At 39.6% G+C, this 275,859-nt stretch overlaps 9 protein-coding genes across 33 annotated transcripts; 5 read left to right on the top strand and 4 right to left on the bottom strand.

Moving 5' to 3' along the window:
* Positions 1-2,860: 2,860 nt before the first annotated feature.
* Positions 2,861-22,654, bottom strand: LOC117433417 (glycoprotein-N-acetylgalactosamine 3-beta-galactosyltransferase 1-like). Of its 6 annotated transcripts, none has more exons than XM_059006614.1 (6): positions 22,540-22,654; positions 21,315-21,396; positions 13,372-13,429; positions 6,665-6,861; positions 4,266-4,915; positions 2,861-3,264 (listed from the first exon to the last, which is right to left on the bottom strand). In XM_059006614.1, the coding sequence occupies exons 4-6, from the start codon at positions 6,843-6,845 to the stop codon at positions 3,118-3,120; spliced, it is 978 nt and encodes a 325-aa protein (XP_058862597.1). In that variant the 5' UTR covers positions 6,846-6,861; positions 13,372-13,429; positions 21,315-21,396; positions 22,540-22,654; the 3' UTR covers positions 2,861-3,117. The 6 variants fall into 6 exon arrangements, with proteins under 6 accessions (XP_058862597.1, XP_058862593.1, XP_033911560.1 ...); XM_059006610.1 differs by lacking the exon at positions 22,540-22,654 and adding an exon at positions 21,506-22,379; XM_034055669.3 differs by lacking the exon at positions 13,372-13,429.
* A 4,585-nt stretch (positions 22,655-27,239) lies between these two features.
* LOC117433268 (RUN domain-containing protein 3A-like) lies at positions 27,240-49,833 on the bottom strand. 2 transcript variants are annotated; one of them, XM_034055384.3, is made up of 11 exons: positions 49,370-49,833; positions 44,548-44,663; positions 42,590-42,723; positions 40,000-40,085; positions 37,886-37,975; positions 36,719-36,799; positions 33,326-33,491; positions 31,031-31,188; positions 30,700-30,819; positions 30,272-30,372; positions 27,240-27,706 (listed from the first exon to the last, which is right to left on the bottom strand). In XM_034055384.3, exons 1-11 carry the CDS (start codon positions 49,474-49,476, stop codon positions 27,564-27,566), a joined length of 1,302 nt encoding a protein of 433 aa, XP_033911275.3. In that variant the 5' UTR covers positions 49,477-49,833; the 3' UTR covers positions 27,240-27,563. The 2 variants fall into 2 exon arrangements, with proteins under 2 accessions (XP_033911275.3, XP_033911276.3); XM_034055385.3 differs by having other exon boundaries at positions 30,293-30,372; positions 49,370-49,832.
* A 10,168-nt stretch (positions 49,834-60,001) lies between these two features.
* On the top strand, positions 60,002-105,007 carry slc4a1b (solute carrier family 4 member 1b (Diego blood group)). 4 transcript variants are annotated; one of them, XM_034055583.3, is made up of 21 exons: positions 60,002-60,138; positions 63,376-63,477; positions 67,755-67,813; positions 68,094-68,194; positions 74,334-74,392; positions 76,184-76,364; positions 78,951-79,086; positions 79,983-80,067; positions 81,041-81,083; positions 83,590-83,774; positions 84,613-84,829; positions 85,760-85,963; positions 87,291-87,439; positions 88,585-88,779; positions 91,299-91,490; positions 92,029-92,118; positions 92,200-92,366; positions 94,565-94,806; positions 100,282-100,451; positions 102,347-102,520; positions 104,127-105,007. In XM_034055583.3, exons 2-21 carry the CDS (start codon positions 63,463-63,465, stop codon positions 104,205-104,207), a joined length of 2,745 nt encoding a protein of 914 aa, XP_033911474.1. In that variant the 5' UTR covers positions 60,002-60,138; positions 63,376-63,462; the 3' UTR covers positions 104,208-105,007. The 4 variants fall into 4 exon arrangements, with proteins under 4 accessions (XP_033911474.1, XP_033911473.1, XP_033911475.1 ...); XM_034055582.3 differs by having other exon boundaries at positions 74,331-74,392; XM_034055584.3 differs by lacking the exons at positions 60,002-60,138; positions 63,376-63,477; positions 67,755-67,813; positions 68,094-68,194 and adding an exon at positions 70,029-70,143.
* Positions 105,008-119,223: 14,216 nt separating this feature from the next.
* LOC117433449 (nucleolar transcription factor 1-like) lies at positions 119,224-146,251 on the top strand. 7 transcript variants are annotated; one of them, XM_059006706.1, is made up of 22 exons: positions 119,224-119,242; positions 120,728-120,829; positions 123,015-123,127; positions 124,287-124,468; positions 127,438-127,521; positions 128,059-128,214; positions 129,137-129,201; positions 129,970-130,090; positions 130,855-130,965; positions 131,673-131,806; positions 132,396-132,537; positions 134,359-134,400; positions 134,956-135,063; positions 135,709-135,864; positions 136,845-136,991; positions 137,537-137,647; positions 138,612-138,700; positions 139,982-140,171; positions 141,211-141,258; positions 141,596-141,664; positions 142,100-142,198; positions 142,946-146,251. In XM_059006706.1, exons 3-22 carry the CDS (start codon positions 123,076-123,078, stop codon positions 143,054-143,056), a joined length of 2,217 nt encoding a protein of 738 aa, XP_058862689.1. In that variant the 5' UTR covers positions 119,224-119,242; positions 120,728-120,829; positions 123,015-123,075; the 3' UTR covers positions 143,057-146,251. The 7 variants fall into 7 exon arrangements, with proteins under 7 accessions (XP_058862689.1, XP_033911604.1, XP_033911607.1 ...); XM_034055713.3 differs by lacking the exon at positions 119,224-119,242 and adding an exon at positions 119,410-119,886; XM_034055715.3 differs by lacking the exon at positions 119,224-119,242 and adding an exon at positions 120,026-120,181.
* A 5,850-nt stretch (positions 146,252-152,101) lies between these two features.
* Positions 152,102-189,878, top strand: LOC117433233 (ataxin-7-like protein 3). 8 transcript variants are annotated; one of them, XM_059006717.1, is made up of 14 exons: positions 152,102-152,612; positions 160,373-160,486; positions 164,322-164,435; positions 166,832-166,964; positions 168,049-168,220; positions 170,371-170,468; positions 173,324-173,346; positions 173,736-173,781; positions 179,673-179,707; positions 180,561-180,629; positions 181,522-181,565; positions 182,359-182,430; positions 183,981-184,114; positions 184,755-189,878. In XM_059006717.1, exons 3-14 carry the CDS (start codon positions 164,385-164,387, stop codon positions 184,925-184,927), a joined length of 1,050 nt encoding a protein of 349 aa, XP_058862700.1. In that variant the 5' UTR covers positions 152,102-152,612; positions 160,373-160,486; positions 164,322-164,384; the 3' UTR covers positions 184,928-189,878. The 8 variants fall into 8 exon arrangements, with proteins under 8 accessions (XP_058862700.1, XP_058862698.1, XP_058862699.1 ...); XM_059006715.1 differs by having other exon boundaries at positions 183,933-184,114; XM_059006716.1 differs by having other exon boundaries at positions 173,324-173,382.
* Positions 189,879-191,920: 2,042 nt separating this feature from the next.
* tmub2 (transmembrane and ubiquitin-like domain containing 2) lies at positions 191,921-203,422 on the bottom strand. 2 transcript variants are annotated; one of them, XM_059006718.1, is made up of 4 exons: positions 203,379-203,422; positions 203,066-203,219; positions 196,207-196,782; positions 191,921-196,020 (listed from the first exon to the last, which is right to left on the bottom strand). In XM_059006718.1, exons 3-4 carry the CDS (start codon positions 196,764-196,766, stop codon positions 195,669-195,671), a joined length of 912 nt encoding a protein of 303 aa, XP_058862701.1. In that variant the 5' UTR covers positions 196,767-196,782; positions 203,066-203,219; positions 203,379-203,422; the 3' UTR covers positions 191,921-195,668. The 2 variants fall into 2 exon arrangements, with proteins under 2 accessions (XP_058862701.1, XP_033911223.1); XM_034055332.3 differs by lacking the exon at positions 203,379-203,422 and having other exon boundaries at positions 203,066-203,248.
* A 3,580-nt stretch (positions 203,423-207,002) lies between these two features.
* On the bottom strand, positions 207,003-212,893 carry LOC117433524 (ankyrin repeat and SOCS box protein 16-like). Its single transcript, XM_034055847.3, has 5 exons — positions 212,307-212,893; positions 211,337-211,604; positions 209,783-210,275; positions 208,668-208,781; positions 207,003-207,230 (listed from the first exon to the last, which is right to left on the bottom strand). The coding sequence occupies exons 1-5, from the start codon at positions 212,617-212,619 to the stop codon at positions 207,045-207,047; spliced, it is 1,374 nt and encodes a 457-aa protein (XP_033911738.3). The 5' UTR covers positions 212,620-212,893; the 3' UTR covers positions 207,003-207,044.
* Positions 212,894-215,142: 2,249 nt separating this feature from the next.
* On the top strand, positions 215,143-230,894 carry hrob (homologous recombination factor with OB-fold). Of its 2 annotated transcripts, none has more exons than XM_034055396.3 (10): positions 215,143-215,383; positions 216,127-216,177; positions 218,949-220,115; positions 221,609-221,692; positions 222,664-222,801; positions 223,169-223,277; positions 223,772-223,857; positions 227,530-227,652; positions 229,482-229,698; positions 230,477-230,894. In XM_034055396.3, the coding sequence occupies exons 1-10, from the start codon at positions 215,381-215,383 to the stop codon at positions 230,530-230,532; spliced, it is 2,034 nt and encodes a 677-aa protein (XP_033911287.3). In that variant the 5' UTR covers positions 215,143-215,380; the 3' UTR covers positions 230,533-230,894. The 2 variants fall into 2 exon arrangements, with proteins under 2 accessions (XP_033911287.3, XP_033911286.3); XM_034055395.3 differs by having other exon boundaries at positions 222,661-222,801.
* Positions 230,895-253,750: 22,856 nt separating this feature from the next.
* LOC131704948 (acid-sensing ion channel 2-like) lies at positions 253,751-255,340 on the top strand. The gene has a single exon (XM_059006587.1). The coding sequence runs from the start codon at positions 254,765-254,767 to the stop codon at positions 255,338-255,340; it is 576 nt and encodes a 191-aa protein (XP_058862570.1). The 5' UTR covers positions 253,751-254,764.
* Positions 255,341-275,859: the final 20,519 nt, after the last annotated feature.

The following is a 275,859-nucleotide window of genomic DNA, read 5'->3' as shown; positions in this document are numbered from 1 at the left end:
AGTGCTTTAAACTTTTAAAAGGTCCCCAGGATGTGATGACTGAAACAGAAAATGAAAACAAAGTCTATCTGAGCAAGAACATATTTGTTTGGAGCACGCTGATATTTCACACCTGTACCAAGTTTTAAGGGTTAAACCTTGTTAAAAGGAACTTTTGTACTTATACTGATCTGTATGTCCAAGTATGAAAATGTTGCAACATGGTTCGAATCCTGATCATGGCCACAGAGGGCGCACTGCCTCTGTTGTTCCCCTCACCACACTTCAGACAGTGACCCCCACTGGTCAGGAGCCCGACGACTCCAGGAGGAGACACAGGGTTCAGTAAGCTTGTTAACATCCAGGGCAGGCCCGTCCACCTGCAGTCCTCCTGATTGGTAAGTGTGCTGCAATGGAGCAGCGTCATTCCAATCGGGAATTTCAAACAGTCTCATCTCATTGTGTCAGCCCTTGTGTATTGGCTCTAAGCTCAGAACCATTGCCATTGAAGATCATTTGATGGTGCAGCTTCCCTTCTAATATTCTGGTGTCGTATTGGTGCCATGCATATATAAGTACTTAAAAAAAAAAAAACTTAAAACATTCAATGACAAGCGTTTCGACTAGAAGTCTTTTCAACGTCTTCAAAATATAAACTAAGCATGCAGTTCAGCCTCTTGTATAAGCTGTATGTTGTAAAGTTGAAATAGCCCTTATGCAGTTCGGATTATTATTATTATTTATTTCTTAGCAGACGCCCTTATCCGGGGCGACTTACAATTGTTACAAGATATCACATTATTTTTTACACATTATTTTTACATACAATTACCCATTTATACAGTTGGGTTTTTACTGGAGCAATCTAGGTAAAGCACCTTGCTCAAGGGTACAACAGCGGTGTTCCCCACCTGGGATTGAACCCACAACCTTCTGGTCAAGAGTCTAGAGCCCTAACCACTACTCCACACTGTTGCTGGATGTAGTTAAGATGAATTACATCTTCAGTGGAACTGGTAGCAATACCCCATACGGTTTTAAACCCTGTTGACCCTGCTAAAAAACTAAAACCCCTTGAAACAGACTGTGAAAAAGGAGAAGCGCTTTCTAAATGTTCTTCCTGAGCACCAGCTGAACAGTTGTGACTTCCTGCTGACTGTAGGTTCCAGCTGGAGAATGGTTCTTGCTTTCACTGAGCGACAGGGGAGCAAGAAGGCTTTGAGGAGGAAGGCAGGCGACACGATCCGTTACAGACTGGAAAGTCAACAAGCCCTTTTACATATAGAGGTGTTATCTGGAATATCATACTGTAACAAAATAAATAAACCTTTTATGGTTTGCTTTGTCAGCAGGCTGTGATAAGCAGGTTTATAGGAAGAAGTTCCCACTGTTGAAAATGGAAGGGTGTAACTGAACTGTGAAAGGGGAAGTCTCCTGTAGTATTTATCTATCATGCATTCTGCTGTCCTGTTAAGCTGTGACTTACTATCTACATTTATCATGTTTTCAGTGTGCATTAAAATATCAACAGATTACATTTCTGTAGCGCCTTTCATCTTAAGAATCCCAGAGTGCTTCACACACAAAAAAAAACATTACATTAAAAACTAATACTAAATTTAATGACAGAAATTAAATAGCTAAAAGTGGTTTTAATTGTAAAAATAGAAAAATTATAAAACAAAAATGTAGTTGGATTGTAAAATAGGAAAACTAACAAAAAAAAAAAAAGTGTAAAAATACTTATTTAGTCTTGATTTAAAAACAGTCCCAGCTTTCCTGACAGAAAGGCAGCAGAGCATTTCATTATTTTGGAGCTTTGCAAGAAAAGGCCCTTGGTCCCGTATCGTTCTTATTCACCCTGGAATAACCAGCAGCCCCACATCCTGTGATCTAAGAGTGCGGTCAATAATCAATTCTAAAACGGCACAGGGAGTCAGGGCAAAGAGGCCAAAACAGGCATAATATGCTCACTTCTTCTGGTTTTAATCAGGGGTCTAGCAGTAGTGTTCTGAACAAGCTGCAAACAAAAAACACGTTTTGGTATACCAGAGAAAAGTGCATTGCAATAATCAATTCTAGATTTAAAAAAACGATCCCCCCCCCACCCAACTTTTAGCTGAAAGTCCAATTTTCAACATTAATTTGCAGTTTTTAATAACCGTGCGCAAATAATGCCTCAGGGGAAATAAGGCGGCGGACATGAATAGGAAAAAAAAAACTGCCTAGAAGTAGTTGCTGTGTGCATTGAATGATTCAGGGTTCAGGTTATCTTCGGTTCAGATAACGAAGACGTGGAGTTTGACGGTTTCAGATCAGACGATACGGACTCTGCAGTCTGATTGATTATGCTTTCCTGTTGTTACACTACAATTCCCCTCAGCCTGTACTGAAGAGAGGGTTCTCAGGACATTTTGACCTATTTTCTGGCCAGCGTGGTGGAACCTGTTGCAGCACGGAACTAAGATGTTGTGCTGTGGCATTCAAATCTGTGAATACCACAAGCCTCGCACACAAGCTCGGGTGCAACCAACACTGTCCGTCAGGGTCCACCTGCACTATCACACACAGTCATTGTAAGCCATGCTGCAAATCATGGTTGAACAAAGACAAACACTGCAACATGATAAATGCAAACTATTATGCAAATATACTGTGGTTAACCTTTATAAAAGGGGGATATGAATCTGAAACACAGTGTGACAATAAATAAGCATTAGCTTCTATGCAAAGTTAATAAAAAAAAACTTAGGTGCAGTTATTATACATTTATTATGGAGGAGGTCTAAAGAAATTAAATGGCTTATCTGGTTGAACTTGGACTGATGTAATTACAAAGTATTCCCACTAGATGGGGCTTCAGGACACCAAGCCTGCTACATTTGCATTGTTCAAAATATTTTATTGCTGTCTGAAAATGTGCCTTTGCACTGGCTTCAAAACAGGGAGACATGCCAATATCTTACAGCATTTACAATAAAAGGTGGAGATTTACAAGGCTTTTTCTCCAATACAAAGCATGAATCAAAATATAACAGACCATGATATTGCTGTGATACAGTCCTTTGAGAAGTACTGGAGTGCACTGTAGTACTAGCTCCTCGTGCCCTCGTTCAAGCCCCTTGGCTGCAAGCTGTATCAATGAGCTGGCACTGAGAAGTCAGTGTTGTCTCTGTGCTGGTAGCCGACGGCTCGAAGGTGGTAGATGTAATATTCCAGCGTGTGCATGTAGACGGGGTCCACATAGTGGAAGGAGATGGAGAGGTCGGAGCAGCAATTCGGCCCCTGCACAGAGAACAAGAGCTTTCATTACACACAAGTCCTGAGCTCAAACCAGGATCAGCCCCTCCCTCCCTCCCTCCCAGTCCCCTGGCTCAAACCAGGATCAGCCCCTTAGCTCTAAACACTAAGCCACACTGCCTCCCTCCCAGCCCCTTAGCTCTAAACACTAGGTGCTGCTATGTAGAGCCAGGCTTCAACACCACATCTATTGTTTTAAGGCAAATACAAATAAAAGGCTATTTTATCTGCTGCCAAGCAACCAGTAAAAGGGAGAAAAGGAACAGGTGCAGGGAAATACAGGACTGTGCACACTTGTGCCAATAACTGTGTTACGGAAATGGCATCTGTTTGTAAAAAATACAATTCACATCTTCCTGTGGATTTCAGTCATGATGGGCAAGACAGTAGATTGAGGCTTTCCGTATCCAAAACTGTGCACATGAAGCTTCACTATGAGGACTAAGGGGTTGCTCTACCTATACCTCGACGGCAAAAGCCACTTCTGGATTTTATTAGAATATTTTACAGCACCAAGGATCCACTACTTAGTTTGATAACCATGGATAGGCTGATGCAATCCAGGGTGATTTCCCCCAGTGCTGTAAAATGCTCTAAAAAGAGCTGTGGCTTGTCAGGGCATGGTAGAGTTCAATCAAACCAACCCAAAGTACCATTTCAAAACATACAAGTCTATTTAAGGTTAGTTATGTGCATAATTTAGTAACGTTCCTTTTAAAATGTACTTTCAAAGTGTGGCTTGACTGTTCATTGGAATCCACCTCCAGTCCTCAAACAGTACAGTACAGTCCAGTCCAGTACACCCCACCCCAATCCCCTTTCCCATTTCCAATAGGTTTAAACCAAATGCTGATCCTGGGTTGAAAACCACTGACCAAGACAAATGACATTAGTACCATTTTAAAGCTTGCTTCAGGGGTTTTCCAGCAACATAAAAAATGACGCAAGCCACTGAGCTGGAGGAGACAACCAAGGAGAGAACTCACGTTGGGAGTGTTGTAGTAGTTGTAGCTCCAGTACCAGTGGCTGGCCGGCAGGGAGCCTGGGATGAGCAGGTGGTCTGGAGGGAAGGGGTGGAAGCTCTCCCTGTGCAGCTGGTCTCGGGAATCTCCTGCTGGGACCCCCACTTTCTCCAGACACCTCCCCAGAGCCAGGTCCTCCACAGAGGAGGTGTGGGTGCATGTGCCGTCCCGCAGGCCCCCCACGTAGCGCTGCAGGGCCTCCCTGCTCAGCACGTAGCCCGCCCCTCCGCTCATGTAGCCCTGCTTGAGATAGGGGCTGAAGCGCCGGCCCAGGTACACCGGGTCCTGGGGGTCGTGCTTGGACAGCAGCCGCCGAAGGTTCTCCATCACCACGTAGCTGTCGTCGTCAGCCTTGAGGAACCAGTCTGCGTGCTGCAGGTAGCGGTCATGCAGCAGGGTGAAGGCAGCCATGGTCTTGCGGTACAGCTGGCTGCGCCCCTCCGAGGTGTTCAGGCCCAGGGCAGGGAATGAGGGGTCGGACACGGAGCTCATGAAGAGGAGCTCGTCGCAGCGGCGCCCCCAGGTGGTCTTGATGTGCCGCGCCTTGGATTGGAGGGACTGCGGCGAGGTCATCACCCAGCACAGGATTCGCACCCCAGAGTCAGGGGATGGGTCTGAGAGAGAGAGAGAGAGAGAGAGAGAGAGAGAGAGAGAGAGAGAGAGAGAGAGAATCCGTGAGGAAATCTCAGATTGTTTTTTTACTCCTGTGGAAATTTGACATGAATCCAATGCAGACAAAAAGAAAGCGAACGCAGGATTTGCCAAGGTTTGCAGTTTCGGTTCTGTGGATGAAGTTTACTGCCTCTTTGGTCCATTGAAACAAGAGCGCGAGTTACACACAGATTCCATCCAGAAGATTTTCCTTTGACGCAAAGGGCCTTAGATGCTTGTGAAACTCTAGGAATTCCCTGTATTCTTATCCTCGATCAACTCAAATGTGTTCCTCGATTTCTAACAAGCACGCCAGGGACATTCACCCCCCTCCAGGACTCGAAATAAACAATTATAGCCATCAGTAACATGAAGACGTATATCCCCATGACTAGGGCTGATTCATTCTGTCACACAACTTTATTATCATTTCATTATAATGCTGCTCAATAACAGCTACCATAGTACAACATATTATCGTCTCCATAGCTCTCCTAAATGTAATACGGTCATTTGTAAATCGATGACTATTTTGGAAATGTTTTTTTAGGAAACTGTCAGACACAGAATACAAGTTTCAATTATTATTATTATTTGTTTATTTAGCAGACGCCTTTATCCAAGGCGACTTACAGAGACTAGGGTGTGTGAACTATGCATCAGCTGCAGAGTCACTTACAATTACGTCTCACCCGAAAGACGGAGCACAAGGAGGTTAAGTGACTTGCTCAGGGTCACACAATGAGTCAGTGGCTGAGGTGGGATTTGAACCGGGGACCTCCTGGTTACAAGCCCTTTTCTTTAACCACTGGACCACACAGCCTGCTATGTCTCCAAGGACTGTCACGCGGGACAGCCAACTTATTGGAAGCTTGTTTTTGTTTGCATACTGTACGTCTTAGGGTTAATACATTCTGCGTTCAGTCTCATGTATCAATCATGGTATGTACTGTATCCTTACACCCCTAACTATGACCTACATCTAACATACAGTACAGAATCTGATTCTGCAATTATTTCTCTTAAAGAATGTCTAAACTGATGGAAAAGCTTCTCTCCATGTAAAATATATTAGTGTGACTCCATATACCTACAGACTGACACACAATTATTTAAGGTATAAAACTTCCTTGTCTGGACAGTTTTGGAAGGGTACCAGGAGAGCCGATCTCTGTGTTTAAACACTGAGGAATGGTGTTTGTTTAACAGCCTGGGCTGACGCATCTAAACCCAGCTTCTGCGTATTTCAATTTCAAAATGTAAAGACTAAATATTTGAGCAAGGGGTAGGTACTCCGTACAGCATTCCTTTTAAATGAAAGTTAGTTTGCCTAGCCAGGTTTCGATTACAATGGTACAGCAAAGGGCTCTAGATAAAAAGGCATTTTATCAGCTATATTGTAACCAGGCAGTTCATTAAATCTAATTTTATAAGCCAGACTTTGGCCAAAATTGACGTTACTGTCTTCCACGCTTTGCCATGTTATTGATACAGTACCTGAAAGCGATAGTTCAAAACTGCTTCACAAGATTTATAACAAGTGGAATTGTGTAAATATTTTTCAGCAGTTGGATTATAAGTGCAAAGATAAGAACATGAAAAAGAGTGAATATCTGTATCAGAGTTTAGCGTATTATAGCCAAATGCAAGCCGAGACATCCCCAGTTTTTTAAAAGAGCCCCACAGTTGGTGACTGAGCCAGCAGCGGGTACCTGCAGTGGTGTTTCTCAATGGCTGGTGATACTGAAGGTCGTGCTGGTGTCCGGAAGAGTACAGCGTCATCGGCTGTGCCATCTGCAGCCTCACCTTGCCAACAGCATAATAAAACAGCAAGCACCCCATCACACCCCCGCAGGCAAACATGAACATGGAGACCATAGACCGAGACAGCATCTTCAAACAGTGCGGCCTGCAAAATACACCGAGACACAAACGGAGAGTCATAACATACAGTCAAAGAGACATCATCTTACCAAGCTCCGGAACCCTGTGGAGGTCATAAGAACATAAGAAAGTTTACAAACGAGAGGCCACTCGGCCCATCTTGCTCTTTTTGTTGTTAGTAGCTTATTGATCCCATAATCTCATCAAGCAGCTTCTTGAAGGATCCCAGGGTGCCAGCCTCAACAACATTACTGGGGAGTTGGTTCCAGACCCTCACAATTCTCTCTGTAAAAAAGTGCCTCCTATTTTCTGTTCTGAATGCCCCTTTATCTAATCACCATTTGTGACGCCTGGTCCGTGTTTTTTTCAGGTCGAAAAAGTCCCTTGGGTCGACACTGTCAATACCTTTTAGAATTTTGAATGCTTGAATCAGATCACTGCGTAGTCTTCTTTGTTCAAGACTGAATAGATTCAATTCTTTTAGCCTGTCGGCATACGACATGCCTTTTAAACCTGGGATAATTCTGGTCGCTCTTCTGTGCACTCTTTCTAGAGCAGCAATATCCTTGCAGGACTCAGCATGGGAAGTGTTTGCCTGACCAGTACATGTAACTGAAGCAGGAGCACCTTGTAACTAGCTTGGGGAAACCTGTCTAACTGATAACCTGAACTGTGTAATGGGTGCTGCAGGACATCAGTTTAGTAATCTCCCAGAGAGCTTACAGGGAGAGTTAGTCTTCAAAAGAATAAGATGGTGTCAACATAAAAAAAGGATTCAGAGCACAATTTTGCATGTTTTTTAATCTGTTAAATCGACTCAAATTCGGCTCTATATTACTTAGATCTTGTAAAAACTAACCAGATTTTGCGACTAGGTCATTCCGTGTCAACTCAACCAGAGCTTCCCACCATAGATTTTTGCTTTGATTTTGTGTAGTGGAAGATACAGGTCAGGTATGAAACCAGGCCAAATATTTCAGCTCAATGATGAAGAGTTGCTGAGATACACCCCCTTTTGAAGGACTTGTGGTGAAATAACTGATTTGGTAATCTGTCTCTTTCACAGTTTAATAATCTTCTGCCCAGGTGGGGCACCACCACTACATAAAAAAAATCAGTTGACAGCAAGTCACAATCCATCACAAGACTCATTCAAAAACATGTCATAAAACCGATATCTGTTCTGCCCATATCATTTTAAGTCAGATTTCAATAACATTGTGTCACACGCAGTTGTACCTGTAATTTAGATGGAGATCGATTACCAAGTCAGTTATTTCACAAGTCCTTCAAACTCTCATCTATAACCCATGAATGCATGTTTCAGAACTTTGCAAGAATCCATTTTTAAAGATGGCAACAGTACCTCTTGTAGCCCTATGACAAACCATTTGCATATAAAGATTATACATATTTTAGTTCGAAAGATTTATTTACTTATACACATTTTATGGTTTCTCTTGGTTTAAACTCCAACTATGTGCTAATATTGTACAATATAACCCAAAACATAAAAGAGTGTTCATGTTTGTACATTTATTAAACTGTGAAGGAGACAGATTACCAAGTCAATTATTTTACCACAAGTCCGTCAAATCCTCATCTATAAGCCCACCAAAGGTCAGTTTGTTAGCTCGTGCCCCACAAGGGGTTTCAGCCCTTCAAAGATGGGGCTTTTTTTGATACTTTCATCATGAAGCCTTTTTGTGGGGTCATTAAAATCAGACAGTAAATTAGGTAGACAGTAGCAGATCTGCATACAGAAAGTCAGTTAAATTATGAGCACACCTAAGCAATTTGAAAAAGTGATATCTCTTCTACATGCACTTAATCACGCAGGAATTTGAAAATTGGCCAATTTTTCAATTTTAAGGCCCCCAGCAACACAGAAATACTAAAGCAGAGGTACTTATTTTGCATGGATTCTACAGAAGACCTCCCTGGCTATCTGTACAGAAGCATTCACAGGGCTACTGATATTCAAAATATCATTTTTAGATCCTCAAAATCACTCCAAAATGAGACGCATTTCAAGTAAGACTACCCACCCCAAAAGGGGGTGTATCTCAGCAAATCATCATTGAGCTGAAATATTTGGCCTGGTTTTATACCTGACCTGTATCTTCCACTACACAACATATAAGCAAAATCAAAACCATGATGTGGGATTTTCCTGGATTTTGACTGAGTTGACACAGAAGAACCCCACTGCTGTTCCCACACTTCAGTGTAAAACGATGGAGAAGAACGTGCTTGCTGTTGGCTATGAGAAGACTGGGCAACGTGTGTTCTCTCCTTTTGAGGACAACATCTGAAACACTGTCCTCACAAAGAGAGTAATACTGAAAACTCTACCATGTGTTGACATCCTCCTAGCAGCTGAGGAGTTAATAAAGCTGACATCAGCACAAAACCTGTACTTACCGCTCAAGGCGTTGCATTCCAACACTTACAAGAAATGCTTCTCCTCAAAATATGCACTGCTTAAAAAGTGGAAGTCTCATTCTAAAGCATCCAATCACAAATACAATATCTGCATGACCTCTTGCCTTGGCCCTGTCTGTATAGGTATCTTCGTGCTCCGAGCGATAAACTCCCATTAACAAACACTACTGTAATCAATGTAATACAGAGAATTATACTTAGTACTACTGCTGCCTCCAAGGGTTTAATAGTCAATCTCTTTTTTTGGTTTTATGTTTAAACCTGTGATTGCAGAGGGCAAGTGCGCTTTGCCTATAAGCTTGAGTGTCTATTGGCCGGATTGTGGGCAATAACCCAAACTATTTTTGGTCATGTGACACTATTAGCCAATAGGGTTGCAGGTTTAAGTCTAAGGGTTTAACAACAATATTGCATTGATATTAAAAGGGTTCAGCTGCACTTACAGATGTGCAATAAGGCTTGGCATATCAGGACCTAATTAAGCTACAAACACAAACAACACCAACAGTATACAAATAGCAAGGAACTGCTCAGAACAATAATTCATCTGCTAGTTGCCAAGTTACTTCTTGCAGGTTTTATGCCAATAACATGGTTTAATTGCTTTCAGAAAAATCCCCTTGCCTCTCTGCTAAATAGAGCCCTTTGTGTCACTGAAACTGCAGTGCTGCATTCTCCTGTTCAGTTTTATACCAAAATCGGATTCCTGGGGGCCTACTCACAAATTCTTCTACAGTTTACTCACCTAGAAACCACTGCCCCGCTCTGCCAGCAGAATAAACTGCTCCAAACAGTTTGAACTTCTTCTTCCTTAGTTTTCTTCCACTGTTCTGCTTTGTTTTTAACTCTGACCATGTCAGATGACAGCTAACACCAAGTTTGCTCTGTTAATATCAACAGGGACCCATTAAGTAACCCATATATTACTGTGAGGCAGACAGACTCCGACACGTTCAGCTTGTTCGATATGGAACAGGAACAGGTTTTAGTCTTTTTGCAAAATCATTTAGTTCCATTCCTGTTCGCATCATGGCTGACAGCGATTTGGGGATGCTGTTTGTGCTTTGTGATGATCCCCCCCCCCAGACAGAACGTTTCAAGCAGTATTTATATCATATTTTAAATTAACATCTTCAGCAAATGGTGACGCATTCAATAGAATTTGCTTGTGTGATTGTGATGCAATTCAGCACATTTTTGGCAGCGACACAATTAAAAAAAAAATAAATAAATAAAATACTAATACTTCTGATTGGTTTATATTTTTTTTGCCAGTATTTTCTCAAACAAAATAGCATTTTTTAATAACTTTTTTCTTTTTTTTTTTTTTTTTTTTTAATTGAAACAAATGGGTAGAAACTTTGAACTTAAAAACGTAAACAAATCAAGCGCAGAGACATCATCATATTTGTTCAGTAATTGTATTTCTTATTTGCTCCTGTCTTGGGAAAATTACTCTTTGCTTTCTGTTTAAACTCTTATGTCTGAGGTGCCAATACGATAAGCAGAAAAAGAGTTATCAAGTAATATGTGTTTTGACTTTAAAAAGTATTATAAATATTATGTAGAAATAAAATGTAAAGATGTGTTTGTGGTTTCAGCTGACTAGACTTGGGGGAGCTTGCATATTCAACTGATGTTGCATCAGCCATGTAAGGACCAATCAGTATGTTTGTAAAGGACCAACGTCCCATAGCAACTGACTCAACAAACCAGTAACCAATAGAAGAAGTTGGTAAACAGGACACAAGATAAACCACAAGTCTAGTCTGACTGACTACAGGTATTGAGACAGCCTGCTTGCATGTAGGACGAAGTTGTTTTTACTGTATATGAGTTAAGCTTCTGTGATTGGCTCGCAATAACTGTAGGTTGCGAGGTATATATTACGTTTACTGGCTCTGCGCAGGCAGAACTCTGCTCGATGTTTGTCTAGCACCACGTGTGCTGAGAGCGTTCTCTGGTTTGCAAACTATTAAACTCATTTACTCAACTTGTCTCTACTCTACTGAGTCTCTGTTCCGGGGTCTGCCAACTTGTTTTTACCATCGGAGCATGCGCATTGAACAGTTTTACATCACTGGAATGGCGAGGAAGGGCGCTCGGACCAGAAACACGCTCGGTATGGTTTTCCATGCAAGTTTCAAATAAAATGTCACTGCAAGTAAAAAATAAAACCACCTCTAGCGAGCGAGCTTAATCCGTTTTGCCACAGCGTTTGACGCATATATTTTCTTATTTGCATAAGTTTTACCGAGCTGAAAAGTTGGATGGAGTGCTCTCCTTTCTGTAGATCTAATGTAATTGTGTATGCAAATGATCTCGATTGATCCATGTGAAAATGTGTAGATTAATTAGCACCTCTATATAAGAGAGAGGGCAAGAGACAGAAAGAGAGAGAGAGAGAGTGTGAGACCAGACAGGAAGCAATAACAGAGCAAGCAATGAGCACAGAGAGAGCTGTTTTCACAGACTGTACTGTTGGCGAGCTTGGGCAGACTTGAAGCACAGCCCTTGTGTTGTGCTGGTACAGGTAACGTGACGACCGGTGTAGGCATCATTATTATCAGTTCTCTCTCCCTTTCACTCTCTCTCGTATATGTCTGGTGACTGATTATTGGCTGTGTCTCAGTTTGCTATTTTATCATTAATTACTACTGTGGCAGTGGATCTTAATTATTAGCATTTAAGTTTGTTTTCTAGTGTAATCTTATTTCTGAGATTAGAGTTTTGCTAGGCTATTTTTAATATGGTATAAACTGATTGATAATTACTAACTTATAAAGCTAGCCCTTGTTTCATGTCTGTTTTATTTCTTTGTTGATTTGTTTATTATTCTCTTGAGTGAATAATAAACCAGTGTTTTTGTTTCTTTATAGTTTAATATAGTGTTTCACTGTTCATACTTTTCATAGTCGTGTGAATTGTTTTAAAGGGGCTTGATTGGTTTCTATAGCTTGTTGGTTTAAGAACAAGTTGTATTTGCTGTAGCTGGTTTGTGAGAATATATTATACTAGAGATAGCAAGTGTAAAGAGATCTCTCAGGCACTTTAGTGACTGTATGTGTATTGTTTTTATAGTGTGGTGTGAACGCCTTTCTTCATTCCATCCCTCTATCAATAGGCTCCTCTGCAGCCCTTCACTTTGTCACTTTATTTTTCGCTTCATTACATTCTTCCGTTGTTTGTTCTTCCCCTTCCCTTTATCACCCATTAGTTCCCAGGGTTCCGGGTGGTGGCAGCGACACGTTACTGAAGTTAGAGCTACCCAGTGTGCTTCCCCTCCCCCAGTAGTCTGGAGGTAGGGTGCGTCACTGCTAGGTTAGTGTGATCCAGTGTCCTCCCCCAGTAGTCTGGAGGTAGGGTGCGTCACTGCTAGGTTAGTGTGATCCAGTGTCCTCCCCCAGTAGTCTGGAGCTAGGGTGCGTCACTGCTAGGTTAGTGTGATCCAGTGTCCTCCCCCAGTAGTCTGGAGGTAGGTTGCGTCACTGCTAGGTTAGTGTGATCCAGTGTCCTCCCCCAGTAGTCTGGAGGTAGGGTGCGTCACTGCTAGGTTAGTGTGATCCAGTGTCCTACCCCAGTAGTCTGGAGGTAGGGTGCGTCACTGCTAGGTTAGTGTGATCCAGTGTCCTCCCCCAGTAGTCTGGAGGTAGGGTGCGTCACTGCTAGGTTAGTGTGATCCAGTGTCCTCCCCCAGTAGTCAGGTGGGAGATGAACCTTGTATCTAAGGTCAAGTAGAGTCCAAGGAGGGGTCCGTTACAGTACAGCTATGGCCAAAAAGGTTTGCATCTCCATACAGAATTAAATAATTTTGCTTCAGGAGTCCTGCTAAATAATGTAACTTTGTTAACATATTGTTTACATACCACTTTGTAGATTTCGATACCTAACAATTTTATTTATTTATTTTTTTTAATTTGTATTAATTTTGAATACTGTACTAGGCTTCTTTGTGATTGTGGGGAAACTGCTCCCAAACTTCAACACAACATAATAAAAATAACCGCGCATTATTTATTTCTTAACATGTTCCTGTTCAAAGCCTGTCTGGGACAGTCGCTTTGTAATAGAATGTTATTCATTTACTTACCTGTTCTGGCTGTTGTGGGCAGCGTCGTATTTTGTCCTGGGCTGGAGCGGTGAAGAGACTGTATGAGGGGGAAAAAAGAGGTTACTTTCTCATGTTATAAAAATATATATATATTTTTGGAATATTGTGCACAATATTTTAATAGCGGGGGGGGGGGAGAGAAAATCAGTCCATTTTTGTGGGATTAGGTCAAACTCTTCCTTTGTCAGGACTTTTTCAAAGTGCTTTGCTAGTGCAACTACCTCATCATAGCCAGAGGTAGCCAGCTTCTCTCGGTTATGTGGCAGCAGAGATGTGTGAAACACACTGAAGCTAGACAGGGGCCTTTGGGTGAAGCTCCACAATCTCTCATCCATGTACTTCAGTGCGTTATCAATTATTTTAGTGAAGTCTGACTTTCATGGTCAACAATCTGCTTTACTGTCAGGAGCATTCTCAGAGACTTGTCTGTGTAGTTGTTTATCATTGGTCAGCTGGACATTTTTGTATATCGCCTCACCCTGGTCACCCAAAACACAAATACACCCATTACACTTCAGCCATCAACACCAGGCAGAAGGATATCTACATCATCAGATGGAAAAAAAGCAAATGGATAGAGATTCAAATGGATCGCATTAGTTTACTGTAATGCTACATCTTAGTTGGTGCTTATCTTGACGAGAGCCAAGTTCAAATCAGCATGAAGTTTTAACTCTCATGTAATGGAAATCATGAAGATCTGGATACGTCCAGTGACTGCTGTGAATAGTGCAGCTGGCAATAAAGGAAAGACCTTGTGACAGCATGGAGAGACAGATGACAGGAGGAAAGAGACCCCATTGGGGCTGGCAAGGGTTAGCTACCCTTGTCAGCAGTATCCAGCTCTGTGTTTTCAAAGGTAAATGGAATGCTTGAGACACCTGCCCAAGGCTTCTAAGAAATTAAAGAGAAAAATACCCCTAGAGTCTGCGAGAGCAGGGGCAGAAGATGACTCAACATTGGACAACACGGTTAACGACTTAGGAATGGAAACGGACATGAGAATGGAGAGTACTTCACAAAAGACTTAGTCAAGATCTGCAGTTAGCAAAGACATGGAACTCCAGGTTTGTGTCTGCGGCTGGAGCAAGGCGACAGGTCAGGAGTTTGAAGATTCATCAAGGGAGAATGAAATGCTTGAGGGAGAAGGGACAAGGGCCTCGCATCGATCAGTACTTCTTACTAAGTCACTCAAGTCAGTCGAATGAAATCCAGTGACAGGAAGCAAACCACAGTTCGCAGGATATCAGCACCCCTGTCATAGACGTAAGGAGGACTTGCATGGATACAGTTAGTGATGAACCTAATGATCCTTGTGAACCCGGTCAGATGAACCAGCGTAAGAGAGAAAAGAACCTCAACGGGCACAAGCCTGCAGTTCAATGGCCAAGAGCTTGTGAGAAAACTGCATGGGACACAGTAAACACAGATCTCTGTTTTGCGCTGGAAAGGTTTAGTGGAACAGTTGAAAAGAAGCTGGATAAATTTGGGGACATCATCTACGCATATGGAAGCGAAAGGTTTGGAGTTGAAAAAAGGAAGGAAAAAGTACAAATTATTCCTGGAAAGTCTAGACGACAGCAGGAGATTGAACGCTTAGTTAGAGAAAGGAGACAGCTGAGGAAGCAATGGAGAAGAGCAGAACAAAGTCAGAAGGAGGGACTCAATCTCTTACAAAGGGTCATAAAAGATAAGCTTGCAACATTGCGCAGAGCTGACCGCCTACGGAAACGCTACAAAAAGAAGGAGCGTGCGAGAACAACTTTTATAAAGACCCATTCAAATTTGTAAAGAAGTTATTCACCAGTGAGAAAAATGGCACTCTAAAATCATCTAAGTTTGAGCTGGAGAGATATTTGGAGGAAATACATACAGATTCAAAAAGGCAAGAGCCTATGTCAATTCCTTCAGACATCCCACCTATCAATCCACCAGAATACCAAATGGAGGACTGTGCACCTAAGTGGAAAGAAGTAGAGCAAGCTGTGAAAAAAGCAAGGGCTTCATCATCTCCAGGGCCTAATGGAGTTCCGTACAGAGTGTACAAGAGTGCTTCAGGAGTTCTACGAATCCTGTGGAAATCGATGAAAATGGCATGGGAAAAACAGGTTGTACCAGGAGCATGGCGCCGAGCAGGTGGAGTCTTTCTACCTAAAGAAAAAGATTTTATGAGCATCAGGTCAGTTTTGTCCTATTTCCCTATTAAACGTAGAAGGCAAGATTTTCTTCAGCATTACTGCTCAGAGAATGTCAACATACTTATTAAAGAACTGCTTAATTGACACTTCAGTACAAAAAGCGGGCACTCCAGGTTTCCCAGGATGCTTAGAACAGATCAGCTTGATCTGGCAACAAATTTAATCAGCTATAAAGGAGAGGATCGAGCTCCATGTGACATTTCTGGATTTGGCTAATGTGTTCTTAAGTTCAACGCCGTTTACACAAACCGGCAAATTTATTCAAAGCTAGTTCTTCCTTGGCAGTATTATAGCAGTGTGGCGTAGTGGTTAGGGCTCTGGACTCCTGACCGGAGGGTCTTGGGTTCAATCCCAGGTGGGGGACACTGCTGCTGTACCCTTGAGCAAGGTTACTGGAGCAACCTAGATTGCTCCAGTAAACACCCAACTGTATAAATGGGTAACTGTATGTAAAAATAGTGTAAAAAATAATGTAATTGTATGTAAAAACAATGTGATATCTTGTAACAATTGTAAGTCGCCCTGGATAAGGGCGTCTGCTAAGAAATAAATAATAATAATAATAATAACTTCTTGCTGAGGCAATGTCATTTTATCAGGAACTTGGGAAGCTTCATGAGTCTTGACTGCCTCTCTCTTTGTGATGGAGACAATGGCTTGGTTTACATGCTGGGAAAATGTCATGACTTGTCTACTGTCATGACTTATTTAAGGTGGTACGGCTGGACTACAATTTTAGATAGTTTTGATTTTATGTTTGAATACAAATGTAAATTAATTATACAAAAATCAAATACAACATGAAGTTTCAAAGCAGGAATTGTTAAATGAAATATAGACCAAAACTATCAAATTGCAATTCAGCTGTACCACCTTAAATAAGTCATGACATTTTTCTAACATGCAAACCATGCCAATGTCGTCTGTACTTTCACTGAAGCAGGCCTTGAATCTGGGGGTCAAGAAAACACCCAACATCTAATGTTCTTGTCACATTTTCTCTTGAATATCTTTCAATAAGGTCATTCCTGATTAGAGCCTTCATCCTCTTAGCCAGCTCACTATCATTGGCTGCTTCTTTCAGCACATCATTGGTTAAGTGATGGAGGACAGGCTTCAGGGCTCAGACGGTAATGTAGTTTTCTGCAGCCAGAGAATCTGTGAAAGCATTCAGCGGTTCCAGAACTTTACAAAGGTCTTCCAAGGTAGAAATACATGTTGCCTTTAGACTCAAGAGCCGTGTGCTCTGAACAGACAACAGAGTAGCACCCACAGCTTGATGTTACTTTATGAATCTAGATACCATAGAGCAACATCAAGTGTGATTAAAGTTTTGGACAACACTTCGGCATGCTCCGACTGCCCCAACTGCTCTGTCAATTGTTAAGGCTTTTCCAACTGCAAGGTTAAGGTTATGTCCAAAGCAGCTAAGCCATGTTAAATTATTATTATTATTTATTTATTTATTTATTTATTAGCAGACACCCTTATCCAGGGCGACTTACAATTGTTACAAGATATCACATTATTTTTACACACAATTACATAATTTTTTACACATATTTACATGCAATTACCCATTTATACAGTTGGGTTTTTACTGGAGCAGGCTAGGTAAAGTACCTTGCTCAAGGGTACAGCAGCAGTGTACCCAAGATCCTCCGGTCAAGAGTCCAGAGCCCCTAACCACTACTCCACACTGCTGCCCTATCTGAAGGCTTTCTTCATATTAGCCGTGTTATTGGTGGTGACAACTAACGCTGGACATTTCCAGCTTCCACTCCAAAAGGAGCGTCTCAAATATATTTCTGATATTTTCAGCAGTGTGGTCTTGGGGGATAAAAATGGTTTTCAAGGCAAATCTCCCAAGATGGTGAAACGTAATGGACAGTCAGGCTCATGTAAGGATGTCCACTACTACCGGTCCAGAGATCAGTTGTACATGCAAAATACTTTGCTTCAGAGATTGAGCTTTGAACCGGCTTTCTTAAATCAATACATTTGGTATTTCCTTCTCAGAAAAGTATTTTCTAGAAGGTACACTATACTTTGGGTTTAGCTTTGCCATTATCCTGGTTTCTCCACTATTTGAAAAGGCATCAAATCTTTTGCAGCGTTTCGATCCTGTGTGTCTAGAACTGGCCTCCACTAGCTTCTTTCTTCTCTCAAGATGGCTAGGCTGATCAGGACACCTGGGCTGCACTGGACCTGAGCTACCACGTCCTTTACTGGCTGTCTGACCCTGAGAGAGCAAAGACACTATTTTTGTTGTTGTTATTATTATAATAACATTATTTAATAGAAAGTTTAGAAAATATTATATGTCAGTAAATATCACTTAAGATTAAAATATGCAAAAGGTTGTCCTTCAATTATAAAAAAACTTATTTTAAAAATGGTTTGATTATTTTAAAAAAAAGTCTTATGCTAAAGAAATTATTGGCCACTGCAATTATTTATATATACATTAACAAGTGATACTAATTATTTTAGTTAGGGTTTATGCAAGGCAATAAGACAAACAAAAAGTATACATTTGTAAATCAGCTTTTGTGTCAATTTGAAAGCAAAACGTTGCAATCATTTTTTTTTTTAAATTTACTAGGACAGTCTTAAATATACACATTGTTTTCCATTTATCTGAATGCGTGTGAATACTGAAGAAAAGAAGACTACTGCATTTTTAGTTGCACTCGTACGAAAACACACCGGCATAGATTTAGCTAGGGACGGTAGGGACATGTCCCTACCAATGTCAAGGGACCGTTGAATTGTCCCTACCAATAATTTTGATAAATCTGAAACGTCTTTTGTCAAGTCATTTTATCTGCTCCACAAAGGGTTAACTCTCTCAAGCCCCCCGCCCCTCCCCCTTGTTACTCCTCCCTCCTCCAAAAAAACAAACAAAAAAATAACACTAATTTGATTGGCTTAGGCACTTCCATAATGCATCACTGTAATACGGACTCAGTGCGTGGCTGACGTCAGGGACCACCAGAGTGTGTTGTTTTCATTGAAGTGCGAAAGTGCACAAGGACTCGGGAGTGAAATGTAAATCTCTGGGTTTAAAATTTTAAAAAATCTAGTCATTCTTAAAAGGTGTATATTGTGCCACAATTTTCACATTTATTTTAAAAAATAAGAATAAATATAATCAGTTTAATTCGATGTTTGTGTTTGTTGGTTAATGCGTTGTCACCTTATTTCAATCCTCCTCCTTCCTCCCTTTGTAACTAACTTACTCCTTGCTTGATATTTTTGTATCGTGTGTGTAAAAAGCGAACACGAACATATGTATTTGATTGAACGGACAGTGTGACTATCCAGGCGGCTAAATAAATGCACTATATTATGTATGCAGTAATAAAAAATATATATTAAAAAGTCCATTTAAACGGGTCGGGGGACGACGACATATATACAAATAAATTTCAGTGGGGCGTGAGTAAAAAAAGGTTGAGAACCGCTGGCTGGACTCTGTAAAGACGCTCATCTGATGTTGCCGTTTGCCGGTCAGTCTGATAGGAGTGTGAGCCACTGACTGAATGAAAGCCAGGTGCCGGGGCTGAAGGTATTGTCAGGTCATCAGCAACATAGTTTGAGTGAATAAACCTACCGACCTACCTACCTACCTATTACGTTAGCGACCCATTGCTAGCTGCTAACCCCACGTCCTTGGCGGCTAGCTAGCTTGTTTCACAGCTAAATCATTACGTGTGTGTGTGTGAGAGAGAGAGAGAGTGTGTGAGTGTGCGTGAGCATGTTTTGATATCGTCGTCCAACTAATGTTAGCTAATCACTTCAATTTGGCTTTAGGTGACTAAAGCATAATAGCAACCAAAAAAAGAAAGATGGACATAAGAAAGTTTTTTTTACAAAAAGTCAAAGTGTAAGTAGGAAGATGTTATTAAAGTAATAAACACAATTGATAATGATTCTCATAGCAAATGTAAAAATAATTTACTAATTAAGTTAGCAGAGTCATACTTTCTCTCTAAACAGCATGCATCAATTTATCATTTTATCAGACGAGTGAAGCAGTGCAACCTGGTAAAAGCAGTACAGAGGCAGGTGAAGCAACAGGGTCGCAGGTGAGGTCTGTAATGGCTTAGTGATTATAACAGTGAAAGTGTTAGACTCAGTTTTGAGATATATTATTGTTTGAGGCACATTGTGATATAATAGTAGGCTAATGCTGTATAGTAATACTCAGCAAATAAAGTTAGCATAGCCATATATTTCCTCTCTATATGGCATGCATCAATTTATTATTTTATCAGGTGAATGAAGCAGTGCACCCAGATACGAGCAGCAGCACAGACACAGGAGAGGCAGGCAGAGCACGTGAGCGTGCATGTGCTCATGCTTGTAGCGCCAGGGGTATTGGTAGCTTACAGTAAGGCTGGGATAGGTTATAATTCAGGTTATTAGTAATTCTACAGCAGGGATGTCAAACCAGCTTCCAGGAGGGACACTTTATCGTAGTGTTTTAAGTGTATACCAGCCAACTTCATGTCAATCAAATTGTCCTCGATTCATGTCCAGCATTCATTTCAAGCCACCAGAAGTTACCATTTAACAGCTGTCTCCTAAAAAATTTCTTCCCGGGGGGGGGGGGGGGGGCATGCCCCCGAACCCCACTAGCGACCGTGACTCCGCCGCCCTACAAAATTGTGTCCCCACCAATGTTCAAACCAAACCTACGCCCTTGCCAAAACAAACTCAGCAATGATATAAGAATTAGAAGCGGTTATCTTTCAGAAGTGGTCACGTATTCTTCCAGAACAATTTCTATACCTTGAATCAGTGTTTTGTGTAAATGTAAATGTGCCAGGCAGCCACACAGAATCCTCTCCCTCCCCCTCCCCTCTTTAGTTTGTTGCAGTTTACCCAGGGTGTTCTAATGGCTGTGCACACAGCTGTGTATACAAACTTGACCCGAGTAACGCCAGAAAACGGTACGCTGTCAATGCTGTGATTGATTATTACCAACAAGACACACTGCAGGTCACCCACAAAATTGCATATGTTTACAATTTTAGAGAACCCATTTTGTTGCATCAGTTTGTCACATACATTTGCTGAATCATGAAACAAGTGATACTATAAAAGAACTTTAAGGGCCAAACTCAGCATGTGGTACCCGGTTCAGATGGGCGTTTCTTTGTTTTCTGTGCTAAAATCATTTCCACATACCCGGGCAAGCGCACTACACGACGTACCACGTTTTAACGCGTACCACAAAATAACACAATTCGGTCTCCTATAAATTCTATAAGCACGCAAACTAAGAGCTGAACTGACTTCTCTGTCACAGTGTGCAATACGCTCGCTTGAGTGAAGTGCGGATATATCCTCATTTTAAACAACTAAAACGACTATATTTTTAAGACACATCATTTTGATACAGATACTTATTTTTCATATTCGTATAGCTACACGACAACAAAAAAGGTGGCGTTCACTTACCTGCACTTACCTGAATATGTCTTTCTCCTGCCTAAAAAGCAATAGTTATGTACAACTCCGCTTCAGCCCTGTCGGGTCCGTTAAGTCAAAGCTTCCGTTACTGCAGCTCTGAACCGAACATCATTAATCAGGGTGCAAATCGTTTTGTAAATTGGTGCTAAACTCTTTTGAAAGTTTAGCACCACAGAGCCTACTGGTGCTAAATGATCAAACCCCGTCCTGATCAAATCCCACCTCACAACTTCCAGTACAAACCTTCTCTATGTGGAGGAGTGTGGGTGGATCATGTGACAGTGTTTCAGACCCAATGGGAAACTATCATCATCGCCTGTGGTTGCTAAGGAAATAAAAAAAAAATTAATAAAAAAAAAGTAAATAAAATAATAATTTTTTTTTAAAAATGCTACAATAGCATGCAACGATAGGGTAACGCTATAGTTACTGACGTGCCACCGGAGAAGGTGTTGCCATGTTTGATGAGTGGCAGCTCAGGCTCTGATGACGTAGGAGTTGGCCAGTCCCGGACAGCCTCGGCTTGAAGTTCTATTAAGACTGCCCTCAGCTCAAGGTCATATGGAACAGGTTAGCAATTTGCCGATTGGTTCCAATGTTCCATTTTCAGGAACTGCAATGTTTTTTTAAGGAGGCGTAGTAATTATCTCAGTTAAGGCGGAATGTCATTATTTACCTACGACTGATACCGTTTACCACTCCCTTGTGCCTTCACAGCTGTCATTTGTGAGAACGATTGAAATTCTCAGACGGGTCCCCCCTTCACGCTGCTGGAAGTGTTGGCCTGTGTTTCTATGTCTTTATCCTACCCTTGCAACGTTTCTCATTGGATTTATGTAATATCCATTATCCTGTTACTTTTACATTATACCCCAAGACAAACACATTATCCTTGCGCATGTTTTATATAATAGTCTGGTCCAAAAAAGAGTGCACAGCTTTGAGTACTATACATTTAAAACAAAAACAAAATAAAAAAGAGGCGCCTGTTACCGTCTGTCCTAAGTCTGTCCCTAAGTAGTTGAATTATAATCATAGAACTCATCATCACCCATTTCTCTTATTATGCGTACATCCATGACACAGTAATAGCCCCCCCCCCGGCGGCTAATGAATATCTGACTGGTAAAGTGTGTCTAACGAGATTCTGTCAATTATTAGCTTGCGTGGGGAGCTATTTTAATTATCCAAACAGCGGTGGATCTAAACACCACCACCCCATAACACGTCGCATTGCTCTCTGACCTTATTCTCTACCCTGATCTCCATCCATCAAGGGACCAGCATTGTCATTCGTTTACTATGAAATAAATGAATACAAAGCGCAACAGAGTAACTTAAAATGTAATTAACATCGACTATATAATGACATGCTAATAAGTTAAAACACTAATGTGTTATTAAGAAAGCTACACATTTAAAAAGCTTGGCCAATGCAAGACAAAAAAATAAAATAATGAATACTGACCTTCAGCACAGGAAGTGGTAATTAAAGTAATTATAAACCAAGCCCAGCTGTTTAGTTCGATTGCAGGTTTTGCACTGAAGGAGCTGGATCGAGTCTACACTTTTGTATTTCCTGTATGCTTCCAACAGGCATAAGCAATATACTGTTTCTCCACCAGGGGGCAGCTATGTACAAGTTACATATGACCAACTCTGCCTAAGCCCAACATACAGCTACAACTTCCACAAACGCACTGAAGGCATGACTCAGATGTACTGCTTCATATGGATAAGTTATAGGATTTTCTTCAGGTTAATTATGCTTTCTTTGTATTTTATCCATTAAAAACCCTTCTAGGTTAGACTGCTAGCCAGCTCTCTGATATCAGAGTGACACTGATGCTCATTTAAAGGGGATTTCCATTACACGAGAGTAGATGTTAAAACTTCATGCTGATTTGAACTCGGCTCTCGCCAAGATAAGCACCAACTAAGACGTAGCTTTACAGTAAACTAATGTGATCCATATGTGTCTCCATCCATTTGCGTTTCCTTCCATATGATGATGTAGATATCCTTCTGTCTGGTGTTAATGGCTGAAGTGTAATGCTGGCTCCAGGGATCAGCTTATTTTGCCTCCCTGGCGCATCAGCACACACAACGGCTGCGATGCTGGCTCCGGGGATCAACCAAAGTGCGGCCTCCCCAGCGCATCAGCATGACAACCGTCTGGATTGAGCTAAGTAGGGTACATCTCTGGGGTTTTCAAGTGGACACCTTCCATCCTCAGTGTTTCGTCGACTAGCCCACGACACCTCAAGAGGGCTCGACGGTGATTCTGGCGTCCCAGGTAATAAACACAGCTTTAAAAAGGTAAACAAAAACACTTTAAAGGGAGGTCATTTCATGTTTTGCACACCCCTGAATTAAAAAAAAAAAGTTTATTTTATAAATGAAGACCAAAACTGTTTTATTTGTACTACAGTATATATTATACTGCAAATGCATGGTGTTGAGCAACATAGAGCAGGGTTATATGCATGTGTGTACCAGCTTCCTTTGTTACAAATCCTTCTTAAAGTGTTCTGCTCTCTAGCATTGTTTATAAAGAGAACTGCGATGGGGTGTTATTTTGTATGGCCATTGGGGAATGCAAGCCTTCATTATAACTTTGGTTTGTCTGGAATGGTTTTAGAAGCAAAACTTCTAAACAGTTGCACGCTGCTGAACTAGCTTGCCTTAGTTTCTTAGAGGTTTCGCTTCAGAATTTCTGATTTTAGTTGCTAACTGTATGTGTGAAAATCTTGCAGTCATTTGAGGAACCAAATCGAAGTAATTTAGCTTCAATCTTATTGTAACTACTGACCCTTCATTGTTTGAATCACATTGACTTTACATTTTCATGCAGGTGTGTTTACTTTATCTAACTCTAAAGTATCACCAAAAATATTCCAAACTTAATTTACATTGAATTTCTTTGTGTTTACCAGAACAGAACTTTTAAAGAAGTGACAACCAACCCTTTAAAATCCAAACATTACCCCACTATCGTAAGATCTTTTTGTTCTTTAATTAAATGTTCAACACCATGGATTTAAGTACAGTCCTGGTGTTGCCTTATTACTTCCTTGGTTGTAAGTCACACCATAGTCAGAGTGAAGCTTGGACCACAGGAGTGAGGCTAGACCATGCAGGTGATATTAAACCACAGCACAGGAAGTAAAGAAAAAATAAATAAAACAAAAGATCTGCATAATACTGAGTGGACTAATGTTAAAATTGGTTATGCACCCCTTTAAATATGTCCGTACTGTATGTAAAGTCATATACGCCGCGCTGCCACTAGAACCACTTGTCGAGACGCATTCGTCTGATGGCAAAGGCATTCTGTCTCACGTGACGCTGTTGTATGGACACACGCTAGTTCTTGGAGGAGTCCCACTAGCAGTAACCAGTGTATCTCATAGCACACATCTATTTGTCTCGGAAACCGCGTGGTTACTCAGGTTCAAAATTCACCTTTCTGGATGGCAGCTCAGCAAACGGCACCTGCCGAGCAGAACTGTTTACAGAACAAGCTGTTTTAAGGTTTCAGTCTTGGGATAATTCTAAACAAGTGGACTAGCCTCAGAGCAATGTCCCTGGAGAAGGTAACCAGGATCTAGTGCTGCTACTGCTGGAAGTGCAGCTCCTGGTATATTTCTAAGAGATTGGCAGCGTGGTGTATACAGCTCTATACATGTATAATGCAGGCAGAATGAGACCTCTGACTTCTGTTTTCAGTTCAAGTTGTTTGGATTTTTCACTGATATGGTGGACTTGGGAAATAATCATTAAATAAGAGGCAGGATGTATGAGATGTATGATAGGCTTCACCACTTTAGATCTAAGGTTTGCTCTCCAGTGTCTCAATCGCCTCTTTACACCCAGGAGCTCGAGCAGATGTCAGGGAGCTTCCAGCCTCTGAAGGACAAAGGCCAGCCCTGTAGGTGTCCCAGGGAGCTGCCAGCCTCTGGAGGACACAGGCCAGCCCTGCAGGTGTCCACTTCAGCTCAACTGGAGCCAGGCCAGGAGGGTTGCTTTTCTTCTGTCTCCACACCACTTGGTAGCACCAGCGCCAATGCCAAACCTGCACTCCCCTGACTGCATGACTCACCCAGCACATAAAGTGATCATGCCTTTACCAGGGGAGCCTCTCCTGGGAGAGATCATAATAAAACCGCCCTTTAACCTTTCTATACTGTGGACTGTTTAACAATAGTCATAAATAATCCAGGCTGGGGGCTTCAGATCAGATCACTCAAAGAGGAGAAAATACAATTCCAATGCCACCTAAACTCTCAGAAGAAAATTGTAAGTTGCTACTAGCAATGGATTCTGTTTACCTAGAAGTATTCCAAGTCTCATACTGCCCTGTGACTTGTACATGAATAAGCATATATCCACATTGCGGAGGTATGCACAGACAGAGACTGATAGATCCGGGGGGTGAATTCAATCAGAAAGTATAGCTTTATTACAGCGCTATCTTCCAGTTCTGTGGCACTATTCAATCACATTTCCAGAGACAAGAGATTGTGCCACTGCGTTAGCAAAAACAAGTTTGTGTGTTAATATTCAATGAGCCCTTACACAGATACACTCTGGAAAATGAGACAGAATGGTTGCAGAGAACAGGGTAGTAGCAAAGTATACAGGCAGCTTCCAAACACACATAATGTACAGCAAAATCATCCCATCAATACTGTACAGCACAATCATCCCATTAAGACGGTGCCAGTTCGCAAATGGGTCGTCACATTGGCTCTTATGCTCCCAGGGGTGGGGGATGGGAAACAGGCAGAGATTCCTTCTCCTCATTGTGCAACAGCAAACCCTACTGGCCAGACACTGAGCACATTCAAAGTGGATAAAAAGCAGGGCTGATCACTGTTCTCTGGGATCGGTAGCCCCGCCCACCTCTGCTCTGGATTGCTTGGTGTGAAAGCGATTCTGGCTTTAGGCTTGTGAGATCGGAGGACGCTCACACGCCCTCAGGATGTCTGTGCTCTGTGAGGACTCGCTGCGGAGAGGAGAAAAAACATAATTGGACATTCCAAATTGGGGGAAAATAAATAAAAATAATAACTGGTCACTCTAAAAAAAATTAAAAAAATAAATAAATACTGTACAGCACAATCATTCCATTAACACTGTACAGCACAATCATCCCATTAACACTGTAGAGCACAATCATCCCATTAACACTGTAGAGCACAATCATACCATTAAATTGACCTCCTCATAGTACTTTACATTTATTGCATATACAGTACAAAACTGCTGCAATATTGATTTTATTTTTTTAAATCAGCAAGGCTCTTTGCTACTTTATTGTCTGTTCTTTAACCTTTACATCTGTTTCAATGTTCTGGACCTCACCAGTATTTTTCAATTTTCTTTTGATTGAATCTTCCCCACATACAGGCAGATAGATAGATAGACAGATAGATAGATAGATAGATAGATAGACAGAAGGTTAGGTAGAGATAGAAGTGGTGTTCAGTAAATGTTATAACATTTGTCCACCAGAGGGTACTGTTTGCTATGCCAGAATCCCATTAAAAGTCAAAATTAATTAAAAAAAAAAGTTAAAGGGCAAATTATTTTAGCCATAACAAATCCCTAACAGACAGACAAACAGATGGACAGACAAATGCTGCAGATGCAGACAATATGGATCCTGGCAGGTCGGAGCTCTATCATTCAAAGCAGGAGTGAAACAGCCTGAGCGCACAGGAGCAGAGAGCAGTGGTCTTGACAGGAATGTGTGAGTTGAGCCAGGTGCAGAGAGCAGTGGACTTGACAGGAATGACTGAGTTGAGCCAGGTGCAGAGAGCAGTGGTCTTGACAGGAATATGTGAGTTGAGCCAGGTGCAGAGAGCAGTGGACTTGACAGGAATGACTGAGTTGAGCCAGGTGCAGAGAGCAGTGGACTTGACAGGAATGACTGAGTTGAGCCAGGTGCAGAGAGCAGTGGACTTGACAGGAATGACTGAGTTGAGCCAGGTGCAGAGAGCAGTGGTCTTGATAGGAATGTCAGAGTTGAGCCAGGTGCAGAGAGAGCAGTGGTCTTGATAGGAATGTCAGAGTTGAGCCAGGTGCAGAGAGAGCAGTGGTCTTGATAGGAATGTCAGAGTTGAGCCAGGTGCAGAGAGAGCAGTGGTCTTGATAGGAATGTCAGAGTTGAGCCAGGTGCAGAGAGAGCAGTGGTCTTGATAGGAATGTCAGAGTTGAGCCAGGTGCAGAGAGAGCAGTGGTCTTGACAGGAATATGTGAGTTGAGCCAGGTGCAGAGAGCAGTGGTCTTGACAGGAATATGTGAGTTGAGCCAGGTGCAGAGAGAGCAGTGGTCTTGATAGGAATGTCAGAGTTGAGCCAGGTGCAGAGAGAGCAGTGGTCTTGATAGGAATGTCAGAGTTGAGCCAGGTGCAGAGAGCAGTGGTCTTGATAGGAATGTCTGAGTTGAGCCAGGAGCAGGCCGGCGATGCAGGCAGGAGCCCTGCCCTTAGCTGGGGGAGAGGGCAGGACTGGCTTCAGTGCTGACAGGGACCAGGCACTCGCTGGACTTTAGGCTGGGCAGAGACTTACAGCTGGGGAGAGAAGCCAGAGAGCCGCACAGACCTAACATCGACGGGGTATAGTCTTTGCCTGAAAGAAGACACACAGACACACAGTTACAGTCATCTGTTTTAATGATTTAAAGGTCCTGGGAGTCTGTGATGGTAGTACTGAATTACCGATGTAGCAGCAGAATGATCTAATACAGTAGTCTCCCCGTATAGGAATACCTCCTAAGAGAACACTTCGCCTAAGGGAACAACCTTGTGGTGAATTAGATTTTTTTCCATTTCCATCGGCTAAAGGAACAGGAACTTCACTTAAAACAACACCTTCTTTGCACCGATAAAGATTAGTTCACAATGGATACAGTACTGTTTGAGGCACACTGATTGGTTTATTAAATCTTTCCAGTACCGCCGTCATATCATTGGCTCGTTTTGTATTCTGATTTCCACGAGAGCGCCTCGTTGCTACAGAATTGCATGTAAACAAACCGTAAAACACGCTGCTGTTTCTCTTGCTACACAAAGTTGGAAATTGTTCGAGCTCTTGAAAAAAACCTGAATCAGACACAAGTCACAAAACAATTTGGTGTTTCCCGTTCTGGTGAGTTGCTTCACCATTCTGTTAAATAATGTGCATGTCTTGTATATTGCTGCTGCATTTTGTAATGTGTGTAGGGGTGCTGTGTTAATTTAGTTTGATAGTGAGATAGACCGAAACACACCCGGCAGCTAATTTCATAGTACATAGCGATTTAAGCTTGACCGTGCTATTTTGCTTTAGTTTTATTAACATTAGTTTGTTATTATAGTTTATTAACATTAAATATATTGTTTTGCTTTTATTTATTCAGTTCATTTCATATGTTGATGCACGTGTGTCATGAGTAATACATATGTATTTATTTATTTATTGATTCATATTGTGTCTGGTAGTGGACTCCGTCTTAGAGAACACTTCAGCTATAAGAACACTTTGCTTGCTTCCCGAGGGGTGTTCTCTTAGCCAGACACTGCTGTACTTTAATCTCTGCATTTGTGTCATTTGGTACATTTTATTGTGGTTTTTAAAAATATTTAAAAACACTTTATTATTTTATGACAAGAGAGAATCCACAATTAATCCACAATTTGGCCCATTCAAACATAAGAAATTCTGACTTTCACATGAAAAAAAATATTACATTAAGTAAGTAACATTAGGTGGCACCTTGTTTAAGACTAAAACACCTGTATGTTCTGACACCAGATGATACCGTCATTAAATACAATATAAAACATTAATTCAAATACACCAGCTTCTACTGCTTTCATTTTTTCCTGTGTAATAACTACGCTGTGAATGAAGTTTGTTCTGGGGGGGGAAGCACAGCCGCTTGAGTTTCCCGTTGCTCCAGGGCTATGCATTGCACAATAGATTTTGTTCAGCTCCCCAAACAAATTGCATTCACAGAATAGAAATGAGTAATGTGCACAATAAAGGGATACCCGGTTTGGATACCTTGTTCTTTAGATTGTCTTTGGACCATTTTCTGTTCTAGTTCCTGGTAACTTTTTAAAACTCAGAAGTTTAAAGCACCCTTGTGGCCTCAGAGCTCTGAGAATCATGTCTAAGTACATCAGCTGTAAGCTTTTAACCTGCCCCTAGTGGATATAGAATATCACATCAACTGTTGAAGTTCACTGGATGTGGAGTTTAGACTCTATTGAAGCCATACGGGAGTTTTAAACTTTAGGATTTAAGTGACATTGGTTGTTTTTTTAAGTTGATAGCACATACAAAGTCTGATTATTTTTCCTGCTCTGTTCCCATTGCACCTCCACACCGCGCCCCGCTCCCCTCACTCTCCACTTGCTCTCTGCACTCTCAGGAGTATCCCGTCCAGCACGGCTTTTTGCTAACTCGTGTAGCGGGATTCCGAAAAATACAGCATTACATGCCGTCACATGCTGCTACAACTGTTTAAATAACTTATCTGTCATTTTTTCTTTTCATTGTTAACATCCTGACAACGTTTTACACTTACAAACTTTAAAGTCTGTTTCAAAGTGCTTTTCAAAATGCCCACTCTAGTGCACTGGGGTTGGAGATCTGTCCTCCAAATCACTGCAGGATTAAAAAAAAACAACAAAAAAAAAACATTCTGTTCCGTACCACATCATGGATCGTTACCGCTGTGTTACCTGTTTGACAATGTGGGCAATAATCCTTACACTGTCAGTGCACTAGAGCAGACATTTTGAAAAGCACTTTGAAACAGACTTTAAAGTTATGTGTAAAAAGTTGTCAGGATGTTAACAATGAAAAGAAAAATGACAGGTGTGTTATTTAAACAGTTGTAGCAACATATGGGGATGTGTAACGCTATATTTTTCGGTTAAGTTAAGTTTGGGGAAGCACAGTGGTAAATCCTAGGGACTAAATTAACTAACATGAATAGATTCATTTGTGAAATGACCATGGTAATAATGCATGCACATTCACCACAGGTATCTTTCCAAAGGGTAACAATTAGGCTTCCCTCACTAGTGAGGTATTTTCACACCAAGACGTATGGCCCATGCCTCCCCCCAGGGCCCCTGTCAGCAGCAGCAGCAGCAACAGCAACAGCAACAGGGCGGGATGAGCTGCTTGCAATGCGCTCCTGACCTGCAGTGCACCAGGACTGACCATTCTGCTTCCCCTCCGTCTTCTGGGAGTCCGAGTCCAGACTGATCTCTGCGGAGAGCTGCTCTGCGCTGTGGTAACTCCTGTTGAGAGAGGGGGAGAGGGGGAGAGAGCGAGAGAGGGGGACAGGGAGAGGGAGGAGAGGACAGAGGGAGGAGAGGAAGGGGGAGAGTGCTGTCAACATGTTTTCACGCAGTGTTTCAAACTAAAGGCCAAAATTAAGACTACTCTAAAGCTTTGTTTCCACTGTCACAAAGCTGAGAACCAAAGTCTGCTCAAACCAAATCCCTTACTCTTGAAGGTGGGTGAATTATTGTGGTATTGTGGGCACTGTTCAAATATAAAATCCAGCAATCAGTTATATGTATGGAATTGCACGGGCTGATGGTGGATATTCTGACAGGCTGTACCTTCTGTAGAGCTTGACAGCCTCTTCATTATTGAAGGCCCCCAGACAAGGCCACTGGTTCACTTGTGGAATCGTCATATCTTTAGACAAATGATTGGAGTCACTGGGAATCAGACCAGTCCTGATACCAGGGGAAAAAATGAATAATACAGTTTGTATCACATTCACATACACATGCTACCCTACCATGTACGTTACTTGTATCCGCTAAATGACGAATTTATACTGTAAGCATTTATTTTTTAACAGCTGATACATATAGGTCAACTAGTCGGCATGTTTCCTGACTGCAAGGCTGGCTGGGGCTGCTCTTTGCTGGGGACGGGACTCACAGCTGCTCCTGCAGTTCCAGCACAATGCCCTCCATCTCTTTCTTCTCCTTCTGATTCTGCACCTTCATCTCCTCCAGGCACAGCTGCAGACGCTTGTTCTCGACCTCCAGGTTCTTGAGCTGGGTCTCCCGCAGCCTGACCAGTTCCTCCAGGTAACCCTACACACAAAAGGAGGGAGGGAGGGAGGGGAGGGAGGGGAGGGAGGGAGGGAGGAAGGGACAGAGGGGTGTCAGGTCATTGTCCCTGTTTTCAGTCCCAGTCAGAAACAGTGCAATTGTGAAACCGTCCTGATTTTACTATTTTGTATTCACATTTTTTATAAGTACAAAACTGCAGCAGTGTGCTCAGCAAGTTGACAGCACAGTAATTTAAGTTAGTCCCTATTGAGTTATTTATATATGTATATAACCCTAGTCAGGTACAATGAACTCACTACCCTAGAGAAGACTCAGCTACCTCTCAGCCAACTGTCATAAAGCCAGTCCCAAACTCTACCAATGCTGATGGTACTCTACCAGAAATCGCTAGTGTTATTACCGCCTTGCCAAATGCCGATTTTCTACCTTTTGTCAATTGGTGGGAAAAAAAAACGTTCCCTTTTCTCGACTTAGCTTATTCTAGCATTATATAAACATGACTTAGAGACAATCTTAACTTAAATATTTTGAGTCACTAAAAGTGAAGGATGGTCACCACATTGAGCAGGTTCGGAACAAATAATAAAAAAAAAAAACACTGTTTTGGATCATATGATAATCATTATGATCTGTAGCACAAACAATGAAGAATAAAAAAATCCCTATTGCAACATCTACCTCTTGGGGACTGTGGCGCGGTAGGTTCCTAGCCCAGATGTTAATGCGGGGACAGAAACTGATGCGCTCTTTCTTCAAACAAACACATGTTAGACTTTGCATGGAGACTTCAAGTGGGTTTAGAAATCAAGATCATTCCATATATTGTCTTAAACAGGATGATTTTTAATCAGGATCCAGCATTGCAGGTATTCCACATTAATTCACTCACTGTCTTCTCGCTGCATAACGTGAGCACACACACCCCAGACCGGGACTGTCCTACCGTCAAAACATTCCCTCTCGGAAACACTATATCACAAACTCTTATTGATTTACTTGTAAATATTGTACTTGGTTTCACTTTCAGTTAACAATAAATGTTATTTAAGCTTTGTAATTATAACTGCTACCCCTTGATTAATCATTTAAATATAACCTACAACTGTTACACACACAAAAACAAAATGGTACAAACACTAACAAAAACACACTGGTCAAAATAAAAGGCACAAGGGCCAAAACAAAAGGTTTTACAAAAACTCACGAAAATAAACAAACAGACAGCACGGAACACGAAACACAGAACACAGAACACAGCCCTCCACCTCTCTCACCAACATCAATCCTAATCCTCTTTCCTTACAACCCTTGAACACCTATTTATACACCCGTGGATGGAGCCTAATTAATCATTTAATCATTTATTCACTTGTCGGCTCCAGCCACATTCCCACGTGTTTTGACGGTGAGAAATGTAGCCCCCTCCCTGCCAATAAAGTGTTAAGAACATAAGAAAGTTTACAAACGAGAGGAGGCAATTCAGCCCATCTTGCTCGTTTGGTTGTTAGTAGCTATTGATCCCAGAACCTCATCAAGCAGCTTCTTGAAGGATCCCAGGGTGTCAGCTTCAACAACATTACTGGGGAGTTGGTTCCAGACCCTCACAATTCTCTGTGTAAAAAGGTGCCTCCTATTTTCTGTTCTGAATGCCCCTTTGTCTAATCTCCATTTGTGATCCCTGGTCCTTGTTTCTTTTTTCAGGTCAAAAAAGTCCCCTGGGTCAACATTGTCTATACCTTTTAGGATTTTGAATGCTTGAATCAGATAACGAGAGTAAAAAAAACGAAGAAAATATCATTTGGAGCTACTTACTCTTTAAAGCAAGACTAAGAATTTAAAAAAAAAGAGAGGGGGAGAATTCAAGTAATTTTCGGATGCTCTGTTTAATTACATGGCACAACAGTCGTTAAGGAAGAGAGAGGCACATCTTGGCAGCAGTGGCGCTAGCGAGAATTATTCAGTTCATCAAATAATGCAGACTAGAGAAACTGTCCCTGATATCATTATAACAACTTCCTGTTCCCTGACATCACTATGACAGATTCCTGTTCCCTGACATCACTATGACAGCTTCCTGTTCCCTGACATCACTATTACAGCTTCCTGTTCCCTGACAACACTATGACAGCTTCCTGTCCCAGTGCTGGCTGAGCCTCACCTTCTGAGCGTAGACAATCTTGAACTTCTGCTCCATCTTGCGGCACTTGTTGGTCCAGCTCTCGTCGTCGGGTACCAGGGGGAGGTAGGGGTGCTCTGAGACGCTCTCGTCACTGGTGCTGCTGTCCACACTCTGCCTGTCCTCATCATCACTCAGGTAGTCATAGCTGCCCATACGGAAATAACTTATGTTTTACATATATTAAAAGCAATATATGTTATACGTATATGCCTTTTATTTTTATTTTATTATATATTTCTTAGCAGACATCCTTATCCAGGACGACTTACAATTGTTACAAGATATCACATTATTTTTTACATACAATTACATTATTTTTTTACATACAATTACCCATTTATACAGTTGGGTTTTTACTGGAGCAATCTAGGTAAAGTACCTTGCTCAAGGGTGCAGCAGCAGTGTCCCCTACCTGGGATTGAATCCACGACCCTCCGGTCAAGAGTACAGAGCCCTAACCACTACTCCACACTGCTGTCTTTCTTCAGTTGTTTTTTTGTGTATACATATATGTTCATATATACATTATATGTGGATTGGTTATAAAATTGGCTTGATTTCATCATATTTTTCATAGAAGGATTTTATGTGTTAGTACATGTAACATACAGTGCTCTCTATATGTGTTTTTTACAATCTTCATATATGTATATTTATAATCTAAATAGTTTTTAAAAAATCTTATTATGTGTTTTTTATAATCTAAATATGCTTTTTAAAAATCTAAATACCCTTAATGGGGTAGGCGATGTGTCAGTCTGGATTGGAGGATACATGATTGTACTCGCTACCGAAGTGGGCGTGACTGAGGGTATATCAGAGGATGTGGTGAAGCAATCTGTTCCTTGGTTATGGTTACGAAAGGACCCGGAAAGGATTACTGTGTTGTAAAAAGAAACTGTGAGTTTTTGTGTTTGTTCTGTCTGTTATTAAACTCTCACGTTTGTCATTTATAGAAAGCTAAACTCTGGGAGCTGTAGCTAAACAGCCAGCAAACAAACCAGGACTACACTTCACCATTGTGCACGTTTAAACTTGTAATTCACCACTTACACTAATGGCACTCACTCTGGACTTGTGACCGTGGTTGTGTTTGTGTGTGTCTTGTTCGTGTGATTACTGTTATTATTTCAGGATTGAACCCTGTGGTTTGACTGGCTTTACACATCGCTGTGTATAGCCAGTATTATTATTTAAGCAAATAAAGTTTCGTTTTTCACAATTGAACTGTTGTTGGATTGTTGTTACTAAGCACTGCATCACCTCTACACATGTGCACTTCAAACCACTTTGCCACAATTATCTATTATGCAAGTAAGAAAATGTGAAAATTAATCTGAAGCGTTTTGAGCAGGTAAGTTTCTGCCAGTTTCACTTTGTGTCTTTTCATGAAGATGTGTTCAAACTGAACATTTAATTCAATATTAATATACATTTTGATTAATGAAACAATAAGAATCCCAAATACATTAGCTGTTCAGCCCAGCACTTGGGAATGCATAACACAGACCTTTCTGCCACATCTGACAGGTGTACCATTGTTATTGGAGTGGAGAATGGCTTTTTCTTTGCCAAATGTGCTGTAGAAAGTTATGTGCAGCATTTACTGGTATGTACAAAAAGCCAAGTAGCAGCCATTTAAACATGCCTAAAAAGGGACACATTACAGAATAAGCATGTATTAAATGATTTAAACAAGAGACAATTGAGGCTTATCTTTCCCTTCAATCGTTGGCCAAGCTTCCATGCAGCTTAGAAACTCTCTCTCTGCCATCGTGATTTACACGTTATAGGAAAAGCGCGTCTAAAACTGTGGGTAAATCGCCTTCTCACGCTAAAAAGCAGTACAATTTACCAAAAACTTTTTTTTTTTGGCATGGAAACATGTCCGGCAGCCATGTCTTATGCTTATGAGATACTATACGGAAAGGCTGTATAGTAGAAGCAATCTTTTATTATTTGCTAGATAATATGATTTGCTATAATCTGCTAGAACTAACCGTGGCAAAGGTTCTTTGACCAACCATTTATTCAACATTTCAAATTATTGCCATGTGACTCATGATGTGTTATAGTTTGGTTGTTTTATAAGCATAGCATATTGAAGCTACTACTACTGCTACAAAAACAAAATCAGGCTTTAGCAGTACATATATAAATAAATAAATATCAAAGCGCTTTGCAAAGCACACTTCTGTTATCTTCGTGATTGGTCTTTGGATAGGTGATTGCTTTTAGACTAGACTTTTCTGTCCCTTAGCAAGAAGATACAATTCATTGTACACTACTTAAGTAGCACCTCTCATCTTGTATTTGTGTAACACTATCTCGGTTTTTGCTTTCTTTCCCGTTGTCTTTTTTATTACATTGTTTTGCTGCCAAATGAGGCAGGATGCACTTGCAGTGCTTCAACACAGCTGAAAGTTTGTGGAAATCCAGTTTAAGAAAGCAGCGCGATATCAGTAAGTCACGCAAGGCCAAATTGGAAGTCAGAAACATTTAAATATACCCTCCCGTATTTAAATATGAATTAGGTTATTTGCATTTGGAAGAATTTCTCTGGCTGAAAGAAAACTACATGGAAACACACACAACCCGAAAGTACTACCAAATGCAGCCTTAAGCAGAAAGTGATTTTATGTTATTTACAAAAATGTTTATGGTGTATTGTGGTGGGGTGTCCCGCCCCTGTGTGTATTTTGTTTTATGTTGCATGTAGTGTGTTATTGTTGGTGTATATATATTTTTGCACAGGATATAATGGGGCTGTGGAGCACGAGTGATTTAAAATATATAGTTGTATTTAGGCAAGAGACACTTGCAGATAAAATGTGTATTAATATTTGAGCACGGAATGCACAGATTAGTTCACGTGCTGGGATTCAAGTGAATAGTTCTGTTAATTCTACGCTTGTCATCTTTCTATTCCTTAAGGATATCATCTTCATGTTATTATTATTGTTATTATTATTTGTTTATTTAGCTTACAGAGAATAGGGTGTGTGAACTATGCATCAGCTGCAGAGTCACTTACAACTACGTCTCACCCGAAAGACGGAGCACAAGGAGGTTAAGTGATTTGCTCAGGGTCACACAATGAGTCAGTGGCTGAGGTGGGATTTGAACCGTACTGCTCATCCTTGTTAGACAGCTGTTTGGGTCCAGTCCTGGGTTTGTCAATGAGAGATGATGTTTCTCTGGACCCCAGACATGCACAGTCAGCTTTTAATATGCTTTGCTGCACCTTACTAAGACTTTTAAAAGGGGTGACTCTACCCACCAAATTACAGTGCTCTGTGACAAATATCATTCCTTCATTGCCATTTAGTCTATGGCTTTAACTAGCACCACCTTGCAGTCAGTCCTGCTCACCTCTGGGTAAACTTCAGGTAGGGGGTGTAGTCAATCACTGCCAGCGTCTTTCCATCCATTACCTCACCCTTCAGACAAAAACTGGAGAGAGAAGGAGGGGAAGGGTTAGGGTTAGGGTTAAGGTTAGGATTCATGAACAAAATTAAGTAAATCACAACCCTAATGAAAGACTCATCCACCCTCGAGTCCACTGCCATAAAACATTACTTGCTAACCATGAGTTATATACACCTCCAGGTTTAAATATGGGTGGACGAAGCTTCAAGGGAGCGCTAACCAAGACATACAAGTACACATTCTTGCCTGATTGACTCATTGTTTTTCTGTTTTTCTACCCAGATGGAATTAAAGCTCAATTCGAATGCCCTCAACGATGCAAAACCAACGGATGATCTCCATCTGCTGTAAAGCCAGGTGCCTCAAACTTAAGCAATGGATGTTACCACGCCATTGAATCCTGGAGGTAAGGGTCTGGCATGGAAAGTTTCTATCTTGACTCAGCAGATGCCTGACCAGTAGGGTTCACTGAGTGTGATAAGTTGAAATATGCCCAGTCCTCCTCAACCCAGGATCAGCAGGTTAGCATGACCAGGATTTGAGCCAGTGAGCTCTATTCCTTTTTAATTTTGCTGGATGGGACAATACTTCTAATTAGCACTCACAAAATGTGGATGAAATGCACTCCTTTAAAGGGGGCAGTCATAATGTCACTAATGCTACAACAGATAAGATAATGGATTTTAAGCTTTGGACAACACTCCTTTAAAGGAAGCTGTGATAATATTGCCAGCGCTAAAGAGGTAAGACAAATAGTTACAGCCTTGGCAAGCACTCCTTTAAAGAGAGTCAGTGATAACATTTTTAAAGCCAAGAGGTAAGACAATGGCTTTCAATACCTTGGTTAATGATAATAAGAGGTAAGACAATGGCTTTCAAAACCAATTAGAAATCCTTTAAAGGTGGACTGATGATAATGTTACACGTGCTAAAGGGGTATGACAATGGATTACAGCCATGGTAAGCATTCCTTCAAGGGGGCTGTGCTACCTTTGCAAGTGGAACAATGGATTTTAAATCCTTGGTTAACACTCCTTTAGAAAGGTCTGGTTTGTTATCCGACTCTCTTCTTACAGTCCTTTGTAACCAATCCTCTCTGTGCTTCATTACCTGAAGTCTATCGCGCTCAGACCAATCAGCATCCCCGTGAGCACCGTGGCTTCTTCTCTCAGCATGATCGCTCCATCGTCGTAGAACCTCCTGAAAGACAGGGGGCAGTGTGTCGCCATTCAAACAGACAGCACACTTCAACAGGAAGGTATCGGGTTCAAAGTAGATTCATACGTACTAGACACAAATAAACACACAAACACTTTAGTAATGCAACGGGAATCCTGAGCTGTGTTCTGTAATATATAAAAGCTGCATCTACCCCTTACAAGTCAGATTCAGTCGTACTGGTTCAGCAAGACAGCAGTTCTGACAGAGTTTGATAGAGGGCTCAGTTGGCAATCAACTGATATTGCACCGGGAATTCTCTCAAGAGGCAATGTTCATTGAGGAATGGTCATCTGTCCCTCCAGTCTGGTCATGTAGAATCAGTGCCGTCCTGGCTGACCACAATGGCTACACACTGTATTGACAGTGTTATGGCAGGTGTTTGTTTTTTCTTGTCCAACCCTTGTACATTGATCCTCTTTCCTGCTTTCTATTTGGCACACCCATTCATCCTTTAATCCTTATTGGTGTGGACAGATGCCAAGACCAAACAAAGGGCGAGGGTGGCTTGTGCTATCTCACCATGTTATTCCTGAGTATTCACACAAACTCACAGCATACTGGGAAGCTAGGAAATGAAGCAATTCCAGATTGGACCAAAATAATAAGGGAATAGGGAAGAAGCACAAAAAATGTGGTGCATGTGGGGCCCAGTGTATATATCTGCTCCTGTCAGACAAAGCTACTGTGACTGACATGAATATCCTGATATTCTGTGAGTAGACACCATATCTGTGCAACGATAAACTGTTGTCACTGTCAGTCAGTTTTCATCTGTTTGCGCTGGCCTGACAGGGCCTGTGATGCTTTGACAGCTCAAGGTTACATTTTTAATCTTCAACTAGATTTACAAATCTTTAACCACTGGGCCAACTTTACATCTCTAACCACTCCCAGTCCCTCAGATCTAACCACTGGACCACACTGCCTACCTCTCAGTCCCTCAGCTTTAACCACTAGGCCACACTGCCTCCCTCTCAGTCCCTCAGCTCTAACCACTAGGCCACACTGCCTCCCTCTCAGTCCCTCAGCTCTAACCACTAGGCCACGCTGCCTCCCTCTCAGTCCCTCAGCTTTAACCACTAGGCCACACTGCCTCCCTCTCAGTCACTCAGCTCTAACCACTAGACCACACTGCCTCCCTGAAGTTTGAGTGTTTGTAGTCATGCATTATGTTACATGCAGAGGGAATCAATCACTTTGTAATAGTTTATATATATATATATATATATAAACTATTACATATATATATATATATATATATATATATATATATATATATATATATATATATATATATATATATGTTTATTTGTATAGCCTAGAAAAGCATCATTTTAATTGGACAGAGCTGCTCTGGGTACAGCGATATATATATATATATATATATATATATATATATATATATATATATATATATATATATATAACAACTATTTCTATATAATGATATTTTCTACAGCAAACAAACTGATAAGCTGGGTGTGGTGTTTGAACTCTGGAATGTAAGAAAGGGGTCTCTCTTCATGAAGTAGAGGTGGCGGGTGAATCTCATAGATAACAGATTCAAAAGGAATGTCTTTGTGTATGTTTGACTGTGTTACTAGGCAGAATAAGCCACAAGTACATAGGAAGTAGAGAGAGGAGGGGTCATAGATGACATCACTACAAGGGTGTGTGTCAAATTGATCTCGCTGTACCCAGAGCAGCTCTGTCCATTTAAAATGATTCTTTTCTAGGCTATACAAATAAACATATATTTGACTTCAGTAATATTGTTTATCAGTTTTATTTTTCCCTACCACTTAATGAATCTTATAAAAAAAACGTGCAGTTTACGTGCAAAACTCAAATAAGAGGAATCAATGCTCCCCCCCCCTCAACACGATTCCAACTCCAAACTGGATTAAATGCAGAATATATAATTTTGGAATTGATTCTTGAATCTGATTAGATTGTGAATATAAACAGGGCAATGCATATAAACGACTGAGACAGCATCAAACCTGGTTGTCCTGGAGTCCCTCAGCGCTGTGGCGATGTACTCAGACAGGCGCTTCTCCATCAGTGCCACTCGGATCCAGGCACGGCCCTGCAGTTAACAAAGATACTGTTATCTACTGCAGCCAGAGCCTTCGCCCTACCCGGCTAACACACAGGGCTACAACTGCAAGGGGACATACAGGCGGTGAGGTCATGCATTGAGGCAAGAGAACCAGAGATACACCACATTGCAGGGCTTCCAACACACACTAGTGCTGCTGCAGCTAGTCCTGGGTTTTAGAACTACCTTCAATTAATGACATTATTGAAATGATCAGGAGCCAGGAGTTTGATGTTAAACACACTCTTATAGCTGCATGAACAACTCCTATTAGTAAACCTACAGGCTCAGGTGTGACTTATTCACGCTGTGATGAAAAGTGCGATCAGTTCATTCAGTGCAGATTTAGCAGGGGCCTGATGTTATAAGAGGTCTCGTGCAGTTTGTATGAGAGGATTATAAAGCAACGCTGAGTGAAATTACTGCTCCAACTGTGCAAAATGATTTAATTTATAATAAGAGACACCCTATACACTATGTATTAACTTATTAGAAAATCACAAAAACAAAGATTGTATTCATGAACTGCAAGTACTATTAAAAAAAAAAAAAAAAAAAAAAAGGAAAAAAGGCATTGTTGTTTTAATGCCGTATGTCATGCATAGGATGACATCTACACAAATTTTGACAAACTGTGTTTCGTGATTTATAACAACTTATAACAATAACAGTCATATTTAATTCATCACACAATAGTAGTTGATATATATGTCCTTCATAATGTAATGCTTGTTTTGATCTCTCCTCTGTAGCACTATACTTGAAGCTTGGAAGGGCAAGGGGAAAAGGGACATAACTGAGCTGATTTTAAGAAGACCTCCTGGAATAACAGATTATTTTTTGTTAGTTTATTATACAGAGATGTGTGTTTTCAAGGTTGACCATTTGCCTAAGCCCTTTATTAAAAGGCCCTACAAGGGAATGGCACAGCCCTTGTTTTTAGGCTAAAACGGTATACAATTTTGCTAATTGGTTTCTTAGCCACTTTCACACACAAATGCCAGTAGTGAGCCATCTCAGAGACCTCTCCACAATTCTTAAAAAGCCCTATTCACACAGCATAAAACTGGGCCAAAGGGATCAGGAGAGACCAGCTTTCAAACCTGTCAGTCAAAAGATCGTTCTCCTGGCAACGGAAACCACTTCAACAAAATCCAAAAAAACAAACAAAAAAAAAAAATGACGCTGTGGATTTGGCTGTGTTTTCTTTGCTTTTAATTTTCAATTATATTATGCAATATAACAACATGGTAAGTGCCAAATTGCAGAAGCTTCCATCACACTGTAGCTCTTGCATTTTACTGTGAAGAAGGCGGTACAGTATCATTTAAGAAAAAGATTCCAGCAACAGCAGAGAGTGACAATATGGTGGATATTTGCTTTATATACAGGATGCTCATGTGAACGCTCGACTTGGATATGATAACGCCAGCAAGGTGATGTATTTTTAGAAGTACATCTGGTATAGTGACGTGGGATGTTGCCTTTTAATCCACGCCCACTACAGCGCTTCATTGCCAACATAGCTCTTCACACTGGACATCTTTACTGTTGTTTTGCACATTGGCCGTTTATTTGCATTTCAGAATCAGTTAACCAAAGCACTCCCCAGTGGCACCAGTAAAGTAAAAACACAGGCTCCTCTCCAATACTGGAGAGGGCGTGATTACTGAGCTGGACAATAGAACTAGGCCTGTGCCGTCTCGGAACTGCCTCGCGAGCCGGTTCAGAGCCATCATTAAATATATCAGCTCTGTGCCGGTATAGGCAATTCACACAGCCCAACCTGCTTTGAGCCATAATAACGCGTCTGTGTGAAATCAAGCCTTATAAATATTTACAATATTTACAGATGTTTATAACGTGCAGAGCCTTGTACCTCATTGTATGTGTATAATGAACCAGTCATTTGATTTAGCATTGATTTACAGAAATTGAAAACATAAACTGTGTTTTAAATATTGTAATATGTCAAGAATACTGTGTTGAAACACTGTTTGTTTTCGATTTTACTTCACTGCTCTCATTTTTTTTTAAAACTCAGAACCCACAGCGTTTTGACATCCTATGTCAACAGAATTGACTTTTTAAAGGTAAGCTGAAATCACATAATTGCTATAACTTTAGGGCTGGCTGTGTGTAACTGTCGCTCGTATTAACAGAACTCGACAAGGTCCCAGGCATTTATCCATGGGAGTCTGTTTCTTTCCTCATATGTTGAACCAGCCCTAAAGCTATCACCTAACTAGTAATACACTAAAGTCTTTTTGTATTACGGGAAGCAGATATAACCTTATGTAGCTTGTAAAACAGACAACAACCTTTTTACAGATATGCACTTGATGAACCAAGATCAACCTGACCTACACCCAAAACTACAGAACAGCATCTCATCACAAATGCCCATGTGTGGACTCATGAAAATCCCACGTCCCAAGATACTTTCAATAGACTGTCAGTGGCATGAAGAAGGAGGTCACTAAAGCACTGACCTTTGCCCTGGAAGTGTTAATGTTCTCCATGTTCTCAATGCTGGTGACGCAGTTGTTCGGGACTTTGCCACAAGCCAATCGGATGAAATCCCAAAAACTCCTCTGACCGTCATAGCTGAACCAACTGGCTGGGCCTTAGAGTGGGAAACACATTCCATCATTGATTGAACCAGCAAAGCACCCACATGAGGCCCTGACCACAGCAGCAGCAGCAACAGCATCACTGCAAGCCACTGGATACAGAGCCATGTGTTTCTTTTGAATTGCCAGTATTCAGACAGTATGTATGTTTATAAGTCCCCGGTGGCTATCTCTAATCAAGCTGAGAGTGTATTTCTCGCACACTCTCTGCTGCGTCAGGCCTGCAAGCAAAGAGAGTCAAGTCTGTCATACAAAGAGTGCAAGAGAAAGTACGCTCAACTTGATTAGAGGTAGCCACACAACACTTCTAAACATATCAGAAGTCCTTAAATCTCAGTACAAAAACAGACAAAAAACTGATATTATTACACTTGTTTTTTTTTTTTAATAGCCTGCTGTGTTAAATGCTCTGTCATTGACATCCTGAGTGCACTTGCAGTGAATAAGTTTAGTTGCTGCTAACAGGTTCCAAAGAGAACGGGACATATAATTAGCATTAGCAGCATTATCACTCGTCCCCAGTTTCTTGTGTTTTCGTTCTTTGTTCTTTATACGTTTATAAAGCACAACGTCCGAGTGTAGCTAGGCCAGATTAAACTACAGCTACAGCACAGAAAGCAGTTTTGTACCAACAGTTTTCACTTCTATGATATTGCTTGTGCTAATAAGAGGTGAGAAAATGAATTCTAAAACCTCTGTAAGCACACCTTTAATCTTATTTGTTATAACATTTACAGATACTGTAGTAAAAGCACAACAACGTCTAAGAAAGCATGGTAAAGCACATGCAAGTATGGTATAGTAAATAATGGTCAAACCTGGTAGTACATTGTATTAATAAGGAATAAGAGAAACATTACTCTCCAAACTAAACAGGGAGTTATCACCAATGAATAGTGAAATATTGGACTCTTATTCACAAAGCTTTAACTGGGAACTGTGGGTTTGAATGCAGATTTTCAAGAAAACCACAAGCAACCTATTCACAGTAGCCACCTAGCATGTTTCAAAACAGAAAGTCTAACTAATAAGCTTCTTTAGAATAAATGGATTGCTCGTATTAGGATGTGATACCTACACAAAGGGCCAAGTTACCAAAAAGGATAAGTTGTAAAGAAGTGATATAAAATGGTTAACCTCAACAATACACAATTACAACTGTTTAAATCCCCAGTTACTTTCATATCCACACTTTTGGATGCCCATAAAGTTAATTGCAGTGCTTCTACCTGCGCATGAGGTTTGTTTTTAAAGTTTTAAAGCCATTTATTTACATTTCAGAATCAGTTACCCAAAGCACTCCCCAGGCATGCCAGCGATCTAAAAATCCAGGCTCACCTCCAATACTGAAGAGGGTGCGATTACTGAGCTGGATAATAGAACCGGGCAAACCCATTATTCGGATTAAGCTCTCCATATAGGAGGGCCATTGGAGGTGATTGGGCTAATTTATCTTTCCAAGTGAAACGCCAAACTGCCTTCAGCCTGGAGAACTTACAGAGGGGTAGGTGCCTTGAGCAATGTGAATGATGAAAAACTGAAGTGGCATCTGCAGTGAAATGGTTGGAAAATGTGATCCTTTCTGTACCTTAGCCCTGTCTGCTGAACTTCATACTCCGCTGCTGTTCTCTATGTGTCATGTTCTGTGCTGTTCTGTATGTTCAATGTTCTGTATTCTATATGTGTAATGTTCTGTGCTGCTATTCTATATGTGCTGCTGTTCTGTTGAGTCCCAGGTTGCTGTTTTGTTTGCTGCACCCCCACACCTCCGCCTCCTCCTCCTCCTCCTCCTCACACGAGAGCCAGGGTCAGGTTACCTTTGAACCGATGGCTTAGGATCTGCTCTAGAATGGCTGCGAAATTGATAAACTCCTCGGATGAGTCATCGATCGGCTCTGCTGTGTATTTCTCCAGTAGCGTCTTCACTGAAAACCTGTAACGCAGAGAGCAGAGACGTGAATGTGGGTGAACCAGTCCAGAGACTCGTGAACCAGTCCAGAGACTCGTGAACCAGTCCAGAGACTCGGCTTCAGCATAACTAACAGAGGGAACGCTTGTTCAGACCTGCAATACTGCACAGAGATGCCAAAAAACAAACCCAACAATAATCTAGCGCTTCTCACAGCCATCCGAATGTGCTTTACACAAGAAAACGGTATAACACACACCCTGCCCACCACGGCTGTGAGTTCAAAATTAGGGAAGGTTGATTATCATAACGTATAACAACAGTGTGTAGAGAATAGTATAGAACAAGAAATGGTAATGATGATTTCATGGAAACCGCAAAAGTAGTATTTAAGGCCTTGATGGCATTTAAGCAAATTACAGTTTTACAGTATATGGAACAACTTCTTATATTCTCAAAGTGTAACAACGTGACATACAGATGGACAGATGTACAGACACAGAGCCACGTCCATAAACCACCACAATCTGATACTCCCAATACCTTATGATGTTAATACGTCATTTCACCACAATGTCATAAGCGATTCTCCAGATATACGACATACAGATGGACAAAAGTATGGACAGACAGACACCCTCTTATAAGCTTCTAGTCTACATTAAAAAATGTAGAGTGGCAAATAATTTTACCCGATTTCTCCCAAATTGTGAATGTCCTCCGCTCCCTGAGTCAATCGTTTCTTTACCCTCAGGCGATTGAGAGCTACAGGCCACTGGAGGACAAAGGCCAACCCAGTAGGAGAAACAACCCCCAACAATTTTGCCTCTTTAACCCACAGGAGTACCAGAGCCAATACAACGCTCCCTGTGGAATCTCAGCAACTTCACACAGCCAGGATGCTCTCCTGTGGCCTCCTGACTGTATGATTCACCCTGCATATCATGCGGCCGTGCCTTTACCAGGTGAGCCTCTCTGGACCCCCAGTTATGTAGCTTTAAGATTAACAATCTCAGGCTACTCTACGCATCACTGTTATTTATCCATATCAAAGGACCTCTATCTGCATGTAGAACGGCACAAACACACTGACACACCCTTCTTTATAATTAGAGCTTCTGTTTTTAGATAGTTTATTTTTAGAAATGTTCATGCCTTTTGTAGATGTGTTTTCTGCTATTGCCCAAAACTCCTGGCATGTTCTGATGTATTGAGGCATCCTGTAGACTGCTCAAATCAAATAACAGATGGGATTCACAGTGTGTGCTGCAATGCCAGAGCAGCAAGAGGCACGAGAACAGCACATGAATGTGCTACAGTAAGTGAACACAGAATAAGAAGCAGTCTTTAGAGTTATTTCAGTGCTTGGAGGATAAACACTGGTTGTATTTTTTTTGTTTGTTTGTTTAACCATTTTTTATTACCTAAAAACTAAAACGAGAAAATGCTGCATTGGGTAGATCTATTGTTTGCTGACAATAGCCAGACCAACCAGTTATTTCTGAACACCATAGTCTCACACTGAGATAGGTCAAAGAGACTGTAGCTAACAAAATAATACCATATTTTTACTACGCCATGCACATCCATTTACTATAATGGTGTGATATGTGTAGTTTTGAAAACATGCTTTAGCAAACATGCATTTTCATTTTGAAACATGATATCTGGTACTACACTAGGTTAGCGAAATCTCTGTTTGCAGCCCTTGCTTTCAGATTGTGTTGCACTTTCACGGTCATTTCACCTGGAGAGAGAAATTGGCCCCACCCCTTCACCCCTGTTAGTAACCAACCAGCTGCTTACACTATTGACTGACGTGCTCTGCAGCCAGTTAAATGCTTAACCCTGAAGACACTGCTGAGGTAAAATGACCCAGGAAGTGCAAGTGTATGATATTTGCTGGAAGGAAGGCAAGCAAAATGAGAACTTTCTTTAACCTTTCTTGCACACCCCAACCTCGATCAGCCAAAGCTGGGGAAGTTTAACCCCATCCATGCTGCAAAACAATTATTATTATTTATTATTTATTATTGTTTTTACACATAAACAATACATTTTAAATAATAATACAACAAATAATATAATGCACTTAGAGGTGGATTGTAACCCATCACAGAACACTTCACCTAAGAGAACACCCTTGTGGTGAAACAGATTTCCCCATTGTAAATGGTCCAGCTAAAAGAACCCCTTCTTGGCACCGATAGCGATTTGTTCACAACAGATACAGTAAATTTGCACCCCTGATGTACAATAAAAAAAAGCTTTCCTGTTCTATGAGTAGAATGACAAAAGTGTACTGTACCGATATATTTTAGGATGCAACGTCTTTGAGCATGAAAATTACTCATTTTTCAAACCCCAAATGCCGCCTAAAAACTAGTGCTCTTAACAACAACAGTGTTGTCGCTCCTGTTCATCAGATTACTCAGACTGGAATTGCTCAAACCTGAAGATTATGTTAAAACACATAATGGGCGTGGATTGAATGTCAACATCCCATGTGACTGTATACCGGATGTGTTAGGTGTTTTTTGTTACACGCTTTAATATTTTTCAAATACAATGGCTGATCAGGAACAAGGTAGTAATTAGAGTCTGGAATAAGTTAAGGAATTGTTAACTTTACAGGCTGACGAGGAGGTGAATTCACAAACAGAAGGCACGGTGTGTGATGCTGTAATTTATGGGCGAATCACCTTTGCCATGAAAATGACGTGTGGACTGACAGGTACTCACATGATCCCTTTGGCTGTGTGAAAGGGTTATGACAGTATTATACCGGCATAGATTGCGCAGTTTTGTGCTGTGTGAATGGGTATTTTAAATAATTTTTTTAACGTCTCTGAGGCGTCTCAGTAGCGGCGGTTTTGTGTGAAAGTAGTATTAGAGTAGCAGCTACTGTAGGGATATTAGACTACTCTTATTTCAGATCATTGAATAAAATGTAATAATATATTGCATGGGCTTTACAAAAAGAGCCAGGGCTAAGAATTAACTCTTTATTTTAGAATGTCCATCCAAATACATCTCACCAGATTTGATACATACTTACAAACTCGAGTTAAGTTTGATACATTCCACCTGCTTTCCACAAAGAATGACACTTTGTACCAAATATCTGAACATAAACTGCCTATATAAACATCATTTTCCTGTCAATGTCTAAAGTAGAAATATTATCCCACCTCAGCCACTGACTCATTGTGTGACCCTGAGCAAGTCACTTCACCTCCTTGTGCTCCGTCTTTCGGGTGAGACGTAGTTGTAAGTGACTCTGCAGCTGATGCATAGTTCACACACCCTAGTCTCTGTAAGTCGCCTTGGATAAAGGCGTCTGCTAAATAAACAAATAATAATAATAATAATTTAGCAAAGGTTTAAATAACATGTATACACAGATAATCACAAATAAACTAAAATAATCGGGTTGGCTCGCAATGACCAAAAGGTCGCTCAATCTCTCATCCCCAGTAGCTGTATGCAGGGGGGGGGGGGCAAGCCAAGGTCTGGGGGGACAACTGCCCCCCCCCCCCCCCGCCCCATAGCAAATTAAATAAAAATATCCTTAAAGATGTATACTTTATGACCACCTTATTTTATGACTTTTGGCACCTTAGCACTCTTTATCTTTCTTTGTTTTTTAAAAAAACAATATCAAACTAAAAATAAAAACGATACAAGAGTATTATATTTGTATAAGGATACAAGATTATTAAATGTGAAGATGGTGGGCAAAACCACAAGGTAAACTGACTGTAATTGGACTATTTTATTACATTGTGTATTCTTATTGAAAAATGTATATGCTACTATTTAAGAAAGAAGGTAAACAAAACTTGTATTTGGTAGTACACAATACATAATTTTTTGTAGTAGACCACCGTACTCGATTCGTTTATTTTACAACAATACTAAGTGCCTTCGTGTGCGGTTTAAAGTTATGAATATAAACACATTTTGGGAAAAGGTTAAGAAAAGTGCCTTTAAAATGACCACATAAGTCTTTGTGTGAGGTATATGTGTGAAGAAATAACTCGTTTTTAATTCATACTATTTTGCCAAAACATAAACTGGGAATATTGTCATGTTCTAAAATAGGTCTATTAGAAAAAAAGAGACAATTCATAAGTTAGGGCCTATAAACCAAGCCCCGACCCCCCATTGCGCCAGGAAGGTTGTCGTCATGGCAACGACACCATGAAATTCCCGTTCATGCATTATTAAGGCAACCTCACATCCAGTCAACCTTCGAGGGCCCACTCACTGCTTGCGAAAATGGATGTATAAATAGGAACGTGTAGAACAACCGCCAGTTTCAGATATTGACTTTTAAAATCTTCAAGACTCCCACCCAGTTTATTTTGTACAAGATCCCTTCAAAATGTTGTTATCAGCCTGCCAGGGCCCCTGGTTCTGTATTTTGATGACTACCTAATAGGACCGCTTTCCATACGGGTGTACCACACAGGAGGGTTACACAAAATAACCCTAAACATGCCTCAATTTTTACCACCATGTCATTACGTTTATATTAACGTAAATAAATGTAAATAAAACACGAAGTTGCTCAAAATTTGCAATTGCATTTCGAAGAATATGCACATAAACACTACAATGTAATAAAAACAACAAGCAATACAAATCAATGTGATCTCTTTGCTGCAGCTCAGTTGAGCGTTGGAATGGAAACAGCGATTTGTTGAGAAGATTATTATAAAGTATACCTGCAAACCGTGATGAGATTTTTTCGTTCCACGGCAATATTTCTAGAAGATGCTTTTTTACTGGATAACCCCATAGCCATCGCTGACTGGACACTGCAAGGTTCCATTCAGACCTTGAGAGAGCCGTGGTCACTATAAAACCCCTCCCTGTTACACCATACAAAGAACGCCCAGGCTCCGGGGGTAGGTGCCGGCAATAGTCTTCTGTATATCCGCCAAGAAAAAAGGACGAAAATGGAAAAAAAAACAACAACAAAAAAAAAACAGCCTGGCTTAGTTCAAGCTACCCCCGCCAGCATTCCAGGCACATCCCTAACAATACGGCGTACTTCTCGCTGTACAAATCTGGACCGCCGCTGTCCTTGGTTCTGGGATGTGCGGTGGTCTGTCTCTTAGATTAAGATCTAGCCTGATACACAAAGCTCCACCAGACGCCCTTGACGTGCTGCTGAAATCAGAGTTTACGTGTGGACCCCTCCCCCTGCCTTCCACCCATCCCGTTCCTACCTTAACTAATTCCATAACAAGCGATTGCTTTCTACAGAACATCGTTTCAAACGGGCTTTCTATTAGCCAACGTGTGGTTGAAATACAGTACATAATTACATGATAAATTCGTCATCTACTGAATTATGTCGTGAACAGACAGCAATGTGTTATATTTTAGTGTAAAATTAATTACTGTGGACACTGTCGACTGGTTTCACAGACCACGTTTAGCACTAATCTCAGACTCGTTGTTAATATAGGTAAACTAATCCAGATCAATTAATCCGTGTCTGTGAAAGTATGGGCTTCAAAGGGAATCACCCTCTGGTTTTAGTGGCAGTACTGTATAAATATATTGTACAGTAGGCTACGATTACTTGAATAGCTCGTATCCAACAAGCTGATATAAAATCAATGCATACGTGTTTATTACAATCATCTGGAACTCAAAAGTCATTAAGAAAAAAAAAAAAAAGACAATTATTTAGAAAACTCTGGACTCCCAAACTATTATATTACATTTTAGAATGCTTAAGGCATTAATTTATCATATAAATATTTTTTAAAAAAAAACAACGGTAACCTGTATATAAAGCTGGGTAGGTAGTGTAGGAGGATATAACTGGGAACCCAGGTTTCTCTCTTGTTGAACTGCTGGTCCAAGAGTTATAACCAATACCTGGTTTAACATGAATGCTTCATAAAAAATAAGGATTTGTAAAATATTCAACAACCTTCTTTCCCAAGGAAAAGCTCAAACACCCCTTATAAAAGTTCCCCCTGGTAAAATAACAGGAAAGTACATAACAAAGCATGGTAAAGTAGGCAAGCACTGTAGTTATTAGCATTTGTCTTCCCAACACACCTAATTTTTTAAAATACCAATTTCAGGGAAGTGTGTATGGTACACTTAACTCACACTCAAAAATACAAAATTCTACCAAATTTCTCACCCTTGACCTCTATCATATTAATATAAAGAAGAAAAATGCAGAAAATAAAATAAAAAATGAAAAAAACTTCTAAACTTATTTACAAAATATAGTAAAACTAAATAGAGCTGTACCGTTATAATTCATACAACTACGGTTCTCGTTGTAATTTTTTAAGCACCTGAACAAAAAACAACTATCCTTAACAACTATCCTTAAACGGGATATCTTTGGCAAATGTGGCAGATCATAGTTTTAAAAGCTTCTTTTTCCCCCTTCAAAAGAACTAATTGAACTAAACGTCATGTCACTCCATCATTTATCTTCATTTACAATTACTGACAACACCATTTATTTATGGGGCAGTTAGATTTACCTCCGTCCATCAGGGTGCTGCTTAATTACAGTTGAGCCCATTGTCCAAACACAGACGTTCATGAAAAATGGGACAACTAGCCAAAAGCAGGACAAAAATAAGACTTGGCTAAACTTGTGGGCACACTGTTATGCTATTATTATTATTGTTATTTACATCTGGTTCATTGTTCACAGATCACATGCAAAAGCGCCTTCTCTGGCCACAATTAAGAATTTAATTAAAAATGTAACAAGGTCTCTTGAAGAAAACCAGTCCACGTCTGGGTGATTACTGGACATCCTCTGCTTTTGACCAACTCTGAGGACCCCCTGTTTTTAAGTCCTAACCCCTAACCTAACCCCTAAATCTAACCCCTACCCTCAGGGCCGCATTAACCTATACGCATATTACACTGTAGCGTAGGGCCCCCAGCAGAATTGGGGCCCCCACAAGGTCGTTGTTTGTTTGGGACATTTTACAAAAACTGCATGCGGTCAGACGGGCCCACACACACAGGAAGAGAGGCGCACAGAAGCTTGCTTTTGGTTAATTTTGTTATTTCATGACTGCTATGCATTTCTTTCTCGAGTACAGCATACCTGGAGTCCTGAGTATCTCACACAAGCAGCTTTCTGCTAATGTACTAAATGCCCCACGCCCTCTACCTCCTGAGAGAGATCTGTCCCTAGTCCTACTACATCAGAGGCATCAGTCTGCAGGATAAAATGTATGAATCAGGCTCAATTTACATATTAGTTTATTTCAGTTTTAAGACCAATTTAATTAGTCTCAAATGTGCACAGTATGCCTACTCTTTACATTTTAGAAACTTTACTTTTTCATTTGGGGGTTGGAATTTTAGAAAAAAGACAGGTAAAGGTAAATGTGTACAATGCGGGAGGCTGAAGGAAATTCAAATGTGGATGTCTGCAGCCGGTAAGAACCATTTAAGTCCATAGTGCTTGTTTCCCTCACTACAAAAGAAAACCCCAAAAGAAGTAAAAGACATAAAAGTTATTCCCTTTTTTTGTTAAGCTACATGGTTTTGTCCTATTGAATGCAATGCTACTGCTGGTCTGTAGAAGGAATCTACGAACAGGTCCATTAACCTCAGTGGATGTTATATTATGCACTTGCTAATGCTTTTGTACTTTACTGCCTGGTACTGAAGCTTTTTTTATGTCTGTGATCCATATTGCGTCATTATGTGTTCTGTGTTCCCACGGATGTTTGAATGTTAATTAAAATGATCATTAACAACAGTGAGATTGAATTATTATCACTCGCATGTGATTTCTGTCATATGGTACAAGGCAATAAAGGCATACACAGTTTAACAAGCCTCATGGCCAGCTATGATCAGCAAAGAAAAAAAGCCTACATAAAGTGCTCAGATAAGTTATCTAATTCAATGGAAAGACACTTTCTCATTATTACTGATTGGCACTGAATGAATTTGTATATTGAAAATGAAGTAAAAGTTAGGAAATATCATCTTGCAATTAACAAGTTCCTGCAATGTCGTGTAAGGTGCACTCACCTATTTCAACATATGATTCGTATCAAATTAGCTTTAAGCTGGGCTTGTTTGTATCCGAATATCTCATAGGGAGCTCAAAGCAACCCACAAACACATATGAGTGAGTCTCAACGGGGCTGACGGACCACCCTGTAGTGAACTATGTACTGTCCTTGTTCACAGCACTGTATTGGTGCATAACTGTAGAACTCTATAAGAACAATAGAGGCTATGTAATAGCCGCAGACAGACGGACACATTTTTAAATGGCAGCTCCACAATCGGGAGAATATATATTTTCCATAATGAATTTTAAAGTGCAATGCCAATCACATTGAATGTAAAAGCTTATTTTATTTTTTTTATATGCAATTCTCAAGTCTGCAAAACAAAGTTCATCCCCCCCTCCTTTTATATACTGTATGTATATATATATATATATATATATATATATATATATATATATATATATATATATATACCACATTCTCATACACACACAAGGAGTATGTGTTAGGACCTTGTCTGACCCAAAAAGAAAAAATTCTTCTAAGGGAGTTGTCTTAATAAGCACCGTCACTATATGATAACATGTATAGCTGGCTGTTTTCACGTGAGATAGAGCTAATCTTATTTCACTGTGTCTCCAGCAACGCCTGCCTCCGCTGTGCCGCCCTCCCCTTTAAAAACACTCACTTTATAGCCAGCACTGTTTAAAAATCAACCACACACCCATTGGTTCAAATTATTGTTCATGTTTCGTGTTAAACCAATAGCAGAGCTTCATTCATAGATTGTTATTAGTTAAAACTACAAGCTACTGAAATTAGGTCAGTGCTGGAATTTAAACTGACCAATCCTGGAGTGTTTTAAAAGCCATTGACCTGCTATAAAGCAGTCACAAGTTGTTTTTTGTTTTAATAAGAGTCACAAATACGGGCGACTTTTTTATAGTTAAAATCTGTGTAATATATTTTTGTATGTCACACATAAACTGTGTGGCCACTTTATTAGGACATATACCTAATATTTTTAAAGGCATGTGACCAGGGTTATCAATTATTCAATTGACACTTTGTTGGGTGAACTTGATCCGCAACAAGGTCTGAATGAACTGCAGCATTTATTCATTCTTCCAGTAATTAATGGAACTATGGGACCAGGATGTCCCACCAGGCAGGTCTTAATGAAAGACTAATGTAATAAATTGCAAAATGACAAATGTTTCAACTATGTCCTTCAGTAGTAAGGCCACCTATGAATGTTTTACTGTAGTTAAGTACCCTGCTGTACATTCTATGGTACAGTAGTGTGCACATTTATAAAAACACCTCACCATGTGTCATTGATATCCTTTATATACCACCTGCATGAAAACCTCTGGGTGTGAGTATTTCAAATTTCAGTAATCAGTGATAAAAGAAACAATAGGCACTTGGGTGAAAATGTGCTTTGTGCTTTAATTAGGCATCTTAAACAACTTCAAAAATGTCTCGTGCATTTTATCACCTGTGGCTATGTGTTCCTTTTCTCTTACTATTTAAAATGAATTGCATGTGTGGCCTATTAAAGTTTTCAATTTAGTTCGACAATTTTCCAGGATTTTCAGTTTCAGTGGTTTGACAACCACAGAAGCAATGGGGTGCTCTAATAGGGTAACAGGACGGAGGTTATGCAGAATGGGCTCCCGAGTGGCGCATCCGGTAAAGGCACTCCGCGTGGAGTGCAGGATGCGCCATATAGCCTGGACATCACTGGTTCGAGTCCAGGATATTCCATTGCTGACCATGGACGGGAGCTCCCAGGAGGCAGTGCACAATCGGCCGAGCGCAGCCTGGGGTAGCCAGGCACCTGCGGGTTTGCCTGTAAGCTGCTCAGATACTGTAGCTCTGAGGTGTCTGCATGGTGAGTCTGCAGTGTGAAAAGAAGCAGTCGGATGACGACACACACTTCAGAGGACAGCTTGTGTTCGTCTTCACCCTGCCAAGTCAGTGCGGGGGTGGTAGCAGTGAGCTGAGCCTAAAAATAATTGGATATTCTAAATTGGGAGAAAATGATAAAAAAAATAATAATAATTGTCGACTACTAAATTAAAAAAAAAAAAGAAAAAAAAAATTTAAGCAGTGGTTCTCAATCCTGGTCCTCGGGGACCCCATGTGTCTTCTGGTTTTCATTCCAACTGAGCTCTCAATTACTTAACTAAACCCTTAAGTGAACTAACATGCAGCTTAACTAGGCCTTTTTAATTGTTCTCAGCTCCTAAAAAGTTGCAGATTTCAAGTTACTTATAACATTTTATAGTTAAGCTGAACCCTCCAACTGTTTAAGAGCAGAAAACAATTAAAAAGGTGTAATTAAACTAATTAGTAGTTCAATTAAGGGTTTAGTTAAGTAACTGAGAGCTCAGTTGGAATGAAAACCAAAGACACATGGGGTCCTCAGCACCAGGATTGGGAACCACTGCGTTAAGTAACCATGTGAAACCTTTTCTGAGCGCTCTGAGCTGCTCAGAGGGAGCGGAACTGAGCATGCCATTAAGAGGGTTCTTACACTGAGCTGCTCTGAGCGGCTCTCTTACTTAACACACCCTTTGTGTGTTGTTGAATACAGAAGGCGAAACGTGTGCCCTGATTGGCTGAGCAGTCTATAATATAAGATACTATATTGTTTTTTAATATGGTTAACCACAGGTTTAGTTAATCAGCATTTTGCTGTGCTTGCCTGTGTTTCACTATGTTTTTATAATGCTTTATTACACTGCGCAATTATTTTATCATGATGCCACAGTGAACTTGTATATGTTTTTTTTTGTTTTTTTGTTCTAAAATGAGTTGGACAGAAGCCAGGTTACCGTGGTATGTTTGAACTACAAAAGGCTCTGTCGGAGTGTTCCAGCGGTCAACTAGCTTCCTGATTGGTAGGTGAAAGTGAAAAGTTTTAGGCAGGAAACTCCATAAATTTGCCTACAAAAATGATCATTTTATCGACAGGGGAATCTCTGCAACCTGAACCACAAGCAGACAAGGAGGTAACTCCCTCATTCAATCAGTGGCAGCTCCCAATAGTATTCAAGCAAGGTAAATGCAGACCTGCTGTGCCACGCTTTGAGTTCACCTCCTCCTCCTCCTCCTCCTCCTCCCCAGCACAAGTCAAGCAATATTTCAAGGCAGCAGCAAGCACCCCAGCTGAGAGGCAAGGCAGTGTCAAAATGCTGTGACACATGCTTCTAACAACTGATGCACAAATACAAAAAACATTGTTTTTGGGGTGATTACTTTTTTATAGGATCAACTGAATAGAGTAAATAAAATTCACTAGACCATCATAACCTTAAACTATTTACCACTGTGTAAACACCTGAAATGAAAACATGCTAAAAAGCTTCAAATAATAACTCAAGGGGATAATTAAAGAACGTCCTTACAGCACCTTAGTTGTTTCTCGTTCTATGTTAGCAGTTGTTTTTTTGTTTTACAATAAGGGTACAACAGTGGTAAATGTTTTATGAATGGGGCAGACTAGCTTTAAGACAACAAAGGTTAAAGATTTTCATGTATTCAAAAGACCACCTGAATTTAACTTCTCACAGTAAGACACATACACAATATTGGCTGTGCACAAAAACATCAAATGCATCCTCTTAGCATGAATAAAAAACTGTGATGCATAAATTTCTCCATGTGTTGTGGGATACGGGAGTGAAAGGTGTGCTCTGATTGGCTGAAACATCCTGAGCATTCACACATTTGATGTCTGTTTCAAATTATACAGTGCATGTTCAAGACTAGACAATTATCAGGCAGCGATATGGATTTAAAATTGGTGATGGACCATTTCTCTGGGTGGAACCCCACCTTGGAACATTCTGTGAAAGGTATGCTGCTGATAAAAGCTGAACAGGCACTGAGGCATGTGGGCTGCACAGATAGCCAGATAGCAAGCTCAGAGCTGGAGCCTGCGGTCTGCTCTGAGCCCAGGCTTCAGATAGGGGCCTTCGTTTGAAACTGAGCTCCTGTTCGACATTTGTTTGAAAATGACGTGCAATACTTCGTCTACTCAATTACATTATTAGGTAAAACTATAACAAGATCATTTCTAATGCAGCTAATGTCTTGAGCTGCTGTGAGTTAAAACGTAAACTGCAGTGGAATTGACATACAGCACAGGAAGTGATTAGGCACCAGGAAACAACAAAAAAAAACTCAAACAAATGAACTTTCCATAACTAACAAAATGCGAGAAAACTTTGCTCTCTTGTAAGTACAGTTGCTGCACAGCACAATTACATTTCCCAAAACAGCAATACACACCACAGACATTTGATTTATTTAAAAATTGCATTTGTGTTTTTGTATCCTTTTAATTTTAATATCAGTATGGTATATATCCAGAATTGATGCTAATGTCATACAATTTTAATAGGAGATGTATCATCATATTACTGACACTTAGTATACATTATTTTGTTCTTCAAGGAAAAAGCTCAAACAGCCCTAATAAAAGTTTCACCTCGTAAAATCATAGTATAACAAATTATAGTGAAAGCATGGTAAACGCATAGGCAAACACTGTAAAGCCCAGAGTATGGTATGCTAAAAAAAATTAAAAAATAAAAAATAACTATGGTAATCAATGGCAAATGCACAGTTTAATCATGGAAAAAACATGGGGGGAGACTGCAAAATGACTTTGCAAATTTAACATGGTAAACTTTTTAAGGGAAGATGCAGCTAGTCCCAGTTCCAGTGACTTCTCTCCAGTGTCCCAGCAGGGATTGGGTTGAGGATTAAGCAGGTGAAGACACTCATCACTGAGCTGGCATTGGAATCTGCAGGCTCCCAGTCTGAACTCACACCACCGAGCCACAAGATATTCAAGAGTAGAACGGAATGGCAAAGTCTCCGACAGCGAGTGAGAGAGAGCATTCTCGCTGTCCTTAGTGGATTTTGGTATTTTATGCAGTGTTTGCATTAAATAATTGAACCCTCATGTTTTTGTTTTTTCTCTTTTGATACATAAACTGCTCTAAGGACAGTGGCTTCATAATTAAAGTCAAACTGAGAGATGTCAATACAACTTTCACAAAGTGCCCACAAAGGTTAGTAAAAAATACTGTCATACATGCTGATGTCAGCTTTTTAATTCTCTAATAAAACATGTTTTTTTTTTACATTGCAAGAGTTGTCCTGGCTGAAATATTACCTGCTGTGTTTTTCAATCCTCTGGCTTATTGAAATGTTTCCCTCCGGAAAGAAATAATAGGGATCTTCAATCCTAGGGTATGCAATGGGATGAGCTTGAACCACAGCTATGGGGGGAGGGGATCAATATTGGAAAAATTATTTCCTTGATTCCTATTACCAAATCAATACAATTTACTAAAAACGAAAATGTTTTTCCACCACTTGTTTTTTAATGACCCCATTCTTTAACTGTAATATGAAGGAAAATGAGGTGAAATTGAACACTTTCTAGTTTTAAAGAACACTACTGTACTTATAATTTAAAACTATATGTACCTAGATCAAATTGACAAATGTTCAGTGCACTGATAGAGGCATTAGACAAAACATTTGTTGACTTGACATTCACATAGTTTTCATTGGGATTCTGATAGAGCATTTTGAAGATGAGATCTCTGTTTGTGGCTTTGGAAGATTAATTGAATGGTCTGTTAATGTGGTGCTGCTAAAGAGGTGAGGGCCACTGGCTACTGTCTGCATCATGAGAGCATCTCGTCACAGCAAGGGGCTGCACCTCAATCTGGACCTGCCTGTCTGGAAGGGTCAGGCAACAAGGCAGGGAATCAGGCAGCTGTTGAAATAGCAATCCCATTAAGCACTTTCATTTCACAAAAATAAAAACAACTTTTGGCAGCAACCTCACCAGCACTCCTACCAGCACTCCATCCAGCACCCACCAGCAATCCATCCAGCACTCCATCCAGCACTCCATCCAGCACTCCTACCAGCACTCCATTTAGCACTCCCTCCAGCACTCCTACCAGCACTCCCTCCAGCACTCCCTCCAGCACTCCCACCAGCACTCCCTCCAGCACTCCCACCAGCACTCCATTTAGCACTCCCTCCAGCACTCCTACCAGCACTCCCTCCAGCACTCCCACCAGCACTCCCACCAGCACTCCATCCAGCACTCCTACCAGCACTCCATCCAGCACTCCTACCAGCACTCCATCCAGCATCCCACCAGCACTCCCACCAGCACTCCATCCAGCACTCCCACCAGCACTCCATCCAGCACTCCTACCAGCACTCCATCCAGCACTCCCACCAACACTCCAGTCAGCACTGCATCCAGCACTCCAGCCAGCACTCCTACCAGCACTCCATCCAGCATCCTGCCAGCACTCCATCCAGCACTCCCACCAACACTCCAGTCAGCACTCCATCCAGCACTCCCACCAGCACTCCCTCCAGCGCCCCAGCCTCTACAGGACTGAACAGACAGGCCAGGTGCAACCTTTTATACACCTGCATCATTGTAACCAAATGGAATAATTAACCCTTTCCTGGGTTCAGATACCACACACATTCACAAACACTAACCCTTATTGAACATTTATCAAGTAATACATTTAAATATGAAAATAAAGATAATACTGTGATTGATGTTGTTGATGGAATAATTTATACATTAACATATGGGTGTGAATGAAAACAAGTACAGGTATCAAATAAATAACCCATTTACATCAAATAAATAATCCATTTACATCAAATAAATCACCCAAATAACCCCTGTTTACATGTGAGGGGTCCTCACCCCGACACTGGCATTCCATCCTGAGCCCCTTTCAAGCAGAAACTCACACTGTACTGCATGGGGTTTGTTATGTAACTCCCCTGAGGGCCACTGAACTTGTATTTTGGATGCAGGAGGCGTCTCGGTTTGTAATAATCATGACGAACACACCAAAAGGATCAAATTTTTTTTTTATGACAGACCAGTGCAAATAGAAAAATAAGTTCCAAAATTTCAGAGAACCCCCGTGTGAGACCCCTTTCATAAGGAGGGAATCCCCAGATAGTAAATAAGGTGACGCCAAAGATGAACATGTCTATCAAGATAAGCGTCCTCGGAAATATTTGATCCGAAATGCTGAAACAAATACGGCAAAACAGCAACAGTTTTACACTTCTTCAAAGTTTCAGCTCAAAAAGGTCTGGCTCAAGTCCAAGATGGTGGGTGGAGGAGGGCAGTTCTGGTGGGATAGCCCCCTTGCTTCAAGATGTCCAGCACAGATAACCTTGTTTTCATTTAAAGAAGGGTTAATCTTGCCTGAAGCACCAGCCCGGGTGATGAAGGGGCAAGATTAAGGGGGTGAGCGTGACTCAGAGCTTTAGGTAAGGAACAGTTCATTCCCATCCTTGTTTAGGACTCCAGTACGCTGCGCCCAGTCTGTACATTGAGAGGGTTGTCCTACCAACAGCATCACAAGAAACACTTCTAGGTAAGAAAGCCACGATTTTGCTTTTATTACATTGCGGCAAAGTTCTGTAATGAATCCTAGTCTTGGCTAGAACTTCATAGGTTCTTTAAGATCTTTGGTTTAGCTCTGTACAGCTCTTCAAGTTGCTGCTGTGTTCATTTAAAGAGATGGAACTCATTGTGTTGCATTGCTCTTCAGTTATGGAGACTTTGTCCCAACCTTAATAGAGTTTCTGTTTCAACAAACAGAGAGGTTTTGTAAGGATTGTCTGCATCGAGCATAATGGTGCATATTTTGTACTCTTTAGTTTCGGCAGCCTGTTATTGTGAATATATACATGCATCTTGTAATAATATGTGTTATAACATACCTATAAAACATTATAGCAAAAAGTGATGCAAAAGTGTAATGTAATAAAGAGTTATTATCTTTAATCATAATCTATACTGTAAATAGCAGCATGTATATTATCACTTATAAGAGATACCTCAACTGAAGTGTTACCCATATTATAGGGTCTAAATGGAGTCTTTCTTTCTTTCTTTCTTTTTTCTTTCTTTCGTTCTTTCTTTCTTTCTTTTTTCTTCAGTTTTTTTGCAAAGAAATATTTTTCTTTCATTCATATTTTCTTTCTTTCTTTCATTCATATTTTCTTTCTTTCATTCATATTTTCTTTCTTACTTTCTTTCATTCATAGTTTGCAGAATATCTTTCTTTTTTGTTTGTTTGTTCCTCTGTTGAAATGAGTTTTCTTTGGAATGTATTGCTTTCAAAATGGTTTAATAATCAGTCGAAATTCAAATCTAAAGCTTGGCGGCTGCATTAGCTGTGTCACCAGGGCCAATTCAATATCATATTCAGCTCGGGGGAGGTGGGATCTGAGAAATGATAAGAGCTTGAGATGTTGAACAGAGTGGATATTGAACACTGTGTATATCTTTCTATTGACTTCATTGTGTAAATCAAATAAAAATCAGGACTCCACATAAACATCAGTTTTATTGAATTCAATATTATTCTTTTTTTTTTATAATATAATGGTGTACAGTTTTTCCCAGCTAAAACGTCAGTCAAATGGGTCTAAGTTTTCTTTTGCCGAGAGCTGGAGAACCACACTCTAAAACAAATATGCCTTTGGGATTATGCCTGATCTGTGGTTCTGTTGTGAATTTACTGCCCAGAAATGTCTTCATAAAGTCAGGGGTGTTTTTTTTTTTATGTGGGGCTATGGGGGTCCCCAAACCTCACATTCAATTACAAACCCCACAGTAAACTGATTAAATTACGATTTATGATTTTTTAAATATATTTTTATTGCATAAAAAAATTCTTTAAATTTGAATTAATACATTTAAAATTATAATATATTAGTCCTAGTAAAGTATATGCCTTCAAACACAACTTGAAATATAAAATACATTAAGATCACAGTGCAGTTCTGAGTCATCTGAGCACTAAAACAAACTGTGCCCTGCACGCAGATCTCTAAATGTATGGAGTTGGATTTACTAGTACTGTAAAATGCTCTAATAATATCCATCCACGGCTAACAGCTTGACCAGATCACCCCCTTCTAGGTGAGCACAAGCAAGGGGTCTATGACTGAGTTAATGCCACTGTCATACTCAAAGGCACACCCTACCTCAAATTAAAGTTTAATATCTTAGCTTGCAGAATATGCGGTCCAGACTTTCTATCAGCAGGCTTTGGAATCATCACATTAGAGGAGGCTTCATATTAACGTTTCAACTAGAAGTCTTTTTTTATTACGTTTCTTTTGGTATTCGTTTAGAGTTCAGTAAAGTAAGTTACTTTGCTTTAGTATTTGTAAAAGATTGTTAGTCAGTGATATTTGTTTAATTTGGGTAAAACTAAAGACACTTCCAAAGATGGACCTGCCTTACCTCCCAGTGCCTCACGTTTCAGCCAGTGCCTTCTTCAGGATAGTTTCCTGAAAGTTTTAACATGGAATTCTGAGTGAGCTTTTGGAAGTAGATCTTTTTTCTACTGCTGTGGAAGGTGGGGTGCGGGTTCCTCTGCATGTCTGTTTAATGTTTCCTGCTGAACAACTGGAAAACAACGCAGCTCAAAAAGCACAGATGCATTTTTAAATCAAAAGTTTGTCTACTAGATTTTAATTTGTTTGTGATTTTTTTTGCTATAGATTATATTTTTTCATCTATATAAAGTCATTTTATGTAATTTCATGCAAAAAAAAATGATGGATTGATATTTAATTTTTTTTAGACTGTTCCAATAAAGTATATTTATATTATATTAAGTTATATTGTCCTTTTGTATGTGTAATGGTAATTTAAGTCTGTTTCAGCACAGATTGTGTGCATGTTTAATTAAGTCACCAAATTTTGGGACTGTCTGAACAAGACTGAGCAAGGTTAATTTCTGTAATGATGCCAGTATAAAAAGGACCACTAGGGTGTGCACCAGTAACCCCCCCTCGAAACCATGAGGTTTTTTTTACAGATCTGCAATGGAAAACAATTAACTTGTGCACAACCCCTGTGCACACCTAGTGGTCATTTTTATACTGGCCTTACCACACCCTGCTTGGCTTCCTTTTAACGTGTTAGAATACATGAGTACAGAAACAGTAATTAAATATGCTTAGGATACTATACATATATACAGTGCATACCTGTATAATGCAAATTCAGAGGGTTTAAATTATTCTTTTAAAAAATAAATACCTTCAAATTACATTTTAATAATCTTTTTTTTTTTTTACTGCCCTTTTACCTTTTATGATATTTCCAATAATTTTGAGTGTTTCTTATTTTAATAACTTAAACATTGTGTTTAATTCCATTTTTAAATTGCTTTGAAGTGAACAGGGAGCAGCTCGTGAGTTCTGGTGGACAGATTCTTTTAAACACACCTAACACACAGCTATCCAGGCACTTAGCTGATCTAGCCCGTGTGGGGAAAGACAATCTGGCAAGTTGAGCTGTAGTGCTGTCCCTGAACTCTGCTCAAAACACCTCAATACACAATACTTATCAAAATGTGAATAACAAAACAACATTTCTAATAACCAATCAGAAGCATCCTCAAGTTAAATGTTAAGAGGCTGATGAGGTCTACTGTTCCATCCTGCTCCATCGTCGTCTGCCTGAGTCATACCTGCTTGTTTCCTATCGTTAAAGATGTTTAGATCCTTTCAGTACCAATGGGGGGCTGACATTGCACTTCCTTATAATGTGACCCAAGGAGTCTAACGGCAGGACTTTCCTTCCTCAGGTTATGCAGCTGAGAAGCTGAAGACAGTATTGTGACTGAGAGGCAAACAAGGACAGTGTACAAACCCAGGGAATCCGGGAAGGACACATGGCATCACCTTTGGTAAGTTCACCGCTTGGTGGTCTCTACCCAGATCTTTAATTTCAAAAGAGTAACTCGCTTTTAATGATCTTGTATTAGGAGACAGTATGGTCCAGGGGTTAAAGAAAAGGGCTTGTAACGAGGAGGTCTCCAGTTCAAATCCCACCTCAGCCACTGACTCATTGTGTGACCCTGAGCAAGTCACTTAACCTCCTTGTGCTCCGTCTTTGGGGTGAGACGTTGTTGTAAGTGACTCTGATGCTTCACACGCCCTAGTCTCTGTAAGTCGTCTTGGTTAAAGGTGTCTGCTAAATAAACAATTAATAGTTGTATGACTGTCCCCTTATCAAAAGGATTGGAATGCGTGTTTTATTTTTGATAAGCCTATGGGACTTTGAGATCAGCAGCTGTTCTTCAGTGCCATAGACACATGTAACACAGGCTCTTTATATCAGTGAGTGCCAGCACCGTCTACCTGAGTTATAGTGCGTGTTTCCTATCATTAAAGATTTCTTTTAGTAAAAATGGGGGCTAGCATTGCACTTCATTTAAGTGCAAGTACTATCTGGTACACAACCGTGTATTGCTAGATAGCATTGGCTCTTACCATATAAAGACACTTTGGTTGATCTAGTCTGTTTTACATATATCTGTGGTAGGTAACTACAACTGAAGTTTCTGGACTGAAAGGACATTAACACAGACACACACACAAATCACAGTATCTTATTAAATACCATGCACAATGTTTGCAAACGTCATAAAAAGGCAAGACTGTAAACAAAATGAAGTTTGAAACTCCTTGCTCTTTAAGGTAGGAGTCCAACTGGTACTTAAAATTGAACTCCCTTAAAAATGACTTTTAAAAAAAAATAACTTTTTGTTCAGGTTGAATTCTTCATTTCCAAAGACTATGCTTAAAAAAAAACAAGTGAAAAAAAAGCAAGTGGAAAACTCGTGTTAACCTTTTCACTGCTGCACAGTGAACTGGGATCCATCAGGAGAAAACGATGAAGAAGCAAAGGATCAAAGCACTGTCAGGTACAGGGCGAGCGAGGCGGCCGCCTCCCACCCTCCCACGCTCAACCAGACTGCCATGGCATGCAATGTGCCGCAACATTTAGTTTGCTCGTTATGTGCGCGCAAAACGCTCGCAAGTGTGAGTGCTATGAAAATGCTGCAGGGCATGCATGAAAACAGATAATCCGACGTCTTCCCCAACTGTGGAGCGCAGCTTTTCCAGACTGAAACTGATCTAGACATATTTGCGCTCAACGATGACTCAAAAAGATTGTCAAATTGGGCCATGTTGTCAAATGAGAGCGAAGTTGCCAAGAGTTTAGAATTCTCAGATTTGATCAACGACTTTGCAGCCGCTGAAGCTGGGAAATGTCTTTGTAATGTATGTTCTTTTGTAATTTAGAATGTGATAACGCGCAGGCAGGGATTAATTTGTGGCAAGTGTCAAAGAGGCATTTTTTATTATTTATTTATTTATTTATTTATTTCTGCCTGGTTAGTCTCGCCGCCTCCCTGTCAGAACTCACTTATAGTCAGGCATTACAGTATTTTTCAGTAGGCCTACTGGGGCACGGTCATTTTAGAAAAAAGTTAATACGTGATATGATTGAAGTAGACTGAATTCTGAGTGCTTTGAAGTTGTGAATTATATAAAATGATAAAATGATAAAGTATAACAAACGAACTGGAACAAGTACTATTCATTAACATTATAATATAACTAATATTATTTATATATAACCGTGTCTTACTGTCAGTATATTAGGTGTATATGATTACATGACACACCTGTATACTCACTTTAAAACACGGTTGCTATTGTAGCATTCATTTGATGTTCGTAATCATCACCGCCTAGGGTCCCACACAGCCTAAGGCTGCCCCTGATCAGGTATATGTTCTTGTGTTTAGTCCAGGAAAATCTGTGAATAGTTAAAACTTTCAGTGGAAATGTGGGAGATGTAGTCTTTCAAAGGTGCTACCTGGATGCTATAGTCTTACCTTGTATTCTAAACCATTCACACTTATTCTCTTTTGCACAGTGCCATCAGTGGCCAACTCTTGTAACTGCGGGTTCTCTAAATGGGCAAACAAATTATATTTAATAGCTCTGCTAATTCTAAATATAAATATCAAAATATCATTAATATCTGTAAATATGAAATTATATATATATATATATATATATATATATATATATATATATATATATATATATATATATATATAGCAGAGAGTCAGTTATCCGATCTTTGATCAACCGTACTGTCTAATCAACCGAACGCACGCGTAATCACGTGATGAATTATGTGTTGTGTATTTAGTGGTTGCAATCCCGGGAATCCCGTATGGTAAATTGAGCTCCCGAATCCCGATTTCGGGATTGTATTAAGGAAACTCTGAATCTATTTTTAATCATGGTTTTCCCTTGTTTCGTTATGTGTGCTGCTCTGCTGCGCTTATAAACTAGGCAACCAACGCCTGCCGCTAAAATGAAAACCACGATATTTGAAAATCGCTTTACTGATAACAACCACTGTCTGCAGCTATTCGGCTCAACATGGAAATTAAAAAGAAAACGATTTTTATTGGCCGTGACAAAGGAGACACAGATGAGACATTCAGTACATACCTTCGGTTCTACAATTAACTGGAATGTGTTTGTTATTTGTTTTACGAAAACTGCATAGAAGGAAGCACCGTTTTCAGTTTTTACTTTTTGTTCATTTCCCTGTATTTGAACAAATGCGGTTTGTTGATTAAACGTCGTAAAAAAAAACCATAACTGTACTGAAGTTCATCTGTTTTCACTCTGCCTGCTTACTTAGCATTCCTCTTGCTGTGTGGTGGTGACTAACAGAAAAAATAAATTCACGTGCTATAAGGTAACAGTTTTAAACGACGCTATTTTTGTAAATGTCAAAAGTTTTACCAGGATCTCATCTGTCCGCGACCGCATTTTTATTTAATTTTTTTCAGATACGGTAAATCTTTCAAACTTTAAAAAGCAAATTAAAACAGTCGCCTCGTTCTTGATTTTTCTTCTGTTTCGTCAGTAAGGGCTGGAGATCCTGTCTATGTTATTGAGCAGCTTACTTTTATTTTATTAATTTCAATTATTGCACGTTATTACAATGCCTTAACAGCAAGTATCAAAGTGTAGAAACATTTTACTGAATTTCTGAAGTTTTGTAATATGTCAAAGTTGTACTGAATTGTATTCTTTGATTTTCAAAGTTATATGGTACGTTTAATTACAGTATTTAATTACCTTAACTGCAGGTGTTAAAGTTATACTGCATTGCATTAATTTAATGATTTGTAAAGCTTTGTAGGTTGGTATGCTTAATGTGATAGAATAGGTTACTAGCTATATATCATTATCAGTAGGTACTTGTGTATGTTAACTTTATTCTATACATTATTAAAGGTACAGTAATTGTTATTAATACCTGTTCTATTATCCATACAAATGGATTATGCAAACTAGTATCAGTCCCAATTAGTTTGGATAATTGACTATCTACTGTACATACATACATACTTACATACATACATACATACATACATACATACATACATACATCTAGAAGAAAGGAAATTAACTTACTATTCTGTTAATTTCCTAATATGTGGGCTGTTCAAGAGAACAGCTGTGACTCTGTGCTTTGTATGGACCCGGCTCAGGAGGGTCAGTTACAGCAGCCACCAATAAAGTGGCCGCCGGTCCCGGTCAGCTCTGTGGTTGGGGTCACTCTGGCAGTACCATAGTTATACTGGGTAATGGTTATGGTTAAGGCTGTGCTGTCATTTTCATGTAATCAAGGCCCAGGATAGCATGCTTTGGATCAGAAATCAATTTACTTAAACTGCCTTGAATGAAATACCTGCTGTGGTGTTTATTTCTACTTCAACAGACATTTCCATCATCTGAAAAATGAACGTACTCTTTGGAGTTAAAGGGTTTTTAATGCCTTTACAATTTAGGTTTCCTGAAAAAGAATGCACAAATAATATAGTGGCTTCTCAAATAATTCCAAATAATGCACCAGGGATGAACAAACTGGGTTACTGTGATGCTCTGGTGCTACACTCCAAACGTCACAGTATTATGAAAAGCCACATTTCTATTCTGATCAACCTGGGATTGAATGTGTGTGTGTGAGTGTGTGTGCGTGCGTGCGTGCATGTGTGTGTGCCACTGTACCTTGCTGAACTCATTCCAAATGCATCTATAACAAACTCAACCCAAATCTAAGCAGTGTCTCTCTCCCTAGAGCCAGGATGAAACTTTCGAAGAGGAGGACCGCCAGATCACCAGATTGGATCCGAAAGCGTGAGTGTCTGGGTTTTACTCCAGCTAGTTCAGTGACACACTGGAAATGAAAATCCTTGTAGTGATGTGACTCGGAGTGCTAATTCGATACGTGGCACCCGGTAACACTTTACATGAAGTGTCTCGGATTGCTGTGTACTTACATCGTAGTTACTTATCTACCATGCTTTTACTACGCGTTCACTGTGTCGTGTTTGCCATGCTTGCTCTGCTTGGCCCCTGGTTTAGGGCAGCTGGTTTCTCGGAGGGGGGTTACCGGTGTCTGTGTTTCTGCCCGCAGGGTGCAGCCTGGTCGCTCTGGAGCCTATGACCTGGAGAAGAGGAGACAGATGGAGGGTGATCCAGAAGGGCACTTCCACAAAATCCAGCTGGACACAGAAAGTAAGTGTTGTTTCTTTAGTTAGTGCGTCTCAAATGGAAAAAACAGGATTCTCTCATTATTTCACTACCCAAATTACAAAAGGGCACTGATTTAGTGAAGGTATAGTACATAGTGCACAATTTACTGTCAAATGAAACAGACTGGCGTTGTGTTTACTTTTCTTTATAAACAGCTGAAGAAGGGCTTTTGCCCGAAACATCCTGAAAATAAAAGATTTTTTAATCTTTTAAAGCTTTTGTGTATATTTTTTAAAAACCTTTTTTTTATTATGTCATCAGGATTTACAGAACAGTATTTTCAGAAGAGATTTACACACATACACACACACAAACACACACACACACACACACACACACATGTTTGCATTCCTATATTTGTGGGGACTTCTCATTGACTCTCACTATATTTTTATGTACTATTTCTAACTCCAATCAGACAAAATTCCGCACAGGGTGAAAGTTGAAAACAAACTAAATATTTTGCCACTTTTATTGTTTTTAAGGCATATTTAGTTCTTAAAAATGTGTTTTACAAAGTGGGGTCGTCCCCACAACGTTGTTTTTTCTGCGGTTACTATCTTTGTCACACATTGATAGTAATACCTGCCCCCCCCCACACACACACACACACACACCGCAGCACGCACACACACACACACACACACACACACGCACGCACACACACACACACACACCGCAGCACGCACACACACACGCACACACACACACACACACACACACACACACTGCAGCAGGCACACACACACACACGCACGCGCACACACACACACACACACACACACTGCAGCACACACACACACACACACACACACACACTGCAGCACGCACACACACACATTTAAATAAGAAACAAAGGGATTACTGTTACTTGGTGGAACAATTATCTTAGAAACTGTCAGTATGTCTTGAGTATGTTATTTATACATATTTATTTAGATAGCACTTACACATTCGTATGTGCGAGACACAATGCTGATTGGTTAATAACAGGAAAGAAGCCAGTGAAGGGGTGTGGGCAATTTTCCCCTCCACATGCAAGACATAAGACATAACTTGAGAACAGAGATTTCTTTAGCCTAGTGTAGAACCAGATGTCATGTTTTAAAATGAAAATGCATGTTTGCTATAACATGTGTTTCTTTCAAAACTGCACATTTGAGTCATTTCGTAATGAATGGATGTGCATGGTGGAGAAATATTATGGAGCTAGGGCAGCAGTGTGGAGTAGTAGTTAGGTCTCTGGACTCTTGACAGGAGGGTCGTGGGTTCAATCCCAGGTGGGGGACACTGCTGCTGTACCCTTTAGCAAGGTACTTTACCTAGATTGCTCCAGTAAAAACCCAACTGTATAAAGTGTAATTGTATGTAAAAAATAATGTGATATCTTGTAACAATTGTAAGTCGCCCTGGATAAGGGCGTCTGCTAAGAAATAAATAATGATAATATTGTGTTAGCTACAATTACTTTAATGAAGGAAATGATCCAAGTAGCTTGGATCTGATTGCTGGCACCTGATCATTTCAGTAAACAAGGTCGTTCTAATAAGCAGGACTGGGTGCAGAGCAATAGAAATTCTTCCCCCTACTTTCATTACAGAGCACTCTAGCTGTATAGGAAAGAAATCGCAAAACAAAATGATGATAGAGCTTGGAAGGATATCAGAAGATTTTTCAGAATGTTTTGAATATTTCGGTGTCTTTAAAAAATGTTTTTATTATTTAATAGATAGAAAACAAAAGAGAGTTGTTGTTGTTTTCCCCTGCACACGAGTCTGCTTTGGGTTGGTGTTTACTGTCAATATGTGGACTTGAATTAGAAAACACTCGGAACAAATTGTCAGACACAAGACAGAGGGGGAGCAACGCACTCTAAAAGTCTGTTTTTATAGATTTCTGGTTTACCTGCTACACCTTCTCTCTGGGCTCAGGTAGGTGTGTTCTTACTCCAGGATGCACAGCGTTTCATTAGAGACACAGCTTTAGATTAAATGTTATTTGTTTAACTTTGTTTTTTAAAAGGCCAACTTGAAATGACACATTTGAGGCGCTATTATCATGAAAAAAGCAACGTCACGGCAGACGAGCTCCTGGGTGTGAAGAGGCGATTGGAAATTCTTAATTGGGAAGAAAAACAGGGGTCAAATAATTAGGGGAAGAAGGATCCTACCAACCCTTGTAAAAGTGTACTATAGTACACCAAGGAAAGGCAAAAGAGATTTAGGAGCGAGGCACGGAGACACTTCTTCACACAGTGGTGAGGGTGTGGAATGGGTTAGCTAGTCATGCTATTGAGACAGAATCAATGGGATTCTTTAACATCCAACGTGACAACGTTCTGAGATCAATCAGCTACTAGCAACCGGACGAGCGTAGATGGGCTGAATCGTGATTTTTGTTAATGTTCTCATATGTTCTTATAATTCTTAGTAGTAATTCGAGTAGTGTTCTTTATTATTATTATTATTATTATTATTATTATTATTATTATTATTATTAGCAGTAATAGTAATAGTAGGAGTGTTCGTTTTTTAAATTGTATTATTATAATAATTGTACCTTTTATTGAAAGCAATTTGTTAATAATAATAATAATAATAATAATAATAATAATAATAATAATAATAATAATAATAATAATAATAATAATAATAATTGAATACCTGTATTGAATTAATTTAAAGATAAAGGTAGAAATTTAACAGAGAAGAATAATTTGATGTTCATACATACCAAAATTCTGAAGCTACACCGATACCTGATATGAACAGAATTGGCATTTAGGCTTCCACAGCATTCACCAGAGCTTTGTATTGTCACATTCAGTTCCACTATGGAAAGTGCTAACTTAAGTCATACTGGTACAGTTCCCAAAAGCTTATATACAGATGTGAAAGAACTTGGTTTGAAGATCTCCTAGCATTAGAGTGTAGCCCATGGTGGCCACTGTTAGGTTAGGTGATTAAGTGTGATGAAACTTTGCATTTGTCACAATACAAGAAGTTATTCCATAGGCTATTCATGCCTGGGTCCAATGTGGACATATAATTATCTGTTAAATACCATCTATAAAATGATAAAATGTAGCCTATATTTTATTTTAATAGTTGGAAAATGTTTGGGAGTGTATAGAAAGTGTTTAGTCCAGTCATTTATAAAAGGGGGGAATTCTATGCTAATGTTAAGAGACCTAGAATTATATTACTGTTCTAATATAAGTTTATAAATGTACAGCATGCACGTTGTCTTGTTTTCAATTTATGTTATAGATATTCATCTTTTTTTAATGCACTGGCATATACTGTATATATATACCTCCTCTTTCATCCAGGGGAAGGTCGAGGGACTTTATTAGTAACCCCGTTGCTGGATCACTACAGTAGCCATGTATCTCAAATTAAAGAAACACAGAAAACGAAAAAAAAAAAAAAAAAAAAAAAAAAATTAAAAAGAAAATTAAAAATGGCAAAAACCAAAAAATAAAAAAAAAGGAAAGGGGTCCGAGCGCATTGTGCGACACCCAAGATCGGTAACTTATAGGAAACCATAAGGCTACCGTTCCCCAGTTTGTCATGCATGAAATATTGACATATTGAATTTCCCCAGGCAACGCTGGATACTTCAGCTAGTATATATATATATATATATATATATATATATATATAGTTTTTTTAAAAGACACAAAAAGAAAAATATATATATTCTGTTTTTTTTTTTTTTTTTTTTTTTTTATTATTTAAATAACCAAATCTAGAATTGAAGCCGAACTTCTATAAATGAACAGAGGTGACTCTGCAAGGTGTAACAGGACATCTAGTTTGTGGATGCGGTTCAGTAGACTGAAGTTAGCACTAAACGTTTAGGAAAATGCAGGTTGTGTACAGATTCAACAGAAATGATATCCTTGGATTCTGTGAGTCACTCAAGTTTCCTTATAGCTTGAGAGCTTGAGACAAGTGTCTTTAGCATGTCCCTTCGGGATTGCGTGTCTCCTTTATTGTGATTGGTCGGTAGATAAGCGTTTAACAAAACTGTTAAACAAATGACATGTAAGCATTAGCGTTGAAGAAGGCTGCCTAGCAATGGCGAGCTCTGTTTTGGAAATATCACAAAGCTATTGTCTGAAAACATGCAGCTACACAGCCACTGAATACTCTGTCTATTATTTTCACTGACACTAGCTGCATGGTGGTGCTAGAGGCTCTCAATACAGCATGACCTCAAGCAGCGTTAATAAATGCAGACTGGGGGTGGGGATTTATTTACCACACTCAGACCACCTTGCTTAGTAAATACTGTATCTGCCCCTGGGTAGATAATTGCTTCAAATGCATGCAAAACACAGGAACACTAATGCAGTGGTACCCCAAATATTATCCATATGCTACCAATGCAGAAGGACTTAGTTTATGCAGTAACATTCACAGTTATTAATTCAAAATTAGAGCTTTCAGAATGACCAAGTAATATTTAAGAACTAGATGTCATTAGGTAAGCAAGTGAGGTGTTAGTATCATGGCAAAGTATATTACAATGTCTGATTTATGGAATAACTTCTTGAGTTCTCAGGATACATGAATACAGTAAAGATGTGCTATACAGAGGGGGGTACAGACAGGGAGACACCTCCATAGATCCCTATAGATCTGATACTCCCTATAATTTGTGCTAATACCAAGTTTCAACATAATTGGTGTGCTACCATATCGGCACCACCCATAATATCCATCGTGTTGCCATTGCTGGTAATCCTGTGGATTGCTAATGGTTCCACTAGGTTTCTTCAGGATAATGCACTGGGATTATGGGACCCCAATGGTGTTTTAGAAATTAGAAGCATGATTTTGGATGCAACAGCATGGGCTGATCAAGGTTGTTTCAGCTCAGAGGAGCTTGGTAACAAGTCTTTTAACCAGCATTGCTGCATATACCTATCTAGCAATCTGCAGGGCGTTATCAAACCATCTTAATGCCTTCAGATAGACTTTCCTACACTCCAGATTATCAAAACACCAAAGAACTGGTGAAGACTCAGCTAAACTTTTTAAAAAGTGTCAGTAATTCAATTCTAATCACTAACTATTCCCTACAACACAACACAAACAACACACAAAAAATATGTTTTATATGATTTCTATAGCTCCAAGGTTATCTAATCTAACCAAATCTAATATAACCGAATCTAACCTAATTGAATCGAATAGGGGGCATTATGTGCTGTATTTATGGCACGCACATATCTACCAGCCTGATCAAACACTTTGTATTTCTAATAACATCCCTGAACTTTTATCAGGGGTTTAAATCTTGACATTTTTATCTGAGCCAACCCATCACAGATACTTAAACTGATTCATTAAATGGCAAGTAGCTTTCCATTAGTGATGTTTCTTAGTGCTGCACTCAAATACTGATTCTGTGTTTTCAGATGAGTTCAGGGGCTGCTCTTCTGTTCTAGTTGCCTGTAGATATATAATGGGCAAATCACCTGCTTCATACATTACTATGGACTGGGCAATTTGCCTGCAAGTTATCCACAGTGTAAAATACAGGTTAGCACAGGGATGGGCAATTCTGGTCCTGGAGGGCCGGTGTCCCTCCTGGTTTTTGTTCCAACTGTACCCTAAATTACTTAATCGGACCAATTAAGTGCTTAAATTTGTCAGTTGGAACAAACACCAGGGGGGACATCGGCCCTCCAGGACCGGAATTGCCCACCCCTGGATTAGCGTGTGCCTTTGCAGATGTAAAAGCCAGAGCCACCTAGTGATTTTGGCCTTGAAAAGTAATCTGATTACTTGTTGATATTGCATTATTAAAAAGTAATACATTATTGTAATAACGTACTCAAAAACGTAATCCGACTACAAGTAATTTGTTAGTGTAAACTTACTTTAACAAACTTGCTATTAATATTGCAGTGAAAATACAGTGGAAATAGTGTCGCAAAAACTTGTGAATGGTGTTATAAAGATCCACCATTGAAATAGTCTAAAAGGTTTTTAAATTGTTCAGGTAGGATTGGTCCCATAAAGACATCTAACCCTGTGAAGCCAGTGTGTGTGTGACTGCAGCCGAAGCAGGAATCCATCCTAATGTGCTCTTTGCTTTTTGCCAGCAGGTCTCAACCCCGGAGTGAACAGGAAGCTATTTACAAACCCAGGCAGAGGAAGCCACCAGGTACACAAGCAACTTGTCAGGAGCGCCTTTATACATGAAGGGGCGCTTTTCTATGTGTTACTAACAGATTAACATTTTTATGTTGAGATGACTTGGCACAGCAAGTTCCAGCCGCAGTTGTTTTTCTGAAAACGACTTCAGCGTTGCATACTTTCAATCAAATGGGTCGTATTTTTTTTTTTTCTGTGCTTAAAAAAACCCTTTTAAATGCAAAGAATGAAAGATAACCCTTGGAATGTGGATAGTGTGCTATTGACACTTGTAAGGTCACTGTTATACCAGCAAAGAAAGTGCAGGCTTATCAGCTGTTATAGGGGCTAGTGCTTACAGCCCAAACAGAAACCAGCGCAAGACAAACTGAGGATATAATGTTTGTCACGCAAAACCACTGAGAGCATTCAATAACCCCTATTGGAGGGCGTGGTAAAAATGCAATGCATTACTCGAAGAACAATGGAAGAAGAGTCTTTGAGTTCTTGAAAGCCAGAACAGAAATAATGCAATTGTATGTAAAAATAATGTGATATCTTGTAACAATTGTAAGTCTCCCTGGATAAGGGCGTCGGCTAAGAAATAAATAATAATAATAATAATAACATCATATTCAAAGAAATAAACAGTATCAGCTCTTCAGATCTTTTCACAGTGATATATTTATACATTAAACTGTTCTACAGTATATTTCTAAAATATCCACATTGATAATAGTAATATTAAAAATAAGCAATAGGAATATGGATTAGAAACGGCACAAGATGACATCGCTTAGAATCAGAGCAGGTATCATGTTTTAAAATAAAAAATTCTTTCAAAACTGCACTTTTGAGATCAACATCTGCATGGTGGAGAAAATGTATGGAACTATTTAGATCCACTTGCCCTGCACTCTGTTTTGAGCTGATGAGCTGTATTAGACCAGTAATTAGCCTCACCTGACTCTAATCCCGTTTCAACATGTGCTGACCACACTTCATCAAGAGAGTGTGAACAAGGGGTCTAAGAGCAACTGAAAACATCACATCTTAACTAATACACTGTCAATTATAATAAGGGTGTACATGGAAGTATATTAAAACAAAACAGTTCTGGTCTTTGATTTGTTAAAAATATAATTAAATAGTAACAGATTTAACCAGATTAGCGCCTGCTCTTTAAAACAGATTAAACGTGATTTTTAAAATGAAAAAAGTGACCAGATTTTATTAACCCGAAAACCGTAACCCCTATGTAAAACTTGTAGGAAACTACAGTGAGTCAAGTGGACAAAGCTTTTGGGCAGTCCTTTCATCAGTCAGGAACGATTGTCAACATGACATTTGACATACTGTCAAATTGCTATTCTAACATTGTTTTTCTGGAAGGAGAAAACACCAGATGCAATTCTAAAACAAACAAGAGACTTCTTACAAACCCCTACATGAAATGTATGAGTTGTTTATTTCCGGTTTGGTAAGAGCCCATTAGTTTCTTTAAAAAAAGTTTACCACTGTATTTTTGCAGGGTATGCAGTTTTCCCATGCTTTTTCCCACTATGCATTTACCAGAGTTTCCCCTAGTTTACAATGTTTATTAATATGCTTTACCATACCTCGCTATTCTTCACAATCCTTACCTATGCTTTATCATGCTTTTGCTATGCTTTATTATACTTTGCTGTGCTTTTACAATGGGAAACGTTTCTGAGTAACACCACAGATTTAAACACCGCACTCCAGTGTTTGTGAGCACTCAACTCGGGGCTGGTTTTTAAAGACGGTGGTTTGGCTGCATCTTGCTGTTGCTATGTTCCAGTCATACGTGGAGCTGAATGAGCTGAAGATGGACACGACTAAGGAGCAGTTCTGGCAGGAGACGGCGCGCTGGGTCCGATTCGAGGAGGACTTCAACGAAGATGTGGAGCACTGGGACAAGCCGCACGTCTCCTACCTGACCTTCAGCAGCCTGCTGGAGCTGCGTAGGACCATGGACAAGGGTGAGTCTCCAGGCATGAGCCTCCTGATCTGCTGCTTCCAATCAAATCCTACCCACCGCTGTCTGGAGAAATCAAAGGACAAGGGTCTGTAACCAGGTTCCACAGGTCTGGTCCTGGAGGTCTGCAGCCTACGAGTTACTGTCAAAAATGAAATATTTACTGTAGAAGTTGTTTCACCTTTAATGGATCTACCATAGGGTATACTTGGTCTATTGCCACATCATTATTTTCTCTGAGTATCGAATCCTGTGTAACCCACTGGTTCAATTTTGCATCAATTGTGTAATGTGAGTGCCATTTTTAAACAATGCCAGTCTTCAGTGTTGTTTAGCATTATGAGATGTGATCCATGTTAAAAGGTGATATAGTTTAAAGATAGAAACAATTGGTTCAGGGCTCCCGAGTGGCGCTTCCAGTAAAAGCACTCCACGTGGAGTGCAGGATACTCTCTACAGTCTGGACGTCGCGAGTTCGAGTCCAGGCTTTTCCACAGCCGACTGAGAACGGGAGCTTCCAGGAGGTGGCGCTCAATTGGCAGAGCTAGGTCGGCCAGGGTGTCCTTGGCTCACCGCGCACCAGCGACCCCTGTAGTCTGGCCGGACACCTGCGGGCTTGCCTGTAAGCTGCCCGAGAGCTGCGTTGTCCTCCGACGCTGTAGCTCTTGGGTCTGCAGTGTGAAAAAAAGCAGTCGGCTGACGGCACACGCTTCGGAGGGCAGCGTATGTTTGTCTTTGCCCTCACGAGTCAGCGCAGGGGTGGTAGCGGTGAGCTGAGCCTAAAAATAATTGGCCATTTCCAAATTGGGGAGAAAATAATAAAAAATAATTGGCAACGACTAAATTTATTTAAAAAAAAAAAGAAAATAAAAGAAACAATCGGTTCAAAGTTGGAAAAAATACCTTAACATGAGTAAAACTGCACAAGTGGGCCCTACGTAGGATTTGATACACATGGGAAACACAATATGCCCTTCATAGAAAACGATTTGATTCTTGTGTGCCGCTCTTTCCTGTAGCATTGCCCTGGTTGTAACGTTGCTTCTACGGGAAAATCAAGATGTAAACATATCCTTCATAGGTGATCCAGGTTTTTTTGTGCTTTATTTTTCATCTAGAACAAACTTTCAAGACTTTCTTAATTGAGAGCAGATGACCTTTATTGAAACAAAGTTACTGGTGTAACACTTCATATTGTCTACAGACAGACTACGACTGATCAGGAGTTTCACCCACAGATTCGTATTGAAAGGCACTCGTGCTCTTTATACTTCCACACAGTGAAGGCAGCTGAGCTTCCAGTGATCGGAATCAGAATCAATCTCACACCAGTCATATCAATGCTTTGGCTTTTGGTGTTTGAGCCGAGTTTCAATATAAATAAATTATATTATGAATAGAAATGCAAGAGTCTAGCATCATTTGCAATGGTCAAGGACATCGACTGAATGAGTAAATTAAGAACGCTCAAAGCCAGGTAAAGGCAGATTTAAAGAAGAATAATAATGGCTTGGCAGTGGAGCAACAGCACCCAGAGCCCTCAAGTGAAACAGAAGCCATTCAAAAACACTTGAAGCTAGTTACTCTTTCATTTAAACATATACATGGTATTCTTGTGGGGGGAAATTGAGAATCAGGGCGAAGTTTCAAAAGGCTTATTCTCTAATAAACTTTTTTGAACCAAAAACAAACAAAAAAACCCACTTTATACAGAACTAGAACCAATCCGGGTTTAATCAGTTAATCAGAAGGGTCGTGCAACACTGGATTGTTTTAAAAGTAAAAAAATAACTTTACCTACGTTAAAATTAAAGTAAAGGCAGTCAAATATTTTAAAATTGATTCATTAAAGAACTGATCTTATTTTTGTATTAGTATTTTCTATTCCCTAATAAAATAGTAAATACAAAACAAAGCAAACACTAACTATATATATATATATATATATATATATATATATATATATATATATATATATATATATATATATATATATATATAACAAATAATTAATTAAATCACAGGTAAGCATGACATCTGTTATAGAATATGGCACAAATGCATTGATTATATATATATATATATATATATATATATATATATATATATATATATATATATATATATATATATATATATTATACTGTATATAACTTTTCAACTTATTTAGAAATAGTACACAAATGTAATCAGAAAAGAAAATCTTTGGCAGCTGTGAAACTTATCAAAAAGAATAAAAAAACAAGGGGAACAAAATAAAAGCAGGTTTGTGTTGATGAGTGGTCAGAGGGAGGGAGGGGAGATGGTCACATCTGCCCCCCTCTCACCTTCATTAAAATACAATAGCTGCTTCAATCTAATAGCTTCACTCCACCCCTAAGTGTAAATACACTGAATTCTCAAGCCCCGCTTCTCAGTCTCTCCAGTGTGATACTGCAATATTGACAAAGGCTTGTTTAGTGCATTGCTGTTGGATCCTGGCTGTTGTCTGTATGAGGCTGTGGCAGGTCCTGGGTGTGTAAAGTGTGCACTGTCCCCCAGTCTCAACGGTCAGTGTGGAGTGTTAACCCCATTCTCCTCATGCCTCCAGGGGCTGTTCTCTTGGACCTGCAGGAGCAGAGTCTGGCGGGCATTGCCAGCAAGGTGGTGGACAGCATGGTGAAGGACGGCCAGGTCAGCGAGCAGGACCGGGCCCAGCTGCTCCGGGCTCTGCTCCTCAAACACAGGTGATTGTTGCATGCTTTTATTTTCTTGGTCAGTGAGGGCCAGTGGCACAGCCTGCAGTCAGACTCCCTACTGGTGTATATTGCTTTGATATCAGGGGCCGTATTCACAAAAATTTAACCTGCAAGTTATTTGTTTTTATATATTAAATCCAGTTTATCATCCAGAACATTAAACCGCTCAATCAGAATTCTAAAACTATAAGAAAGTCATGTGTACTGAGGTTTTCCCTTAAAATCCAGTTTGTTATTCTTCACACTGTTCTGGGCTGCTGCCCAGAAAACCAGTCTGAGAATATGAATATTACATTTTATTTTAAGCTCTGTGAATATGTATTTGATGTTATTTTCCTCCTGGGTTCATAGTAATGTTCATATTATCCAGGTCTGGCCTTTACCATAATTGGTAAAGTTATGTCTGTTTTACAGGGTAGATCTAATGAATTAACAGTTTGTAAATGTTTTGATGCCTCATTGAATGCTTCTGATGTTTTATTATTTTTGTGTTTTATGTGAATCATGATTTAGACACTTGTTTGTTTCTGGTTTTGTAAAATGTTTGTTGTATTTACTGCTGCCTGTTCCATGGTCATCTTGCCAGGACACCCTTGTGAAAGAGGCTCCGGTCTCAAAGGGGTAACTTCCTGGTTAAAGAATGAATAAATAAAATAAAAGAAATCGTCAACATACATTTCCATAGAATAAAATCCCATTGTAAAACATTGTAAAAATTGTACAACTTTTCATGCAGTTCCTCTGTGGAGAGACTGTTTGCTTATCTGAAAGGGTTACCCTGTCCTCCCAGCTGATACTCCTGCAGCTCTTATCTGAAAGGGTTACCCTGTCCTCCCAGCTGATACTCCTGCAGCTCTTGTCTCACCTTGTCTCTTCCCTCACAGCCACCCCAAGCAGCCAGCCTCCCCCTCGGATCCTCTCCTGGAGGGCGAGCACATCGAGATGGAGACCTTCTCTGTCACCCAGGAGGTCAGTCCAGCCTGCACCACTGGGCATGCAAGTCCTATATATGAATTATATATATATATATATATATATATATATATATATATATATATATATATACTTAAAACACAATATGTCTTATATGAAGTCAAAGTGGCACCTTTCAGACCTATATACAGTAGTGTGCAAGTGTAATTAGAACACCTCAAGATTTGTCATTTATATCCTTTATAAACCTCTGGATGTGAGAATTTCAATTTTTCGGTAATATAGAAACAATAGGCACTTGTGTGAAAGTGTTAGACTACTTTGTGCTTAAGTAGGCATTTTAAACAACTTCTAAAAAGTCTCATGCATTTTACCATTTGTGGGTATGTGTTCCGTTACTGTTTTATATTAATTGCATGCGTGGCCTATTAAAGTAATCAATTAAATGAGACAATCACTATTTGCCTATTTTTACAATTTTCCAAGATTTTCAATTCTAGTGGTTTGAGTTCATATGCACACACATCAAAACTACAGAAGCAACGGGGTGTTGTAATACATGTGCACACTGCTGTTATTATATATCACGGACAAGTCATAATCGACAATAACTGATGTAGTGAGAACACTTTATTATTAAATGTGCAGGCTCTTCACAAAAGCCTTCAAATACAACTGATAAAACGTGCTGGTAATATGATCTCAACACGAGGCTCCAAATAGGGCAACGGGGCGAGTAATCAGTCCAAAAATGTCTTATTGTTTAATTGAGAATCAAAGCCAAGACGATTAATCATCTATATACTAACTGAGCATCACATTTCTAATATACGGATTATTATATATATATATTATAAGTAATTGAAGAAGCACTCACCCAGTCAGCAAAGCTTATTGGAGCGCAGCCACACACTGCATCCCAGAAAATGCCATTCCCACAATCGAGATCAGCATGCAGCCAATACATCTCTAATACGATCCTAGCTTTAATCTCTTTTTTTTCTTTCAGAGGGATTCTGCAGAGAATACAGAGGCCACCGTTGTGCTTGTAGGTAAGTGTCACTAACCCAAACTGGAATGCTCGTTCTGCTGAAAAGCTTGCCAGCATCACACGTCTGTCAGCAACACAAAGCACTTGCACAGGACCTAGTGCCAACTATTGCCACACAAATGTGAAAATACATTTGATCGCGTTGTGATTGAGATGAGGTAGTTACTGAGGCTGTGTAGATGAAAGAGATGTTCAACTGCACACAGGCCTCAAAGCTGGCATTAGCACTTTGGAGTTTTGTTCACTTTTTGAAAGTCTGTGTAAAGGTGCTTTCCCCTGAGTTCAGGAGCTGCTCTTCAATTCCGGGTGTTTGGAGTGTTGGTATGATCAGACACTATAGAAGTAAGAGCCAGTGCCATGTAATAGAACTCATAGTCAAAGCACATTAACACAGGCTGGTCAGAATCAAAGCTTGTGTAATGTGAACTGGGCTCAGCCTTTAACACTCTGGCAACAAATTTATAAAGGGGGGAAAAACTGACCGCAAAAAGCCACGTAATGTACGTGTTCAGTACGGCCGCACTCAGCGTCAAAATAACGACCTATTTTATAAGACTAATTAGGTAAAGCAGGTGATTCCGCAATCAAACCATTTAAATACCCCTCACCGCAATTAGCGGAGGAGAATTACACACCTCTCACAAGAAATAGCGGGTTTGGGTCAACGCTGTGTGTGTAGGCTACACATTCCCAAAGAAAATGAATGACACACAAAGACCTCAGCCTGGTACTAGCCATGGTGATGAGGATGCTCGGAAGAGAAAACTGAAATTTACCAATATGGAAGTGGAGATTTTGGTACAAGCAGTACTTGTTACACATGAAGATGTGTTACAAGCTCGAAATACATCACCAGGACAAAGGAATAAAATATGGAATGTGTGGTGGCTTCTTAATAAACAAATGTACCACTTCAGAGTTTGTAGTCTAGGTTGCTTAGACATTACGACGCATCATCCAGTTACTGTGCTTCGCATATTAGTTCAACTTCTTATTTCGTATAGAATAATTCCAGGCGTATAGACTTTTCAAACTTCAGAAACAATACATTTTATTTACTTACATCCATGGCAGTCAAACAGGTGGAAAATCCTTCCATTGTACAGCAATATGTTCAACAACAATAACTCCATACAGCTTCGGTTTAACTACTTATATCTTCTTAAATTCTTATGCAGTTACAACTCTCCTATTTCTTATGTATGTCTGTATTTCTGACTCTATGTATGATTTTAAAGCATATCTGTATAGTCTGTAATATAGCTACATTATTCAGATGTGCCTACAACTAGCTATAATGCATTTGCTCTAGCTACAAACTAACTGCGTCATCTGTCCCTCTGTCCTTTTTTTTTTTCTTTCAAACTCGAATTTAACAATACTGCCTGAACTAGTATTGTTAAATACCAGAATGCCATATTACAAAACATGAATTCTGTAGGCATTACTAAAATAACGGTAGAGGACGAGCCCTCATTGTATTACATGTATATGAGACTTTTTCTTTAGTGCGCCTCAGAATATCGTTCCATCTTTTCTTAATCTCCTCCACCATTCTTATAATAATGCCTACACTCTAGAAGTAAAGGCTCTCGTTAGAACCTTGCTTTGCCACTGTGGGGAGACCTTTTTAGGTGCTTCTACGAACCTTTTTTTTCATGGATTCTATATTCTCTATTTGCAGACTTTTGTTTTGTCATGTAAGCTATGAAACGTATTGAAAATTGGAGTTTGCAAAACAATACGGTATTATAAACTGCAATTTACAAATTGACTTGACCAGAAGGGTTAAAAAAATTAGCTCCTTGCAAAATGTTATTAAATGTTTCTTTATCCTTGAAAACAATGTCTCCTTGAGGCCCGCAATTACCGGCAGCTTTAATAAATTAGACTGAATATTTAATAGACCTTATTTGCAAAATCCCCTCGCAATTTTAGCGGTTTTGTTCAGAAATGGCCCAGAATTACATATGCATCAAGGGATAAAGTGCACAGAGACATTCATTCATGTTTATGCCATTGCGTGTGTTTTATAAATCCCCTCCAAAAATTCAGAACCCTCAGCACCCATTTTGCGGTCGTAAAACCTGTCCAATCCTTTTATAAATCTGAGCCCCTGTGCTGTAGAATGAGCACACCATCCTGAGATACATTGATAGAGCCTCATCTCTCTCACAGCTTTCACAAACCATTACCAAGAGCAATCTCCCTTTACCCTGCCTTTAAGATTTTTTTATAAAGTCTTTAAACAGCAATATACAGTACTGTCTGTCCCGGGAAGGTAGTATTCTCCAGACAAGCTCATAGCAACTCAAAGCCAAAAATTATATTAACTCAATACTGGAACAACAGAACCCAGAACCACTCAAAATTAAGCAAAGTCATTTTTTTGTGTTAGTTTTGGCGTTGGGTTTTTTTTATCTTCACAAAAATATGATGCTCGTCCTGGTGTGGAGGACAGAGCTGGCATCTCGCTGTGCATCCTGATGTGGTGCTCTCTCTTTCAGGCGAGGCGCAGTTCTTGGAGAAGCCCGCCATGGCGTTCGTGCGTCTGAAGGATCCGGTGGTGCTGGAGTCGGTGCTGGAGGTGGAGCTCCCTGTGCGCTTCCTCTTCGTGCTGCTCGGTCCCAGCCTGCACCGGATGGACTACCACGAGATGGGACGAGCCATCTCCACTCTCATGGCAGACCGGGTAGGGACTTCCACTGCCGGCACCATGAAGCAGCGCTCACTTCGGCTAGGCTGTTTCACTGGTATCGTTTTGTGTTTAAGGTTTTTAAAGGTTTGGGGCCTCCTTATTGGCTATAGTTTATACTCTCAGGATTCTGTTACCTTGGCTCTTCCAAAGGTTTGAACACGTGTGGGAGAATGATCATTTTCATATCAACATCATAGTATGAAGATGGCATTTTGATAACCTCTCGTCTGGTTTTAAGGATCGTATTATGGAATTGCTTAGAACCTCCTGCCAATGCTTCTCCTTCAGTCCACATTAACAAATAAATATGACTTATTTACTCCGTTCTTTGATCTCTGTTTGCTGCCGATTTAAGTTTGAACCATGCATGTTTTTACTGCGTTGTTTGTACATTGTAATTGTCTTTTTATTGTTTTCCAGGACCCCCTTGTAAATTAGGTCTCAATGGGTAAATCTCCTGGTTAAATAAATAAATACATACAAATACTGGAGGGGTGTCATGTGTATATTGCAATAGGATGCTCTAGTGGTTGTCTCAGTAATAACTCCAGCCAAGTTAGAATAAAGGATAGTGGTCCTCTACAAGACCAAACTTAATGGGAAATCCAGGGTATTGCCACAGCTATCCCAGCTGTATCAGCGCCACAGTTTCCAGACTACCCTAACTGTGGATGATTAGGCAGTCAAAGTGGAAAACATCTTCATGAAATTCAGCATAATTGTTGTAGATCTATATGGCCGGTTCCTTTCTAACTTGGCTGGTTTTCTCCATGTAAAATGATGTTTTTGGACAGACTGAATTTGACGTGGCTGGTCTCCCCCCCTCTTCTAGGAGTTCAACGCGGCAGCGTACCTGGCAGAGAGCCGCAGAGCACTGGTGACCGGGATCAAGGAGTTCCTGGACTGCAGCATCGTGATCCCTCCCTGCGAGATCCAGAACGAAGGCCGACTGCGTTCCATAGTGCAGTTCCAGAAGCAGCTCCTAAAGAGCCGCTCCAGACCGCTGGAGAGCGAGGGAGAGAAGCAGCTGTCGAAGAGACCAGGGAAAGGTACAACCAGCCCCCCAGGAGCATGACCACAAGCCAGTCCCTTACCCCCTGTAGCACTGGGAGGATGGGGCCCCGTTCTGCACTGTGCAGTAATGATAAATCATGCTAGTTCTAGAAGATCCAAAGAAATTATACAATAATCAAGCTTTTTGTAACCGTTTCACATTTTCCTTTTTCTCTTAAGTTGCATTTATTTTCCTATTTCATGTGTCTTGCAAGTGTTCCTGTACCACAGTAATGTTTCAGTTTTCCATGTGCTTTTCCTATAGTTATGCTATGCATCTACCATTGTTTACCATGGTTTGCTATGTTTTTTAATATGCTTTGCCACACCTCTCTGGGCTTTGCAATGCATACTTATATTTGATCATGATTTCACTGTGGTTTACTACACTTTGCTGTACTTTAATAAGGGTTAAACTAGAATATATAACCTAATTTCAAATATTTATTTATTCCTAATAAGTTCAAATTAACTCAATTGAACACAGCAGACCAGTTAACAGTTAATCCAGGCAGATGTATAAGACACTGAAACTTTTCAAATAGATACAGTAGGGTTGTTGCTACAGCATGATTTTTTAGAGCATTTTACAGCACCAAGGAATAAACCAGGGGGGTTCCCTGTTATTGTAAAATGTTCTATTTAGAAATGCTAAAACAATTTCAAATGATATAATTTTCAACTGTAATTAAGAAACCATTAATTAATGGGGTGTATATGCAATCATATGATGATAATGACCAAACTTCAGTTTTTTACATCACCCAAACAGTGATTTTACATCAGTTTTATTTTGCAGGTTGTACAATGACTGTCGCAGGTCTTCAGGTTTTAATGTCAATTGGCGAGTGACTTGGGTGGTCATCTATGTCAAAAAATTCTTTGTTGACTGAATTCTTTGTTGACTGTCCACTTTCTTTTCTCAGTCCTGCCTTCCAAGGCTGGGGACGTGGACGACCCTCTCAGGCGGACAGGGAGACCCTTCGGGGGGCTGGTGAAGGACATCAAGCGACGCTACCCTCACTACATCAGTGACATCACCGACGCACTCAACCCCCAGGTCCTGGCCGCCGTCATTTTCATCTACTTCGCTGCCCTCTCGCCCGCCGTCACGTTTGGGGGGCTGCTGGGTAAGCCGGGGGGGGGGGGGGGGGGAACAGGAGGAAGGTTGTAGCTAGAGAGAGAGAGAGAGAGAGAGAGAGAAAGGGAGAGAGGAGAGAGAGGGGGAGAGAATTGAGAGGGGGAGAGAGAGGGGGAGAGAAAGGGGAGAGAGTAGAGAGAGAGAGAGAGGGAGAGAGAGGGGGAGGGGAGGAAGGGAGGGAGGGAGGGAGGGAGAGGAAAGGAAAGAGAATAGGTGGGGCTGGAAGGATTTAAAGCCATGCTGTCACATGATTTGAAAGGAATGAGGAAGTCTGTCCTGGCAGATTCTCCAGACAAGCTCATTAGATTGGAAGAAAGCTAAGGAAAGGAATGTAGCTTACCCATTTATTACAGTATCATTCACAGACTATATAGTTTGATATCGTATTAAGTCTTGCAATATAAGTTAATACTGTACCTCATGTGTATGGGGGCTCCCAGTTTGAGCAGCCCAACCAGCATGAGATGACAATGTAGAATAAAAGACACCCCAAACACAACACATTCAGTTATATTGCAAGACTTTGCTCCAACCAGCCCCTTATTATTTCAGTGACAGAATGTGTTGTGATGATAAGGACATAAAGTGTTATCTTGCAATGGCCAAGGTGTCTGCCTGTGTTTGACTTCAGGGATCCAGCCCAGGTCTTTGATCCAACCATGCAGGTCCTCACGTAGGTAATCATGTCAATATGCCTGTTAAACTTGGAGTGGACCTGGACTCACCCCTGCAGTCTATCACAGCCAGACTCCATTGGAACTATCATCCCCAGTGTGGCTGCCTTGGGCAGGAATAGGCAGCATTTGGCTTACAGTCCTGGTCTTGTTCTAGCCATGTCTATAATTAAATTAATGAGGCCAACTAACTTCCTGCCCTTTTCTTAAAGTCCTTAACAAAGGAACTAAACCAATGAATGAATCCAGATTGCCCCAGGATATCATATACCTTAAAGTCAGATTAGCACTTCAGATTTCTCACAAGTCCATTGTGCAGTTTGATGTTTTTTGGGTATCAGGCTTTGTTGTCACTTGGGCTCCGGTGAAACCTGCCATTACACTGAATCTTTCATATTGGGCCCTTTAAGTCAGACATCAAAGGCAATATCATAGATTAGTCTGATCATTGAACTGATTTAGGTCCCTGCCACCAGTGACTATTTGCACCACACATCACAATGAATTAACTTCCTGCGTTACACTTTAAAACTAGTTTGTAAAAGTAGAACAATTAAAAAACAATTGTGTCTCTGAGTCCTAGAGCGAGCCAGCCACAGTGTTGTAGAGCTTACCCAGACAGTGTCGCTGTTTCTGCCACAGGGGAGAAGACGAAGAACTGGATGGGGGTGTCGGAGCTGCTGGTGTCCACAGCTGTTCAGGGGGTCCTGTTCTCTCTGGTGGGGGCCCAGCCCCTCCTTGTCATCGGGTTTTCAGGACCGCTCCTGGTCTTCGAGGAAGCCTTTTTCGGGGTAAACTGCGTGTTTCGCCTCACACCTTAGATATAGCCCTGTGCTTCCCAATCTTAGTGGGGTTAAAGGAGTGCTTACCCAAGTGTTTTTAATCATGTCTGTACCTCTCATTAAGCAACACTAACTGCCCAGCCCCCTTATCTTGTGTATTTTGTACTTTAAATTGCAAACGTCTCAAATACAACCAGTGCTTGAAATGGAATAATAAAGTGGTGGTACACAGAGAAATGGGGGGTGGGGGATGGCAGATATGCATAAGTTTGCAACATTTTAACTACAATAAGTAACTCCCAAGTTTAAAATTGAAATAAGAGAGCACTCACTAAACAGAGCTCCAGTCAAAATCACTTCCCAGGGGCTCAGGTGTTCAATATTCACAGCTACAAGAACAGCAAGCGAGCTCATCAGCAGATTGGGTCTGCATCTCTATATGCACTTTAAGAAGTGCTGGTGTCAAAGGAGATCGGTACACTGTGAAAAAAGTAGATGTCGCCTATACTGCGCATTTGCGAATTACTGAATTTAAAGGGAGGATTCGTTGGAAATTCAATGATTAAATGATAATTATAGATAGTAACAAAAATACAGTGTATTATATGAAGTAATTGCCTGATTTCCTGTGACGCGGGTACACAAGTCTTTGGAATATAGAGCAAGCAGTACTGCAATTCAAGCACTTATTACAACACTACAGATGAAGAGTTGCTGCTGTTGTAACTCATTCCAATAGCTGCTATCAGACAGCAGTTTATCCAGAGCGTTGTATTTCACAAATCTACAGATCTTGGATTAGTGAAGCTGTTTAAAATCACAGCATACATAATCTCCTGTAGCGAGCGACTCCCTATCTAAATTGCCAGCTGGGGTTTATAAAGCTTGTAATTGAAAGCAATAACTCAAACCATTCTAAATCAATTGTCTTCTAAATTAAACAGATTTAGGTCCCAACTTCAGTACCATCTACAGCACTGGATATACTGTATCAAACCAGACATACCCATGTATCTAATGGAAGAAAATGGCTAATATTTATGAAATCGTTTTGTTAGCTACAATTGCTTTCAGTATTTAGGAAAAATGAACACTGATCTAGCTTTTAAATGTTTAAAGTGTAAGCCATTAACCCCCCCTCTCCCTATCTACAGTTCTGTGAATCCCAGGGGTTCGAGTACATCGTGGGGCGCGTGTGGATCGGGTTCTGGCTCATCCTCATTGTGGTTGTGATTGTGGCGTTCGAGGGCAGCTTCCTGGTGCGCTTCATCTCACGTTTCACCCAGGAGATCTTTTCCTTCCTCATCTCCCTCATCTTCATCTACGAGACCTTCTTCAAGCTCTACAAGGTTCGTGCTCCTGGGTGTCTCTGTGGCTACTTCATGGGGTTTGCAATCCTGACCAGTGTCTCTGTGGCTACTTCATGGGGTTTGCAATCCTGACCAGTGTCTCTGTGGCTGCTTCATGGGGTTTGCAATCCTGACCAGTGTCTCTGTGGCTCCAAGTTATTATCATTTTTATTAAGTAAAACTTTTAAGTAAATCACAATTTGTTTCCATTTATAGCTTTATACCATATACCGTATAGTTGTTGACAATAGTTTGCACACCCTTTGCAAATAATGTGGCCAATAGCAATCTGAGGAGGCTGTGTGGTCCAGTGGTTAAAGAAAAGGGCTTGTAACCGAAGGTCCCTGGTTTAAATCCCACCTCAGCCACTGACTCATTGTGTGACCCTGAGAAAGTCCCTTAACCTCCTTGTGCTCTGTCTTTCGGGTGAGATGTAGTTGTAAGTGACTCTGCAGATGATGCATAGTTCACACACCTCTGTAAGTCGCCCTGGATAAAGGCATCTGCTAAATAAACTGATAATAATTAAAATATGCTTTGAGCTGGTGTAGAGCATCTTAAGTGCCAGTGTTCCATAAAACCCTGCCCCTCTGTGGGACCACGCCTCCCTGTATGAACTGCGCTTGCGTTTCTACTTTTGTGGTTGTGAACGCTGCTCCCATAAAAGGGTGTCTCCCCTGTGCAACATCTTACTGTATCATTCAGGACAGAACAGGTAAGGCAATTAATTATCATAGTCTGTGCATTTATACATTTATAAATAATGCGGTCCTTTGAAATGAAAGAAAATAAGTCTAAAACCAGCTTACTGTGAATGTAAACCCATACTGTTTCTGAATAAAACTTGTTACTGTATATGTTAATACACACTTTCTCTTTCTCAGGCTAGTGAGAGGTGCACAGCAATTTACATGAATATTTCTAAGTATACATGATATTGCAATATTCATAATTGGAGAATATGTGTATATTAATAATTGGGGAATGCATAATCATCATCACCAACTCATATATTATTCTCACTGTGTCGATGTTTCCACAAATACCAGTTTAAGTAATAATAATGTCATACCGTTAGCGAGGGGAGGCATGGTTCCACGGGAGGCGTGGTTTCATGGCTTTAGCTATTGGAACGTGCCTGGGGGAGGAGTGGTTCCATGGGAGGCGTGGTTTCATGGCTTTAGCTATTGGAACGTGCCTGGGGGAGGAGTGGTTCCATGGGAGGCATGGTTTCATGGCTTTAGCTATTGGAACGTGCCTGTGGGAGGCGTGGTTCCACATGGTTCTATGGAACACCGGCACTAAACAGCCTTCCCCATGCCATTAAAATAATGTCACAGTATGACCTTTCAATTCTGCTAGCCCCATCTGCTCTACATTTATAGCAGGTGAGAGATTCAGTTGTTATGTGATTATAATGGAATAAAGAAGGCTATTCAGGATTCTCTAGATAACCTCAAAGCAGCTTAAAACCAGATGAAAGTAGATTTTTAAAAATGATTTAGAAAAACAGAACCCCAAATCACATAGAATACATCTAAATACAAAAACCTGAGCTCATAAAGAGTGTGGTTCTACAATACTGCAATACTTCACGGAGCTCCGAGTTCAGGCCCTGGTACTGTCCCGCCTTGACTACTGCAACTCCCTCCTGGCCGGCATCCCTGCCTCTGCGATCCATCCTCTGCTCGCCTTGTCTTTTCCCTTCCTTGATTCTCCCACGCCACACCGCTGCTCCGCTCTCTGCACTGGCTCCCTATCGCCGCTAGCATCCAATTCAACTCTTGTACTCGCCTATCGCTGTCTACCCATGGATATCAGGACTGCTCAGTCCCTGACCACCTTCCGGCGCTTCCTCAAGACACACCTGTTCAGACAGCGTCTGTAAACCTCACAACTCTCAACTATACTGGACTATATAGCACCCTATTGTACCAGTACTTGCATCAGCTTGTACTTGCACTGAACTGCTCCATAACTTGCTGTATTCTACTACTGCTCTTAATTATAACTACTTCTTGTATCTTATATTTGATTTTACTCTTATAGGTATCCGTATTCACGTTTTTTGTAATTGCTCTTATTTTAAATCATTCTCATCCATTCATCGTACTTACCATGTGCTCTTACTGGACTTTACTCGTATAAGCAATGTAATTATTTACGGTATTCTTTATTTTGCTTTTATTTGATTTATCTGCTACTGATTTTACTGTACTTTATAACTGCTTTGATCTGTAATGTGATTTTTTGTAACAGCTGTAAGTCACCCTGGATAAGAGTGTCTGCTAAGAAATACATTAATAATAATAATAATAATAATAATAATAATAATAATAATAATAATAATAATAATAATAATAATAATAATTAGATTTTTTGATTGAATCGTTTTCATGGCTGAATACAACTTTGTAGCTTTTTAGCTCGCAGATAGTAATCCACACATCCGGCAATGTAGATGATAAGGACATTGATGAGTGAAATCAAGTGAACCCTCTCTGAACTTCTCCAAACAGATTTTCAAGCAACACCCCTTGCTTAAGAATTATGACCCCCCGAACTCCAATGCAGACAATAGCACAGCTAGCAGCACCTCGAATGTCTCCTACCCCAACACTGCCCTGCTGTCCCTGGTTCTCATGTTTGGAACTTTCCTCATTGCCTTCTTCCTCAGGAAATTCAAGAACAGCATGTTTCTACCAGGGAAAGTGAGTATTCAAGGATTCACCCTTGTTTGAAAAAACCCAACGGAGAACCAAGGAAGCCTTTTAAATGAATGGTCTTACCTCTTTCTAGATTTAAGGAATAATGTACTCCCAACTGTACATAATAGGACTGCAATGCAAATGAAAAAACAACACTGTAGATAAATGTGCTGCACATGGTTGGCTACCAGGAAGCAACAGCAACTTTTTCAGCTGCAGCGTTACTATCTTAATATTCCAGACGGAAGTTTAAATAAGCAAAGAACCAAAAAGATTTGCAAAAGAAGTGGTAATACAAGAGGTCTTGTAGATAAGAAAATGGATTTTAAAACCTTGGTTAGCACTCAGAGAGGAGCCTTTATAATGTCTTCCTTGTCGTCAAAAAGTTTGTCAATGGATTTTACTTGTATTGTATTGGTATATATCTTACGATTTATAGCTATTGACTGTAGTGCAAACTTTCAGTTAAAAAGGACCATTGCGTTTCCATAACTGACTAATTCTCCAATGAAACCCCTTTGTAACTATATTCTTCTCCCAGATCCGTCGTATTATCGGGGATTTTGGAGTCCCTATCTCCATCCTCATCATGGTTCTCATAGACTTCTTCATCACTGACACCTATACCCAGGTCAGTATCGACAGAGTCGTTCTTCAGAACCCCTGATAATGATACTACAGTGCTAATATTCTAACTGTGCTGACCTTCCAGAAACTGAGTGTGCCCTCCGGTCTGTCGGTGTCTCTCGAGGATCAGAGAGGCTGGTTCATCAACCCCATGGGGCTGAAGGAGGAGTTCCCCATTTGGATGATGTTTGCATCTGTCGTCCCGGCGCTGCTGGTCTTCATTCTCATCTTCCTCGAGTCTCAGATCACAACGTGAGTACACCTCCACCAGCCACGAGCACGGAGCATTCCTATCACACCTCCGCCAGCCACAAGCACGGAGCATTCCTATCACACCTCCGCCAGCCACAAGCATGGAGCATTCCTATCACACCTCCGCCAGCCACGAGCATGGAGCATTCCTATCACACCTCCGCCAGCCACGAGCATGGAGCATTCCTAGCACACCTCCGCCAGTCACGATCACGGAGCATTCCTATCACACAGGCGCCAGCCACGAGCACGGAGCATTCCTATCACACCTCCACCAGCCACGAGCATGGAGCATTCCTATCACACCTCCGCCAGCCACGAGCACAGAGCATTCCTATCACACCTCCGCCAGCCACGAGCACGGAGCATTCCTATCACACCTCCGCCAGCCACGAGCACAGAGCATTCCTATCACACCTCCGCCAGCCACGAGCACGGAGCATTCCTATCACACCTCCGCCAGCCACGAGCACAGAGCATTCCTGTCACACCTCTGCCAGCCACGAGCACGGAGCATTCCTATCACACAGGCGCCAGCCACGAGCACGGAGCATTCCTGTCACACCTCCGCCAGCCACGAGCACAGAGCATTCCTATCACACCTCCGCCAGCCACGAGCACAGAGCATTCCTATCACACCTCCGCCAGCCACGAGCACAGAGCATTCCTATCACACCTCCGCCAGCCACGAGCACGGAGCATTCCTATCACACCTCCGCCAGCCACGAGCACAGAGCATTCCTATCACACCTCCGTCAGCCACGAGCACGGAGCATTCCTATCACACAGGCGCCAGCCACGAGCACGGAGCATTCCTGTCACACCTCCGCCAGCCACGAGCATGGAGCATTCCTATCACACCTCCGCCAGCCACGAGCACAGAGCATTCCTATCACACCTCCGCCAGCCACGAGCACAGAGCATTCCTGTCACACCTCTGTCAGCCACGAGCACGGAGCATTCCTATCACACCTCCGCCAGCCACGAGCACAAAGCATTCCTATCACACCTCCGCCAGCCACGAGCACAAAGCATTCCTATCACACCTCCGCCAGCCACGAGCATGGAGCATTCCTATCACACCTCCGCCAGCCATGAGCACAGAGCATTCCTATCACACAGGCGCCTCTGCCTGTTGAGCTGGGCAACCTTTTTCGGCTCAAGTGGTGACTTACCCAGACCAGGAAGTTGACAGAGGCAGACACAGGCAGGTACTTGCGGGGTTGAAAGCACTGGGTCGCGCATTTATTAAACAAAATTAAATCAAAAGGATGTACAAAAACCACAGCTCACAGAGCCAAAAATAATAAGGTTGAACAAAAACAAATCTCCCACACAAATAATTTTCCAAAAACAAGTACCGTGCTGGTCCTCCCAGCACAAGTAGCAATAGTATTATTTTTTTCTTATTTTTAAATCTTTCTCTCCCAGCTCTGTCTTGTTCTTTTTCCTTCCAAACATCCACCCCAAACAAATGATTTTTCTCCCCTATCCCATGTGGCTGGAGCCTAATTAATCATCGATTAAACCCATCCCTGTCAACCACCACCAACACACAAACCAAACAATACATTTAAATACAACAAATCATTTCAACCACTTATTTCAGGATCTTGTCCGCTGTCTTCTAGTGTAAGAATAAATGTCCACAACAATGTTCACGGTAGAACAGGGCAGTACCTGTATATGTATTGTCTTCACTAGGACTCCGCACAGCAGGCACAGTATTATCACTCACAAACAAAACAAAACAAAGTACAAAACTAAACCTAGTTCCACTTTGGACCCCTAACTAAAATTAAGTTTGTCCTTGCTGGCAGTCCTCAAGGTGGCGCTGCTGCAAGTCGGGCTGAGATGAGTAGCTGCCCTTCAGTTCCAGTTACCTGCATAGATATATAAAACATCAGCCAATGTGTCTCTATAGACGTAAGCGTCAGTGTCATCTATTGACCTGCCAAATTAGAGCGAATTTCCTTTTGTCGTTGCTGGTGCTCACTAATATAAAAATAACATTTGAAGGAAAAACACACACAGAATGTGAGTAACTGCAAAAAGAACCATTGAGAGTGATGGATAGCATAATAAAGGAACAGGGGGGAAAAATAAGGGAATGTAACAGAAGCTTGTAACAGAATGTAACAGAGTATTTGCCATTGTTTCCCATGCTTTTTGTTTCTGCTCCCCTGCCGCTTGAGCAGGCTTATCGTGAGCAAGCCAGAGAGGAAGATGGTAAAGGGCTCCGGGTTCCACCTGGACCTGCTGCTGGTGGTGGGAATGGGAGGAGTGGCTGCCCTCTTTGGGCTGCCCTGGCTCAGCGCGGCCACGGTGCGCTCTGTCACCCACGCCAACGCGCTGACCGTCATGAGCAAGGGGGCCAAACCGGAGATTGAGAAGGTGCTGGAGCAGAGGATCAGCGGGATGCTCGTCGCCATCCTTGTGGGTAAGGAGGGCATCAGCACCGCTGCCAGCCCATTATAGGAAACTGCAGCTACTCACGACAAAGAGGTGCACTAGGAAAGCACAAGAAAATGATTGACTCAAAGAAATCTTACCATAAGTGAACCCCCAGAATCGTAGATCTGATCCATCTCATAAAATATATACTGAGCATCAAAAGAAACGTATCATTTATATTTGAGCATCAAAAGAAACGTATCACTGATATTTGAGCATCAAAAGAAACTTATCACTTATATTTGGATAAAATTCACTAGATGTGATCGAAAAATGATTTAGAGCAGGTCGATTTTGGGCAGGTGTTGTGACTCTTGGTCTCTCAGTTGGTGGCCTGTCATTGACAGAGTGTGTCTAGTTATACCGTCTCGCCAGGTTTGAAATTGCTGGCTGTGAGCACACAAGACGGCGAGCCACAGCACGCTGCCCTAGTCCAGCCTCCAACCGATCGCACGAAGGCGCTGCTCTCTTGACAGATGTGGCATATTATTTTTTTTTCTGTGATTTTCTTTATTGCATTTATTCAAGCTTGCAATTCAACAGCTGAAATCACTTCATATCCAGGGTCCAATCAACTGTCTCATTAATTAGATGATTAAGTGCATATGCTTCAGCCACAGTCACTCAAGCGTGTCATGGTCAAGGATGAATGATCGAGTGATTAAAAAGAAACCAAAAACATTTCGTCAATGTCCATGATTTCCATTACACGAGAGTAGATGTTAAAACTTCATGCTGATTTGAACTCGGCTCTCGCCAAGATAAGCACCAACTAAGACGTAGCTTTACAGTAAACTAATGTGATCCATATGTGTCTCCCTCCATTTACGTTTCCTTCCATATGATGATGTAGATATCCTTCTGTCTGGTGTTAATGGCTGAAGTGTAATGCTGGCTCCAGGGATCAGCTTATTTTGCCTCCCTGGCGCATCAGCACACACAACGGCTGCGATGCTGGCTCCGGGGATCAACCAAAGTGCGGCCTCCCCAGCGCATCAGCATGACAACCGTCTGGATTGAGCTAAGTAGGGTACATCTCTGGGGTTTTCAAGTGGGCACCTTCCATCCTCAGTGTTTCGTCGACTAGCCCACGACACCTCAAGAGGGCTCGACGGTGATTCTGGCGTCCCAGCATCACCCCCCTCCGTCCCCCACTCAACTCAGCCCAGCTTACTTACCTGTCCCCAGCCAGAATCTTTCCGTCTCAACCACAGCCAGTTGCTGCTCCTCTCTGCTGCTTCAGATAAGTTCTTCACTGTGCGACGCAACTCTTGGCCACTGAATCCGACGTCTCTGAGAAACCGGGTTGTAGAGTGTGCCACAAATCCTCGACAACCCACTTCCACTGGGTAAACCCGAACTCTCCATCCTCGCTGTTCCGCTTCAGTGGCTAGTTGAGCATACCGCAGTTTCTTCCTCTCATACGCCTCATCTACAGCATCCTCCCATGGCACTGTTAACTCTACCAGGTGAACAAGGCGTGCTGATCCAGACCACAAGACAATATCTGGTCGAAGGTTAGTGGTGGCAATCTCAGGTGGAAAAATAAGCCGTTGACCAACATCTGCCAGCATATTCCAGTCTCTAGCAGCTTCCAGTTGTCCTGGGCGAGGATTGGTTTTAACACCTTTTCTTGGTGGTTGCTCTCCTGGGCGGAGGAATGTTGTCTTTTGTGTGTAATGTTTTGATGGAACAGGTGGCAACTTATTGGTCATGTTACGCTTGTCTTCCAATGCTAAGGCCAAACATCGCAGCACCTGGTCATGGCGCCAAGTAAACCGTCCTTGGCTAAGAGCCACCTTACATCCTGTCAGAATGTGCCTTAATGTTGCAGGTGATGAACACAAAGGACATGAGGGATCCTCTCCTACCCAGAGGTTTAGGTTCTGTGGTGATGGGAGAACATCATATGTTGACCTGATGAGGAAACTGATCCTGCTCTGTTCCATTGACCATAGGTCTTGCCAGCCAATCCTGCGTTGTTCCACACTCTCCCATCTCATCCATTCTCCCTGTTTGGCCTGGGAAATGGCCTTTATACACCTCATCCTCTCCTCCTGCTTTTGCACCTCGTTGACTACCAGCTTCCTCCTTTGAGCTGGGGCCGCCTTGTGCCATGTAGGAGGAGTTGAACTGAAACCAAGACCCCCTCTTCCATGCTGAACTTGCCCCATGATATCACCAATTCGAAGGGCAGCCTTTGCATCTTCCACAGCTTTCTTTGCCGCCCACTTTCTTCCAGTTTTCAACACAGGTGCTGCCTCCCTTACGCATTTATCGCGTGACTCTACTAATGTCATTTCCAGTCTGACCTTGGCGCACTTAAACTCCTCGGTTAGAGCAGAGACTGGTAGCTGCAGTATTCCTTTACCATAAAGTCCCACTCTGCTGAGGCAGCGTGGAACTCCCAACCATTTCCTGATGTATGAACTGATTAAAGCTTCCAGCTTCTCTACTGTTGTCAAAGAAACCTCGTACACAGTCAGTGGCCACAGCAACCTCGGCAGTAGACCAAACTGAAAGCACCAGAGTTTTAGTTTACCTGGTAGAGCGCAGCTGTCTATGCTCTTCAACCCTTCCACTGCTTGTTGTCTAACTTCTCCCACACGAACTGTGTCCTTTAGATCCCCGTCGTACCATCTCCCAAGACTCTTCACTGGCTTCTCAGACACTGTTGGTATTGCCTCACCATTAATGAAGAATGTTTTATCTACTACTTTGCCTTTAATTATAGAGATGCTCCTTGATTTAGTGGGCTTGAATTGCATTCGTGCCCATTCAATGTTATTGGTTAATTTGCCCAATAATCGATTAGTGCAGGCTACTGTTGTAGTCATGGTTGTCATGTCATCCATGTATGCTCGAATTGGTGGTAGTCGCATTCCAGAAGCCAAGCGCTCTCCTCCTACTACCCATTTTGATGCCCTAATGATTACTTCCATTGCCATGGTAAAAGCCAGTGGAGAAATGGTGCATCCTGCCATTATTCCAACCTCTAGGCATTGCCATGTAGTGCTGAATTCTGAAGTTGAAAAACTGAATTGCAAATCTCCAAAATAGGCTTTCACTAAATTTGTTATTGTCATCGGTACACTGAAAAAATCAAATGCTGCCCAAAGTAGTTCATGTGGCACTGAACCATATGCATTAGCCAAATCCAGGAATGTCACATGGAGCTCCTTCCTCTCCTTTTTAGCTGATTGAATTTGTTGCCAGATCACATTGATGTGTTCTAAGCAACCTGGGAAACCTGGAATGCCCGCTTTTTGTATTGAAGTGTCAATGAAGCAGTTCTTTAATAGGTAAGCTGACAATCTCTGAGCAATAATGCTGAAGAAAATCTTGCCTTCTACGTTTAATAGGGAAATGGGACGAAACTGACTGATGCTTGTAGAATCTTTTTCTTTAGGTATAAAGACTCCACCTGCTCGGCGCCATGCTCTTGGTACAACCTGTTTTTCCCATGCCACTTTCATCAATTTCCACAGAATTCGTAGAACTCCTGAAGCACTCTTGTACACTCTGTACGGAACTCCATTAGGCCCTGGAGATGATGAAGCCCTTGCTTTTTTCACAGCTTGCTCTATTTCTTTCCACTTAGGTGCACAGTCCTCCATTTGGTATTCTGGTGGATTGATAGGTGGGATGTCTGACGGAACTGACATAGGTTCCTGCCTTTTTGAATCTGTATGTGTTTCCTCCAAATATCTCTCCAGCTCAACCTTAGATGCTTTTAGTGTGCCATTCTTCTCACTGGTGAATAACTTCTTTACAAATTTGAATGGGTCTTTATAAAAGTTCGCTCTCGCACGCTCCTTCTTTTTGTAGCGTTTCCGTAGGCGCTCAGCTCTGCGCAATGTTGCAAGCTTATCTTTTATGACCCTTTGTAAGAGATTGAGTCCCTCCTTCTGACTTTGTTCTGCTCTTCTCCATTGGTTCCTCAGCTGTCTCCTTTCTCTAACTAAGCGTTCAATCTCCTGCTGCCGTCTAGACTTTCCAGGAATAGTTTGTACTTTTTCCTTCCTTTTTTCAACTCCAAACCTCTCACTTCCATATGCGTAGATGATGTCCCCAAATTTATCCAGCTTCTTTTCAACTGTTCCACTTAATCTTTCCAATGCAACGCAGAGATCTGTGTTTACTGTGTCCCATGCAGTTTTCTCACAAGCTCTTGGCCATTTAACTCCAGGCTTGTGCCCGTTGAGGTTCTTTTCTCTCTTATGCTGGTTTGTCTGACCGGGTTCACAAGGATCATTAGGTTCATCACTAACTGTGTCCATGCAAATACTCCTCACATCTATGACAGGGGTGCTGATATCCTGCGAACTGTGGTTTGCTTCCTGTCGCTGGATTTCATTCGACTGACTTGACTGACTTCGTAAGAAGTACTGATCAATGCGAGGCCCTTGTCCCTTCTCCCTCAAGCATTTCATTCTCCCTTGATGAATCTTCAAACCCCTGACCGTTGTCGCCTTGCTCCAGCCGCAGACACAAACCTGGAGCTCCATGTCTTTGTTAACTGCAGATCTTGAACTAGTCTTTTGTGAAGTACTCTCCATACTCATATCCGTTTCCGTTCCTAAGTCGTTAACCGTGTTGTCCAACGTTGAGTCATCTTCCGCCCCCGCTCTCGCAGACTCTAGGGGTATTTTTCTCTTTAATTTCATTTATATACCTTATTTTTTTTGTTCAATATAAATGTGTTATAATAGTGATAAGTTTCTTTTAATGCTCTGTATATATATATATATATATATATATATACATATATATATATATATATATATACATATATATATATATATATATATACATATATATATATATATATATATATATATATATATATATATATATATATATACATATATATATATATATATATATATATATATATATATATATATATATATATATATATATATATATATATATACAATATTCTCACTTCCTAAAGCATCCCACTTGATTTACTGCGTGCGGAAGGGTCCAGTCCACTGTGTACTGTACAGTCTATGCTTTATAAGGCTACATGTTTTTCAAAGTGTTGGCAGGGTAATGTCTCACACCCCATAGTGTTCACATAAACAGTTTCTTCATTCTAAAAATTAAAAATTGTGGCCAAGGGGATACAAACATTTTTGTTCTAACCTCATGTTACCATTTTATTTTAACATGAATTCAGTATGTTCAGAAATATCAAATACAATGCTATTTTTAGTTTAAGGCGGTGAGGTTTTTATTTTTAACTAAAGTAATTTGCACTTTAGAGTAAAAATCTTTGAGAAATCAGCCCCTTACAGCTCAGTGTGTTAGTGTGTGTGTGTGTGTGTGTGTGTGTGTGAGCAGCCCAGACCCAAAGAGAAACTGTCATCAGTGTGTGGTGTGTGTGTGTGTGTGCCAGTGTGTGTACCAGTGTGCCAGTGTGTGGTGCAGTTCTCATCCAGCTCCTTTGCCGCAGGTCTCTCTATCCTGATGGAGCCCATTCTGAAGCTCATCCCCCTGGCTGTGCTCTTCGGGATCTTTCTGTACATGGGGATCACCTCCCTGAACGGCATCCAGCTGTTCGACAGAATGCTCCTCCTGCTGGTCCCCCCGAAATACCACCCTGACGAGGCCTACATCCACCGGGTAGGATCCCCTACACCCCACCTGTCTGTGTGCATCGTTACAGCGTGCCATTCTAAATGAGCCATACCCCCTACCATTGTACCATATCTGCAATATATTATTTATTAAGTTATTATGTTTTAACTTCCATTAATTGCAGCTTTCTCCTTAGTTAGTAGCTGTTTCAAATTGTTTTTAAAATAAACCACAGCTATCTCAGTAGAATTCAAGTGATTTTTCTGCTGCCCAGTTTAATTACATGCCGCTTATCACTCTGCTCCACGCTTTAAGGATGGCTGTCTACAGGAAGAGAGTGGAGCATCTTGGTAGCAGTGGTGCCGATCCTTTTTAGAAACACGAATATTAGTAACAATAAGTAATCGCGATTACTGGCTCCTGCACTCAGGATCTTCAGGAAACCCATGTCTAAAGAGTCGGAAAATTGTTGCTTGTAACGTGTCAACCTCCAAATTGATCAATAAAGCAGAAATGAAGGGCTCACATCATATAATGCACAGATACGTAAGCAATTAGCCCAGACACAGAGGGCATTACCAGGCATTATGGACCATTTGTGTAAGGGGGCCCGAAAGTGATGTAACAAACTATAAGGGCATATACTAGGGGTTATATCCCACTAGCTCAGCCAATCAGAGTGCAGGGAATCTTTCTATTGAAGTATAAGGAATGTTATAGACTTGATTTATTACTGGTAAAAAAGGGTTTGGGGGAGGGGGGGGGGTCAGTGTTATTCTAATAGCTGTTTTAAGTCATATTGTATGGTTGAAAAGGCACATGTTTGATCAGTGGTGTAGTGCTATATTTAGAAGTGAGTTTCATACACTAATACACACGATTAACACCGTCATCATTATTATTATTATTACTATTATTAATATAATAATATATTGAATGGTTTGGTCGAGAATCATCTCATCTCACTACTTAAGAGCGAATGAAACTGAGATTTTGAAACACAAGTGCATCCGTTTGCAAAAAAAACTCTTGTGTAAGGCCACAGGTACCCTTTATTTGTTTGTTGCGATTGAGTTTTATCTTTTAAGTAACTGATTAGCTTATTTGATCTACGTTATTTCTGATATATGGGTCTAAAAATAAGAACTGTTCCAATTATTACATCTAACTGTAAAACGCTGACACCTCAGCACAGCGTTGATACAGGTCCCCTTCACCTCTCTACATTATTCACACCTGTCGTTCCAGACCAGGCACGCTATATTCAAACTATATTTATCTCTCAAAGGCTTCTTACGGTTATTGCATTCTTTGCTTATTTGTATGGGTTATACACATGTATATTTATCTCCATATATTAATAGGAGCAAAACAGTTCAATATTCTACATGTAACGTATGGAAGTGGTGCTCGCTCTGTCCAAGAGAAGTGGGGGAGCGCTCCCCCGCGACCCCCCAGCACTACACCCCTGTGTCTGATGGAATAGTTATTAAACATGGTAAACAGTCAAGTAAACAGAGAATCCTTCAAAAGGGTAAAGAATTCACATTGACGCTTAGATCATTATTTATTAGTTTTACTATTCCAGCAAAAATATCCTTACACTACCCCAAACAAACATTTACCATCCTATAACCCTATATTAAATATGTGATATTTAGTATAGTTAACATATAAAGGCGCGTGCCAGATAAATACATAATATAAATAAGCAATATAAAATAATGCACCTCTGATTTTAAAAAGATCATATGCATTTTTTGTCCATATATTTTGTATTAAATATTACAGGTATATTTTATAAATCTGTGGTTTATAATATGTGAAAAATGCACTCGTTGCTACTTCAATCTGTATATTTCCCTATATTACAAGTATTGGGCGCCTGTGTGGGCTATGGCTTCTCTGTGCTAATGCCCTCCCCTCTCTCTGTGCTGCAGGTGAAGACGTGGCGCATGCACATGTTCACCCTGATTCAGATTGTCTGTCTGGTGCTTCTGTGGGTGATCAAGTCCACCCCTGCCTCGCTGGCTCTGCCCTTCATCCTCATCCTCACCATCCCCCTGCGCAGGTTCCTGCTCACCCGCCTCTTCAGCGAGCTCGAGATCAAATGCGTAAGTGCTGGAATATTAGAAACACCTACCAGAACAGCGTCAGCCAGGGCGCTGAAGTCTGCAAAGTGTTTGAGTTTATTCTGAGGGACCGTTCCTCAATGAGGCCCATCTCTTAGAGCAGTCACTTGTAAGACCTTGAGAAGGTTGGTAGCTCATGCTATTTTGTCAGCTTACAGAGAAACCGCATTGATGCCACTCTTGTTGTTTGAGTTTGTAATCTGGAAAGTGGCACAGCTAGTTTATAACAGCCTAGCGTTGCCCAGCCAGACTGATTTCTTTTTGTACGTTACAGAATATATTGCTGCTTTTGTACATTACAAAATGCCAGTCATGCATGCCACTGCATCTAGAAATAGTGAAAGAAACTTAAATTATTTATATATTGACTGTTTAAGAGTCGAAGATGATATATCGGTGACATTGCATTACAAATGAAGCAGTCATGTCAGGCACAACAAATTAACACTGAGATGAGGCTGCAGCTCACAAAATACTTTCATTAATCTTACCTGTGGTGCATTTCCATTCACGATTTAGGGCTCTGGTGTCCAAATGAAACTAGGCTTGCAAACAGAGATTTACTTAACATAGTATACACTTCTAAAAGTTTCCCATAATAAAAGCATATCAAGGTGTAATAATGCATTTTAAAAGCATGGTAAAAGCAGAGCAAAGTGTAATAAAGCATAGAGAAAGCATAGAGAAAGCATTGTAAAGCCCAGAGAGGTATGGTAAAGCATATTAAACATGGCAAACCAGAGTAAATGCATAGTATAACCATCAGAAAAGCATGGGCACAATTACTGTGCAAATTTACCATGTTAAACTTTTAAAAGGGTAGTGACAGATACCATGTTTTAAAATAAATATGAAATGTGTACTATTGTAAGGAAACAAATTAATTTGATGTCTACAAATGAGTGCACACAATACCAATGGGCATGTTTCCATTTATTGATTCCAATATTCAAGAGTTACACGTCTATAGCATGAACATTGATCGTTAGACACAGCAATGTGGCACCTGCTTTTAAGCAAGAATCAGATAGTGATCAGTTACCTAATTCTCTGGGAGATAGCTCGGGTACGGAGATGGTCTGTCATCAGGAGAGGATTCGGGTAGCTTGTCTCACTCTCACTGATGAGTGCCTGTCTTACATATCCTACCTCACTGGGCGTGTGCAAAGCTGAACTTTGTGAACTCTGCTTCCACTGTGATAAGAAAACTAATTCATTTCTTGGCGTGAGTTACGATGCTGTTCCAAACACAGAACAATATGCCCGGTGACAATATAGCCCAGTTTATCAATCCCTTTGTTCCTGTGTCCGGGCTGGTCCAGTAGAATACCGAGTAGGATAACATACAGCCACACCTGGGTTCCAGTGTTAACTGCTTAGCCTTTGATGATCCTTATACTATTACATGTGTTTCTTTCAAAACTACACATTCGAGACCTAACAAATGGAAGGTATGATGTGGGGTAGTCTTATGTTTGCTGCAATCACTTGTAAGAACCAGTTGAGAACCTGTGTCAGTAGCTGTCTTGCTAACGAGGAGTCTCTCAATCCTGTGTGATAATGATAATGCCATCTCGTTTCTCTGCAGTTGGATGCAGACGATGCCAAGGTGCAGTTTGATGAGACTCTAGGAGAGGATGTCTACGATGAGACCCAAATGCCCGTCTAACCTCCGCGGGAGGCCCTTCACAATTCTAATCAGGATTCACTCCGAGCTTCCGTACATCTCCAAAATACTACCCGGGGACCCAAAAGTGCCTTCCAGCCAATACAAGGCATGAACGCAGATTAAAAATTTCAGGGATCGAAAAGTCTAAGCCATATAGAATTCATGAACCAATTCCTGTATTAGCAATAATTTAGATTCATTTTCAAGTGCCTATACTGCCATGCTGGACTGTTACTGGAAACAGAATTGATCTATGCAGGGGTATATTCTCCTGAACCTCCAAGTTTAGGTTTTATTTGGTGATAACTTAGGGTCAGCTGAAAATGTATATAAAATACGCTTTCAATCTTTCTGTACCTTCAGTTTCCACTTATCATCAGACCGTTGTGGTCTCGAAAGCTTGTGTGTATATATATATATATATATATATATATATATATATATATATATATATATATATATATATATATATAACCTATTCAGCTGATCCTATTATTTAGTCATTGTCAAACCTGATATTGTTAATGTTAGGCTCAAACATTCCTTATTTGTGTGACTGCCAGGAATGAATATATGCGACTCCTGTATAGTGGATAGCTTGCTTGTTATTTTCATTGCTACCTTAAATGCACTTATCACCAAAAGTCCCAGTAATATGATCAACAAAGCAAATTGCTTCAACCTGCTCCTGTGCTTTGCTTTATTAATGCTGATTTTTTAGATATTAAAAAGTGCTTTAATGATTTAGAATTCTGTATCAACAAGATTTAAAAAAAAAAAAAAAAAAAAAAAAATTAAAACCAATAGGGCTTAATGCTTGTGCCTTTATCCTCCAGTGTTTTGGCAGGAAATTAATTTAGATAAAGAGATTTTGTAAAAGTGTGATTGTGGTATATTTTTAAATTAAATGTTTTATTAAAAAAGGCATATGCTTTAAACGCTGTACATAGAAGTGAAGCTACACTGTGAAAATGCAATCTATATATACATATACACACATATTAATTAGTCTAGTTTTTTTGGGGGGAAGGGTGGGTAATTTTGGGGTCCGTTTTATTCTTTTTGAAATTGTTTGTGCCAATTTCTACTGCCACTGGAATCTACTGCGTGCGTTGGGTAAATGGAATGGGAAGATAACTGTGTTTTACAGTGAGAGTTCTTTAAACAACAACAGCATCTGCATTAGGAGTGCCTATTACTCTGCTCTTTAGTTTCGTGCAGAATGGTAGAAATCAAAAAGAACAAACCGCATGTGATTTTAATAAAATAAAAAACACAAGGGGGCGCTTTGTTCCATCTTTAAGGATATTTTTTTATCCTGTTTAAAAAGCTATTTTCAAATTATTTTTTTTCTTTATAAATCTTTGCTTTCAAAGCCATTAAATACTGCCAGAATTTGTCTGAATTTCAAAATTTTATTTTTACATTTATACAGTTCTAAACACTTTCTATGAGGGTTCAGTGGTGTGATGTCTACCAGTTACCAGTAATTCATTCAGATATATATATATATATATATATATATATATATATATATATATATATATATATATATATATATATAATATTTACTGTGATGTGAGTGGTTATATATATATATATATATATATATATATATATATATATATATACACACACACACACATATATATATATACATTAATATATATTGTTGTACCATTTGAAGTCTGAACCTGTATTGTGCTGTGACGGTCCAGTGTTACACTAATTCTTCTCTAGTTCCTGTTCCTTCTCTGTACATCCGAGTAGCGCAGCATTCAATAAAGTTACATTATGCCAATGATCTGTGTATGGAAAGAGATCCTTTATGAGTTGGATACCAATATTAAAGTTTAAAGGAGTGCTAATATCGTCACAGATTTTCTACTGTTGAAGATATTTCCGTCCTTTGCTCGTATTTCATCATTCAATTTGGAATGTACAGATTTCAAACACAACGCTGTAGATGAAACGTTCCTGCCACTGTCTGGTAAAGTGCTCGCTGTATGTTGTGCACTCAGGACTCGAGGCACTAAAAATCTACAGTGCCATGAAATATATATCTTAGTTCGGTTCTAGGTTTGTTAAACTAACAGATGTTTTGTGTCCTTCAAAAAGTAACAGTTGATTAAAGACTGGAGTTAAGGCTTTGAAAATGTTGCCCAATGAGAAGTCTCATGTGATGTGAAGTGATGTTTTTTGTTTGACAGTTTCTAATGATTTTACTGACAAAATTGTCAAAAATTGCTTGATATATAAATTGGAAGTACTTAACACATACATTGTTTAATATGATTATGTTGACTTGACTTACATTTTGTATGAGTCATTATTAATATAAATACATACTAAACACATGATACTCTGTCTGCCTCTACCACCTGCAGCAAAGGTACCAGGATGCTTCTGTAGCATTGTGTTTGAAATATTCAACTCTCAAATGAATGGACTCAGATATGTCTTCATCTAGACCAGGGGTGCCCAATCCTGGTCCTGGAGGGCCGATGTCCCTCCTGGCTTTTGTTGCAACTGTGCCCTAAATTACTTACTTGGACCAATCAAGCCCTTATTAGAAGCTTAACTGGTCCAATTAACCCATTTAGTGTACAGTTTGAACAAAAACCAGGAGGGCATCGGCCCTCCAGGACCAGGATTGGGCACCCCTGATCTAGACAATGTGGGGAAGATATAAAAAAAAGCCAACAAGATGCTCGGATATATTGTGAAAAGTGTTGAATTTAAATCAAGAGAAGTAATGTTAAAACTTTACAATGCATTAGTAAGACCTCATCTAGAATATTGTGTTCAGTTCTGGTCACCTCGTTACAAAAAGGATATTGCTGCTCTAGAAAGAGTGACAAGAAGAGCGACCAGAATTATCCCGGGTTTAAAAGGCATGTTGTATGCAGACAGGCTAAAAGAACTGAATCTATTCAGTCTTGAACAAAGAAGACTACGCGGTGATCTGATTCAAGCGTTCAAAATTCTAAAAGGTATAGACAATGTCGACCCAGGGGACTTTTTTGACCTGAAAAAAAGAAACAAGGACCAGGGGTCAAAAATGGAGATTAGATAAAGGGGCATTCAGAACAGAAAATAGGAGGCACTTTTTTACACAGAGAATTGTGAGGGTGTGGAACCAACTCCCCAGTAATGTTGTTGAAGCTGACACCCTGGGATCCTTCAAGAAGCTGCTTGATGAGATTCTGGGATCAATAAGCTACTAAAAACCAAACGAGCAAGATGGGCTGAATGGCCTCCTCTCGTTTGTAAACTTTCTTATGTTCTTATGAACGTAAAACCAACAGATTCTCAGCATAACAGTAAAAATGATAATGAAGCTAATAACATAGTTGTTTTTTTTTTTAAAGCACTGGGTAACGTGGTAAAATGCAATCATGAATACCGTGTTATTCTCATAATAAGGACACTTTGTACAAAGGCAAGAAAAAGTAATAAATGCTGTTTCTGTCATAAAGACACACACAAGCAAACTCAGACTGGAGAGTCAATAGTGTCACACAAAACTGCATTTTTTGGTGTCATGTAAATACACCAAGAAATCCGTTCAAACTGGGGAAGACGTGACTGATTCAGTGTTTGGATGGAAAATGTGTTTATTGTTAAAATATGATCAGTATGTTTACATTATCATGAGTCACCAGGGCAACGACTAGCTGTGCCCCTTTCCAGATTGCAAATCAATCAAGAAGCGAGGCAGCAATGTGGTTTCTGTAACAGCCCTATTCAGTATTGCATTTTCACAGATAACGCTAGCGCCACAATATGCATTAGAAAATTAACGACTGAAAACGACTCATTGTTGGCTAATTTCGAACCTGTTAGTGTGCCAACGTCATGAATGACCAGTTTGTTAAGATTGACGGTGGAACGAGTGTCAGATTTCAATTCGTTTTTAATTATTGTGTGCACTGAATATTTTACTTTTCACTGTTATTATTATGAATGTGTTTTGGATTTTTTATATTATTGTGTGTGTCACTACATTGTTTTCTTATTTGTATTATCACTGTATGTTTTGCTTTTGTTTCATTCACAAATTGTTGATTTATGATGCTTGAGTACCAACACCTGATACAGATTGAGATTGCTGCCCTAATCTACCCTTCACAGACAATAAAACAAGGGATTTGACTCACAGGAAGAGAGAGAAAAACAAACAAACAGTGCCAAAGGAAGGGAAGGGAAGAGGAGAGAAGGGAAGGGAAGAGGAGAGAAGGGAATGGAAGGGAAGGGAAGGGAAGAGGAGAGAAGGGAAGGGAAGGTAAGGGAAGAGGAGAGAGGGGAAGGGAAGGGAAGGAGAGAAGGGAAGGGGAGAGAAGGGAAGGGAAGAGGAGAGAAGGGAAGGTAAGGGAAGAGGAGAGAAGGGAAGGGAAGAGGAGAGAAGGGAAGGTAAGGGAAGAGGAGAGAAGGGAAGGGTTAGGGAAGGGAAGAGGAGGGGGAGGGGAGGGTTAGGGAAGGGATGGGAAGGGTTAGGGAAGGGAAGGGAAGGGAAGGGAAGAGGGCTACAGACCAGCAAGATGGACCCGCGTACTAGTGGATCAATTAGGTGTGTCGGTGGAGAAGACCATGTGAGCGGAGCCGGTGAAAGAAGCACGCGAATCCACACACCTTTAAAGAACAGGGGCCAGTTTTTCAAAACTTTAGTAATCGGATTTCCGCGTTATATTTGTGCAATTTGGTTTTTCAAAACATCAAAATGCAATCGGGATTACTGTAATCCAGATTTTGTTGTGGTAGGGGAGACCGGGGTTGGTTGTCACACGGGTTGGTTGTCACAGTGCTCATAACTATGACACTAGATGGTGCAGGCAGGTGATACTAACACTGAAATGTGTGTTCTATTTTCTGGAACTCAACCATCTTGTAATTTGAGGTCAATTCCATCTAACATAAAGGTTAGCACATATTTCATTTTTTTCATACCCAAAGTAAAAAATGTATATCTTGTTGTTTATGTTATAACTCTTAGTAGTATTGGAGTATGTTTGAACTGATGGCCATGTTAATAGAACCAGATACTGGCTAGCCTTTGGTGTAAAAACAAAACCAGTAGGTTCTCCCAGTAGTACTGAGAGAATTAAATTGTCATGTAAAGTCGGGTTGGGGCAGGTTGTCACATAGTTTTTTTCTGTCATTGTACACAGAAGAAACTTTATGTTATTTAAAAAAAAAAAAAATGTTGCATTATTGTCTACTGTAAAATCAAGAAAATATTTTGTGACAACCAACCCCAGAATGAGGCAGGTGACCGGCGCATTTTCAACCGTCTAAATATCATATTTGGAATAAAGTTATACTGAAGTAAAAAAACATCAATTTGTCCGTGAAGAGTTATTCTTCAATATAACGAGGAACAGAACCTCGCAGAATGTCACCAGATTGAGGAAAATAATAAAGAGTAAAAAGTGTGACAACCATGATGATATTCGATCGGTTTTCGTCTCCTTTTCCCTGGAGGAACGTCATTTGCCTGTTACTCCCTGTCAATCATGCATTTTCTTTTCACTGATTGAAACCAAAATCGACTGATTTGTACCGACCGATTTAAGAATGAATGTGTGCTCGCCGAATGTCCTTATTTTAGGGGCTTTTGTTTGTGTATCGCTTCAATTTTCCAGCGAAGTGCAAAAAAAATGTGTTCTGTAAAATGTTTACCACAGCACTCAAATACGGACACTTGAGTATAGAGGCCAGTGGGCTCTATTCATTATTAACAAGTAACTTAATTAACGGAAGCATATTCCTAAAAGAACTTGTTCATGATGGAGACGCATGAGTCTGATGGTGACCCACACACAACTAAAACTATATATCTAGAAAACCAAAATTCAGGTCAAATGAAAACAATGTTTTGATAGAGGAGGTAGTAAAACACTGTTCAGTGGCCTGTAAGAAGAAAAACAATCTTCTTCCATAACAAACAAAATATGCACCCTTGGTGTGTACCATCACAGTGTCGCCGTTGTAGAAAAGCACTGGCAAGACTTGAGAGGCACCGTTTATATTTAAAAAAAAAAAAAATTGTGCAACTGAAAAAGCGGCTTACTCAACTGGAGGAGGGAAACCTTCTAAATCTCCTTTAAACCCAATGGAAGAAAACATTCTTAATGCCCTGGACCCTCCAAGTATTGACAGTATCTCCGGAGTAGAACCACCAGTAATGGCATGTTCTGGAAAGTACAATTTATTCATGAATTAAAGTGAATAAACAAGGTTAGTATATATATTATATATAATATTGATTATATTATTAGTAGTGGGCTAGTAGTATCATTAGTGGATCAATGTCGTTTTTTAATTTCAGATCTCCATGATTCTGTTACCAGCAATGTCAATACAAGACCTGATCTTACACGCAAAGGTAATGCATATTAATAAGTGATCTAGGCGAACAGTAGAGATGTAGTCAACAGCTAAATGTATGAATTGATTTGTTTCAGGAAACCATGAGAAATCCACTCCACATCCACAGGCTGAAGGAGAAAACTGTCATCTTCCTCAGTGATCAGGGCGTTGCTGATCCTACCAGTTTATAGTCATAGTGCTGACATGTGCATTACGATCGAGAGGCCCACCTTCAGTGCCTATAGTAAGTATTCAGCCTTGGACGTTTTCACAGTTTGTTGTGTTACAGCCTGAAATCTTGATGCATTTAAATGGGATTTTTTTCCTCTTTGATTTACATAACCTACTCAACACTTTCAATGTGTGAAAAAAATGGGGGCGGGAGGGGGGGGGGTGAAAAAAACAAATCCATTAGAAATAAAAACCTGAAAAGTCTTCATTAGATAAGTATTCACCCCCTTTGCTACGACACTCCTAAAAAGCTCAGGTGCAACCAGTTGCCTTCAGAATTCACACAGTAAGTTAAATGGAGTCCATCTGTGTGCAATAAAAGTGGTTCACATGATTTCAGATTAAATACACCGGTCTCTGTAAGGTCCCACTGTTGGGTAGTGCATTCAAAGCAAAGAAGACCAAAGAGCTTTCAAAACAACTCTGGGATAAAGTTGTGGAAAGGCACAGATCAGGGGAGGGGTATAAAAAGATTTCAAATGCATTGAATATCCCTTGGAGCACAGTCAGGTCGATCATTAAGAACTGGAAGGTATACAGCATCACCCAGAATCTGCTTAGAGCAGGCCGTCCTCCCAAACTGAGCAGCCGGGTAAGAAGGGCATTGGTCAGAGAAGCCACCAAGAGGCCAATGACAACTCTGAAAGACCTACAGCGTTCCATGGCTGAGATGGGAGAAACTGTCCATGTGTCAACAATAGCTCAGGTACTCCACAAATCTGGCCTGTATGGAAGAGTGGCAAGAAGGAAGCCATTTCTGAAAAACGCCCATGTAAAATCCTGCTTGGAATTTGACAAAAGGCATGTAAGCGACTCTGAAAAGATGTGGCAAAAGATTCTGTGGTCCGATTAAACAAAAAATGAACTTTTGGCCTAAATGGAAAGCATTATGTCTGGCGCAAACCCAACACAGCACATCACCCAGGTAACACCATCCCTACTGTGAAGCATGGTGGTGGCAGCATCATGCTATGGGGATGCTTTTCATTGGCAGGGACTCGGAAGCTTGTCAGGGTAGAGGGCAAAATGGATGGAGCAAAATACAGGCAAATCTTTGAGGAAAACCTATTTCAGTCTGCAAAAGACCTAAGACTGGGACGGAGAGTCACCTTTCAGCAGGACAATGACCCCAAGCACACAGTCAAAGCGATGCTAGAGTGGCTTAAAAACAAGAAAGTGAATGTCCTAGAGGGCCCAGTCAAAGCCCGGACTTGAATCTGATTGAGAATCTGTGGCAAGACTTGAAGATTGCTGTCCACCAAAGATCCCCATCCAACTTGACAGAGCTTGAACAATTTTGCCAAGAAGAATGGGCGAATATTGCACGATCCAGATGTGCAAACCTGGTAGAGACTTACCCCAAAAGACTCACAGCTGTAATTGCTGCCAAAGGTGGTTATTATTATTATTATTTATTTCTTAGCAGACGCCCTTATCCAGGGCAACTTACAATTGTTACAAGATATCGCATTATTTTTTACATACAATTACATTATTTTTTACACACAATTACCCATTTATACAGTTGGGTTTTTACTGGAGCAATCTAGGTAAAGTACCTTGCTCAAGGGTACAGCAGTAGTGTCCCCCACCTGGGACTGAACCCACAACCCTCCGGTCAAGAGTCCAGAGCCCTAACCACTACTCCACACTGCTGCCCCACAGTGTGGAGTAGTAAGTATTGACTCATGGGGGTGAATACTTACTAACCAAGACATTTCAGTTTTTTTTCTATTAACTGTTATTTCACAATGAAAATTCTCTTGCCTCTTCAAAGTGTTGAGTAGGTTGTGTAAATCAAAGGAAAAAAAAAATCCCATTTAAATGTATCAAGATTTCAGGTTGTAACACAACAAACTGTGAAAACGTCCAAGGGGGGCGTGTATGTATACACACACGTGAACGCCTTTTTAAGTAAAGTAAGGTGATGACTACATAAACTGATCTGTGGGGACAGTAATGTCTTAACACCACGTCTTGACCCGCATCTGCTGTGACAGTAGTCTCCTCCATAATAAATAAATAAATAAATACATAAATAAATAAACGTTAGACACCAAGGGTCAATTGCAACGAACTGAACGCAGCGTACTAACTGGGGATGATCCCGTGGTTAGTACGCAGCTCCATACTAAACTAGTACGCAAGTTAAATACCAATTGCAACGAACTTGGCGGCTGAAGTTAGTCCCCACCTGCCTACTAAAAAAGGTCTCAATTGCAACACACCCAAAAATAACTGCTGAATTTTAGTATCTTACTAAGTGGAATAGTGGAAGACATGTGAAAGTCCCAGAATGTACTGGCAGTTTATTTTTGTTGAAATAATAATGTGTGCATATAATACACACACACACACACATATATGTCGTCACTATGTCTGAAGCATCTGCTGCCTGTACAGATATTGTAATAGTAAAATAAAATTACATTACGACTACAATACTGTTAACTACTAATAATGAAGGAAGGCGTTGGCAGCATTAGTCATGCATGGAGATCCTATAGTATGCGATAGTAGGTTTCACACTTGAGAGACGTATTTATTTGATTTTTATTTATTTGATTTTTTTTTGGGGGGGGGGGTAGTAAGTCTTTTCATTCCCTTTAATTTGAGGGGACTCGACATGGCTCTTAGGGGCGAGCAAGGATATTGAGAAGTAGGGACACAGTGGGTGGAATGTGAGTTAAGTGTTATTTTACATAGTCGGACCTGGGGGCACATTGAAAAATAAAATGCTTTTCTCAGGATGCTCATCTCAGTGTGTTTTTAGAAGTGATTATCTATGATATTTTTTCGGAATACCACCCCTTCCCTGTTTTGTACTTGTTTTGGTCCAATGAGAACGGTGTCGGAACAGCCCGTGTGTGTTGACCATGGTTATCCTTTACTCCCTAAAACAGCCTGGGCCCCACCGCACGAGCTGCAACTGTTTGTATCATGTGTAAAACTAATGTTGTAATCAAAAACAGAATTCAAAATAAATTAAACCAGCTTTGCTAGTTTATTTCATGGCATTGCACTTGGTTGAGTATTTTATAGGCAGTCCGTGTGCCCTGATATGGAGTATTTCACCATGCATATATATCTTAATAAAAAAAATAATTATTACGTGCACACATATAAATATATGTTAGAGACGAATTAATATTTATGTATAAATGTCGGCCTATTTGTAACATTGTAAAAATGATTATTAGCTCATAATATCGTAAAATACATGCATTACTGTTACAAATATTTCAAATGTTCTGATTCCGAGCCATCCCGCCTTGCACCGTGTCTGGCTCCCTGTAAAAGGATGAAGCGGTTCTGATAACACTATGTAACACAATTTTTGTTCCTGGGTAGTAAGTGTTATTTCCTAATTGCTTATGCCTCAAAAGTATAGAAAATGGCTACTATTCCCCACAAACTTTGCTTTTGTGACCAGGACAGTGATATTTTGAAATTTACCTATTTCCAATGAGAAAACGGGAGAATTTGTGTCTTTTCGTTCACATAAAGTCAGAAAAAAACAACATATGAATCCAAATTAACATGTATTTGTACTAAAGTAATACAAAAATGACTACAAAAGATTTAGAAGTGAGTAGTTTTTCGAGATTTACGATTATACTGTAAATCACTTTCACGAATCAGCCCCCAAATGTAGTCTCCCATCATGTTCTCGTTATACTGTCCTTGGTAGCGGCGTTCAAAGTCCAGTATATCCTGGTGGAAGCGCTCGCCTTGCTCCTCCGAGTACGCTCCCATGTTCTCCTTGAATTTATCAAGATGAGCATCAAGGATATGGACTTTGAGGGACATCCTACAGCCCATTGTGCCGTAGTTCTCCACCAGAGCCTCAACCAGCTCCACATAGTTTTCGGCCTTGTGATTGCCCAGGAAGCCCCGAACCATTGCGACAAAGCTGTTCCAAGCCGCTTTCTCCTTACTAGTGAGCTTCTTGGGGAATTCATTGCACTCCAGGATCTTCTTTATCTGTGGTCCGACGAAGACACCGGCTTTGACCTTTGCCTCAGACAGCTTAGGGAAGAAGTCTTGAAGGTACTTGAAGGCTGCCGACTCCTTATCTAGAGCTCTGACAAATTGTTTCATAAGGCCCAATTTGATGTGCAGTGGTGGCATCAGCACCTTCCGGGGGTCCCAGCCGTACTCATCATACTTCAAGGCGTCCAGCAAGGTCATGATGCTGTTGTAATCCTCTTTGAGGTGCACCGAGTGAGCCAGGGGAAGAGACGAGTACTTGTTACCATTATGGAGCAGCACGGCTTTGAGGCTCCTGGATGAGCTGTCAGTGAAGGACAGTATAACGAGAACATGATGGGAGACTACATTTGGGGGCTGATTCGTGAAAGTGATTTACAGTATAATCGTAAATCTCGAAAAACTACTCACTTCTAAATCTTTTGTAGTCATTTTTGTATTACTTTAGTATAAATACATGTTAATTTGGATTCATATGTTGTTTTTTACTGACTTTATATGAACGAAAAGACACAAATTCGCCCGTTTTCTCATTGGAAATAGGTAAATTTCAAAATATCACTGTCCTGGTCTCAAAAGCAAAGTTTGTGGGGAATAATAGCCATTTTCTATACTTTTGAGGCATAAGCAATTAGGAAATAACACTTACTACCCAGGAACAAAAAAATAAATAAAAATGTGTTACACGGTGTAATGAATGAACGAAAGAATGATTCAGAGCCCCCTTCAGTTCCTGTTTGGTAACAACAACAATGCTTGATCCTCAGTACCGTACTAAAGCAGGGGATCAGCTAGTCTCCAACTTTGTTCCGCTCGTCTTTTCGATGCAATTGGTACTAACTTAGTACGCAGCTCCGTACTAACTCTGCAAGTTCGTTGCAATTGACCCCAAGAGAAGAAAATGCATAATTATGTGCTGCATTCAGTTTTAGGGGTTAGAATCTAAATAATGATATTTTGAAAAATGATACTTTTAAAACAATAACAAAATCAGTTAAAACTGTCCTAAATTACGTACCAACAACGCAGAATAATTGATTAACTTTTTCCTTTAAATTCAAAATGCAGTAACTCACCTCACAGGTTCTTCTTTGTTAAATAACGCAGCTTGTGCACACCGTTTCTCCAAAGCCTGTCAATCAGCCTTTGGCAGTGGTTTGGTGGAGTTGAACAGATTCAACAGAGAGATTGAACATGAACAAATACATTGTCATTGGCCCTAAGCCAACCAGAGCGCCCCATACTGTTACAGTCCTTTCCCTCTCAGGTGCTGTTCAGACCCGACGGTGCGCTTCACGTGAAAAGTTCTGTGAGGGTCCTTTCGTGGGCTAGGATGAAGGCTACTAGCAGGATCCGTGCGCCTAACAACAGAACATTAACAGAACATAAACAACCACTCACAGAACACACACAGAACACGCAGTCCAACACAGATGCTCACTGCTAAAATATCTTGTCTTTAACCTAGTATTTGCGCATCACAGGAGAGTAGAAATGAGTCAACTCTGTATCCCTTATATGAGAAGTGGGTTAACGCTATATTATATATATATATATATATATATATATATATATATATATATATATATATATATATATACACAAATATATATATATATATATATATATATATATATATATATATATATATATATATATATATATATATACACACACACACACATACACTACCGGTCAAACGTTTTAGAACACCCCCATTTTTCCAGTTTTTATTGTAATTTAAGCAGTTCAAGTCCAGTGAATAACCTGAAATGGTACAAAGGTAAGCGGTAAACTGCCAGAGGTTAAAAAAAAAAAGTTTAGGTTACCAAAAACTGAAAAATAATGTACATTTCAGAGTTATACAAAAAGGCCTTTTTCAGGGAACAAGTAATGGGTTAACAACTTACAGCTGTTCTGCAGCAATGGAAGTAAATTAAGCCTTGAAAGTTCAATGCTAACAATTGAAATGGATGAACCTGGCATTTCAATGCAGAAATCTGGTAAATATAAATAAATAAATAAATAAATAAATAAATAAATAAATAAATAAATTAAAAAAAATTAATAATAATAAACACCATAGACGCTAAGGTATTAGCGGATTTGAAAAACTCGTGCTGTGTAATTTATACTTCGTGGTCAAGCGTGTACTTGTTGGTAATATGTTTAAAAAATAACGTAAAGATTACTGTTTAGAAGCATTTCAAGACAAACTTTCCCTCGCAAAATAATGTAATGATTTTAGTGTAGCTAACCTGGTTTGCTATTTACCATATTTACATTATATTTAAATATAATACATACATATAATACATATTTACTGTATTAAATAAATATATTACCATATTAGTTATGTATTGGACATGCACAATCCATCGATTTGTGAAACTATTAAAATATTAAGATTGACAAATATGTTTATAATAATATAAATGAAATGCTTAAGCAATAAGGCACGAGAGGGCCTGCATGGGTGCTGGATATTGTCACTTCTTGCGTTGTTGTCAAGTAAAAATAAATATTTTTTTTAATAAAGACTTTAAATAACTATAAAATCCTTGTTATATGTGTTTCAAATCATTTGTATGACTTTAAATAAACGAACCCTTGCTTAGTTGTGTATCTGTGAGGTGCTGCCTTCCTGCATATTCTATGTAACACGGTTGCTATAATTCACTACCATTGGCTCTATACAGCGCAAGATTATTTGTTTAGTTTCTCATTTGTTTATTTAGCAGACGCCTTTATCCAAGGACTTACAGAGACTAGGGTGTGTGAACTATGCATCAGCTGCAGAGTCACTTACAATTATGTCTCACCCGAAAGACGGAGCACAAGGAGGTTAAGTGACTTGCTCAGGGTCACACAATGACTCAGTGGCTGAGGTGGGATTTGAACTGGGGATGTCCTGGTTACAAGCCCTTTTCTTTAACCACTGGACCACACAGCCACCCCAAGTGTTTAAGATGCTTTGTTGGGATGAAGATTATTAATTATTAAGTACGTAATTTAAAGTCAAATTGTAAAAAGCCAGTCATTTCAGCATTTAACAGCCCAATTTCTGTGGTATTAATTTTATTTCGGGTGTTTTGTTTGTACCTGTAAAGAGTGATTGCGCGGTAGTAGAAGAGAAAGTGAAGAAAGGCGAGAGTCGGGTGGTTGACATCGCGTGTAGTAGGCTAATGTAAATACTGTCGAAAAATATTATGTCCACAGTTAAAAATGAATGAAGAGACAGTTTCACAAAACGACGGCTGATAATTAAAATGAGTAAAATAAAACTGAATATCTGACAACTGGATCCGACCGAAGTTACAGAAAATGACTGTATGTACTACAAATAAAATACTAAAACAGCGTCATGTTTAAAATAGCAAACTGGTTCTTAGTGCAAATTAATATAAACTGGAAGACATGACAAGACACCTTGATGTCTTCAGTATCTTCCATGACAGCAGGTACTTTGACAGTTGTTTTCCTTGATTTGGGTGGCGCAGTGATACGTGGTTAGCACAGGTGCAGTGATTCGCCTTGTTCCTAAGTAGTTCCTAATCGTGACAACAATCAGCATGCAGCATTCTAACAATCGGTTTTATAATTATAAGTACTATTAAGTAAAATAAATATATCATAGAAATAAACAAAAGAAACAAAAAACATTTTATGTCTGCAGTATTTGATGGAGCCTACTGTGAATATTGCGTGCATTTTGGTAGAAAAACACAGAAGCTGAATTCAGCTTATGGAGAAAGAGTGGAAAAAAAAAAACAGGCAGAAGCTATTTTTAAATTATATTATATTATATTATATTTTTATAGTATTGCTTATTATAGTTGCACTTTTAGTGTGTTAATTAAAATGAATTAGAAACATTTCCTTAAAGTATGTTACACATTTGTTGAGGTGAGGTCGGGTCACAGGGAACCTTTTGTGTATCTTGAATGAATTTAGTGAACCAGTCAAACTACAAGGCTAGACCCGCCCCTGTTAATCACTAATTGGTTGATTGTGTTCACTGTTAAATTAAACCAAAATCCTACAAGTTATATTCTACTCTTTTGTGTATGCTTTATGCGACTGGGATGGGGCAAGTATTTTTTAAGAAGGACAAGTAGATTTTTCTAGTATTTTGTCCCGTGGACAACAAGTTTTTTTTTTGTTTTTTAATTGGCCACCCCTGAATTGGAAATATGTGCAACGGGCAACTCGTAGGGCATGTTACTGGAACAAATTAAGCAGCTCAATTAAAATGACTTCCACATAGCATATGAACGTGACGTCTCCCCCTCTCATTCTCTCATTCTCTCTCTCTCTCTCTCTCTCTCTCTCTGTTTTGTGTGTAACGTGTGTAATCCCTGCATGTTTATTGGAATTTCATTAATTTGTCAGCGAGATCCAACCGCAGGACTGGCTGGCTCGGGCGACGCCCACAAACAACAAAGGTGGAGTAGCTAAAGACTGGGAGTAAAAACCTACATTAAAACCACCCATGAATTGTATCAACAATCATATTGTTACTTAGGGAAAAAGGGGAGCTAAGAACTATCAAGATACAAAAAAAAAAAAAATGACATAAAAAAAGCAAACTCGTAAAAATAAATAAATAAATAAAAATAATACATAAATAAAATAATACATAAATAAAATTATATATATATATATATATATAGTCAACATTCCAAACATAACCTGCAATTTTAACATTACTTGTGTAACTTTATAATACTGTAACTTTAAAGGAATTAAACATTTTCCATTTCCAGTTGAGTAATTTTAAAATGTAAAAAAAAAAACACAAATCATAATCATAATTTTAAAATAAATCTGTAATGCCAAATTCTATGAGTGTCGTGAAGAAACCATGAGGCTGCGATATGTTTTGGAAGATGAATGGTTTGGGTACTGCTGGTGCTGGAGAGTGAGCCGGGGTTGATTGGGATAAAGAGATGGAAAGAGCTAGTGAGTTGGACTTGGAGGCGGGGGGAAGTTTCCATCTCTGCGGGGACTGAAGTGTTCATGCCTAGGGCCAGCGCTGGCTAACATTCAACCCAGCCCTCCGCAACAAGCGTGCAACAGAAACCAGCAGGTAAGACATCGCGTTTCTTTAAAAAATAAATAACACCGTCGATTTTATTTTGTAAATCTGGAACAAAAAAAAAAAGCTTATGGTGATCCGGTTAGATGTTTTGTCGAGGTTTTCCTGTTTTAAAAAATGTGTTGCGAGTGTTTCGCGAAGCCCAGTCCTGCAGGGTAGGCGCATTGTGAGGTCGCCATGCCGATTCTCTGGTTCTCTTTCACGGATTGATCTGGCTTCCAGTCTAGTCTCGTGTTTGCTTCCTACAGGAGGGGGACTCTTTCTGTATCCGTTGCATGCATTACCGGTGGGTATTTTGTTGCTGTTTTATTTTATTTACGTGGTTTAGTTGTGTTTATTTTTTTTTCTTTGTATTTTAATCTCATTTTGTTTGTGCTGTACCTCCACGCGGTGGTTCTCGGGATAACCATGCCGTCTCCCCGGTTTGTCATCTGGGATCTTAGTTAAATTCTCACCGTGTGGACTCGCCTCGTTACGTTCTGTGAAACGCAAAATTTGACTTACCGTGTACCGGCTGCTTTTCTTGTTACTGTCTCTGAATCGTATATCAAATTTGACCCGGGTTGGTGTAACGTAGTTTGATCACAAAACGGTTTTATTTTTACGCTGCTTCTCTAGCCTGGCGAGGTTACGACCATGGCGGCTTCAGGGGAGGCTCACGCTGGTCGCCATGCCAGCTCACACTGGTCACAATTTCTGATCTGAGATCCATTTTTACCTGCTGAAGAAATCCGAACACCATTAGCGCCTTTTAAATAATTTTACCCCGTTTTAACAGCGAATCGACAGACACCAGCTACCGCATGAAACGTGCCTGTTTTCTTTTCTTTAGACTGTAAGACGATTCTCTTCAGTCGCCATACCGCCTGAGAGACTCTTCTTCCCGGATTTACTCTTCCTACTTACCGCCGATATTGTCTGGACGTCTTTGAAGGTAAGAATGTGAAAATTTCATTTAATTTAACTAGAATTGCGTGTTGGCGCGTTTTTATAGGTAAAGTACACCTTTTTTTTTTGTTTAAACCTTTTTTTTTTTTGGTAATCGTTGCGTTTTGGTCTTATCGCCTCTGCGACTCTTTAGAGGTCACCACGCCGCTTGTTCGGTGCCATCTCACTCAGTTTCACGTTTTTCAGCTTTACAATCTGTGGTTTTTGGTTCTTTTAAATTCTTCACCCGGATAAAGCTAAAACGCCATATACAATTACATTTAAATGAACCACAAAGAAACCGTGTCCATTTTTTATAGCCAGTAAGTGGCCTTACATTTTTACGGATATCCAGGGGTAGTCATGTATCAAACACACCGAGATGAAAGCAAAGCCCCCTGGATACACAGTATCGATTCTTACCCTTAACCCCCTGATACTTCACAGTACTTTGGGGTGAATTTAACACAGGGAATGAGACAGGCTTAATGAAACTCGTTTGAGAAAATACTAATTAAAAAAAAAAAAAAAAAAAAAAAAATGATATTTTTTGTTTTTCTTGGAGGCTGTATGTTGGCAAACCAACGCATTTAGTAACCATTGCTTTCTTTCCCTTCCCCGAGTGTGAGGGGAAAATGCGGTTATTGGGGTTTAAAAATAAATATATTTTAATGTTAGTCACAAACTCTAAATACACATTACACAATATTAATGTTTCGCATTTTCTGTTTCCCGTATCAAAACTAGATTAAATAGGGGGAGAAAACACTTAATACTGTCTAAAACGGTCTGGTTTCATTTTAAGTACCATGACGAAGACGAATAATACTTCTCGCCCCTTCACAGAACCATCAACTGTGTTTGAGCAGGCTGCGGTTGCTGCAACAGCCGCCATTTCAGGGTTGAGATTCGGAAATGCCTCGGTGTAAAAAGAAAGACCAAAAAAAAAAAAAAAACCTCTTTCACTGTTAGTTTATCTTCCGAAGCCAAACTGGAAAGTGTTTTGTCAGTTGATATTTAAAACGGGATACTTTACACAGGATATATCCAGATACAGAGCTTGTATGTTGTTAATATTAGCGCATTTCATTTGGAAAATGTCGCACAGACGTGAAGATGGGGGAGTAGGCAGTAGCGACACAGCAGCAGCTGGTTCCGCTTGCTAAGGGTGATAGCTCAGGCGAGTCGAGCGGTTTGCAGTCAGCCAGTCTTCATTTCCCCTCAACAGCAGGGGCTGAGACGAGATCTTCCGTGATCACCTGGTGTTCGTCGCGGCTGTCTGTGAGCGTTGCTTTTTTTCCTCCTCTTGCACTCGTAGTGTCCGTGTTTGTTCAGCCCGTAGCATCTTAAAAGAGTTGCCGGTACTTGTTCGGAGAGAGACAAATTATACAAAGCATTTAGGAAGGTAGTTGCGTTTCGCTGTGCTGATCGACGGCTGCGTTAACATTGAGGTCTGAAGCCGTCACTAGTCTATAAATAAACGTGTCTCCCAATGCAATGCATACGCTTGGAGGGGCGGTGTAGTGCAGCGCATTTTAAACATTATAGAAATCATTGTCTTAGAAACCATTTGCTCATTTGCTTAGAAACCACAGCATGATATGTCTGTTTATGACATTTTAAAATATGTACTGTTGTCTCAGTGTATACTTTTATTTTGGAAATTTTAAAAACTAGCAACATTGTGTGTGATGTAAACAACATTGTGTGTGATGTAAACAAGTAATGTAAACAACTTGGGCTGCCAACAAGGCTTGCTTTCTGATAAATCAAGATTATAGGAATACCTTAACTATGGAAGACTGCAAAACAATATTTTTCAGTTTAAAACATCAGACAACACTGTTTTTACATAAAGAAACATGTTGAGGAATTAGCTTGATCAACAGGTAAGACTTACTACATAGCCGTTAAGGCTATTTCAGAATTAATTATGAGCTTAATTAGTCACACCTCCTCTTAATTAGAATTGCTTCTAGAATTACACCCGAGAATATAAACAAACCGGACAGTCAGCAAAACCATCTCCACACATTGCTCAGTAAAACTGACCAAAGAATCGTGTTTTATTCTAATAAGTTAAATGACAGTGTCTTCAATTTCAAGACCAGGAATGTCTTAATTTTATTGAGGTTTGTTTTGAGTATTTCTAAACTGATTACCTGAAATCGTGCTGCATTGCTGCATTTTAGACCGTTCTGCAGAACAGAGGAGCAGAGAATTGAGACCAAGCCTGGTGTGCTCCACCCGAGAATGAACGGAACTATGGAGTTGTCTGCAGAAGTCATTGCCGTCAACGAAAAAGGTAAGGGATGAAGCAAGGGCTGGGTTTAGGACAAAAAACAAACAAACAAAGGCAACATCTGTATGTCTGCTTGATTTCAAATAGTGCTGTAACAACAATGCCCATTAGATGACAAGTGATGAAACTATAAGCAGATTAGAATTTTGAACTAATTTATGAGAACTACCCTCAATTAAGTAGATAATTTATTTACATGGTCAGGAGGCAGACATTTGTGCAATGAAACATGCTAAAAACATTAGGATTTAGGTGTTCTGACAGATTTAGTTCATTGACACTAACTACCGTATTCCTTCAAATTTAAGATGCACTTTTTAAACCATTTTTCCTTCTTAAAAAAAAAAAAATTAACCTGCATCTTAAATTCGAGTATACTGGTGCGTGTATTAAAGAAAAGACGAACCAAGACGTTACTGCCCGATCTCGAATCATCCATGACATACAGGCAGCCATTTTCAAAGAAGTGTCATTAGCTTCCTGAGGAATTTGAAGAGAAGCTTTTACAATTTTAGCATTTCTAACAAACAGGACCAGCTTAGACAGATCGGAAATGCTGATCAGACCCCCATATTTTTCAACATGCCAAGCAATACCAGAGTTCACAAATTGGGAGAAAAACAGATGTGAGTAATCACGGCTGGAAATGGGAAGCAGCACATCACTGCAATGCTCTGTGTGACAGCAGACGGCAACACACTGCCTCCATATGCGTAATTGAGGTTGTATCTTTGTAAATGCATATTTATTTGATCTTTTATTTTTTCCTCAAATAGAGTGTGTGAAATTTGGGCTACGTCTTAAATTCGAAGGAATACAGTATATTAATTGCTGCTTGTCTACATTTAGGAATTAAAGTTACTTGGTTTTACTTTCGCACAGTCAATTGAACCCAAGTATAATACAAATTTAACTTGACTACATACACTCGCATACGGACTTGGAGCGTCTATTAGACGGTCTATTAGAGTGTGTTGGAGAGAATGCAATGCAGGTCCTGTGCTCACCATGCAGAGTGTGACAGACAGACATACAGTCTGCACAGAAGACTCCACGTATTGTCTCAGGAGCCTGAAAGCTGTGCTTCACGAAGCTTTGATTATATTTCTTGTTCCACTAAAGGAGTGGGTTTATCCAGCTGATTGTGCTCCTTGCTCTGTAGCTTCAGAAAACTGGCCCAAAGAAGACCTGCTGGGCTTGCTGGAGAGCATGAGGATCAATCTTCCCCAGAATGACCTGACCAAATTCAAAACTGCAGAGTCTCATCTGGACTGGGGCAAGGTGGCCTTCAACCAGTACACAGCAGACATGTGCAAACAGAAGTGGTTCGAGATTTCTCATGAGGTCAGTTTACTGTGTATATATTTATTTATTTATTTATATATATATATATATATATATATAATATATATACACACATACATACACAATCTGACACCTGAATCATCTCTATATAGTGGATGAGCCTCAACCTGTACATATGTCTTGCTAGTTTTAAATTATATCATTTATGCATTAGATTTCTTTGCATGGTATTTTTTGATTCATTTATAAATTCTGTAATACAAACAATTGCCATTTTTGCAGCCAATTACATTTCAAGCAGTGTTTGTTTGCATATTCAGATATTTGTCCTCGGAATAACTCTAAACATTTAATAGCCATTGGTGGAATACAAGTAGCTATGTAGTGAATTTGGTGAAGTATACTGATACATAATCTCAATCACATAGTGGAGTACCCTGTACATAGTCTCTGTGGTTTTAAATTTTCTCTGGAGAACCACTCCAGTTGATCTGATAGTAAAGTAACTTGCATTCTACAGCACAAGTTACTGGGAGGATCTGAATCTGGGGATGAAAGGTGCTTGTATGTACCTATACTTCATGGGGAGGGTTACACATTCTTAGAGATCAGCTCAGTTGTATTCCTGTGTATGAGTGTGTATTTTCCGCATGTACAGTAGTGTGCTAATCTGTTGGAACACCCCATTGCTTCTGGAGTTTTGATTCGCTGTGCATAGTAAACCAAACTTGGAAAATTGACAATTTGTCTAATTTAGTTGATGGCTTGAATAAGCCACACACAGCGTTCCTTCTAAGCTTTTTAGATACTGAGAAACTTGCCGTTTTGACTGAGAGGATAAATTATCAGTGAGAAACCTTCGGCCACGTATTAACACTTTTAATATATTTTTTGTTGCATTATACAATTTTAAAACAATATTCCAACACAAGTATCGTAACAATTTTACAATTTACTTAAAATTTAAACAAGACATTTATCGTGGCTCTGCCTCTGATTTTGAATCATCCTCTGATCCTATGCAGCCCTGTTAGTTGTTATCACAGATATAGACTGCATGCTTAACTGGTGGCCTGCATAAAATTGCTTCATACTACTGCATAAAACACTGGCGTCTGCACTGCCTTCAATTGGAACCATCTTTAGGGTTACTAATTGTTCCATTTGGGAATACCAAATTCCATTTTTCAAAAATGGCCAGTTCCATTTGTTCACAGTATTTATCAACATATTAATAATTAAAATATGGCATTTGAACATAAATATGATGTAGGTAGTTAAAATAAGTAAATGTAATAAATATTACTACAATTCTTTTTCAACCAGACTCTTGTTGCTGTAATAGTAAGTAAAGCACCTGAATACACGTCAAACCTGTCATTGTTTATAGACATCACTTGGCTCATTGCTGGCATTAAAATAAGCAGGAAAACCTAAGAATAATATTACAATAGTGCAGAAAACCAAATGTCCAGAGCAGTTGTGAGAATCATATTTACAGTCTTCCACTAACACAGTAGTTCAGTCTACAAATAAAGGTGAAAAGACCTGTTTAGCTTATTGCTGGCATTTACAATAACAATAAAAAATATGAAACAGTTTAGTAACAGTCCAGCAACGTCATGTGAGAGTAATCCTATGTACAGTACTCCACAAATTAGCATTTTACTGGCATTATAATAATAACCAGGATAAAATATGAAACACTGATAAAGGTGTGTTGACTGACTCATTGCTCTAAAACAGGTTCACTGTTTCACCGATTGTAATTTAAATAGCGCCCCTTTTAATGTAAACTTATATTTAATCCTCTCAATTGTTTCTTAACTAATTCTGCAGTGTTATTTGCAAGATTTAAAAAGAGGCATGTCTCCAGACAGACTGTCTTTATGAAGCCAACAGTGTGTAGTGTAGTGACTACATCCTTTACACAGTAAAGTGCTCAATTTCCTTTGATTGTATAGCTAGAAAAATAGTTTTGAGCTGATTTCTTCGTCTTCAGAAAATATAATTCAATTAAGAAACGGCCATGGTTTAAAATTGTTAATTATAGCTTCATTAAAGGCAGGTAGCGTGGAAAGAAATAAACTAAACAATAATGAAATACGCAATTAATTGAGCTTACTTGCATCGGGAAAGCTCCGCCTTGAACGCAGTACCCTTAGGTCCTAGTTTTTCAGCATAGAATGCAGTGCTTTGCCATTGTTGCCATCTTATTTGCTTTCTTATTCTCTACGTGTTTACGACTGGCATTATGATATTTAATGGTAAATAATGCAGGAAGATTGTGCTTCACTTATTTTATTATTCAATTATATGACAAGTTTAAAAACTGTAAAGTTCATGAGCAGCACCGAGCAGCACTCTCTATAGAGGCAGGATCGCCAGACTCCTGCTTCACCCACCCTGTACCAGCAGATTCGCTGGTGCCCGAGCGAGTTCTGTGACGTGCATTTTCACAGAGGGAAATCAGAATCAGCTGCAAGACAGACACACATCTGCTTATGTTAATGCTTTGTAAGAATGGTCTCAAAATAATAGGTTTACCTCGAGAGGCTGGAGTCTTGACTGAGGTTGATATTTATGATAATCACTTGCAAAAGTTAGTAAACTGAGTGCAAAGGTTGTTGCCAGTTACTGCGGAAAATGTGCGCATTTTAGCCTTAGAGGGAACACTGGCCACACATGCAAATAATTTAAACCAGCAAGAGAAAAGGAACAATCCACAAATGGTAAAATGAATGAGACTTTTTAGGAGTTGTTTGAGATGCCTAATTAACGCACGAAAGCGGTCTAACATTTTCACACACAAGCACCTATTGTTTCTATATCGCCGATTTACTGAGCCTGAGGTTTTCAAGCAGGTAGGTATATAAAGGATACAAATGACACATCTTGAGGTGTTCTAATAGACGTGCACACTGCTGTGTCACTGTGTAGTTTGTCCTCCCTGTAGCAGGGGGTTTGAACACTCACTGACCTGGCTCCTCCTTTCCTTCCTGTCTCAGGTGCGGAAGTTCCGCACGCTGTCGGAAATCATCTTGGACGCTCAGGATCATGTGAAGAACCCCTACAAGGGCAAGAAACTCAAGGTGGGTACAGCTGTGTCTAATGGAGCTCTCGAGCTGCAGTTTTCATACCCCTCCACTATCAGTGTAATCCAGCTTTTCATTGAATACCTTTTCTTAACTTAATGTCCCTGTATGCAGGTTCTGGTAAGGTTTGTCCTCACAGTGCCCCTGCATGTACAGTATAAGCTTTGAAACTGGAATATATCTTGTATAGCAAATGTTGAGAGATCCGGTTTAAAAAGAAAAACCTAACTATGCATTCGATGGCGTTGGTCTAATTTTGGAAATGACTAGGCGAATTGCACTAATTTTCCATACACAGTACTGAAATAGGATACTCTGTGAATGTTCATGGTGTGCTTGTGGGTTATTTCACTCTAAAGGAAAGTTGTAAACAACCCATTCACTCCCTTTGGGCAATAACTACTGTACTCCACTAACATCCATGCAGTATGTACCCTCCCGCATACTGTGGATGTAGGTCATTGTATCCTTTTGCAGTATGTAGCCGGACCTGTAGTAGTAATAATAAGCGATTATGTATTGTATGTATTCCAGAAACACCCTGATTTCCCAAAGAAGCCCCTGACCCCCTACTTCCGATTCTTCATGGAAAAAAGAGCCAAGTATGCCAAACTGCACCCAGAGATGAGCAACCTGGACCTCACCAAGATCCTGTCCATGAAGTACAAGGAGCTGCCAGACAAGAAGAAGGTGGGTAGACAGCCCTGGCACTGAGGCTAGAGCTCCCCCTCTCTCTGGGATAGGTCAGCAGAGTCCCTCTGTTCCAAGCACCGAAAGTAAAACAGTCTTACTGGAGCGCTGGCTACTTAGAGAGAACTTCAGATAGCTTCCACATTGAAAGGGACTGACAGGAAGGGAGGGGATCATATTAGTGAATTAGTCCACAGTACTCATCAGGGCTGTCTTATCTGAACTTCTGTTATGTGGCTTTTCAAGACATGTTCAGTAATAAAAAATATAAATAAATCAAATCAAAGTCTATTGGAAAAGACATTTGCTTCAATTGGACTTGAAGTACAAAACGCAGGACTGAATTGGGTTGCTGTATGTAACTATTTCATTTGTTAGACTTTAAGAGCTAACCATGACTTTAGCAACATTGTCACTGCACCCCTTAGTATAGATCTTTCTTCTTTGTCTATTATTATCATTATTATTAGTTTTAATAGGAGATTTGCATTTTTCCTTTAAGTATGCTCTAGGTTTATATAGTTTAAGAGCTGCTTCCCACTGCCTCATGTGGTTGAATTGCAGCTATACCGTTTGTATAGATATGGGTACCAGGAAGGAGCAGTTTGATCCTTTAATCTGCAGTCTTGTGTTGAAAACAACATTGTGTTTCTACATTTAATATAAAAACAGTTACAGATCATGAAACCGTCATGAAAGCTCACTGTTTAATACCACCTGTCCCTTTCAAAATAACACAGCAACGTTCATAAAAGGTATGTATTTCTACTTGTCCTCTGCATCCTGCCCCCTACTGTCCAACCTGAGCAGTGCAGACACAGTTGATTTCTTATTAGGCTTTGCAATTCATGAAGCTTTATAGTTACGCAGTTTCTATTCTGTCTTCTGGTGCCTGATCTTTCCTGTCCTTGTCTTGCTGCAGATGAAATACATGCAGGACTTTCAGAGGGAGAAGGAAGAGTTTGAACGCAATATGGCAAGATTTAGGTGAGCTGGGGTTGGGTGTGGATCTGTTTTAATTATTTATTTACAGGTATTGCACAAAACACCACCAGGGCTATAGTCCCGACTCCCTCAAAGTCCCATTAGACGGGGACAAAAGCGTAAGTAGTAAGTTGGTACTATTATATTGTTTGCAGCCATTCTCAATGGTTATGGGTTACGTTGCTCCAATATTCAGTTCTCAGATTAGGCTAATTTTCCCTTGACTTGCATTTGAACTGCCTGGAGCGAGCAGAGTTAAAAAGCCACGTTGTCACACGATTTGAAAGAAATGAGGAAGGCTGTTCAGTCCTGGCACTTAGAATTCTCCAAACAAGTTCAAAACAGCTCAAATCCAGGGAAAGGCTGATTTTAGAGAATCATGATATTACTCAATAATGGAACAAGCTAGAGCCATTCAGAAGGACTGCAAACAGCATAAAATAGTAGCTGTGAAAAAGCAATTTAAATGAAGCTACTGAAGTCTCTAATTGGCCATGGTAAAATGTATTCTTTCTATTAATGTTAGTTTGAGCATTTTACCAGCATTTAATTTTCAGTTGTTGATATAATCTAAACTCATCAGTGCAACGATAATTGAATTGCAGACAAGATATATGAAACCTGCAGCAGCTTGAGTTGCATTGTACCATTGTTTTATAAATGTAAATACTCACAATTACATTTGTATTATGACATCTATCCATGCTTTTTAAAGCTAAATGATCTATCTTATTAAAATACCAGCGTAACCAAAGTCCTTCTTCTGTTTAGGGAGGAGCACCCTGACCTGATCGAGAACTTTAAGCGCTCGGACATCCCAGAAAAACCCAAAACTCCCCAGCAGCTCTGGTACAGTCACGAGAGGAAGATCCACTTAAAAACACACCCTGATGTAAGTGTAATTCCACCCCCTGCCACTAGGGACAGCAACATGACTCAACATCTTCCAGATATTTGTTTATTATTATTTAGCAGACGCCTTTATCCAAGGCGACTAACAGAGACTAGGGTGTGTGAACTGTGCATCAGCTGCAGAGTCACTTACAATTACATCTCGCCTGAAAGACGGAGCACAAGGAGGTTAAGGGACTTGCTCAGGGTCACACAATGAGTCAGTGGCTGAGGTGGGACTTGAACCGGGGACCTCCTGGTTACAAGCCCTTTGCTTTAACCACTAGACCACACAGCCTCCTGTTTACCAAGGGTCAACATGTTTTTTTTGTTGTTTTTTTTTTTCTTTATATACAAGAACTTGACCGTCTGAAAAATGAAAAACATGCTTGCATGCATTAGTCAGCTAGTATTTATTGATTCAGTGTTTTTTTATTAAATTGTGGGTGTTGTCTTTGTAGGTGTAGGGATCCCACCTGACCTCGTACACCGTAAAACTCATCTGGGGTCCTAGTACCTAAAAATGCGTTTTAGAAAACCAAAAAAATCTCAAAAACAATACTTGAGATTTGCATTTTTAATTCTTAAACTTAGATTACCTTTTGATTTATTTACCCCCGTTCCTGTTTCAGAAGGTGACATTTAAAACTCAAACCGTAATGCTGATGAAGGCCCTTGTTGAAACCTTTGGCCTCTGGACTTGTTTGGTTGTCATAGTTTCATAAATATTGTCTGACCTGGGTTGGGTGTCCTCTTGCTCTTTAGGCCACAACCAAGGATATCAAAGAAGGCCTGGGCAAGCAGTGGTCCCAGCTGCCTGACAAGAAAAGGCTGAAGTGGATCACAAAGTCTCTGGAGCAACAGAAGCAGTATGAGGTGTGTGTGTGTGTGTGCAGCAATCGGAATATGTAAGGGTTCTTACTAATGTCCTGATACCATGTGTATTGCAATACATGTGATGGGCTACTTGTATGCTGCATAACAAGATCAAATGATCATTTAATGATGGTCTTGGTTACAAGGCAAAAAGTTAATGGGATAGAGTGAGCGTCTTTTCATTCCAGTTATACAACTGCAATGAGCTATGCTATGCTTTTGGTCTTGCATCGCAATACAAACGATACATACCTCTATTACAATATGGCATATCATGTAAAGAAAGAATAACAATTGTCCAATGCACGGTGAATCATTACACCCCTAGTTCTTATTAACCCTTTTTTTATGGAGTCGTTTCCTGGATGTAAAGCCCATTGAGACACCCTTGTTCTTTCACCATGTGATTAATATAGAAATTGGGTTAATGTGGTTTAGTAGTGTTGACAAAATTGTACCCCTCAGTATTTCACAAAATGTACACTAAACCTGATTTTCTTAAGAGAAAAGCAGCTGTTCATATCACAAAACTAGAACTGAACAACTTAGGTACTTTACATTGAGCCACTGAGAATTCCTTGGTGGTTTATTGCAGTCCTGTAGCTTCAATGGCTGTTTTTTCTCCACTTAAAAAGGCCTGGAGCAAATGGCTTTGTGAAGTTCCAGTGTTTCTGTATAAAATGCGTTTTGTGTTTTGCTTTGAGCAGGAGGTGATGCGAGGGTACATCCAGCAGCACCCGGAGCTCAACATGAGCCAGGAGGGCATCACCAAGTCCACCCTGACCAAGGCTGAGCGGCAGCTGAAGGACAAGTTCGACGGCAGACCCACCAAGCCCCCTCCGTGAGTACAGGGACTGTCCGAGTGTGGAAAACAGTCTTAAAAGCACAATTACCCCTGCATACTATATGTGTGTTACACTGTATAGTTATTCGTGTATCTAAAGAACTGTGTGTCTGCTAGTGATGAAACTTGGTAAAGACATTATGTACCACAAATTACTGATAATGTCTTAATTGGGGGTATACAGAGCTTGTATGCAGATAGTATCTGTGCTACTTACATTTTCGCATGTATTTCGAAAACCGCTTGTCCATCATAATCTCTGGATACATGGGGTCTGTCTGTCTGCTACACTTAGATTTATACATCTCTAGAGAACTGCTTTTGTTTTTTTTTTTTTTTTTTTTTATATAATTTTAGTTCATAATTCTGTCAAGCAGTTTGTTGATATGGCAGCAAATCTGGGAGTGATTAGCTGTACCTAATCAAAGTTAATCAGCTTCAAAGTACATGTATTGTCTCTCTGGACTGTGGGGCGCTTCTATCAGAAGCTCGACTGATCCTATTTAGCCATTAGTGGGATACTCTCCTGATTGATTGATTGATTGAGTGGCAATGTGTTGAATTGCCTCCTCTGTCCTCTCCTCAGGAACGGCTACTCCATGTACTGTGCTGAGCTCATGTCCAACATGAAGGACGTCCCCAGCACCGAGCGCATGGTGATGTGCAGCCGGCAGTGGAAGCTGCTGACCCAGAAAGAGAAGGACGGCTTTCAGAAGCGCTGCGAGCAGGTGCGGGAGGGGGGAGGGAGAGGGGGTGACAGAATACACTAACTGGACCTGGGGGGTCCGAATACACTAACTGGACCTGGAGTGACCTGTTCATGTGGGTCTTTCTGACTCGTTCAGCTTGAATAGTAGAGTGCGGTCGTGTTTTTGTGATTTATAGTAAGTTAATACATCAGGTGTAGGGTGTCTTGTTAATTTAAGTTAGGAAAAAATATATATACAGTAGTGTGCACATTTATTATAACACCCATTGCTTCTGTTTTGATTTGTTGTGCATATGAAATCAAATAACAGGAACTGACCATTTTAAAAAGTCAAATTGGTGATTGTCAAATTTAATTGATAACTTTTAATAGGCCACACATGCAACTAATTTAAAATAGTAAAGGAAGGCATAGCCACAAATGGTAAACTTTTTAGAAGTTGCTTAAGCAAAAAGTCGTCTAGCATTTCCACGAGTGCTTATTGTTTCTATATCTGATTACTGACCAAAAATTGGAATTCTAACACCCTGAGGTTTTCATGCAGGTAGGTACAGAAAGGATGACTTCATTGCTAAATAGAGTCCAGTGCAGCTAACATAATTTGGTGATACCTGTTTAGTGATGACATTTAAAATACCAAAAAAAGAGAGAATGAACATAATTTGACAGTCTGAGACAAAAAACTACATGATGCTGTGGCAAAGTGGTTTGCAGTGTGCAAGTGTAGAGGTGATGCAGTGCTCAGGAATGATTTGAAACAACACAGTTCACAGTTAAATAGATCTTTATTTGGCTGGGTGGCTTGTTTTGTAACCAGAAATAATACCCGGCTCTACACAACAATGTGCATCACACAGGTAAACCACGGGGTTCAGTCCTGAAATAATAGACACACAAACACAACACGGTCACAACTCCAGAGTGAGTGCTGTTAGTGAAAGTGGTGATTTACAGGTTTATTCGTGTACAATGGTGAAGTGTAGTCCGGGTTTAATTGCTGGCTGTTTAGCTACAGCTCCCAGATATTAGCCTTCTTTAAACGACAAACGTAACAGTTTAATAGAGAAACCAAACAACACGCAAAAACTCAGTTTCTTTATAACACAGTACTCCTTCACTGGTCCTTTCATAACCATAACAAAGGAACAGATTGCTTCACCACATCCCCTGATATACCCTCAGTCACGCCCACTTCAGTAGCGAGTGCAATCACGTATCCTCCAATCCATGACTGACACATCGCCTACTGGATTAAGGCGATGACTTCTGGTATTGTGACTCTGCCTTCTTTCTGGATGGCCGACTTCCGACTGACCCTGGAATGAACTGCCAAACCATCCAGTCCTGGGCACACTGTTATACCGTTATACCGTGTTATACCGTGTTATACCGTGCCCTCACATGTCGGGAGGGAGATTGTTAACTAGTATTCGCTCTCTGTCACAATGCTCAATAAATGACAAATCTTGAGGTGTTCTAATACATTTGCACTCTACTGTATGTTTTCCATCCAACTCTCTTGCTTTCCAATGGTTTGTTTTGGATATGGCCACACATTGTTGCATTGCAAGTAAAGAACCATGATGTTTCAGTGAAGAATGTAGTCTATCAAAGTCAAAAGGGAGGTATCCATAAAGCTTTCCATTTTAATTCTAATTGAAAATGAACCGTTCTTTGTTTATTATAGGTACATAACTTTACTAAAGAGATCTGTCAGGGTTACGGTGGTATTGTGTGGTTACATTTGGGTGACTTAGCCCCTACATTTCATCGTAAAGTAAAAGGTGCAAATTTTGGTATTATAAAATCTGATTTAACATTTTATTTATTTTATTTTCAGAGAAAGAAGGCATATGAAATTGAGATGAACCGGTTCTTATGTGTAAGTGATTTATTTGAATCCTAGTTATATGCAGAGTTATATGACTGATTTATTTTTAATATAAGTGCTGCACGATGATTGTTCATACTCACAAATAGTGCAGAACCTGTATAAGGAATTTGCTCGTTCCTTCTAGTACCCTAGCCTCCTACATTTTTATCCTTGTGCTTTTTCTTTATTTCTCAGATACACAACTATTATTTTAGATTAATAAAAATAGCTGCGTTAAATATTTTAGCAGTTATACCAGTCTTTCCACTTTTTTGCTGTGATGAATGTAGTTCAGGAAAATGTGGTATGTTCTGTTACCAAAACAAAATCAATAGATATGTTTGTTTTTTCATGTAGCATTTTTTTTTTTTTTTTTTACCTTTAAGTCAGTTACTGCTTAGATATCTGATGACTTCAATAAACATTTTACCAGAGCAGCCTCTACTCTTGCACTTTATTATCTCATTCTGTGAAGCCAGGCCCTTCAGTTTAAATGAGTGTGTGGTTGGGAAGGGCCTCTCTTTCTCTGTCTAACTTCCCTTCTCTGTGTGTGTGTGTTGTCAGAGTCTCTCGGTGGAGGAGCAGCAACGTGTGCTGGGAGAGGAGAAGATGCAGGGCTTCAACAGGAAAGGAGCTGGCAAGCCTCTCTCCAAGAAGAACTCCACCTCCAAGGTGAACACACAGCTTGAAGACAGGCCCGTTACTTTCACAAAATCCACTTAACAGGGCTACAAATGCACCTTAGTGCTGCACCTAGCCCTGGCTTTCAGAACTACTCTCAGCTGAGTATATTTTGTGAGCCTGTTAAATAAACTATTCTTCCATTAGAGCTACATGAACCACACCTAAAAAGTAACCCTAAAGACTTGGGTAAGACTTGCTCATGCTGTGGTAAGTATGGTCAAGTTCAGTGTAGATTTAGCAGGGGGTCAGATTCCTCAAATTCCATGCAACTGGTTATTTCATTATTATACCTTAACAAGGCTTCCTTAACAGGAGTGGGTGTAGGACTAGTGTGATGTGATGATATAATCAATCTTAGTTCTGTTTTGTTGGTGTGAATGAGTCTGGATAATCTCATCATGTTCTTGGTATCGCAGGGTGTATCAAATATCTTTCGTGGTGATTGCAAAGTGATGCCAGCAAACTCTTGGCTGCTTGTCATTGAATTGATCAAGTTTCTTGCAGTATCAGCACAATGCAGGTTGTGCAGCTACAGTGGAGGGAGGAGGGTTGGGTTCAGGGATTGGGGTGGGACGGCCCCCTGGCCCTGGCCCTGGCACTGCCTCTCACCTCACTGTCTGTTTGCTGTTCCAGGGGGGCTCAGACAAACCCAAGCGTCCGGTCTCTGCCATGTTCATCTTCTCGGAGGAGAAGCGGCACAAGCTGCAGGAGGAGCGTCCCGAGCTGGCAAATAGCGAACTGACACGGTTGCTGGCCCGCATGTGGAACGACCTGTCTGACAAGAAGAAGGTACACATGGCAGCGGCCGTGCCCTGCAGGGGGTGCTGCTCAGAGGCTGCGAGGCAGAGGGAGACATTAGGGTTCTTTTAGCTATTTGAAATTTATTTATTTGGGATTAGTCAACTGAGATGCAAGTGCCATGTTTGCAGGAAGCTGTATGACACGTTACAACCAAACGACAAAATTATATTCATGATACTAGGGTAAAAGAGAGGAGTCCAAAAGTTACTGCTTATGAAGGCTGTGCTTACAATGCAGAATAACGATAGGTCTTCCATTGCATAAACCGGGAATGTCCAGCGGCAAGCTCTTTAATAATATGTAGCTCATTGAGATCTAAAATATGTCCATTTTGAGGTTGAGTGTCCCATTTAACCCTTTGCGGTCCATTTATTCAGCGCCTGTCAGCCATGTCCGGTCCAATTAATTTTCACACATGCTGTTTAAAAGTAATTTTATTCACAGTGAAACAGGTTTAAAAGGCACTGCATATCAACAGGACACTCAGTACTGCATCTCCAGCCCCGCCCCACCCCTCGTTCGCTGTATTTATCACATACCTCCTCCCCAATGCATAGTTTTTATTCTATTGTTTTATGCATATTTCTGTATTTTGTCTTTTTTTTTTTTTTTTTTTATAATGAAAAGCGGTTTGGGATTTCTTTTAATGAAAGGTGCTATAATAAACAAATCAATTATTTATTATTTTAAAATATAATCCAGATTGTTTGGATATTTTTATGCACATGTAATGAATGGGTAAATCAACTCGGTAATTCTAAACATCTGAATTTAATCTGTCCATATCTGTTGATGTTAGATACCATAATGGTTGGAATTTTAGCTTTATTTAAAGAGCTCTGTGTATTGGGATCTGGGAGTCGTAGTTTGTGATTGTTCTCAGAGTATTGCGGTGGGCTTTATTAAGCGGTGAGTTGCAGTGTTTGGCAGGGCTAGCTTTGCTAACAGGCTGCCATTCCTCGCCTCAGGAGAAGTACAAGCGTCTGGAGGCTGCGTTGAAGGCGGAGTCAGATAAGAAAGAGCTAGAGGAGCGCGGGCGCCTGCCGGAGTCTCCCAAAACAGCAGAGGACATCTGGCAGCAGAGCGTCATTGGGGATTACCTGGCCAGGTACCGGGTGAGTAACAGTACAACACTGTTTTGTATTTAATAGAGGGTAAGGTGGCGGCGGGTGATTGCCCTTTTCATTGTGTTGTGTGGGGATATATTTCGAAATATCTTTTGCTTGTAAGCTTTCTCCTGTAGGGAATCTCTATAACCCCAAATTCTTAATCCTGAGGTGCAGTACCAGTCCTTTCCAAGAGGTGGTGTGAGCCCCGACTCGTCTTATGTTTCTTTAAATACAGCCCACATGAGGATTGTTAGTTTCCATTTAATTTCCTGAAACTTGAAAAATTTGTATTTAAATGTGTTTTAAACTTTAACAAATTGGCAATTTTTGTAACCACTCAGAAGCCCTGCATCACTTTTTATTAATAAAGAGTTTGAGACTGTGTGAGACTTTTAATTGTATATGGAAAAGGGAAGAAATATTGAATATAACATAAATTGGCCAGCACTGTACGCTAAGGCTATCCCTTTGCTATCCTTTTAAAAGTTGAAACTGTTAGCATTCCTAGCCCACAACCCCTCTTATTCCATGTGTTTCCTATTCCATCCCAGAACGACCGCGCCAAAGCCCTGAAAGCCATGGAGGCCACATGGAAGACCATGGAGAAGAAGGAGAAGATCATGTGGATCAAGAAGGCAGCTGAGGATCAGAAGAGATACGAGGTAGAGAGAGTGGGACAAGCCCGGGCTATGCTGGAAACAACCCTCCCATTGCACGGCAGTTTGAGCCATTCCAGGCTTTACTGTGAGCTTTGGCACACCTCAGCCTGTGATGTTTAACCCTTTTGCGGTCCATTTATTCAGCGCGTCTCGGGCGCATCGGGTCCAATTTATTTTCACACGAGCAGTTTATTTTAGATGCGCTGTTTAAAAGTATTTTTTCACAATAAAACAGGTTTAAAAGGCACTGCATATCAACAGGACACTCAGTACTGCATCTCCAGCCCCGTCCTACCCCTTGTATTTTTCACATACCTCTTCATAGTCGTGCATACTGATAAATCATCTCCTGATCACTTGTTTTATCACCAAACTCCTCAATAATGCGATCCAAGTCATTATTTTATTACTAGAACATCTCAAAAAGCTCTGCAAATGTCAGTGATAGACTTGGAGCGCTGGATGCGGAAGCAGCTATCTTGTTTGTTTATGGCCATGTTATCTCTGTGGTGCCAGGGCTATGTGTATTGCTCAGATCCGGACCCTTTTTTTTTTTTTTTTTCCGGCTTCTGTCGGTCTCACTCGGCCATTGAATAGTTTTCTAGGCGGCTTCCGGAGAAAAAACGACACGAGACCTGTGCTTTACGACTTTTCGATGATGTCGGACAGGGTCCGACATCGGACCGGAAAGGGAAACTTGTAATCCGACATAGGACCGCAAAGGGTTAAGACAGGTGTGATACATTGGCTTGTGAAACCTGCAATCACCCAACATGGGTTTCACAGCTTAATCCTCTGATTAGCATGTAGCTTTTTGTAACGGGGCACATACCTGCACTGGTGGGTCAGGTGTTCAAAGTGGTTACCTTATTAAGCATGAACACCATCTTCAAGTCTTGTTGCTGTGATTACCTGTCCTATGGGTTGCTCTGTGGGTTGCTCTGTATTCATGCCTGTTGTCTTTCAGAGGGAGCTGAGTGAGATGCGCGCCCCTGCCACAGTGACAGGCACTGGCAAGAAGATGAAGTTTGAAGGAGAGCCCAAGAAGCCGCCCATGTGAGTACCTCCTGACCACTCAGCATGAACCGCTCCTTTCTGTCAACGCTTTGTCAAAACTGGAAATCATTTTGTACTTCTAGAAGTAGAATTTCGATGAGTCGAATGGGGGTGGGGTGGGAGGAGGATAGTCAGGGATCCTAGGTATGGATTTTGAAGGCTTGAAATGTTAAATAGCAAAGCCTGTGTTTCCCATTCTATTGTCTGTTTGCTCTGGTAGAAATAACCTGACTGGCACCATGTTATATTGCAAATATGTTTAATATCGTTTTAAACAAGACATTTTAACATTAAAATGTATATTGAGTTGTGGCCCCATGTTAAAATTTGTACCAAGTTGCCCCTTGTCTACCTCGGGCATGGTTTACGAAATCGGTTACTTTAAGAGTAACCGAAGAACGTACTAGCCACCCTTTCTCTCTTTGTGGTGGGGCAAGGTTGCGGTTTACTTTCCATGGCCACGCAGTCTTTAAACAAGAAAAAAAAAATTGGAAAGGTGCCCAGGGTCAAGTTGTGTAGTGATTTTGAGATTTTGGTTGACCCAGGCAAGCCCAGGACTCCACTGTACTAGACGTGCAGCCTGGCCTGTCTGGTCTTTGGGTTGCTTGTAAACAGAAGTTGTTGTCATCCATAACTTCAAAACACTCAATCAGAATTTGAAGGTAAAACTGTAGGAACATACAGCAGTCTGCAAATTTATTAGAACATCCCATTGCTTCTGCTGTTTGTTGTGCATATGAAATCAAACCACTGTAACTGAAAATCCGAGGAAGTTAGTGATTGTCTAATTTAATTGATGACATTAATAGGCCACACATGCATTTAAATAATAAGAGAAAAGGAACACGGAGCCACAAATGGTAAAATGCACGAGACTTTTTAGAAGTTGTTTTAAGATGCCTAATTAAAGCACAAAGTGGTCCAACATTTTCGCACATAAGCGCCTGTTGTGTCTATGTCACTGATTTACTGACCAAAAAATTTAAATTCTCATGCAGGTAGGTACATAAAGGATATAAATTACCAAATCTTGAGGTGTTCCAAAACATTTGCACCCTCACTGTAAGTCAAGTAGACACGTTTTTGCTAGGGCCTTCTTCAGTGATACTAAGCTGATTGCATCAGTACACCTGAAGGCGGTCCTAGCCGCAGCGCTGGCCTGGTCTTGGTACACTGAAGGAGGTCCTAGCCGCAGCGCTGGCCTGGTCTTGGTACACTGAAGGAGGTCCTAGCCGCAGCGCTGGACTGGTCTCTAAGCAGTGCATCTTGTCTGTTTCTCAGGAACGGGTACCAGAAGTTCTCTCAGGAGCTGCTGTCGAACGGGGAGTTGAACCAGCTGCCCCTGAAGGAGCGCATGGTGGAGATCGGGGGGCGCTGGCAGAAGCTCTCGCAGGCTCACAAGGACCGCTACAAGAAGATGGCAGAGGAGAAGCAGAAACAGTACAAAGTCCAGATGGAGCACTGGCTGAAGGTAAGAGTCGGAGGAGATAGTGCTGTCACAAGAGAGGCCAAACCCTGCACAGGATGCACAATCTGCAGCAATGGACAAAAGTTTTGCATCGCCTAGAATTATAGGATGAGACGGAATAAATAAAAAAAAAAACTATATGAACATAATTTTAGATCTTTTATTTAACATTATGCAATCAAAGAAACTTCAAAATATTGAAAACGTCAAAATAGTAGTACAATATTTCCTTTTAGATTTAGAAATGTAACATTTTTCAATTTGTCAGTTTTTCGTGGGAAAATGGGGAAACTACAAAGTGGTATGAAATTCAATATGTTAACGTAATTATTATTCAGCATGTCTCATTCTGCCTTTTTATTTTGAAAATTAGTTCATTCTATAGAGTGACGCAAAACTTTTGGCCATAGCTGTAGGCAGAACAGATTGAAGGCTAATTGTACCATAAAACAAAGGTAGACTGGGAGGGAATTGTGTAAATACACAGCTAGTACAGGTAATGTACCTTGTGAAAGCACAGTGAGGTTCCTGATAGTGCTTTTAAAGCCTGTCTTGGTAAGCAGCAGGTCTGTGCTATCCTCTCCTTTTAGAAACACGTCGTCATTTGTAACAGTCCGTTGTTTCAATTGACTCCACATGTTTGGCAGTTGTTGCCCCAGTGAAGGGTGTGTCTCTGTGTGTCATTGGAGTTTGTAATGGAATTTGCAGTCTTGGAATTCCCAACTTGAGCTGTGAAATGCTGCCTTTTTTTCAATCTAAAGGCATTAAAAAAACATGTTCCTGCTTAATGTTCAACCATTCTCTAAACTCCAGATATCAGCCATATGAAGCCGTACAGTTAGTTTTATTATTTGCACTAATCTTGGACTGCTCCTGTTGATTTAAGAAAAGTAATCAAAGACTGGAGCTGATTTACTTTGGTATTGCTTACAAAAACAGAAGTCTTGTTTTTATAATGAAACATCAGAAGTTCCAAAAAAGAGTGCATACATGCGAGTGTGTGTTGTGTTTTTCAACTTGTATTTCATTGGTCTTATTTCAGAGCCTGTCCTCACAAGACCGAGCGATGTACAAAGAGTACACATCAAATGTAAGTAAAAAACAATGAACAAGGTTTGTGGGTTTCTGGGTTTCTGGTCACTTCTAGGATGCACATACAGCTGAGAATTTTTAAAATGTCTAATAGAACTTACTTCAGACAAGTATGTTAACTTGGAGCTTTTCATCTCTAACTACTACCAAGCCTTACTGCCATGCCAAGCTTTAAGATACTGTCCCGGAAGACCATGGGCTGAACTAAACAACTCATTCTGCTGTCTGGGTTTAAATTAACCCTTGGGTCAACACTTCATTTACTTTGTCTTGGTATCTGTGCTATTGAAGATGGACTAGCCTCCCAGTCTAAATTGATTTGTTTGTTTTTACAGAAACGCAAAAGCACTGCAAAACCCAGGGGGACAATTGCCAAGGTGAAGGCTGTCGTGGCCGTGAAATCTGTAAGTTTCATTGTTTTTTTTTTTCTTGGTATATCTGCTGCTAAGGTTAAAAAAATCTTACAATCCTGAGTAAAACCCGGTAATCTGATACAAATGGGATTTTTTAAGACTTGACAGTTCTGAGATGAATCAGCTGCTCGGAAGCAGACGTGCACTCCTCTCCTTCATTGGTCTTAAGTATTCTTCTGTACCCATTGAGCTATAGCAGCAGACCAATTAACCCTCTGACCTGCTCCCAAACTCTTTTGTTTAATTGTGCTGTTAAAACCTGGAGTGGCACGGCCCTTCAGGACTGGAGTTGCCTCTCCTATGTTAAACAGTTTGCCCTTCGGTAATGCGATGAGATTATCAGGGGAGCGTCGACTCGGAATGTGTCTCTCCACTGTGTGTTCCGTTCGGTCTTGGTGAAATCGTGGCATGCTGTTTCTTTGTCAGGACACAGAGGAGGATGATGACGAGGAAGAGGAAGAAGAGAAAGCGGATTCTTCAGAGGAAGAATCCTCCAGCGATGAGGAGAGCGAGGAGGGAGAGGAGGTAGGGGACCCCTGAACTCTTATTTAGTAAACTGGGGTGTTGAAAGGGGGCAGCCTCGTTAGTATCCGCCACCATCCTTGGATCTTTTGAATAGATGGATTTCAGCAGTCTGAAATCCACACGAGTCAGTTGCTTGTTTTATATGTTTAAATGCTAAGAGGAAGGAAAGGGATATCCGTGGCATTTTGTATAAAATAAACAACTCGTGGTGAATTGATGTTCAAATAATCCTCAATATCTCAAACTGAATCACACTCAAACAGGGTTTATTTTCACAGATCTTCACTTGCCAATATAAAAACACTTTGGCTGGTCTAGCCTGCATTACATATGTTAATGGCAAGCAGCTCCTGAACTCCAGTCAAAACACCTTAACACAGACCTGTCAAACACAGATTCATCAATTTGAGTAACTGCAGCACTTGAATAATACGAACCACTCGCAAAGATTGCAACATGGTTAGCACTCCTTTAAGTACAGTGCTCCTGTGTTACAAGGCATCTCTTTATACCACTTGTAACGCGGCATGGTCATGGCTCCCATGTGCCCAAAAATCCCATCTCTCTAGCACTTTCATTCTTATGAGGCAGAACACAAATAGCACGGTCTCATAACCGTGACTAATGACTACAGTGTTATATAGAGGGTGCTGTGTAATCGCTAGGGGCAGTCCTGACTACAGTGTTTATATAGAGGGAGCAGTGTAATCACTTGGGGCAGAGTTTCTAAAGCGTTTATACTTGCAGAATGAAGAGGAGGAGGAAGGTGACGAGGAGGCCGAAGACAAGGAGAACGAGTCCGAGAGCAGCAGCAGCTCCTCCAGCTCCGAGGAGACCTCGGACTCCGACTCGGACTGAGCCCTGAGACCCCATCCCAAAACCAGCTCCCTCTTCAAACTGCTTCAACTGCACTTGAGTTTTAAAAAGAGGGGAGGTGGGGCGCCATTCACCCTGTGTGCGCTGGAACAGACTCCTGAACCCATAGCCTGTCCAACACGGATGTAACCTTGGCATGCTGGTTAACTAAAAAGCTGCCACTTTCCCAATCCCCAGCCATTATTCTAAACCTTCCCTGAGCTCATACACAGTTCTTCTACAGATTGGACTGTCTGTCCTGCCAAAAAAACACCCCTGTCCCTCCATACCTTCTTCAACACTAGATGGTTTTAAAAAAAAGAGACAAACCTCAAATATACTGAATGTTTGGGGTAGCAGTTCAGTAAGGGTATACTGTAGCTGTGTTTTAAAATGGACCGGTTTCATATAGAGTAGCCCCAATATAAATTATATTTGTGTGGCAATTAAACCTTTACCGAAAAAATGTGTGTGTGGGGTGGTGCAGGCTTGCCAACACAGTAATAACTAGATTCCCACCAGCATTTAATTTGTTAGTTATTTTATTTGACCTTTTTAAATTAAATACAAATAGTGTATGTCTCCTCAGGCAAGCGGATTCAGCTTTGGACTGTCAGTCATGAAGATGCTTTGACTGTTTGATTTTGGTTGGATAATTTGGGTGGGAGGGAAGGAGGGGGGTGGGGTTACTCAGCTATTTTGGCACTGACTAAATGTAGTACCACAGAGTGGCCTGCAGGAGTCACTGCACACAGAAAGCAGAGTTAACTATCAACTGATCGGTTTATGTAGTCTAAACATGTTAAATTACCTGACACTGAATTTGAGAATTAACAAACAGGATAGGGGACCACAGACCTGTGTTTTTTTTTTAGGACTTTTTAGATTTTATTTCATTTTAATTTCAGAAATACTGAAGCCATGGCTAGTGTGTAGTTCAAATAAAGGAAGATGGTTTTCTTCTAAATCTTCTGTTATTTCAGTGTATCGAGTTTTAATCGTGCAAGAAAATGAAATATATATGTGAAGCACAAGTTCCTTTTTAAACATAGGCCTAAAATTAATATTCAGTGTATTTATTGTTTACTTGGTACTACATAGTCTAACAATATCCGAGGGTCTGGGTTTAATAAGACTGGATTTATTAAAATACCCAGATGTAAAAGCATATAAAGGCACATTAAATATTAAAATTCAGAGATACACCACTATTTTATTTGTTTTGTTTGTTTTTACCAGTAAAGTATTTCTTACAAGCAAGCCTAAAGTTGACAGTTCTATTTTCACAAAATAACTCCTCGTGGCATACCCTATACCTTCCTTTAAATCTTTAGGGTGAATGTGAAAGATGCCCGCTGTACTGTATACTGTTGGTTGGTTTGTTTGTTTGTTTGTTTGTTTGTTTCTTAAAAAGAATTGGCCTGCAGACAGTTCTCCTTTTTGAAGGTGTTTAGGTAAAGTTCTTTGGGTGGAGATGAGTCCTATTGTTCAGGGGCATAGGAAAACCACTGTTTTCATTTTTTTAATTGACTCTTGCTTTTTACCCCAAACCCTGTATTAAACTGTTACTAGAATGGAAGCCCCCACTTAACAGCCCTCCTATTATTTTTAAATAAGTGCAGCAGTTTTATGAGGCTGCTGTTAATATTTGAACTATTTCTAATCCTGCATGTTTTATCATTTCCCTACACCCTCCTAGGACTGCATTATTATATTTATCTGATTAAATGAAATCTGCGATTTTTCAGATTTTTATTTTGTATTTCTATAAGATGGCATGGTTTAGTAGCTGGCAGCTGTTTGTTTTGTTTCCCCCTGTGAAATTGTATTTTAAACACGCACAGCTTTAGAGCAGAATAATAAGGCAGCTCAAAATAATTTCACAAAAGCAGAAATAGAGAGTAGTAAAGCTGGTACACAAATGCATTCAGTGCAGTGTAACCAGAAATGGCAGAGCAAGCCTACACGGTTATAGATGGTAATGTTTTACTGTATAGGTTTTGCTATATATGTTTATGAACTTCATTTTTCTGTAGTTCTCAACATCCCTTAATTGTCTTGTAAAATCCTCCCATTCACATTTGTTTTTTCCTTGATTATTAATTATTATTACACAGGATCAAGTCATTTTAGCACTTTGCAATGCAGCTGTGGAAGGCCATGTCTAAGAAACATTAAAAGACTCTGTAGGAGTCATCCATCCCAGTCAAAAAGCTGCATCCTGCTGTTTTTTAAAGGAGCCAGTCTCCAAGACGATGTCCTTTTTAAGATGACCCAGTAACGCACATCATTTGGTGCACAAACCAGTTGAATTGCTGAATGTGTTATTTGTCCATTGCAGCACACAGTGGCAAAGTGACTTTTTAATCACTTATGTGCTTTGTGTTTTTGCTGTATATTTTTTTTCCTGATGCCAAAACATCAGGGGAATAAGCCAATTTTGCTGTGTAGCTTCAGTCTTGTGCTAACAAAAACAAAACAAAAAAATCTTAACAGGCTCAATGGTGTAGACTTTAATCTACATACTGATCCCGTAGTCCAAGCTGCTCTGGAGTGGTGCCTGAGCCGTCTGTGCAATCCAACGTGATCCAAGTGATAGCAAATGTTACCAGACCCTCAAAATTTATTGAGGTTCTGCCATACATACAGTTTTTAAAAGTGCATTTGAGTTTTCTCAATCTATGAAGTTTATAGCATGCATCATTTCTGCAGTGGACGTTAGGAGCTCAGAAAGAGGACACTTCCAATGATGCAATTGCTAACGTGTGAAAGAGATTGCACAGGGATATTTAAAATTGAAAGGGGTGTGGGGAGGCTTTCTTTGTGTGGGGTTTAATATGGTTGTATGGTATTTGTATATAATGCTCTTCGTAACATGTGGCTTTTGTTTTACATGTACATTTTATTTTTTTGTTCTTGCAGCATTTTTGGGACACTGCTTGGGGAGGAGATATTTTTTTCTTTTCTTTTTTTATATAACTGTAAGAGAAGAACTTAGTGAATGTTTTTCTAATGTTTCAAAAGTGTTCTTTTTGTAGAAACAAAAATAAAATGCTTTGCAGGTTTGTATCGCTGATTTAAAAACCTGAAATCTAAGAATTTTTCTAGGTAAAGGTGTACTTTTATTTCAAGTGATTTACTATTTGAGCAAGTAAACTTTGTTTAAAAAATAATAATAATAAAAAAAAATGTAATGTCTTTTTTTTTTATTGACTTTCATACACACACACACACTTGTAGGACAGGGTAGACAGGACCTCCTGTGGTGTTAATAAAGAATATTTTGTTTGTATAAATCTGCCCATTTACTTAATACATCTTTTAAATGGTCTGCATTGAGGGATCTTAAATGTTGTTAAAGCATCATAAAATAGCTTACAAATGTATTTAAAGATTGTTCTCAATGGTTAATTGTCTTGCCATAGTTACTTAGAAGAAGCTGTTAACAGGCTGGTTTCACAGACCCTGATTAGAGCAGGGCTGCCTCAGTTAGGTTCTTTAACTGCATGTCCAAAGACCAAATCTGGCCCCACAGGGCAGTTTTATCCAGCCCTGAAAAGCTGAGGCTACTACTAGGGCTCCAGTCCCATAAAGGACTGTGGGGTATTTGTCTGCATTTGATTACCACTAATCTTGGACTGCCTAATGTTATAGTAGGTAATTTATGCTATCTGGGGTCTGTGGAGTCAGCCAATCAGTAAACATTTCAGAATGAACACGTGACACGCCTAGCAGTTTTTTTTTTACAAGATTTACACAAGTAATATGGATATATAGCTATGGCTAGAAGTGTTACATCATCACTATAGAATTAACACGTTGCTTCTTAGAATCGAATGAAAGCTGCTGAATAATGTTGTTAACACACTGAAAGACATACTGCGTTGTAGTTTCCCATATATATATATATATATATATATATATATATATATATATATATATAATGTATGTGTCTCAATCCTAAAATTATGGGTGATGCAAAACTTCAGTACATAGCTGTAGAGTACAGTAAAAAAAAAAAAAAAAAATGGCCCCTGAATCTGATACTCAGTATTTTAAGCTATAATGTTAATACCAAGTATCATGACAATGGGATTAACTGTTTTCCAGATGGACAATGTGACATACATACATACGACTGCATCCCCTTCAGTGACATACATGGTATTAGGCTAAATTACTGGTCTATAGAAGGGAATTTTGCAGACATATGGAAAAAACCTATATGTTTCATATACGGTTAATGTACTAGTTTTATATATGTATTAGTGTATGATGTTTATATGCATCATACTACAATTATGGCCACTTTCGTATATGTCAACATATACGAAATTAGAACGTTTAATATATGTTTATTATATTAAATACTGTATGTGTGTGTGTATATATATATATATATATATATATATATAAGTAATTTATATATATATATATATATACAGAAACAGTAATTTTTAATACAGATATGCAGGGACAGCGGTCCCTAGATTGACGCTGGGGTCTAGCTCATCCCTTAATTCAGCTATGAGGTCTAGGATGACCTGCGGAGTGAGAATATAACACTTTAGCATCGCACCCTCCGGCATCCCAAACAAAGTGACCCTGGAGTTGAATATGGAGGGTCTTCTTCGTCTTGCCCTTCTCCCCCGAATGTGTTCCTGCCTCTCGTCAATGAGAGCCAAGTGTCGCCATATCAGGAAGTGTACCTCAGCAGCCATTCTGAAGTCAATGACAGGTCTCTGCAGGTGTGTGCTTTTATACAGCTCGTAGTTACTCGCTTCTACAATGGTTTGCACCTTGTAAGAAGAGGTGTAAGGTTTCTGGAGGAACAGCAATTGCCTAAGTGCAAGGCAACATCCTCACATCACATTAGAATGTTTGCGCCCGCTTAGTATCCAGAGCCAGCCCAGTTCCATGCTCTTTTCTTCATTTTATTGCATTTCAATATAATTTTAATGGATTAATGATGGCAAAGTGCAAATTTGGTGCAGAACCTCAGATGAACACAATTCAGTTTACGGCAACATTATGGGGGTTTTGCACATGAAAATCACTGAATATCCTTACATCTAACCCCATGCATGCTGTAGTTTTTGTTTACTTTTATTGCGCAGTTCAGTCAACTTGCCATTGATTGCTGTACCAATAACAGCCTGTAGGGTATTAGGCCACTTCTGCAAAGTTGCTCCTTAAAGGAAACTTATCACAATTAAAACCATAACAAAAATACAACAAATGTTACATAAACATTGGCAGAAATCAATGTTTTGTCCATGCCTTTGAAAAAGACAATTACGAAATAGGCAACATTGTGAAATATATAGTCAATAAATATAAATGCCACTAGTACAATATTGCAAAGAAAGAAGAAGAATGTATGCTAACAAGCAGACTCCAAAATGTAATTTATCAATATTTTAAAAAGATTCATTAACAAAATCTCACTGTAGATGGCATCAATCTTTGTTGCATCAATCTAATGCTAGTGTTCCGTGGTGTTTTTGCTGCTCCCTCTCATGTTACTTTTCAGCAAAATATCTGCAGGGCACAGATTCACAAGAAGAGCGCGCACAAATTATGTTGCTGTGTGTGAATTGTTGGCTAAAGCCCACACAAGTTTGTCACAGAACACCCCACTACCTGGATGTTAAAAATAAAGGTGTTTTATATAGTAAGGAAGGTTAGACTTAAAGCTAACATTGCATTAACATTTTCAAAATGTAAAGACTGAAATAAATTTACCAACCCAAACTTTTAAAGTTAGGAGTTTCTTATCCCTATTCATAAAACAAGAAATACAAGGATTGTTTTATACCTGGGTTGCGATTCCGGTCTTCAGTGAATTCCCAGATTGTGGTGGAGGGGGAGGTTCCTCTTCTGGAGTGACTTGTCTCGCTGGAGTTGACGACCTGCTGAAGCTGTCCATGGATCTGTGTAAAATCTCTTTCATTTCAGTCAAAAACTTAGGCATTTCTTAAAAAAATAATACATACATATTATACAGCAGCTTTAGCAGAATGGACATACAACTATGTACAAAGATTAAAGTAGGGAACAAATAATCTTTATAAACATTATATACCTGAGTATTTTTTTCTTAGACAGTACTTTTACCCTGTATTATTATTAATTTCTTAGCAGACACCCTTATCCAGGGCAACTTACAATTGTTACAAGATACAACATTTACCCATTTATACAGTTGGGTTTTTACTGGAGCAATCTAGGTAAAGTACCTTGCTCAAGGGTACAGCAGCAGTGTCTCCCATCTGGGATTGAACCCACGACCCTCTGGTCAAGAGTCCAGAGCCCCTAACCACTACTCCACACTGCTGCCCGTCTACCTGTATGAAAGTATACCTTGTGTTTGAGTAATCTTACTTAAGAATTTTTTTTTTAAAACCTTTCAAATATATACTTGAGTAAGACTTTGCAAACTGTAAAAACTGAAAATATCTCAAAATCCAACACAAATATAGTTGAAACTACAGAAAGAGAATTGAAAGGCATTTTCCTAAATACAGAACCAGAATACACAGCACCCCTCTGCTATAGTAACTACATGTAACCTTTGAAGAGCATCTCAAGACTGATTCTCTTCATTAAGATCCTGATTTTCTTACTGGAGTTGTAGGTTGCTCTTCACATTCGTATCGCCCGACGACCGGTGTAGTGGTATTTTCAGGTACACAGGTAAAAAGTGGTACACAGCGCATTGAGCTTGCTCGCTGCATGCCTAAACAACTTCCACTTAGAAAGCACGGAAGTGCCCGTTCAAATCTGGTACGTTATGCTGCTTTCTGTCTTTTTAATCTTTTTAAATTGAATTTATCATGTTTTTCCACCATTAAGAAAATTGTATGCAAATATTTATCATAAGCAATACAATTGGGTCTTGTACATTTTATTACTTCTGCAATTTTGTCTTGTTCGCGGTGGATTTTTTTTTAGAGAAATTGATTGTCTGTTTCCAGTTTAAGTTTATAATTTATATATATATATATATATATATATATATATATATATATATATATATATATATATATATATATATATATAAACCTAACTGTAGAAAACCACAGAAAGAGAGAAACAGCAACTCCCTTGGATAAATCCGGCTCTGTACTCAATTTGTCGATAAAAGTATTTTTATTTTCATATTACAGAAGTCAGCAAGCTATAATGCTAACGCGTTTCGACAGTTTGTCTTCATCAGAACATTGTAAAACACCTATGTTTACAACATTTTAAAGACTTAAAAGCTGAGACCACACCTTATGTCAATAGTTTAACAATTAGTACCCAATCAAGCCATTTAGTTAAGGGTCAGTTAATAAATCATTATTTTCAACAGGTGATTATAATTACATCATGATAAGTGCCCATCATAAGTATATTATATGCAGACGTTTACCATATATGTCCTTACATATCCTTGCAATACGCAGATAAGGCCAATCAAATCAGGGCCAGAGTTGACATTCTACCGAGGTCAAACTTAGGTTTCAATCTCTAGCTGGCAGTATTTATATGACTGCTTGCTATTTACTATTCAACCTCCAAACCTGTGTTACACGGCAAACCAACAGAGAAAATGTTATACTTTAACAGAATTTTTACATGAGCATCTGCATTAGCATTGATGATGCAATAAAACAAAAAACAAAATAAAGAAAAACAACCGAGGACACAACCTCGGTGCCCTCATAGCTAGTTACAGCCATGAGTCAATATAACCCTTATATAATACACATATGTTTTATAATAGTCATTCAAAAAATTAAATGAAACATAGATTTTTTTTTTCCCCCACAGGCAAAAAAGTAGCTTCACTAATGGAACCGCCACAGGATATATCCTCAGAAATGAACTTGTCTGTTTCCAAATACTTATGTGTTCCTTGTGTACTGATTCCTACCTATATAGGCCCACTTGTGCAATTTTGCTCATTTTAATGTTCCCACTTTGCATCTGTTTTAATGTGAGCGCCGCCTTTAGCCACTCCAGTCTTCAGTATGTTGTTTAACAGTATGAGATGAAAAACATATTAAAAGATGATATTGTTTAAGGCAGATGCAATATAGGTAGCATTATTTTTTAATGCTCTGAAAATGAGCAAAATTGCACAAGGCATTGCCTGCAAATCGGTACACATGGGGAAAAAGGTGGCACTAGACAAATTCTGCTTAAGGTGAAACAACGTCCATAGGAAATATTTCATTTTTTGTCAGGCACTTATTTACACATCGTGCAGGAAACGCCATTTAAACAACGTGGCACGAGCGCCCTCTTGCGAAACGACGCGGATGCGGCTTCCAAGTCCTGGGTATTGATCCAGGATAAAGTTGCGCAAATACAATACATAAATATGTCTAGGCTGTGATTACAAAATGCATTTGAGCACTATTATATTTTTAAACCAGTGTTAGTGTATCAAAAATGTAAATTCCTTTTTATTAATATTTAAACATATACGGTGATTTGGTAGGGTTAGTTTACATTGTTTCGTATCTGTTCCCCGCGTCATTATTATCCCAATGTCTTGTATTGTTGTGTGTGTTTGTGTAACCTTGATATAAGACTCACGGACACACAATCAGTCACACAACACGCTCCAATGTACTGAAATAAGTATAAAACCGTCTTTAAGTTTTGGATTAATGAATGTAAGCTACTTTTAAATTGTTGGGCGTGTCGAAGTCCCGCCATCCAAAATTATAAAGATTTTGGTCGTAGTAATTAACAGGAACAATTTAAATTCGGATTCTAACTGTATTTTACAGAACACGAAAGGAATAGGCGTTTTTTTTTTAACATTTTTTCGTGACGTTAAACCTCTTTTGATAAATGCACATTAGTCGTTGTAAATATCGTTTTAAATCATATTGTTACAGGATTACGCCTCTCTTTCGCTAAAGGCAGTAAAAAGCACAGCAACATACTACTTAGCATAACAATTATGATATGAATTACATGCTACCGCGCAACGCAACTTGAAACAAGACGATTGAGGAAATCTCTGCCCACACCGAGAGCTAATTGGTGAACAGCTTACAAAGCCGCTCTGCTGTTGGTCAGTTTTACTGTCACGCTAGGTGCGTCACGACAGGGCCTACCAAGGTAGGCTGTCCCCAGAGTCTGTATTGTTGCTGTTATTATTATTTTTTTTATTTGGAAATATAATTAGTTTTTTTACATCCCCGTTTGAATGTGCACTTCACTGATAAAGACGTGCATATGAAACGTATTACGCCGCGGTTGCAAAACTATAAATAAATAATCACTTTAATTAGCGTCCGGCAAAATTTATATATATATATACTTTTTTTTTTTTGCTGCTTTTTTTAAGTGTTTTAATTTATTAAAAAAATGGCAACAAATATTTAATTTCGTGTGTGCATGTTTTTGAGAGGAATTTGGATAGCTTCAAATTTCGTTTCGTAAGGATTTATGCGGGGGCGGATGGGACACCGGTGTCTTCATGAGATGGCTTGCCGGGGAAGGAGCTGCTGGATTCGGCTCTGATTTCCAGCCTCGACCCTTAAAGAGGCAGGGGGTGAGTAAACCAGGTAACAAAAAGGTAATCACTTGTTATATAATAGTAGTATCGGATTATCCTTCGGACGGTTTTACAAATTACAACATTGCTCCCATTTACGGCTACAGTTTTAACCATTTAGCGAACAGAGCACTGGAAATGGTGCCATTATTTTCTATGAAACCAGTCTGTTGCTTTTCAACAGTATAATTTGGGGCTTTGTTTTAATCGATGTAAATTATACCCAAAGATAAGACTGTTTAGTATTTAATACATTGCATTTAGAAATTAAACACGAATCTTCTCAGTTGCGTTTAGACAGATACAACGAGTGCTCTGTTTTCAAGGTGGAGCTTTTAGTGTGTATTTATTTGGTTGATTTGTTAGCTACAATAAATGCTGTATCGCTTTCTTTTTCTTTACCTCTATAAACTAAACCCGAAGAGGGAGGGGGGGAATGGTTACAGTATATCCGGGACTTACTCGTTCCACTAGACCACACTAATGCTGGCTTCTGTACTAGTTATGTTGTAGCTTGTGCTACCCAAGCTATACATTTGATTATTTTCTTGCAAGTTGCACGCAATAGCGAATGAAGGGGGAAAAAAAAAAACAAACACCTAATCTATTCTGTAAACGGTAAGAATCCGATTATTTTCACACTCAAATAAGAGACCGGAGAAATAAACTGCAATTCGCGTACGGTTAGTTCATGTTTTTGTTTGCTGTGGTTTTGACGTTCTGATGTGACTTGTAATGTGATGTTCAGACTCAAGCAAGGCCTGGTCTAGACATCCCTTCTTGACAAGACTCGGGGTGTAAATTAGTTTACCACATAGAAAAAAGGAAGGTGCTACATCATCCCGAGGAATGAATGTGCAGTACGCCACTCCTTCAAGAAAAAAAATAAAAAATTATATATATATATATATATATATTACCCTATCGTTAAACAAATTTCAATTTCCTGCGTACACTAAGGCCGGTCAAAGTAAGGACGCAGTTTTATATGAGGATTAAAAAAAAATAATAATAATAAAACAAATAATGACAAACTGGTGCTTATCTGGACTCTGCGTCCACCACTACTCAAATCATACTTTAAAAATGCACTTATTTTAACCACAACATGTTACAGGCTTAATAAAGTTTATCAGGATAATTAAATAAAGCTGCACAATTAAATATACATTTTCTCAAAAATTACAATCCGAATCTAAAGATGTATAAGATATGCATGTGAAATAAAACACACTATTTTATTGTGGCCATCTACATTAAAAAAAAAGACCACCATTAACCGTGTGATTCCAAGCTATATATATATATATATATTTTTCTTCTCGCTGCCAAATTATCATAACATAAACCACCATCCGACTGTTTGATACATTTTGGGATTCTAAAAGTCTCTGTGTGCGCGAACAAAACACAAATACATTCAAATGAAATACATTTCTGTCCTTATGGCAAAACTACATGGACGCATCGGATCGTTTGTTTTTCAGTTGATTTGTCTTTTATCGTCCCCCCACACACTCTGTAGGTCTGGTTCTGCTGTTAAAGTCGGTTCCAAACTGAGACTTCTGTTTTGATAAGCAAACAAACCGGCCAAAAAACAATAACAAATCTTGGATGTGTTGGGCAACAGTGTTTTCAATCAGTTTGTTGTTGGGAAGACCATGCGAGACTTTGTAGATATTCTGAGAACAGGCAGTTGTATCTATTGGTTATTGCATCACCTACATCGTTCTTAGACCAAAAGGATGATGTTTTAGATGGGAAACAACACAAGTTAGCAATGCTGGTTTTGTGTGGCTGCGTAAAATTGTGCGACTACATTTCAGCCCCCCTTTTCTTGGTTCACAATTGAGGCGTTTCAACAAGAATGCGACACGACTGATTCAAAACAGGATTAATTTCATATTTGATCAGATCAGTTAGAATATTTAAAAGCATTCTGAAATTGTTTTTTCAGTCTAGCTAAACCAGCAGTTTATGATTCACAGAACGATCATAAAAGTTAACGCAACAATGTTGTTCATTATATGAATTTTGTAAAACCCCTTTCCAAGAAGTTCTACATTAGCTATTTAAATGGATAACATTTAGGGTACAACCTCACTTGTTGGACCACTTGCTTACTAAAATAGTTTGTGTGTATTTGAGGAGTGGATAATGATCTTTTCAGGGATACCAAGCAGTCACAAACCAGGCCAGGATTTTAACTTTTTGGTAGGCCAGATTGCTCTGCAGCTAGTCCTGGGTTTCAGAGCTACGTTCAGTGAAGTGTATCATTGAAACTTCAGGAGCCAGGAGTTTGATGTTAAGTACAGTGTTCTTCCTTTTATAGCTACATGATCAACTACTATTAGAAACCCTACAGACTCAGGTGTGCATTACTGATGCTGTGATGAGACCGAGATATTCCAGCTGCCGATTGTTCAAACTCATTTCAATACTACACCTAAAGAAGGTTCTGAAACACAGAACTGATGGCAGGGCTAGTGCCAGTTTCAAGCTCTGGATTATAAAATGTATTTCCTCAGGAGATGCACATGTGCCAGTGGGTCTGGCATGTCATTTTATAGGTGAACTGAGGGCTATCTCATACTGTATGAGATCATGTATATTACTAACAGCGATAACAGAGACTTAATATAGTCAGTACAGTAATCCGTCGCGTATCCGTTTATCCACCATGATCAATCTCTTTAGCAACGTTAGTTTATTATTGAACAGAGAATATTAGTTCAGATATTGCAGATCCTACCAAAGTTTTCGTACACTGTGTTGTATGTGCTCTGTGCGCTACCATTGCTGGTATTGTCATGCCGAGCTGTTCAGTGTGTTGATATGTAAATAAATCCTGCTCACCTATCGGGTGTATCAACTTCAATCTCCGTCTCGATCTCCTGCTTGTCACTCAGCAGCGAATGCACGCATCCACATGGCAGACAGCTTCTCTGTCACAAGCATTAATACCCTGTATCTTTCTAAACAAGGGATTTAGGGGGGCTCCCTAATAAAAACTGACTCTCAAAACAATAATTGTGTGAATATAGTAATTATTACTGCTGTGTATAATGGGATTTAAAACAGGAATCATTAATCTGACTTTTTACATATCCGTCCTTACTCTGGTCCCACCGCAGTTGGCTATGCGGCAGATTACTGTAGTTCCATTAAAATCCTTCTTGTTCTCAAATGAGATGGGTGAAGTTCTGGTCAAGGGATGATGCAGGCAGCAGTTACTGAACTACTGTTTCAGAATTAAAGTAATGTGTATAGATCAGATGTCTGTGTACTACTGCTATAGGTATTGCTTTGTTCTGTAATTGCTACATACCAGTAGACACAACATTGAGGATAATGGTTCTTAAAGGTATAGAATTAAACATATTTGTTGTTAATATTTTCTCTATTTGTTTGTAAAATTTTGAAAGTCCTTGCGCTACAACAGAGCTTGCAGATGACATGCATAACCACCTGCTGCTGCAAGTATTAACATGAACATGCTTGTTTAGTTTGGAGGGGCAATAAGAAAACTTCTATTATGTAATGCAGATAGTGTAAAGATAACCAGGTGTGGTTAATGCAAAGTTGAAGTCGCTAAGAATCATATTTTATTACGAAGGTGTCTCGTAATTGCAGTGGTACCCCAGCTATCAGCTTGTGGCTAGTCTAGGGAATCGCCATTGCAGAACACTGGGGATAACATGAAGAACAAATATCCCAGCGAGATTCTGCATTGGTAGTAAATGGATGATATTTGGAGTACCGCTGCAGTTGCATGACAGCATTATAATATTTTGATATCTATTTTGATATTTTGGTTATCTATTCAGGGATTGGCTTGCTATTAGATTCTGTGTCACTTTTCGGTTGACCTTTTAAAGCATTTTCAGGGTCTTGAATCTTATTTATTTTGTTTTTTAATTGTTTAGTCTTGCTGGCCTTTTTACATTTTTTTTTTTTTTGTATCGTGAAGCGCTTTCAGATAGCTCTGCAATTAATGGTGCTATATAAAAATAATTTGATTAATAGATACCAAGATATTTAGTTGCTCTGAGTTTATTCACCCGGGCAACACCTGGCCCGCACATCTAGTCGTTCTCTGAAAAATGTGTTGCCTCAAAATCTTTGAGCAGTATTGAACGTTGTAATTTGAAACTAGTGAACATATTCTAGAAGTATATTAACCTGTACTAACCCCTGATATTTTCACTCCATTTCTGAATTCCAAATCTAATTCCTGTACGGTTTGTACCTAATCTATTAATATTGTTTGGGTAAAGAGTCTCTTACCAGTTACAAACTTCTATTATTTTTGAAAGGCTGGTGTATTTACAGTTCTTGTGTTCAGCATGTTTCATTTGAACTGTAAAGTCAGTAACACAGATCAGCCAGGGGCTCGGCAGCATAATCCCAAACTTTTTGTGACTGTGAAATGAAACGTCTAGCTAGCTGCTGTATTAAAGTATACTTTGTGGATTGAGCACACAGTGCTAGTGTTATAAGCTTCTGCAAGTAACACTTGTTTCCTTTCATCCCCCATGCTGGCCCTAATTTATACCTCGTTTCCATGGACAGACAACTCGAGTTGGTGAAAAAGGAGGCGTTTCCATGCTGTTCCGAGTTACACGACTTTTATCACGTGAGTTGGGCAGAAAATACTTGCGAGTTAAAGGCCAAGACGTGCATTCCCTGCAGAAGGTATTGCAGAACAATTATCAATGATTTAAAAGATAAATCAATCTAGATATTCCTTTGCATTTGTTTCATGCAGTACCTCTGGCAGACTGGTATGCAGAACAGGGAAAGAAGCTCTGGACAAAGGAAATAATGTCTCAGATGTCAAAGTGGATATGAGAGTGGCAGTGATGAAGCCAATTTTCTTGAAAATATTAAATGTAGAGCGGACATTTCCATCAAAGGATTTAAAAAATCTGGAATTGATCTGATGCGATCAGAAACCCAGAGGCGCTGTAAACTGCGCCTGCTACTGTAGTAGGACTGTTCTTTATTATGTTAAGCATTTTTCGTGTTCTCTCATTTATTATTTTTTTTAAAGGGTTTAATTAAGTCAAAATTGATTGTTATTGTCGATATGTTGTAGATATTACTAGAGACGCACACCGTGCAGGTGTCGCAAAGTCCAAAATCAAAATGTTAAAATAAATTAGTTCTGCACTGTATAAAACAGAGCTGATTTTACCAGTGCTTGCTAGTCTAACTCATTAGAAGGCCTTTTTTGTTCTAGTTGCTGCAGTGACATTGTAGAAGCTAGTATAACAAGTTACTGTAAACAAGATCCCGTTTTAGCAGACAGATTTCATTAAGTAAACATTTATTTGAATCTTTTTGGAATTTAAACGTGTAAATGCAAAACTGTGTTGCATTTTTGTTTGTGAATGTGCTAAGTGAAAAACATCAAAATCCCCCAAGGTAGCAAATCTGCCGAATTTAATACCAGCCAAAGTGTCCCGTTACACGGTATGTTCCCTCCCCCTATGACATTTAGTGATGTAATTTCCTCTCAGCCCGAATTAAGACATTAGAATTCAGGCCAGCCCAAGGAATGAAATCTGACTAGAGAATTCGGGCTTCTGCACAATTTGGGAGCCAACTTGAGTAATTTAAAAACATGGAAATGGAGGTGGGGGGGGTGGCAACTCGAGCACGTACCCAGGTTACGTGGTTCATGGAAACGTGGTAATATTATACACGTTCGACAGGACTACAATGGCCCCAGAAGAGCAGAACTGACGCCCCTTCAATCCTGGAACAGGTTAATAGTCAGGAAACTGGGCTTGGGGTATCTGTTGCTCATTGTATCCCACACATGCACCTTGTTTGCTCACTAAATATCTTGGTGTCCCTGAATACTGTAGAAATTCAGTCGCGTCTTCAAATACATGCAAAAGATTTGTGCCCCATATATTATCAATTCACTACTAAGACCAAACTACAGGAAAACCGTTCTTAATTTCATCCCCCGGAAATGTATTTCTGCAGTGGTAACAGCAAAGAATGCTACCATGGTGATATCGCATCCATTTTGGCATTCTTCTTCACCAAGGATTTCCCTAGTTCTCCAAACACTTGTTGCAGGTATTATTTGTGCATTGGTCTGTGAATTCCCAAAGTGGACTTCATTAAATCACTTTTTTGTGCTACAAGAAGACATTAGCATTTATAAAGTGCCTTTCCTGTCGTAGGCAATGCCTGTGGCGAGGTCTGTAGAAAAGATAGACAGAAATGAAATGCAACGGCTAAAATTTACATTATACAGATGATATAATTTACAGATTTTGTTAATGCGTGGCCACACATAAAATAAAAACAATGTAAGACACCACATACTGTAACTGTTACCAGATCACTTGTTAAATGGCATCAGACTGAATTGCTGTTGACTAAACAGATCTACAGTGCATTAGCAGAACTGAAGTGATAACTTTAACTTAATTTGCATTACCCATTGCTAGGCTACAAAGGATAAATATTTTTTTTTTTTTAAACAAAGGTTCATTTCACTCCTCGGGCTGGCCTGAATTCTAAAATCTGAATTGGAGCAGGGAGGAAATGACATCACCTAAATGTCACTCAAATGTCATAGTGGGCGGGAACATACAGTACAATGGGACATTTTGGCTGGTATTAAATTTGGTGGATTTGCTACCTTGGTAGATTATGACGGTTTTTGAATTGCTGTTTTTCACTTAGCACAGTCACAAAGAAATTCAGCGCAGTTTCGCATTTATGCTTTTAATTCCAAAAAGATTCAAATAAATGTTTACTTAATGAAATCTGTCAAAACAGTATCTCATGTACAGTAACTAGTTATACTAGCATCTACAATGTCACTGCAGCAACTTGGAGAAAAACAAAGGCCTAATCAGTTAGACTAGCAAGCACTGCTAAAATCAGCTCCATTTTATACAGTGCAGAACTAATTTATTTTAACGTTTTATTTTGTGTTGCGATACCTTGGTGTCTTCAGTAGTCATATCTACAACGTATCGATGGTAACAATCAATCGTTTTGTTGTACACTTTCTAACAAGTCTGGCATAAACAATTTTGGCTGTTATTTAATTAAACCCTTGTAAAAAATGCTTAACATAAAAAAAGAACAGTCCTACAGTAGCAGGCGCAGTTTACACTGCCTCTGGGTTTCTGATCGCATCATCAATTCCACATTTTTTAAATCCTTTGGAAATGTCTGGTCTACTTTTAATGTTTTGAAGCAAATTGGCTTCATCACTGCCACTCTCATATCCACTTTGACATCTGGCACATTATTTCCCTTGTCCAGCGCTTCTTTCCCTGTTCTGCATACCAGTCAGCCAGAGGTATATGCACTGCATGAAGCAAATGCAAAGGAATATCTAGATCATTGAAAATTTAAATCATTGAAAATTTTACTGTAATACCGTCTGCAGCGAATGAATGTCATTCACTTTTAACTCGCAAGTATTTCCTGCACCAACTCGCCTGCGTCAAGTTGAAAATAAAGCCTTGAAAACAAAAAGATCAACAGCAAAGCAATAAGAACGAGAGGGTCTGTTGAGTCACCGTGACAAAGAAAGTAACCTGACAGAGTTGACGTTTCCCTTGACCTGATGTCTGCATGCTTCTCTATGCAGGCTGTGCCCTCAAAGATAACCAGCTTTCACCAGCGTTAGATTCCACAAGCTGCAGCCTCCCTGTAATCCATCGGGAATGTTATGCGAGAGGCTGAGATGGTAATATCAATTTTTGTTTCTTTTAAAGGAGAGCGTCGCTCTGAGAAAGGAAAGGCCATTCCCCAGGGTTGAGCCAGTCTGCACTCTCCTCAAACCCCGGCTAGATCGCCCCACCCCCTGGTTGGCACATCTGTAGATATTTGTAAGTATTGAATACAGGGCCAGTAAGGACTGCCCAATTCTGCTAATTGCGCGCCACTGGTCAGGAACGGTGGAAACTCTTTGTAAAATATTATATATTGGCAACTACATTTTATGAAATATCCCCTGAAAAGCTGCCAGGGGGTGGGGGAGGTGAAATCACTTTCTATTACCTACCTTTTGGTAAAACATGGTATCATGTGTCAGTATTGTTTTTGTTTTGTTATGAATGAGGTAACCAAGAAAAATGCTATTATTTGCCATAATTTTTTTTTTTTGTGTTAGTATATTGGAATTTTACCAAGAACAACTTAAATAACTAGTGACGTGTATTTTAAATAAGAGCAAGAACATTTTAAAAATACATTTTACAACAATTTTAAACAATACATTACTAGCCTTGTTGTCAATCAACAAATATTTGCAAAAATACAGTTTCAGAATTTAGTACATTATCTATAGTATAGCGTATTTAGGAAGGCATTGTTCTTTTAAATACGTTCATTTTTGACATGGAACATTTGGGAGTCATTTCCAGGTAAAGAATCAATCCTCTGATGCTAAACAACTGAGGTGTTTGCTGGGCCACAGACACTAAAACAAAATAATAATAATAATAATAATAATAATAATAATAATAATAATAATAAATAATAATAATAAATCAAGTTTTCACAATAATCTCATTAATCTACATCAAAACAAAGGCTATACTTGCAAAAGTAGTTCTCCAAATAGAAAGTGGTTGAGATTACACACGATACTCGAAGTGATTGTTCTGATCTGATCTGATCTGAGGTCACTATACGTAAACTGCACAGTAACATGTAAGAGAACTGTTCAAAACCACACAACCCTGCAATCTAAAATAATAACATTTTAAGCCACTCCTGGTCTTTGTTCCAACTGTTTTTTTATTTTACACTCCTAATTTCAGAATAAAACTTCTTTAGCACAATTCAAGTGTAGCATAATTATGATTTTAATGTTACTGTTGGCTCTTCGTTGAAGTTATGGTGTGGCAGAGGTATGAGTCAGGTTTATGCCATGTAGAGCTTTGGCCAAAAGTTCAGCATCCTATAGAATTCACAAATGTTACTTCATAAAATCGAATGAAACCTGCTGAAAAAATGTTATGTTAATATATTGAATTACATACAGCTTTGTAGTTTTCCATATACTTAACAAAAAACTGACATTGAAGTGTAACATTAAATACAGTACTACTATTATGGCTTCCGGTAGACTTTTGCAATACCATTTTGTAGTTTTGTTAAGTTATATGATGTTAAATAAGATCTTTGATCTAAGGTCTTTGTCATCAATGGCTAAAGATCTGGAACACCTGTTAATCTTGACTAATTAAGCCAATAACTGGTACAATTAATTAACAGAGCTCGGTTGAAACGAAAACCAGCAGACCCAGTAGCTCTCCAGGACTGGGGTTGGAGACCCTTGTTCTAGATGATGCAAAACTTTTGTCCATAGCTGTAGACAACAGTTCTAACCCATTTTGACAAACTTGTGTGTCTACCTTACATATCACACCACCCCCAGACTCCACACAGAGATGCACAGGGCTGGGGGCTCCCGAGTGGCGCATCCAGCAAAAGCACTCGCTAGAGTGCAGGATGCGCTCTATAGCCTGGACGTCGCCAGTTCGAGTCCACGCTAATCCACAGCCGACTGTGGACGGGAGCTCCCAGGGGACGGCGCTCAATTGGCCGAGCTTCGTCCGGGGGGAGGGAGGGCTGGCTAGGTCGGCCAGGGTGTCCTCGGCTCACCGTGCACCAGCGACCCCTGTAGTCTGGCCGGGCCCCTGCGGGCTGTCCTGTAAGCTGCCCAGAGCTGCGTTGTCCTCCGACACTGTAGCTCTGAGGCGGCTGCACGGTCTGCAGAGTGTAAAGAAGCGGGCAGCTTATTATTATTATTATTATTATTATTATTATTATTAATTATTTCTTGGCAGACGCCCTTATCCAGGGCGACTTACAATTGTTACAAGATATCACATTATTTTTACATACAATTACCTATTTATACAATTGGGTTTTTACTGGAGCAATCTAGGTAAAGTACCTTGCTCAAGGGTACAGCAGCAGTGTCCCCCACCGGGGATTGAACCCATGACCCTCCGGTCAAGAGTCCAGAACCCTAACCACTACTCCACACTGCTGCTGATGGCACAGGCTTTGGAGGACAGCGTGTGTTTATCTTCGCCCCTCCTTAGTCAGTGCAGGGGTGGTAGCGGTGAGCTGAGCCTAAAAATAATTGGGCATTTCAAATTGGGGAGAAAATAATAATAATAATAATAATAATAATAATAATAAAAAAAAACTAATTGGCAATGACTAAATTTAAAAAAAAAAAAAAAAAAAAAAAAAAAGCGATGCACAGGGCTGGCTTTCGGGCTGTGATATCAAGACATATCTTTCCAAATCGGGTGACAATCGTGATGGCTTTTCACTATTGGTTTTATGTTCAGCCTCTTTGACATGCGGTCTCGACAGCAGCTTGTTTTGGGCTTCATGGTAGTGAGTGGAACCACACCAGGGGTCCCCCATAACCTCCTAGAAAGGCAGCTGTGCTCACCATTAAGCAGCTTGGTGTAGGCTGGAGTTTTACCACAGAAGGGGTTCTGTATGACGGCTTTCTTTGCTAGGCAGGTTGCCTTGTTTTTTTGCTCAGGCTGTGCCAAATAACATAATAAACGAATGTGACAGCTGTCAAGGAGTATTACAGTTAAAGCCCCCTGCATACGGCTGGTAATGCGACGAGCGAATATTAATTGTCATGCAACATAAATTTTTATAGAACAGGTAATTCTGTGCAGAACCTTCCACACTGCAGAGGCCATGGGAATGACTTGATTTTGACTTGATATTATGTGACCTTCACCTGAGGCTAGTCTGAAGGAGGGAGACCCTCAGCAGGGCTACTGCATTTCCTGATTGTTTCCTCCCCCAGCCTGGAGCTGTCTGTCTTCCCCTTGGCATCCCGCATGCCAGGCTGTGCTCCAGGTCTGGGGATGGGAGGGTAGAGAACTTAGCTCTGCCTCTCACAGCACAGCGCTCGCAACAGAAGCCTGACAACACTTAGACTGCAGATCATTGCAGATGTTCAAATACTGTAGGCCCATGTCAGGACATGTGGTTCTATGGGGAGGAGAAACCTCTTAAGCTGAAATGATCAATGATGTACAAAAATAACTTTTCCTGGGCAAGAGATTCTAGCATCGATTTGCTTTTCATGTGTTGTGTGTGTTTTTTTGCAATCCTATCTTGCATTCATTCAAATCCAAGCGACAGAATGACCGAGCAAAGTGCACTGTTCCAAAAAAACGCAACCAGTTGCAACTAGTTGACTACTGGCACCAACTAGCAAAATAACTACTGTAGTAAAATAACTAGTACAATCCACTAACTGTAGCTGTCGTCTATTAGTTAACCCCCTTTTAATCACTTTGATTACAGTCCCAAAAGCAGTTTTAGCTGCAGGAACACCAGCTGTCTTGCTATTTTGAAAACTTAAACGGGTGTGATAATCTATTTTAATGCGATATCATCAGTACAGAATATAGATTATTGTATTTACCGTACTGCTGATGCATTGTGGTTTGCATGTTGAATGGTGTTTTGAACTTCTTGATCCATCGCAACACTATTTCTTTTTTGACAGTTTATTAAGAGGAGTCCTTCATATTTTAAAGTGTTTTTTTTTTTGGCATGTGCCTGCCAACATTGCAGGGGGCTCCAAACAGACTGTCTCATGAGGCGTTAGAATGGGATGATCTTTCCAAGTCTTTTAACCTGAATTCTTCTGGTATTGTTTTGCAGTGCCGTTTCCCAACGCCGCCTGTACTATGTAGACAACAATTCTGCCCCATTTAGTGTTTGCAAATGAAAATGGAGGAAATGTCACTATCTGGCCTGGACAACAGTAAACTGGAGGTAAGAGGGAAAGGGAGTCTGGCTTAATCCGTGCCTCCGTTTGATCTAAGCAGTGTGACATCCTAATACGGCCACTCCAACATATATAAACCTTGCTTTCTGCCACCCTTAATTCACTTCATTTAAGAAGGGACAATAAATCACCCCTTAGGAGGGAAACCACCTCTGGATTAATACAGAGTTAAAGAAGAGCAGTGTTCAGATCAACATTACAAATGCACAGCAGAGGAAATCGGGCAGCATTCCCCTGACACCCGAATTAACCAGTCCAGTTTTGAATTCATTATTTAGTATTTCCTAAGTAGCGTGTGGATGTGTAAATGCACAAAAAAAGTACAGTGCAGTTAACTGTAAATGTACTGCATTGCACATGCTTGTTCTTTACTTTCATTATAAACACCCAGCCCATGCTGCTTTGTTCCTGGTGTTTGCACTCGAGAAGAGCAGATGGAATCTAATAAAGGTTTTTGTATATAAGCAATTTTTTTTTTGTTGTAAAAGCAATGAGAAATGATTGCAAATTAACTAGTCAATAAGTTTAATACAGAATTAGTTTCAAGTAAACCACAGGTTTCAGTGTTACTTTCACAGTTTCACAGTATCAGAATTGCAAAGATGAACATAAGGACCCCACCACAATAGTTTTTCCCCCCCATATTGAACCTTGGAAGCTATGAGAACCAGAAATACAAGCTTATTTATAAGTTAAGAGTTAAAAGCATGTGCAAAAAAAAAAAAAAAAAAAAGAAAAAAAAACATGTTTTTGAATGCATTCATTCGTTTTGGACTTGAAAGCACGGCAATTATTTATTTACTTTCGTTCTTGAGTCTCCTGGGAGGTTTTGGATTCACGGTAATGTCCCCAGTGGTTTTAATGAGAAACTTTCATGTCCTGTGAAACTGGATTAGAGAGAGAGAAGGACAGAGTTGAATGTATCCTTTTTTTTTTGTTTACTACCTTTCTTTTAATCTCATTTATAACCATACATGCTGTTTATAGATCCTGTATCAATCAATCGGTTACAGATTTCTCAGTTTTCATCTTTTCTCATCTGGTGTTCATCCCATGCATGGAATGTACACTATTTATTTGTTTACTGGAGTGGCTAGTCTCCAGATTTAAAGACCCACGCTTATTGATCTTGGCTTTATGCTCTGTACACAACCGTATTCTGTGATTCTCTAGGACAGGTTTGGTAATTAATATACAACACTGTGTTTCAAAATAATGTTTTTTGTTATCATGACTCAGTTTCTGGCTCAAAAACAAATTTGACAAGATCCTGTTTGTTTGAGGCCCAGATGATTTTAAACATGTGGCTGCAGAAAAGCTCCTCTTGTAACATCTCCACAAGTCCCTCTGGCAGTGCTGAGGTTCTGAAACTAGTCCCAGTCGCATTTAAGTCAGGACCAGGGCAGGAACGAGTAACACTGCACCACAAAGTCAAACATTAAAAATGGATTATGAATGAGAACTCCTGCAGTGGTAGTGTCCTGGCATGAAATCCAGCGTGGCCCTGGATTACATTTCTCTTGCTAAGGTACAGCTTTAGAGTGTCTAATACATTGGTGCTGTTGTAACCGAATTGTCACCCGATATTAAAATCTGATCCTCAGTATTTGCTTCGTTGTCTTGCCACTGTAGGGGTTACAGGTGTTGCAATCTGATGAGCGTTTCATAATTCCTACCTTGTTAAGCAGGTGGATTCCTACTGCTAATACAAACCGTTTCAGCTAGCACCTTCATGTTGTGTTCATTTTAACACGTCCTCAGATGATCAGCGTGTTGGGGGAAAATATGCCTTTCTGGATCATAAAAATCCTAATGATTTTTTTTTTTTAATGTAAACAGAATAAATATTTCAGTTCATCTGTAAATATTGATGCTACAAATACCTCAACTTCACACAAGTCATTCAGTACAGCTAATGTTTGAAAAGAACTTGCTTTAATATTGCCACATTTAGAGTTTCGTGCACACAAGGCTGTGTCCTGGTAGGAGTGTATAGGACTGAAGTGCAGACACTGATATGCTAATGCTTCATGAATACAGCCCACAGTTTGCAGTGAGAAAAGGTCAAGTGGAGGGGGGGGGAAATATACTGTTCATCCTTATCTTCCATAATAAATGCTCAGTGAAATGTCTTATGGTTTGTAAGTAGACCAGCACTTTGGCTAATGCATTGATGAAATCCTATGCATTATTCCTAGTACATTAATGCTTCAGGATTTGTTTGGTTAACATAATATACTGTCTTTGTGGTGCTGAGACAACTATTCCAGTAGCACAACTGGCACTACTTGCAATATGTTCAGTGGCAAAAACATCATGCAAAGGAAATTAATGCATAAATGACGTAAGCATAATCTTTTGCTTCCCTCCCCCCCCGTTCCAGGCCATGGCTCATGAGATCTACACAGATCTGATTGACGATGCCTGCCTGGGGCTGTGTTTCGAGGTGCACCGAGCTGTGAAGTGTGGCTACTTCCTTCTGGATGAAACAGACCCAGAGAGCATGAAGGACTTCGGTGAGTTGGGTGCACAGCTGTGCAGCACTGAACTAGTGATTTTGCAGTAGATAAACTAAGTCGGTTCATTCTACTACCATGTGCTCTAATTTATTTTCTTTTGTTTGCGTCATTCAATAAACCTACATTTTAATACCATTTTATTTTACAGTTTTCAATAAGTACTGTATTTTAATGGCGAGAGGTGTGATGATGCGAGAGAATCATAAATGTGCCCTGTTATTTTATTTATTTATTTTGTATACAACATTTCTGACAACATTTTGTCTCTGGTATCGCATTTTTAAAGCCTATCAATATTCCTGCACTGACTTTCCATGTACTTTTATAGAGGTGTGTGTTTTTTTAATATTATGTATTTCATATAAAAAAAAAAAAATTACAAGGTTCAATTTTAGATGTAACCCTGGCCTCAAAGTGATCAGAAATTAAGTTAAAAGAAAAAATGATTTAATGTTACTGAGCCGTCTGCAGTGTTTACAAGAAACACAATATTTTTGCTGTGTCCTGTTTTTTCAGCATATTCGTGATTTAGCTTTTATATCTTATTCACGATTCATGGATAAATAAACTAGGGAATTACATTTTTTCAAATTTTACTTGGCAAAGTTCACCAGGAGAGAAATATCTTTCTTCTAAACATCTTGGTGTATCCAATTTGTGCTCCATCCTGCCACAATGCTCAGATTGAAATGAGGGAACAGAAAACCAGCGCTGTTGCAAGAGGGAATGTGATCTGGATATTCTGCAATCCATACTCAAAACTACAGTTGGCAATATGTTTGTTTAAAAGCGATTTTCAGTCTTCTACTCTGTGCTCTCAGTATCGGCTTTTGTGCTATTCGTGAAATAAATCTGCATTTTATTTCATATTTTGGAATAGTTTTTAAATACAAAACAAGAGAAATGATCAAAGAGAGAAATACACAAATGTGGTCGACGCCCATGACCAAAACTCTTTCTGAACCTGTGCTGTACGGTGATGTGCTCTCTGCACAAGAGTCTTTGTTTCTTGCATCATCTTTATTATTACATCACTTGTATGCTTATATCCCATTCATCACCTCTATTTTTCTCCTATCAGAAATCGTAGACCAGCCAGGTGTGGATATCTTCGGGCAGGTGTATAACCAGTGGAAGAATAAGGAGTGTGTGTGTCCCAACTGTAACCGCAGCATTGCAGCCTCGCGCTTCGCCCCACACCTGGAGAAGTGTCTGGGCATGGGCAGGAACAGCAGCCGAATCGCCAACCGCAGGTGAGCAGACCACAGCACCGGAGCCGTACCTCACAGTGTGAAATGTCATGCCCTTATACACTGCGTGATATACCTGCACCCGGCACTGGAGGAATGGAGCAATCTTGTTGCTGTTTGAGAACTGCGACGTTCTGCTTGCCCTTGCACCCTGTTGTACCCTGTGCTCGTGTGTGTTTTTTTTGTATTTCCTGGTTGTAATTTGTTACTAAAATGATATTATGATAACAAACCTATTTGCTTACTGGGAAGCCCACGGTATAGAAAAAGCATGTGAAGCAATTCTGTGGTTCAGAAACGACAGGTATTCTACCATGTTGCCGTGCTAATATCTCAAACTACTTCAGAGGTCGACTTCGTCCTTATGCTAATGGTATCTTTCTTAAATGTCAGACTTAAGACGAGTAATTCTACTTCATGGTTTCTGAATGGTTTTTAATCTCTAGATACCCCCGGTTGTGACTTCATATTGAAACCCTGCTGCTGAATGTGTTGGTGGCCTTGACTTGACCTCATTTAATATGGCTGCCTTGTTGAGGTCATGTGACCTTTTTTAAGTTTATGCTGTATGGAGACAGTACAGCTGTGGCCAAAAGTTTTGCATCACCTAGAATTTTAGGATTGAGACATTAAAGAACAAAACAAAAAACCTATATGAACATAATTTTATATATATATATATATATATATATATATATATATATAATATATATATATATATATATATATATATATTTTTTTTTTTTACTTAACCATGTAATCAAAGAAACTAAAAATCAATATCGCAAGTCTACCGGAAGCCATAATAGTAGTGCAGTATTTCAAGTTTTCGAAATGTGGAAAACTACAAAGCGGTATGTAATTCAATATATTAACGTAACATTATTCAGCAGGTTTTATTTGACTTTATGAAGCAAAATGTGCTAATTCTATAGGGTGATGCAGAACTGTTGGCCAGAGCTGTACACTCTGTTACTGTTTTTGCTGCCACTTTGTCTTTTAACCCCTTCAGGTACACAAGGAATTGAGTGGCTGTTAAAACAGTTTCTTCTTAAAACACATTTTGAGAGTGACTCAAGTATCACGAGGAGGAAACTGATCATTTGGATGATTTAGATCCAACCTGTCAAACACTTTTGTGCACATCATTGCAAAAATAAGGAAGTTGGCATGATTTTATTCGTGGGGCACAAGTCCTTTGTAACTTTTTTTAAAGAGTTAACCTCTGAACATATCGATAATATAGATGTTTTCTACATATTAGTGTTCACAGGCGTGTTTTGTTTTTTTTTAATTGGAGATGACATTCCCGTAACACCCCTGCCCCTGGGATGCTAAGTTTTATGTTCTCAAAAACTCCCTGTGGCAAAGTGGTTTGCAGTTCGCAGGTGTAGAGGTGATGCAATGCCTAACAGATGACAAACAACAAAGTTCACGGTCCAAACAATTCTTTATTTGTTTTAATTGTAATCCAGGTCGTGTTGGCGACCGCAAATAATAATACCAGACAATACACGTTGCTGTGTATTGCAGAGTTTAAACCACGGGTTACAGTCCTGAAATAATAAACACAGTATAAACACACACACACAACACAGACACGATCCAGTGTGAGTGCTAACGTGTAAGTGGTGAAATACAATTTATTTGTGAACAGTAGTGCAGTGCTGTCCAGGTTGGTGCTGGCCTTTTTAAGCGACAAAACAAACACTAAACAGTTATTTTATTACACTCCTTCAGCGGTTCTCTCACAACCATAACAAAGGAGCAATTCACTCGGCCACAACCCCTTTTGTACCTTCAGCCACGCCCCCTTGGTTAGCGAGTGCAATCGCTTTTCCTCCAATCTGCAATTGCCACATCACTTCCTGTCTGGGTCAATGACTTGGTGTACCGTAGCTCCACCCCCTTTCTAGATGGCAGACTACCACCTTTCCCTGGAATTAATTGTTAGACCATCCAGTCCGGGGCACTCTGTTCCTTTTTACACAGTGCCCTCACAGGTCGGGAGGGAGATTTATAACCAAGATTCATTCTTTCTTTGTCACCCTCCCATTTCTGATTTTGTTTTGAAGTATTGCGTAGCTTGAGAGTGGTTTCTGGAGTACCTGATTCTGTGTTTTAACCTGTTATTTTGTCTTATTTTTAAACAGGATAGCCAGTAGTAACAATATGAACAAATCAGAAAGTGACCAGGAGGACAACGATGACATCAATGACAACGACTGGTCCTACGGCTCAGAGAAGAAAGGTGAGCACAGCAAGGGTGTGGGAAGAGACCCCATAATGAGGTGTTGGGGTGGGGCCCACTCACACCCAACAATACACAGGCTACACAGCATTTACACATGCAGTCTTACGTACACTTACACCTCAATTACTGGAAATGTGAATCCTTTAAATCTTACCAGTCTTTGCATTTCAGTTCTATATGTGGATCTCATGTATGCAAATTTGAATGAAGCACATATACGTGATTCGCACGGGACTAAAAATCAGGTGTCCTCAGAGTTGGTGAAAAGCAGAGGCAGTTTTCATCAAGGAAAGTCATTAAATGCAAAATGAAATGTGATGTGGCCAGAGAAGGTGCTTTTGTGAACCGGGTGTATATAACTCATTTCGTAGTACAGTAGTCTCTGGCTAAGAACACCCCTCAGGAAGCAAGCCAAGTGTTCCCTTAGCTGCTGTGTTCTTTAAAACCGAGTTGACCACCAGACACAATATAAAATCAGTAAATGTTATTACTTGTCATGATGCAGGTGCATCAACATATGAAATGAATAGAATATGTAGAAAAGCAATAGGCAAGTGTATATTCATAAACTGTAAAAATAAAGTAACATGTAAACTGACACTAATAGACTAACTGTTAAACTAAGTTAACACAACACCCCTACAAACGTTAACTGCAGTAGCAGCTCTAGATTAATTATGAATACCTGTACAGGAGCAATATTCAAGACTTGCACACAATTATTTAACAGAATGGTGAAGCAACTCGCCAGAACTGAAAACACCAAATTGCACGGTCCGATTCAGGTTTTTTCAGGAGTTCGAACAATTTCCAGCTGTAACAAGAGAAACAGCGGTGCATTTTGCCATTTTGTTTACGTGCCATTTTGTAGCACTTGTGGAAATCCGAATACAAAATGAGGCAATGATACGAAGGCGGTTCTGGAAAGATTGAATAAACCAATAAGTGTGCCTCAGGACGCTGTCGATGACAAGTCACGTTTGAAAAGATTGAATAAACCATTTGAATTTAAGTTTGATGATGATGAGTTATCAGGTTACAAAACAGTACTGTATCAGTTATGAACAAATTGCTATCGGTGCCAAAGGCTAGAATAACCATTTCGTACCTTGAGTGATAGATGCATATCTTCAAATGCAGCGTTCAAAGCATCCGTTTTTTAAAAAGTCGACAATTACGTTATGCCCAATTGTTCCATTTTACTGAACTGTAGAATCTCAGGACCGATCGTACCAATTTTAATATTATATTGTGGTTTATTGTAAAGGCTGGTATTGCTTTGAGGCATCCAGTATCAATTCAAACATAACACCTGAGAAAAATGAATACATTTCACTGATGTCGGTAAAAATTCTGCTTCTTTAGTCCTATGCAAATCAGACTAGACAGCTGTAGCAAACATTTACATGATATCTGGCACCATACCAGGTGAGGGAAAGCTCTTTCTGCATGTCTTATTGTCCGATATAGTCACAAGAAGGGTTACAAACGAGAGGAAGCTATTAAGTCCATCTTGTCTGGTTTCTAGTAGCTGGTTAATCCTCAAATCGTTGTCAAGTCCGGTATTGAAAAGATCCCAATGATTTCAGCATCAACTGCACGGCTAGGTACCCATTCAACACCCTCACCACTCTGTGAAAAGAAGTCTTTCCTTCCCTCTGTTATAAGTCTATGTCTACTTGATTTCAAATGGCATCCACTAGCGTTAACTTTATCAACTCCCTTTTAAAGACCAATTCTTTGTTCTTGGCTAAACAGAATTAAAATACATGCTTGCTATTGCACATGTTTCTTTAGAAACTACACGTCAAGTCCACAACAGTGTATTTCATCAGCTGTGATCACAAGACAAGTATCGGCTTGTTCAAGGTGTTTGTCATTCATTTAACTTGAAAAACTAATGACAGGTGTAATTGTAAACATTTTGTATCGGTATAGTTCATTCACAACAGAGGCATGGCATCGGAAGGAACGCAAAAAACATTAATCTTTTAGCGCTGAAACATTTAATCACAGAACTAGGGTGAATAGAAGGAGAGTTTAGTGTAAGCTAGAATGTTAACTTATGATTTACCAGGCTACAGAGACAAAAATTTGTACCGAAAGTTGGAGTCTACAGATAAATAAAGGAGAACAAGAATATGTTTACTGCATAAACTAAAAAAAAAAAATACAACTCTGTTCTAATATTGAAGTAATTGCAGCTAAAAAAAAAAAAAGAAATAAGTCCTACCTGTTTTGGACTTCCATCAGCTAAATAGATCTCAATGTGCAGCTTTGAAAGAACTGCATGTTCTAGCACACATGTATTTTAATTTTAAAATATGCTATCTGGTACTACTATAGGTTAACGGAAGTGCTCAGTCTTTATGCCTTATTCTTGGCTTATCTGTTTTGCATTTGCACTTCCTTGGTCATTTCACCTCAGCAATGTCTTCTGGGTCATTTTACTGGCTGAAAACATGTCAGTCAATAGGGGAAGCAGCTGGTTGGATAATGACGGGCAAGAAGCAGTTGAATGGGTGGGGACAATTTCACCCTCCAGGAGAAATGACCTAGAAAGTATGACGCTATCTGAAAGCATAGCTTACAAGCAGAGATTTCTTTAACCAAGTGAAATACCAGATATCCTGTTTTTTAAAATTTCAAATATAAGTTTCATTCAAAACTGCACATTTCAGACCTCCATTAACGAATGGAAGTGCCCAACCTGTAAACGTGATGGAATTATATTGTTATCTGCAATCACTTTTAAGCACATTCCAACTGACCTGACAAATGGTTTATCAGTTTGAAGTAAATATTCTCTTGAAAGTGTTTAGCCTAACTTCTGCCTCTCCTGTCGTTTACAGCTAAGAAGAGAAAATCTGATAAGGTATTTTTACATTCTTTGAAACAACCCGGGTTTGTGGTAAGTTTTATTCTTTAGTAGAAACATAACTTTGAAAATGTGAATGAAACAACACTTGTATTCAAGATTACCTGCTTGTTAATGTTTTTTTTAAATGCATTGGTTAACAATAGGAATGTCAGGATAAATGTGGTGCTTGATATGTTTTTGTTAGTTTGTGCTTGGATGTCAAGAATGTATCAACTTAATAAAATGATATTTTTAATTTATTAAAAAATGAAGTTTTAAAAGAACAGTACATATATATTGTTTAAAAATACTTGTATTTACATGAATTTTTTTTCTTTTCTTTTTTTACCCAAACCGTTCCGGACTGATTACAAAATTGTGTCTCTCTCTTTGTTTACTTTCAGAATCCAAATTCACCAAGAAGATCAAAATCTATAAAACATAAAAATGGTAAGTAAAGAAAGCATTTCCAACGATTGCTGAATATACTGCATAGTTACACTCCACTTGCCTGTTTCCAATTGCACGCAACCGAAGTTGTAGTTCTTACTAGTAAAAGCTGTTTAATATATATTCTGCACATTCTAGATGAATCGAAAATGAAGGTGCACATTTATCTGTGAGAAAGCTTGTGGGAATTGAATCTGTCTATATGAGCACATCGAAGTACCAATACAGTGCTGCACGTGCAAATGTTTTAGTCCACCTGTGTTTCTTGTTTTTGTTTATTTTGAATACCCTGAAAAATTTGAATACTTCTTCCAGTCTCCCGGTCACCCAGTCTCCAGTGGAAATGGGAGCTGGTTCTTGGTGGGCCCAGACTGGTTAAAACAAAGGATTTGATGATCTTGAATATCAATCTAAAGAATTTTAAAGAGTTTTTTTTCTTTTAAGGTCAATTTAGAATATGCCATTGTGTACAGCAGTTTTCCATAACATTGTACTTGAAACTTGTATAGACAACCTGGCTATGACATTGCTTCTATGGGGAAAAATCTTAAATGTCAAGATGTCCTGCATGGATAACCTTGGTCCTCTTTTTGTGTGTGTGTAGAACATCTACAAATCCTGACTTCCCAATGTTAAAATTAGGTTGTCTAACAAAGTTCCAAATATAGTGCCTCAGCAAAAAGCTGTAGTCAGTCATCAAATGGTCATTTTCTATGAAGAGCATATTGTCGACTATCTATTGACCTAGGCGTCCATGGTCCAAAAAAGGCCTTTTTCTGAGAAATTAAAAATCGGATAATATTCAAATGATATTTTTAATTGAAATTTGATTTCAGGTGCTAATCAGACCATTCGTTTTGTAGTTATGGAACTGGCACTAACCAGACATCTAGTGTGTTGACAGAGGAAATCACAAACCACAGTGGAGAGGATATCCGCAATGACACATCTGAACAGCACTCATCAAAGGAGAGGAGTGAAGGGACCAACTGGAGAAACTATCGTAACAAAAGAACATCAGGACAAATTATGACAAGGAGTCAAAGGTTAAATTGCTTCGCATCTCAAGACTGTACATTAGGAGAAGGGCACAAAGAATCATGTTTGAAGAAACCCTCATTGAACCCTCACCCTTACTGAACTGATGAGGGTGTGGGGAAGAATAATGAAAAAATATATGAATATACTAAGCAGATCCTTATCCACGCCTGTCTGATTTTCAAGCTTCTTCAACAACACAAAGAGAGTGGCTTGCTGATGTCTTCGAACAACAAACAGTACTTTTATAATTGACAGTTTTATAATGCTCAAATGTAAGGCTGAAAGGTTCGTTCGCGAGCCAGGAATTCGAAGGTAGTTCTGACCCTTCAAAGGTTCGTCAGGCGGCATTGATGCACTGTCAGTGTTTTTTGTTTTTGTTTTTCTTTTTCTGCATTAACAGAAACCGTTTTGACTTAAACAAAAGTTGTTGTATTACAATCCACTACCAGATCGTATATGTAGCACCTCTTTATCAATGACGTCAGCTCAGTGCATTGGAGCAAGGTATAATACCAAAGCACTGGGGGAGTACTATAGCGGCAATATTGCTTCAATAAAATATGTACTGTATACCTAGTATAGAATTAGTATGAAACATAAAATACATGTATATGCTAACACTAATAATTTCAAAAACTGAGCACTGACTCGGCTAAAGCACCGCCCCTTTAAAAAAATAAACAAACCACAGTTGAAATGTAGTGTGTCTAAGAAACGGGTTTCAGAAAGATTAGACAGAAAAAAAGGCAAAATACATGTTCTAAAGATACATCGCAGTACCCTGCATTGTGCAAAAAAAGTTGTTGCAAAAAGTAATAGTGTAAGTATTAATCATTATTTTATAAAGGTTGCAACCCTACTTTTTGGGTTCAAAAATAAACTAGCAAGAGGGTTTATGAAGATCCAAAACTCTGAAAATGCTAAGTATTCTGTCCCAACGCTCCCTCGGTCTGGAAGAAAGAAGGTTCTTTCATCAAGAACATGTAGAAGAATTGTGAGGAAGGTGGAAGTGGGACTGAGGTTTCCATTTCAACCATAGGTCGAATATTGCATGGTGAAGGTCTCAATGGTCGCGGCCAAGGAAAAAGCCCTTCTTAGGAAAACGTCACATGGACAATCGCTTAAAATTTGCAAAATGGCATTTTGAATGGTGGATATGAGTTCTGGTCACAGGTTTTGTTGAGTGATGAAACAAAAATCAAGCTATTTGGTCACACTATAGTCGTTGTTTGGAGAAAGTCTGGTGAGGCATACAAAGAAAAGAACACCATACCTACTGTCAAGCATGGAGTTGGTAATATCCTTCTATGGGGCTGTTTTTCCTCTAATGGCACAGGAAAGTTAGTTCCAATACATGGTAAAATGGATTCCATAGCATATCAAAAAATATTGGCCAGTCATCTGAAACCTGTGCCACAAAACTTGGTTTAAAGCACACCTGGATGTTCTAACACAACAACGATCCAAAGCACACATCAAAATCTTCTTCAGAATGGTTAAAGAAGAATAAAATCAAGGTTCTGGAATGACCTAGTCAAAGTCCTGATCAAAACCCAATTGAGAGTATTTGGTATGAGCACAAGAAGGCTATGCACAAGAGAAGTCCTCAGAATTTGAATCAATTGGAACAACTTTGCGTTGAAGAATGATCAAAAATCACTAAACAATCATGCTAAAAGCTTATTGCAAATACCCTAATTGTTTAAAATAGGTTATTATTGCTAAAAGTGCCTCAACTAGGTATTAATTTCATTTTCCTTTTCCGGGTATGAATACATTTGAATTAGCTTTTTTTTTTTTTTTTTTTTTTTTGCAAAAGAATTGCTGAAATAAATAATTGTAGATATCTAATTCTTGTAACTTTGTCCTCACCCATAAAGTATAGTCAACAACTAGAGTGGTTGCTATATTATAAAAAAACAAGGACCATGCCATGGCTTGTGTAGGTTTTTAAGTATCATGTCCTGCTTTTATTTTTATTTTTTCTAACCTTCATGTATTGCATGTCTTGTATGGATATCTGCTGCAGTCTTGTCGGGACCCATGAAACAGATTTGGTAATCCAGAGGGTTCTTTTCCTGGTTAAAATGGATCAAGAGATAAAATCATTGAATAGACTAAACAATGTCTATGAGAGTGAGACCATCAGAAATGTTGGGAACTAGAGGAGGCCATTGAGACACTTCCTTTGCTAGCCCATTGTACCCCAAGAGCTGTATCTACTTTTCTGAATGAACCCAGTGTGAAGCTATTCCAAGCATGGGTCCTCGATTGCTCACCTGTAAAAGGCACGGTGAGTCATACAGACAGGGGAGTGCAGGTTTGAGTGTGTGAAGTTGCTGGTCTTGGCTGGGGATTCCACAGAAAGTGCTGCATTGGTTTTGGTGCTGTGCGGGTTAGATGAGATGAAATCAACAGGGACGGTGAGCTCAAAGAACCCACTTACAGGGCTGGCCTTTGTCCTGCAGTTATACAGTGGTGGTGGGCTTGGTTATGGGATCCAAGGATGCCCACTGCTTCAGTTTTCCTGAGCTGTTGTGGGGAGTTGTTGCGATGAGGGAATATTATTGGACATTCTAAATTGGTGAGAAAAAAAAAGGTTCCAAGCATAGTGGTCGCTGTCTGGAATCTTGGTCCGTCAATTTTATGTGACTAATAATGAGAAGCGACCCTAACAGCTTCCCAAGACACGCAGTGCAGAGTGAGGTGTCGGAGTCATTCCTCATGAGTGGCATGGTGTGATGAAACACAGGATGCTTGGCAGTAACCAATTTACTGTTGCATGGTTTTAGTTCAGCCATCTTAAATATATTATTGTAACTGTTCCGCTGCATTTCCATTTATCCAGGCAACAGGCACAACGTCCCAGTAAAGCATCTAGATTTACATTGAAACAGATGTGTTTAAAAAAAAAAAAAAAAAAAAAAAAAAAGATCCAATAAATAAAAATGTGTTTTATATGTGTCGTCTTCTATGGTATAACAGTAATAAAGTGTAGGTTAAAAAAATATAATAATATATAATAATATATATATATATATAGAGAGAGAGAGAGAGAGATATATATATATATATATATATATATATATATATATATATATATATATATATATATATATATATATATATATATATATATATATATAATGTTTGGCTGCAAAATGTAATTGTTTGTTTTAGTGATGATTCCTGTTCTGATATTTGTGTGTTCTACTTGGCAACTGTACCTGATTTAAGTGGGTACCACTTACATTAAGCAGCAAGACTCAATCGATCATGTATTAAAAGACGTTCCATGCGATCATTAGTCAACCTCAATGGAAATACCACTGTGACTGAAACACTGAATTCTGCAGACAAAACAAAGCTGTGAATTAGTTCTAGTGACCTTGCGCTGGGCAGCCTGTATTTATGTAGCCAGATTTAACAAGCTGTTTTATACCAGATTCAAGAGAAAGACAGACAGTTTTATGTAGCAGAATACAGCCTAAGCTTCTCTCAAGCAACCACACTTCGCTGCAGATCTTGCGTTCCACTGTTTGTTTGTGCCACTTCCTCGGAGTGCTTACAGACAACGCCACAGTTTTTATCAAACAGTTCATATTGCTGTCCTGGTTGCAGTTTCAGTGACGGGTGCCTCTTAAAGACTGTAACGTCTTTACCTGTTTACTAAAGGCGCCTAACTACCTGTCAGATTACAGTGCAGGGTCTTCTATAACACAACACCCCCCCCCCCCCCCCCTTCCTGGGCCACATGATTATAGTTTCCATTGCTCCAAACTGGACTGTACCAGCATGGTTTTGGGAGGGGTGGGGGTGGGGGGATCTCTATGTATATTGTGAACAGCAGAGGGCAGTGTTCTTTGATAGATACCCCAGTCTTTTTTGTTTGTTTATAATATGTTCCGCTGGAGTCTATTGCTTGTTGACACATTTTGATTGGTTTTTATTATGATGTCGTGTTCGAAACACTAAGCACCAGCACTTAGAAGACATGTAGCTAGTACAACTCTTTCACAACAGTCTTGATCAGTGTCTTTTTAATAGGTTTGTGTCTAATAGACTACTGGTTTGACAAAAAACAAAAAAAAAAAACTGGTTTGGTCCGAAATAAATATTTCTGGAGAGACTGAGGTTCTGTAAAATAAGAAACTGCTGCAGCTTCATTTTGCAGATGCCCTGCCATGAATATTTACAGTAACAAATGGTTGCTTTTATAAAGTATGCATACTGTATATTCACTCAATGTAGTGGTTATGCTAACTTTGCAGCATTTATATTTTGCAGATTGGTATTAAACAAGTTGAGTTTAATGACAAACATGCCCTGTTTTACAGCACCCTCTCAAGTCTGCCAGGTTTCAGTGACCTGTAATAGTTCTCAGATGTGCATAGTTCCACTGCACTCCATCATATAATAGAAAGGATTACTGAAAATAAACTTTGTCAGTGTCCCAGCTGTATAAAGCGAGCAATGGGAACCAATTGCAGATCAGAATTAACAAAGTAGCCTGATTTAGCTCAGGCTTTGAATAAATTTGGCAACTGGTTTGCTATAACAAGCAACTTGCAATACAGAATATACACGACCCCCCCCCCCCCCCCCCCCCTTTAGAACCAGTTATAAGGCCTTCATTTTCCCCATAATCCCATTCCTCTAGCACGTTCATTCTCGTTATAAAGCAGAAACACAAATAGCACAGTCTCATAACTAGGGCTTTTGACTAGCATTATAAAAGCAGAGCACCTGTCTCGACTATCTGCTGTTGTGTTGCTGTATGTACCCATTAAGCTGCCTGTATGATTCAATCTGTCATGTTGATGGCAATTTCTTTGTGCTCATATTTGCAGGGGAACTTAGTAGCGGAAGCTCTGATCCTTATAAGGTAAAAAATAAATGTGTGTATATATAAAATGTATTGCTGGAATCATTGCAAAGGGAGCTGTTTTGATATCCAATTATTTGTTTTGTACAATTTTTCTATTCCTGTTTTCTCATTTAGATTATTTACCAGGCCTGTAAAGTATTGGTGGTTTTAGAAATGAGGGACAGGCACCTTTCATTCCTGCTCCCTCTGGGGGATTCGTTTTAACTTTAGTGTAGTTGCTTTAACTTGACATTGGATTTTTAAAACGTGTATTATAAAAAGGTCAAAGTAAGTTATATTGGCCTTCTGATTTGTTGACCTACACATTTAAATGTAGAATTATTGTATTTCTTGTTCTTATTGTATGACTTATATTGTAACACTTGAATGTATTTGTATTTGCTTGCGATTGTAAGTCGCCCTGGATAAGGGCGTCTGCTAAGAAATAAATAATAATAATAATAGAATGAGGTGGCTCTAAACTTTTTGACCAAAATGTTTAAGCCAAAGGTTCTCAACCTGTTTTAGTGAGTGCCGGTATGTTATATAAAGCAGCCTTTCACAGGATTCTGTATAGTAAATGATAGCTGTGCCATTTCAAGAACTCTTTTCAGACTAAAGTTGGTTGTGTCAATTGCTGCCAAGTATTGTAATAAAAATGGTATTAGTTCTTTAGATATTGCAACAGATTCTGTCACAGGGGTCACACCAGTTTGTTCAATGGGCCACAGGTAGAGGGCTGCTGATTTTAAACAGTTTCTTGTAGTTTTGCCTCCATGCTAGTGCACGGTTTACTAGCTCATTGCTTTCTATATTGCACTTGCAATCTTTTTACTCTGTACTAACACATACCGTTTCCCCTCCCCCACAGTACACTTATAATTCAGGTATTAATTATGAAACTCTGGGTCCTGAGGAGCTGCGGTCGTTGCTGACGACGGTGAGTATGCGAGTCTGCATGATGGACGTTCCTGAACCCAGTGTCTTATGGGAGTTGTAGTCAAAAGGTTAAGGAAACTAATTGCGTTAGCGATGTTTGCAGTGCTGTGTTCTTACACTGTCCTGCTATATTAAGAGATGGACATGGATGTTTTGACTCTCCAAACAGTGATGCTTCTTAATTCTGAATCTATATGTTACAAGGACAAGGCTCTGTAAGATGGAGATTGTTGCTGTGCTAGTTTGGTCTTTTAAAGGAACTAGAACAGGGTATATTTCAGTAGTCTGTGTTAAACTTTGCATCCAAACTATATCCATTTAATCAATATCAGTTTTTAGTATTTCTCACATCTCAGAATGCTAAATAACATCGTGAAGACGGAAGTAGCTTAAATATAGCATTCACAATACATAGGCTTCAATACATGTGGGAAAAATCAGAATGTTGCAAGAGAGACTGCTAGGGGAATATTACATTAGAGCAGTGAAAATGAGGAATTCATTATGTTTTTAGTTTCTTGCATAACTAAACAAAACTAAACGAATTAGCATTAACTGAAAAATTTGTATTTAAAACGCAAGTTTCAGAGACATGTTAGCCATGTTGAGAACTTTTAATTGAGAAAGAACACTAGTTTGAGAGAGGAAACTGAAATATACTGGGATGTTAGAACTGTCTTTCATACCACTGAAAAATAGCTTTTGATCTTGTAGGTTTTAATTATATTTCTATTGATTTATTATTTAATCAGAGACTGATTGTTTTATTTCTTGTGAGCATGCTAGCATGGCGTACTTCAAAAACTGTGAAATAAGAAAAACCGCAGAATGAACAACTTGGCCTGGGTATACTGAGATTAAACATAACCGTTTTTAATATGTGTTCTTTTTAGCAATGTGGGGTCATTTCGGAACATACCAAGAAGATGTGTACAAGGTAAGCTTTTAAGTGCTTTTGCAAAGAGAAATGTCTGTGTAGATTTGTCGTTCTCGATTTTCTAAAGCATACGCTGCTTTTTCTAAAAGGGCTCCAACATCACTCTAAAAGACGATCTCATCACACAATCAATCTGGGATCAGAAACATTTATACTTTGATAATTCTTAGAACCGACTCATTAAAATACGCGTAATCTTAGTCATTATTCTTCGTTTAGCGGATACATTTGGGTTATTTATCTGATGCTCGATCATATCCTGGATACTCTTGTCCAGACTATTCCATGCCATAGGGGGCGCTGTAGCTAAATGCTGACCGGCCAACCCAGGACCTTCTCCAAGGCACTTGATAAATAAGTGCAAGACTAGATTGTAAACGAATGCAGATGAATTATCAACGCAGTTAATGCAAAATAGTTCTTGATTTAAATGCCATTAACTGTTGAATACACAGGATACTGAACATCATTGGGTTAAGGGTGTGTGTTACTAGGGGTCTGGCTCGCCTGGTAAAGGCTCAATCGCGTGATGAGCTCGAGCGGAAACCTGAAGGGCTGGCCTGTGGCCTGTAGGGGGCCGGGGGCTCATGTAGAGCTCCTGGATGCAAAGAGGCAATTTGGCTTGGCCGTGGGATCAGAGAATGCAGTTCTCCTGAGCTGTTGTGGGGAGCGTAATTTGAACATTCAAAATCTGGGTGAAAAATGGGTAAAATAGTTGGGCCATCAGTGGAGAAAACACATATGCCCTAATCTGTCACTGTTGTTAATCGCTGGGTGTTGTGTGTCCCGCCAGGTCGTTACGGTGTCCGCAGCACACAGACGAGCAGCGGCGGACAGTGCGGGTCTTCCTGCTGGGGCCTTCAGCGTGAGTGTCAACTCAGCCAGCCGACAGGGATGGAAATGAGACTCCCACTGCATAGCACATCGATCCATTCCTGGCTTTTTACTATGAGTTTTAATAAGGATCACCTGAGCGTGTTACCTATACCCTGTGACTAATCAAGCTAGTTTTAAAACCTGGAATAGGGGAAACTGCTATGCAATAGGAGTCTTATTTCCATCCCGGCATGGTGCTGACAAAGTAATTCTTGTTAATGTTAACTTCTATGCATGGCCATCATTTTTAACAAATTTTAAAATTTCTGAAATAATTTCAGATATCTATTTTGATTTGGATCCCGATTTCCTTGAACGAGTTTAGTCAAGAAATGCTAGCTACCGATCTGCCTGCTTCTGACTATTCAGAACGGCCTGTAGCCTCTTCATTAACACCGCTAACGGTAGGAAACAACAGAGAGGCTGCAAATTTACTGACAGACGGAGATCAAGGTTCTATTTAAAAAGATGGTTACGAAGAGGCAATAAACAAGGTTCTAAATTAATCCGCGTCGAAGCATAGTCTAACAATGAAAGAAAAGATCTGGCAGGTAAAATAATCCCTGAAATCAATTGATTTCATATAAAAAAATATAAGAATTGTATTGCTGTTTATTTTACTTATTGGTATAAACAGAATACTGAATGAGTTTTCCTGGTATGCGGTTTTATTCCCGTTAGGAGGATGTCCTTGCATATGCCATGTAGTGTGACAAACTCCTGCAGTGAATAATTCTCTGTGTGTGGGTGTGTGAAAAAAAAAATATATATATATATATATATATAATATATATTATTATTATTATTATCTATTTCTTATCAGACGCCCTTATCCAGGGCGACTTACAATTGTTACAAGATATCATATTATACATTATTTCACATTATACAGATATCACATTATTTTTACATACAATTACCCATTTATACAGTTGGGTTTTTACTGGAGCAATCTAGGTAAAGTACCTTGCTCAAGGGTACAACAGCAGTGTCCCCCACTGGGGATTGAACCCACAACCCTCCGGTCAAGAGTCCAGAGCCCTAACCACTACTTACATAAGTTATAAAACAGTAAATATGTTGCAGTGTACAATTTCCGCAGTACATTTTTTCCTATCTATTTTATAATGCATTATGTTTTTTTCAAAGTTATGGCAGGGCAACGTCTCAAACTCTAGAGCTCTCACAAACCCACAGGATATGTATAATAAAAAGAAATGGTCAATTCACATAAATACTGTATATCCAGATCATTTCTTAAATGGCAGTCCATATTCAAGCAGTATAAGCAGTTAATAAATAGCCTGTAGTTTTATGTTAAGCAATACTATTTTCTAAGTAATCTATTGCCTCAGAGAACCTGCACATGTACAAACAGCAGCTATAATACTAGGATTGCTATTTTCAGATCCAAGTGTAGGAAGTCACAATAAATGTAGACAAAGGTTTTCACAAGGTTAACAAGACGTGATCATTTTATTAATTTTTCAGATTAACAGAGTTGTGTTCGTCCCGTTCCCCTCTGTTTCCCGGAGGCAGGTCTCTCCCAGAGCCGGAGACGAGTGTGGAGAACGACACCTATGACCCCTCGGAGAACCAGGCCCTCATGAGCCGACTGCAGTGGGATGGCTCCTCCGACATCTCGCCTTCAGACTCGGCTTCATCCAAAGCAAGTGAGTGCACCATTCCCGACTCCTGCTCCTGCTGCTGCCGACCCGGCCTCGTGGAGGGGCCGCTCCCCTTGCGCTATGCCCCTGGGGATGTTCTGTTTTTGTTCAGAGCACCACCCCGATTCTGCTCTAGCACATGGCCTGAACTCCTGGGTTTCATAACTGCCTTCAATAGGGTTTAGATTAACCACCAGGTTCTGAACGAGCACAGTTGGGCTGAATGGCCTCCCCTCATCTGTAGACTTTGTAAATGTAGTAATGTAAATGATTAGGAACGAAGAGTTGGATATTAAGTAAATTGTTCCCACTTTCATGAAACAACTCCCATTGGTAAACCTACAGATTTGGGTGTGATTTTATTCATGTGATGAGAAAAGTGATCTGTTAATTCAGAGCAGATTTACCTGATGAAGGGAAGCTCTAAAACCCAGGACTGGATGCTAAGTGTTTGTTTAACCCTTTACTGCCCTGGCTATGTTACCATAGCTATATGTGTGTGTGTGACTATAAAATATATATATATATATATATATATATATATATATATATATATATATATATATATATATATATATATATATATATATATATATATATATATATAAAATGTAGTGCTCCTTTTAACCTCTCCTTAACCGACTAGGTACCAACAACTCCGAGTCCAAGAAACCCAAAAAGAAGAAACCTCACCTGGGCCTGAGCAGTGGCAGTGGCAGCGGCAGCTCGCAGCAGGGGCTGGGGGGCTCGTCCACCAAGAAGAAGAAGCCCAAGCTGCTGGCACCACCCACCCCCAGCATCTACAATGACATCAACTAGCATCCCACCCCCAGCATCTACACCGACATCAACCCGGCCCCACCCCCCGCCTATCCATCCTCCAGACTCTCCACGCAGCACCACCTTGCTGTTCCTGCCGACTGTGAAAGGAGAGACGAGAGAGAGAGAGGTGGAGGCATCTGGTGCCACCTGCTGCCTGTGCTGTGTGGGGCAGTGCTGCAGCTAAAAAAGACCGCCATGAGTCCCCCCCCACTCGAGCCCCCCACTCCCCTGAATTGGCTGGTTTGTGGTTATTTCCTATTTGTTCTCCGTTTTGAGGCATTTCACTGGGTATGTTAAATCATGAACGCAGATTTGCAGGCCAACAACACTATTATTCCTAGCAAAATGCCATAATTATTTGAATGAAATGAATAATAATAACAAGTTATAATAATACCTCTTCTTCGGAGTGGATTCTAGTGGTGACGCACATTTACCGTTCTTCTTTTAGGCTTGATGGAGATATTCACCAGCCTTTTCTGGATCATTAGGTTGAGTAAGATGCTGTGTGTGTGTGTATATGCGTGTGTGTGTATGCAAATCATATATATATATATATATATATATATATATATATATATGAATGTGATTGTTGTCCATTTGAAATTCGCCTGTCTCGGACTGCAAGTCAGGTTCTTCAACTAGGGATGGTACTTCATCTTGAGATTACTGGATAAACTTCCTGGATGAAATCTAGGACTCTAATTTTTTTTATTTCAAAATATATATATATATATATATAATTGAATAAACCCTTACCAGTGCATCCCGCTGCAGCCCTGCGAAAGAGTGAAGACACACCAACGCAATTTCACATCTCTCCCCTTCAGATTTCTCTGTCTTCTAACAGTACAGCCAACATGAGTAACTTTAAACACCCAATCGCAAGAGATACAGCTGTACTGAAGAAACATTGCGTATAAAACATTTCAACGAGCAGTCTGTCTTTCCTGTCACAATGTGTAATGGGGTTGGATCAATAATCTGTTATTGTGATATTATTGATAGTTTGTCTAGTCTGGATTTATTTATTATACAGAAAAATGATTTATAATCGTATTTCTGACAGTCAAGCTAAAAACTGGGCATCAGACAATTTACTTTAATTCAGTCCCCTCTCCCTATTGTGAGAGAACAGTGGTCTGGCTTTATTTTTAAGAAGCCATCAGGCAAAAAGCAGACTAAGAAAGTGTGTGAGAGATCAAGAACGAATTAAGGTGTTTCATTATTGTCCAGCCCTAATATGTAAGACACGAAACAAAATGACAAAGACTTAATTTAGTAAGCTATGTCTAATTATCATCAAAGACCAATATTCTTTAGGTTTTGAATATTAATGGGGAACTGATCACGATTAATACCCAAACTTAATGAATATAAAATCCAAGGTTACATCTCTAACGCAGCGTTTTATTTCTGTTTCTCTTCCATACTGCTGTATTCTGGCGATTCTTGTATTCGTTTCAGAGCTGCAGGTCAACACAAAATTATAATTCTTGCATGCAGCTAGTTTTATTAAAGCGAAGACAAGTGGTACTCTCTAGTGCCTCTTTTCTAGTCCATTCCAGGACTTTGTTCCAACCACGAGCCTTCTTGCAGCCCAGAGCTTACTTCCTAACCTAGTTGTCCAGTTAAATCATTCAGAGCAGGGTGAAACAAAAGTCCCAGATTGGAACAGATTTACAAAACGAGTACCTCTGACAATTTCTCAGGGAAGGAGGCCAAAAAGGAATATTCTGTAACACCCCCTTTAATCCGTGAATCCTTGACAGAAGTAGTATACTGGGTTATGACTGTGTTGGCTTGCTACTTTGCAGTGCAGCGAACGCTTATTCCTCTTTATTGAAAGCTTCTGAAGGGTGGTGTGTCCCTGTGAAACTGCTGCATTGTTTCTGATGGAACCCCTTACCTCGATGGTGCTAGATGGCAAAATGAGCCTTTTTATGATATTTTTTGTTAATGCCATTCAATAATGGCGCTGCCTTGACAATGAGAGGTATACCAGAGTGTATCTGACCTACAGTACACTACCTAAACATCCCTGTGTGTTTACTGGGATCCTTTCGATACCATCCCCTAACAAACAGAATAGCATTAGAGTAGTAATGTGTTTAAAAAAAAAATGACTTCACTTCAGGGAAGGATTGGTATCCTCCAGATATTCACGGATCGGAAGTACATGATGTTGACGTGGAAGTGGTGTCTCAATAGCTGGGTGCTTGCGTGGGTCTGGGTCTGGGTGTGGTTGGGATCAATCAATGAGCAGCCGTACCCAAGAGCTGTGGATTCCTAACATTGAGTCTTGTTAATGACTCAAGTTGAGATTCTCTTCATTTATTTTTTGCATTGGAACTATATGGGCAATTTAAGTTGGTTGTCTCGTGACAAATCTAACCTTTTTGCTTCAGCCTGCTTTAGTTAAAAGCCTGTTAATGAACACTTTGCCCTTCCTATCCATTGAAGGTATTGCAGATACCAGTTTCTTTTCCTGTTACATTTCATCAGCAGATATGGTTTCGTAGGGATTGTTTTTTTGTTTCCTGTTTCCGCTGTGGTAGTGCCAGGTCCTTTCGCATTCTCAGGATCATGAATAGTTAAATAGTAAGACTGGTGAGGATGATTGTAGGTGAGCTGTGTGGTAGGCAGGAAGGATTGGGTTGGCCGTGGGGTAAACTACCTGCTATAGTAAATTGCAGTCATCGCCCGTTACTTTTTGATTATTTAGAAATCCACATTAACGTGCCAACATTGCGTATTTCACAATTGAGAAGCAGGGTGGTGATAGATTCGAGATTCGTGGTTAATCAAATCAGGCATTGTACTGTTTTTTTTTTTTTTTTTTAAACTTGTTGCTCATGGTGAGCACCATTCACTGTGACTGACCTATTGCTTGAATTTTCAACCTGTTAATGATACACTGTATACATACTTATTCAAATTTTGTGCAATGTTCAGGACAGCATCAAGCTGCTGGCAGAATGGTGCAGAACCCCAATCAGTGCGACTACAATTAATCAAGTGACAATGAACAAATATGTAAAGGGAATTTCAGTAATTTGAATACAAACTCAAAAATGACTTCAGGAGGTCTTTTGAGCAACCTTGAGATACTGTGTTTTACTCTGTGAAGTTCTTTCTACAAGTATGAGTAAAGGGTTTGTGATGGCTCAGAGAATGATCCCCCCCCCCCCCCCCCCCCCCCCCCCCCCCCCCCCCCCAAACCATTTCCCTGCAGCGCACAAGTCTGGGTGCCAAAGCAGCATCCAGTCGCTAGGTTTGCCCAGGTGACAAGGTGAAGTACCAGTGGTAATGATAACAAAAAAAAATGAGATTCACCATTTAAAGTATTACCCTAGATACATAAGGAAATACTGCTGTTTTTTTTTTTTTTTTTTTTTTGGGACCAATCTGTATACATAAGTGATGTTGTTTCTTTTCTTTTTATGAAACTTGTGAAGCTTAAATTATGGTTACCTATTTTTTAGTACGTGTTTAGAAAGAGAGAAAAAAGAAAATAACTGATACTGTCGCCTCCTTTTAATGTTTTGAATTACTGAGAAGAAATTGGTCTGTGTGTGTGGAAGCATGGTGTTCTTCGACACTAGAACCGTTGCACTTTACGCCTGTGTGCGTGTGTGTGTTTGTTGTGTGTGCTTGTGTGTTGGATAATGGAAATAAAAATCAAGAAATACAAATAATTGCAGAGTGCTGTGGATGTGCTCAGCCCTGTATCGAGGTGTACAGGGCTCTGATTTATCAAACACCTCTAAAACTGTGCAAAAGAAGCTTCTTCATCTGGACGTCATCAACAAAAGACTTGAATTCAGGAATTTCTGCGGCCGAAGCCTTAGCATTCAACCCTTTTCGTTTTGTGTATTTTTGGATTTTTCAAGCCGTAACTTTTACCTCCAAGGACTCCAGAACCTGCAGTGAATCGCCGTGTAGCAGAAAAGCTGTGTTTCCAGCTTCTGTGGGGTTAATCGTCAAAAAAGAATGGTCAAAATCTGTGTTTTGATCGTTTGGTATCCTCGAACTTTACTGAAGTCCTTTCTGTTGATCTTTCCAGGAATTCTGTGTTGTAGGAGTTCCACATAGAGGATATTCACCCCCTGCGCCCTACTCCCAGCCTTTTTTTTTTTTTTTTTTCACAGTGTATTTTGCCAACCATTACGTTTGGATGCACAGGGAATTGATCCTTTCGTAATTGATTGTTCTGAACACGAATTTGCATGCCAAACTGAGTCGGAGGAATCAATGCTGAGCCTATGCACTTGAATGCCATTACACCCCCCCACACGATTCCAGATCAATACTGGTTTAAAGCAGAATATTTATAGGATTTGGGAATCGATTTCTCAAACAGGTTACTTGAATCCGATTTAGATTGTGAATATAAAGGAGGTACATGTGTAGCATAATGCTGGTTTGAATAACCTGGGCACTCCATCAACACAACACAATATAGTTTCCATCATCAAACTAGTCAATGTCTTTGTTTCCAGGACAACCTGTTTGGTATTTGAGGTGAAGCTACACTGCACACGCTTCCTTGTACCTGCACAGTGGCAACAGATTAAACAAAAGAATAAATTGCTCTGGGCGGAATTTTATAAAAAAAAAATATATATGTGCCTCTTGGTTCAGTTGGTGGTTATGGCGTGGTTTCTGCAGGTCTGCATTGCAAAAGCGAACACCACACATAATAGGAAGGAAATATGCATGGATTTCACAGAATCCTGTGTGGTTTACCAGGAATGCAAATTTGAGCAAATGGCTCTTCTTATTTAGTTTAGTCAAAATGATTAGAAACCAGGATGGTTTTAATATGGTATTGCTTGCTCGCTTTGTCTATTAGCAGGATTAAACACTATCCGATCATTTTCACAAAGCATTACAGTATGGTTCTGATGTGAACTAGCCTTTTTTTTTTTTTTTTTTTTTTTTTTTTTTTTTTACACCATTAACAGAAGTCAAGTGCACAGGCTCAACAATTAATGTGAGAAAAAATGAGGACATTATTTTATGTTAAAACCAATTGACAACTTCAGCTAAATTTGGTTCAGGCTGCTTTTGCAGATAAAGAATATATATATTTTGATTTGGTGGCAAGTGATATTTGTCTTCAGTGTGTTTTTGTTTTTAATTTTTGTTTTTTATTGCAAATGTACAATTCTGTACAGGCTGTCCAAGTGAGCACAATTGATTTTGATTTGTGTTTTTTCCTCGAGTGTAGCACACCATTTCATTTCTTATTCACCATGAAGCTGGAAACACAGGTTTGATTTGCAGGACAAACAGAATCCAATGCGTCTCTTTTGAGGGTTGCTGTCATATGTCACTGTAATGTTTGCAGTACAGTGGGAATGCGCATGCAGTTATGTCCAGTTTTGAATACTGTTGTCTTTTAAACAAAGCAAAACAAAGGTTTTATTTTTCATATATACATTTCATAATTTACAGCTAGCTAACTCCTGTGCATTTCTGTATTCCCATTGTGAACTGTGGTTGCCTTTTGGTGTAAATAAAATGCATCTTTCAACTCAAAATATTAGTATTGTATTGTTTATTTATTTATTTTTATATGAAATTAAGGAATGGTGAGCAAGCCAGGTTTATGCATCACTTCTGCTGAGAAAGCATGGAAGTCAATAGGGAACAACCGGTTGATTTAGTACCTAGGGTAATACCAGATATCATGGTTTTATAATAAAAATCATTGTTTACTATAATGTGTTTCTTTCAAAAACTATGTGTGAGACGTGTGTGTATGTATGTATGTATGTGTGTGTGTGTGTGTATGTATATATATATATATATATATATATATATATATATATATATATATATAACAAATGTAAGTGTACACTCACTTTAAACCTGGGTTGCCTAACCAGTGTCAAGTACAGTTTTACAGAACAGAGCTGCAGACAAGCATTGATGAGTACACTCTCTAAAGGGCATACTAGACAGAATTACAAAAACAATAACTGAAAATCAAATACTCTTTCACATAGTGAGGTTACGAAAATAGTTATATACAAATTCCAATGTAAAACTAATTGCATAATGTGTGGATATGACTACAGGATGCATAGAGAATGCAAGGAGTCCTGTATTGTTACTGGGTTTGAGTTTTGTATTCAAATGCATCAAATCAAAAGGGTAATCGATTTTCAGTGCATGTAAACATAATAAATAGTGGCAAGTATCATTTTAGAGATGCCTTGAATCCAGCAGCTGAATCACAGCACTACTAAGAATCAGTCTGCTAAACATTCAATGCAAGGATCAGACAATCCAAGATCAAGCAGTACATTTTGTCACGGAAAAATTTCAATAATTGAATGCCTGTTACAAAATAGTAAACCAGTTTTTTTTTTTTGTTTTTTTTGTATTACTCCACACTATTTTTAAATATCAAAAAACGCCTAATGTCAGTGTACTTTTTATCTGTGAAAATAACTGTCAAGTGCCATATGTGATTATATCCTATGCATTCATTTATACATTCATACATTTAGTATGTTTACATAGGCTTGACTAGTCTTGAACAAAGTACTATGACTAACACACAAGTGAAATTAGTATTTTCTTTTGCCTTGGATCCATCAGTGATTGTGTTGTTCCTAGAACTGTAAAATACATAACCCAACAAAACACAGAAACCTAGGTAAGCAATCGCCTTGTGCAACAAATACTAAATTACAAGTCTCTCTACTTTTGTACATGAATGGCCAAGCAGTAACCAATATTTATTTATTCATTTTTTCTATTGCTCTATTTCTACACATTTCCTTCCAGAGCTTTGCAGAATGATTCTTCATTCTAAGATTTCTATTGTTGTTATCGTCGTCTTTCTTGCCTTGTGTTTGACATTCCAGCAGCCAGCCTGACTCGTTTTCTTCTTGGTTACAACAGAGAACAATCTGTCACATTTAGAAGAACCAAGAAACTGCAAAGAAATGAACGAGGAGCAAGGTGGCAAGATACCTTTATACTGAGTTGTTGCAGGCATTGCTACTAAATGTTAATATTCTTAGGATCAATAACCTTTTTTTTTTTTTTTGCAGAGGTGAGTTGGGGCACTTTGGGGGTTTTAAAAATGTGCATTGTGAACAGAATTAACAGTTTTATTACATAACTTAAAATGAAATTAACTTTTTCCCCTTAAGCTAAAGCAGGTAGCAGTCCATGTCATTGTATTTATTTGGTACACCTTTCCCTTCTCATTTTATGATTTTTCCAATTATATGGAGTGGTTCTGGGGTTTGATGCTCCAGTATTTAGTTTTCACCAGGCTTTGAACTTGTCTGGAGACTCCTAACTGCCTAGCATGGAACAGCCTTGTTTATTCACAAGTGATGATGTGACCATTCAACCTTACCAGCCCCACCTAATCTACAAAGAGTGAGTGAATAGGGATGTAGTCTGTTCAGCCCAGGCACTTACACATTTTACAGACAAGCTCACAGATACAGGGAAAATGATAACTCAATATTAGATCAACACAACCGGCCAGCATATGTGCCATACAAAAAGGCAAAGGGGAAAGTGAAAAAAATGCTCTTTAAATCCTCCTGGTTCTTCTGTGGTTTGGTGCTCCAGCTAGATGAGGGGCTGACTGCAGGCAGGCACAGTGTGAAGGGCTTGCTTCTTACCAAAGCTTTGCCAATGCACACTAATCCTCACCCTGTGCCAGAGTTACTTAGTGTTTAGTTACAAGGTATATCTGCTGTCAAGCCACTTCATTTGAAACCAGTCAATTAATTTCTGAATTGAGCAAATCAGGATTGCAGCCCAGCTCCTCAGCATTGAAAGCCATGGTACTCATCTCCTTCCCCCGCTTTTGATACTCTTCAACTGGGTACATATGAGGCTATGTTCCTGCTGCCAAAATAGTGACAACGAGGGGCCAGGAGAGCAAGATCTTTGTCCCTAACCCCCGCTCTGATCTTGTCATGTTTTTTTGTGGATGAAGCTGGGGGCAGAGGGGGAGCAGGTGCTGGGTAAGCACAGTCCTCACTGAAGAGGGCTTCTTTAAAGTGGTTCTCCAAGGTTGTATGCAGCCAGAGAGGTGGAGTTGCTGAATTCCAACTGACTTTCACTTTTTTTTTTTTTTACCAAGTTTAATCACAATTGGATAAGCAGCTCCCATGCAACAGGTAAACCTGTGTTCATCTATGGTGGCCTACACAGATAATAACTGCTGTAGTTCAAGCTCTTGTGTAAAATAAGAATAAATATGAAGCTAGAATCTGTACATTGGTCCTGATTGCACTACTACTAAAATACATCTGTAGAAGCACTACTTCAAATAATAATAAAACGAGAGGTTGCAGGCAATTTAAAGCAATAGGTAGCATGACTATGCAAAGCAATACATTCTATAAATACAACAAAGAAACGAATTCTTTGACAAGGCATCCAGCAAAGTAAGCCTGCCCCAGTTTTAAACAAGACAGCAAGTCTGTGTGTCTCATACCATCAAGGTTTGGATTCAGCTGCAGGGTTGGATGTGATCAGGTTGACAACTAGGTTTAAAGCATTTCAACAGAACATTAAAAATCCTAAACGGTACAGTACAGTACAGTATTTACTGAACATTGAACTAAAACAGGACTGTCTTATGGAGATTTTACATTGGTTTTTCAAAATGTTTCATCATTTATAGCGACGCATTGTAAACCACAGTACTGGAATATTGCATGCGAAAATCAATGTCAAATTTAAAAGAATCAAAAGAAGAATATAAAGATGACTACTTTAAATCAAGTCCATGACAGGATAGTGGCAATCAAGCACTTAGACAAGTGATTTCAATAGAAATGTATAGCCTGAACAGATGCGTTTGGAAGTGTTGCTGTAATCAGGGCTTTGTCACAGGCAGATATGGCAGCTGTGTGAGCTGGTGTGATCCTGAGCACAGGAAGTAATTAGGTGCAGGGATGAAGCAGCTTAGTCTTTTAATCTGTATCTAAAATCGGCAAAGGTGCAAGACTGACTACCTGTATTCCAAACACAACGCCCATTAATATGGGTTCTGATTTCAGGTCTTTACCTGGTTTACCACAAATAAGGATTGTATCTGTTCCCCAGGTACGATCCAATAGAATTTGGTTTCCCTATATTCTATGTGCATCCAAAGTTTTTACCTGTAGAAAAATGATGCAGAAGCCCAACTCTTCTCAAGAATATAAAATAAAGAATCATACAAAACATCACCAGTGGCACAGGACAAAGTTGTAATATTATAATAAACATTTCCACTGCAAGTCTTTCTCAATGTCTTTTAGTTGCGATTATATAGTTTTATAATAGAAAGTAAAGCTTAAAACACAACTTTTAATGAAACTGTTAGTTGCTTCTGCAGGGCCCACTAAAATCCAAATTATTTAGAAAAAAAAAACACTAGCCACACAAGTATTCCATTTTAATCTTGATACTGAATATACCAAAACTCCTTCAGCCACCAAGCAGCGCTGAACTGGATGATGCTGAAAAGTTCCTGTTACAAGAATGACTCTCTACTATGTAGGTCTGCTCATGTTGCCGTTTCCAATGGTAAAACCCATCTTACAGTATTCTGTAGCTTATTAAATGTGTTACAAATATTTAAAGCCTGTACAGCATGATATCAGCCTGAGGCAGTTACCCACACAATACATCACAAAACCAATATTGTTTTCCTTTTTCCCCCTTCTAAAAAAGGTTCAACACATTATTCATTTTGAAGAATTTAAAAGGAAGGCCAATGTACACACTCAACCCTCCAATGGCCATTCCAGCTTGTTTGGAGCCCAGCTTATTAATCCATGCTGTTACTGTGAACACAATAATCTTTTTTTTTTTTTTTTTTAAGTTTTGTATTTAGGCAACTAAAACACCAATATAGTTTTCAAACTACAAGAGGCGTTATCATTTTTAGCATTGAGAGTGTTTTTATATGTAATGGAACTTGGCCTGATTAAGTGATTAACAGAATTTAGAATCAATTAAAATGAATCCAAAAACATCTCTATAGAACCTGTGTTTCCACATTCCAATGCAACTGCTTCAGCCCACAACTAGATGCTCTCCAGCCAAATTTTCAACATTTTCAAATTCTAAATTGCCTGTGTATTACATTTATTATGGTGGCAGCAGTTTGCATGCGATTTGCCGATAGGGGATAGGCCATTGAAACAAAGCCGCTTGAATGATCATTTCTAGGGTGGTATTTTAGACACTACATGAAGCCTTCCACAGCACCAACAGCAACATTCTTAGGGTAGAGGGAGAAAAACAATTACCACTGACTAGTAGTTTAAGCCATTTCATGTTTTACTATGACCTCAGCTGGTATTCACATGCAACTTGGGGTCATTATTACAAAAATGTGTGTGTGTGTGTGTGTGTGTGTTCACTGTTCTTTAATCCTCATCCTGAACGGCGTTTGAGCCTGTGCTCCACCCTGACCCACAAGCTTTTCATTTCAGCAACAGCTAATTCGACAAAGCTATAGCCACAATCTGTTTCTACCCCCCTGCCCTCGTCATCCATTACATTCTTCCAAGAGATCGCTTGCTGGGTGGTCCAACAGTAACGGAGAGCCACAGAGTTAACCAACAAAACATGAAAGCGGACCTTCGTGGGCCAGTCATATACAGTACCATCAATTGGAGAGCTTTAAAGCCAATGAAAAGACATAAACCCCACCCCCCTAACCAACCCCTCGCTCAGTTTAGTTGGTGTTTTTTTTTTATCGTCCGTACATCCCAAAGACGAGAAAGCTGAAGAAAACGGTGACTCCCACTAAAGAGACCGTGGCAGGCGCGGTGAAGAACTGCCGGTAGTTGATGCGGAAATACCAGACCACGGCGAGCATGACCACGAACATGGGGATCATGAGGCTGCCGACATTGAGGGTCATGCCGCTGTGCTCCACAGCCGCGCTGGGGTCAGGGGCTGGCTCACGGGGGGGCTGGGAGATGTGACAGTGAATCACACAGTTATCGCTGATGTTGAGAGACAGCAGGGTCCGTGCTTGATCCTGCAAGAGCTGCCCCTGGTAAATGAACTTGATCTGCTGCTCTTGTCCTGAGAAGTACTTGCTAAACAGAGAGAGAGGAGAGAAGAAAATGCAGATTGTTAAACTGAAAATGAATCCCCAGCCTGGGTTATTTATTGTACTGAAGAGTTTCGAACCCCGCTCACATGACTCGCCCTGCACTGTGCTTTTATAATGTGAGCCACTGGGGACCTCCTGGCACCTTTTCTTCTCCTCTCCTTATTCTTACCTCTTCAGAAACCCAATGGTGTCGTCCGGTTTCACTAAGGCGAGCTCCTCCGTGTCGTTCAGGAACTTGAGCCTCACTCTGATCTGCCCGTCCAGGAAGAGGCTGCTGTCCGCGCTGCGGCTGGTGTTGGTGCTGGTCTCCTCGGGCTGTTCTCCCACCAGACTGGGCTCGCTGGCGGAGGCGCTCCTCTTGCGCAGCCCCTGGATGTTCAGCAGCTGGTCGATGCTGGGCTCAGGCGCCTCCTCGCTGGGGATCTGCTCTGCCCCCGTCTCTGAATCCCCCTCCTCCTCTGGCTTGTCCTCTGCGCTCTGCATGATGGGCTGGGGCTCCGTGGGATCGGAGCTGGAGGAGCCCCCCGTGTATCTCTCCCGGCCCCCAAGCCCCACCAGAGAGGAGTGGGATCCTGCACTCACGATGGCCCCCAGGATCTGGTCTCCGCGGTCGGCTACGTAGGTAGAGATCCAGGCCAGTACCAGAGCTAGGCCGAGCAGTACCACTCCCCCGGCGATGATCACCTCGTCACCCACCCCCTCCATAAACGTCATCATAGACGGCTCCATCTAACTAGGATCAGCTCTGCAGAGAAAAAGAAAAACAAATCTTCAAGTTCAGGAAAGTAAACCCACAAACTCAGGTTTCCAATACTCTCAATCGTTTATACTAAATGATTAATATCAGACAGACGGATATAGATATAGCTTTCAGTCAATCAAGATTTAGTGCTGCAGCACCTTCTTAGATTTCTAGTTTGCGTGTCAGAATGGAGGGGATAATACATAGGACACACATCTGGCTTGAGTGGAAAATGGGAGAGCTAAAGACATGTGTTTACAGTGGTCCTGCTGTTAAAGATGTTGCAATGTGTCCAATACACAGTGTTCTGGTAAACAAGTCCTGTCACGAGGTCAAGTGCAATTATTCCTGTGCGTGTGCAGTAGTGGGCTCAAGGTTCTTAGTTTATGTTGTAAGAGGGTCACACAGCACACCACCAATCACATGCATCAATCAAACTAGGGCCAGCAGCACCCCCCCCCCAAATAACATTAAAATAACATTAAAATAACATTTCTAAGATACACAGAGCAAACTGTTACCTTTGGCTTCCGAGCTACAAGGCAAAACAAGGGAGCTCACCCATCACTTCAAGCCCCAGTAACAGAAAGAACTGTCTCATTCCACACCGTTGCTAATCACTCGCTCACCGAGCGCTCACTGAAATGAACCTGAAAGGGTCAACCCTCTTCGGCAAGCAAGTGAATTGTCGCTTCTAAAATCTCTGCACACGCCATGCAGTACTGCACTGCTGAACTTAATAGGATTTCTACATTGAAATGGATTGCACTGCGCTGTGGCTGAATAAAACCCACTTAAACTCATGCTTGAACTGCATCACACTTTACATGGACTTCACTGACACTTAAGTTACTTACTGTATCCTGTCAACACGCGTGATGGAAACAAAATAAAATCCAGCTCCTGTTAATAATGATTTCATCACTACACAGCTCTGCACACCCACTTACCTTCCTCCCAGTCCTCCTGAATCTGCTCTGAACCGATCACGCCTCTCACTGAGTTGCTGTATCCAGTCTGTATATGTTTTATTGATCTGATCAGTCAGACGCTGCTAATCAACAGGCATGCCCTTAGCAGGCAATGATGTTTGCAATAATGATTCTACATGATTCTTCTTGCAATTATTCCCATACAGTACACTTGGATGTTTTTTGATATTTTATTGTGTATTTTATTTTATTATTGTAGTGTATTTATTTGTCCTGTGAAGCGCTTTGGGATGCCTTGGCATGCAAGGCGCTATACAAAATACATTTGAAAAAAAATAAAAAAAATAATAATAATTATAAAAGGAGCTTAAGCCCCTTTTACACCGACACTCCTACCTGTGAAACCACGTACCTGGGTCGTACGTTCAAAACCTGATAGACCATGCTCTTGACTATAGTGTTGTGAACCACTGACTACATGAAATTAAAAACATGCTGATAATCAAATATGAAAGGTGGCAGGACAGTGGAATGTACACGTTTTACAGTTTAGGATCTACTCCACTGATCTAGATAGAGGTGGATCCAAAGACCGACTGCTGAAATACTAAAGTAAGGAGCAAACCCCCGTTCACACTACTGTGCTGGCCCAGGGCCGCCACATATTTAGGTCTGTAACCCCGACCGTTCACAATTGCGGTTTAAGACACCCTTGCACGTTCAGACATGTGACTGAAAAGCAGGCCAAAATGTGGCACTTTTATTTATTTATTTTTTTTAATGGAACAATAGCCTGCACTCAGAATGTAAGAGCTACCGGGATATACAGTAATCCTTGATTTGTAGCAGATGTTTTTTATTAATATTTATTTTTTTCAATGCAGCACAGTAGCAATTTTTTATGGTATATATAAAAAAAATATATATATTATTGACTATTTTGACTTACTGTTATGGTGTGTAACGAGGCGACGGTCCGAGCTTAACCTCACCCACAATCACAGGTATTTAGAACGCAGGAAACAGCAACTTGCTAATGTTGACAGGTATAAATATTTATTTTCGTAACGGATACCTCACAGATCACAAATGACTATCAGATTGTCAGTCATTGTGTGTACAGTCATAATACAAGCTCACAACTGACCACTAGTACGACTGTTCCCTCCTAAAGAAAGCATTAAATAACGTTAAATACATTACTCATGTTTCTTCTCATTTATACGTATTTGTTTAACCTGAATGAATACTGTCTCTGTTTACAAACACGATCGTTAAACTATTCTATTGTTTACTCGTTCTTATTATCATTGTCATTATTATTCTCTAGTCCCTAAACATTACCAGTAAAGACACTTTGCTCAACAACATGCACGATACATAATAAACCACAACTCTAGCGCTAGTAAAATAACATTAACAATAATAATCACAGTAACAGGCATTGAAATATTACAGTGCAGGTCTCACCCTCACATGGTGCAGCAACGATCTTAATATGTGTGGATGAGGACAGTGTTTTATGTGTGTGTAAAAGCAAGCAGCTCAAATAAATGATCAGCATTTTAATGTAAAGACGCACACTTCTGTAGCTATGTATATCGCTGCGTGCAAAATACAGTGGTGCCTGAATATGCCAAGTCTCCAGCACCATTATTGAGATCCACAATCCTGCAGTTTTTATATTTATTGCTTAGTTACTAAATAACAGGAAGAAAAGGTAATTGTGACAAGTTACGCATAATTACGAATGCACTACAGTGCATATATCATGTGAAAGAAACAACCTGAACGTTAACCCACTAGATTTTTTAAAATGAAAGTTGTCTACTCAGCTATGCAACCACGTGTGTCATGTGATACGAAAAGGCCTGCCCTAGTCTGCTGTGCGTTCATACACAAAGGTCCCGGATTGCAGGCCCTGGGCCACATTGAAATGGCAGCCTAAATCTGGGCTGCCTTTTTCTTTTTTGGAGCGTTTACCTATGAAAAAAGGCGGCCCTGATGCAGCCCTGGGCCGCCTTAAATCGCAAGTGTGAACGGGGTCTATGAGAATCCCAATCACAGAAGCAGTTGATGGTGTCCATGTCATTTAATGATTTAAACAATGGTTCCACCACCCTTGAAATCATTTTGAATGGACACCAGTGTGGCTGAAGCTTTCTCTTAACTCCTCTTTGCTGTACTCGACACAGCTGGTGCCTCCTCCCTGGCATTGCTTGCCCTGCTTCCCAGTTCCCATGAGGTGTTGCTAATTGCATATTCATGCTGCTCTGACTTGCTGTAAAGGTGGCGTTCTCGTGTGGCAGCTCTGTGAGGAAGACTGGTTAATACAGGCATGTGCGATCTTGAAATGCTTGCATCTTCATGTGTTGTGTATTCGAATAGCACATTATATATATATATATATATATATATATATATATATATATATATCTTTGTGAGTCCTCAAATAAGTTGAACTGTTCCAGCATAAAGACAGCTAGCCTACATATCTACTGTATGGCAAGCAAATGGAACCGAACAGCAGCTTCTGAACTCACATGAGAAACACAAACTTAAACTTACATAAAAATAACTGGATTTGAGTCATTTCAAACATAACCACTCAGAATGATTTCAAATATCATAAAAGAGTAAGAAGACAGTGAAAAAATTGAATACATGAAGCTACATCAAATAAAATGATTTACATGGTACAGATTATTCAATTCCAGCTATAATACTGTTACCAAACAAAGTAGAGTCGGACAGAAAATACTGAATAACCTTGCTCTGCAAACAGTAGCAGGGGTGTTGACACTGGTGCAGTAATACTGAGAGATATGCAATGTTAGAATACTGTAGTGATGGGAATCAGTGGGGGAATCAACAGAAATAACAAGACCTTTCCCATCTACATGATCAGTGAATCATTCATAGTGAATCTCACTAGGTAAATCCATTCTTTATTTCCCTTTTGTTCTTTTCCCTTAAAGGTAAATAGTTAAACTATGTTTACATCAATCATGCTGCTGCCACAAGTAGGCCCTAATCATCATTCACTTGGTAAACAGGTTTATTTAAACTCATAGTGGAGGAGAGTCACAGTTTAAATATCACATGATTTCTCAAGTTAGGAAGTAAAAATAAAGATGTGAAAACCACACAGGCCAGCAAGCAAGATGTCTGGTAGTTTGCACAACAGAGAAAATAGAGAAACATCTCATGGTGAGGTCAACAGAACTCACTCAAAATGATCGAAAACACCACAGTAGGTAATGGAAAAAAAAAAGCCTCAGTTAAATGTATGAATATGTATTAATCAATTAACCCCACCTGGTGCTGTATTTGGAGCTGCATACTGTACCTCACATGGCTAGCTACCTTCCCGTTAACACTACTTTCCTTGCATGTTAGACTAAACCTCTTATGCACGTGATTGTTTTGTGATGAGAAACATCAGAATCTAATGAAAAAAGAAAAACCAGATGCCATCTTGCTTTTTAATAATAGAATGTAACTGGTAAAACTAGTTTTTAAATTACTAAGTGTTGTGGTTCGTATGTGAAGGCTTTTGTAAAGTCTACATTTTTTGCTTTGGAATAAAAGTGCTCCAAGTCATAATTTATCGTTGAAAGAAGTACCTCCAGCTCTAGCTGCATGTACTAGGAGGCTGTGTGGTCAAGTGGTTAAAGAAAAGGGTTTGTAACCAGGAGGTCCCCGGTTCAAATCCCACCTCAGCCACTGACTCATTGTGTGACCCTGAGCAAGTCACTTAAGCTCCTTGTGCTCCGTCTTTCGGGTGTGACGTAGTTGTAGTAAGTGACTCTGCAGCTGATGCATAGTTTGAAATGTATGTTTTGAGATCGACCAAGGCGTCTGCTAAATAGACAAATAATAATACTAAAACAGCTAAACTGGGAATTACAATTTACAATGGACGCCCCGAAGCTGCTCTCCCGCATTGAGACTGTTTACCCATCTGTTGTACAAATTGCTGCCTCCACAGCTTTGCATATGCTCCCTTGTGACCTGATTTCACAGCAGTCATTAGCTTGCAATTTACATCTTCTAAAATGAGAATCTACACAATCTCTTGTTCTTTGCATTACGTCATTATTGCTGGTTTGATGTGTAGCATATGGCCAAGTAAATAAAGCTCCCATTTACTCTAAAAACTCATCAGGATGACAGATAGTCCTGTACAATCAGTCACAGATGTTAACGTTTGAAAAAAAAAAAAAAACACTGGACCTCCTTGCTTCTGTGATATTGCAATCCATGTACAATGCCAAACACTTTCATACATTTATTTCCACCAGTGAATTTTTGCTACGAAAACGCATTAGTAAATTGACCATTTATTTATTATGAAAACGTTCACCTTGATACTTAAAATGTACATTTGAGTTGCAAATACAGTAGTCGCAACGGAAGGGCATGGCATTTGGCTTAAAAAAGCAAGTTTCAAACAGGGTGGGTGCGCAAAACCAACCTGGAAATTCAAATTGTGTTTCTCTCTCTCTCCAACCTACTCAGGAAGAGATCACTCAACCACAGGTCACCAAGCTAGGAGAACAAGATCGACCACCAAGGCACATGTTTCAATCTCACTCTGAAGCACTCAACCTCCCGTTAAAACCAACAGGACGATAGGTTTTGGATCTGGTTTGATCTTGTCTGGACTAACCGAACCGAATCGGCGCATCGGGTAAAAGTAATTGGTCACTCACAAAGGGGTTGCATAAACTACGCAAAAATAAGAAAAACAGATGTTTGTACTGTGCGTCGCCAAACCCGTTTCAAACCATGTTTTCATAAATTAAATCATGTTACCCTAATTACCAAATCGAATGCAAATGGATCCCACAGATACGAGATAGAACTTAACTAACGACTTGAGTCCAGTACAGTACTACTAGTCCGCAAAGATGGTTAAGTAGGTTTCATGTATTAGTAGCAGGTCCTTGCAATAATAATAATAATAAAAAAAACATTTTTTAATATGGAGTTGTTGTTGTTTTTTTACACAGGTTAATAAAAAGTACATTCACATTTATATTATTTTCTAGGAAATGTACGTTTTGAAACGTACAGAAAAGAACATTACTGTCGTACACACAGGTAAACGACGACGGTGCCGAGAACGTTATTTTAATTACAGTTCAAGTAAAATGTGTATTCATTTTTTCTCTAATTCACCCCATTTTTGTTCCATGTAAATAACGACCTTCGTCCAGGACAGGTTTACACAGAGAGAAGCCAAACCGTAACAACCGTTTTTAAAATTAGGCAGCTGATTTCTTATTTGTTCCTACAAATGCCTTTGATTTGTATTTAGTATATATGTGACTATATTATTTTTGTTTTACCTTAATTTTCAATCCATTTTGCTTGGCGACACGGCAGAAGTTCCTTTGCCCCACTCCCAGTCCACATACAAACACGGAAAATGCTTACGTCAGCACACAGCACATAATGTCTACGTCACACAGACAAAACACGGGACTGCTCGGCTTCTGCGGACTGGAAAAAAAAGTACCCGGAATTGTTAACACGAGTACGCGACATAATGACTTGTGTTAAGTAATAATTATTTGTGTTATATATATATATATATATATATATATATATATATATATATATATATATATATATATATATATATATATATTTAAAAAATACCTCTTAGTCTGCCGTCGACCAGAATAAACACTCGTTCACATTGTTTTCTGGCGCTTTGGAATAGTGTAAAAAAAAAAAAAAACTTACTGACTTGTTTGCGCCACCTTGTGGATTTTTAAAACACTTTTTAATGAAACCTTAAAAAAAAAAATGCTGCAATATTTCATCATCATTCATTACAACCATACAGTATCAATGGTCACAGTGGAAAGGGGGTAAAAATTGACATGACCCCCGAGTCTCCCCCATTATAAATGTACTGGATTTGACACGACGCCCTGTCTTTAAAAATGCACACATTGATCAGATTGAAAAAGTTTGTCAAAAAAATTGTCATAATTTTTTTTACGTTTTTTTTATTTATTTTTGTCTGTGAAAAAAAAAAATGTGTGCAGGACCAGAAACTCATCCACTCCCTGGCAAAGTCACGGAGTACACTCGACTCATGGGATCCATGAGGCTTGATGCTGCCATCTAGTGCGAGTCCAGGGAAGTACATTTCAAACCTTTGCGTACAACAGGAATCCATTAGTGCTTTAAAAAACTTATTTATAGCTTACAATACATTTGTAAAATTAGGTTTTCCCCTTTTAAAAACAAACAAACAAAAAACAACACAGGAAGTAGTTAAAGACTGAAGTACGTGCTTTCTTAGTTTTCTTTAAGCAGCTTAAAATACAAGGTTAGGTTTTAATATCTGTACAATAGAAAGTAAACTTAAAGGGCTCTATGTTAGCAGTTTCTCCTCACCACGCTACAGTGCCCCCTACTGGCTAGGAGCCCGGTGCACTCAGGTAGACCACCTGCAGGACTGGCCTTTGTTCTCCAAGGGGTAGGCAGTGGGATTGAAGGACATTCACTAACCCTCCCTTCTCCTGAGCTGATGTGGGTTGTTACTGCGGTGAGGGAACAACATTTTACCTTTCAAAATTGGGCACACTAAATTACAAAAATAAATACATAATACACAGGAAGAAGTTTGTCTGTTTATTATCCCTAACTGTTTCTGACCTCCTGGATATTTGGCATGTTTCATAAAGACACCACCATGCTGTACCTTAGTCACTGAGCAAGCTGGAACAAGATTGACTTTCTGTAATGAGGCCAGTACAAAAGGACCACTGTAGGAGTGCACTGCTGGAGTAGCATATAGACACAGGCAGATCAGAAAGCCCATATTATAGAGATTGGCAGTACATGAATATAATCCCTGTGGAAAGAAGATTATCCAGCCACTAATCCCTCGTCGATTAGAAGCATGCTGACGTGACTGAGCGTGTGCTATTGGTTTAATAGAATGCATTTATGAGCTCTCGTTACACGGACAGTTGATAGGAATTAAATTAATTCTTCAATTTGCAGATTGATTTTTCTGTAATATGGAACAAAACCCACATAGATCAATGGAATGGAACTAACAAGATTATATACTAATACTATAATTGGTTAGGATTGAAACAGAGCATTATAAAACGCTACTGAGAAAATATTAGGTTTATTGCTGGAATAGAATTAATTGTGGTTAAAATCCGGGGCACTTGTTGTAGTGGTTTATATACAGATATAATAATTTAATAAATGTGGTATTTCTAACAGCATCTGGGCAGAGTGCTTCAGGGGGACAGATTAATGGTTACACTCTGGTGTACCAGCTATACTTTGAGAGGAGACATGTTTAAGAGCTCTACTGAGGCAGTAAGAGCTCTACTGGGTGCTTTAAACTTCTGGGTTTTAAAAGTCACAAGATATTATGACTGAAGCAGAAAATTATATACAAATAATATAATACATTAGTTAAAACAACAGTTTTCAAGGCTTTCAAAAATATATTAAAACGAAGTGCAGTTTGTTCCCTTTCAGACATAAATTGTATTAATCCCAGTGTCCTAATCCTAGTGTCCTAATCCTGCTATCTTAATCCTGGTATCCTAATCCTGGTATCCTAATCCTAGTGTCCTAATCCTGGTATCCTAATCCTAGTGTCCTAATCCTGGTATCCTAATCCTAGTGTCCTAATCCTGGTATCCTAATCCTGGTATCCTAATCCTAGTGTCCTAATCCTGGTATCCTAATCTTGGTATCCTAATCCTAGTGTCCTAATCCTGGTATCCTAATCCTAGTGTCCTAATCCTGGTATCCTAATCCTAGTGTCCTAGTACCGATGTCCTAACCCCAGTCTCCTAATCCCGGGGTCCTGTATAAAATCTTCCACATTCTAAAAACCTGAACAAAAATGGAAAAGCTGATTTTTGTTGTCTTCAAATTGTGCTGATTCCATTCCACCCCTAGGGTCCCCCCGTTCTGTTAATGGTTGCTTTATAATTGTGAAGCAGTTCGAGACACTACTTCCTGTGAAAGACTACTGTCTCACTTTTTCAAGTTGTTTCATGTTTTACTGTTGGGGCTAAACCAGATTAAACATCTAATAACTTCTTTGTAGGTTAATAGATGGCGTAATGTCTATTGGCTGCAGTTAGTATCATAGCTTCTTTCTATGCGATTGTGCCTGTTTGGGAAAACCTTTATGATTCAAGTTTTGGGACAAAAATGGAACTATATCTGGTACAATTTTTAGAAAATATATCTGGTACCATACACATCTAAAGAAATATCTCAATTTGCATGTCTTACTTTCAGGTAGTCTTGCACTTCCTAGGTCTTTTCACCTGGAGAGTAAAATTCTCTCAAGTCCTTCAATGCCTGCTGTCCTGTCATTAAACCATCTGTATCCCGTAATGACTGACATATGAGGAACCTAAAAGATTACCTGACCTTCAAATATTAAAATTCAATCTCTTTGGGATCTTGAGGCTAGTTGTAAATGTACAACGTTTGCAATCACAAACAAATATCTTACATTTATGCTACATTCATGTTCTGACAATACTAAAATAATCTTAACAAATGAAATGAGAAACGTTTTGACTACAATTCCTCTTGAAATGAGTTTAAATTCACAGCCTTACAGCACTGATTTTACCCCTGATTGATAAAGTGGGAATGATCGCATAACGGTCCCATTAAGAGAAATGTACATGTGCTAATAATACACAAATGGGACAATAAGCTTGCAGAGGTGTGAATGGCTAGTTCAGTTAAGTCCTGAGGGTAAAGAAATGGTAGAAAAAGAAGGTGCAAAGATAGGGGAGAATTGTGGATTTGGTGAGATCTTAAATGGCAAATATCTCCGAGTACAGTGGTGTTATTTTGTTAATTTGTTATTAGTCATGCTATTAATGGTTGCTTGTCTTTCTTTCCGGTACTATTTTGGTAAGACACAAGACTGGTATAGTGACATGCTGTTTGAAACCGTAGTCATGTTGGGTACAGTGCTGGGAGACTGGGAAGGAGAAGCAACCTGCTCTCAAGGGATATTCTTACATGCCTTTTGGCTCGATATTAAATGTCTGGTTCCTGCATACTGTTAAGTTCTGATCAAACTGTGAGCATTGGCAAACTTGTGTTTTCTTGAAATCTTGGTTCCTTTAGCCATGTACATGAAGTGCTTATCAGTTTTTAACTCAAGTTTATTTCTGCCCACCTTCTTGCCAAGACCTCCTTTCAAAATGAGAGGCATATCTAAAGGGATAAATAAATGCATTTGAAAATCTTTTTTTTTTTTTTTTAATGAATATTTTTGCTGTATTGAAAGGTGATCCCTGTGCATTATTTGATGGAGCCCTCGATCCTGAGCAGCAGGTACTCCTGGAGGGAATGAGGAATCTGCAGCTGGGTGATGGCGGAGTGGCAGTGCCCGTCAAGATACCCGCGCACGGCACAGCGCGCCAGGTGCTGCAGTGATCGAGGCTGGTTGGTCATCTGCACCACAGAGCTGTAGAATGTGTGGTGCTCCTGCAGGGAAAGCAACATATCAGCTGTCTGACTGGGTTTCCCACAATCAACAGATGCTAAACTCCAGAGAGGCATGGATCACCACAATCATAAGCATCTGGGATAAACACTTCTGCATTCAAAGTTCTCTGCTTAACGTTGGCTTCTCTTTGTCTTCGTGTGAACCAAACACTCCACATAATGACAGCCATGAATGCACACACATACACTCTTCAACACTGCAGACGAATATAGCACACAGACATCAAGAATTATATTTTGTACAGTTTAAACAACGGTACATATATCTATTCAGGGATGCTAAGATATTCTGTGCTCAAGCGGTTTGAGTAAAACAGGTTACACAAGCCCCACGCCCAGCAACACAAACTGGCACAGGCCAGATCTTGTCACAATTGGTTGATACGGTTGGAAGTTATACTGTTAACAGATTAGTGAAAATGCTGACATGATATTAAAGCTATGAGTCAACAGCAGCCAAGCTGACACCTGTCGCTACCACATAATGCAGCAATAACTGCTTTCTTGGTCCCCTTCTGTTTTTGTAAAAGGCTGTTCAGTCTAGACACATGCTTTTACTTTTAAATTTGTTTTCTGGTAGCTGTTCCCTTATTACTGCCATTTGGAAACTTGTGAATTTGACCTACAGCCAGGCTGTCCAACAGATATCTCTTGAGTTCTATACAGTATGGCTCATTGAACTCCACAATTCACAGGTGACATATCTCATCTACGGGTATTTATGGATTTTAGGAGTCTCTGGGGGAAGAAAGTACAGCCAAAATGCAACAAAATTGATGTTGTATTTAAACATACAACATTTTCAATGAGCACAAAATACTAAAGTTTTTGTTTAGTCTGCTTAAACCTTCCATTTTTTTAAATCACATTTTCCCCAAACTAAACTTATTTAAGGTTCCAGCTCTTTTTCTATTGTTAATGACTTACAAATCATGATATCTGGTACTATAATTGGTTAAAGAAATGTTTGCAAGCCATGTTTTTCGTCAGTGTTGCACTTGCTTGGTCATTTCATCTGGAGGGTGCATAGTCCCCACCCCTTCACACCTTCAACTGTCATTAACCAACCAGCTGGTTCCCCTATTGACCGACATGCTTTCCTACAGGACATTCTTTGACCCAGAAGACACTGCTGGGGTGAAATTACCTCGAAAGTGCAAGCGTAACAGATTTCCCGAGAATAAGACCTGGAAAATGTTTTAACTTAAAATAGTACAATATGTTTTAAAATTTAAATACAAGTTCGCTATTCAAAGAAACACATACTGTCATTTTATCATTTTTTCCCCAAACTTATCTGAGGTTCCAGTTCTTTTGTCTCTTGGAAATGATATTATTTGTGTGGCTCTTTAAGGACTTCCTGGTTATCCCTGCCTGCCCTACAGTATATTTCGGTTTGTTTTGTAATCCCCTTACCTGCCATAGCTCAGGGGGGACAGACTCCACCCAGGAGTCACACAGTGGGATGTGCTCATACGAGTTCAGGATCACTTCCATGGTTCTGGGGGATAGTGAGCACAGTTTGAGCATCTGCAAAGAGGAAAGCGGTATCTTTAGTACAGCTCTCCTGCAAACAAACCGATGCACTGCAACCTACATGTTCCAAATACTTCAGGTCTTTCCTATTCAATACATGTTGTGCGTTTTGTATAATTCTCTATTGCTGTTTCTCCTTAGATCATTGTTTACCAGGCTTACTAAATTAATGACATTTATCAATCACTGGGAGTGCTTTTAAAAGACTTATAGATGCTGGTTTTTAGAAATGACAGCAAACTGTTGCCTCTTCTGCAACTGTGGCAACTGTGACTTGAAGGTAAATAATGATCTATTATTCTTTGCTAATTTTCACTTAAGGGCAAAGGTCAGCCCTCCAGGTGTCTGGTTGATCTCATCGGGCGCCTGGCCAGTAGGGCGCACTGCAGGGTGGGGAGGAGAAACCGTCCCTACTGGTTTTCCCTCCCTAAACCGCTGGGGCAGCAATGCCAATTCCCATTGAAGAATATGCATTTCACACACGCAGATCTGCTCTCCTCATACTGAGTCCCCCTGCACACCATGCGGCCGCGCCTTTGGAACCCTGTTTGATATAAAGTTATGGATGCCTCCACTCAACCTAGCAGAGAACAACAAGCACCAGAGAAGACCAAAACCACACCGACCAAAACCCTATATTAAGCGCCTGCAGCAAATAAAATAATTCCACGCCATTAACTAGGTCTCAAATGTGTAGTTTTGAAAATAATCTATGTTTTAGCAAACACAGGTACTTCACTAGGTTAAAGAAATCTCTGTTTTCAAGCCTTTGCTTCAGTTAGCACTTTAATGGTCACCTGGATTGTGAGGGGCTTTTTTCCTATTCCTAACCAACCAGCTGCTTCCCCTAATGACTGCCATGCTGTACAGCCAAGATGCTTGACCCCAAAGAAACTGCTAACCTAAGAAATACAAGTGTAACAAAACAAGCATGGAAATTCAGGATAGATAAGTCTTAAGTATTTTGCTAGAACCACTTTAATCTAGAGTCTGACCTTGGGATTGATGGGTGAAGCGCCGTGATTGAGCAAGGACAGCACAATGCCCTCTGGTTGCCAATCCAAGTAGTCTTCCACCCCCTGTAAGACGCAGTCCATCGGCGTGTATCCGGCGCAGTTTTGCTGGTTGACCGCAGCCCCGTGCTGGAGCAGCAGATCCACAATGCGGTAGCTGCAGTTGGCGCAGGCATTGTGCAGCGGGGTGTGGTTCTTCCTGCCTGCCACCCTCACGTCCGCCCCGCCGGAGAGCAGCTTCTGCACCACGCGGTAGTACCGCCCGCCCTCCGCGGGTTTCTCAGCGCTGGCGCAGGCTGCGTTAAGGGCTGTCTCTCCCTCACGGTTGCGGCTGCACACGTGGGCTCCTCTGCACAGGTACAGGGTGAGGTGCTCCTCCAGGCCGTGCTGCGCTGCCACATGCAGAGGGCTCATCTGGCTGTCTCTGGTCAGGATGTTAACGTTAGCACCGAACTCCAAGAGCAGTTTGGCGCACCTGCAACAGAACCGAAAGCCAAACTCAAAAGCTTTTTTTACCCCAAGTGTAAACTACTTTTTTAATAATAATAATAATAATAATAATAATAATAATAATAATAATAATAATAACTGGTAAAGTTACGAAAATGTTAGTAGCATTCAGATCCAATGCATTTTTAGATTTGATGCATCAATGTCTTTCCCTTGAATGCTAGAAGTTTTCTCCCAGGATTACACTGATGAATGTTTGTCTAAATATCTTGACTTGGTTTGGTGTAAATTCTACCATAGAATCTACACTGCCTGGCCACTTTATTAGGACATGTACTACTGTAAGTCTGGAGCCCCCTTTTCCCTGATCACAGCTTTGGCACAACAACCCCGCAAGGTGCTGGAACACGACTCGAGGGATCCCATTCAATCTATATTATTTCACGCAATTGGTAAGCAGAGGGTTGTGTTGTAAGCTCATCCCAAACATGCTCAAATGGATTGAGTTCTGGGGCCTGCGGTGGCCATGGAAAAGTCTATGTCATGCTCAAACATTCATGCACAATTCCAGTGGATGAGAGCATAATCATTATGTAACTTTTCAACTGCTAACCGCACTTACTATACAGATATACTGAGAGAGTAGCTGGGCTGACAGCTACATTGTTACAAGTTAAAATCTTATTTTGAAATCTGATGACATTCTCACATGATTTGAATACAATGAGGAAGGCACTTAGTCCCAGCTCTTAGGGTTTCTTCAGACAAGCTCAAAGCCAATTTATTGGTGCATTAGAACCCAGAACCACTCTGAATGACTGCAAACACCACACAACAGCAAGGGCAGTGTAAAAAAGCCATTCAAATCACATCTGAAGCTACTCTAATGTTAATCGTATTTATCGAAAAGACTGTGAAGACTGTCTGAATATGAAATAAATTGGCTTACACTGCACACTTCCTACCATCTAAACACCTACAACCTGTACATTTTTCTAATGTCTAAACTGTAATCTCTTAATGCCCCTAGTAAGCAAACACTGACAAAACACCCCCTTTTGCTTAACAAATGCAGGTGGCTCTCACTGGAAGGTCTTGGGGGTGGTGCAGAGGTGTATGGGAGCGCTTCCCTCTTCGGAGAGGATGTTTGGGTTGGCTCCGTAGCTGAGGAGCAGCTGGGCGCAGTCGGTGAAGCCACCGGCACAGGCATCATGAAGGGCGCTGAGCCCCCCAGGGCTGGCATTCACATTAGCCCCCTTGTGCAGAAGCAGCTTGGCACAGGCAGTGTAGCCCCTGCCTGCAGTGATGCGTAACGCAGACGTGTACTTCGGCTTGGGGGTCAAGGCCCAAAGCCCTGCGGAGCAAATCACAAAACACAACATAATAGCATGAGCTGTTTTTTTTATTTCAAGAACCTTTCACATACTGAGCAGCTATTGCAATAATATCTAATGTTAACTAAATAATTCCCACATAGAACCCATCCATTTGACAAAATAAGAAAAAATCAGACATATATAACTTGAAAAACACAATACATTCATTATAAACAACAGGGCAGCAGTGTGGAGTAGTGGTTAGGGCTCTGGACTCTTGACCGGAGGGTCGTGGGTTCAATCCCAAGTGGGGGACACTGCTGCTGTAAAACCTTGTTCATGTAACACCTAGGATTGTTACATGTGATCTGCATCTATATGGATTAAACATGACCTAACTGTACCCCATAATTGTCCCTACAAGTTTAGAAAAAATACAAAAAATCGTTTTTGTGAACAATTCTATAGATCATTTTGTATTCTTGTAACCCACGACAACCCCACTGCCACAACCATGGCAACAAATCACAAACCTACTGTACTTGTGGCATCTGCGAAGCTGCATTACCACAGCGCCACCAACTGGCCGAAATGTACTGCCGCTACATATTGGATTACATGAATCACAGATGATAGAGATTAACAGAAATTATGGAGAAGAACATAAAAAAAAAAAACAATGAACCAAAATCCTTAACTACAGATGGGTGAATGTTGAGAAACCACTGCTCCATACATACCCATCTCTGGTGACCAGACAAGTTCATCGTTGAGCGTTTCTATGATCATGTTTGACGTGGACTCGTCATTAAAGATGCATTTGATTTTGTCGAGGTCCCCAGTGAAAAGAGCGTTGTGGATGACAGCGTCGCGGCAGTATTTGGACTCCCCGGCTGGTTGCGGTCGGGGGGTGATCATCTTCCTGGCTTTGGGGAGAAGGAGCCTCCGCCTTGCCAGGGCCCGCCGCTCGGTCTCCCAGTCCAACATGTCCTGCTGATGGCGCAGGGCCCGCAGCGTGGTGGAGGTGAAAACGAATGTATCCCGGCGCGACATTATTTACCGTCCTCTAACATTCAAACAGGTGTTGTGTAACACCGGTAAAGTCTCCACAAGTAACTGGTATGGAGCCTGCTACTGTTACAGGGTTATAAGTGCTTAATAATAATAATAAAAAAAAACCCTAAGTGAACATTTAATGAACTTCAGAATACTCCCAGTACAATTCCGGTGACCATGTGTCAAGCAGTTTGGTACTCTGTTCCGTTTAGCAGTATCGGTTGCCGAGATTGACAGGTGCAGATGCCCTTTTAAAAACACGATCACAAGATGCTGCCTGCATGTTTACAGCAGAGAGGCCAGATCTGCACAGCTATTTATATAGCAGCACATGGTATACTGTATGTCTGTGCGTATTCAGAATAACATTGCTTCCTCGGTGGTTAAACGACCAAAGAACAGTTTGTCATGTTTGTGTCCTCCCGTAACCCAAAACCTGAAGAAATCGCGAGTTTGCAGTTACAGGGTTCCAAGTAACAAAAGTATAGTTTTGAGTAATCAAGCTGTAAAATGGTCATAGACCACATCTGAATGTTGTTCAGTAGCAGCTTCTGCTCTGTATCCCTGTGTGTTCATAGCCAGATAACCACGGTCCCCCCATTATTATTATTTTTTTTGTGGGGGGGTTGGGGTGGGTTCGAGGGGTGCTTTTGCAGATAGAAGATAGAAAATGGAAATTCTCAACCCCAAGAGGTTGTCATGCAGGTGGGTATATAATGGACAAATGACAAATCTTGAGGTGTCACCTTCTGTCACTGTTTTACACTTCTTTACCCGTTCAAAAATTGCCAGTCTGTTTCCAGGGCAACACCCTCCACTTATTTAGCAAATACATTGTGTTCACAAGTTTACAAATATATAAATATTTTGATATTAAGAAAAAAGTCATGCAGTAAAGGGTTAATGTTAGCTCCCATTAAATGCCACTGTATATTCATCCACCCAATTAGTATGAATACCTATATGTTAACTATAACAACATCCCTATAGAGCAGGGTTTTCTACCGCTTTTTTAAACAGCACCCCCTTCTGTCTGGAGGTTTCAGCTAACGTGCAATTTACAATTTTTGCTCACTGGTACCACAGCTGCAAGAATAAACTGATTACCCCCCCCCCCCCCCCCCCCATTTATTTAATATATAAATTTGTCACAAGTTTGAGACTGACAAACTGCTGCTTAAGAACAGAATAACAAACAGTAGACTGTATTATTAAAACTTTCAATTACATGTCTTAGAATGCACAGAATTAAAAGTAAAATTAAAAGTATTCAGGAATCTTTTTAAAAACACTCGTATTTGCCTTCTATTCTGCAAAGTTATTACTGTATTTTTATTTTTATTAAAGCAGCATAAAAAATTAACCAAAGGGCCTCTGTATAACTTTCTGTCGCTTTGCACTTTCTGTACTCGTGTTTTCTTCCTACGTTTTTCTTTTGCAAGAAATTGATCCGTTTCAAACACATCAAAATAAATTCAAACCGCCGCTATTGCTGTTACTAAAATGCAGCCGCGCCTAATAAATAAATAAAACAAAACCCGTCAAAGCATGAACTGTGATTATTGTTTATGTTTAGCGGAGCATTTATACAAAAAAAATGCAGAAATACTGTGCTTCACTTATACAAGTTGAAAACAGTAAGTTCATGCGCACCACAGCACCCTCTCCATAGGCAGACTCGCCAGGCGCAGCCTGCTTCACCGAGTAGAGTGGAAATCACGCATGCGTACAGGTGGAAAGTGAGGATCTAATGGTTTTTGTTTTTTGTAATCTGCGGTTCACTTTGAGCTACTAAACAAGCATGCCATATTTATGCACAGTGGTTTAGAGATACTATATAATACCGTTAAAAGTAATTTCCATTATTTTCTTTCGCTTTAATTTGTATTTGTGCGTTTCTCCTGCGTATCCCATGACCCTTACAAGTACCCCTGAGGCTGTATGACTATTAGGGTTGACACCTGGCCCCATAATTGCGGTGGAGTATCAAATTCAGTGCCCCGTTTGTTGTTTTCTTAATATAATAGTCACATTATGGCAGCAGTGTGGCGTAGTGGTTAGGGCTCTGGACTCTTGACCGGAGGGTCATGGGTTCAATCCCAGGTGGGGGACACTGCTGCTGTACCCTTGAGCAAGGTACTTTACCTAAATTGCTCCAGTAAAAACCCAACTGTATAAATGGGTAATTGTATGTAAAGATAATGTGATATCTTGTAACAATTGTAAGTCGCCCTGGATAAGGGCGTCTGCTAAGAAATAAATAATAATAATAATAATAATAGGTGCTGTTTATTTATAACAAAAAGTAGATTTTACATTTCAACTTTTAAAAAAATATATGTTATTTTTATGTTACGTTGTTTATTTTTGCTGAATCATTAAGTTCGCTGAAGCTTAACATGAATGACAAGCTCTGCGCGTATCCGCGGAAGATTCAAAATCGCCGGGAACCCGCTTTGATTAAATAAGCCGGGCACGTGTTGAGACAAGCGCTGCTACAAACTGAAGGAAATAAACACGTGACCTCGCCCAGTCCGCAGCACAGCTGTGTGCTACGTCATAGTACTGCGCGCACACGCTCCTTGAATGAATGTTGGCGGCGGAAAGTGGCGTCTGATTTGTAAGCGTTGTAAGAAAAAAAAAAAAAAAGTTGTCGATTTTGTTTTTTTCATTGCATGGCTTTCAAACCGTTTCTACTAGCCATCTCCTCAAAACTCAATCTTGGTGATATTAGAACCTGGAAAGTTACATCTCTGCTATGGTGAGAAAAAAAAATAAAAATAAATCCATGCTTGAAATGCTTTTGAACGAGTGTGTTCACACTGGATCTGAAACGGGTTGGTCCGCATTCGGTATGGTTCGTTGCGTTTGGTGTGAAAAACAATTCGCTTGCGAAACGAACCGTACCGAGTCCACCAAAAAGTGGTCTCTCTCCGTTTGGCAAACTGACCGAGTTTGGTTCGCTTGCTAAGCCTCAATGTGAACAACTTCTGGACTCGCTGCTTTTGCACTCAGAAGTAAACATTTCGCGCTTAGTTTAGTTAATGTTCTGAGGAAATAAGTTGAGGAAAAAAACTTAATGTCTCGGGGAACTACACGGACAGTGCGAGGTACCAATTATGTTCAGATAGAAATGAGGCCAGACGCCAAAATCCAAGCCGAACTGGACAAAACTAACAACAATAGTAAACTATTCTAAAATTACTTTGTTTAATGCCTACAGACAATTGTGCAGCATTATTAATTGAACTCGTGCCTTTGTATTTTGATAGAGTTTTTAACGCTAAATTGTAATATAATATTGGCTGTAAAGACAAATTTGCTGTCTTTGTACTGTATATCGAAAACATCAAGTATGGCTCCAAAATGTATTTTAAATTGAAGTGTGTGTAATGATGAACGTTTGTCCCCTTGGTAATGAGATGCACATCTCTAGGGTTTCTATTCTGTCTAATTCATTTCAAATGGAGTACAGTCATTAATTATCTGTGTTGCTTTTCCCAGGCTTGCAGTTGGCGCAAGCTGTTTAATGTTGGAGAGGAATTTGAAGATGAGGTGAGACAGTTAGGCCACTGCCATGTTATTTTTCCTTCCCTCTCCATATAAGGGTCTTTTGACCTGGTGATTTGGTTTATAAGTTAGGATATACTTGTCTTATAACAAGACACCCATACAGTACACACATCTTATTCAGTTATTATAAATCACAAAAAGGACATTGGAGAAACTACTGTTAAACATAATTGTTTCTAATTCATTTTACTCTATTTTTTAAATATTCAGGTAATTTACACATATAGAGTAACATGTTATGATTAAGAACATAGATCAAGTCATATATTAAAGTTTTATGTTTGATGCATTTCTCATTAATATACAATAAATACTGCATGTATTAAGTACAGAGTTGCATACATATTCACGCAGCAGTGGTTCATGCATATTTTCCATAATTAGGCTCTACAGTATGAAGTGTTTACAACTGAGTGTGCCATATTTTAGTTAAGTGATTTTTGAATTGTGCTGTATTTTATACACAGGATTTGCAAACAGGATAAGCTACACTGGAATTTTTACAAACCCTTAACAGTGATTGGTTCATTTCTCATATGTGATTACAGTACATACAATGCTATGATTCTCAGTTTCAAGCCTAGCACAGTAAGCTGGTCAATCTTAAGTTTTACCGGTAAATGTCAACATTTAACAAATAAGGTGGTAAAATCAGAAATTAAAGAAATAGATTACATTTCAGACATTTACCAGTTAATTTATAATTTTCCAACGCTTACTGGTAAATGTTTGAAATTATGAAGAATTAGATTGCTTTTCAGACATTTACCGGTTCATTGTATGAATTACCTGAAGCTCATTAGTAAATGCTAGGGATGTGTACCTTTAGCTTGACAATGATACAATATGTACCTCGATACATGGGCTGCGATACGATACGTATCACGATACAACTAATAAAGCACAAAAAGTTGCTTATCAGTATAATCCAGTAATGCTAACTGTAAAAACTTGAAATCCTGAATAATTAAACATTTATTATTCAATCTCATTAACTGTGTTCCTGAAACAAGTGTAAATAACCATTTTTTCAACTCGGAGCAAGGACAGTGCGAACATACTACTCATTCTTCAATAAAGAAATAGGTCTGTACCAAACAATATATTCATATTGACAATAAGGTATCAAAACAAATAGCAGGCATTACCTTTTTTAAACCAAAAGTGATTTTTTTTTTTTTTTCATGAAATGTCTACAGCCCTGAAATTTCCAACATATGTTTTTATAAGTAACCTTCTAAAATACTAAAAAAAAAAAAAAAAAAAAAAAAATGTGTGGGGCACAATACTCCTTTTTTAAAACCCCATTTCTTTATGCAGTATGGCTTTGTGGTCTGCTTTGCAAATGGCAAGAACACCTAGATCAGGGGAGCCCAGCTCTGGTCTTAGAGGGCCGTAGCCTAGCAGGTTTTATAGGTCTCTTTAAATCAGTGCGGTCTACATCGATACTGTGGCATCTTCATGTTCACTGAAAGATTAGTTGTATTTATTTCCAATGTACTTTGGTAACTTCTGTTCGGCATATCTTGCAAATCGCATTTGACTTATCAAGCTCGTTTCCGTTTTCATGTAGAAAAAAAACACTATAGGTTTAGGTTTGGGTTTATTCTCTTTGGTCTGTCGGTCTTTTGCGTCCGCCATCGCGTCTTCTATGAGGAACGCATTGTAATGACGTAAACAATATTTGACCCAGGAAGTAAAGTAAATAAATGATCACGCGCAGTCCCGCGTCGCTTTATTTTTCAGTAAATGATGTTGCATTATCACTGCATTTAATGAGTTTCAGTGCATTTGTATTGGTATGAATGATTCCTTATCAATTTAAACCGAACCTAGAGGTTCTGGATCGATATATCGTCCATACCGGTGAATCGTTACACCACAGGTATATCATCAAATAATTTATTTATTCCTGCATAGAAATAGTCAATTAACCAAATAATCATTGTCGAAGAATAGATGTATTTCTGCATACATGTTTTCCATTAACAAAATAATCATTAATGAGCTTACAGTAATGCACAATTGAGCATTTTAAAATAGTTCATCATAGTACTGAACAATATTGTGATCGACTTACATAGAACAACCAACATTATAGTAAGCTTGCATCTAAAACAATTCACAATGGTGTTGAAGGATATAGTACTCCAAATACAAAGTAGTTTGATGAAAAGTAACACCTTCATTTTTTCAACAGAAAAATCACACATTGATTCTGTCACAAAACGCCACAAAGACATATTTATTTAGAAATAGATATATTTTCTTCCTGCAGCATGGTAGATTCTTGTGGTACTTGGAGTTACACAGGACTCCTGTAGCCTTACAATAGCACTTTTTGTTGGAACCCTTTTTATTGCACATACATCGTTTTGAACCCTTGCCCATCAGAAAGAGGCTGCTTAGAAATAATTTCCATGTCATGCTGGCAACTATATAAATCCGCAAAAGCGATTCGAAAGACATTCGGTCATTAGCCAAAGGCACTTGGTTATACTTGAGATTTACCGCTTTACTTGGTAAGTGTCGACATTTGTCAGTAAATCTTAAGATTTGCCAATATTCAGTTTTGTACCGTACCATAACATACATAAATATGTACTAAAGAAAATCTTGAGTAGCCATAAAACGGAGTGATGGGGGTTTAAGACCTGTCTACAACCATGCCATAAGTGTTACTGATTATATTAAATTATAAAATGAAACCCCTTGCTTACCTGCATTAACCTGTTCTGTATTTGTATCTATAGGATTTTCTGTCGGCAGTGGTGGATTTAGAAACCAAAATAGGCACTTCCCCTGCAGCGCCTGCCTCTGTGACAGTACGTCACATTGGTGCAGGTCTCAGGGCACCAACAACAGCCAGCCTGCAAAACCCCAGTGTAAAACCTAGGCATCTTCAGCATCTTCCAGAAACATCACCATCCCTATCTCCAAACAGTCCAGTCCTACAGACCAGTAAACATGGTACCCCAGACTCAGAAATACAGCTGCCGTCTAAAATTAAGGGGCCTTCTGACCCGCTTTCGTGTGTCACTGCACAGCAACAGAACGCTGCATCTAAGTTCAGATTTGTGAGCAAGGCAAACTCATTTACCACTGGAAACCCCCGGGGTGTGGTTGCAGATGACTTTGACAACCTAGATCTCTCGCTGCCAGCTTACGAAGAGCCCATTGCTGTGGGGAGTGGGTCTGTTTCTGAACAGGCTGTGCGAGAGAACAAGCGTCTTGAAATTCACGGCTCCACTGTGTCGTCAACTAGAACTCCACAGATGCGCCCCAGAGTGGATTCTGCTTTTCACGAGTCCGCGGTGAAACGGCCGCGTGATTCCGATCCGGGCTGTCATCAGGATGGGAGGTCTAAGTTTCTTCAGATTTCCACTTCAGATTCAGTTCCTGAAAGCTCAGACACACGGATTCGCAATCAAAGCAATTGCATACGCAAAATGGGAGAGATTCCCGTCTCCGTCAGTATGCAAACAAACATTCCTCAAGCAACTCCATTAATTGTTTGTCCAGCTCCTTCAACACCCAGAAGCCAGGCACTAAGACCAATAGCAGCCAGCTTAAGGAGTCCGAGTTTTAGCTACACTCCCAACATAACGCCTAATAACCCCCGGCTTGCAAGACCCCAGACCTCAGCTCAGAACTACTCCTACCCCAGCAGTACAGGGTCTAGCAGACCAGCCTGGTCCCCCCAGGAACCCCGTACCCTCCAGCCCACCACTCCAGTAGCGGCCCCAAGGATGCCCTGTTCCCCTGCAGTCGCACCCAGCTCCCTGCAGACCCCAGTCTACACCAACCACTTAGTGCAGCTGGTCTCGGCAGCTAACAAGACCCCTCAGTCTGCTGCCTGGGGCACCCCCCAGGCCAAGACCAGGCGCTTCCCAGGACCAGCGGGGATTCTACCCAAGCAGGTGAGGCACTGTGCTTGCATCTTTCAGGCTTTCCAGAATCCCAGCGGAAATGATAATAATGAATTGCAGTTCGGGCAAAGCAAAACTGATCAATCTATGCAAAATGTTTTCTGACATTACACACCAAAGTATTAACTTCTTATAAATCACAAAAATAAAAAAATAAAATTTTTTTTAAAAACAAATGACCCATTTGAGAATGTAGATAAACTTTTCTGTACAGTAGAATGCATGTTATATTACTGTAATATGATACAGAGTATATTTTTGTTTGCCAGCTAATTCAAAATGAAAGAATATTGAAACATGAAAACCCATGGCACTGCACTACAATTTACATAATCTTTAATTGTGCTTGTTGATTCTTCAGCATGGTTCTGTCCTGGAGGAGTTCAGGCATATAGAGGGGAAGCGAGTTCTCATCCGTAGCCCCAGGCTTCCTGGGAGTGTGGAGTTTCACCCAAATTGGCTTTCTCAGCTTTACACCTACAGTGTAGCCAGACATTATTTATTTATTTACTCGTTATTTGTTAATTAAAATATTCCCGCAGGCGCTCTGCAATGGGAGTCTTGTGCCCTGAACTCTCCTGCCATGGGAGCAGGAATTAAGATAGTGTGCAGGGTGGGTTTCAGAAAGGATAGCGAAATTATCGCAGTAGTCCCTTGCTAGTACACATACCGTTATGCTGGACACAATGTATGCCCCCGATAATATCCAATTCAGTGTCACGCTAGGTCATTGTGAATTGCATGATCCAAAGTTTTGTTTTGTACAGTAACGTGTACAGTGCAGCAGCATGATTTATTTGGTGTTACCGGTAGCCTGTAGGCTAAAGTATAAAGAGTGCGCTTGGTATTCATTTGATTTTACTACTGTACTAATGTATAGACCTACTGTACAGATTTATATTTTTACGCAATGTAATGTGTACAGAGAACACATTTAATGTTTCGGCACAAGGATTTATTTTTAGCGAGGGACTACTATTTTAGTTTTTTAGGTTTTATCTCACATTCTGCAACACACACAGAAAGGGTGATTGGATGGAATGAGGTTCTATTTTTTTCTTAACAAGTAAAATATACTCAAAAACAATTGTTGATTTAACTTGTAATGTCCATTGGGGTATCACATATTCTTCATTACTTTCTCATTTAATGTTGCATATAGTGTTTACAGTCCTGCCTCAAATGCCACCGTCTTCATACACTGTTCCACCGAATTCCGGCTGAATCCTACAGGACACACATATAAATATATTGCATTATTTTTTCCATTGCTTTATATGGGGAAAATCGTGCATTTGCGTCTTCCATATCCCCCCATATAAAGACTAGAAGAGCGTTTGTTTTTATCCGTCCCCATGTGAGGTCGCCATGCATGAAAGGGTTAAACATGTTTAAACATTTAGGAAATTAAACCAACATCCCTGATCGTGAGAGGTCTGAATGTTTTGTATGTTACTGCTGATTGTTTGGTCTCCTGTTTGCAGCTCCTTGGGAGAAACCTGGAAGAAGTCATGGTCTCCGCTCCACAGACCCCAGCTCATGGAGCTCTAGCGAAGCTGCAGCCACAGGTACCTGGGACTCAGACCAGTGTGGGAGGAGGATTTCTAAGGAGTCCATGCATTTAAAGCGGTTGTAGCCAACAAAATAATTCTGTAAATCCTACCTGTTGTCCACTTCCAATCCCAATATTGCGTCTGTTATGTGCACTTTTAATAGAAACCCATGTTACAGTAAACCTTGCATTTTATAACCGGATATCTGGTACTGCACTTTGAGAAATCTTTGTTTGCAAGTCATGATTTTAGGTAGTGTTGCACTTGCTTGGTCAGCTGGAGAGTGATATTGGCCAATGCTGAAACTCCCACCTGAGACGAGGTGTTATTTTCACTGGTATTTTCCTTGTATTAAATATCTTTTGGTTCTTAGCGTGTTGTTTATACTTTGTTAGGATATGGCGATATTTTAAATAAAGCACTTGTTGCAGTAATTTAAAATAGTCATGGAAGGTTTCATATGATGGCTTTTTTGATTGGCAACAAACATTCCTAGTATGTTTTTAACATTTCACGCGTTTATTACATACCGCTCCCCTCAAAGCATCAAGCTTAATGCGGATGAACTTGTACTGCTGTTACATTGTTAGATTTACAATTTAGTCTCTTTTTCAAAACACTTTAACATTTTAAATAGTGTCATGAATTGGACCATTTTTTCTTAACGTAAGAAAATCTACCATCTCTCACTCTGCCCTTCAATGCTCGTCCGGTTCCTAGTAGCCGTTTCAAATACAACTATAGAATTATAAATATTAAATATACTAAGTTTTTTGGGTGGAATTGGTGCAAGGTTCATGGAAACAATATATTTTTACAGTAAACTTTTAGATATGCTTAAAGCATATCTAAAAGGCAGATTTGGAGAAAAATAACCTGTATTGACTGCAAACCCCAAAATATAGTAATGGAAAAGTAACGTGACATTTGAAACTACTCCTGCATGAATGTCAAAATAAACTTTAGATTTCATTGGTGTGTAGCAGAGCCCGAGTTCTCAGCAGACGGTGGAAGATGAGTTTGAACGAGGTCCTTGGACAGCAATGAAGACTGAGCTAGGACTGGATGAGAAGAATCCCTCCAGCTTTCTCAGAACATACAGTATTATCATGGTGCTCCGCAAGGTAAAACCCAGTGCACATTTCATGTGCTGCCAAAAACTGTGAAATTACACTTTCCAACATAGCACAGGTTACAACACATTTTCCATAAAAAATGTTTCGATTCATAAATTATTAAAGCAGGGTATGCCAGGAGGCAAAAGGCATGTGCTTGAAATAAAACATGACTTCATAAACAACGTTGTCCTCAATCAACCTTACAGTGTCCCAAAATGCCTAAGTGTAGCAGGGTTCTGGTTTGCAATAGCTGTGGAGGAGAGTCAAAGGGCTGCTTTAAACAGTGTGTTGCATAACCAAGCCCCTTTTTGTTTTGCAGTTGATTTGTTTCCCTTCAATTAGCTGAATTGTAGTCTGGGGTCTCTCTTCTCAGGCTGCTTTAAAACAGCTCCCTAAAAACAAGGTGCCCAACATGGCGGTGGTGGTGAAATCACTTGCACGCACAAACAGCGACGCCAGGGCTGTTTTCAGGGACCCAACGGGTAAGAGAAAAGCTTTTATTTTACCCCCTGTTGGGATTTAGGGGTGGCATTTGAAATACTGTGTGAACATCACACTTCAGGGTTTAGTCTATATCTAGCGAGAACTGCATGTCACATTGCTATGCAACGTGCAGTTGACATGGGGAGGGAAAGGGGAGGTGTATACAGAGGCATCTTTGGCAAATTCCCCCTGGCCTTTCTCTACACTGACTGCTATTCACTACATACCGTATTGCAAATGAAAAACTTGCTATTATTTTGCTATTTTTTTATTTCCAGATATTCTGGGTCATTCGCCAACTTTAGGATTGCTGCGGAATGTATTTTACTATATATGAATATCTGTATTTTGCCCTATTGCTGCGTGCCTCTGTATGGACAAAGTTCAGTGTGTCGGTTGTTCAAACTTAGAACACAACAATGCAATGTCTTTTTTAACACAGCTAAGATATATCTTGAGCTGCACAGCACTGAAAACGTATTTCCTTCTGCAGGAGAGATGCAAGGGACTGTTCACCGGCAGCTGCTGGAGGAGAGGCAGCCTGAACTGAAGAGTGGTGCCGTGCTGCTTCTAAAGCAGGTAAGGACACTGAATTCCTGACTCCCGAGATTGCTTCATGCTATGCTTAAATACAATGTCTTGGCCATTTCTGGGGGTAAAATGAACAGATACCAAACCCAGTGATTCTGCCTTGGTAGTACATTGATAAGTATGGAGGTTTGTGGCAAAGTGGTTGCTGATTATGTACAGGTGCAGAGGTGATGCAGTGCAGGAGTAAACAGACAGATTTGTAATCGGGTATGGAAAAATATACGTTTTATTTTCGTTATAATCCAGGTCTGGTGACAAAATAATAAACTCCGGTTATACACAGCGATGCGTAAAACACGGAGAACAGTAACAGGGATTGCAGACCTAAACAATAAACACAGTATCTCTCCCACAATATACAACCACAGTCACCAGTCCTGAGTGCGTGCTGTAGTGCTCGTGGTGGGTGATACAGTTTAAAGAGTGACAAATAGTGCAGTGCTGTTCCGGGTTCAGTGCTGGATATTAGCGACAGCTCCGGAACGTCTTAGCCGTCTATAAACACACAAATAACAGTTATAGACAAGACAAACAAGCAAACACTCACGATACTCTAAATACACAGTGCACGGGTCTTTTTCGAAACCAAAAGCAAAGGAAAAAATTTACAATTCTCCGGCCCCTTTTATGCGATTTATGCATGACCCTTTGGTAAACGATTTCAGCTGACTCTATTGCCTGCAGCTGCTACCTCGTTTACCTTACAGGTCAATACATTCCCGCACCGGAGTCTCGTCTTTTTCCAGGCTGACTGACTTCCCGACCCAGGGACAGCCTGTCCAAAGCCTTTCCATTTCGCTACTTAGTACCGTCACTGGTCAAGCGGGAGATTTACAACCAGCACACATTATTTCCGTCACAAAGTTCCACTGCACTTATGGTGCACCCTGCTCATTAAAACCTGGATAGATGTGAATAGGGGATGGTCATCTATTCAGGGATACCAAGATATTGGCAGTAAACAAAAGTCCCCCTTCCACTCTTAACCCTTTGCGGTCCATTTATTAAATGCGCGTCAGGCACGCCAGGTCTAATTTATTTTCACACGCGCAGTTAATTTTAGATGCGCTGTTTAAAAGTATTTTTTTTCACAGTCAAACGGGTTTAAATGGCCCTGCATATCAACAAAGCACTCACTAGGCATCTCCAGCCCCACCCCACCCTTTCGTTCGCTATAGCTTTCACCTATGTAAGAAATAAATAATAATAATAATAGTCGTACATACCGATCAATCATCTCCTGATCACTCGTTTTATCACCAAACTCTTCAATAATGCGATCCAAGTCATTATTTTATTACTATAACATCTCAAAAAAGCTCTGCAAATGTCCGTGTTCTCTGTGCGCTGATTCACAGGCAGCCAGCTTGTTTACTTACGACCGCCCCGTTATCTGATACCAGGGCCATGTATGACTAATCATGAGATACGCCTTTTTTTTTTTTTTGACTTGTCTTGGCTCCTGTCGTTCCCACTCGGCCATTGAATGGTTTTCTTGACTTTCCGGAGAAAAGACGACTAAAACCCGTTTTTTGCGTTTCTATAATGATGTCGGACAGGGTCCGACAATGGACCGCAAAGGGTTAAATCGCAGCAAACCATCATGCATGGCTGAATACTTTAATATTAAAATGTACACTTTTATATAGCGCCTTTCATCATAAATGATCCCAAAGCATCTTGCAATAAAAACATTAAAAAAAAAACAGAACAGGGCTCCCGAGTGGCACATCCAGTAAAGGCGCTCCGCGCGGATGTGCCCTTTAGTCTGGAGATCGCAGGTTCGAATCCAGGCTATGTCACAGCTGACCGTGACCGGGAGTTCCTAGGAGGCGGCGCACAATCGGCTGAGCGCTGCCCGGGTAGGGAGGGCTTAGGTCGGCAGGGGAATCCACGGCTCACCGCGCATCAGCGACCCCTGTGGCCGATAGGGCGCCTGTGGTTCTGCAGTGGAGCCGCCAGATCTGTGTTGTCCTCCGGCACTATAGGTCTGGTGGCATTGCTGTGGATCTGCAGTGTGAAAAATGACGGCTTGGCAGGAGCACGTTTCGGAGGACGCGTGTTCCAGCCGCCGTTTCCCGAGTCGGCGGGGGGGTTGCGAGCGGTGAGCCGAGGATACAGATAATAATTGGGCATACTAAATTGGGGAGAAAACCGGGGTAAAAAAATTGGCGACAACTAAATTAAAAAAAACAAAACAAACAAAAAACAGAACATGGACGTCCACCAAAAAAACAAACACACAACCCTCCCGGTCATGATCACTTCCCCAGACATCAAGGCCATCACTTAAATACCATAAGTCAGTTAATTTGGACTTAAACACAGAAAGAGAACAGTTATCTCTTGGTGCCACACAGACAAAACAAGAATCCCCCAAATTGGCTTGGGCTTCTATGGGATTGTCTGCACAGAGCATTATGTGCTTTTTATTTGAGGCTGATTGTTCTGCTCGGTAAGTCTAAGCCTGTGACATTTACTTTCTTTTTTTCTTTCAATGCCGGTGCCTCATCCGAACTCCAGATTACACCATAGATTTCTTGGCTCTGTCTAAAAGTCACTCCATTGCTTCTGGCTTCCTATTAAAGACACCACTGCTTCATAGTGATTTCTGGTGGGAATGGCAAGAATAGCAGTTTCTGACATTAATCATTAACGTGGAAGGGAGTAAGGCTGCAGCTGTTTAAATGTGTAAAAGCCCCTGTTAATTTTACTAGTAATAAACATTTTGAAAATCCTAAACTATAAAGTCCCATTAAGCAGTTGTCAAGTCTATCATTTTATCCCCGGTGTATGTTTGTATTGCTTCTCCATCCCATACTCACTAAAGGCATTCCAATTCATTATTAAATGATCCTGCGCAGAGTGGCTGTAGATGTATTGTTCTTTACATACTTGCGAGCCAGCTCTGGTATACAAGTGCTTCTTAATAAACTACAGTCCACAATGCACCTGACTGGGCTCCACTTCCTGGCAGATGAAGACTCTGAGGCTGGCTTGGGGAGAGTACAGTTCCTTGCCTGTTTATCATGCTGTCATGTCAGCATTTGAGAATAAATGTTCCTGTGTATGTGGAACACGGATAGGAAAGAGGTTGGCAAAATTCAATTAAGCACTGTTGTTTCAATTGACGATATACAGTATAAGTAACCTCTCATACGATTGCTAATAATAAAAAAATTAATACAATAAAAAAAGCAGTTTTATTACCAAAATATTTGAGTTTGTCTGTAGACTTGCAGAATGTTTGATAAGTGAAACTTAGCCAGCAGTTGGTGTGTGCTTAAGATCTGCTTTATGATAATTAGCCATGAGGTTTTCTGAATGCCCACTGAAGCACAAAACCTTACAATTTGTTTTATTACAGCTTAGCACTGTAGTAAATGCAAGGTAATGTTTAAGGTTTTATAAGGTAACAGTTTAATATACCTGTGTTTTCTTTCTTGACAAGGCCCTTTTAAAACAGTACTGTTCAGTTTACAGAAAATATAAATGTCAGCCTTGCCAGCAAAGTACAGTATCAAGCTCCTGAGTCGGAGTGAGCAGCACTGGCCCTTCCTGACCAGATATGTCTTCCATCCATATCCTCAAACAGGTTATTTCATGTTAACAGTTGCCTGTGCTAATCATTTTAACTACAGCAACTCTTGGTTCTTTCAGGTTGGAGTGTTTTCCCCATCCCATCGTAATCATTACTTGAACGTGACCCCGAACAACTTGCTCAGAATTTACTCCCCTGATGGGACAGAGTGGGCCTCCAGCCAGCTGCCCCAGAATGTACTGGTAAGTGACGCTCACATAAGTGCCAGACCTCCGGTATCTTTTACGAATACTTTCCTTTAGGTTAGGAACTTCTCTATACATTACATGGAACTATCCTCTTGTATATGTGTGTACAATATGAACATATTGAAGGGCCTGTTGTGAAGGGATCTGTCAAGAAGTGTTGTGTGATCCTTTGAAAATGTCTTTGTACCATTTATAGTTGTTTTTGACCATCTTGACAATAGATAACCTCCATCAGTAGACATCAGATACATTTCTCAGTCTGCATTTCTTTCTTATTTGTATCTCTGTCTCTATATTAACAAGGTGACAAAAAAACTTCATACTTTGTCATATAAAAGTTACAGCTTTGGCTGCCGTTACTTATTAACTTGCTAAACGTGCAGTGGACTAAACCAATTGTTATTTAAACTGACTACAATATCCACTTAAAAGCTTTCTCACATAGGTCTTAATGGGAGTGTGGCTTCCAATGACTTCTATTTGTAATGCAGGGGTGAGACCGCACTGTGTTCAATTCTGGTCACTACAGTCAGCACTCCCATATCCGACCCTATAAAATGTTGACTTCAATGACGGTTAAAATAGTGCGGCACATATCTAATTATTTCATTTTGGCCCGTTCCAACCCAAGTCCATTTTTCAGGGAACACAAAAAAGATACAATGTCAAAAATACAAAGCTGGAAGGACTGTGTTTTAAAATAAGTAGGCTTCCATTTAGATGTACTACAGTTGGTTTTGTTGGTACAGTACTATATTTTCAACAGAAAATTGAAATCAAAATGTTACCCATGCACAGAACTGTGTAAAATCTAAAAGGCAATGCAATTTAGCAAAAGATTAAAAAAAGCACCGCCAGTTTCCAGAATTAAGAGTATCCAAAGTCAGTAATCAAAATTGCAGAATATAGTGCTCGATAAGGCCCTAATGTCACAGTTCACTTTCAAATTAAAATGCACAAAAGCAACTAAAGATGACAGATTTAAAAAAATCTAAAACTGTTTACTGATTAACTGTTTCACATTACAGTAGCTGGTCTCGTTCACTTTGTTGCGGAATTTTCATCGGGTCAAACTGGAGGAAGCGCTGTGTAACTGCACAATGAAAACACTGATTTGTGCATGCAAGAAATAAAAAAAACTGGCTGTGACAGATAATCAAGCAAATTGTAACACTGAAGAAAACTGGTGACAGTCGGAAATTGCATGTGATTAAGTGCATTCATTTGTTTCTGAATAAAAGGACGGTAAAATGCAACTGACGTGTATCCGAGTGTTGTATATCCGAGTGCTGACTGTGATAAAACATTTTCCTTGGAGAGAGTCTAACAAACAGCAACCAGACTAATCCTAGGGCTTAAAGATATGAGCTGTGAAGCTAGGCTTAAAGAACGGAGTCTTTTTAGCCTAGAACATTGAAGAACTAGGGGGGGGACTTAATCGAAGTTAACTCAAACCAATACCTTAATCACAGCACAGAAACCAGGACCTGAGGAAATTAAGTGGAGATTGACTTGGGACAGAGGGATGGAGACACATCTTTACACAGTGTTGTGACGGTATGGAATGGGCTGCCTAGTCATATTGACGCTGAACCACTGGGATCCTTTAAGACCCAAACTGACAAAAGTTTTGAGATCAATCAGCTTCTTGGAAATGGACGGGCATTGATGGCCAAATGGCCTCCTTTTGTAATTTTTTCTTATGTTCATGTAAAAATGTTACTGACTGATACATTAAAAAAAAAAAAAAAAAAGATAAAAAAAAAAGTGAGAAAGCATGTAGGTGTGTCCTCTTGTCCTAACTAAAGTCTTTCGGTTGACAGAACAAGACCAGCTCAGGCCTGGAGCAGTCAAAGTGCAGATCTGGGGGCAGCATCTGGAGAATGAACCCAAGCTGCCAACAGGATGAGAACTGCAATTCCAGCAAGCCTTCTAAAGAGCCGCTCGTTTCACAGCTCAGTCCTGAACCCAGAAGGAGGGGGGACACAGCCTTGCGATGCCCGGCAGGAGAACTAGAGAACAGTGCAGACTGGGAAGCAGGTCAGTGTCTCTGTGTATGTGTTATACAGACTGGCAAGGAGGATGCTGGCTCGTTGTTTTAATGGTGTGTGCTCATTGTAGCCTTTCAGATGCCATATTTTAAGGCTGCATTTTTTTTTTCACAGTTATCGATTTCAGTGAAATGTATCAATTACCGCGTAATACGTAGTTCCCGGTGAAAATTCCTGTTTCTTAAGGAATAGTGTAAATATACATATTTATCACGTAACAATAAATACAGCAAACGTTTGCCTTAGTGACGCACTACCTGTTACACTGCATTTAGGAACCTGGCAGCCGGTTTAGTTTGCTTCCTGTTAATGATTGAAGACACACTGCATAGAGCTGCATGATTTCTTTAAAATGTCTTCAACTTAAAAGATGCCAGCAACATCAACGATCGGAAATATATTTTTACAAGAGTTCGCTCTGTCCAGTACAAGGAGGAGACATTTCACGTGTCTGTTGTTATTTTTACATTTATTTATGTATTGTAAGCATATCAATATTTATTCAGGTAAGCATATAAATATTTAAGAACATTTGTAACTCTAGAGAATTCTACATTTTGAATATGACAACGCTATTTTTTTCTGCTTTAATAAATGTTATGTTTAATCGTCAACTATCTTGAAATACCTAATTTTAGACGGTGAAATGCCTTTTTAAATAAGCCATTTTTACTGTGAAAGAAATAGATCCCTAGTTGTAATGCATTGCAGCTGTAGAGAGCACTGCAAACCCATTGGAAGCTGTGACCCTGGTGTTCTCTTTGCAGACGACCTGGATAACCTACTGGGAGAGCTCCCTGACGAGTCCTTCTCTGCTTTCTGATTCCGCTGCCTTGCTCCTCAAGAGACTTTTTTTTTATTTCACACACTGATCATTTTGGGGAAAAAAATGCATAAACACTGGAATGTATAATTTTGTAAATAGTTAAAGTGTATCATTCAAATTAAGATATATTTTTGTGAGACATATTGCTGTGTATTATATATAAAAAGTTAGCCTACCGTTTTTTTCAAAGAAACATGAAGATTGTAACAACTAAACGCTTACTTCAAAGTGCCCAGATGCTAGAAAGTCGTCTTTTCAAATACTGTATGATACTTTATAATAATAAATTTACTTTGACATTTTTTACAGTTAAATGTCTGGAATTTATTTTTGAGACCACAATAAAAACTGTGCTCATACTGCTTGATTTTGATCTGAATATTTTTTTTAAAGCCCATCAGGTTTTTTATTAGGCAATTGAACTGTGGAATGCTGCTGTGAGTAGAACGTCCTTACCAATTTAAAGAATGCAATCAAGAGGCTTTTCAAGTCTGCAGTATACAGTGAATTAAATATTTTCATGAGATGAACCAGGGAATGCCCTTTGATCCAATCCAGCTCTTTTTTTTAAAAAAATGTCAATTTCAATCTGTTTATGTATAGAATAACAAAACCTAATATTTTTAAATACTTAATGAATGCAGCCTACTAAGTTGAGATGCAAGGTATGCTGTGATTTATTTAAGTATTTCTGTAATATAGACTCGTTTTCCTATATTACTATTGGATTCCCTGCTATGTGGAAGCTCAGGCTTGGATTTCAGTTTAATTTATGGTGATTAGTGTTGTACTGCATTCAAACAGCAGGGGGAGCTGTTGCACCAACTATGCATAACATGACTGCATTGGCCAAAAGAATTGGGGTAAAGGAAAGTTCTATAATGACTAAGAGCTGCAGTGGCATCATGCACTAGTCTTCTGGGTTTGAGTCCATCTTGGGTCACAAGGAAAATGAATTTGATGATCTCAACATCACACACAACCCCCCAGACTATCGGACGTGTTACTTCTCTTCATGATTGAGGAGCTTATATGAGATCAGAGAATGCAAGTAAAATCCCCTAGTCGACATTCTCCTGTGCTATACTTACATAAACAGTGTGAGAGTTGTGTGCAGCTATTCAGCGACAAGCTGGGAAAGCAGAAGGAGCTCTCTGACTTTGCAAGGGAAATGATAGTGGGGTCAGTGCATTCACTAAGGTGTATATCAAGACGTGCTGCAGTGGCCTAAATCACACTGGACAAGACACACCTGTATACACCTGAACAGTGCACTGGAAATTTTCAGACAGTTGTACATTTCAATATCCATAGTTGGATATTTGTCTTGTCATGGTCAATTGTTCAGTGTTCCCAGTAGCTAACTTAACTGACTCCTAAAAATAGAATCACAAAGCTTGGAGAAACCAACAATTATTATAAAATAACTGAATGGAATTCCTAAACTGGTTGTAATTGTTGTCAATTGACTATTCCTACAGAGAAGAGCACCATCCTTAATTAGAAAATCCTAAATGGTAAACGGAACCCATGCAAACGTAACTTGGAACTTATTTTTCTTAATAGTTATAAATGCATGAAATATTTTCCAGGTGGAGTAGTAACATCTATAACCAGGAACATTCAAAAAACAATTTACCCTATGGAATACAATTCCATTGGAGCGTGTGAGTGCCCAACATTTCAGACTGTAAAGTGCTAAATGGCCCTGACTGCTATTTAAGGACACAGACTAGGCAAGCAATTGCAACTCAAGAGCAGATCCTGAGCTCCCGAAAGGGTTTAAAATGAGATGGAGGTGGAGGTAAACTCAAAGCATGACACAGACTGCAACAAGAAGGGACTTTGAATTTACCTGGCTTGAATACTATTGGTAGCTGCCACTGATTGAAGCTTGACATGAACGTGGGCGACAAATGTCTGCTTGCCTTTTGTGATGATCACAGATTTTCCAGTCAAACAAATGATACATTTTGCAGGCGTATTTAGAGATTCCTACTTGAAACTTCGTGCAGCATTACATGCTATTTTTATTTTATTTTTCTAATCCTGGAACCCTAAGCAGCTGCTTCTTATACAGTATCTGGCCACCACATTAAAAAATTAATAGCAATTTCTAATTTTTTTACTTGTACTTTTTAAAATCAAGTTTGCAATCATGCCGAGTGGGTCTTACTGCTGCTATTATTCAAATCATGTTTGTTTTTTTGTTTTTTTCCCTCTCTGTTACTTTGACTGAGTTCAGGAGCTGCTCTTCAGTTCTACCAGATCAGCCAAAGTGTCTGCATAAAAGAATGCACTAGCGCCATCTAGTACACAGCACAGTACTGCCAGCAAAACAAAAGGCAACTTTGATCCAAAGTAGCTGCTCTCTAGATGGCATTGGCTAGAGAGACCTATCCTATGGTACAAATATCTGTCAGGCAACTGAAACGGAAGCGCAGCCCCTGAACCCGCCTAAACAGACTTAAAAAAATAAAAAAATAAAAATCAGTATTTAAGTAACTTAATTAAGAAGCACTCAGAATAATGCCATGCATCAGCTGGAACCGCTACATAGAAAACATAATGCCTCACCACCACAACAGATCTGCTGCAGGTGCACTCATTCCTTGCTGTTGAATTTCTATGTTTCTTTTTAAAAAATATCTAAATAAATAAAAGCAGCCATGGACATGCCGCTCATGTTTTGTCCCCCATTACCTCGCTAAAGATGCAGTTTCTGTTGTGAAATTATGTGCTTTTCCACTGTTCTGCCACTGCGGTTTATTAACAGAAAAGCAATGCTGTCAACCCTTATATTTCTATGTGACAAGCAGACAAGTGTACAGCTGTGCAGGTCTCAAAAACACTGGAACAAACGTCAGCATAGGCCTGAACAGCAAAACCAACAGGTTCAGGATAGTATACTGTTCAAGATTCCTACCGGGACACACCACCATAAACAAATATGCATATAGATTACTACGGTAGGAGTGTGAGAAGCAGCAGGGGGGGTAGTAGTACAAACCACAGACTTGATCAGCACCATATACAAGAATGCAACATCCACAGTAAAACTCCATAAAACAGCGACAAAATCAAGATTGAAAAAAAAAGGAGTTCATCAAGGAGATACAATTTCCCCAAAGCACTTCACGGCCACCCTAGAAGACATTTTCAAAACACTGGTTCAATGGAGCCTACTTGAATCACCTGCGATTTGCTGACGACATCCTCGTATTTACAGAATGCCAAGAAGAATTACAAACAAGAATACAAGAACTACACAAAGCTAGCATCAAAGCAGGTCTGAAAATGAACCTGCAGAAGACTCAAGTCATGTTCAATAAATATACCACTCCACAGGCAATTTAAGTCAATTTAAGTCAATTGGATAAAGCTTGAAGAAGTCAATAACTAGCAGTTAGTTTCAGCAATGGAGAACCAAATGTGCGAAATCAACAGAAGAGCAAAATTGGGCTGGAGTGCCTTTGGAAGATTAAGCATGGTTCTGAAAGGGAAACTACCCTTATGCCTCAAGAGGAAAATCTTTCGACCAATGTGTGCTGCCAGTGCTGACTAAAAAATGACTCAAAAATTACAAACTACTCAACAGAGTATGGAAAGAGTATGGGCATGCTGGGAATAACAAGAAGAGACAGGAAAAGGAAGGCATGGATAATAGTGCAAACAAAAGTATGGAATGTTATTAAATAGCAAAAAAACTGAAATGGCAATGGGCCGAACATATAGCAAGAAGAACAGACCATCGCTGGACCAAGGAGATATTAGACTGGATCCCAAGAGATATAAAGCGACCAAGAAGACGACCTCCAGGAAGATGGCAAGATGAAATTAGGAAACACGCCGAAGCAATGTGGATGAGGGACACAGCAGACAGGCTTTTGAGGAAGAATCTTGGGGAGGCCTTCATCCAGCAGTGGATTGAAAAAAGGCTGAAGATGATGATGATGATGAATATGCTGTGTGTAAGGTGTCTTATTTTACTTCAACATGGAAACCATTCTGTCATGTTTTACAAGCAGAAGGAATGATTCTTTCATTATCCCTGTCAATCACTGTCCCAGAGTCTTATCCTCACCTTCATTTAGTTTTATTCTCTATTTACGCTCCCTCATAGCAGCAACTCCCCACAACAGTACCCACCCAAAACTCTACATTTATTTCACTCTGATGTGCTGCGGATGAATACTGATCGAAAAAAAAAGGTAAGAACGTTTCATGTTTACTGCTGGTCATGCGGTGTTGAGTTGAGGGGATACGTCTATTATTATATGATTGTGTTTTTTGCACATGACCCCTCCCATGTGTATGATGCGTATGCTGAACAGTTTCCAAATGTTGGCAAGTATGTTATTGTATTTTTAAAATGTACTTTCGGTATTATAAATGAGATGCACTTTTAAAACACTCAAAATTGGCATGAAACCGTACTTAATACTTTTAGAGGTGTCGTGAGTCAGCATTCATACGCAGCAGCTGAAGATTCAATTACTTCCGGATTGGCTAAAGTCCGTGCGCAGTGAAGTATAGAAATATTTCAGTTTTGAGGAGGCTGATGATGGAATAGTAAAACAATATAACAAGACCTTGTTTTTTTTATTATTTATTTCTTAGCAGATGCCCTTATCCAGGGTGACTTATAATTGTTACAAGATATCATATTATTTTTACATACAATTACCCATTTATACAGTTGGGTTTTTACTGGAGCAATCTAGGTAAAGTACCTTGCTCAAGGGCAGCAGTGTCCCCCAGCTGGGATTGAACCCACAACCCACCAGTCAAGAGTCCAGAGTCCTAACTCCACAGTTTTTCTCCATGGATATTGTGAAGCAAAACTAAGTTAAAGTTATTGCTTTTCATAAGTAAATATCTCAACGTTTATATATGTATATGTTTGATATTGCAATTGTGTTACTATATTTTTCTGTGTTTTGGAAGGCTTCGATATTATCAATGTCGATATGGAAATACGTGCACGATATTGATTTACAATTTTCATATCGTTGCCCAGCCCTACTAATTACCTTTGACCAAACTTTTGTCCTCAAGCAGTTTGGTCGAGAGGATGCTCAAACTGTGTGAAATGATTTTTGTTAAAATAAGACACCGTACACACAACATATTAACTTATTATAAATCACAAAAACAAGGATTGTACTGAAGGTCTGTGGGTGACCTCCTATCCCCAAGCCAGTAGCCTCTTTACACTCTGAGCTTGATAGCAGTTGGCACCTGGCAAGTAGGGGACTCTGTAGGGAGGTGAGGTGGCTCAGTCCCTGACAGTTTTGCTACCTTATTCCGGGGGAGCACCAGAGCCTATGCAACGCTTCCTGTGGAATCTCCAAAAAAGAATGGCACAGCCACGATGTAAAACCTACACTCCCCTGACTGAATGACACGCCATGTGGCTGTGCCTTCACTAGGGGAGACCTCAGGGACCGACCCCCTTTCTGTCTTTTTTTTAATTAAAACTCTGTTTATTCGTTTTACATTTAAACCTAATGTGGTTTCTGCAGCTTGCACAATAACTTGATTCAACCTACATTTATCAACCTACTACAGCAAAGCAAAGCACTCTCCTGAATTGAATTTCCAACCCCTGAATAACAAAATCCCAATAAAAAAAATAAAACAACAGATGGAAGCTGCTTTTTTTTTTTTAAAAAAAAAAGAAATCTGGAATAACTTCGACCTTTGGGACTGAACACAGCATAGAACAAAACGAAACATGCTTAAATAATATATTGGAGTCATTTAAAATGTGATTGTGTTGGGTTGCACCACAGATGTGACTTTCTAACTGAGTCCCATCAATAGGATTTCTGTGTGCCAAAAGATAAGAAAAAAATGTGCATTTGCTCCCGCTTAAGTCATTAAAACACTGCAGCTCTGCCTTTGTTGCTGATGAATGTATTAGTCCTTTAATCATTTCAGGCTCTGATTCCCTACAAGATCGATTGATGCTGGTGTAAGCTATGTTTCACCAACTTTGTATTGCAATCATTAAAACAAAGCAAAACAAATTGATAGAAGTTTGTTTTGTTTAACATAAAGGGCTGTGTTTGCAGCTAGAGGCTTACCCCTACTTCTGGTCTTAGTGCTTGAAATCAATGCATGTGCATCTAGTTAAAGCAATTGTAGCTAACAAAATATGTGCAAATGTGCAGTCTTGGAAGAAACACATGCTTTAGAAAACATTTATTATCATTTTGATTAACATGATATCTGGACTACACCAGATAAAAAATAAATAAAAAAACTCTGTTTTCGTTATACTGCTTTTAGACTGTCTTCCACGTCATGGGTCATTTTACCTGGACTTTTCACCTGGATTGACTTGGCTCTGGGCAAAAGAACATTGCAAAACACTGCAAACACAGTGTAACAGACACATTTCAGAACGCTGCAAACACATTGTAATAGACACACTGTAGAACACTGTAAACACATTGTAATATACACATTGTAAAACACTGCAAGCACATTGTAACAGACACATTGTAGAACACTGTAAACACATTGTAATAGACACATTGTAGAACACTGTAAACACATTGTAATAGACACATTGTAGAACACTGTAAACACATTGTAATAGACACATTGTAGAACACTGTAAACACATTGTAATAGACACATTGCAGAACACTGTAAACACATTGTAATAGACACATTGCAGAACACTGTAAACACATTGTAATAGACACATTGTAGAACACTGTAAACACATTGTAATAGACACATTGTAGAACACTGTAAACACATTGTAATAGACACATTGCAGAACACTGTAAACACATTGTAATAGACACATTGCAGAACACTGTAAACACATTGTAATAGACACATTGCAGAACACTGTAAACACATTGTAATAGACACATTGTAGAACACTGTAAACACATTGTAATAGACACATTGTAGAACACTGTAAACACATTGTAATAGACACATTGCAGAACACTGTAAACACATTGTAATAGACACATTGTTGAACACTGTAAACACATTGTAATAGACACATTGCAGAACACTGTAAACACATTGTAATAGACACATTGTAGAACACTGTAAACACATTGTAATAGACACATTGTAGAACACTGTAAACACATTGTAATAGACACATTGTAGAACACTGTAAACACATTGTAATAGACACATTGTAGAACACTGTAAACACATTGTAATAGACACATTGCAGAACACTGTAAACGCATTGTAATAGACACATTGTTGAACACTGCAAACACATTGTAATAGACACATTGTTGAACACTGCAAACACATTGTAACAGACACATTGCAGAACACTAAATACATTGTAATAGACACATTGCAGAACACTGTAAACACATTGTAATAGACAGCAGCACACAACTACATCCCATTGTAGGAGAGCACGCCCCTGGGTCGTTACACTTTTTTATTTATTTTTTCAAAAGTGTATTTTGCTTTTCATTTTTAATTCTGTCGAGCAAATAGGAGATTTTTTGTAAGTTTGGTTTTATTGATTAACTGAAGAAACTAAAATATTTTAGAGAAAGGGAATGTTTTATGAACACTGTGTAAGATTAGAGGTAAAGGAAATGCAAACCAGAGAATATTTCTGGAATTATTTCATCAGATGTCTCTCCTTTAAAAGAGAGTTATCATTATTTTTCAAAACAAAAAACTCCCCACCTGCAGATCAGTTTTCCGTTGCTGGTATGCAGGGTTTGAAAGGGCTGTTGTAACCCTCAAGCACACCCTCGGCACAGCTGGGCTTTGTGAAGTCTGACAGATTGATGTGTGATCATTTCTTTTCTCACAGCTTCCCAAAGCAAAGGCGGTTCTTGACCTTTCAGTGACAAGGACGGCGACAGCTCTTCAGCCCGCATGATTTTAGAGCTGAAATAGTTTTGCCAGCAATTGAAATGCTTCACACATATCCAGCTGAAATGTCACTCGGTAGAGAAGCAGCTCCCAGATGACAATATTGATTTTCAAAATTACTCATTTTCTTTTTAACAGCTCTAGTTTTATTTGGGATGTCTGTGATCCATAGATCATCAATAGTTTTTTTTATTTTTTTTTATTTTTTACTGTCTTTTAAAAGCCCATCTGTTTTTTAATCATGCATGAGACAGGGCCAGCACCTTGGTGCACAGTCACTACCTGTTCTGTCTTTCTCTCCTTGATGTAGTGTGTCATGCAGACTTTATATAGACTTTATACAGCAGTGTGGAGTAGTGGTTAGGGCTCTGGACTCTTGACTGGACGATTGTGGGTTCAATCCCAGGTGGGGGCCGCTGCTGCTGTACCCTTGAGCAAGGTACTTTACCTAGATTGCTCCAGTAAAAACCCAACTATATAAATGGGTAATTGTATGTAATAATAATGTGTAAATAAAATAATAATGTAATTGTATGTAAAAATAATGTGATATCTTATAACAATTGTAAGTCGCCCTGGGTAAGGGCGTCTGCTAAGAAATAATTAATAATAATAAATACAGTTTGTGTAAGCTCTATAGGGTGTGAAAAGTTGTAACACTTTGAATAACATCTATGCATTATAAAACAGATAGGAAACTCAACACAGTACAATTATGCATGCATTTTACTTTAATATACATTGGTTATTTTAATTGAGAATTAGCCTAGATAGACAATGAAACCATTTGGGAAAGGTTGGTTACAATATGATGGTACATTACCTTCAGTCCACCTTCTTTTAATAAATGAACTACCCCTCCATCCGTTCCTAATGAATTCACTGTTTATTCTTCACTAATATTCTCTTACATGAATTAATAGGGCTGAATTCAAAATGAAGGACTTCAGAACTCAGAGGAAGTGTTATTCCTGTGGGATTCAGCCAGAATTACCCAGGAATTTACTGAGCATCTTTAATATCTGTGAGTGGACACACCCTGTGTTCTGATTTGCGTGACTGTATTTTCAATAATCTCTTAGTTTGGGCACAATCTATGAAGCTACTCTAAAATATCTAGATGTTGTTTTCTGGGATGCTCCCTTCTTATGGCACATTCATCTATTCATTTAAAGACTTTACACCGACAAACACTAAAAGAAAGAAAAATTCAACAAGAAGTCGAGATGTCTTTTTCAGTGTCTTCATTGAGTTGAAACATTTTTCATTGAATTTGAGTTTCTTTTAGCATTTCTTAATTCAGAACTATTGAGTGTTTAATAGTTATGGATGACGACACTAACAAACACCCACACAATAACCATTTTAAACAAGAAATACAATCTGCATTTAACCCCTCCTAAATGTGGTGCCATCTTATGTAGTTATAATTGTTCCAAATTACAATGTAGACCTTCAAATAAGGAAAGTAATTCCCTGAATCCAGCTGTTTAATTTAGGTCTATACTATACACTCTGTTAGCAAAAAATCATATCTATTAAAGAGAACCACATCATAAAACATTGGCTTCTTTTGAAGCTCCTTCCTTTAAGCTTTGTAGCCCAACTCCCAGCCATCAACGACAACCCTAGACAGTTGCTAGGTTACATTAAATCGAAATGGCTTTCTACAAAATAAACCAAATTAAATGCATTTACATGCATCAGATAATTGTGTTATAAATAGGATAGCTGATTGCAGGCTAGTATGTACGATATTTATCTCATTTGTTACATCATCACTGACATAGCCTATGCTTTGCACTCATAGTGTGCTGTGATTATTTCACACAATGGTGCAATACTAAAAGTTTAAAAACTGTCTAAAACTACTTGAAAGGGGGGAAATCTGATACTGCAGTGTAACCTAATTTAGAAATAGATTGAATAATTTTCTTCTTTGGTATAGCATTACATCCTCTTTTCCACGACTTCTTGGTATTCCAGTCTACCAGAACGTGTCCTATCAGGCAGGTCATATATGGTTTGTCTCACTTGTGCCTGTGTCTGCCACTTAACCCTCACTGGCACACAGCCACAAGCGCACACGTGTGGTAGGAGGTGGGGAGTATTGCCTTGTCTGTTTCAATTTAGCACTGTCAAACTGAAGCTGCTGATCTATGTTAAGGCCATATAATGACGTGGCTTATCTTTACATGGATTTGTTGCCTTAAGTTTATACCACAAAACATTGAACACAACAAACTGAAAATTGTATGTGTATTAAATCAGGAAGCTTGCCTTTTCAATGTATTATATGACAGTGAAATGTACTGCCCCTCATCTACAGGGACTCCAAGTTGGTATATGCTATGGTATGTGACTCCCTGCACTATATCCTCCGATAAACCCAGTGTTAGAAAGGCTTTACTTCTGAACCATCAGCACAGCTCAGTCCCCAGCTGCTGAATGAAAACTGTACTTTCCTAGACCTGCATCTGTACTTTCATTTTATAATTACCTATGCTTGCTCGAATAACTTTATCCCCCTGCTTCCCTTACTCCAGCATGATGCAGGCCTGCAGAAATATCTTCAAGTAAATAACTCCCCTCATTAAAGAGTTCCGGATTGTGATCCACTGCCTCCATTTACAATTGTGTCTGTGAGTTCATTTGTTGTTCCCATGGCAACTTGTGCTCTATTGCCTCTGCACTACCCTCCAGATGAGGGTCTAACCTCATTATCTCTGAACCGCTCTACGACAACAACTGAAACCTTTGTTACTGGAATCTGGAGCAGCTGCTTCAGGTGGTGGTTCAGAAGCAGCTTGATTTTCAGATTGAACACTTAGCAATTAGGATTTTCTTTTTCCTAAAGGTCAAGTTTTCCTTTTTCCATAAAAAATTGCCTTGCGTCTATCAGGAAATATTAATTAATGTACATTTACATCGTCCCCACGTTTCATCAAATGGAATGCTGGTCCTGACTATTTGCTGTGAATGAGTGGGGTGGCTGTTCCAGGGGAGGGGGAGGGGGGGGGGGGGGGGGGGGGGGGGGGTGAATGTATCTTTTACAGTTTTCAAAGCTGCATTTTCTTTTGAAGTGCAGCATTGAAGTATCTGCAAAGAGCATTTAATAAATATTCTTCTCTAACAGCTTCAAATAAATTATTAAATTTAATAATTTATATATAAGAAAACCTGAGAAGTACAAAATAGTGCCAATATATATATTAGGTAAGCTTTAACATCTACTTGAATGCTTAAATTTACACTGACACCTTGCTTGGGTATTGGTTTAGCTCTGGCTCCCCCTATGGGGGAATCAACGCCACTTCACAGAACTCCTGGTCTCTCATCTAAGTCCTGTCTGATCTTGTTAAGGTCCTGAGAGCTGACATGATCAGGTGCTATTGTGAGGAAAGAGTTAATGAAAAGAATACAAGTACAAGACTGTGATTGAGATGCAGATATGCTGCTGCTATCAGAAAAGAATGCTTTATTGCCTGTGAAATGGGCTATGAATGAAAAGAACTGACCTCACCTGACCTGGTGCAGGTAACAGTGGTCTGGTCAAAATGTTGCTGAGATACAGAGGTAAGCCGGCAACTACGCTTTGCACTCAAAGGAGTGTAGAGACTGTATAAAACAGCAGCCACTTGGAGGTGCTATATGTGTGTAACGTTTGATTATTGGAATCAATAAAAGGAAATTAAAAATGTTGCTTAAATCCTTGTTTTGTGTGCTCATTCACACAGAGAAATAAATAAATAATTCAGTTTTCTTGCAGTATGACTGTTTATTAAAACATAATTGAACTTGGTTTTGCTCCCCATTTGCACTCATGCATTACTGACAGATTGACTGTAGTGACGACTACACATTTGTCTTGCTTGTGGCATATAAACAGCAGACCAGGATGACCTGCAAATGTGAAGCAGGCCCTACAGTGACATTCTCACCAATCGTAAAAGGCTGGATCCACATGACAAGCCTCTTGGCTTAATGGAACCCCATGTTCAATTATAGTTCAAGTTAACTGAAGACAAATGGAAACTAATCAAATAAAAAAAAAAAAATACTACAAATCAAATAAAGTTTTCTAGTTAAAAAGAACAGAGTATCCTATTGTAAAACACACTCCACTAATGTGTAAAGGTAGTAAAAATAAGGTATAGTTTATTGTAGTAATAGAATACAAACAGAGCAGTGAGCTTCGGTCTCAGGAGGATGTACACCTGAGCTCCAAACGCTGGGTTGAGCCATTCTTTATACATGAGAGAGCTTCATCCCTCAAGCACAAGACAAGTGCAGCATTTCAAATACAAACAATTTCCATATATGGCTGTTAAGAAGTAGTTTAATTAATTTCTACATGTGTAGCTCTCAGACATATGTTATTATTAAGCGGATAATATGCAGATAAGAAGCAGATAATATACCATGAGAATGGAAGACAGGATGGCATGGCTCCAGTTGTTTTCATCCTTGTGTGATGAGTTTTCTCCGGTGTTCTGGGTTTCTCTGGAATTCTCCCTCTGCTTATCTTATGCCCCTGACAGTAAGCTCAGACTAGACATTGTCAAAACTGCACTCACTCCTGACACACAAGAATAAGAAAAGACAGAAATTGATACAAAAAAAGTCTTACACTCTTATTTGCTTTTATAAACCCTTTATTGTGCAGTATATGCTTTATAAAATAATCTTACACTATGAATAGGAAAAAATATGATTTTTGCCACTTTCCAGTGTAGTTTTCTACAGAATTCTAAAGATAAACATGTCTATAGTTAAAAATAAACTGCTTGTATACAATGTCGGCAGCTCTTTAGTTTAGGGATTATCGTAAGCAGCTGCATACAATCTATGAACATGCTATTAAGAACAAAAGAACATTGCAAAAGCTACACACAAGGCTAGTTGGTCCATCAATGCTTACCTAGATCCTAGTAGCTGATCCATCCCAGATCTTTGTCTAGTTGATTCTTAAAGGATCCCAATAATTGTGCATCAACAATGTGGGCTGGTATCCTACAGGGGCTGCATGGCACTCATGGATTTGTACGCTTTTGTCAATAGAGCCAAGCATTCTGTTTGCCTGTCAGCAATTAGCCCATTACAACACCAAGGTCGTTCTCTTGGTGGGCCTGTTTTACTTCTGTGACACCCATTTGGTATTTGAACCCTGCATTATTGTGACCTGCGTGCAACACATTATATGTACTATATGAAATTTGATGTGCAGCATTTCAGTCCAGTTCTGTAGACACTAAATCCCTTTGAATTTCAAGGGGCTCTGCATACGTGTCGCCCCAGTTTTGTCTTGTCTCTACACCTCTTGCTAACTATCCCTCTGAGTAGGTCATTAATGTAAATACTGAATAGGTGGGGTCCCAGCATGCATCTCGTATCTCAGAACATGACCTAATCAAAGGTCTTCCCTGCTTCCTGTGTTTCAGCCTCCTTTGCACCCATGTCCATGCACTACCCTGGATTTCCGTTGATTTGAGATCACTATCAGAGGTCATGATTATGTTAGTTCATGGTTATGTATGCCTTTTAAGTGCTATCAAACATTCTACTAGTAAACTTCTAGTGGATTTACCACTAAAGGGATCTTAAGAAAATACAAGTTTTTTAATTACACATTGCAGGGAGGGAGGTGGCATATTTCTGTCTCAATTGAAAGATTTCAGACCAATATTACCACAAGGCTTTTTTAACCACTGTACCTTTTATTCCAGAATGAGGGTCTTAGATGACTATATTATGCAGAGCAGAATATAAATCATTCTGTACTCAACTGTGCTGTAAAAGCCTCCCAGTGAATAATAAATAAAACATGCATTAATGTTTCTGCAGGTCTCAAGCTTGCTTTCCTCACCCAGGAGTTGGTAATCAGTCCAACACCAAGGTTCTGTGATCAGTATTATTCCTGCCCCAGTGACGGGATCTACAATATATTTGAAACCCTAATGTTGCATATTACAGCTTAATATATATGGAGGATAGACCCTGAACCTTCATAGAGGTGCTATAGCTAATCCACAATGAGGATCAGGTGGGATCTTTACAGCTATCCTCATGGGTGTAATGGCCACAGCACTCTATGAACTCTCATGGAGTATTCTGTTTATATAACAAGTGCAATGTTTTGAAATAGAGTTTGTTTAAACCTATATTTAACACAGCACGTAGAATAAAGAATATGATAATACATGCCTATGCAAAGTGTAATCAAATTTGGGCATGCAGTTTCTAAGATATAGCCTTCAGTAGCTCAGCCAATCAGGTGTCAAAATTGTGAAAAAGTATATCACTGGGAGCTACATTCAAAGTAAGTGGAATAAATGGCTGTAATAAATATCAATGCAAAGATAAATCAAACTGGGACAAGCGGTTAATAAAATATAGCCTTCAATAGCTCAGCCAATCAGGTGTCCATAGTATGACAAAGTATGTGAGAATGAACTACATTCCATGCAAAGTTTAATACAATTTGGGTAAATGGTTCTGTAGGCTGATCAGAAGCCAAAACTCATGCAAAAGTAGCTCACAATGACAGTGATTTGGATACCCCCCAAGCACTTGTGCTAATGAATGCTCATACCAAGTTTCAGCAAAACTGAAGGAGTGATACTCAAGAAATACTGTATTTAGCTCCTCTGTATCCCTGTCACTGTGTAAATGGAAATGTTACTGAAGCTAATGAGGTAGAAAAATTAATTTAAAAACAAACCTTAATAAAACATATTAACAGCGTTCAACAGCAGATGATGAGGGGAGCAGTGAAAATGTGATTGAAGATGGCAGGCAGATGGGTAATATGAATGGGACTCATTGCAGAGCATGGCTCGTTTGTAAGGTTTGGTGTCTAGACACTGTCTTAAACCCAGCATCGGGAACCCTTGTGGTCTTTGATTTATTAATGAACACTTTCTAAAACTTTCAGGAGTTGAGAGGAGTAAATTAAGCAAAGTGGTGGTTCTGGCAGGGAACTCACTTCAGCCTTAGATCAAATCTGTAAACATCAAGCATATTTTAGGCACTACTAAAATACCAGACTAAATCGTCAGTCGAATAGATAGTTTCTTATTCGTCCCTCGACAAACAATAGATCAGCAAGGAAGGGATTTATATCTTATCTCAATCCATTACGTCCCTGCTGTGTGCCTCCTCCTCCCCAGCCTCCACCTGCTTTTTGGCTTCGTCTAATGGGGAGCTACCCCTGCCCCGTGCCCATGGCTTCCCTACGGTTAGCCTCGCCACTTATCTGTGACTTTTTGGGCAGGGGTATCTCGAAAGGTGACGCCAAAGGCAGGGAATCTCCTCAATCAAGATGCTTCTTTTAAAATAATTCCAATACATTCCCTTTTTTCTTTTTTGGGTGATACAACATGATATAAAGAAAGTGCACAGTTCCAATTGAAATTTACCATGGCCAACTTTTAAATGAAGTGAGATATTTTATTTGTAGAATTTGCAGGATTTGATAGAGGGAAAAAATATGGATACCAGTCATGTATTCCCATATCTAAAGAGATAGCAGTCATGTACTCCCATATCGAATCAGCACAAATTTTAGCCAGCTCCATTAAGGCTCTGGTGATATGATCAAAATGCAATTTTTCTACAAAAAAGGCCTAGGGAAAAAGATGAAAAGAAAATGCTAAACTTGTTTGTAAGCCTAACCAATACTGTGTACCTAACTAAAATTGGCAGCAGAAGGGAGAATTGCTAATAAAATAATTGCTAATAATGTAATACATTGTTTTACTTTGTAACGGTAAGGGAGGGTGGCTGGGGGTAGGACCGATGATATAATCGATGATGTAATCATGTGTGTTGGGAGGGGTGGTGCAGTTGTGAAACTTTAGGATAGATTACTTAAACTTCCCCTAATAATTGAGGTGTGCCATTCAATATTAGTTCAATCCACTCGCATTTGCAATTTTTTTTGCATAAAATAAAACACATTAATGTATATGTGCATTTGGAGGTTTGTCTGAACTAACATATCTCTAAAAAAAGAACTGCACATGTTTGAAATGTGGGCTATTCCAGCGTTGCTTGGGACATGAAATGCTATGAAAAGCTATGAAAGTTATGAAAAGCTTTTAGTTTTTAAAGTACTGTGGGTTCAAAAAGTTATTCCAAGATCTAGTCTGTTTCAATTACTTTTGCAGCAACAACTGGTAATTGCTCTCTTTATATAAATCATCCATTTATTACTTTGAGCTTGCCCTGAGCTGATCTATATGGGAACGTATGCATAGCACTGGGGTTAAAACTCTTGCTGTGTTTGGAAAGATGTCAATAACCGGAAATCTGCCATGAATCAAAGCAGTGGTCCAGGCAGAGAACTCACTTTTAACATGAGATCAACAGCAAGCACATTTAGGCACTTCCAATACCAGAACGAATCATCAATCGAATAGCTAGTGTCTTATTTGTCTTTACCAGTAATGGAAAACTATTAGATAAAATACAATTAAATAAATGATCACAAATTGACTGCAACGGCAGAGTGATATTTCCATATCAACAATTATATTTATTTGTATTAATATGAAGATGGAACATATATGTATTTTAAAAATGATTTAAAAAAACAAACAAAACACAAACGATAGACCTATAGGCTATGATAGAAAGTAAAGTAAAAATAATCAGGGGTTATAAATACATTAAATTAATTAGGATTCCTATGTGCTTAGTAAGGGCTCTAGGGTGTACGCATTTAATACATTTTCTGTTCAATATTTAATACTTGAATCTTCTCCCCTTCCCCAATACATAATTTATAAAGAAAATAAACAATGTTCAGAGAGCTCCAAATACACCAGTATTACTAGAATGTGTGTAGATATTTCCTAAATAGTGTTTCTACTAAGCCCATAAATACTATTTAAATTATGTTTTATTTATCTAATGCAGGTTAATTAGTTTTTTTTTTTTCCACAGCAGAATTGCAGTGTCCTATTTGTTCTGAATGCATAGTGACCCTGTAGATGTAAATTGAATATGTTATACTGAAGTTAAACAAGTACAATATACAGTATAATGCTGTCTCTTTGGCGTTAATAAGCAGTGGATACAGTATACAGCAGGGAGACTGTTGGCACTGGCTACAGGCAGACACCAGGAGAGCTTCCCCTCAAAGTCAGTAAGCACAGCTCGATGCTGACCTGACCCCCCCCCCCCCCCCCCCCCCGCCCCGCCTGCCATTCAGTGCTGACCTGAACCCCCTCCCTCCCTGCCATTCAGTGCTGACCTGAAACCCCCCCTCCCTGCCATTCACTGCTGACCTGAACCCCCCCCCCCCTGCCTGCCTGCCATTCAGTGCTGACCTGAACCCCCCCCCCTCCCTGCCTGCCTGCCATTCAGTGCTGACCTGAACCCCCCCCCTCCCTGCCTGCCTGCCTGCCATTCAGTGCTGACCTGAAACCCCCCCCTCCCTGCCATTCACTGCTGACCTGAACCCCCCCCCCCTCCCTGCCTGCCTGCCATTCAGTGCTGACCTGAACCCCCCCCCTCCCTGCCTGCCTGCCATTCAGTGCTGACCTGAACCCCCCCCCCTCCCTGCCTGCCTGCCATTCAGTGCTGACCTGAAACCCCCCCCCTCCCTGCCATTCACTGCTGACCAGAACCCCCCCCCTCCCTGCCTGCCTGCCATTCAGTGCTGACCTGAACCCCCCCCCCCCCTGCCTGCCTGCCATTCAGTGCTGACCTGAACCCCCCCTCCCTGCCATTCAGTTCTGACCTGAACACTGCCTCCACCTCCGCCTGCCATTCAGTGCTCACCTGAACCCCCCCCCCCTGCCTGCCATTCAGTGCTGACCTGAACACTGCCTCCCCCCTGCCTGCCATTCAGTGCTGACCTGAAACCCTCCCCCCTGCCTGCCATTCAGTGCTGACCTGAACACTGCCTCCCCCCTGCCTGCCATTCAGTGCTGACCTGAAACCCTCCCCTCTCCATGCCTGCCATTCATTGCTGACCTGAACCCCCCCTCCCTGCCATTCAGTTCTGACCTGAACACCCCCCTCCCCCCCCTCCCTGCCTGCCATTCAGTGCTGACCTGAACACCCCTGCCTGCCTGGTTGCCATTCAGTCCTGGGCCTCTCTCAAGCACAGACTGGTATTGTGCTGAATTGTGGTTTTGTGAGACCTTGTAAAACCAGATGTGGAGGTAAAAAGCACAAGCACAATCCAGTAACACTTTACATTAAGTGTCTCTTATTACTGTGTATTTATATAGTAGTCACTTAGTAAATACATGTGTACTTACACATAATTACAATGTTATTATGCATAGTTACAATGTACTTAAAATTAAAAAATCTTTTTGCGCAATATATGTAAGTACACAATTTTATCAGAAAAGGGTTAGAGTTAGGGTTAGGTTTAGAGTTAGGGTTAGGGGGTTAGGGTTAGGTTTAGAATTAAGGATATATCGCACATAGCAGAATAACATTATTATTATGTGCAGTGGGCAGTGTTAGGTTTGCGCCACACATAGCGCTTTGAGTTTTGGCCAAAAAGCTCTATCTTGGTCTCATTTTCCCACATCACAGCTGGGTCACTCTCATGCTTTCTGGCAAACTCCAGTCGTGCTTTCAGATGGTACTTTTTGAGTAACAGCTTCTTTCTTGCCACCCTCCCATACAGGCCTCTATGCAGAGCTCTTGATATGGTTGACTGGTGCACCATTACTCCACTCCCAGCCACTGAACTCTGTAGCTCCTTCAAAGTGATTGTTGTCCTCTCTGTGGCTTCTCTCACAAGTCTCCTTTGTGTTTGAGCACTGAGTTTTGATGGACGGTCTTTTCTTGGCAGTACCTGGATGGTGTGCTTCCACTTCCTGATTATTGATCCAACTGTGCTCTCTGGGATATCCAAACACTTGGATATTATTTTGTACCCTTTCCCTAATCTGTGCATTTGTATTACTTTATCTCTAACTTCTGTAGAATGCTCTTTGGTCTTCATTTTCCTTCAGATTCACAGCCTGACCAATGATCATTCAACAGTGGGGTTTTTATCCAGAAAATGTGACAGCAACTTTAATGGTTCACAGGTGGAGGCCAATGGTAAGGTAATTGTGAACTCGTTATTGGTGTAAACTAGGAGCTTCCACAGCACAGAGGTTGAATACTTATGCAAGCAAGATATTTCAGTTTTTTATTTTTCTTAAAAATATTTCCCAACATAAAACCAGTGTCACCTTACAATAATTGATTTTGAGTTTCAGTGTTTTAAAATAAAATATCAAACAGGACAAAATTTCAATGTACCATTTGTAATTCAGTAATATGAGAGAATTGGTCAGGGGTCTGAATACTTTTGCAAGGCACTGTATATATATATATATATATATATATATATATATATATATATATATATATATATATATACAGTATATATGTTAAAGTAGGGCTTTTTCAAATCACGTAGTTAATGTGGAACATTTTGTTCATTTAATATGAGCAGAAGAAACCTAAGTACCGTGCCACTTGTTCTTACTATAAGACAGTATCATATGCTTCAATGATTCAATGGCTATAACAGTCTCATGAAAAAACATTGCATATGAAATGCATTGCTGTGTTTTGCCATTGTTTCATAATCATGAGCATCTTTAATATGATTCTTTTATTGCATTTTAGTGTGCAATTGAATTTGAAAAATAAATGCCTTTTGATAACCCATGCTTAAATTCATTTTTTTATATGATTTTCAGAACTTGTGATGTACGGTCTATGTTCTGAGAACAATATTTTACATCTGTTCAAGTCACTGTCATTGTCTGCAATCAGAGACAGACAAATAATTTACATATTTTAAAGCCCTTTTCAAAATAACCATGCAGTATGAACAAATTAAACCAAACAATGTAACAAAAGCTGTAAAATAGTTTCCGAACACATACTTTGAGCTCATTTACCAAGCCCCCAAATACAATGCTTAAATTATATCAGTAATTGTAAATAAATATAAAATCCATAAGATCTTGCAATTAGTATAAAACTAAATAAATAAAAAAAGCCCTATCAATATATTATTTTGAATCAAGACACTACCAGCAATTTAAATTGATGTGTTGGTTCTGTCGTTTGGACTAATGCCCACTGGGAGTTCATTTGAGACTACCTTATTTCACTAGGCAAGTCATTTATTTATTTGTGTATTTATTTTGAATAATTTAGAATAACAAATTTTGAATTAATATGTTCCCTCATTGTTGCAACTCTCCACAGCCAGTGGGCTTCCTCTGATCCCCAAGCCAATCGTCTCTTAACAGCCAGGAGCTTGAGAGCAGATGTATTATTATTATTATTTATTTCTTAGCAGACGCCCTTATCCAGGGCAACTTACAATTGTTACAAGATATCACATTATACATTATTTTACATTATACAGATATCACATTATTTTACATACAATTACCCATTTATACAGTTGGGTTTTTACTGGAGCAATCTAGGTAAAGTACCTTGCTCAAGGGTACAACAGCAGTGTCCCCCACTGGGGATTGAACCCACAACCCGCCGGTCAAGAGTCCAGAGCCCTAACCACTACTCCACACTGTAGGTGAGCTACAGGCCCCTGGAGGATAAAGATCAGCCCTGCAGGTGTCTCCTTGAGTTCTCCTGCTGCCTGGCTGGTAGGGTCCATGTAGTGCAGTGAGGCGTCACAATCTCTGACAATTTTAACCACTTCACACAGCCGGGAGGCTCTCCCCTGGTGTATAACTCACCCTGCACACCATGTGGATGTTTATCTACCATGTGAATGGCTATCTCTGGTTGGCTAAAACTGATGTGCTATTTGCTAAAAATAGTCAAACATATCAACAGTTGAAGTGTGCTTACCTGGAACAGTAACTTGGAATGCTAGCGTTTATTGAACATGCATGACTCTGATGAAGGCACGAGCCACAATGTTTGTCTGCTTGACTGTTTCTTATAAAATTTGTACCTTATAAAAGTATGTACGTAACCATAAGCATTCTCTTCAGGATTTATAGTTAGTTACCAGGAGAGGGTGCAAGTGCATTGGAGAACTCTGTCTAATGAGTGAGTGCTGTTTTGTCAAGAGGAATTTGGAATCTGGTTTTGTAAACTAAGAGGGTGTAGTGAGTGAGCTAGAGGTACTCCACCTGCATCTTTTGTTCGCTAGACGAGCACTTTGTTATTAAAAGTGCAGTTTGAATCACCAGTTTAACGTACAGAGCAAGCTTTATATTGTTTTATTTTTTATTTCCATCTACACTGGTGTTTCTTTTTAAACAATAGGCACTGCTATCCCAATTGCTATAAGATGCAGTAGGGTGGTTGTATTTAAACCGAAGCATCACACTGTATGTAAAACTAATACATTTCTCTTATGAATACACGTTTACAAAAAGTGACATGGTTTGAGTTATGAGAACTTCCAGTATTTTGTATTTTTTTATTTTTATTGAGCCGATATTTAATATGGATGTGGTAATTTAAAATGTGTCACTAACACAACTGTTTCTGGAAAAAAGATCCAAATATTTTACAAAACAAGAAACACACAACTTAAGAATACCTAAAAGCCCTTGAATTAAAAACAACTGCTAATGACGCTTTGGAATACCATGAATATGGCCATATATTTAATGCATGCTCTGTACCTGTAACTCAGAGTGCTCAACTGTATCTGTTTCTACCCCCCAAAATAATACTCTTTCACTACAGCTCATGAGAACTGGAGGGAAGCGGGCATCCTCTGATCCATAAGCCAACCTCCTCTTTACTCCCAGGATCTTGATAAAGGATGTTGCAGCCCTGCAGGTGTCTGCTTGAGCTCACCTGCTACCTGGACAGTGAGGTACCTCAGTCCCTCACAATTTTACCAACTCCACACAGCCATGTCCAGACAATCTCCCAGCAGCCTTTGAAGGCAGCAAACAATTGCTTGGTCTCTTATGAGTCACTAAGAAATCATGTTGGCAAGGCATGGAACATAAACTGAACAGTTCCTCATATAAATAACTTTAAATGGATTTATGCTGCTCTAAAATTATAATGTCTAACTCAGGAGGGCAATACCTGACACCGGCAACAAAGGCTCAATTACTGACTGGTAATGATGGCTGCGTAGGGGATTAATGCTATTACAAACCCAACAAACGTTTCTGTGTATGAAGAACTTTTTAAAATCTGAATTTAGGTTATAATCTGGTGTGGATCACTTAGGCTGCTTGAAATGTATGTCACTGTTTAAAGTGAAATTCGTTAGCTTTTTTTGGGGGGGGCGGGGGGGGGGTTATCATGTTGATTATGTGGTTCTATGCAATGGGAGCCATATACCATTCATTTAAGAAGCATTTGTCTCTCCCCCAGAAGCCCAGGTCTTAATGGGAGGGATGATTACTGTTCTCTCATAAACAAATAGGTGCAGTTAATTTCCCATTGCAAATCAGTGCTCAGCACCATGTGTAGGTTCAGCAGTGGTGTGCAGCTGTGCCATAGTCCATGCACAAGCTATTTGGCCACATGTTTTAATTAACAAAGATATATGCAATTCAAGTTTGCTTAAAACATGCGCATTTAGAGTTGGGTGTTACTGGAATATGCTGCAAAAAAAAGGATCAACTTTTAACATTCAAACATATTGTGGGGCAGCAGTGTGGAGTAGTGGTTAGGGCTCTGGACCCACGACCCGAGGGTCGTGGGTTCAATCCCCAGTTGGGGTCACTGCTGTTGTACCCTTGAGCAAGGTACCTTACCTAGATTGCTCCAGTAAAAACCCAACTGTATAAATGGGTAATTGTATGTAAAAATAATGTGATATCTGTATAATGTATAATGTGATATCTTCTAACAATTGTAAGTCGCCCTGGATAAGGGCGTCTGCTAAGAAATAAATAATAATAATAATAATAATAATACAAAAAGCAACCTGAGCACTTGACAAAGCACTGGAGTTCAGCTAAAAGAGCACTCAGAGTACAGTTTTAAACTTGTTTCACTAAGAGCCATCCAGACCAATTTACTCTAAGCAGTGTTTGAGAAGGGGTTTGGTACAGCTCATTATAACAATATGACTTGTTAAGGTGATCCTTGGGTGTGACGCAGAAAGAAACCAGTTTAAGCTGCCAGTGCTTTACAGAAATGCAATAAAAAAATACAATTAGCAAGTTTAAAAAGATGTGAGATTCATCAATATAAAATGTGGCTGAATACAGAAACGTGCTTTTCACTCCCTCCCCCTTTCCCATCTCTTGTTTTAGCTCTCTCTCTCTCTCTCTCTCTCTCTCTCTCTCTCTCTCTCTCTCTCTCCCTTCCTGTCTGCCTCAAAGCTTGCACGGTACCCACAACACTAGCACTGCTAGAAGCTTCTTCTGTGTATCTCAAGATCCTGTGATGGATTGAGCTTAAGCCTTCAATCAGACATGTGGCAGATGCAGCAGATCTATGATTTACTCGCTTGTGTCAATTGTTTTCAGCGTCAAGTCCTGAGCTTCCATAAACACTATTAATTCCTCCAAAAAAACTAGAAAACGACATCATAGAACTCTCATTGCCTGCAGGCTTCTGTATGCTTACAGACACTAATGTGGTGAGTCCAGGCAGCCTATTTTTTGCTTGTGCTGTGCCCCTTTTCCTAGTGCAGTTCTATGTTGCCTTTTTCTTTTAAATTTCCTCTAAATCTTCATCCTCTGCTTTGAGAAAAAAAACCCTTTGCACTGAGGAGAAGGAGAGAAGGGTGTTTGACGAGCTCCGAAAGGTTCCAGAGGCTAAGAGTCCTATCTTGACAGTTAAATAAAGCAAAACTAAATAAATAAAACCAAACAACTGGACAGTTATTTCTTTCTCTCTTTTCCTCTTGTACACTCTTAATAAATGAAGCTCAAGGAGGCTGGCTGTTCCCTGTGGATTATGCACTAGTTAACTGGCTGCAGGCTGCTCCCTTGCTTTAAAACGTTGTGTCATCTTGCTTGTCAGGAGGAGGTGGAAGTGCTTCAAGTAGCAGAGAGAGAGGGAGAGAGGGAGAGGGAGACGGAGAGAGATACAAAAAGGTATTTTTTCATTGGCTGCCACTTCTTTCCCTCCCTTTGCTGAGCTCACCTAGGTGGCTTCCCCCCGATACAGATGCCTGCCTCCCTCCTTCATGGTGCTGAAGAAGTCAAGAGCTAAGAGTTTTAACGAGGAGTAAATATTTACCAGCGAGTAGGCTAAAGACCTACTGAGCTCAGCAGACATTAATCTCTTGTGGATCACAGTTGGGTGGGACAACAGCTTTCATCCTTTTTTTCTTTTTTTCCCCCTACAAGAAGGATTATATTCAGTCTTGGAACCTTGGAATACAGCGTGGATTATAAAAGAAGGGATGGATCTGAAGCAAACCCCAAGTGAGGGCAGTGTGGGGAGCTTTCAACCCACCAACATCCAGGTTTTTGCCGGCAGCTCTACCTTCCATGGCATCCGGCACATTTTCGTCTACGGGCCAATGACCATTCGACGCTTGCTCTGGATGGTGGCCTTCATCGTCTCTCTTGGACTGCTGGTAGTGGAGAGCGCTGAACGAGTGGCCTACTTCTTCTCCTACCCCCATGTCACCAAGGTGGATGAGGTGGTGTCTAACAGCCTGGTCTTCCCGGCCGTCACCATCTGCAACCTCAACCAGTACCGCTTCTCCAAGCTGAGCCGCAATGACCTCTACCACGCTGGAGAGCTGCTGGCCCTGCTCAACGTCCACATGGAGATCCCTGACCCTCACCTGGCCGAGCCAGAGGTCCTGGCCGTCCTGAAGGAGAAAGCCTACTTCGAAAACTACAAACCCAAACCTTTCAGCATGCCTGAGTTCATGGAACGAGTGGGACACGACCTGAAAGAAATGATGCTGAGCTGCAAGTTCAAGGGCAAGGTGTGCACCCACCAGGACTTCAAAGTGGTGAGTCCCTGACTTCCTTTAATTCTGCTGCTGTGTTTGGTAACACCTGTTAGGGTAGAGCTACCACGTTTTCAAGAACACTGAGCATCAACATACTGTTGAGACCAAAGGGACTCTTAAAACATTACTTTGCATGGGTATGTTGAACTCATTCTCAGCAAATGTACTGTAAACTGTCTGGCTTGGGAAATGATTAAAGACCCCATTCAAACAGGATCAAAACAATGGCCTCTTATTTTGATACAACTGAGAAATGTCGTTCTCAGAATCATTTCCGAATTAAGATGACAGTTGCACAAGCATTTCTGTCTCCCTCCTCTCCCATCCTCCCCCCCAGTATAACTGGATTCCTAAAAGAGTACACTCATCTCTGCCTCTGCCTTCCTTCTAATCTACCCACTACTCGCAGAGGTTCACCCCTTGTTTCTAGTACTACACCTGCAGAAGTGCAAACTGCAGGAGTGGATGGGTTAAAAATCTATTTTATTACTGATTCAGTGCATTAAAGTACAATGAATGGGTTACCCTATTATTAGAAGTAACCTTTTTAGGATTTGGCGTATTATTGTATTCAGTCTGACAATTAATTTTTTAGCATATGTATATCACTAATAATCACAAATAAAGAAAATAATGTTTCAATAATAATTCAAAAGCAATAATCAGTAAAACTGCATCAGTCTGGATCCAACAGGTCAATCACTAGAAATAATTATAGACGACATATGAAATATAATTTAATCAGATAGCTAATTTAATAATGAGCGATAAAGTTTAGAAAGATATTATGAAATTTAGTTGAATTAGGCTTAACTTTTAAAGTTTTAAAGGAGAGAGAGAGAGAGAGAGAGAGAGAGAGAGAGAGAGAGAGAGAGAGAGAGAGAGAGAGAGAGAGAGAGAGAGAGAGAGAGAGAGAGATTCTTTTTGGACTTTTCAGTCTTCTGTGTGCATGAGTTTTAGGCTCTTAAAACACAACATGGAGAGGAGTATAGTCCCTTTCAGGACATCTTATTTATATTGTTTAAAGCACATATTTTCTTAGAGCATTGGTTCTGGAGACACACAGGTTAGTTTTGCTAATAACAATAACAGAAAAAAATAGCCTGACTGAGGAAATTACCATGTTAAATTTACCATATCTGCTATATAAAGAGTTATATGTTTATTTGATTATAATGCTGTTGAATGAATATTAAGATCAAAAAGACCTCTGTCTGCAGATAAACAAATAAACAAAACTCAAGCATTCCGTTATGGAGTTCAAACTTTACATTTTCATGGTCCCTCAGTGCTAAATTGTTAACAAAATGACCACTGAACTCAGAAAAAGGTGCCTTATAAACACAATATACTGGGGGGGGGGGGGGGGGGGGGGGTAACTACAATTCAGATGTGTTGTCCTCCCTCATTGCCACATTCCCAACTCCTGGTGAGCTTAGTGAATCAGTCCACTATCCTATTTTTTTAATACTTCTAAAAGGGGTTGATTTGATCAATCTAGAACCTGCATGAACAAAAAGCTACAGCTGTATTTTTAGAGCATTTTACAGAGCCAGGGAATACAGATGCAATCCAGGATGATTACCAAGTTCTGTAAAATGCTCTAAAATCCAGGATGTGGCTTACCAGGGTGTAGGCTAATCAGTCAGCAGTATCAGTGATGTACAAACTGTTTGAAGAAAAGTAAACTTACTAGGGAGACTTGCAAGGCTTATTTTTCTCTAATTAACATGTTTAAGAATATAAATTCCTGCGTGGCTTCTAAATAATTACTCACCTCGATTCTACTGTTCTTGTTTGGCATATTGCAATACTATTAAAAAAATATTAGGGCATTTTGAAAGTGAATTTGATGTGGTTTATTCACTGCCCTTTCAAGGATTTATTTGGAGGGCTTCGTTCGAATCCAGTTGACTTTTAGTTCAAATCACAAAACTGCCACACAATCTGGCATACTTAGCAGGGTCCCGGGCTCAATGTCATTCAGGGTGTGCTTGGGTCATGCTTGTGATGCGATGCTTTTGTGGTTTCTCCCTGCACCATATCTGTCTGAAACCAGTGTCCCTCACCTTGTCATACTGCCAAAAAATGCTAAACAGTTTAAGGTTTGAATTTACTTCTAAGCACTTATCATTTCGTTGATATTGTTCTCACATGCACTCTAACATGACAAATGGTAGAAAAAAGAGAACACGTTTTTTACTGGAAAACTTTAAGAAAGGAAGATTTCAAAATGTTGACGGTGGAGTGTACTGTGCTGAATACCTTTTTTATACTCAGTGCGGCAGAATTGTATTGGCATCTATCTTGCTTTCATTCAAATCTAACATCAGAATAATAATAAAAAAAAAACTATTATTTTTCTCCATATATTGGTATGTACTGTTAGAATGTTCTGCTTATTTGCATTTTATTCATATCACTTATTTATGTATCTTTGTTATTGTCATAGTTTATTATATGACCATACATTTTTTTCAACACAGCTTTTTTTCCTTACATTAGAATTGTAGTGATTCAAAATGGGTTATTTTTTGTTAAAGTTCTGATGCCACCTTTGAATGTAAACATCAATCTCTCTTTCCTACTTTGACCTGAAGAAAAGACCTTTGAGGTCTTGAAAGGTTGTGATTAATTATTGTTTAGTTAGTCCAATAAAAGTGATCACATCTCCTTCTCTTTGTCTATAATAACAGTGTACAAAGGCACTGGTTACAGTCTGATATGGTGGACAGGCAAGCGCTATGAGAACTTTCCCTTTGTGACCTTAATACCCTCATTCAGTCCTGGGCCTCTCTCACCCAGAGAACACTAATTGTGCAAAAGTGTGTGGTGGTTTTGTGAAAATGTACATGGAGGGCTCTGTTGAGAACACCATTTCACATTCCTAATGTGCTTAGTTTTTTGAAAAGTCTTGATTTCCTGGCACAAATATTTTAACTCCCACCCTAACATTGACATAAGGTGATATACCTAAGGTTTCACAGACACTAAATAGCACTAAACTTAGTCTACCTAATGTTAGGAAAGATAGTCCAAGATTAGTGCTAACTGGGGTCTATAGAACCACCGTAAAGAGTTTAAATATCTTCTCTAAAATAGAATAAATAGTTAAATCATTAAATACAGGTTTAGACAAAACTTTGTGTTTCAGGTGTATTGACAAGCCTTTAGTCTTATCAATGACGGACTGTTAAAAATCTGACAAAGTTCATGTAGTTCACTCCTTCGTTTGCAAGTTGGATTGTAACTATACAGCCATAGACATAATTACTGTGTTATCACAGTGTAATTACATTGTAGCTAGAGATACTTCATGTAAAGTGTTTACGATATTTCCACCAGAGGATTTGGAAAGATTTGTGAGCTGATAAATGTTAACGTTTTGTTCAAAATTGTAATCCAGTATTGATATTAAAGAAAAGAAAAACTACAGCTTTTGAGTGACTATACCTTTAGAATTGCAGACTAAAGGAGTATTTTGGAAAGTCTGGGGTGTCTATGCCAACTGCAAGGTTAGGCTAAGTCCACTCTTAGAATATGGAAATAAATATATAATAGCAGTCAAAATTCCCTTGTATTGCCTTCTTCAAGAATACCGAGGCAAGATGGATGGACACGTGACCTGCGAGAATGATGGCGGCTTAGGATTTTCTCTCCTCACCTCCCCTCGTTTTTTTCAATATTAATAGCTACAAAACCTCATTCTACTTACTCAAATTACTCTCGTACTGATTGTTGGTATACCCCAGCATGTCGACCAACCCAAAAAAGACACCTTCCACACACTCTTCCTCGTCATCCAAGGAAAAGAATAAGATGGACCCATCCGTCATCATAGAGTCCTGTATGACGCAGACTCTGCAGTACTTTAAGCACCTGTTTTCGCACAACGAGGGCACAGGTCTTGAAACCGCTGCCAAAATTACCACCCTGCAAAATGAATTCCTAACTTTCACCCAGGAATTCAAGGCCCTCAAGACGGACCTGACGGCACTTCGCTCCTCTATACACCACAACAAGAAAGTGGTTACATCTTGTGAAGCTAGAACTGACTGTTTGGAATCTAAGATGGCGGACCTCGAGAATCGAGCCCGATGGAACAATCTTCGTCTAGTTAGATATACTCTAATCAAGATAAAACAAGAGATAAGCCCTGCATGCTTATCTTCAATCTCCTAGAGTATTCTGTCAGGCCGTATTGCATGCTGCTAGGAAGGACTCCTCTCGTTCTGTTGCCGGTAATATCAGGTTCTTCCCCGACTTCAGCAACTTCATGGCACAGCGTCTCAAGGCCTTTTCCCACCCCATTGGCTTCGCTCGCTCCTGTGGTCTGCAGGACTTCCTCTGTTTGCCCTGTTCTCCAGTGCCACGAGTACTTATTGTATGGGCTGGGGGGTACTGGACATTTTCTTTTCCAGTACCATAGTTTTAATTTTTTTTTTGGGGGGGGGGGAGTGTTGCTATGTTGGGGGGGATTTGGGACAGTGGTGGCCATATTGTGGGAGGCGGGTGGGACCTTGAGGGAGATAGTATTGGTTTACTTCCTCATACTGTTATGCTTGTCTCGCTTATTTTGGGAGGGGGTTGGGACCCTGAGGGAGATAGTGTTGGTCTTAATCCAATTGAGCTAGTATATTACAACCTGTCTTTTTATGTCTATACCTTTTTATCTCTGAGCCGTGGATTTGCTTTCAATTTTCTAGCTTGTCTCTTTCTGAAGAGACCCATGATTGATTTAAACGCATTGTCCTGGAATGTACGTGTGCTTAATTCTCCAAACAAAAGAGTGAGTTGTCTGGATCTGTTACGTAGAAAAAAGATAGATATAGCTATGCAACAAGAATCCCATCTGAAACGTCAGGACTTTCCTAGATTCACTAAGAAATACTTTTGCGTGGCTGCTTCCTCTTCTGCTGAAAACAAAAGGTTTTCTTGTCAGCAGAAGAGGTTATTATGAGGTTATTAAGAGGTTATTATGTCATAGTCTAGAGATTACTGTTTTGGATTCTGGAGGAGACGGGGATGGGCGGATATTTTATCTATAAAATTTCTGGGAAAAAAATTGCCTTTGTTTAAGTATATGCACTGACGATATTTGAACCTAATTTTTTTTAACTCATTAACCAAATTATTATTAGAATTCAATGACTTTTGTTTATTGGAGCGGATATGAATACGGTGATGAATCCTTTTCTCGATAGATTGACTAAACAGCTGGGGTGTAGTACACAGACTCCACCGTCCTTGGCATTGCAGAGATTTGCTTCTGACTGCCCTGTTCTTGATGTATGGAGGGTATGCAATCCATCAGCTAAAGGGTTTACTTTTTTCTCAACTAGATGTAAATCCTTCTCCAGGATTGATTATATCTTTGCTTCGAAATCTTTGTTTTCTGAAATATATAACATCGATATCATACCAATGTCTCTCACAGACCACAGCGCTTTGTCTTGTAGACTAGTACTTGTTGATACCCCAAATCGAGCCAGACGGTGGAGCTTTAATACAACGTTATAACAAAACTAATCATTCTGCATCTCATTTCAGTCCAAACTTGATGAGTTTCTCGATTTTAACCGTAATTCAGTTAATGATCCTCTTATTTTATGGAACTCAGTAAAGGGTTTTATTAGAGACAATACCACAGTATTTGCATCTCATCTCAATAAATCGCGTTTGAGTAAAATTAGAGGTGAAAACCAAAATGGCTCTTCTGGAGCATACTTTACAGAGTTCTTTTTCAGAGACCATTGCACTCGAATTGGATGTCACGAGGAAGGACCTTAATCTTTTACTTAGACGACGTGCTGAGGTCCTTATGCACAGGACTCGACAGAACTATTATTTTAATGGGAGTGGAACGAGTCATCTCTTAGCCTTAAAACTTCACCGCAACGAACGCTTTTCAGATGTATCATCTATGAAGACCATGCAAGGAGATATAGTATCTGACCCACTCCTAATAAATACTGAATTTCGGTCCTTTTATTCCAAATTATACAGTTCTGATATTCCATATGATAGGAACAATTGCGAGCGGTTTCTCCAGAACCTTAAATTACCATGCCTTTCCAGTGATGAATCAGCTGCACTGCATCTCTTGATGAGATGAGGGAAGCTTTACAGGAAATGAGCTGGATGGGGATGAGGGGTATGGGGGGGAGAATAGGAATGTTCTTTTGTTACATTTTAATGTATTATGTATATTTCATTTCTCAAATAAAAATTTGATCACAAAAAATGAATACCGAATCAAAACATTTTGTATATATTGTATATGTTTTTTTTCATTTTTATTGCCTGGAACTTATTATTATTATTTATTTCTTAGCAGACAACCTTATCCAGGGTGACTTACAAATGTTACAAGATATCACATTATTTTTACATACAATTACATTATTTTTACATACAATTACCCCTTTATACAGTTGGGTTTTTACTGGAGCAATCTAGGTAAAGTAACTTGCTCAAGGGTACAGCAGCAGTGTCCCCCACCTGGGATTGAACCCACAACCCTCCAGTCAAGAGTCCAGAGCCCCTAACCACTACTCCACACTGCTGCCCATAGAACTTGTGTACTTTTGTATTTTGTTTAGTTTCTGTAAGTTGCTTTGGATAAAATCGTCTGCTAAATAATGAAATTATAATAATAAAAAAAACAACGCATGCCTTCATCAGCTGTGTTCTTAATATATATTCAAGCTATGGGACCAATGTTATACGTGCTATACAGGGGCATGCATTTTTAATACAATGCCAAATCATGTAGCCTGGTTTCATAGATTAAAAATGCATGCCCTATATACACACTATACATGAATAATATATATGAAATATATTTGTTTTCCTTATGGGGAATCAGTATTTTAATAAGAGAGCCTCCAGTTTTGTTTCCAGAATGACAGCAATGCTTCTGAGAATGCAGTTCAGTGCCCTAATCGGTTCAATCACAATTTGTGATGCTCCAGGTTGAAAACGTGTTTGCCCCGCTGCTGTAAAATAACGGAATTTATATTCTGATAATGTTTGCTAGAGGGCTTTATGGTTGAGGGATTCCTGGTTTAGTGTCTAATGTGTTTGTGTGCTTAACTTCTTCATGGCGTGGTGACTTGTAAAGAGAGTTCTGGATCTGTGCTATAGACCTGCTGTGGTTTTTTTTTTTGGTTCTCAGAAATGTCCAACAGTATTGGTTGCATATTGATTGGTTTGGTTTAATATGCATTTGTTTAGTATACAGCTATATTGGTTTGGTTGTTTATGCAGTTGTTTGATATACAATAAGTTTGTTTAAATATGCATTGGTTTAATATACAACTATATATACTTGGCTGCGTACAGTATGCACAAGTTTAATATACTATTGATTAAATATGCATTGGTTTTATATTACAAATCTATTGGTTTGGTTCCATTCATTGTTTCAATATAAATATATGCCTTGGTTTTACTGTACATACAACTACAGTGTATTGGTTGCAGTGTGCATTGATTTGATATCTAGTAGCTTTGGATATTTGTTTCAAAACAACACTATGCATCTTTTGCTGTCAGAGATAGGTTGTATTATTAGAATGAAAAGTACAATAAGGTCTGGTTTCACAGACCCAATTAAGCACTAGTCCTGCTCTACCTTGCCAGGTAGGATCTGTGCTAATCAGGGTCTGTGGAGCCAGCCCTATACAGTATATAGAAAATATATAAATAACTGTGTCATATATGTTTTCAGATGTCACCAGTGGAATTATTACTTTCCAACTGCATCATTTTCAAATGTTACTAAAAAGTTTTTCACGCCCATGTAAAAGTAGCAGACCACCTGTTTCTGATTTGAAATTGTGTCGTCCTAAAGGAGAATTTCCCCATTGGGGGTGGGGGGTGGAGGAGGGGGGGTGTCTAGGTCACACTACAAATAGAATGTAGATGGATTAAAACAAGGGTTAATGAGGAATTAAGGCAGTTTTCTCTAATAATGTTATCATGGTCATTATAATATATACACATCAATATTTTCATTTTGTCATGCCTGTATTTAGTATATCTTTTAATACTGTGCAATATTCATCAATGTGTCAAACGAAATGCAATGTATTGTTGTGATCTTTAAAATGATTTTTCTAAAATACCAAGTTCAATGATTTTAATTGCAACACTTGCCCATGTATTATTGACAGCAAGGTGTGTAGGTGGTCTCTTCCGAGTGCTTTGATTTGGTCTCACTGGGGTGGTCTTGGTGATGACTTCCACTGTAAGATACTCCAGAGACAAGGGACCAGAGCCCCCATCTATAGACTCGCAGCAGGGATTCTCGTTTCTATTTCACGTGAAACTGCAAAGAATCCTCCCCTGGTCTCTTCATTTCTACAGCTTAATAGCGACAATTATAAACACATGCATATCTTGTCTATCATTAAGCTCCTAAGCCCTCAGCTCTGACTGTTAACTGGTGTTGCAATGTCTAACAGTCATGTTTGCTGCGTATTACTGTTGAATTATATCATGTGTTTTTTGTCACGAGTATAATAATCTCGGAATCTAGCAGGGTGTAAGGACTGTACAGATAAGCTAGGTCTTGGCTGACGGCAATATCATCACAGTATGGTAGTTAGAAATACTGGGTCTCAAATTGTCTATCATATCGTCTCAAAAGCTCTTTCTTCCCATTTCCCCAACACTAGTAACCCTGCGAGAATGCCAATTCCAGGACTTTGATGCAGACGAGTGTGCTTTTCACAGCTGATCAATTACACAGCAGAGCTCAGTGCCTGAAAGCTCTTTGCTGTTTGCAAGTGAACAGCTGTCATTTCGAAGACATTTTTCTTTGTGGTACGACATTCAAAGATGAATTCAGGATTTTAGTTTTATTACATTTCAAAATCCAAAAGTCTTAATAAACATACTCAAGTAGTGTACACTAGTGTGCAAATGTATCAGAACAACTCAAGTTTGGCATTTATATCCTTTATATTATATTCAATATTCGGTCATTAATCAGTGATATAGAAACATTAGGCACTCGTGTGTGAAAATGTTAGATCACTCTGTACTTTAATTAGGCATTTCAAACAATTTTTAAAAAGTGCATTTTACCATTTGTGGCTCTGTGTTCCTTTTCTCTCACTATTTTAAAAGAATTGCATGCATGGCCTATAAAGTCATTAAATTAGACACTCACTAATTTGCCTATTTTGAACATTTTCCAAGATTTTCACTTACAGTGATTCAAACACAACAAATCAAAACAAGAGAAGCAATGGGTGTTCTAATATATTTGCACACTACTGTATATACGAAGTATGAGCTGCAATGGTAGCTTAATGGTAGGCACACAATTGCATATCTGTTGACTGCTTATTAATATTCTGAGCAAAGTGGTAGTTAAATATCAGTTGTTAATACTTCTTATATATAATTAGGGCATCTGTTTTTCAGTGGTTTTTTCCCCATGTTTTTGCAGCGTTATATTTAACTTTACTGTTTTTTTGTGGATGGCTAATGTTTATATGGGCTTTTTTTATATAATCTGAAAGGTGAATTGAGCAGTTCTTTCTGCTGTTGCCCCAAATTACATTCTGAGAATTACTCCTATTAAATAACAGCACAGCTAAGCAACAAAATAGAGCAAACATCATCAAGAACATGCTAAGTGAACACAAAGTACATAGCAATTTCCAGTGTTTTGGTTTAGTTATATCTGTGTTTATCAGTAAAATCATGCATATGGCTGCTTTAGCTGGTAAAAATAAAACCCTTTCCTATAAATCACTTGAACCCAACGACTACGCCACAACTTCATTATGGTGCAAGCTGTGCTGTTTTGATTGCTTCTCTGCAGCTGCACCTTTAAGAGCTCAGCGCTGGGTTTCTGGTGGCTGCTGCCTGGCACTGGCTTGTTTGAAATGATGAGTGTTTCTCAGGCTGAGCTGGCTAAAGCGCGTTCCAAGGTTATGTCCTATTAATTACAAGTCAATACATTATATTGGGTTCTCTCTTTGCGGAGGAAGTGTCTTCTTGATAGTTAACTACGACTGAAGGGAGCTTGGAAACTTTCATTAAATGGGTGTTCATTCCAAGGTTCCTGACTTCAGTTTTTATGATGTTATTTTTCAGCGCTGTCAGTGGCTGCGTGTATATTTCTTTGTTATGATGTATATATTACCATATCGTTATTCCTGACTGTACCAGTACAGCTGTGACCTGCTGTACTGGGAATTGCGTGGCAATAAAAAGTGTTAAAGAAAGGTGAGAAGCACTCCTGTATTCTATTTCAGGTGTATGCATTGGTTTCCTTTGTAATAGGCATTTATAAATTCTGTTATATGAACGAATACAGACATTGGGCACTTTTGCTATCAAATACATTTCAAGCAGTGTTTGTTTAAATATTCAAATATTTGTCCCAGCACTAGATGTAAACATGATAAAGCATTGTAATAGTAAATGCATGGTAAAGGCATGGTAGATGCATACTAAACTGCAGAATGACCGTGCAGATTTACAGTGAGTTAGATCATTTGAAAGACTGTGAGGAACAGCAGCATGGTAATTACCGCTGTATGTCTGTCTAAAGTACTGTTGCTCGATTATCATGCTTATAATCCAGAATGAGTTGTCTCTGGGAAATAATAAGTACCTGACGAGAACACGCTTCTGGATTTAGCTATCTAGAGTGGCGGGTTTAATTACCACCACCTTAACTCTATAATAATCCTGCTGATGAAAATACATGGAACTTTTTTTGGTGAGCTACAATTACTTACCATTACAATTACGTTTATATCATTAAAATGGGTCTCTTTGGAGTGAAAGACCGCCAGACAGTACTGTTCTGCACTGTATGTGTTAAAAATCAATGACAAAACGGATTAATTGTTATCTGGACACTCAGAAAACCTGATTCCATTCACTTTTTAGTTTGACAAAGGATTTCAAAAAGCAGCTCACGCAATTATAGAGGGCTAATGAGGAGCTCAAGTTATTTATACTGAACTAAGACACCTTGTTGATGATGTGCTAATAGAATGCTAATGTATGTTTCTAAGAGTTCAGTGGCTACCTCTAATCAAGATGAGTGCAAGAGAAAATACACTCTCAGCATGATTAGAGGTAGCCACTGCACACTTAGAAGCATATTCATTAAAAGAAGAAGAGCTGATATTAATGTTAGTTAACCTGTTTTTATACAACCTGTTGTGGTTTAAAAGTTTAAAAAGTTTTGTCATTGACAAGTGAGATATCTACACTCAGAAATTATAGACGCAGTTATTATTATTATTATTATTATTATTATTTATTTCTTAGCAGACGCCCTTATCCAGGGCGACTTACAATCGTAAGCAAATACATTTCAAGTGTTACAATACAAGTAATACAATAAGAGCAAGAAATACAATAACTTTTGTTCAAGCAAAGTACAAGTGTGACAAACCACAATTCAATAATACAGCAGATAATAGTGATAGTTACATCAGGATATGATTAAATAGTTATAGTTACATCAGGATGTGATTAAATACAAAGTACTACAGGTTAAACACTTGGCAGATTACAGTATTCTGAAGTACAGGATTAAATGCAGTAAAATAGGGGGCAGATAAGAGCAAAATAAAGCACATTTACATGAATGGTGATAGTGTCCCAGGATACAAACAGAGGAGTTCTACAGGTGCTCTTTGAAGAGGTGAGTCTTGAGGAGGCGCCGGAATGTGTTCAGGGACTGGGCAGTCCTGACATCTGTAGGAAGGTCATTCCACCACTGCGGAGCAAGGGTGGAGAAGGAGCGGGCTCTGGAGGCAGGGGAGCGTAGCGGAGGTAGAGCTAGTCTTCTAGTGCAGGCGGAGCGGAGAGGTCGAGTGGGGGTGTAGGGAGAGATGAGGGTCTGGAGGTAGCTGGGTGCAGTCTGGTCAGGGCATCTGTAGGCTAGTAACAGGTCAGTTGCTGCTAACAGGTTCCAATATGGAAACATTTATTTATTTATTTCTTAGCAGACGCACTTATCCAGGGCGACTTACAATTGTTACAACATATCACATTATACATTATTTCACATTATACAGATATCACATTATTTTTACATACAATTACCCATTTATACAGTTGGGTTTTTACTGGAGCAATCTAGGTAAAGTACCTTGCTCAAGGGTACAACAGCAGTGTCCCCCACTGGGGATTGAACCCACAACCCTCCGGTCAAGAGTCCAGAGCCCTAACCACTACTCCACACTGCTGCCCATTTCCATTTCATTTTGTAATGTTAGGCATGAAGATGCCAGGCAGTGCAATACAGTGTATACTGTGAATATGCTGGTCAGTGGCAGAAAGAGCACACCCAGACACGAAACTGTGGTATAAAGAACATAAGAAGGTTTACAAACGAGAGGAGGCCATTCAGCCCATGTTGCTCGTTTGGTTGGTCTGGCACACTTTAATCACACTTTAATCACAAATAACACGAAACAAAGGATCAAAATAAAGGTTTGAACAAAAACACTAACAAACTATTAAAATAAACAAACCCACAACCAACACCCAAGCTATGGCTATCACAGTGTTTCCTTACTCTCTTTTTCTCTCTGATGCACTCTCTCCGATCCACTCCACTCTCCTACACACTCGCACCAAACAAACATCCTTTGTTCTCCTTGTATAGCATGTGGCCAATTCACTCAATCATCCAATCACCATCTGGCCACATTCCACAATTTTCCATTCACACAATCAATTACACAATTAATCATCCAATCAGACAATTAAACCATGCCATGTGGCTGTGAATGGGTGGCCATCTTGGTTCCAACCTCCTTCACTAAGATGGCCGCCAGCCACCAAACTCTCACATGCACACCTGTGCACCCATGTGCAGAGCCTCTGCTCTCTCACAATGTATTAATAGTATTTACAAATTAATGTCAGCAGGTATCTCTTCTTGTGCCAGCAGTAGCTTCATTTACAGTGTATACTGTGAATAGGTATTAATAGTATATGTGAATGAGTGTAGGTTGGTCTTCTTGTGCCAGCAGTAGCTTCCTCACATTTGTACTCACTATTCTCCTCTGGTTCTGCCCAGGATTCATGACTGGTTTCCAGCCCAGCCTGTGATGGGTCCTTTCTGCTTAGCTTCTGACTTGCAGCCCGGCACCTCTCACTCAACATGGGGATTAAATACCTTGGACAAATGCCATTTTAATTAATTTATATTTTTTGGATATACTATATATATATATTAAATTTATCAAATAATTTCTTCAATATTTGTCCCAGTATATTGGATGAAAGGCTGTCGAACTGAGAAGCTATTCTTCACCAGCAGCAGTTGTTGATTTTCAGTTAGTTATATAATTTTGGATCATTCTGGATTCTTCTGTGAATTTTGTTATTTTAGTTTTTCACTGAATTCACTGTAAAGTAAAGCTATCCATCATTTCATAACGGGAGCTCTAAATTCACTGACAAAAATGATAATTTCATCGACAGGGGAATCTCTGCAACCTGAACCACAAGCAGACAAGGAGGTAACTTCCTCATTCAATCAGTGGCAGCTCCCAATAGTATTCAAACGTAAACGTAGACCTGCTGTGCCATGCTTTGAGTTCACCTCCTCCTCCTCCTCCTCCTCCTCCTCCTCCCTTGTCTCCACCTCATTTTCAGCTTTGTCTGGGGGGGGGGGTTGGCAGTCCCAGCTGCCTCCCTGCCTATCTCTCTGTGCCAGGTAAGAGAAGTCAATCAATATTTCAAGGCAGCACCAAGTGTCTTGAAAGATGAGGCCAAATGCCAAAACCAAGCATGTCAAAAGGCTGTGATACATGCTTATGTCAATTTTCTAATGTTGTCCTGAAGGAGCTGACGCTTAAAGAGCCCGTATCATGCCTATATAAGTTATAAAATACCTTTCTGTTTTTTCCCAATCTTTTCCCTTTAAATAACGTTCAGTACTGTTTCAGAATTGTGTGACAGCTTCATATCATCACTGTTTACCACTCGGGTAGGAGAAAGTGCAAGTGAGTGACACAATTAATCAAACCATGGACAGCTGCAGGAAAACATGCCCTCACCAATAGACACGATTGAAACTTGTAGTAACTTTTTCGTATAACATGTGTGGTATTTACTAGGGGTAGAACAACTACTAATTTGACAGAGTTGAATAGCTGATGTAAAAATAGTTGAATAAGGTGGCTAGTCGCCACTGATAATGTCTGCTGCTCTATTTGTGAACATACTTCTTTTGTAACACTTTGCTGTTTTTGCGCTATATTTTAAAACTGCTTGGATTTTTTTCTTACTATTTATAACTATTCTAAAATGTCATTTAAATGTTAATGGATTGCAACTGCAACTGTACTTTGCATGCTTCACAATAACTTCACAACCACGTATTGTGTGAATACCAGTTTCTGAGGTCCACTGACTTAAACGTTATAACTTAAACATTTTAACGGCTTTCACTTTAAATACCTTTGATAGATACATTTCCAATGCATTCTGAAGTGCAAAGCTGCTCCATGTTTTCTAGAGGAAAAATGGTTAGTTGTTTTTGAAACAGGGCCCTATCTTTGTGCCTTTATTCAAACAAGGGTTTAGTTCCTGGGTAATTAGCCCCAGGGGCTACATTTCTTCCCTGGTATGAACAGGCCTTCATAACATTTTTGTTACTGAACTTGCCTTTGGCGGTGACATTTTGTGGTCCAAAATCCTCCCCTAATACGTAGTTTGGATTACTGCAAATTAAGTACAAAGCATCACAACTAAAAAAGTAAAAAGTGAAGGCACTGCTCGCTGAACCTTCAGCACTCCTAACAAGACATCTTTATTCCATGTCTAGTGCTTGCACTTTGGTGAAATAGATGAAATTGTAGGCGTGGAGTAGTGGATTGGTTTTCAAATGGAGTATATGCCTAAGTATTCAAAGTCATTATTTGAATGCCTTTATTTGGGAGCATAGGAAACCCCATCCTTGTTCTTGGTTCTTGTATTCGATAGGGAGGCTTTGAAATGGTTTTCCTACCCTTTTCCCTTGAAATCTTGCCCTTTTTAGACTGTGAATGCTTGATAACTTTTAAATAACATGTACTGTAGCTTGACATCATATTTATCTGCAGCCTAGCAGAGCAAGATGAGGTATACTAAAAGGATGTTTGTTGTCTTTCCTTCATGTGCCATTTGTGGTAAACCAGTAAGTCCTGGACATCACTATGGCACAGGTAAACTAAGTGACTTTAAGGAATCCTTTTCTTATGATAGGGGGGTAGCACCACTGACCCTACATGCAAAGGGTGTAAGACTACTTTTTGAGTAACTTATTACAGTAATCAGACTACTTTGTAGGACCAAAATCAGTTTTTGTTATTTTAGCTGGAAATTGTGCAGCATCTTCGGTTGGCAGAAACACCTGTGTGTAAATACGTGTTCTAGCTTACTGGCTTTATAACTACTGGTCAGGAAAACTGAGTGCAAACATTTTCATGCTGTTCTTATAATCTATTAAGTGACTTTTATTATTATTATTATTATTATTATTATTATTATTATTATTATTATTATTATTATTATTATTATTATTATTATTATTATTGCCAAAAGTAATATAAAAATAAGTAATCAAGAATCAGTGTGGGCAGCAGTGTGGAGTAGTGGTTAGGGCTCTGGACTCTTGACTGGAGGATTGTGGGTTCAATCCCAGGTGGGGGACACTGATGCTCTACCCTTGAGCAAGGTACTTTAACTAGATTGTTCCAGTAAAAACCCAACTGTATAAATGGGTAACTGTATGTAACAATAATGTGATATCTTGTAACAATTGTAAGTCGCCCTGTATAAGGGTGTCTGCTAAGAAATAAATAATAATAATAATCAGTAATATATAACAGAAGCCATGAATTCTTAATTGGTGGTATATTACTTTTTTTAAAGTACTATTAACACCCCTGTATATGGATACACTCTTGGATAGTTAGAGTTAGGTACAAACTTTGTTTCCTATTGTGTTGGAAGTAAATTCATGAAACTGAAGTAGGTCATGAAAGCCATTCAAACTGGACCGATTTGGAAAACATTTGGAACAAATGCAGAGTTAGGTACAAACAGATATAGGCCATGCCTCCCATCTTTTGCAAAACACCCTGTAGATGAAATATATGTATAATGATGTTGTCTGTGTAAGGTAAATGGCTGCAGATACCAGAGACCTTTTTCAAAACTGTACAGTGGAAGGTACAAAAGCAGTACTGCTGTAGTTTGATATGAACTATCTAAATGATGCTTTGTCCTGGTGAGTTACCCATATATGACCCCTTGTCTCCCGAGCTGCACTCATTACATACCATCAGTTTTAGAAGTTTATTCTACATTGATGATGGTCTACTTAATGTCTTGTAGCTTAACCTAATTCTTCAGAGCAAGAAGCAAATGAACATTTAGTCAAGACCGTATTTCTTTTAGAGAGCATTAGAGAGAATGTGGATTTTAAGCCCTGAAATTAAGCTTACCATACTAATAGTTTAGTTTACCATGCCCTTACCATCAGAAGTGCCCACCTGGCTGTTACTGGTTGCGTCCCCAGCGAGGGTCAGCTACCACATGGTAGTTCGATCTCTGATTTGTCATGTACTGTTTTGCTGAGAAATGTCCTGACAAGTTTAATTAAAAAAAATAATAACCACGTTCATATTGTAAGAAAATAAATTAACTTAATTTTTTTTTAAAGTACCATCCAAAAACATTATTATTTTCTATAATATAGTATTAAAACACTTAGATTGAAACTTGCATCCTGATTGGCTAATGCAAGGTTACATGGTCAAAGCAGTCTACAGTCGAACTGTCAACTGTGCCCTTTGACTCCACTCAACAATAAATAACATGGCGGTCCAGCCACAGCTTCATAGATCTCTCTAGATGAAAAATGTAACAAGAGTTTAATGATAGTCAAAAGTTATAATTATTGTACATATATTTCATCTACACAGTACTTTGCAAAAGATGGGGGGCACGACCTATATCTGTTTGTGCCTCGCTCTGTATTTGTTTAAAATTGTTTCCAAATCGATCTAGTTTGAATGGCTTTCGTGACTACTTCAGTTTCATGGATTCACTTTAGTCATTGCTAGATGAAATGGTAGCAGTATCAGTCCAGAGATGATAGACAAATAGGAGAAGTTATACATTTTATTGGACTAACTAAACAATAATTCATCTTTCAAGCTTTCAAGACCTCAAGACCTAGCTTATAAGATCAGCATGAAAATGTTTGCACTCTGTTTTCCTATTATTATTATTTATTTCTTAGCAGACGCCCTTATCCAGGGCGACTTACAATTGTTACAAGATATCACATTATACATTATTTCACATTATACAGATATCACATTATTTTACATACAATTACCCATATATACAGTTGGGTTTTTACTGGAGCAATCTAGGTAAAGTACCTTGCTCAAGGGTACAACAGCAATGTCCCTCACTGGGGATTGAACCCACAACCCTCCGGTCCAGAGTCCAGAGCCCTAACCACTACTCCACACTACTGCCCTCACCAGCAGATGTCAGACCTAACCAGTAGTTATAATGCCAGTAAGCTAGAACACGTATTTACACACAGTTGCTTCTGCCAACTGCAGATGCTGCATGATTTTCAATTTTGTGAACATTATATTTTTCCAAAGTTACTCAAAAAGTAGTCTGATTACAAGTAAGTAGTTACTTTAACAACCCTGTGCATATAAGGTTAGTGGTTCGACCCTATCATAAGAAAACATTTCCTTAAAGATTTAGTTTAACTATGCCACAGTGATTAAAAGGTATATAATAGAATGCTCCTTTTGTTTAACTGCTACTGACTAAGTGTTACCCTGAGAGAAGCTTGTGGACAGATGCTGGAGTGCTAATTCACTCCACATGCTATACATCCCTGGATGACAAAAAACAAATGCAGTAGTGCAGTCCAAAACGCTATAGTTTCCTACAGTATACTGTTGTACATTCTATAGTTAAATCTGTGTTTTTTTCACAATGATCAGATTTCATGATTTCCGTGAAATTTACTTATTATCGTGTAATATGTAGTTCCCCATGACAATTCCCATTTCTGTTAGGACAGTGTAAACATACTTATTTTTTATCACTTAAAAAAAAATACAGCAAAAGTTTGCCTTATTTGCCTTGTTACACTGCATTCCGTCTATGGCTACTGCATGGTTATAAACCATCTACAATGCTTTATTGGCACTGTATAACATAGTTATTACATATCTAGTATACATTTATAACACATTAATAAGAAGCACCTTAATATAAAGTGTTACCGAATTATCAAACAAAATAAAAACATAAATGCATGTAAAAATAACAACAGACACTGGACAGTGGGATCTTTAGCAGAAATATTTCTGATTTTTGATGCAAATGGTTTGTTTTTCATTGAAGAACACAGTGGGCCCTATTTAGCAACGTTCGCAAACCCCTAACGCAATCGCAAAACACTTTTGTGGACAGTTAGTGCACCAAAATCAGGTGCACGTGTGGGCAAACAGACTTTGCCAACATATATGATTTAGCAAACGTGTTTTAGTGCCCACCCAGCAAGTCAGCGTTAGTGCTGGACATGGGCAGAACTTTAGGGGAGTGTCCTCATTTACATACAAATGTAGAGATTTAGCAAACCATCAACAGTGTTAGTGTTTGCGTTTCAATTGACATGTGAAAACCAGGTCTAAACTGTGGGCAAATTACATAGTCAACTATAAATACTGCTGAAACTAACAGGAAAGCAGGTAAAGAAAAGAGAGAGAAAAAGAGAAATAAAATAAATATGGAGTGCGCACTGGATTTCTACGTGGCCAGACAAAGAGAGGAGGAGGAGGAGGAGGAGGAGACGTCACCAAATATTTAGAAGTCAGCTGTCTTTTCTGAGCCTGTCTGACACACAATCTATGCAGCAATTTTGCCTCAACACACAAACAATCACTGACATCTGCCAACTGCGTATTTTGTGCTTTATGTTGTATGTGGTGTGTTTCATGTTGTCTGTTATATGTGGATATAGTGGTGCACGGAATATAAATTGGGCTATGTAGCACAAGTGTAGTAATATGTATATAGGCACAGGGATTGCACAATCACTTCACGTGCAGGTAAAATGTGTATTAGTATGTAAGCACAGGGAGTGCACAAATGTGTTCATATGCTAGGATTCAAGTGAATAATTAATTAGTAAGTGAATCCTGGCACAACAGTATATATCGATGCATGAAGCACTTACTCAGGGCTGTGTGTTCGGTGAGGGGAGAAGGAGAGTCGGGAGGTAAAATAAATTAAGAATTACAATTGCTTTATGTACTGAATTAAAGCAGCACGGTACTTATTTTGAGATTGTCTCACCGTGTCTGTCTGTTTTGGCCAACAAGTTTTTGTGTTTTGTGAAAAGTGATTAGTTTTGTTCAACCTTTTTATTTTGCTCATTTAATACATGTGCAAACAGCATTTGTGGAGTAGTGGTTAGGGCTCTGGACTCTTGACCAGAGGGTTGTAGGTTCAATCCCAGGTGGGGACACTGCTGCTGTACTCTTGAGCAAGGTACTTTACCTAGATTGCTCCAGTAAAAACCCAACTGTATAAATGGGTAATTGTATGTAAAAATAATGTGATATCTTGTAATAATTGTAAGTCGCCCTGGATAAGGGCGTCTGCTAAGAAATAAATAATAATAATAATTTAGCATTTCCCCAATCTGCTGTGGATGTGTCTTCATTTCACTCGCAGTGTGTTCTTCCGGGTCTGACGTTACCACCACCAGCCAGCCTGCTCACAGGAAGTATGGGTTTCCTGGTGTCCTGGGAGCCATCGATTGCACACATGTGCAGCTACGCGCACCAACACAGAATAGACAACTTTACATAAATTGTAAGGGGACCTATTCTGTCAACGTGCAAGAAGTGTGTGATGCCAACAAGTACATCACAAATGTACATGCAAACCATCCTGGCTTTGCTCATGACTTGTTTATCCTCGTAAATCTGCAGGTGGAAACTGCGTTTCAGCGGGATGACAGTCTGAGAGGCTGGTTGATAGGGGACAACGGGTATCCACTGAAGTAGTGGCTACTGACAACGCTGCTCAACCCCATGACCCCTGCCGAACAGAGGTATAACCGTACCGTTGAATGTGCTCGTACTGTAATTTGGATCCTCAAAATGTGAGTCCAATGTTTGGATGTCTCTGGGGGAACACTACGGTACAATCCTCAGAAGGTTAGTAATTTCATCCTGGCTGCTTGTGTTTTACATACCATAGCTCTCCATCATTTATGTGATGTTGAACTTACAGAGGAAAGATTAGAGGGTCTGAGGGAAGCAGATGCTGAACTTGAAGCCCCAGTGGTGGAGGTTGCAGATGCTGCAAGTGCCAGGCAGGTCAGACAAAGCCTTATAGATGACTGTTTTTATTTCCTAAGGTTCACTCTCCACCTCCTTGGTCATGCTCCTCACTTGTTCTGCTGGTCATTTGTAATTTTGTGTGCGCTTTCGTCTCCT

This window comes from Acipenser ruthenus, chromosome 33 (assembly GCF_902713425.1).
Source record: "Acipenser ruthenus chromosome 33, fAciRut3.2 maternal haplotype, whole genome shotgun sequence".
In the NCBI taxonomy this organism is placed as follows: domain Eukaryota; kingdom Metazoa; phylum Chordata; class Actinopteri; order Acipenseriformes; family Acipenseridae; genus Acipenser; species Acipenser ruthenus.
The sequence above is the reverse complement of the archived record's forward strand: the minus strand, read 5'-3'. Positions and strand labels throughout refer to the sequence as shown.

What these genes read in the sequence shown, in the direction of transcription:
- LOC131704948 (XM_059006587.1), top strand. Translation starts at nt 254,765, where the DNA reads ATGGATCTGAAGCAAACCCCAAGTGAGGGCAGTGTGGGGAGCTTTCAA.
- slc4a1b (XM_034055582.3), top strand. An exon ending in GCTCTGCTCCTCAAACACAG is followed by an intron (nt 79,087 to 79,982) that starts GTGATTGTTGCA and finishes CTTCCCTCACAG; the next exon opens with CCACCCCAAGCAGCCAGCCT. An exon ending in ACGAGGCCTACATCCACCGG is followed by an intron (nt 100,452 to 102,346) that starts GTAGGATCCCCT and finishes TCTGTGCTGCAG; the next exon opens with GTGAAGACGTGGCGCATGCA.
- LOC117433524 (XM_034055847.3), bottom strand. Translation starts at nt 212,619, where the DNA reads ATGTCGCGCCGGGATACATTCGTTTTCACCTCCACCACGCTGCGGGCC. An exon ending in TGTCTGGTCACCAGAGATGG is followed by an intron (nt 211,605 to 212,306) that starts GTATGTATGGAG and finishes TTTGCTCCGCAG; the next exon opens with GGCTTTGGGCCTTGACCCCC. An exon ending in TCCCCCCTGAGCTATGGCAG is followed by an intron (nt 207,231 to 208,667) that starts GTAAGGGGATTA and finishes CTTTCCCTGCAG; the next exon opens with GAGCACCACACATTCTACAG.
- LOC117433417 (XM_059006614.1), bottom strand. Translation starts at nt 6,845, where the DNA reads ATGCTGTCTCGGTCTATGGTCTCCATGTTCATGTTTGCCTGCGGGGGT. An exon ending in ATTGAGAAACACCACTGCAG is followed by an intron (nt 4,916 to 6,664) that starts GTACCCGCTGCT and finishes TCTCTCTCTCAG; the next exon opens with ACCCATCCCCTGACTCTGGG. An exon ending in ACTACTACAACACTCCCAAC is followed by an intron (nt 3,265 to 4,265) that starts GTGAGTTCTCTC and finishes TTCTCTGTGCAG; the next exon opens with GGGCCGAATTGCTGCTCCGA.
- LOC117433268 (XM_034055384.3), bottom strand. Translation starts at nt 49,476, where the DNA reads ATGGAACCTTGCAGTGTCCAGTCAGCGATGGCTATGGGGTTATCCAGT. An exon ending in CTGAGCGCGATAGACTTCAG is followed by an intron (nt 36,800 to 37,885) that starts GTAATGAAGCAC and finishes TTCTCTCTCCAG; the next exon opens with TTTTTGTCTGAAGGGTGAGG. An exon ending in TCAGTCCTGGTGCACTGCAG is followed by an intron (nt 27,707 to 30,271) that starts GTCAGGAGCGCA and finishes GTCTTCTTTCAG; the next exon opens with GCAAAGACTATACCCCGTCG.
- hrob (XM_034055395.3), top strand. An exon ending in TAGCGAAGCTGCAGCCACAG is followed by an intron (nt 221,693 to 222,660) that starts GTACCTGGGACT and finishes ATTGGTGTGTAG; the next exon opens with CAGAGCCCGAGTTCTCAGCA. An exon ending in AGCTGCCCCAGAATGTACTG is followed by an intron (nt 227,653 to 229,481) that starts GTAAGTGACGCT and finishes TTCGGTTGACAG; the next exon opens with AACAAGACCAGCTCAGGCCT.
- LOC117433233 (XM_059006711.1), top strand. Translation starts at nt 164,385, where the DNA reads ATGAAAATGGAGGAAATGTCACTATCTGGCCTGGACAACAGTAAACTG. An exon ending in ATCTATAAAACATAAAAATG is followed by an intron (nt 173,782 to 179,672) that starts GTAAGTAAAGAA and finishes TCATATTTGCAG; the next exon opens with GGGAACTTAGTAGCGGAAGC. An exon ending in TGCGGTCGTTGCTGACGACG is followed by an intron (nt 180,630 to 181,521) that starts GTGAGTATGCGA and finishes TGTTCTTTTTAG; the next exon opens with CAATGTGGGGTCATTTCGGA.
- LOC117433449 (XM_034055712.3), top strand. An exon ending in ACAAGGGCAAGAAACTCAAG is followed by an intron (nt 127,522 to 128,058) that starts GTGGGTACAGCT and finishes TATGTATTCCAG; the next exon opens with AAACACCCTGATTTCCCAAA. An exon ending in CGCAATATGGCAAGATTTAG is followed by an intron (nt 129,202 to 129,969) that starts GTGAGCTGGGGT and finishes TCTTCTGTTTAG; the next exon opens with GGAGGAGCACCCTGACCTGA.
- tmub2 (XM_059006718.1), bottom strand. Translation starts at nt 196,766, where the DNA reads ATGGAGCCGTCTATGATGACGTTTATGGAGGGGGTGGGTGACGAGGTG. An exon ending in ACCATTGGGTTTCTGAAGAG is followed by an intron (nt 196,021 to 196,206) that starts GTAAGAATAAGG and finishes CTCTCTGTTTAG; the next exon opens with CAAGTACTTCTCAGGACAAG.